Source organism: Balaenoptera physalus, assembly GCF_965194825.1.
Source record: "Balaenoptera physalus genome assembly, chromosome: 16".
Lineage (NCBI taxonomy): Eukaryota > Metazoa > Chordata > Mammalia > Artiodactyla > Balaenopteridae > Balaenoptera > Balaenoptera physalus.
Window position 1 is genome coordinate 21,878,172 of NC_138898.1, and position 288,358 is coordinate 22,166,529.

A 288,358-nucleotide genomic window follows, 5' to 3' on the forward strand; every position below is an offset into this window, starting at 1 on the left:
CGCTCTTCTCCTCTGACGACTGATTTCTTTATCCGTTCTCCCACAAGCTGGGCAGGAGCCGTGAGTGGCTTCTACAGTCAGGCCATGTCTCTGTCACGTGAGCCTCCAGGTTTCCTTCTGCCCAGGTGGCTCACCCATGATGCAGACCCAGATCCTCCCATCTTCGTGGATTCTGAACCTTCGTCTGCACTCTGCCTCCCTCAGAACTCATGGGCCAGTTAGGAAGCCCCTAGCTAGGCTGAGGGCCATGCCTGGGCCAGAGGCCAGGGACAGGGGGAGGTCATCCAGGCTGGCCCCTGTCCCTTCTAGGCTGAGTAACCCCATGAAGACCTGTGGGGCCACTCTGAGGTTTTCTTTCTGGATTGCACCCTGGGTGGACCATGTAGAGTGAAGACATCATCTAAAACCTAGAATTTAAAATAACTCTATTTTTTAACAGAGAAAGGTCATCAAGGATCAACCACGGTTGCCCCATTGTATAGATGGGGGAACTGAGGCCCAGAGAGGGGTGAGGACAAGCCTAGGGTCTCACAGGGAGGAAATGGCAGAGCCAGGCCAAGGACCCAGGTCTCCTGACTCCAGCTGGAGTCTTTCCTCCACATGTCATGGGGAGAGCGGACAGAGCCCATCATCAACTTCGCGGCCAGGCAGCTACTCCAGAGGCATCCCACTCTGGGGTTTCCCAAAGGGGGCACCTCTCTAAGGTCCAGAGAACCCCTCTAGGCCTTGGCTCTCAGGTTTGAACCCAAGTCCATAAATCGCGCTCTACCAAGGCCAGTGAAACTTGCACGAGCTGTGTATTTGTGTTTCCCAGCAAGGAGCCTAATGATAATCCCCATCAAGGGCAATTAATTGCATCAGAAAGACGGGGTTCCTAGGGCCCTTCACCCTGCCAACCGGGTGCTTATTAAACACAACAGGACAGCAGGGTCTCTGCCAATTTTGAGGCTCTGATGTGGGAGTGTTTTTAGAATCCTGAAATGACGTTAATGGTGTGGTTAATGCCAGTCTAAATATTCCATGGCTGTGAGTAATTAGCTAGACCAATGCTGTCCAGTAGAAATCAAATGCGAGCCTGCATGTGTAATTTAAATTTTTCGGGAATTCCCTGGCGGCCCAGTGGTTAGGACTCCTCGCTTTCACTGCCGAGGGCCCGGTTCAATCCCTGGTTGGGGAACTAAGATCCTGTAAGCCGCGTGGCACAGCCAAAAAAATAAATAAATAAAAATAGCTTCTAGTAGCCACAATAAAGAAAAGTAAAAAGAAACGGGTGAAGTTAATTTAATAATATATTTGATGTAACCCCCAAATATTGTCATTTCAACACATAATCAATATAAAACATTATTCATGAGCTATTTTACATTCCTTTTATGTGTAAGTCATCAGAATCTGGTGTGTATCTCACACTGATGGCACATCTCAATTTGGACTGGCCCCATTTCTGGTGTTCAGTAGCCACATGTGGTTCTTTTTTTTTAAATTTTATTTTAATATATTTTTTTATTCTTGGCTGTGTTGGGTCTTCGTTGCTGTGCCCGGGCTTTCTCTAGTTGCGGTGAGTGGGGGCTACTCTTCGTTGCGGTGCACGGGCTTCTCATTGTGGTGGCTTCTCTTGTTGCAGAGCACGGGCTCTAGGCGCGCGGGCTTCAGTAGTTGTGGCTTGCAGGCTCTAGAGCGCAGGCTCAGTAGTTGTGGCGCACAGGCTTAGTTGCTCTGTGGCATGTGGGATCTTCCCGGACCAGGGCTCGAACCCATGTCCCCTGCATTGGCAGGTGGATTCTTAACCACTGTGCCACCAGGGAAGCCCCCACATGTGGTTCTTGACTACCCTAGCGGACAACAAAGAGCTGAACCACGCCAAGGGGAGGCTGCGGTATCTCCACAGACCCCACACAGAGGGAGGGGACAGGAATCTAGTGAGCACATACTATACGCCAGGCACTGGGAGAGATGTCACTAAATCCCCACGACGAGTCTGGAAGGTAGGTGGTGTTCACCCTATCTTATAGCTGGGACAACTGAGGCTCAGAGAGGTGAAGTGACTGGGCTGAAGTCACACAGTGTCTGGGACCAAGGTCTGCTGCCCCAGACTTCTGCTGAGGCTCAGCGAGATGGCTTTACATGAGTTATTTCCCTCTCATTTCCCCCTCAAACATCTTTTTGAGATTTCTGGCTGCCGAGCAAAGGCAGCCTGTGGAAGGGGTTTGCCCAGCCTCGTCCTGAGCTTTGGAGAGGAAGCAGGGCACCAGCACCAGGGTGACAGCAACAACAGAACCCGTATCACAATTTTAATTAACTAATTCGTTGTACAACTAGCTGTTTAGTGTCTGTCTCCCCTCCTCGACTGTGAGCTCTTATAAGGAAAAACAATGTGATCTTTATTCCCCACTATAGCCTCAAGGCCAAACAGCCTGCCCCAGCCAGCTGCACCTGGTAGGCTCTGAGTTCGCTTCTTCTGGAACCTCCTCCATCACAAGGAGCTCCAGAGGAGGGTCCTTCCACCTCTGAAGGGCATGATCTGTTTGCAAAGGCAGCCCCAGGCCTGGGCTCAAGCTCCTGCTCGGCCATTTACTTACATGTGGCTTTGGACAAGTCACTTAAGTCTCCTGAATCTCAATTTCCTCACCTGTAAAATGGGAATAAAAGAGCCCATTTCATGGGGTTGTTTTAGGACCAGAGGGAAAGGCACATGGGACGCACTTTGTTCTCTGCTGTGTCTGTGTCAGTTACCACTGGTGCCTTTATTAATATCATGGGACTTACGTCACATCCACAGGTGGGCCCTCGGTGGACCCTCTGGGCCAGAGAAGAGGGCTCTGTGCCTCTCAGATGTTTGAAGACAGGGACCAGGCCCCCATGTTTTCTTGTCTGTGCCCAGGTGTCCCCAGCCCCCTCTACCGCCTGAGTGCCTTTGCTTGTTTTCTTTCCTTCTTTCCTTTCAAGCGTGTCTGGAGTGCCTGCCATGTGCTCTGCACCAGAGCTAGATCCGAGGGGTCCCGAGGCTGGTGACTCTCTTCACAGTGCTCATCTTGTCACTCAGGCCAAGACCAGGTGCTCACCACACCTCACAGGACCCACCGTGATCTGGGCCTGTCACTCGTCACCTCTCTGCCCTTATCTTCCTTGCTGTGCCCTCGCCTCCCCGGCTCCAGTCACACTGGCCTCCTTGCTGCTCCTCAAACATTGCAGGAACACTCCTGCCTCAGGACCTTTGCATTTGATGTTTGTGTTCCGCGGAACACGGTCCTTTCAGACCCCCAGCCTCTGATCAAATGTTGTCCTGACCATCTAATATAAAACCACGGTCCCCGCCCCTCTGAAGCCCCTTACATTTCTGTTTTTCTGAACTCTGACCATTATCTGCCACATTACATGTTTATTTCTTGACTCTCTGTTGCCCTCACTACAATGGAAAACCCATGAGAACAAGGGCAGTTGCTGTCTTGTTCTCCAGCTTGGATCCTGGCACAGAGTGGGTGCTCAAGAACTAATTATTGAATGAACACACAAATGTGGTTTTTGAAACTTGTTTGTGCCGGTCTCCCCCAGGGACTGGGATGTCCTCGAGGGAGGGGCCGAGCTGGTTTTGCTCATCACTTTGCTCCTGGAGGACCAAGCACACAGTGGGCCCTCAGCTGCTACTGGCCATGTGGAACTGGACACACCACACTCCGGGAAGGGTTATGACTTCTGTGTTACCATGACTCGCAGCCGTCGTTTGCTGAGGGTCTAGAATGTGCCAGGTCATATGTCAAGTGCTTACCAGTTTTTTCATTAAATCCTCACAACACTGAAAGGTAGATATTTCATGCCCATTTTACAGATGAGGAAACTGAGTCCCGAGAGGTATCCAAGGTCTTCTAGCTGGCAAGTGCAGATCCGGGGTCCAGCTTGGCTCTTCCTGACTCCAAATAGGAAATAACACTCCCTGCGTTGGCCCCTCTGGGCACTGAGCTGAGTGCGATGTCCACTGTCCTCCTCACAGCCACAGTGACCCCATGAGGTCCCACCACTGACATCCTTGTTTAATGATGAGCAGCCTAAGACTTAGAGGGATCAGATGTGTGCTGAAGATGACACAGCTTGTGGCCACCGGGTGACCTGTCTCTAGGGCCTGAGCTCTTAATCACAAGAAGGGTGTTGTTTGGGGCCAAAATCTCTGTTGACTGGAGGGGAGAGGGTCAGCCTGGCCCACTCCTGATGATGTTGGGATTTTGTCCCCCGTCAGGTGGACCTGGGAGTCAGGCACGCCAGGCCCTAATCAGGCCCTCTTCCCCTGCATTCTAAGTCACCCCTAGTAGCCATCCTCTCTCTGCACTACAGCTTTTCCCATCTCGAAAATGGGAGGGTATAGCTTGATCATCACTGCAGAGCCCTTCCAGCTCAATACCGTAGAAGGAAATGAGGGATAATGACTTGACCAAGAAATACAAGGTTTCCAACATAGATCTTTAGACACCTGGGCCATTGTTCTCCGCACTGAAGAAAATGCCTTTTAAAGCCAGAGCTGTAGTGTTAAACCAAAGGAATGACATTCTAATGGTGAAATTTCAGGCAAGGATGGGGGTAGGGACAAGTCTTGACCAACTTGACCCAGGCTGCTGGGCCTGGGTGGGGGGAGAGGGGTTTCCCCAGGGGTCCCTGCTGAAGTGGACACATCATCGGGCATTCTGGGTCTCTCATATTAATGATCTATTGGGAGAATCCGGATGGAGGTGCCGGGTAATTATATTTAAACGGCTGGAACCTGCTCCAGAGTTTCATGCCACTTGCCAAGGCCTGTAAATCATGCCACAGCAGCTCAGGGAGGGGATAAATTCCCCTCTAATTCAGGAACACCTCCAGCTGTGATCTTGAATGCAGCACAGCACCTTGGGGAGGGGGCGGGGGAGGTGTGTGTGTGGCTTTCAGAGCCTCCCCACCCCCAGGGGAAGGCAGCCTTCCAGGAGCAGAAGTAGGCGAGGGACACAGCAGGCTGAGCAGAAGCCCATGATCCTCGAGGTGCAGCCCTCCTACCCCCCAGGAGAAACCTGGTTAAGAACCACAAGGTAGCTTCAGAGGTTCAGAGGGAAGAGAGTTCCCAGGACTATGTGCATGTTTTCATTTTTCTGTCCATCCATCCATCCATCCAATTTTGATCATCCATCCAATATCTCCTCTTTGCTAGTGCGGTGTGTGCAGTGGTGAAAGGTCACCCACTGGCTTCAAATCCTACCCTGTGTGACCTTGGGAGGGTCTCTTCACCTCTCTGAGCCTCAGTTTCCTTGTCTGACAGAGGTGTACCTCCCCTCCCCCAACCGTAGGGCTGTTGCAAGAGCAGATGTGACAGAATCTCAGCATTCATTTTACCAACAGGCACTGTGCCTATGGCTTTACATATATCATCGCATTTAAACCACCCAGGGAGGGAGGCCAGGATTATCCCCATTTCACGATGGAGAAACGGAGACTGGAGGGGGTAAAGAAGCTTGCCCAGAGTCACACACTGACTTATTCTTGCTAACTTCTACCCACGCTCACCACACTTTTCTTTCCATACTCCCGTCCACCCCTTTCCCCCAAACCCCACCTGTTTCAACACCCTTGAGGGTGGAGTTCCGATGGGACACACGCTCACAACCCACGTGCAGGGCTGTGTGCAGCAGAACAAACACTGGCCTCGTTTGAAGCCAGACAGAGGCAGCCTTGAAGATGGTCTCACCCCATCCCAGCTGTGTGATCCTGAGAAAGCTACTCAACCTCTCTGAGCCTCAGCTTCCTCATCTCTAGAGTGGAGATAGTGATCCCTATCTTACTGGGTTTCATAAAAATTAAGTGAGATAAGCATGAAAAGCCCTTCTTCAGCACACAGTAGAGGCGCAATAAATGTTAGCTCTTGATTTGTCTGTCCTTACTCTCTCTAGGATAATCTATAGCTGTCAGGGTCTCTGGATGTCATCTTATTGCCCTACTTCATTGTACAGGTGGGGAAACTGAGGCCCAGGGAAGGGCAGAGACTTCTGAGACCACACATCCCATGAATAGGGAGAAAGAGGCCTGCATCCGGGGCGCCACCCCCCTCCATCACAATCCTCCACCCTGTGCCCCACTGGCCACTCATGCCCGGAGGAAGCAGAAGCCCCAGCACTGACCAGGCTGGAAGGCCTGTGTCCTCAAGGAGGCCACCTCTGGCCATGGGTCAAGTGTGCATCCTTTGGGCCCCCGTTCCACCTTGGTCTCAGCATCCAATATTCAATTGCTGTTCCTGCTTCCCTGGTCCCTGGAAAGGTAGTTTCTAAGGATCACTGTTCTTTTCTCCCGTGCTCCTGCACCCTCAACCAGATGTGGTGTGTGAGGCCCCATTGCCTCTAAGCAGGGGCTCCGTCCCACTCCCCACCCCCACCCCAATGAGGCTGGGAAGGCCCCGTCGATCTCTCAAGAGGCAGCTGGCTCTGGGTTTGGATCCCGACTCTGCCTCTTCTGTGCTGTGTGACCTTGGGCCCTTTCCCTCTCTGAGCCTCTGTTTCCTCATCTGTAAAATGGGAATAAAAACCGAGCTTAGCACAAAGGATCGTTGTCTAGCTAAACACCCGTCACTCACTGCAGCACCTGGTGGATGGTGGCTCAGGCTCAGGAAAGGTAGCTGTGAGGCCCGACTTCCCGTGTCACTGGTCTGGTTCAGTGGACGTCCTCCAGGTGGGCTCAGCTTGGGTCTGGAGGAGTCTTGAGGAGTGAGGAAAGCTGACCGTCAGGCCTCAAGGCCCTTGGGGGGCTTCCAGCTCCACTGACACCAGTAGGGTGAGGCCAGTGACCAGGCCACGTGGCCACTGGTAGCGTTGACAGGAGGGTACAGCCTAGAACAAGGGAAGGGATGGCTTGCCCTGCTCTGTCCAGCCCTGGTCTCCCCCGGCCCTCCCCCAACCCTCCCACCCCTTTTAAGAGGGACACTGACTCACTGGCAGGGAAGGGGGTGTCAGGACCGGGCGGGCCTGCAGACCACATATTTTCACCTGGGTGAGTTCATCAGCCTCTGGGGGACGCAAGTCTGGCTCTGGTTCTGGTCAGCCCTGACTCCGGTATCCCCCTGCCTAGAGCCCATCTCCTTCTGAATGGCTCTTCAAACCCAACACGCCCCGTCCCCACCCGAAGTTCTATCTTTCCCCTCCAGTCTGGCCCTCATCTGGGCTTCCCATCTCAGGAGCGGCCCCCGTCCATCCACCTATCCTGTCCCTAAGATGGGATCCATCCCCAAGCCCCCTGCCCCACCCCGCCCCGGAGGGAACATCTTCCGATCAACCTCCCCTACTTAAAACTCTAAATGCTTCTCACACTTAGCATGAAATCCAAACAGCTTCCTTCAGGGGCCTTGCCTCGCACTGGCTCCCCCTCACCCTCACTTCCAGCCACTTGGCCTTCTGGCGGTTTCTAGAATGTACCCTGCCCCCTCCCACCACAGTTCCCTCTGCCAGGAGCGCTCTCACACCTCTCGCAGAGCTCGGCTCTACAGCGACTTCCTGGAGGGGCCCGCTGTCCCTCGGGAGGCCTCTCCTTAGCCCCTCTCCCCTCTCCTTTGTAGCCCTGCCACCCTCAGCTGGGCTTGAGCACCCCAAGGGATCAGCCCGACGCTCCTCACTCATATTCTCTGAGCTTAGCACATAGGGGGGCCTCGGTGAATCTCGATGATTGAATGAGCGAGGGAAATAATGGATAAAGAAATGAAGACCTGACTCTTCAGCCTGGGGAGCAAAAGATGTGGGGCATGGTGTGGGGGGCGGTATTGCAGCCACAGGGGAGCCTGGGCCCTGCACTGACACCCCCTCACTGTGTCATTCTGGGGTTTTGCTCCCTCTCTGCGCCTCAGTTTCCCCAGAAGAATGAGGGAGTTGGGTGAGGTGACCTCTAACGTGGAGGGTAGCAGAGGGGTATGAAGAAAGCGGGCAAGTGGCCGAGCTGGGGCCTGGAAGTGGGACTGGAGAGAGTTCGACCAGCTCCACATAAGGACAAATGTTCCCACAGTCAGAGCTGTCCTGCTGCTGGACCGGCTGCCTCGTGAGGAAGTGAGCTCACCATTGCTGGAGGTATGTAAGCAGGGGGGCTGTGGGGAAAGACCCCCGCACTGCCTGGGCAGTTGGACACGTGACCAGGCACACAGCCTGGAATTGGGAAAGACACAGACTCTAGAGGTCAGTCTCAGCTCCATCCTTATTAGCTGTGTGGCCTTGGGCAAGTTGGTTTAGCTCTCTGAGTCTCCAAGGGCACCTAATCTAGAAAACAGAGATACAGCCTTGACCTTGCAAGGTTTTGAGAAGCTGCACAGGGCCTGGAGCCATGTAAGTGTTTGGTAAGTGCCAGCATCTTCCCCAGCCCAGCCTGCACATAGAGGATGCAACTTCTGGCCGTTCACAGGACAAACTAGCTGCTTCATTCCAAGCCCAGCAAGAGCCTGGGCCCCATTTACAGGGTCTCATGGAGTGCTCACCTGGGCGCTCGTGCCCAGGGGGCCCCGGCCTTGACCCTGGAGCCTAGGAGAAAGGGCAGCCTTGAGTGGGCCCCTCACCACGCTCGGTGCCCCCTCCAGCTCCATGGGCCTGTGAATTTTATCCTCCGCCCCCATCTCCCGTCGCCTCCGTGCAGGGAGGCCCAACCTTTCCACGCCTCCCAATCACGGCAAACTGCCTCATCAATCATGTTCTCTCTAATTAACTTCTAATTTACCTCTTTAGTCAAATCTGTTTACAATCAGAGACAAGAAAACAAGCAGCAGCTCAAGGTGCGGACGTGGCACCAGCTCCAGGGAGGTGGAGGATCAATCAGCCCTTGACCGGGGTGGGAGCCCAGTAAGGGGTCTACAGGGCAGGGGCAGGGGTACCACTTGGCCCAGTGCCCTGGCCCCCAGCAGCCTGGCATCCAGCGCCAGCCCCGCATCCCCCAGAGGGCTTTCCTGCTGGGGCCCCAGCCTCAAATCGCCAGCCGCCACCTGCCCTCCCCACCCTTGTGTTCCCCTCTCTCTGGTTTTTCTGCCTCACTAGGTGGGGAGCGCCCCATGGGCGTGCCTCCTGCCCCTCACTGGCTGCGTGGCCTCAGAAAATGACTGGACAACTCTGAGCTTCAGTTTCCAGGTTTGCAAAGTGAGGGGTAAAGTCACATCACCCAACTTGCTGGCGGCAGCCTGGCCAGCCGTGCCTGGACACCGAGCTCAGGGTGGAAGGAACACAGGCCTTGTTTGTTTGGGTTTTGTTTCTGTATTTTGGATGTTTTAAATTTTAAAAAATTTGAACCAATCTCCAACTTACAGAAAAGTTGCAAGCATGGTATGTGATATGCCATTACCTCCAAATTTCAGTGTGCATTTTCTAAAACAAAGACATATTCTCACATAACCACAATATAACCACAGGGATAGGGACATTTGTGTGGAAACATCACTGCTGTCTAATCTCAGCCAGGGCCTGAGTTTTAAGCCCACTGCATCACTTGCTGGCTGTGTGACTCCGGCCAAGCCACAGGGCCCCTCCTAGGCCCCGCTTCCACATCTAAAGCAGGCGGTCAAGGTAACAATCTTATCTCTATCTTGCAGGGTTGCTGTGGGTGTGGATTCAACGAGCCGCTGGGTGATGGGTGGGAAGTAATGTGGTAGAGGGGTTGCGGGTACTGCCCCCTCTCCGTGTTCAAGGCGGAAAGGGAGGCTAAGGGGGACCGGTAACCTGTTCTAGGTCACACGACATGAAGGCCAGAGTCAGAGCCCTGGAAGAGCCTGGCCTGGAAGAGGCCGAACCCTGGGATGGGGGACCCGAGACTCAGACAGCCCAGTGACTTAGGCCCTTTGACCTACGTTAAGGTGGAAAGTAGGGAATTCCCTGGCGGTCCAGTGGTTAGGACTCGGCACTTTCCCTGCTGGGGCCTGGGTTCAATCCCTGATCGGGGCACTAAGATCCCATAAGCCACATGGCACAGCCAAAAAAAAAGGTAGAACGTGAACAGCAGGGAGGCAGTTGAGGGTTGATGATTATTAATGGTGCACCAATAATACTCACAGTAACCAATGAGCAAGTCACCTTGGAGGAGGCCTCTCACGGGGGCTGCGGGAGATGGAGGGCGGAGGGAGGACGCCCCGACGGCACACCAGGCCAGTACGTGGGACTCTCGGAGGGGCCCGTGAGCCATCGAGGATGCGGGGGCCGATGGGGGGACACCTGCTTGGCCCTGGCTCCCAGCCTGTCTTCTCACAGGAGACCCCCTCCTCCTCATTCACATGTACACCCACTCACGGGTTCATTCTGTTCACACTCGCTGTTCTCTCTGCCTGGAACATTCCTCCAGCTCTGCCCTTGGCTGCCTTGCTCACCTTTCACGTCTCAGCTGGAACATCACCTCCTATGAAAGGCCCTCCAGAACCATCTTATCTCAAGTAGAACCTCGCCAATCCCATACAACACACTCTCTAATTTGCTCTTCTTTTAAAAAAATAAATTTATTTATTTATTTTTGGCTGCGTTGGGTCTTCATTGCTGCACGCAGACTTTCTCTAGTTGTGGCGAGCGGGGGCTACTCTTCGTTGCGGTGCACGGGCTTCTCATTGTGGTGGCTTCTCTCGTTGCAGAGCACGGGCTCTAGGCATGCAGGCTTCAGTAGTTGTGGCACTTGGGCTCAGTAGTTATGGCTCACGGGCTCTGGAGCGCAGGCTCAGTAGCTGTGGTGCACGGGCTTAACTGCTTCACGGCATGTGGGATCTTCCTGGACCAGGGCTCAAACCTGTGTCCCCTGCATTGGCAGGCGGATTCTTAACCACTGCGCCACCAGGGAAGTCCCTCTAATTTGCTCTTTACCTCATTTACCTTATTTTCTTCATCTCACCTATTTCTATCTGAAATTATATCAGTTCATTCTTCTTCTTTTGATTGGTTTAGCTTGCTTTGTGTCTGTCTCCTTCTACTCATGAGTTCCTTAAGAGCAGGGATCTTTGGGCTTCCCTGGTGGTCCAGTGGTTAAGACTCTGCGCCTCTACTGCAGGAGGCACGGTTTCGGTCCCTGGTTGAGGAACTAAGATCCCACAGGCTGTGTGGCCAAAAAAAAGAGTAGAGAGCTTTGTTTTGTTCCTTTCCATCTCCCCAGAGCCCAGCAGGAACACAAAGCTCAACAAATATGGCGGAATGAACTTTGAATTCACCCGTTCGTTAGTATCTGCCTTGGTGCCTGTCGATGTGGGGGACGCAGAAATGGAATTAGACCGATGTTCTGCCCTCACATGCTCACAATACTGCCCAATATGTAACTGCAGGATCTCAGCGAAGCCCAGCCCCCTGCACCTAACACTACTGATGCGATAAAACCTCCTGGGATAGCCCTCTTGGGGGGTTGGCCAGACAAGGGGCAGTGAGCCTGGGGCAGCATCCAGACAGAGCCCTGGGTCCTGTCTAGGTCAGAGCTCTGGGGCCAGGACAGTGTGGGCTCCATCCCAGCTCTGCCCAATCTCACCCGGCCCCGATGGCCCCTGCTGGAGACCTGAAATGACACCAGTTGTCCGTGGGGCTCTGGAGGAAGCTCTGAGAGGGGGAACGGCTCCAGTCCAGTGTGCACAAGCTCCGGTTTGTCTCTTTGTCTCTTTGGGTGTGTGTGTGTGAACCCTGGCTGGGGAGCCCCTTCCTGGGGAACAGGCATCTTATTCAAGGACTGGGAGATGCATCCTGTCTGGAAGCCTCAGGGAGATGATGGCTTCGGGTGACGGAGAGGGCACCTCAGCTGTCTCCCTGCACTGTTTGTTCATATTTCTATTCCCTGCCCGTGTTCCTCGTTTCGGCCCATGTAAGTAGGTGTCCAGGGGTGTCTCTGATTCTGCTCCGATAGAATTTGCCTTGTTTAATCAGTAACAGGATGGCTGCCTCTGACAGCTGTTTTTCCCAGAAAAAACAATGCTATTAGGGATGGGGTGAGTTGGGAAGCAGCAAGAATGGGGCCTCTTGGCTTAAATTCACCTTAGCCACAGATTTGTGGGCGACCCTGGTGCCTGTCACTTCCTGTCCCTGGACCTCAGCTTGCCCATCTGTAAAACGAGGGGAGTCAGACTCTGTGGCCCCTCAGCTGGGACTTTGAGACGCAAGGGTTGGAGGTGGTGCCACAGTGGAGGGTGGGCTGAGCTCGTGAAGCATCCCTCACTCGGGTGCCGGAGGAGAAGAGGCCTTTAAATCCAAGGTGGCATTTTTATCGCTGTGTTCTTAATTGTAATTGCCATTTAATTAGATTAATGATAATTAATAACACTAATAATGTACTGTCCTTTGTCTGGGACAATGACATTGCAGACCCACCGTCCCAAAGTGGAGCTGGTTTGCGCTGAAGCTCCTCCTCCTCTTCTCCCCCTCACAACCCCCCTTCTCCAACTTTGTCTCCCTTTTCACATGTGCTCGGCACACTGGGTTGTGACCATTGCTTGTCACAATGATCTCCCTATTAGACCACGAAGTGCTCCAGAGAGCTGGGAACCGGTCCAGGCATCTCATGCCCCACTCCACCCCGCAAAACATAGGGGAATCCTCCCAGAGAGGAGACTGATACCTACTGGATGGAAGGAAGGGTAAGTGGGCGGGTGTGTGGATGGATGGCTGGAGAGATGGATAAATGCATTAATGAATAGCTTTAGTCTCGGGCCAGGGAGGTGACAGCGCTATCTGATCCCCAGAGGGGACCCACCTCTGCTCTCAGCCCCCTTCTCCCTGACCGAGCCCGGCCCACTAGAACTCCATAATAGCTCTCAGATACGTCTCCTCCTCTCCATCCTCAAGGTCACGGCCCTGGCTGAAGCCACCAGCACGCTTGCCTAGACAACAGTACCAGCCGCTGCCCGGCTCTCACAGCCTCCTGACCTACCCCTTTCTATCCATTATGTGCAAAACCGGAGCGTCTTTCGGACTCATATATGTATATGACCTGCCTCTTTCTGGTTCAGAACACTTCCAGGGCCCCTCTGGGCCTTCCGAAAAGAGTACAAACGCTTGGCCTTGGCATTGGAGCATTCCTAATCTGGCTCCTGATCACCTCCCTGTCACCGTCTCTACTACTGCCCCGCCCGCCTCCCTGCCCGCCCCTTCTACTCACACATGCTCTGGCCACCCTGGAGCGGGCACACTTCCTCCAACATGCTTTCCCCCTCTGGGCCTTTGCCACGCTCTTCCCTCGGCAACCTCTCCCCTCCTGCCCCGCTCCCTCCCCTCCACCCAATTCTCCACCCTTCACAGTTGAATTCGGATGCCACCTCCTCCACGATGCCCTCCATGATGCCCCAGGGAGAATGAGCTACTCTGTTTGCCCACGAGTGTTTTTGTGGGTCTTTGACAGTATCCTCCCCTACTCCCCACTTGTTTTCCAGGTAGAATCCCCATTTCCCACAAGAATGTGGGGATGTATTTTATTAACCCTTCTTGGGCTTTGAGTTCAAGTCTCAGCTCTCATCCGCAATAGCCTATGACCGTCCAGCCTCTTCCTCTTTCCGACACTTGATTTTCCCATCTATAAAACGGGGACAGCAGCTTGCCCTTCACAGGGCTGTGGTGACAACTAACTGGATTTGGGTCTGTAAGGCCCCCGGCTCAGAGCTGGACTCTTTCCTGCCTCCCCACCTCTGCCTGCTCATTTCTGTTCCTGGAAGCCCCTCCTGACTTCTTACCTGCAGAAATTCCACTCTCCCTTTTATTCCTGGGCCAGAGCAGCCTCCTCCAGGAAGTGGCGGGGACCTTCCCAGACATAATTCAGTTCGGATGTTCCCACTGCTTCCCACCCTGACTCAAGACACTTCTGTGGCTGTCGCTCTGACCACTGTGAGACCAGGCTGGGCGCCGGCCCCTCCAGACAGTGGGCCAGAGGGACACAGAGGACAGGAGGGGAACAGATCCTGTCCCACACGGTGGTGCTTCCTCCATGCAGGCGGCCAGAGTCTCAGTCTCCACCCTTCACTCCATCATTCATCCTCTCATCCTCCCTCCTTGACTCAGTCATTGTATTCCACACATTTCTCTTCTCTGCGTAAAATCCTCTGATGGCTTCCCATTGCATGTGGGAGACAATCCAAACTGCTTACTGTGGCTGACAAGGCCCTGTACGGTCTGGTCCCAGCCCAGCTCTGCAAACTCATCTCCTCCCGCTCTCCTCCTCATTCTCATGGCACATCTGGCCATTCCTCAATAGGTAAACCACACTCCTGCCCCAGGGCCTTTGCACTTGCTATTTCCTCTGTCTAGGATCTTATTCCCAATTTCCCCTGGCAGCTGCTCTGTTCAGCAGTCCTGTCTCAACTCCAACATTACCTCCTCAGAAAGGCTGACCATCCAGACCAGAGTAGCCACCCTTCCTTCCAGTCTCTCTTTTATTTCCTTTATAGCTCCTAAGTGCCATCTCAGGCTGCCTTGCTGGTTTATCTCTTGCTTGTTTACTTCTGTCTCCCCTGCTTGGAAGGCAGCAGGGCAAGGAGCATGTCTGCCTTGTTTGTTCTCTATTCCCACGGGGTCCGGCACAGAGTAAGTGCTCAGAATGTATTTGCTGAAGAAATGTTGCAGGAGCACCACCTGGGTGGCAGGCCCTGTGCTGGGCACAGCAGAGCAGAAATGGATGAAACGCGGCTCCCACCCTCAGTCAGCTCATAGGGCAGGTGGGGAGAAGTGGGCTCAGGGAAAGCTCACTGGGGGTCTGGGGAGGGCAGAGAGGGGGTGGAAGAGGCACTGGGGGGCCTCAGGGCTGAGGGCAGAGTGTGTGGGGTTCTCGGCACCTCTGCTTATCACGCTCTGGCTGATGGGGGTTATATCTGCCTCTGTCTCTCCCGTGAGGCTGGGAGACCCCGAGGGCAGGACTTGTGCTCCTGCTTCCCAGACACGGAGCCAGTCTCAAGGAATGAGTAGGGTCAACAGGGGTTTGGGGAAGTGGGAAGTGGGGCAGGTTACAGAGAAGGAAGGGCGTGGACAAGGGCCTGGGGTGGGGGACATCCTTGTGGGCTGTAAGCAGTGGCTGGACAGTAGTTCAGGCCCACCCATGGCACTTCGGTTCAATTCCCCAACCCCTTAAAGAGCACTTGGGACTTCCCTGGTGGCGCAGTGGTTAAGAATCCGCCTGCCAACCTAGAAAAATGGTACAGATGAACCAGCTGGCAGGGCAGAAATAGAGACACAGATGTAGAGAACAAACATATGGACACCAAGGGGGTAAGCGGCGGGGGTGGGGTGGTGGTGGTGGGATGAATTGGGAGATTGGGATTGACATGTATACACTGATGTGTATAAAACTGATGACTAATAAGAACCCGCTGTATAAAAAATAAATAAAATAAACTTCAAAAATTCCAAAAATATAAAAAATAAAAAGAATCCGCCTGCCAATTCAGGGGACACGGGTTCGAACCCTGGTTCGGGAAGATCCCACATGTCGCGGAGCAACTAAGCCCGTGCGCCACAACTACTGAGCCTGCACTCTAGAGCCCGCGAGCCACAACTACTGAAGCCTATGCACCTAGAGCCCGTGCTCCGCAACAAGAGAAGCCACCGCAAGGAGAAGCTCACGTACGGCAGTGAAGAGTAGCCCCCACTCGCAGAAACTAGAGAAAGCCTGCAAGCAGCAATGAGGACCGCCCCCCCCCCCCGCAAAAAAAGCACTTGTATAAAATACATAGCTCACTCTTTGTTCCTAAAGGACCTTGGCTTGGGTGTTCGCTGATGGATGGATTGATGCCCTCATGGGTTTTCTCCTTCATTCTGGAAGGTATAAACAAAGATGAGTCAGCTCCCAGTCCAGTGGGGAAGGTGAACAAGAACACCCAATAAGATAAGGATATCAGGGAGGATGATATGACCACTGATCGGCACATTATAGGTGCTCAAGCACTTCCTGTGTATCACCTTGTTGCTGGTCTAGACAGTGAGTAGTATGGTATAGTATGATCGCCCCATTTTATAGATGAGGAAACTGAGTTAGGCAGGTGAAGTGACTCACCCAGGGTCACACAGCTGGGGAGAAGCAGGATTAGATTTGAACCCAGGTAGCCTGTCTCCAGTATCCATGCCCTGTGTTCACTGCCCATGTGGGTCCATGAGGCCTGCCTGGTGAAACTTGTTTGTGCGTCTTTTAATCTTTCCCAATTACAGAGAGACTTTTGCTTGCAGCTGCTAAAAGCAAGAACCTGTCCTCAGGCCTTGCTCCCAAGAGGGTCGGAGCAAGGTTGGGGGTAGTGGGGAAGGCAGCTGGTACAGGCCATGTCCTGCCATGGCCACTTAATGAGCTTAACTGATAACCATGGGCCCAGGCAGGCTGCCGGCTGGGTCTGTTCATTTGGCCAGGCTTCCTGGCCTTACACCCACTGGCTGGGGGAGGGTGGCACTGGGGCCAAAGGAGGGGCCTGAGGATCTCCAGTTGTTTGAGTGCTGGCAGCCATGGCCAGCATCAGTGACACGGTTGTGTGACCTTGGGCAAATTCCTTGATCTCTCTGTACTTCCTTTTCTTATTTGTAAAATGGAGGTGAGCGTGGCACCTTGGAGGATGCTACAGGGATGCAGCAAGGTGCTGGGAACAGTGGCCTTCAGTTCAGAGACTACCCGGCCTGTAGTAGGCACTCAGCAAAATTTCCACCCCAGTCCATCAAAGCCCTCAAGAAAACAATCTCAGCCCTACCACGCTTGAATAAAGCAGAAAAAGCCTGTGGTGAGAGGCTGGAGAACTGGACTCTCATCTGGCTGTCTCTGACTGAAGGGGTGACCCGGACCCTAGCTCTCTCTGGGCCTCAGTGTTCTCATCTGCAAAATGGTATAACGATAGTCTCCACATCACACGAATGTAGGGAGGATTCGAGGAGCCAGGCACTTAGTTGGTGCTATAAGGTAGCTGACACTAGGGTAGTTTCGGATGGCTGGATCTGCAGATCCTGTGTGATTTTAGGACAGTCACCTACTTTCTTGGGGCCTCTGTTCTCCCATTTGTAAAACATCTGACCCCAAGTTCTGCTCCCCACCCAGCTCTGTCGTTTCAGGGGTGTTGATTACTTCTTCCTCTGAAACCCACCTAATCTGCTTTAGATGAGGAGAGAGTAAAGTCCTCGTGTCCAGGGAAGGGGGGAAAAGTGGGGGCCGGAATTTTTGTGCCCACTTCCCAGCTAAGGAGAGTGAAGCCCCTGGATTTTAAGGGCAAGACACATGTCCCTGCCCACTGCTCCCTCTTGCCTGTTCAAGCTGTGGGGCTGGCACAGGGAAGGACCAGACTCCCCTGGGCCCCAGGAAGGCCTGGGGACAGGGGTCTGGGTCTGGATTCTCCAGGGCGTGGGGCTGCGTCAGCTCAGAGTGGAGGCAGGGCCTGAGGGTGGGTGGGCACGTTGATTGCAGCCATTCCTCTCCCCCTGCAGCGCCTGCTTCTGATGAAATTTTACGGCAGGTGGAAATGCTATGACTCCGTCAGCCCTGAAAGCACTTCTATTTATTCATTAAAGATATTTATTACTGAGCAGCCCTCTGCCGGCCCCACCTGACTCCTGCTGGGCCCGTGAACTTGCTCCCAGTCCTCAGTGTTGGGGGAAGCCTCCACAGGGCAGGGGGCCCCTCCCTATAGAGTGACCGGCTGGCTCTGCCTCAGCCACATCCCTAACCCCCTGTCTCTAACCCACTACCTCCTCCCTGTCCTAAGCACCAGTATCTCCTCTTCTTGGGTCTCCTGCTTCCACGCTGGGCTCTGCAGTGTGAGCTCCATCAAGCCGTCAAAGGGATCTTTTCAAAACCAGATCACATCCCTTCCATGCTCAAAACCCCTCCGTGGCCCTCCAGGCCCGGCAAGACCTGGTCCCTGCCCACCTCTCTGGCCTTATCCCCCATCAGCCCTGCCTCACGCATGGGTCCACAGTGGCTTCTTTTGGCTATTTTCTGGAGAATGACGGTGCTCTCTCTCTGCCTCAGGACCTTTGCACCTGTGCTTTTGCTTAGAACCCTCTTCCCTCAGCTCTTGGGCTGCCCAGCTCCTTGACATCATTCAGAGCTTAGCTCAAAGGCACCTCATTGAAGAGGACTTCCCAGACCACCCATCCTCAGGGTCCCCCATTAACTAGTCTCTATCACTTTGCACTGAGTTTGCTCCTTGACAGTAATCACTCTACGTATCTGTTTACTTGTTTATTGTCCTTCAGTCTGTCCCACAAGGATGTGAGCTACTGGAGAGCAGGGACAATGTCTGTTTTGTTTCCAGCTCTGGTGGGTGTTCAGTAAATGGTGTGGGGGAGGTGGGTGATGAACTCCCAGGTACCATGAGCTGGTCACAGGTGTGGAGTTCCCCGGGCTGGGCCCTCAGAGACCCTCTCAGTCCCCAGATGAAGGAGAGCCGAGATTCCGAAAGGGTGAGGCTCATGCCTCACAGAGGGTGGGCTGGGGGCTCCTGCCCCTGGTCCCCTGCCCTCCTGCATCTGGGTGTTTCCTGGATGGGCGGGCTTGCTGAGGCCTCAGGGGCTGGAGCCGGGCTGGAACCTTCCTCAGCTGTGGCCAGACCACAGCCTGGTTTCTGAAGACCCGCCTCTGGTGGCTCTCCCCCAGCTGCTCTCTAGGGCTTCAGAGCAGAGCCTCTTCCCAGGGGCTGTGGGAAGCCTCCTGCAGCCTTCCTGCTGCCTTAGGGGTGGTGGCCTTGCTCCTTGCTCAGCTAATATCAGTGTATCTGGGTCCTGGGCACTTTCTGCATGACCTGCGAGGCCGGATCTTGCTTGAAGGGTCAGAATGGAGGCTTCACCAGCATCCAATGGAATCTGTTTCTCCATCACTCAGGGACTGTGGAGATTTAACTGGAACAAGCTGTGACTCTGGACAAACGTGACCTCCGAACTCCCAGGAAATCACCACATATGTGGTTCTGTCAGGTTCTGCCACAGCCAGAAGCTCATTCAACCCCGGCCTCGCTGACCTCAGGGTAGCCAGGGCATCCAGTGAGGTAAATGTGAAAACCCCCTCATCTCCAAAGGCCCCCTGCATTGTCATGGCCCCGTTCCTTTGCCTGCGCAGTTCCCTCTGCCTCGAATGACTTTCTATTGATACCTATTGGGTGTTGAGACTCGCGGCCATCCTAAGCCCCCCGTGAAAGTCACTCAAGACGCAGTTACGGTGCCGGGTCCCGTCTCTCCCAATCTCTCCTGCTAGGTTTGGGGGCCCCTCTCTGCCCCTCACCTCTGTTGAAGCCCATCATCGCTCTCTCGAGACACCCTGTTTGGCTACCGTGGGGGGTGGTCCACACTGCCTTTCAATCTGGGGTGCACAGTTCCAGAGCCCAGCATGGGGCCTGGCACAGAGTGGGTGCTCAGCAAACGTTTCCCGGGAGACGACTGGAAGGAGGCAACGTGGGACGAGGAGCAGGGAGGTGCTGGGTGAGGGGTGTGAGCTGGGGGACGGGCAGAGGGGGGGATGACGGGAAAGGCAGGCAAGGAGCCTCGCTCCAAGCGTGCTTGAAAGTGGCTTCTCCTCCTCACTGCTGCGGTGGGAAAGCCTAACCTTCTTCCAGGGAAGAGCAGCCAGGGAGCCTGGCCCCGGGGCCCTCACGCAGGTGAGTGCTGCAGCCACTGCTCAGATGTGGCGTGAGAGACACAGGGAGAAAGCAGGGACCCGGCAGGGCCGCTGGGGGCTTCAGTCATGAGGCTGAGCGGGCTGCTTCTCTGGGGCTTCTAATTCCAGTGCGATAGGGCGGAGCCCCTTCTCTGCCACGTAGTTGGGGGACAGTGTGGCTCTGGGGTCAAGAGTGTGGGCTTTGAAACCGCTTTGCTGTTCCCCTCCCAGCTCCGTCACTTTGTAAGCCACTGACCCTCTCGATCTGCTTTCCTCATCTGTGAAATGGATTGATAATAAAAGTATCTACACCTCACGAACGAGGGTTAAATGTGCTAATTTGACGAGCTCATAGCACGAGCTTCAACGAGTATCAGCTAATATGGCACACACTCAATAAATCCATTCTTCTGAAACACTGAATGACTTCACTCATAAGAGAAATGCAAATTAAGACAGTAAACTCCATTCCCCGATCAGAGAGGCAGAGACGAAGACGGCTAACATGGCCACAGAGGGTGTGGGGCAGCCCTCGCATACACCACTGACGGAAGGAGGGCAACGTGACAATATGCATCCCAGTGAAAACTGCACATCCCCTCTGACTTAGCAATTCTGCTTGGGAATTTGAACTCACACATGTGTGAAATGACGTTCTATACAAGGATGTTCACTGCAGCATTGTAATAGCCAAAGATCGAAGACAACCTAAATGTCCATTAACGGGATTAACCGAATTATGGTCCCGCTCTGCAATGGAGCTCGGCTATTAAAGGAGTAGGGGGAGGGACTCTGTGCGTTGGGTAGATGTAGAGTGAAAAGCAAGGTGCAGACCAGAGACCGGGAGATGCCACCGTTTGTGTTGACTATATTTATTCACTTGAAGACACTGAAGACTGCCTCCGAAAGGATACTCCAGCTCATTAGCACTGGCTGCTTCTGGGGAGGGGCCTGGGTGGCCCAGAGACGCAGCTGGCAGGGAGACTTATGCACTGAATCTCCTTATGTACCTTCTGAAGTTTATGCCAAGGGCGTGTGTTACCTATCAAGGGAAAGGTGACTGGAGGAGCGCTTGCCATTTTCTCGGCACAGATAACGAAGGCCCGCCGCTGTGATACCAACCACTTTCCATGTGTACCAGGGAGCAAGACAGATTGAAAAATGTGGCTCCGCTTTTCTGTCTACTGTGGAGTAAGAAAATCTAATCAAGAAGTTTTTGCCTTTAGGAAAGCGAGTCTGGTCTCCCTGTGGACACTAAATTGACGCTCTTGGTAATGGCAGGAGATGCCACCTGGGCACTGGTGCTGCTGTGAGGGTGACTGAAGGTTGCCTTCCAGCTTCCCTGACGATGCATTTCCCCCAGATAAAGAAGGAATGCAGCCTGCATGCAAATCTCTCTACATTAGACACGGCCCATCTTGACGCCGCTGAATTCAGGCTGACCACCATGAGCAGAGCAGCAAGCTGCAAAGGAAGAGGAAAATGAAATCCTCACTTCCCTCATGAAGAAATTCTGGCTAATAGTGCTGAAAGGCTATTTTATTGCCGTGTTTAGATAGGAAAAGGAATACCGCCTGGCTGGGGTGCCATGTCCTGGACTCAGCTATGGACACAAGGATGGACATGAAGGGGCTTTGTTTGAAGGGGAGAGCTTGGGAAGCCCACGAGTGGCGGACGCAGAGGTCGTGTTCAGAACCACAGGGCAAATGGGGCCTTTATTCGAGCCCAAGAAGTCCTCCTGGAGGGGTGGGGCTGCTTGGTGAGGCAGAATCTCAGCCATGAGCAGACGCAAGAGGTAGGCCCACACCCCTTGAGCCTAAGGGTGAGCAAGGTTAATGATGAGGATCTTTCCCTTGTTCTTAAAGCTTTTCTTAGCCTTGAGTGGCGGGTTGTTAAAGTTAGCTGAGTTTAGAGATTTCTCCTCATCCCGTCTCCTTGGTCTCCCAACCCCTGGAACCGTACACTCTTTCTGAATCCTAAGGGATTGTACCTCACATTCCCCCCAAACCCCCCCATCACAAAACTGATGGAAAAGGGGACCTCATCCTCATTTGAAAGTGAAGGTGTGAGTTCAAACTTGCTTTTAGTACAGGGACTTATTGGAAAAACAAACTCTCAGGAAGCACTCTAACATAGGAAGCAGGGCAAAGCAGGGGGACTGTAGTTGAGGGGGTCAGTGGTCTGGAGCCCTACCCACCTTCTCTTCTATGTTGGCTTCTGATGCACTTGTGGGAAGCCTGGGGCTCAGGTAGAATACAGCTGGAAAACTGCTGGACAGAACTTCTCTGGATGGATAATCAGGTGACAGCAGTTGCTTCCGGGGATAGGGAGGCCCAGGGGCGGGTGGGAGATGGGAAGGGAGGCTCCTCTCTGCATACCTATTGTTAAAATTTGAACTTCTGTACCATGTACAAGCATTACCTGGGTAAAAACAAAATTTAAAAAGAAAATAAAGCTGAAGGACTAATGATCTAAGTACAAACCTTAGTTCAAAAAATTTAAGATTCTGAACTTATTTATGAAACAGAAACAGACTCATAGACATAGAGAACAGACTTGTGGTTGCCAAGGGGGAGGAGCAGTGGGGGAGGGATGGATTGGGAGTTGGGGATTAGCAGATGCAAACTATTATATATAGGATGGATAAACAAGGTCCGACTGCATAGCACAGGGAACAATCATTTTGCTGTACACCAAAAACTAACACAACATTGTAAATCAACTATATTTCAATAAAAAATAAATTAAAAAAAATTTAAGATTCTATAGGTTACATTCGTTGTGAATTCATTAAATCCCATATGGACAGTGGAACAGATCGAAGTGGACTGTATCAGTCAGGGACCTGTGATTGTCTCCTGAACAAGGCAGCTCAAGGGAGGGCAGAGCACGGGCTGTGGAGTCAGACCTCGCATTGAATGCCGGCTCCGTGCGTACTGGTCCCAGGGCCTTGCACAAGTTACTTACCCTCTGGGACCTCAGTCTCGGCTTCAGTAAACTGGGGATAATGATGCCAGCAGGGCTGTCATGCAGGTTAGAAAGAAGGGACGTAAAGTGAGTAGCACATAGCAGGTGTTTGATACATGGCTGCTATTATAATTACAGAAAAGTGAAATTAAAAAATAACTAAATCCAGGGGCTTCCCTGGTGGCGCAGTGGTTGAGAATCTGCCTGCCAATGCAGTGGACACGGGTTCGAGCCCTGGTCTGGGAAGATCCCACATGCCGTGGGGCAACTAGGCCCGTGAGCCACAACTATTGAGCCTGCGCATCTGGAGCCTGTGCTCCGCAACAAGAGAGGTCGCGATAGTGAGAGGCCCGCGCATCGCGATGAAGAGTGGCCCCCGCTCGCCGCAACTAGAGAAAGCCCTTGCACAGAAACAAAGACCCCACACAGCTAAAAATAAAAATAATAAATAAATAATAAAAAAATAAAAATTAAAAAAAAAACCAAAAAACTAAATCCACAATGTGACTGTAGGGCAACTCTGATTCTGTAACGGGCCCTGGAGCAGGCTCAAGATGCCTCTCTGGGAAGCGCTTACCTCATGGTAGTAAGAGGCACACCGTCCATCTTCCCGCCAGGCTGGACGTGAGCACCGGGAGGGTAGGGCCTGCCTCACCCACTGCTCCGTCACCAGCCCAATCCGGGGTGATACAGGTGCCATCTGATTCCGAGTCCCCCTGGGGGGCTGCCTGGGATGGCGAACAGTTTCTCCCGGCATGTCAACTCTGGCCAGATGGTAGTGGCCGCCTGGAGCCCTGCCCCTGGGGGCTCACTGAGCAGCCAGAGCTGCTCTGACTGAATGGTGGCCACGGGCACAGCGCAGAGCATGTGGTGTCCCTCGTAGCTGACCTGCTGACCCTGGGCTAAACACTTCATTCTAAGTCGGTTGTCCTCCCACTCCTCACTCACGAGGACTCTATTCTCTGTGACAGAATAAAAACACGCTCAAGGACTGCTGACTTCTGTAGAGGAGGAGACCAGCTTTCTCACAGTCCCTGTAAAAGGGGTGAGACTGCAATTCTGAAGCCACAGACGTGTGAGGGAAGGACAAAAGAAATCACCAAATGGGTATTATTACCCCCACTCTGCAGATGAAGGAAGTGAGATTCAAGAAGGTGAAGTCACTTATCCAAACTGCCACAGCTGGTAAACACTGCAGCTGGATGTGGACCCCCTGTCTACTCTGAAGTGGTAGCTCTCACCCTAACGCTAGGAACCACCTGGGGGCTTAGGACAGTACCAGCACCTGGGCCTCACTGGACATTCCGATTTCATCATTCTGGGGTGGGGCCCAACACTGATATGTACTTTTAAGCCCCCTTCCAACCAGAGCGACTCTGACGTGTGGCCGGGGTTCAGACCGCTGCTCTGAGGACTGTGTGCTCTGCGGGTGGTCTCGCAGTGCCAGGAAGCCCTCCCCAGGGTGCTTCTGCACGAGCCACGTGCCCCGTGTTACACACCCAGGCTCTTCGTGTCAGGGCTGGAAGCCCCAGAGGGGTCCCCGGTCCATGCCTTCCCCTTCCCAGCCGCAGATGGGCAGCCTCACCGCAAGCCCCAGGGCAGCCACAGTGGCCACTTTATCACTTGTCTGCTCTCAGAGCCTCAGGTTCCTCACTGGACGCGGGAGGCCAACCACTAAGCCTCCTCAGACGCATTCCGTGAGCACTGCTGGGAAAGGTGTTGGGTAAAGGTTAGAAGGTACAGAGAACACCAGCCCAGGAATACCAAAACTAGCTTTTATTTGTCCAAAAGTCACATCGAGCTCCGTAAAAACTGTTTCTGGGGGAGGCCCAGAGAGAGTCCCTGCTGCCCAGGGCCAGGGGCCGCTAGAAGTTCTCCAGCAAGCCCAGGATGCGCTTCTGCTCGCTCTCCCGGAACTCCGGGCTCCGGCCGTCCCCGATGTTCTCCGCATACTCTGGGGAGACAGAGGCAGGGTTAGGCATGAATCTGAGGCGTGGGGTCCTTCGTGGCCGGGTCACATCATACCTCTCCCTGAACCCCAGCTCCCGTGGGGTGTGTGCTGTTCTAATGCCTCCAGTGGCACCCATGGTGGCAGTTGTGTGCAAACTCCTTGGTCTTGCATTCAAGGCCCACGGTGGAAAGGGCCCAACTCCCCTGTCCCTGCCTGCATTCCCCTCCTAGCTGCAGCCTTTCTTCACTTAACACACACAGTGGACGCTATTACGGGCAGGTGCTGCCCCAGACCCAGTGGTTCTCAGAGCGGCGACCCCAACCAACAGCAGCAACATCACGCAGGAACCTGTTAGAAATGCGGATCTGGGACTCCCTGGCGGTCCAGTGGTGAGGTCTCGGCACTTTCACTGCCGGGGCCGGGGTTCAGTCCCTGGTCGGGGAACTGAGGTCCCACAAGCCGCGTGGCGCAGCCAAAATAGAAGAAATGTAGATTTGGGGGTCCAATTCAGACCTACTTATTAGGAAGCTCTGAGGATGGGGCCCAGCGGTCTGTGAGAACAAGTCCTCCAGGCAGTGCGGATGCTGCTCCCATTTGAGAACCACTATTTGAGGCAATGGGGATAAAGTCCTGATCAAAACAGGTGACAACCTCTGCACTTGTGGAGCCTACTTTCTAGTGGGGGAGACAAACCGAAAGGTAAGTAAAATATATAGGGTGGCTGTCAGAAGGCCTCACAGAGGTGGGGGATTTGATTAAAGACCTGAAGCAGGTGTGTGGGGGAATACCTAGGAGCGAGTGGCAGAGCGGCCAGCAGAGCAGGGGCTGAGAGGGGAGCACGCCTGGACCCTCTGAGGTGAGCACGGAGCTCAGAGCCGGGGAGGGGCGGGGCACAGGTCGTGTCGGGCCACTGTCAGGACTTTGGACTTTCCCCTGAGATGAGAAGTTATAAGAGAGTTTTAAGCAGAAGAATGACATGATTTGACTTTAACCAGCTCACTCTAGCTGCAGTGTGGAAGATACCCTGAAGGTGGCAAGGGCAGAAGGAAGGAGATGTGATTTGATTGGTGGTTTGGTCCAAGGAGGTCATGGTAGAGGTGAGAAGTCTTCAGATTTTAGATGTATTCTGAAGGTGGATCCAGCAGGATTTACTGAGAGACTGGAAATGGGGCGTGAGAGAAAGAGATGTGGATAGTGAAGTTGCTAAGAAATACGACAGGGTAGTGGAGAGGGTGACAGGGAGCTTGGAATTCCTCCAAGGAATAAGGGGAACAGGTGTCTGTACCACCAAGGAGGGGGGCTGGGGTACAGTCCGCTGACATGAGATGGAAACAAATGGGTGTTTTTTGGAAAGAGGGAGGGAGAAAGAATGGTCTAGAGATGCCCAGGAGGAGCGTGGAAGGCCCCCTTCCCCGTCTCCAGTGGTAAAAGGCACGTGGGAGAAAGTAGGTACCACTTGAGAGGACCCATCCCTGGTAGAGACAGTTTTAGTTAGAGCAGGGAGATAAAGGAAATACGCCTAAAGAGGATGGGAATACAGGACATGATGTTGATGACAGGACATAATCAAAGAGTTGTAAGGTGGGTAAACATATGGTCCCGTTTCCCCTGTTATCCCAACAGAGTACTTAACACACCTCTATTTTATTCTCAAAAGTGTCCTGGCCCCCCCAGATTATGTGGTCAGCTGGTTTTAGGAGGCGGGAAGGGGTGCGATATGGCACAGAAATGACGTGTGGAGCTTAGGGACGAGAGTGCAGGGCCTGAGTGGTGAGTGGGGCCCCGGGCTTCCTGCGGTGACTCCCAGGAGCAGGGGCACAGAGCACAGTGGACGGGGAGGGGAGACGGAGATCCAACTCCTCTGTGTGCTGAGCGTGCCCTGCCCCGCCCTCAGACAGGAGATGGTGCAACATTGTGGGCTGTGTTTGTATCCTGACTCTGATTCACAATCCTAGGTGGCCTTGAGCGGTCTCCCCCTCCACAAATGCATGTAAAGAACCTATAATAACAGATGTTCAAGATACGCTAGTTCCCTCCCTGAGCCTGCTTTGCTCAGGCCAGCAACATCTCTGGGGGGAAACACCACACATTCTTCAAGGACACCTTCTCCACGCAGCCCCGCCTGCTCACCTCTGACTCCTGTTCTTGTCCTCAGGCCTCTGTCTCCACCGCAGGCCTGACTTCTAGATCATCCTCTACTTGTCCCCTCTCTCCCTCTAGACTGACAGATTCATGAAGGTAGGGGCTTTCGCCTTACTTTCAGCTAAACTCCCAGCAGAGCCGGGCTGAGAGCCAACTACCAGTCTGGTGCTGTGAATAAGCTCTCAGGGCAGTGGATCAGGATGAGTGCCTGCGGGTCTGCCCCCAGCTCCCTGCCTGGGGAGGCCTGAGATGGAACAATAGAAAACTCTCTTGCAAGAGGCTTCTGCATAATAAAACATCTGCTCATCCAAATCAAAGAGTGGGGAAAGGGAAGAAAGCCTGCAAACCCTCCCCTACCTCCCATCCCCCACCATGATGGAGAAATAACCTTGCCCCTGCCACTTCTTCATTTTTCCTCCGTCCTCTTTATTACTTTGGATATGTGCCGGAAAACGGGACTTGGGATTCAGACACGTGCCAGCTGTGTGTCTCCCCCTGGAAATCATCCTCTTCTGTTAGGCCTATCCATCACCTCCAACAGCAAACGGCTGTGATCCCTTCTATTAAGGCTCCTTAAAGGGAGGGCTGGGGTGATGGGAGAACAGAAACCGGGCTGCGGGAGAAGGCTAGGGGCTGTATGTAAGTGGCATCTCTTACTCACATGTGAATGATCTAGTTGCTGCCCCAGGAGAGAGAGAAATGACCATTATAGCATTTAATACCCTCAGAGGCATGGTCTGAAAGCAAGTCTTCATGGATTGAACTAACACTTTGTTCTCCTAATGTATTCTCAGACCCAGGAGAGAGGGAAGTGGAGAAACAGTCTGATTCTTTGGGGCAGTGATTTTTTTCCAAGTAAAGCCAACTTCCCTGGAGGGACCTAATCTCTTTCCAGGGATGCGCAGAGTACAGGAACAAAGTCTGTATCAATCCCCTGCTGAATCATCCCTACCAAGGACTTAGAAAACCACATGCCACCGCTGTACACGGAGCACCCACCCAACGGACAAGTCTCGTCTGTTGCTCCGCACGCGGGGAGGAGGAGGCAGTCAGATTACCTGCGCTCTGGAGATGGGCTGTGAAGGAAGTTAGTAGGATCTGGAAGAGGGGCTATCCTGTACAGAGTGGAATGGGACCTCACATGTGGTGAACACTGTTTACGTGCCAGGCATTTATCTATATTGTCTCATATAATCTTTGCAGCAATCCTATAAGGCAAAGAGCACCATCTCTGTTTACAGAGATGAGGAAACTGAGGCGTATTAGAGAACTGAAGCAACCTGCCCAAGTCTAGGATGGTAGAGGAGCTGATATTCAAACCAAGAACATGTGTCAGAAGTGAAAAAGGCACGTCAAAAGCCAGGGGGGTGGGGCTGGGGAGCTGGTCCCCAAAGTGGCATCCTCTTACCTAGGCAGTATCTTACCCTGCCTGTTCCCCATCCTTTGGGGAAAAAATCTCTAAAGCAGCCCAGCTGTGGCAGGGCATCTGGCTACAACGTCCTCATAAAAGGTAAGGCTCTTCAGTGCTTTGTGACCACCTAGAGGGGTGGGATGGGGGGATGGGATAGGGAGGGTGGGAGGGAGACGCAAGAGGGAGGAGATATGGGGATATATGTATATGTATAGCTGAGTCACTTTGTTATAAAGCAGAAACTAACACACCATTGTAAAGCAATTATACTCCAATAAAGATGTTTGGAAAAAAAAAAAAAAGGTAAGGCTCTGGAGGGAATGTCCTGGAGTAAAGGGGCCTCAGCAGCCAGAACAGATGTGGAGTGGGTTGCTGGGGCCACGCTCCCTCATGCCAGGTCACTGAGTGTCAGGGCTGGCAGGCCTCTCAGAAATGTACTGCAACTGGATGGACAGGTGACCGGCCAGGATCCCGCAGCGAGCCAGTCACAGGGCCAGGCCCAGCGGGTGTGACAAGCCCCGAGCGCTCTCCCACTGGCCGTGGCAGCTGGTACCAGCTGTGCACCTCACCTCTCACCCTCCACCCCTTACCCCAACTTATTCTTTGTTTCCAGAGTAGAATCCTGTTTGGAGCAAGCCTTGGTGGCGCCAGCTACCTCTGGTTATTAAAGCTGCTGCAGCAGTTTATAAATATTGAATGGATTCCTCCCAGAGGTCTTGGGAAAGAGTTCTCTTTGCTCTGTGCGCGCGCGCACGCGCGCGCGCGCGCGTGTGTGTGTGTGTGTGTGTGTGTGTGTGTGTGTGTGTGTAAGAAAGGGAGAGAATGCTGGAAAAAGAGAGACGCTAGATGAAGGGAGAACTTCAGGGTGGGGGAGAGGGAGAGGGGAGACAGGAAGAGCGTGAGTCGGGCCGGAGAGTGAGAAACACGGTATACACATAGACTCCCTTCTCGACTTCTCCAGCATTTTCAAATGCTCTTACAATAAAGGCTTTCATGGAGCTCAAAAACAGGCAGCAGTGCTGAACGCATAAATATTAAAGCAAACTTTAGACAGCAGGTTTACTATTCAGACATGGAATACAAGCTGTTCTGTTTTTGGTAAGAGGAAGAGGGAGGGACACCCGGGCTGGCGGATGGGGAAGGACTGTCTTCGAGGACAGAGACTGGGACCAGCGCTCACAAGCCTGGTTCAGATCCCTGGACCTTAAGCCTTAAACACTCACCCTTGAAAAAGTGCAGGAGGAAGGGTGAGTGGGGAGAAGCGGAACGCCAATATTTTTACACTGAAAACGCTTGAAGACATAGAAATAATCACAAAATAGAAACTGGGAAAGTAAAATCCTTTGAGGTCTAACAGAGAGTCCTTAACGACAAGGATGAGTGTGGAGGGACTAATGTTACCTCTCTAGGAGGAGGAAGTTGTGCTGGGGCTGCAAGTGGGGATATAAGCTTCATCAGGGATCCGATTAAAATGAAACCTACTTAAAGGAGGAGGAGAAGGAAACTTATCCTTTGCTTACGGCGCTAACAGGGTCACATCCCCATAGACCATTTTCCCACAGACCTTTCGGCTGCTTGAAAAAGCACCACCGACCCCTTCCACCCCCACCAGGCCCTGAGGAGTATGGCCTGGGTGCTGGTCCATGGGCTTTCCTGCCAGCACCGGTGAAAGGATTAAGCCAAGGAAGGGAAGGAAGGAACCTGCATTTACTGAGCAGGTATTCTGTCCCAGGCCCCCAACTGCATCTCAACCTCAGCCTTCCTTGGGGCAGTATTCACTTTCGGTTTGTTTCTTACAGAGGAGTAAAGGAAGGCTCAAACAGGTTATCTACTAACTTACCCCAAGTTACAGAGAGCCAGAATTCTTGCTGGTCTGTGCCTCTCAGTTCTGCTTATTCCTGCGTGAGCTGGGATGCGAATCACAACGGTGACGGTAGCTACCATTATCAGGCACTTATTATGTGCCAACATGTAGGCACTTTACCTGCAGCACCTCATCTAATTCCCACAGCAACCTTTTGAGGCAGATTACCCTCATCTTACAGACACTGTGGCTTAGGGAGAGGGCAAGTAGCTGCCTAAGGTTAAACAGCCCCTCCGGGGTCCTTTCCTGCCTCCCAACCCTAGAGGCCACAGCAGCCATGGCCTGGTGCAAGTCACACACATCAACGTGTCACTGGAAGAGAGAGAAACCCTATCAGCTTCTGCAGCTTTCAAATCACAGAAGCAAAGCTCAGGTTACCAAGAGCTGAAATCAATATGGAAATACATGTTTATGAGCTTCTGAGAGAAGACTTCAAGCCATAAAGAACACAAGCAAATCAAAGGGCCGGGAGCCAATCTCTGAAAGCATTCTGAAGTCTTTGGCTCAGTCTTTTCGCCACCAGTGACAGTTTTGAGTCAGTAATCCTCTAAGCTTTCCTCTGCCAGACAGCCCAGCACCACCTGACCTTCCAACAACTTTCACCAGTGACTAAAACATTCAGGAGACTCACCAGAGGCTTCCATGGTAACCCTTGGCACAAGTATTTATACTAAGAAGCATTCCCAGGTCACAGCTCCTACTCCATGTCCAAGGAGAGGACCACTCAATGTACATCTGCATCTGCCTATGGAGGTCCTTCACAGGCTTCAGGAAGCCATCTCCTTACTTACAGTCATCAACCTCACAGGAACGGAATACACAAGGGTGGTTGCCAGGGGCTGGGGGAGGAGGGAATGGGGAGTTAAGTGTTTCATGGGTACAGAGTTTCAGTTTTGCAAGATGATAATAAGTTCTATGGACAGGTGGTGGTGATAGCTGCAATGGTTAAAATGGTAACTCCTATGCATATTTTACCACAATTAAAAAAAAAAACCCCAAGCACCTCCTCCTCTGTGCAGCCTCTCTGGATCTTCAAGCTCCTTTTAAATCTCCAGCAGAATTAACTGTGCTTTCTTGAGTCTCACTCCATATCTTAGCACTGACTTCAATCTGCTTTGTGTTGTGCTTATTTATTTCACATGTGATGGCACTGAATTGCCCTGGGGACAGGGCCTCCTAAGTGTCTCACTCATCTAAGGAGCCCACCTAGTGCCCTGTGATGCCAGTGGGTACTCTGTAAAGGTGGATGCCCTGAATTTTCTTTCTTAAAATGCAGTAGGAGTGTATCAGCCAATTGGTACAGTTAGAGCTCTCCTTTCTGCCAGATGGAAGACCGACTGAGTCTGGATCCAGTTTCCAGCATTAATAATGACTTGGGTAACATCCCTTAACCTCCACAAGTCTTGGTTACCTTAACTGCAAAATGGAGACTGTAATCCTGCTTTTAGGACCGTCGTGAGAACCAGAGAACATACATTAAAAGCCTGGCACAGAGGACATGCTCGGGAGTGACCACTCTACCTACAGTGGTCCCGGATTTCTGGAACAGCACAAAGAAGCCTGAAGCACCACCTCAGCAGCACCCTCAATAAGCATTAGCTGAGCCCCTTCTCTGCACCAGGCGTGCGCCAGGCACCGGAAGATAAAAGCCAGGACGACTGTCACTGCCCTTTCAGAGCACGTGGTCCTTCTCTGGCACAGAGACCACCATCCCCTAGGTGGGCAGCAGAGGCCTCAGGTCAGAGCTGCTGCAAGTTCAGGGAAAGCTGGACTTTGGGAGCACTGAGTAAGCAGTCTGCAAGCCAAGGGACTTTAATGAGCCATCAATTATTCCCAGCTCTCTTGGCACCCCCAACAGAAAAGGAGGGAGGAAGATCGTGAGAAAGGGGACTGAAATATAATGGGAAGAGTCCCCTGCTGGGCTTGCCTCATCAGCGTTTTCCTGAGACCTCAAGGGATACATCAGCTGTCATCCTGCCAGCAAAAGTTAGGAAATATATAGGCCATAAAATCAAAGAAAAAAGCTTGCATCTAATTAGCATGTTAAAAAAAAAAAAAAAGGAAGCAACCCAAACTGAAAAACAAAATTAAAATCAAAGAGGACGGACTGATGCGCTGGTTTTCTTCCTGAGGCTCTGTTTTTCCGCGCACTGTGATGGAGTGAAGGGTGGAGGCAGGAGGGGGAGGGCGGGAAGGCTTTTAGGAGGTGGGCCTGAGCAGAGCCCGGACGCCAGCCCTACCCGGCCGTGCGGTGGCCTCGCCCCTTTCCAACCTCAGCACTGCCCCGAGGGTGCTCACTGCACCACTTTCAAGGGCTGCTGAGAGGCAGCCTGTGGCACAGCTCCACCACCCAACGCCGCAGGCAGATGGGCTTCCTGGGGCCAGCGTGAGCCCTTTATTATAACCTTAACCTTCCATCTGGAGAGAACTCTTTCTTTTGTTTGTTTTCAGTGGTCAGCGTCCTGTGAGGACTTCTTTGACCTGGGCAACAACATCTAATTTCCTGGCTTTAAATACCACCTCCATACTACTGACTTCAAATTGTCCAAACAAGCACCTCTCCCGCCCCAATGAGAATGTCTACTCTCTGCTGGCCAACAAAGGGATGTAGGCGCTACCCGTACCCCAAACTCACCGTGTACCCAACAGAACTCGAGAGACTTGCCCAGCAATACTCCCAACCCCACCCAGTGCTCCAGCCTCCCTCACCCCTGCTTGGCCTCCATTGATGTGGCAGAGTCCGTATGAAGGCCACTGATGTCCTGTGTTGGACCTCTGCTCCTTCTGCCTGGGACGTGCCTTTCCCTCTGGGACACCATTCCCAGTCCTGCAGGAGCCTTTCCTCCCCTGGGACTCCTTGGTATGGCCTGTGCCTCCATTACTGCCCCCTTATCACTCCCTTAACGCTGTTCACAACTTTCACGCAGCACCTAGCACATCATGGTTAGTTTCGAGTATCGCTTCCAGCTAGACCATGAACCCGCAAGGATAGGGATCTTGCTTATTTATTATTCCTTGTATCTCTAGTACTGGATACAGAGCTTGGCACCCAGCAATGCCAGCTGAGTAGTTGTTGGAGTGTGTATTTCACTTAGCTTGATTATGGTTGGCCATTTCTACATCTATGTTCCCCAGAAGACTATAAGCTCCATGAGGGCAGGTGCTGTGTGACACCTTAGTAGCACAGTGTTAGCACTGTGCCGAGCCCTGAGGAGAGTCTCAGTAAACATTTGCCAATTTAAATTCACACAAGGGTAGAGTTTAATTCAACAATGTTTAAAATAATCACCGGGTGTCCATTATGTGCCTGTCATTGCTCTAGGTGCTGAGGAGACACGGGGAACGAGCCAATGTCCCTACGTCACGGAGCTTACATTTTAATGTATGAGACACACAAACCAAGGAAACAAAGACATAAATAAAAATAATTACAGATTGTGATAAGGGCTAGGAAGGAAATAAACTGGGTGCTAAGATGGGAAATAACACATGGAGAGAAGTGGATTGATTCAGGATGGAGACTGGAGGCAGACATGGCAGCTTTACTAATGGACTGGCTGTGAAGGGTGATGGCGAGAGCTGAAGGGCTGGACCTGGGTCTGGAAGGATGGATCTGAGAGTCTGGACAGAGCGGGAAAAGAAAGCAACAGGGGAGAGGAACAAGAGTGGTGGGAATGAACACAGCATCTGTGCAGGCTGCTTACCTGCCCAGACAATCAACAAATGTCTATTCAGCACCCAGTATGCGCCCAGTGCTTTAACAGGCACTTGGGGAATAAACTGGGATCTGAGGGAGACAGAGGCTGGTTCACAGCAAATGAAAATCCTGAATAACCTCAGGTATATGTGTTAGGATCTCTGAAAGAAAAGCATCCACCTACTACGTGTCAGCACCTGTTAAAAACACTTTTCCTTTCTCAGATCACTGTTTTGATCACAGGAATGGAGGTGCAGGGAGAAGCCTAAATGCAGGAGAGTAGAGCTGAGAGTAATAAAAAGTTCTAATTGAACATGTGGGCGTTGAAAGTGAATGCCATTTAAAGGCTGGGGTTGCAAATCACCACAGCTGCACCTTAGGGAGGAGGCGGCATGACACTCTGAGCAGTAACTCATGTGAATGTGACACTGAGAAAGAGGAGGGAGTACCCATGATGCCACTGTGGAAGACGCTAGGCTAGGTTCACGAACAAGTTCCCCCTTTCCTCCTTCTGAGGGAGAAGACAATACATTCCAATGCCTCGAAGGCTCCATCTGCAAAATGGGCACGACGGATTTACCATCCCCACCCTCCTGGGAGGGCTGTGCTGATCATGTGATTTCCAGGCCTATGTTTTCACTCACACTGTTCCTTTGTTTTGGAATGTCTAAGACCCAGCTCAATGTTACTATTCCCGCAAGCCTTCCCATGGGGTTTTAGCCATGCCTCACTTATAATGCTGCTGATGATAATCATCATCATAATAGTTCGTAATACTCATAATAGCTAACATTTGCCAAGAACTTATTAACTTGAGATATTTTCCATATATCATCTCATTTAATCCTTTTACCTAATCTATGAGGTCCCAGGGCAATTAGATACCTTGCCCAAGGTATCACAGTAAACAGCAGAGCCAGGATTCTGTTTCAGGAGCCAGATCCCAGAACCCATGGCTCTTAACTTCTCTTCACTTTATTATATGTATCATTTATCTCCACATTTCATCTCCCACATGTAACGGGAGTTATAAGCCACTTACAGGAAAACTCTTTGAGTAAATCTAGCCTAATCTCTCATCTTAGAAGTGGGCAGGACAAGGGTCAGAGAGAGAGAGATGATGTGCCTGCAGTTACGTCCATCACGACTCTCTCTCTGAACTCTGGCATTATCAGTACTGTAAAGGCCAATACGGGCTTCTAGCCGCCACGTGTGTTAGTCTGTGCTAAGTGGCCCGAGGGTGGAACTGCACCACAGAGCTGACTGAGAGCGTGCTCACCGACTGGAGGCCTCTTGGGAGCCACTCCAGCTGAGTCAGGTCCAGCCAAAGATACAACAGCATTTGAGAGACCCGTTGGGGTAGGTGAAGGAAATTCGCCCAAGCACTTTCTGTGTGCCAGGCACTACACTGGATGCTATCATGTAAGTATCTTGTGAACTTTTGCAAAATTTCTTCTAGATCATGCTCACACAGCTGGGGGAAGGCAGAGCTAGCACTGGAAAGCAGGCATGCTTCTTCTACTACACCACACTGCCTCAGATTCACTTCCTTCTGCCTTAATTCCAGGTAGTTCTTGTTACTTCCTTGTTTTTTTTCCCTAAGAAAGCAATTTCCTTCCACTACATGCAGTTTGGAACTGGATTTTTTTGTTTATTTCTTGTTTGGTGTTTTTCTGTTTTGTTTTTAAATTTCCAACCCCTAGTGCTTCTTGTTATGTGTTTTTAAAATTCTGGAACTAGAGGGTCAGAGGCAGAGAATAACTAGGTTAGTCTTCGGTATTCTGACAAGATGACCTGGACACACACTGAACTGGACAACACACTTAAGCCTTCAGTGCAGAGAATGCTATGCACCAAATTCCAGGGATATTGACAGAGACAGAAAGAAAGCATCGTCTAATTCCCTGGAGCCCCAGACACAAGCAACGTGCAACTCACCCTTGATGATGTGCCTGACAATTTTGATAGAGCTTCCACGCATATTTAGGATTTGGTGAACCCTCTGGCGAATCTAATAAGGAAGGGGAAGAGTGGAAAGAGAAAGAAAAAGCATCATTTGCCCTGGTAGACATCAGAATACGTCGTATTGAAAGTATTCACCTCACCCTCATCCCTAAAAAAGAGGGCCCACATAGAGTGAAGGAATTCAACGAGAGTGTGATCCACTCCATTCTACCTAAGCAGGTGGCAAGCAAGGAGGCAGGGAAGGAAGGGCCCATCCAGGGGCAGCCCCCTCCTACCTGGGGCACATTGGCATTGCAGATCTCTGCCATGATGTAGCAGATGTGCTGGAGAACAAAAAGCCCTGCGTCCAAGCGCCGGAGGTAGAACTCATCCTCAATGTCATTGTCTATGATTTCTCCACGCCGGACCATGTCCTAGAAATGAATGAACGTTTGGGAATAAAATCCACACAGTGAGTGAAGGAGGAAAGAATAGGTTTCTAGTCCACCCATAATACACAGAAGAATAGTAATTACAACTACAACAACAAAAGAAAACCACTCTGCCTCGATTTGCCTCCTGCTTCTCTCATTATTCTGAAGTATCTTATGTTCTCTTGTTGGCCCAGGGAGTCAAGATTAAAGTCCATTTTTCCTATACAGTGACTCAGGGCCAAAATGATCTCATCAACATATTCAACCTGAAAAAATAAGCTGATGGGGACACAAATCTATTCATCTGCTTCTACTCATTCTTTACTCTTTGGTTCCAGCCTCCATACATAACCTCTCTACAGATATACTTAACTCTCTTTCCCTTCCAAATCAAGTTAACCTAGGGAAGAGAGGTCTGCTTTCTCTACGATTCTGTCTTGGTACCCTGGTGATGGCACAGGTACCCAATCTATGCATCCCTTTTGGCTTACATTTTGTTAGATGCAAAATGCTGCCCATCTTTCCATTTTGTTCCACAAGTTCAATACTCCCTCAAGGCCAAAGTTCTAATTAGTGATGGGAGTCTCTTTCCTAAACTTTTGTAACCCCAGACCTATCAGACTTGCTGTCCCCATATCTATTCCTCTCTAGCAGATTCTTTAGAAAAAACAAAAACAAAAACAGCTTTATTGAGATACAATTGACATACCATACAATTAGTATAGTCAGAGTTGTGTAACCACCATCACAATCACTGTAGAATATTTTCATTCCCCTCCACCTCCAAAGTCCCTCATCCAGTGGATTATCACCACCTCTGCCAAGAGGGCTCTTCTTCCCAACTCAGGGACTTTAGGGCCTTCCTTCCTAGGGATTCTGGGGTATCTCTCAAGCCAACACTATTTTTAAGCTACCTCTCCTACAGAGCCTTCCCTGATTATTTAAAGCTAAAAACTCCTCCTTTCCAAAATTCCTGACAGCACCCTTGCAGGTCACTCCATGACACGACCTCTTCTGGCACGTCGTATTCACACTGATTTCAGCTATCATCAGCTCCCTGTTTCTATAACTCCCTTTATGTCATGAGGGTGAACTGTGAGCTCTGTGAAAGTGGGGACTGAATTCTGTCTTTACATCCCCAGCTCAGTAAACATCCGTGCAGTGAATGAAAGGAAAAAGACATCTCTGTTTTAGGCTCTCAGCTCTCAGGAGTCAGAACTGGATGAGGGGCTCATTCTACACGACTAGCGACTGGTCTAAGGAGACAGGTGCTTGAATCCATGCTTTTGATGACAACGATCCATTTCTGAATTCCGTCAGTGGTTTTGTGGCCACGGTTCCCTCTGACAACTCAGGCTCCTGTCACTGACAGAAGCCCTTGGGACCCTGCTTTCCACTCTCCCAAACTCGAAGGACTTACCACTGTGGTCATCAATCTCCAACCAGCATCCTTCAGAGACTATTTAGACGCAGATAACATGCTTCTTTATTTGCCCAGGGGGCCAGCCTGCAGCTACACAAGGCTACTTTTCATCTCACTCCCAAAGGCCTCTGTCTGTGAGGCAAAAGAGGGCTCTAGATTTGCCAGGCCTTGCACTGCCCAGTAAATCACCACCATAATTCATAGCTTCGTTTATTAGCAAATTCCTTGGTAATCTGGTAATAGTGCTAATGTTCATGAGGTAGTCATGAAGCACTGGACTGATGTCCAAGGAGTTTAAAAGTAGAAGGGCCTCTTTAGTTTCTCATTTGCTCATAATCATAACTTCCTGCTCCAGAACTCCTAAGTGTTCAGCAGCTGGGGGCCCAGGAAGGAAAATTACTCTTGACTTTCACTCATGCAAAAAGCATTTGCTGCTAATACTTCACATTTCTATAATGCTGCAGAGTTTAAAGTGTTATTATGTATATGGTCCTTATTACCAAATTTAAAGAGAGCAGGGAAGGGATTATTAATCCCACTGTACAAATTAGAATCCAAGGCACACAGAGGTTAAGTAAGTTGCTCATAATTACCAGTTACTAGAATATGGACTCCCCGGGGACAGGAATCCTGTCTGATTCACCTCTGAGGTGGAAATGAATAACATGAAGCACAGTGTTCAGATCTGGACCCTGCTAAGTGCCTAGTGGCAAGAACACCTTTCTAAGCATTGAGTTAAGGCAGAAAAGGAATGAAAATGGAGGTAAGGGGATGCCCTGGTCTTAGTCACCAAGAAGCTGACTGTCTATCCGGGAAGGTCACAGTAACACAGAAAATGACCAAAAAGTAAAGGGATACAGTGCGCCCACAAATTTAAAGTAATTACAAGTGGTGGGTGCTAATCAGGGCTGGTTAAGATGTTAGGGCATTGGGAAGAAGTGACTTTTAGATAAGGTTTCAAGGCTCCTGACTGGCAGACGCAGCAGAATGAATGCCTTAAGAATGAAGGCCTTCCTGTGGTCTGAAGCCTTATGCAAAATGCCGTATGCAGTTCCTCCTTTCTGCTCACTAGCCCCCGACCCATACACACAGCACAAACAGGCCTGCCCTCCCTTTTCTGGCCCCTTCACTTTTGCTTGTAATGTGGGTACTCTCCCCAACCCCCAATCTCTATCATAATGTATTTAAAGTCTAAAACATGATACTCCTTACAAAACTTCTCCTGAGATCTTTAAAAACTTCTCAGTGTTTTCCAACTTGCTATGATTTTCCAATCCTCAAAACCCCCAAGTTTTGGATTTGTACCTCTTTTATGGCACCTCCCATGCCCTGTCCTGCAATAGTTAATCAGATGTGTGCCTCTTTCCTGTGTAGGTTCCTTGAAAGCAAGAGTTGTAAAGTTTTAAATCATCTTTGTACCCTAGAAAGCACCTTGCATGGTACTTTTTTGCATAGCAGACTCTTGAAAAGCCATTTGTGAAACAGGATTGGAAAAATGCAGGTAGAAGTTCAGCGGTATTAACGAGCTGTGTGTGCTAAGACTTCTGTGGATGGGGTAGGAGGGGAAACATTAGGAAATGGCGAGGGACAGTGCCTCGGAGGGCTAGCTGGTGGGAGGCTTGAATGCTGGCCAGAGAAGTGAGATATGATGAGGTGCAGACTACACTGTGCAGGAAAGTGAATGAGGATGTGCCAACACCTCTATGACGGACACATCGGCTTAAAGTGTTGAGAGGCAGGCAGAGTGTACAGCTCGGATGCCACAGTATCAGCCTATGTGAGAAGTATATCAGATGGGGAAGAGAAGAGGGGAGGGGAAGGGAGGGGAGCAGAGGAGAGGAGAGAGACCAAACCCTTAGAGGTTTGCAAACATGGGAACTTGGAGAGAAACATATTCATTCATCTACCTGGTAAAGATTTCCTGAACACCTAACTATGGGCCAGGTATTACATGATGTACCAGGGGCAGCAAAGATAAATAAGACAGTCTACATAATCAAGGAGATTAAAGTCTAATGAGGTTAACAAATATGAACAAACTTCTTTTTTAAATGTAGTAATGGCTATTATGAAGGACCTCTCAAACTGTACTGAGTGCCATGGGACTCCCGAAGGACAGACTAAGTTTGTTTTGAGGAGTCAGGAGAGTTCAAGGGAAATGTATCATTTGAGCTGGATTCTGAAGGCATTTGACAAGCTGGAAAGAACATTCTAAACAGAGGGAACAATAGCATGGGTCAACTCGGCTAGGGTGGAAGAGAACAAGAGTGGAATATCACTGTCATTAACAGAGAGAAGGAAGAGAAAGAAAGGAGTGTTTCTTTGCTTATTAGATCCTAGCTACCGGCAGATCATAGTTTTTGATTGATTACTACATACCAGGCGTTGTGTGAGGCAGTCTGAATAACAGCCATTGCTACCACCATCTACCCACCTTGGAGGAGCAGCTAATGTCTACTGGGGGCTTATTATAGTGCCAAGGGATTTACCTATACTTCCTTTACTTCTCACAAATATTACGCGGTAGGGACTGTTACCCCCATTTCAGATGAGGAAACTGACTCAGGCAGAGCAACCTGCCTAAGGCTAGTGGGTAGGAGAACTGGGATTCAAATCCAAGAATGGGCTCTTTTCATACTACCATGGTTGTGTAGGTATACGTTTTAGAGCTGTTTGGAGAACAAAGGAAGATACTGAATAACAGAAAGGCTTAAGAAATAGAGTTTAGCAAAATTAAATTTCTCCAATTACGTCAGAAGTGCCCCTGGTGATTTTTTTCTTTTTCACACTCTCCCCCACAATCTGATCTTCTTTTAACCAGACATAATGTACCTTCCAACTTCTCTAAATACTGTCATGTGGAAAGGATGGACCCAAGAGAGCATTGCCAAATCCTAATTTTTCCTCTTTCCTCAGAACTTCAAGATTCTAACAACGTTCAATTCGACATTCTACTTTTAGACACAAGGCCACATGATTTGAAAGTGAAATTTTCGAATGTAGATCTGAGATATGATTACAGTTCATCTCCAAGAGAGGCATCACCATCACCGCACTAAGCAGGCACAAAGATGAAGCACAGATTGGCTTCTAAGATGGAGTTTTTGCCCTGACAGATTTAGAAGCATCATAGAAACCAGCGCACAGAGAAGGTGACTGCTGTCAGGATAGTCCCTAATCTAGCCTGTTACAACTCTGTGGCATGGGATATTTACTGCTGAGTGGATTCACGGAAGCTGAGCACAAATGTGTACTCCATGTTTAAAGGGAAATTAAAAAAAGCAGGGTGATTATGTATTATTCTGATGGAAAATAAGGAAGTTTGGGTACAGTTCTTTTAGGCTCTCAAGTTCTGGTCTGTTTTAGAAAGAAGAAGGATGGTATGTCACCTTTATTATCCACTCCTGTCTTACAATGTGTGAACAGAGTCAACTTCTTATAAATGGATTAATGCATTTTTGGCTCCTTTTCTCCATTTCTAAGACACTAGATAAAAATTTGATCTTGAGATAAGGACTTGATATGGTTCTTTGGATTTCTGTGCGTAAGGAAGACCTAGACATCTGAAAGAACTAAGCAAATGGGATCAGATCCCAACTCTAATACTAGCTTACTAGTGTCCGTAGGCGAGTCATTTAACTTTTCTTGGCCTTGGCTTCTTTGCTTGGAAATTAGAAGCCTAAGCTGGATCCGGGAAGGGAAATAGGGTTCCTGAGTGCAACTCTAATTCACTGTAATGGCTGTAGATTACCATATTGGAAAAGCATTGTGCTGCCAAGTTGGAGCTTAGTAGGGGAAGAACACTGAAATCAGTCAGCACTGTTTACACCAATCACAGGTTGGGGAGTGTAGGGGGCTGACCTCTGTCTTGCCTGATCTGGCCTTCTTGAAGGTTCCTTTTAGCTTTGATAACCTGTGGCAAATCTAGGACTGAAGCACCTTCATAACCAGGTGCAGTGAGTTTCTGCCTGCATATGGGTAAATGGACAGACGGGAGCTGCTGACTGACAGTGCTCCTAGACAGTCAGAAGAGTCACTGGGAGACATGCCTCAAGTAGAAGACACAAACTGTCACCTCAACAGGACATGGTTAGCACTGACAATTAGCTCATCCCCTCATCAATAAATTAAACTTCCCTGTAAGAAAGAGACAACCCCTGGATCTGCTATTATATTAGACAGGCTATTTTAAAACAATTTGGGCAGGCAAATCAAGTGCTCTTAAAATGGGAATATGATTAATAGAGATTAAAGAGAAATTCCAAAAAATCAGTAACCTCCTTAAGTATTGTAAAGATATCGTACTTCACAAAATTTCAAAGTGAAAATCTATATATACATTGAATTGTATTTGAAATACGACAGGAGAGTTATGATTTAAAGGATGTCTTCCACAAATTAATTCATTCAACTCTCACCTTTGAGAAGAGTGAAGGTGACCGTCTTCTCTGTGAAGCAATGACAACTCAACAGCCACATACAGCATTTTTTACTTTTCAAAGCAGTGGATCTGCATTAACCTCACTTGTTGTATATGCCTGGTGTTGGGTATGTACAGCAAACACCATTTTCAGATTTCACAGATGGAAAAATTGAGATAGATGTCAAATGACAGTCACTGAGTTTCGGTTAGAGACTTGACTGGAACATGATTTCCTAGTCCAAAACCTTTTTCCGTTAGTCCTTTCACTCTGACAAGGGATGGGCAGCAAAAATGGAATAATAACAGCAAAATTTCCTGAGTCCTTACTGTCTGCCAGGCACTGTGCTAATAAGCACTTTCATGGATTTCTCATTTTTCCTTAAACCCCAAGAGGTAAGAATCATTACTATTTCCACTTTCAAATGAGAAACTGAGGCTTAGAAGAGTTGGAGAACTCTCCAAAGGTCACAAAGCTCAGAGCTGAGTTAAGTGCTGGAGACAGGATAAAAACCCACACAAGTCTGGCTCCAAGCCTGTGAGCACTTCCATAGTTCAAAGAAGGAAAAAGTCTGTTTTATAGACCTTTTCTGGTATTAGCATATGAGTTCTTTATGCCATATCTGGGAACTACTGCAAACCAGCAGCATTAAATGTAAGGTCATCTGGCTCCTTTGCCTGTCGTTTCCTTATAAATTGAAGACACTTTTAAAAAAAAGAGGGGGGTGGGAATCTACAGCTAGACCAGCAAATTCCACACGCAACTTGGGAGAGTTAAACCCCCCAAAAAAAAAAGACACTCTGAAAGGTTTTATTTTGTTCATTCCATAAGAGAGGGCTAGAATAAAAAACTTAGATGGTAATTCAGTGAATGGCTCATTAAGTAGAACAGATTGCAATTCACAGCAGCATAAGCCTGTTTGGGGGCTGCTAAAATAAACAGCTTCGTCTCCAAAGACACACAAGGAGGTGGTACGTGCGGCATCAAGGTGCCATTTCTGCAGGGCTGTGTGTGTGTGTTCTAACCCTCCTCCAGCCACATCCTCACTTTAAATGTTAATCTGTCTTCGGGAGCACTACCAAATCACTACCTTTCCAGGTGCCTCTATCTCTCTCCGCAGGCAAGTCGCAAGCCTCCAAATGAGCGTGTGGATGCTACGCCTAATCTGCCCCTGACAGGCAGCGAGCTGCCCCTCGCTGGTGGAAGGAGACAGTCATAACAGAAGCTGCTATGAAGCCAACAGGAATCCCTCTTTTCTTAATAAGAGAGGACATGACTCAGAAACCCAGCGGGGGTCACAGTTACTGTCTGTAGTCATGGGCAGGAATTGCCCCACCATTGAGAAAAGGCCAATTTCCTTTCTTCTTCCAAAGCAAAGGGAGAGATAGGTATGTGGAGATGGGGGAGGCACAAGCAACAGCAAAACAGAATCTTCCTCCAAGAGCTTCTGAAATAGGGCAGACTGTTAGAGAAGGATCCTAGGACTGCAGGTCACTTTCAGCACGGGAAACAGAGGCTGGAGAATTAGTAAAAGGGATTTTTTTTTTTTTTTTTTTTGAGAATATACAGCTGATAGCAGCTCTAATAAGAATCCAAGGATATCAGGCCAGAGTTTGCCCACAAAGGGAAAACTATGTGTTAGGCCAGCCTTAACACATGAGCATGTGCCAGGTTTTTACAAACAATCTCATTAATCTTCAAAATGACCCTCTAATAAAACTATCATGAAAACTAATACACATACACACACAGGGCAAGGCATTTCCCCAAACAACAGAATTTATGTGTGGCAGAGCTGGGATTTAACCTTTGGCTGTATGACCCCTGGGTTCATGTTCCTTCTATGGTACCATGATACCGCCATCACAGGTAGGCCATCCATTTCTAAATTTGCTAAAAATAAACAAACAAACAACTAGACTACTAGAATATTCATCTGAATTTTCACAACATATAAGCCAGCCTTGAGAGAACCAGGGCTTCTGTGAAGTTGGGAGAGACTGTGGACTCCACTGAGAGAGGAGGACAGAGAGGATGAGAAAAGCAAAACGGAGTGCCCAAGGCTACACTGCAAGGTAAGAGTCAGAGGTGGGGGGCCAGAATTCAGGCCCCCCAACTTCTCCTCCAATGGTAGGAAGGATGACTGCGATCGGGAAGGGCGCGGGCAGGGAGGCAGGAGAGAGCGGGTGAAGGGGCATATGGCTAAATGTGCATCTAGGAAAGAGGGAAGCAGGAGAGGGAAAAGCACCATAGCATCCCCTGCCCCACCACCTCTGGCTTCTACTGACTGTAAGCTGTGTTCTGCCAAGTTCATAGACTGAGAAGTTTGGGAACCACTGTTTCAAGAACAGCTGAGAGGAACTCTCAGCAGGACTCCCTTTTTTTAGGCTTGCCCAGGAGCTTCCAGCAGTTAGCAGAGGACTTGACGGCAGTCTCACACTTCCACTGTCTACACACCTACCAGTGCTTTACGATCACCAATCCCACTCATTCGTTCCTGCGCTTTACCCCCTTTGTACAAATCCTTAAATGAGTTTCAAATGCTAAGGAAATAGTCAAAGTCTGTTTCAGACATCAGGGCCTGTGGATACTGTTTCATTACAAGGAGTCCCTCTTTCTCTTTCCAGGATAAAGCCTGGGATGATTTAACTGTGGCAAAATTAGCATGCAATTTGTGAGTCATTATGGTGCAAAGTATGTGGCGAGAACACTTTATTGAATAAACCTGCTGAGAATAATTTTCCTAGGAACTAAAAAAAGGAAAACCTCTCTTCAAGGCTCTCCTCCTCCTTTTAAAATCCCTGCCAGTATCTATATAATTATGTCTTACTTCTGACACTCAGAAGCCTGGCATCTCTGTACATTTAACCAACAGAAGCCAGAAGGAACCCATGAGAAGTCAGGATATCTTCCCAACAACAGGGACCTTGGCATTTTCTGGGCTTCTTGTTGCTTGGGGAGTCAGGTGAAATCTGCTGAGACAAGCACCCTGGGTATTTATAGATCACAGAGAACTGCTGCTCACTAGAAGAGTCTTAAGAATTACATGCCCTTTAAAAGGTTAACCAGGAAGCCCAAGGGTATGTTCAGATACACTGTGGCCCTGAAGTCGCATGGACACTGAATATAACATGAAAGCATTGGGCAACTGCCCAAGACGTGAAAGTCTTTCCTAGTCACAGATTATTGTAGGTAATGTGATTTGAACTGAGTATGTATACAATTATCAGTTTGTTCTATAGACTCTTCTAAATAGGAGTATCTTTGTGTGTTTAATATAGCTACAGGTATGCCACAGAATTTACACAGTTGTAAAATACATTTTTTTGATGATGGGGCTATTCAGAGAAAACAAAAATTAGGGTTAAAATGAGAGTTTAGATGTAATGTAGAAAACTCAGGACCCTCTATCTTCCTTAATACCCATGGACAAATATTAATTTTATCTCATGAGTAGCTGTCCTTCATTTACTGCATGTTAACCACTATGTAGGTCCTAAGAATGTGATGAACAAGAGATTAGAGTTGCAGAGACAGAGAGTAAACAAACATATAAAATAATTACAGGTTACGAAGACGCACTGGCGATGGGGACACTACTTTACGTATGGGTGCCACTGAAAAGCTCTCTGAGGGGGCGACATTTAGGCTGAGACCTGAAGGTAGAGGGAGGTACCAGCGTGAGAAGAGGCAGGACGGGGAGAAGCAAATGCAAAGGCTATACAGCTGGAAGTTAACACACAGCAGCAGGAGAGGAAGTGGGAGAAGCAGACGGGACTCAGATCACACAAAATCTTGCAGTATTAGGGAAGGAAGAAAATCGTGTGTGCAGAGAGGTGGTGGTAGAAACAGTGCTCACAGAGAAAAAAAAAATAAAGGTTCTCTGACCACCTCTACAGGCCAGGACCTATGGAAGCAGCTTTCACGTGTGTTATAGCTGTGTCACCAAATTCCTAAATATGTAATTCCTCACAGACCCACAGGTTGGGACGTATACCTTAAAAACAAAACACCAGAAAGGAAGAAAATAAAGCTGGGGAAGTTAGGCTATTTGTCCGCAGTTGGAGAACCAGAAGAAGCCTGGCTCTAAAGTCCATGCTCCCCCCTCACACCTTCTGCCCTGGAATATAACTTATCACTCGCCCCAAAACTTAACTTGGCTTCCCACTGCCCCTCCTTTGCTCCTGTTCCTCTCTAGTCTGGAAATGCCTTCTATGTCTCCTCCTTTTAAGGTTCAGCTTGAATTCTGCCTCATCCACAAAACTGTTAGGGGTGACTCGAGGTGCAGATGGCTTCCCCCCTGTTCCTTGGCTTCTTCCAGGCCTCAGCAGCAGCAGCAGTACTCCTGGGGCCCATTCTTCTTTTGACACTTGCACCTGTGCTCACCCCCAGCCAGTGCCTAGCTTAGTGCCTTGCACAGAGCAGGTGCCTGAGAAACATCTGCCAAATGACTGGATTCTTTTCAGTGAATCTTGGTCAACTGCAAACCATGGACACTTGCACCGTGCCCATGGGAATCTGAAGTTTGCAGGGAAGATGGTGGCTCCGAGACACTAAAAATGTCAATACTTGATCCCCCTTCTCTTGGTCAATACCTGACCCTGTTATGTAAGGTGTTTTTTGTTGCAGACTTGGCAGAGTATGTGAGATATTTATTCATTATGGATCTGACAGTCAATGTTATCAAATGCCTGAGAAAAAAGTATTCAATTCAGGTCAACAAATATTTGCTGAATTCCCAGTAGGTGTAGGACATTCAAGTTTAATGGGGGTGGGGTGGGGTGAGGCAACAAATCGTTTAAGAGAGACTTAAGAGAGTAGACTGCATGAAGGAGAGACAAAAAGAGGTGGTTTGTTCCAGGTCACTTCATACCTGTGAGGCGGCTTCATCTGGCAGGATGGGCCTGAGTGCTGGCAGAGAGCGCTGCTCACAAGCACGTCCCTCCCCTCACCCCCCACCCCGCCACGACTCTCCGAGCAACACTGAGGCTGCTGAGCACTAATAGCCTTGGAATGCTTGCCAGTGCCCAGCAAAACAGCCTTGGCATCAAGGAGACAGGTGTTTGTCAGGGAATGGCAGGGCCCGGCGCCTGTGGCGCACAGAAGCACCGTGAGTGCTGGCGAGACTGGCTGCAGCCATTACTCTCCGTCAGTGCTAATCAATTTCACACCCTCTTCAATGCTGATAATAGATAATCTTGTGGGAAGCAACCCAAGTTTCTAACAGCTACATGCAAGCTGCTCCCTGACGCCCAACAGCTTACTCTGGTCTTTCTCAAAAAACAAAACAAAAGAAAACAACACCCTCCCCCCCCCAAAAAAACAAACAAAAACCAAAGTCTATTGCAGCTTCACCTCAGATGAAGCATCTGATGGTGCCCATGCTCTGGTCTGCTAGGACAACTCCTTCTGGGTTATCTGGTAAGGAGGACGCTCTTAGGAAAAGGACTGCCTGGCATACTTAAAAGTTACACGGGAATTCCAAAGGAAGCTAGGAAAATCTAACAGCAGCAGTAGCTTTTACTTGTTGAACAAAGTAAATACATAGTTTAGGCTTAGTCTTCATGATAGCACTGAAAGGGAGGTGTGATGGCCATTTTACAGATGAGGAAATCACAGCTCGGAGAGGTCAACTCATTTGTCCAAGGTCTCAGAGCTAGGGAGCAGCAGAGCTCAAATTCAAATCCAGGCTTATCTGACCCCCAGCTCACGTGCAGCTTTCTACTAGGCTGCTGCTGGCACTCCATGAAGAACACAGCCGCTGATCAACCTCTCATTGTGCTTTTAATCCATTTCATTTTCAAAAAATGGCAATTACCAAAGTATGCCTACCTGAATCTGAGGGAAAATGTTAAATTGGAGGGGATTTGAGAGACCGCCTTTGCTGATGCCACGTTATGGCTAACAATCTGGGGCTACACAAGGCGCAGTGACAAGGTGTGGCGAGGCAGTGATTTTGAGGTGGGTGACCGCACTAAAATCCTAGTCCTCGGACTCCCAGGTGCTCCTTCAACCAGCCCTGAAAATCTCCTTCAGCAGATAACTTGGGGAATTCTGTCAGAGCAGGAGTTCTAATTGTCCCATGGCTGTTTCCCTACAAAAGTCTAGGGAAAGTTCAATTTGTTTCTAATTATCATTCAGTCAGAGCCGAAGAATATATACTTTGGCACTTTAACAATCACTAAGTGTCGACCATGTACAAGTTACTGTGAATGGAAGAAAAGAGGGAAGAGGAAAGTTTAATCAAAGAATAAAATAAAGGGGGTGAGGTGTGTGGAATGAAAGTACTGTGTGTGGAACATGCTGGTATCTGAAGTCCAGCCTCAGAATTCAGAGTCTCTGCCATTTACCCTGTAATAGTATCACATTAAAGAAGAAAGTCCCAGTCAATCAATTCAATCAATCAACAAACATCTGAGGACTTACTAGGTTTAGAGAGCACAGGGAGATCACAAGAATGATACATATGGTTACCTATCTACTGGTATTCATAAATGAAGGTATAGTTTGTGAAAGGGAATGGGTGGCTTAGAAGGGCACAGACAACAAGGTCACTGTTTTCCCCAAGCTCTAGTCTCTCACCCTGGCCTGAGGCACAACTTGCGGGAAGATGCTAGTGTAATTCCCAATGCACACAGCTCTGCCTCATGGCTGGCCTGCCCCAACACAGATGGGAGGGGTGCTGAAACAGGCTCTCCCACCAGTGGGGCTCAAAAGCCTCCAGTGTGTCTTTAAGGCAAGAAGAGTGAAAAGAAAATAGAGTGATATAGCAAATCCAGATCACGAAGAAAATGGGCTCTACTACAGACTTTGAAAAAAGCAAAAAAAGGATCATTGTGCAACATGACCATAGACTGAGGGTACTTCCCTGGTGGTGCAGTGGTTAAGAATCTGCCTGCCAATGCTGGGGACACGGATTCGATCCCTGGTCCGGGAAGATCCCATATGCCGTGGAGCAACTAAGCCCTTGCACCACAACTACTGAGCCTGTGCTCTAGAGCCCACGAGCCACAACTACTGAGCCTGCGTGCCACAACTACTGAAGCCCGAGCGCTCTAGAGCCCGCATGCTGCAACTACTGAGCCCACGTGCTGCAACTACTGAAGCTCGTGCTCCACCACAAGAGAAGCCACCGCAATGAGAAGCCCGCACACCACAACGAAGAGTAGCCCCTGCTCGCCGCAACTAGAGAAAGCCCACACGCAGCAACAAAGACCCAACACAGCCAAAAACAAAAAAGAGAGAGAATACAAATCAGACATTAACCAATATGAAAACCTGCCCCAATTAAAGGGACAGATGAGAAAGCTACAGAGGCCAGAGAAAGCAGAGAACAAAATAGAAGCAGATGAAAAATACAGAAGGTAGGATAACACCCTAGGTAAGTATGGCCTGTCAAGAAAAAACATCTAGCAGGTTTCATCTCCCTCAGCAACCACCGCATCAGACAATGCGGCTCAGTCACTCTGACTCGGTGTGCAGGCCGTGCTGCAGAGCTTTGAGCTCCCTTCTCTAGGTCGCCAGGTTTCACCTGCAAATGCGGGAACTGGATTCAATGACCTCACAGTTTCCTTCCAGTGCCTCCCTATGACTACAGAAGCCAGCAAGTGTGTGTGCCAAGACACCCTCTGCCACTGTGGTACCAAGTCACAGCACTGTGCTTTGGTCAGATTTTCGAAGAGAAGCTCTTGTCAAGGGTACTTGTGCTACCACCCAGACTCCCAGGTCAGACCGGGATCAATTAATTGTACACATCCATCCTCTTCAGGGACTTCACTCCTGTTAGAAGAGCAGTTATAACCGCTGGCGGACTGTCATCTGCTCAGCTCTTACGACATGTTAGGTGGCACACGAAGGTAGATGGCACCTTTGCCCTTGCCTGTCCTGTGGGGAGATACGAGGTGCACAAGGGACCCAATGGAGTGGAAGTCAATAGATGGCAAAAGGCAGGCAGGGATACGTACGTGTTTTTCCCCTTCAATCTTCTTGTCAGCCACCTGCATTGCATCCAGATATTTAAAATGCAATTCCATCAGCCTGTCAACCTGAAAGAGAGATACTTCACAGGCATGAGTGAGAAAGAGAATACCAAGGCAAGAGAACAGTAGAGCTCCTATTCGTCTTACTGTCACTCCCAACAAAAGGAGAGCCACTCTACCACTTCTCACTCTGGATGTGAGCTTTGCTGCGGAACACATCAGGAATGGATCAAACGGCTCGGGCAGAACAAAGCAAACACTTAGCATGGATGCAGTTTGAACACAGGCCCATTCCCGAAGGACACTATGCATTCCCAGCCCTTCTAGGACTCCCCTGAATTCACGTTGTTAAAAACAAACAAATAAATAAAAATTCAAGTCCCTTCTTGCAAAGAGAAGAAGCATGAAGTTACATACTTGATATTCACTTAGAACTTCACAGAAATTTCTTTTTTCAAACTGAAACCTTTCATGTTCAGATTCTGCCCCAGAGCTGATCTTTTTTTTAAAAAGGTCTACGTAAAATCTCTTTAGTTCCCTTTCAGTCAGAAGAGAGTGCAAGAAAAACTCCTTCACAACTTAAAAAAAGCCCCTGACTTTTGCTTAGCAATAACCTAAAAATCAGTTTCAAACTTAGCAAAAGTCATGCTTCAAACATGGCCTGAGGAATACTGAGTGGGTTTGAAAGTTTCATTTTTTCTCTAAGACTTCCAAAAGATTGAAGAAACACTGTGAAGCCAGCCTGAACTTCTAACCTCTCTTTTTACTGGGTTGGCACCACTATGGTTCTTGGCAGACCTGGTATTTACCCAGGAGCTGGTATTGATTAATAGCAGATGCTGCTCCAACACAGCATCAGACAGTCAGGAAGACTGTGCCCAAACCTTCCCTGGTTAACAATGATGACCCTAAGATATTACATATTTCAGTTTACAAAGTATTCTCATATCCACTATTTCCTTAAACATTAGAAAAACCTGATAAGGCAGGCAGGGAAGATAGAGAGCAACCCTGATTTTAAAGATGAGGAAGCTGACGCACAGACATTAGATGATGCCACCAGGGTGACATGATTGCTAAGATGTTCTGTGTCCTAACCCAATGGCCTCTTTTTCTTTTTTTTTTCTTGCAAACAACAATTGCATTTATTTGTATTACTTACATGGGAACAATGGTTTCATTGCATATTAAGAATTTTTAAAGCACTGACCTGATCTTTTCCTCCTCATCTTAATGATCCATAACGGTACACTGCTGCGTACAGAAATGGTTTCAAAATATTTGGGGTCAAGGGTAATGCATTAGGAGATGAGAGGCAGAATAACCAGAAAAACCTTTGAGATCCAAACCAATGGGGCCCAGATGCTGGAGAAGATATTTTAGGGCAGGAACACTTAACCCAGCACTCCTCAGATCGCATCAGGGAGATAGTGATTCTATTCCCGCTGGTCCCGGTCCCATCTTTACAGTCCAACAAGCACCCACCTTCTCACTGTCATTTTCAGTGAATTTATTCAGAAGCCGGGTCCGCTGCTGCCCTCTCAGGTTCCGCAGGAGGGAAGCCAGGATCGAACAGACATGCTCTGGGTTGGGAAAGAAAAAAGAGAACATGCTGTGATCAGAGCAGTAATTATTACCTCTCTTCAAGCCTGGTCTGGTTCTATTGAAGGAGGAATAAGTAGGTCTTCCCTGATTGCTGCTATTGATTAATAAGACAAGAACCTAAATTGTGTCAAAGGAAAACTGAACTGATTTTCACATACGGTGCAAGAAACATATTCCAAAGGGATTATGTCCCCAAGGACAACTTGAGCAAGTGAATCAAAACTAAGTTAGAATTTCTGTTCTGCCTATAATTACTTGAGTTTTATTGTCCGCAACAGAACCTCAAACTAATACCCCCATTTATAAAAATAACCTGTAAATAGAGTATGAATACTAACCATGAGGTGAGCACATAATGAACAAATAAGACATGTTCTACCATATTCTCAAATTACCTTATAACTTTCCCAGGTAAACATCTGAGAATTAAATAAATATGATAGGGTCCCAGTGCTATCACTTACATTCTGGTGCACCTAAAATCCCTACCTCAAGTTTAAAGACAGCAGGACAGTAAGGACTTCAAAAGGATAACAATGTTTTTTCAGTCCACATAACCTATAGGCTTCTATTATGAGATACTATTCTTCTAGCCAGGGAAGAAGAGGGTATATTATAGGCTTCAGCTGTAAAGAGGTTCTTTTCTTTAAAAAGAATTTTTAAAAACCAAGGATAATGACGTTGAAAAGGAGATGGCAGAGCAAAGTTTGTTTTGAAATAAAATGCTCACAGTGAGGGCAACAAATATTCTGTTTGAAAACTGACTGAACATCTTCACATGCCAAAGTTTGAGTTCTCAAAAAGTCACTTTCCTCACTTATATCAGAGAAGCATTCCTCACCACTTCATTTCCCCAATCTCTTAATGCTAGAGTTATTCAGTCTTTAGACTTCTATTTTTACCTCCTACACCTTCTTCTATCTACTTTCACCTCCCTGGGGATCTCATCTAGTCCCACAGCTTTAAAGACCATTTACGTGCTGACAACTCCCACACTTGTGTCTATAGGCCAGTCTTGTTTTCTGAACACAGGTTCATGAATTCACCTGTCTACCTGCTCTCTCCACTTGGTTGTCTAACAGGTCCTTTAAACTGAACATGGTTTTGGAACCAAGCTCCTGACCTCCCTCCTCAGGCCTGTCCCCAGTTTGTTCCACTGAGTTAATGGCAACCAGGTTCTCCAGTTTCTCAAGCCAAAAACAGTGGCGATATCCTTGATTCTCTTCTTTCTCACACGTCCCACAGAAACCTTGTCAGCTGTAGTTTCAAATCACACCCAGGACTCCATGTCTTCTTCCTGCTACCCCCACTGCCATTACACTGGGCCACAGCACCATCACCTCTTGCTTGGAATACTCAGCAGCCTGCTTGTGGGGCTCTGCTTCCACCCCTGCCCGCTTTGGCCTGATCTCCATAGAGCAGTCAGAATGATCCTTTAGGTTAAAACCTGAGTCAGACCCTATCATTCTTCTGTGTAAAACCCTCTAATGGCTCCCAACTCACTCAGACTAAATGCTGTTTCTAACATCAGACAGGCTTCTGCCCTGGGGCCTCTGTACTTACTGTTTTCCTTGCCTGAGATGCTCCTCACCAGACTATCTGCATGGCTCAATCTTCAAGTCTAGTTCTACTCAACTGTCATCTTCTCAATGAGGCTTTTCCTTGACCACCCTATTTAAAAATGCACTGCTCCAACACCACCGATTTCCAAGTCTTAACTGCTTTATTTTTCTCTTCAGCATGCATTATCTTCTAAAATACTGTATCATTAATTATTTGTTTTGTTCACTGCCACCCTTCAATTAGAATATAAGCTCCTTGAAGGAAGGGATTTTAGTCTGCTTTGTTCATTGGTATATCCCTGGTCCCACAACAATGTCTAGCACATAGTAGGTGCTTTAGAAATACCTGCTGAATAAATGGGAAGAAAGCAGGCTCTCAATACAAGTTTTTGGTGGTGGTGGTGGTGGAACCAGACAAACAAATCACTCTTGAACTCTGGGTATTTTTCAAATGCCTTTGAATAGCTTTCACCTTTTGTATATAGTGCCTATCCCAAGTTCAGAGTAATAGCACCCTTGCGTTGGTAATATGCTCTCAAACCATCAGTTACAAAATGGTCCTTAAAGATATTTTGCATTTGGGAGTAAGTGGATGACTTTCTCTTAGGGAGCCATCAGTTTGAATAAAATATCTCTTATCAGTACATTCACTTTTTTAAGTATAAATTTTTTCTTAAAATATGCTGTGGAGAGAGGTATTATACCTTCTCAAGACCCCAAGTTCACCCCAATATCTTTCTTCTAACTTCTGTTGTGAAGCTGGGATTGAGGTGGTATAAGCTCCACCTTGAACAAAAGGAAGGGGCAGGGAACAGGAGTAGGGTGAGATGAGGGTAGAAAGTGGCAAGTGGACAGAGCAGGACCTGTCTTCACAGGAAGGCAAAAACCATCATGAACCTAGGGTAAGGAACCAAGACAGCTCAGCTCAGGGTGACAAAGTAGAATAAGAAGGGACGTCTTTGGAGGCTCACATCAGGCAAAAACAACAAAGAAACAAACTTCTGTGTATGTCAAGGAGAGAAGATCAGAGGAAAGAAGAGTGGGGGACGTAATCAGTTCTGCAATCTTGGGCTAAGCAACTGGATGTGGCTCTGGTGAACAGATGTGGGACAGGCCATAAAAAATGCAGTGAATTTTAACAAGCTTAGTTCTGAAACTTTGAAATTACTCAGCATGACAACTGGTAACAACCTCCATGTATATATATACGACAATCTGACAATCATAGAGGAAGAAAAAAAAAAAAAATCAGCCAGAGAGTTCTCATAGATTATCTAGGCCAAATCTCTTATTGTACCGATAGAAAAATCGAGGCCTAGAGAGAAGTGACTTGTCCACACAGCTAATTGGTGAAAGAGGTAGAACCCAAATTTCGGATTACTCACTCAGTCATTCACTGATCACTTACCTCTGTGCCTGGCAAGCACTTGGTTATCAGGGCCTCCAAACAACATAGTATCCCTAACCTTAAGGAGCTCTGTATTTAGTGGGGAGAACAAAACAATAATTACAGTGCAGTGTGACAAGTTCCATCACTGAGGTAGGCAGAGGGGATCTGGGAGCACAGACAAGGTATAGCTGACCTACAGGAATTCCCACTGGAGGTAACAAACAACTTAAAATCTTAAAACTAAACAAAACTAAAAAGCCATGGCTGACAACTAGATAGAGAAGATACAGCACTCCAGATAGAAGGAACAATATATGCAAAGGCCGGTTTGGATGGCTTATCACATACACATGGGGGAGGAGCGGCCAGTTAGGTGGGAAAAGGCTAGAGAAAAAAGTGACAAGGATCCACCAATGAATTTTAAGCTGTAGACAGATAAGACTAGATATGAGTTTAGACCAATCCTTGGCTGCTAGATTCCTTTTAGAGATCAAGATAATGTTTCTCTTTCCTGATAAATTTTTTGTGCTTTTTAACCTGAGTTACCCCTTTGCCTTGGCTATTAAGAAGCTCAAAGGTGAGTCCATGCTCAACCACAGGAGTCAATTTCTTTTACTACTTTATTATTGACTCTCTCCATCCTCCACCAATGGATTTTAAAATAAAAGCAATAGATGCATATGGTAAAAACCAAACTATACAAAAAGGTATGAATGTCCTCAACAAATATTTATTGAGCACGTACTAATATTTTTCTTTTCCCATACTCCTCTCACTACCCTGTTCATCTCTCCCAAAGGACAAAAAACTACTAGTATCTTGTGTACATTTACAGGAGGGGAAAAAATATATATATACATACATACACACATGTATGTATATATACATACATGTGTGTAAATATATACACACATATATTCTCTACTATATTTTTCCACATCAGCACATACTTTTTTTTAATGGCTGTCAGGAATTCCACTGAACTTATTTATCATAATTTAACTAGTGCCCCAGTCATGGATATTAGGTGGGTTCCAGTTTTGGTTGTTTGTTGTTTTTGCTATTAGAAACAATGCTGCAATGAACGTCCATGTACACATATTCTGGCACGTATACCTTTATTTCTGGCATGGATACACTTTTGCACATATATTCTTATGGCAAATTCCTAGAAGTGGAAGTGGTGAGTCAAAAGCTATTGACATATAAAATGTTGAAAGACACTGACAAATTATCTTCCAAGAAGGTTGTACCAATTAACTTCCACTCTCAGTATGTGTATGTGTGTGCATCTATGTGTTTTGTACATACAAAAAGCTTTGATGATTACCTTTTATATGTGGGAAGCATGTAACTTAGTAGGAAAAGCTTACATTTTGGAGTCAGACAACATAGGTTCAAATCTAAGCTCCTACCACTTGCTCAAGGGCATGACCTTAAGTTAATTAACCAGAATGTGCTGGGAAATACCTACATGCACATACACATATATCATACATACACACTGAGAGTGGAAGTATAATTTTACATACATAGTGTAAAAGAATATCTGTTTTCCCATATCCTCACTCAGATTGGATATTATCCAACTTAGAAATTATGACAACCTTGTAGGTGAAAAATGGGATCTTCTTTCAATTAGTATATTTTTATTTTTATTATGAATAAGGTCAAACACCTTTTCTGATGTTTACTGACCATTTGCATTGCTCTCTGTGTGAATTGCCCGACGTTATCCTTTGCCCATTTTGATTTCTATGAGCTCTTTGTAAATTAAGAGTATTACCCTTTTGTCTTCTACACTGCAAATATTTCCCCCAGTTTGACATCTGTCTTTTGACAAATTCTTACTCAAAGCTAAGATTTAGTATCACCATATTGTTTTGCTGTAAGTTGCTTCAAATTCCGGTATGAAAGTAAGCAGGGTACAATAATAACTGTCACCAATTTATTGTGTATCAATAACAGTAGGCTTGAGTCTGTACACAATTTTCTCATTGAATCTTCACTACTAAGCTATGCAAAAGGTACTATTCTCATTTCTGATTTATTATGCAGAATCCAAGTGTCAGAGAGGTTAATCAATTTACTTAGTAGGTCATGTCCTTGAGAGAGTGGTGCGAACTTAGATTTGAACCCATGTTGTCTGGCTCCAAAATGGAAGCTTTTCCTACTAGGTTACATGCTCCCACATATAAAAGGTAACCATCAAAGCTTTTAAAGAAGAAACTTCTATGATAAAAGAGATCAGAAACTAAACCATGCAAAGCCTGAAAATGTGCTTCATGGGAGGGGGGGCTCACTGTGTCCAAAAGACAGGCACTATGTAAATGTGGATTAACAAAAAAGTCAATAGTTTTAACGAGAGGAAAGTGAAGCGAAAGGCCATATGGAGGTAAGACATAAATAACACCCCTCTTTTCTCTTTTACTGAATTACTCTTTCCAGAAGCAATTTCTAGCAGAGTCCAAACAAAGAAGTGACTTTGAGTTCTGGGCAGTTCCACAAATACTAAACCAAAACTTCTCAATAGTTCTCCCATTTAATCTTCCTGATTAAGATGGATGAGGAGTTGCAAGAGAATGTTGTTTTTTTTGGGGGGGCGGGGGCCACGCTGCGCAGCTTGCGCAATCTTAGTTCCCCAACCAGGGATTGAACCCAGGCCCTGGCAGTGAGAGCGCAGAGTCCTAACCACTGGACCGCCAGGGAATTCCCAAGAGAATGTTCTTTATATACCTCAACAAGATGGGATGTGGGGTGCTGGTAGCACAGAGAGGGTGTCAGGAGCTGTAATTTTCAAAGAGGAAAATATAATATAGAGGAGAATCATTTTTTCTGGAACTAGATCATATTAGCATGTATTTCCACAGCTCATCCCAGCCTGGAACAGGAGATACCTTGATCAATTGCAGTGGTATACTAAGAACAAATGACATATACCTATTAGTTTGGGATTTTAAGTAAAGGACAGGTTGTCATAGGCAGACCTGAATCTGCCTATGTTCTTTGCATCTCTCTCTCTGGGTGCTGTGGCTGGTCGTAGGTCACTGGTGCCTGCCAGATAGGAAAACACTTCATTCACCCAAAGTTTTGCGCATACACGTGAGTGCAAACACACACACACACGCTTTCATTAGCCACTAATACATGTAGCTTCCCTAGGAACAGATTTCAGCCCAAGGTGGTGTCAATTTCTCACGCACCAAGGAGATGGGGAGAGCTGCTGGCACGGAGAGCAGGGGAGATAACAGGTTTATCTGCTGGCCAACACCGCTCAGCTGCTCTGTCATTTCGACAGGATAAAATGGAGGTGAAGGATGGCTGTGGAGCTATCAATATAGACAGGGTGGATGTGGTGGCCCCACTGCAGAGAACAACCTCTAAGGCAGGACCCAGGAAGAGCAGAACACACGCACGCACGCGCGCACACATTAAAGGAATCCACAAGGCTCCAGAGAGGGGAAGGTCACACAAATCTGCACTTTGAAGTCACTAGGTAAGGAGGCAGGGGTCCCGGTGGAGAAGTAGAGAGCCGGTATTGAAACTGTGTGCCAGTGTGAGTCCCTGCCTGCTGGGTGCCTTGCCCAACAGTCAGACAACTGGCTGCCTCAGACACTAATTAGTGAAACTGCCTAGAGGAGTCGTTCTGGCCCATTCTTCCCCCAGCTCAAATCCCTTCAGGGCCTCTCAAGAGTGATCAGCACTGGGTTAGACCCCCCCTGGATATATGCAAGGGGGGCTAAAAGTTTGATTCTCTAGGGTCAATTAGAATTCTGTAATATTCAGAGCTGAAAGGAGAATTAGAAATCTTTGGTTCAACTCCTCTGGGATTTCGAGTATAGAAACAAGAGCCCTGATAAAGGATGTGATTTGCTGCCTCCAGTCAAAAGTACCTTTCTAGGCCACTGAAATCTAGATCTGCAATTTGTCCCCCCCCCCCCTTATTTTTTCCTTCTTAAAATCATGACAAACACTTTTGAGAATCTGATGAACCCTTATGCATGCTATTCCCTCCTGTATATATAGATACAAATGGCACATTTCCATGAAGTTTCAGAGTGTTCCCATCTCTTAAGGATGGCTCTTGGGTTAAGAACCCAAGATCTAGTATACCCAGATCAGAGGTCTTTCCAGAATGGCACAACCAGACTGTGGCAATCACTCTAACCAGCCTCCTACAGTATGTGCCACTTTTGTAAAGAATGAGATGGAAGTGCATTTCCCATCCTCATTGTTAAAAAAGTATGGTCCAAATCCCAATAGGCTAACGTCACCTCTCTCTGTGAGGAGAGTTATTCATCCAGACAGGTCTATAAACAACTAGGCCTATCAGTGTCCTACTGCTGAGAGGTACACTGAGAGGACTAACTCCAGGGACCTCCTCCAGAAACGCCAAGTGAATTAATTAATTAACTATGTGGGGCTTCAGGATTAGACAGACTTGGATTCAAATCTTGCCTCTGACACTCACTAGCTGGTTAAACTAAACCACTGGCATACTGTTTAATCTCTGAGCCTCCGCAATTCTCTTATTTGTAAAATGGGGCTGTCCCTTCTATTAAATCCATTGTATCAAATGAGATATGTTCACAGTAGGCATTCAAGAGACATTAGTTTGAAATCTGCTGCATTGAAAAAGAGCATCACAAGAGATTCTCTCACCGAGGCACCTGCCAGAGATCGTCACCTCACTCCTTCCATACTGCATCCTGACCACATGTTGGCCACTGAACATGTTTCAGTCGGCCTGGGCTATTCTAACTAGCCCCTGCTGAGAAAAATAGGAACTTAGATGGCTTGACTTTCTCAGCTGGTAGGGCTATTTTCTACAACTCGAGATTTGTTCTAACTCTAAAATGGAACAAAGCCAACTTCACTCAGACTCTTTAATCCCACAATAAATTAAAATAAAGACCTTACGTGTGGTTGCCTATAAAGCCAAATAATACAAGATTCTGGGAGACCTGCAAACAGCCCTGAGGTGGGCAGTGGCTATTTATCAGTAAGCTGAAGGACACAGCACATCTAAGCAGAGATGGTCCTTGCCTTTTGATCTTGCTGCAAGAACTGAAAACACAACACATGATCTGCAGAGGAAATGAAAAAGACGCTCTCCTTTATGAGTTTTATAACCACAGGACAAGTAATTACAGGGCACAAAGTGGTACATACACCGGCCATTCCTTTACTCAAACTTCTGAGTACCTACTGTGTGCCAGGCAATGTACTAAGTACTGGGACTATAGAGATGAAAGAAGATAGTCCACTCTAGAGAAGCTCATCCTCATCATCTTATGAGCAAGGCTGGAGGTGTTACACTGGGAAGTAAATGTCTGTGAGCTCACAATCCCAAGTTTTCTATGGCAAAGCTGGTAGACAGAAGCTAGAATTTTGGGTTCTAGGCGCACATTTAATTCTTGAAGCACAAATTTGGACCACATTTTCGAATCCTGGGACAAATGGACTACTATTTATATTAGCAAGTCTCCCAAGGTGAGGACTGGGGTGGAGGTGAGGAACAGAGGGACGAAGGTGACAAGGTGCACAGTAATAATCCCCAAATGTGACTTCCTCATCCTTCTGTGCCTCTGGATTTCAGAGGTGTCCCGCTTGCATCTCTGTTGGAGTTTTGGTCCCATGAGGCAGGGGAAGATTATATTTACCAGAAAGGAAAAGGAGGCATTAACCAGCTGAGCTGGGCCACGGGACTATCTTTGGGACAGGAACTGACACTGATTTATTCATTTATTCATAAGATAGAATCCTACAACATATAAGATACAGTGTTTGGGGACTGAGACAATCAGACAATCCTGCCCTCTAGGTGACTGAGGTATACTATGTCTAAAATTACTTGACAGAAAATGATAGTGAATGGGAAAGGGGCAGAAACTACCAATGAGGCAAATACTCTTCCAGTGAGGATATCTGGGGAGACTGGTAGGCAAGATGGCACTTGAGCTGAGCCTTGAAGAAGAGAAGCAGGCAAGAGAAGAGCCTCGGCAGGAGAAGGGGCAATGGGAACAACAGTATTCCAAACAGATGGACAAGCATGAAGCAAAGGCATTAAGTTGAAATGTACAGGGTACAGGCAAAGAACTGGGAGGAGATCAGTGTGGTGGGAGGGAAGGGGGACAAAAGGTGATTAGGTTGGAAAGGTGGGGGAGGGGTGCAGCTAATGGATAAACGTACATGCTGGACTATGGAAAGTGGACCCTAACCAACACCCCAATGGCCTGGCATTTAAATACTGGCCCAGCATGGCTCATTGGGGAATGAATTCAGGGCTGATCTGCCCACCCAGCTTCAGAGCCTGCACCTCCTTCCAGCAGCCTAAATGGTTAAGAAAGATATGGGTCAGCCAGAGTCCTATTCTTAGGATGGAAATGGTCCCTGTACTTCAACCAGCAGGCCCATGTCATGGCAAGCTCTTGCAGGGCCACTTTAAAATTCAAGGCCATGCTGAAGAGCTGCCTTTGTTTAAGGCCATTAGCTCTTTTGTTTTAATGAAATCATACAGAAGTGATCTTCCCTCATTTCTAAAATTAAAAGCACCTGGGTTTTATTGCTGACCCTTGCTGCCCACCTCCCCCTGAGCTCCCCCAGATGGAGAGACATTCTGCTTTCTGGTAAGACTCTAGATGCAAACAGGATGTTTAAAATACCCTAATTAGATCGATCTTGACTTCAGCACTGGTGTGTTGGAATACAGATTAATCTGTTCCATGCCTGGCACTGGCAGCTGAAGTAGCAGGAGGCCCTGTCAAATCAAGCCACAACATCACACTGCTCTGCCTTTATTATTATTTTTTCCCTTTTTACATTTCTTTATAATGGACATGTGCCTAGCAGGGGATGTGGTAACCCAAGGAGAGTCATGCATGTGCACTCAGCCACTCCAGTTGAATATTGATGCAAGTCAAATCAAACACTCTTTTCAAGACAGATGGATCTGTGTTAAGCATCTATATATAGTCCCTTTTAACACATACACAAAATACATATATTCCTGTTCTTCACAAACATTTACTGAATCCTGGCAGGCACTGGGCTAGAGACTGGGGACTTAAAGAGGCAAAATTTACTGTGAACCTATTATGTGCCTATGTGTGCTCTGCATGTATTACTTTATTTAATTCTCACAACAATCCTTTGAACCATGTTTATTATCCTCCCCATTTTACAGAGAAGAGACTAGAGACTCAGCTAGGAAAAGAAATTTGCCTCCCAGGGTTTCACAGCTAATTAGGAAGTAACCTCATTAGTACCACTATAATAAAACTTGATTATTTTCCTCAAGAGTTAAAAAATACCCAATAAGCATATTAAAAAAGCATTCAGCCTCAATAGTAATACAAATAAAATCATGAGATAGTTTCATTTGATAAAGTTTTCAAAATACCTGATGCCCGGAAGGCTGTGGGGAGCTCCCGTAAGCTCTCCTACACTGCTGGCCCTATGAGTACTGATGACGCAGTACTGAAACCGCTCTTGCTATGTGAATCTCCCCAACAGATGGTAAGCTCCTCCAAGGCAGGGTCCATCTTACTCACTGACACACCTCAGTGTCTAGCCTTGTGCCAGAGATGCAACTAATACTGAATTTGATATCCTAACTAAACAGCATGGTAAGAGTTAGCTATATGAGATACATTTGTATAAAAAGGAATAACTGACTCCCTGAGAGGGTCTGGATGAGCCAAACTCTGAAGAATGAGAAGGAATTTATCAGAGAGACAAAGGGGGAATGGCATTCCAGACAACACACAAGAGGTTTAAGGGCATAGAGATATAAAGGAGCACAACACAGGACAGGCTGCTGTGGGTGGGTGAGGGGATGGCAGATGAGGAAAGAGAGGTGAGCAAGAACCTTGCACACTCAGCTAGAGTCTGGATTTTATCCCACAGGACCTACAGAAGAGTTGACAGAAAATAGGCAACATGATCAGATTTCTGTCCCAGAAAGATCATCCTGGAAGATTTATAGGAATGTACACTGGAGGAGAAGCAGGACCAGATCCAGAATATTACAGAAACGTACGCGACAAATACACACAATATATTGCGTTTGGGTATATCTAACAGGTGAGTCTCCCTAAGCAAAACCTGAAATAGTTAATGATCTTTCAGAAAGAAGCCAATTTCCTTGCCCCCTTTCTGGGGGAAGAAGGGAAGTACAACATAAAGATCACCAGAGTAAAGAGACATGGGTTTCTAGTCCAAACTCTGAGAAAAATCTTCTATGTGACTCTAAATAGGTCTCTTCTCCACCTACTCTCTGGGCCTCAACATCCTTGATTGTAAAAGGAAAGAAGTGGCTTGGACGATACATCAGGTCCTCCCTTAATTCAATGACAAGATTCTAGTTATCAAAAAAATGTGAACAATTACCAAACGACTCAGCAATTCCACTCCTCGGTATTAAAGACTTATACAAGAATGTTCATAGCAGCTCTATTCATGATGGCCCCAAACGTGAAACAGTTTGTCAACAGGAAGAATGGAAAAATACAACCACTCAATGGAATACTACTTCATGGATAAATCTCAAAAACAGTATGCTGAGTGAAAGCTTTACCCCTGAAGAGTATACATTGCCTGAGGCCACTGATATGAGGTTCCAGATGAGGTTAATCTATGGTGAAAAACTGAGAACAGTAGATACATTTGTGAGGTGGGAGGAGGGATCTGACTGGGAAAGGGCATGAGGGAACTTTCTGGAATGGTGGTAATGTTCTGTATCTTGACAGGGTATGTATTTGTTCAAATCCATCAAATGTTGCATTCAAGATCTGTGCATTTCACTCTATGCAATTTTATTTTTAAAAAACTCTGAACTCTAGGTTAATGATATTCATGCTGAAGTGCTTAAGGGTGAACTGTTCTGATGTCTGCAACTTACTTCATGCATCAAAAAATAAAATGGATGGATGAGAGAGAGATGGATAGATACATGGCAAAGCAAATATAGTAAAATGTTAACTGTAGAATCTAGGTGGTGGGGACATGAGCATTTGCTGTACAGTGCTTTCAACTTTTCTGTAGGTTTGAAAATTTTCTTTAGGAAATGTTGGGACATTTCCTAAAGAAAAAAAGAGAGATGTGAACTTGGAATATAAATGATGAGACTCTTGAAGGCCATTTTTCCAAAAAGTAGTTTTTAATATGTTTGTTGTTTGAAATTTTGAATGCATTTTCCATTGAAACAGGCCCACTGAAACCCATTTAACCTGAAATACAGCCAAAATTAATTCAGTATTCTCATTTTTCAGTTGCGATGAGATTCTACAAAGTGTCTAAGCATCTACTGGGTACAAAGCAATATGACAGGTGTTGCTTTTTAAAAATTTAGTTCCACTTTCCCACGGGATTTCTTTCCTTCCTTTCAGAGTTCCAGTAGCACTATGGATTTAAGAAAGTGTTTAAGTGCTAGCTTAACTAATTTACGGACTTGAATCTGTGGGAAAATGGGCCTTACAGCAAGAAAGGGATATGTATGCCCAAGAAATGCTTCTTTCTGCTACACAATTATTCTCCAAGGACTCAGAGTGAAAATAAAAAACAAAAACAGAGGGATGTGGCATCTAATTCTCCCAACTCAGGGCTTGAGCTGAAAGCATGAAGTTCCCTAAAAGTCTAATGTTCATATATCAGGGGAGGCCCATATCTTAGATGGGCTGAAGGAGAGGTCCATGAAATTCTAAGTGTCTGCCACGTGTGTACGCAACTGTCTCCTTGGAAAATGATTCCAATCTGTAGTTTTCTATGGCTCCTACAAGGTGCTTTGTCAGTGAAACCAACCCTATCACTCCAGCAGCGGCAGTGTGGATTGGGGACTGATGCTGGTTCTGGGGAGCACCACTGAGATGGCCTAGACAAGCTCTGCCCAAGAGAGGTGTTCTATACCAAGTGGCAGCATCCTGACTGGTTGAGGCTGCCAGCTACCTACCCAATTTCTCCTCTTATTTCTTACTAATAGAACCTGTATTTACTTGGTAATATGCCCAGCTTAAAAAAACAAACAACAAACAAACCACCACTTCCCTTATAGCTAGGTATGACTGTGTGACTAACTTTGGGTCAAGACTTAAGATGAACTGGTATTTGGGACTTCCAGGAACGGCCATGACCCCTTCTGCCCTGCTCCCTTCCCCTTTTGCTCTTCTGTGCTTTGGAATGTAGACATAGTAACTAAAACTCTAGGAACCATCTAAGACCATGAGGCAATCCTGAAAACGGAAGCCAGGCACTTTATAGGTGCCTGGGGCGACTTAACAAGCAAGCAAACATCCCTGGCCCTGTGATAAGGAAGAGAATGACAGAAGGAAGCTGGGCTCGGGCTGACACTGTGAAAGTGCCAGTCCAGTCCTGCTGACCTCTGGGCTGACTTTACATGAGAGAGAAATAAACCTCGATGTGTTCTATTTTGTTTAAACCACTGTGATTTCGAGTCTCTGTTACTAGCAACCAACTGCAATTCCTAACTGATATACTAATTCAGTAAGTTCTTTTCCAGGAAGTCCAAAGACAGACTGCATCCTGAGAGTCAGATATTTACCCCAAGAAAGCTGAGTGTGCAATCTCACTCATTTTTGGAACCAGCCACACATCCCAGTGGGGGAAATCCTAGAACCAGGAGTAACTGCTGGTGAAAGGTACATTCCCCTCTTTTCATCTGTTTTGAAGGATCTCCTCAGGACACTTTTCCATTATATTCTGGAGAACCTGGCTGGAAGGACTGATACAACTTTTTTTTTTTTTTTAAATTAAAAAAATTAACCCTCATCCTTGTAATGGCAGAAATGCATGCCTGGAGTTTCAGCACCTTTGTTTTCTCTCTGCATTCCCACCAATACTCACATAAAAAGCACTCACACCCAGCAGTACTTTGAAGAACTGGTAAGAGACGGCCCAGATGCGTGGCTTCTGACTCACCGGCCTGAGTCCCTTAGGGAGCCCCCTTGATGAAGCCATCTGAATGTCAGCTGTGGCTGGTTAGAGTTTACTTTCCTTTAGCACATCACTTAGGAGTATTTCATCTAAATTAAACTGACTCTGTGGGGCCTAAAAGCTCTTTCAGGTTTAAAAAGGTAAATTATATAGTTACCACTCCTCTCCCCACCCACGCCCTACAAAAAACATTAAAAAATCTTTAGATCCTAAAATGAGACAATCACTATGAGTATTTGTAATGTGATTTTTTTTTTTTAAAAGAGTCCTTTTCAATGGTTAGCTTACTGTATTCTCAAATAAGCCTAAAAGGTTAGGAAAGCACAGCAGAACCCTGTCATAACATGGATTTGGATATACTCGAGGTTAAACCTAAGTGCCAGAATTCTCCCACATTCTCCCCTTCCTCAGTGATTTCTTCGCTATTCCAATTTCCCACTTTCCAAGTATCAACCTGCCTTGGCTCAGGAGAGCTGATCATCACAGCCCCAAAGCAAGGGAGGTATTTTCACACTCCTCTGAAAGCCATCCCTGGACGCCTGCTTTAGATCAGAAATTCAGTTTAGGGGGAAAAAAAAAGAAAGAAAGAAAAACCTGTTTCCAGGGCCTTCAGGGAATGGTCTAAACCTACCTCTGCACGACTTTCATCTTATTCACCAGTCCTGCCTTTGCACTCTTCTAACAGCCACCGCTCCTCCTCCTATTCTTCCCACATTAGCAGTAAAGTCCTCTTTTAAGCTGCTGCAGCCTCACCAACTGTTGGGCTCCACACACTCTTCCTCCAGACTTCCACAGAAACCAGAAAAACCTGCTCGCAGACCCAAGGTGGCCTTATGTTCATTTCCTTGAAGTCTGACTTCTTAACCCTTTTTCCATCAGCCAGTAATACAGCAGTGAAAGTACAGAAGGAATTTCAGTGCTGCACTAACACAGTTCTTTCATTTCCATTGTGAGACTAACGAACTAAACCATTCTACAATCTTGCACACACAAAAACTACCGGGAAAACATGCAGTCATCTCTGTGAAGTTGCTTCAGGATCGTATTCTAACAGGTATTAGACTCATAATAGGGAGGAGATAAAGGCACCTGGCTAATCCTAAAAAACACACGGCATTTGGGAAGACAGAGTCCATATTCTGTTTTACGAACAAGATATAATCAACAATTGGCAGATATATGGAGTACTTTGCCATCATCATTTTCCCACAAGCTAATTTTTCCATATACTCAGTGCAACCATTTTACAGTTGTACAAATAAAGAACTAAGGGTCTGAGAGATTTACGTGCCTTTCCCGACGGATCTTCCTCCCTTCTTCCCTCCCTTCCTTCCTTCCTTTCTTCCTTCCTTCCCTCCCTTCCTTCCTTTCTCTCTCTTTCTTCTTTTTTTTCTTTTTTGCCTGCTCAGCTTGTGGGATCTCAGTTCCCCAACCAGGGACTGAACCCGGGCCATGGCAGTGAAACCCGAAGTCCTAACCACTAGGCCACCAGGGAACTCCCCAATGGGTCTTTCTTAAGAGGAAAAAAAAACATTTATTAGTGTTACATGCCAGGTTACTGTGCTAGGTGTTTCACATACTCTTTCTCACTTTATGTTCATGACCACACTTGGAGTGAACTATTCTCCCCATTTTACAGATAAGAAAAAGTAAGGCCCAGAGAGGTTATATGTTTTATCCAAGTTCTCAGAGCTAGTAAGAGCCAGAGACTGATCTGACCAGTTTTCTCTCCACTGCCCCAAATCTGCCTTTTTAGTGGTAAACTAAATTTACTAGCACCCAAATTTCTGGGGTACTTCTTAGAAAACTGAGCTGTAAAAAGTAAGCAGGGAGCCCATTTTGAACATAGCTATAAATTGAATGCCAATGTCCCTTTGCTTTATACAAAGCAGATGGTTTCTGGAAAAAACTGACTTCGAAGTAATTTCTGTGAAACAAATCCTACTTGTTTACCACTATGGAACCCAAGATGCATTCCCAAGGAAAGAATTCCCCAGCCTGCTTCATCATAAATATTTGGTAAAGGGGAATGATAAGCAGCCTTGGCAGATGTTGGGCACGGCTGCAGATTAGCAGCAGTGTGTCCCCGCTGGCAGTGGTATCCCAGAACTCCCCTCAGCCTGGCTTCGTGCTTTTCCCTGCTCAGTGAGACAGCCCCATGAGGACTACAGGAAATCTTCCTGCTCCTGGGAAGCCTCTGACCTCACCCCGGTAGCTCCTGGAGACTGTGTGTAAGATAGTAGGACACATGTTGGCACAGGGATTGGAAAACAGAGATTTTATTCTCCAGCATGACACGAATAAGCACAGTAATAATCAGAAAGGCACTCTTCCTTTCTGGCACCATTAGGTATTCAACAAATAATGGCTGAAGAAAACTTTAGAGCGAATGAACTCATGGAAGAGGTCAGTCGAGGAGTCCTTTGAAAGGCCACCTTACAAAGGTTTTCACAGACTTCCTAAATGACTCCTAGTTCTGGGCGAACACCTCAAGATGACCTCCTAAGTCATCAAGCTATGCTCAGATGTGGGCATCTCTCATTTTAAAGCTTAATCCTAAGTTTATTACTTGCAAAATGTCTTCTGTAGCCTGGAACTTTGACAGGGATAAGACATGCTGGGAATACACATTTCCAGAAGTACTTCTTAAATAAAGGCCATGTTGGAAGGAGAAGGGAAGAGGGCTAACATTTGTTAAGCACCTACTATATGCCACAATGAATCTGTGAGACAGATAACTTACTGAGCTCACTGGGCAGGATGTGGGTCTCATTCCACCATTGTTTTATTGTTTTGGGGCATGTCTCATGCTTCTGTTGCACGGTTTTGTTGCTAAGCAAGCCTGCTTGGTTTTGTGGGTAAGCAAACCTGCTTTCTTGAGTGATCAAGGGGGTCTCCCATACTTTTTCTCTACTTACAGTCCCCTAGTGGGATTAACTATTTAATCACCTCCTTTACCCTGTCCCTGTCAGTTTTATAGATCCCTGCTACTCAAAGTGTGGTCAGAGGACCAGCAGCAGCGGCACCACCTGGGAGCTGGTTATCAACACACAATTTCAGGCCTCACCCTAGACCTACTGGAGCAGACTGTGGTTTTAAAAGATCCCCAGGTAATCTGTCTGCAATATAAACACTGAGAAGCACTGTTGTAGATGCAGTATATCTGAGATCAACGAAGTTAATTAATGTGCCTAAAGCTACTGTGATATTGTGATTTATAATAAGAGCTATTATATTTGGTCTTTGTCCCCATTTCTGGCAAAGAGCTCCTAAAACCCTTGGAATTTTCTAAGTGATGAAAGCTATAACGGTGTCTCTTGTTATGTTAATGTTATGTTGCTAGGAGAACCAACCAAGAGATTATAGTGATTGGAGGATTGCAACTTTCAGTCCCAACCCCAGACCTGGGAGGGGAGAGGGGCTAGAGATCGAATCAATCACTAATGGCCAATGATTTAATCAATCACGCCTATGTAATGAAGGCTCCATAAAAACCCCAAAAGGATGGGGTGTGGAGAGCTATCGAGGTGCTGGGAGACCGGCGTGCCTAGAGGGGAGGCACGGAGGTTCCGCGCCCTATCCCCATGCCTTGCCCTATTCATATCTTACATTTTGGCTGTTCCTGAGTTATATCTTTTTATAATATACTGGTAAGTAAAATGTTTCTCTGAGTTCTGTGAGCTGCACAGAACCCAAGGAGCAGGTCTTGGAAACTTCTGGTTTATAACCAATTAATTGATCAGAAGTACTGATAACAACCTGGGCTTGCAAATGGTGTCCAAAAGGAGGGGGAGTGGGGCAGTTGTGGGACTGAGCCCTCAACCTGTGGAAAATGCTCCTATCTCCAGGTCTATAATGTCAGAATTGTATTGAATTCTAAGACAGCCTGCTGGTGTTCGAGAACTATTTGTTGGTATGCGGAAACCACCCTCACCTTCACGTTGGAAACTGAGCCTCAGAACACCTAATTTAGTTACACAACTGGTATAAGCTGGGATTTGAACTCCAGTCTGCATGTTCTATAAGCTTTTCCCCCTACACTGCTATTAAGAACTATGCCAAGCTTACAGCTTAGAAAAACACATCTAACTTAATATAAAACATATAGAAAAAACTTTGTAACAAGATTCATTATTTTGGGCTTCCCTGGTGGCGCAGTGGTTGAGAATCTGCCTGCCAATGCAGGGGACACGGGTTCGAGCCCTGGTCTGGGAAGATCCCACATGCCGCGGAGCAACTGGGTCTGTGAGCCGCAACTACTGAGCCTGCGCATCTGGAGCCTGTGCTCCGCAACAAGAGAGGCCGCGATAATGAGAGGCCCCGCGCACCGCGATGAAGAGTGGCCCCCGCTTGCCACAGCTAGAGAAGGCCCTCGCACAGAAACGAAGACCCAACACAGCCATAAATAAATAAAATAAATAAAATAGTGTTTAAAAAAAAAAAAAAAAGATTCATTATTTCAAAAATTTAGGTTGATGTTATAAAAAATGTTCACATCCCAAATTACAAATATGCCCCCCCCAAATTCACATCCTACATAATACAAAAAAACTTGGTAATAGAGCTTTACTGCCCTGTCTTGCCAGTATTATAAATTTTCCTGTTTTATTTCTAGAAATAACTAGAGGTTGCTTTGGTGATGATTAAAAGTCATTTAACTCTGGTTTTCAGTTGTCTCTTTAAGAGACTAAAGCATAGGATCAAGAACATAGGCTTTAGGTTCTAGCACACATTAAACTGCACGATTTGAGAAAGTGCTTCACTTCTTGGGGGCTGTTTCCTCAGTAATAAACCAGGCTAATGATACTCCACAAAGGGCTGATGTTAGGGATAATGACATCATGGATATACTGGAACACAGCAAATACTCAATAAATGTGAGACACCACCACAGCCATCATTGTCAACAGTAACCTCAGACTGGCTGGCACATCAACAGGAAAATCAGCCTGCTAACGAGGCAAGCAAACACTGTTATTCCACGAGTTTGCCAGCCAGCAGGCATACTTAACAGAGACATGACTTATTAGTAATCAATACTTTTAAGAAAGTTGTAGGCATATTTTTAGTGATTATCAAAATGATACGCTTAATTTATTTTATGGTAACCCTGCAGCAAATATGGAACAAATTAACCATCATTTTCTTTCTACTTTGGAGCCAGAGACAAGGAAGAAAAGTGTTACAAGGAAAAAAATGTAAGGAATGTAGAAGAGACAAGGGAAAAACACTGAATGTAATACATACCACAACCATATTGTACATGTGCATAATCTTATAGTATATAAAAGCACTTCCCCATACACCATCTTACCCAATTCTCACACACTGTGAAATATTATTATCTCCCTCTTTAAGGGTGGGGAAACTAGGTTCAGAGAGTAAATGACTTACCGAAGTCACAGAGCCTGGGTAGAAACACAAATCCAAACCTTCTGAACCCAGCCCAGGGCTCCTTTCTAATAGGCTACTTAAGGGATTTAAAGCTACTACTCGCAAACAGAGGTGCTCAGCTGCAGAAAATCACCCCATGATGGTTCCAGCATCCCCAGGGTGACCTCCCCAGCTCAACACATAGATCCTTTAATAAACCTGACTCTTAAAGAGAAAAGAGCTGCTTCACTTTAACCTGTTACCTGAGAATAATTTGTTTGGGGATCCTTTGTTTGGCTACCGGAAAAGAATAGTCAACATCTTTTCAACCTCCTTCATATGCTTATTATATTTCATCAGCATCTGGACACACATAAGCAAAATCAATCTGACTATAAAAGCAAGCTAAAGACATTTTCTTACCATAAGAGAAACAAACAAGTAAGACTGCCACATGATTAAATACACAGAGCATTTCACCAGCAACCTGCAAGCTGCTGTGTATAAAAATCACATCCAGTATCACAAAAGTCCAGGAAGGTGGACACTAACAAATATCTCACACATGTAACTGTATTCTTTATGAGCAGTGAAATGTATACAGGTTTATTTTCAGTTTATCTCCTTCTACCTTATATCTACTGTTAGATGCCAACATGTCTAACACATTAAAATATTCACACATTAAAAAAAAAATTTGAAAGGCATCTTCACTTCCCTTATACTATAACCAAGTGAACTCAGACGTATTAGCCTTCAGTCCGCACCTCCTTTCCTTACCATCCTGAAGTCCCAGCACATTAACGATACTTGGAAGAGCCAACATCACCATCCAAGCACAGCTTACCTTTCCAAACTACTATCACCTCTCCAACCTAATCATTTAACCTGAAATCTATCCTGCCTTCTAAAAATATACAGTCCAGTTTCCTAATTGTATTAAAAGACTCGCCCCTGTCAAATATGCCCAAGACACACTGAGTAAAAACAGCATATACACAATGGATCCATTTATACAAAATTATATGCACATATATCCAACCCCCACCCGTAACACAGATGTTTGAATGGATAGTGTCCACGATGTTTCTAGTCATTAACTCTGGGTGGTGAGATTGGGGGTGATTTTAACTTTCCCACCCTTCTTTTCCACAATGCTTGACTTTTCTACATTAGGTTAATTATTCATACTCAGAAAAAGCAATAAAGATATTTTTAACAAGCCTTCCCCTAAGACCCACCATGTCAACAATCTTCTCTTGGCCCAGAGAGAAAGTAAAAAGTATGCTTACCAAGGCTTATGCTCTGAGCATTTGGGCTAGTGAGTCTCAGCACTAGCTGAGCAACAGGCTCTGGAGCTTTTAAAAAATACAGATGTTTGGCGTTCTGATGCTCAGAATTCCTGGAGGTGGGGCCCAGGCATGTGTATTCTGTCAAAGCTCTTCAAGTGATACTCATCAGTGAGGGTCGAAAACTATGGATTCATGTCTCATTCTCAAGGGGGCCAACAGAGGGAGAAAATAGGCCAGAGTGCTGAGTGAAGTGTTTAAAGGCAGGCAACTGCAAAGTAAGCAGATGGGAATGTTTAGGAACAGAAATTGAAGCCTGAAGCAGTGCTGAGCTTCAGGCCTGAGAGGCCACCGAGAAGAGAGGAGACTATCAGTGGACAGATACACCCTAAAGTCGGAAGCCAAGAAGAGGTGAACAAAGTGTGGCAGGGCAAAATGTTTGGAATTGAGAGAGTTTATGCAGTACTGGGTGCAGGACTACTCATGACTTAAAAGAAATCAAATAGGAAAAGACACCAACCAGTTTAAATTAGGCCCACTACTACTAAGCAACACTGATTTATGATTAAAAGAAGAAGAATTAGAAGAGTACTGCAAATGATTTAATTTTCAGAAACCATGGAAAAATCTTAGCTTAAAATCCTAGTAAGGCCATGTACTAGCTGTGTCTTCGGAAAATGACAACTTCTTTATGCCTCAGTGTTCTCACCTGTAAAATGTAGGTAATAATCCATGGCTCACAGGGTTCTTGTGAGGATTAGGTGAAATGATATAATGAATGCTTTCAACTGATAGGTTTTTGCCTATCAGAGTACTCAATAAAAAAAGCTCCCAGTGGTAACATTAGGAAGCATATCATAGTAAAGATTACGTGTTGAATTTTAATAAACCAGGTTATTATAAACCAGGTTTAATAAACCAGTTAATTACTGTCTAGCCCCTAAGTTATTTCCTCATTTTGGCACCACCTAATGCTGAAGAAATAACCTAAAAAGGTTTGGCTATTTCTCGACTGCTGCTTCAACATTCCTGGTATTTGTTTTACTTCTATAAAGGAGATACACTGCACACTAAACTATTTCTATAAAACTTAATCAAGATTATAAATGAAAATTAACAGAGTTATATTGACAAAATAATAAATGTACCAGTGGAAAACTCTATATCCAAAATAAGAATTCAGCTAATGCTACCACTGTAGAACTAAGTTTCTACCTGGCAAAATGAAAAACGCAAAAGAAAAATGGTGATAGATGTTTCTCCTACATCCTTTCCACCCAGGCCTTCAATATCAAAATTGAGATTGTGCTAAATTAGCTGAAATAGTCAAAATAATTAAAATTAGTACTCTACCTATGACCTATAAAAATTTGGGGGAGTCCTTTTTTACTATAACACAATAAAATAACTGTAAGAACAGCAATAACTATTAACATTAATGAATGCTTACCATGTGCCAGGTACTGCCCTAAGCACTGTACATATATTAACTCAGTCAATCCTCACAACAGCTCCGCAGGGTCCTTCAAGGTCTGGCTTCTGCTTAACTAATCTAATCTTCTGCTCCATGCTCTTTTTACCAAGGGCTGGTGCTAGACTGGTCTCAGAGGGTACTCACGGCAAGCTTAATAAAACTACATATCCACCAGCATTACGCAGACTGGTGGAACCAGAAACTCTGAGAACATGTCCCAGAAGGCTACATTTTAAATGAATTTCCAGATGATTCTGAGGGGCAGCTAGTTTAAGGCTCACTGTAGTCTGTGCCTCCCACCTTTTATTTTATACACACTGCTTTTTTCACTTGATATTCCTTCACGTGGCTAACTCAGACTTAAGGTTTGGCTCAAGAGCCACATTTCTAAGTTGGAGCTGTTTCTAACCTCCACCTGTTCTCTCATCACCTAGGTTAGATTAGGAGCCCCTGCTCCGTGCTCTCTTCTACCACTTTACCTTGTAATATAAATACAGGTTTCCATGTCTCCCTAGCTGCACTGTGAGCTTGTTCACCTTCCATCTACAGCACCAAGCCTGGCACAAAGAAGGGGCTAGTGGTTTGTTTAATGAAAGAATGAATGAAGCCTCACTGACCTACCTTTAGGGCTCTTATCCATAGAAACAGACCCTCGGCAAGAGCATCAAACCGAAATAGAAGGGTATAGGGCCTCATTCAAGACGTGATGAATTTTGACAGGACCGGCACAATCAGGATTGTAACTGAGGGTCCAGATTAGTAGGCCATCATGATAAACTGGCTGTCCCATCTCTTGGTAGCTCCTGTTATGACCCAGCCTCTCCACATATGCAGTCCTGGTGCACAACTGGGCTTCATACCCACGAAAGCCAAGGATTTTTGCTCCCTACATGTAAACATGAAAACTGAGAGAGGTAAGGATGACTATTTTTGAAAGGAGGCTGACATGCAGCAACTATTTTACCATTTATTAAGTGTCCACTTGCTAGAGACTATGTAGGATGCTCATGATCATTATTCTTCACACAACAATTTGAGAAAGGTTTTATCTGTCTTGTTGATTGAAGAGGAATTCAAGGTCCAGAAAGAATAACTTGTCTAAGGCCACCAGCTATTTTGGGCGTAGAGCTGGGATTTGAAGCCAGGTTTGTCTCCTACAAAGACAATCCTCCTCCCCCTACACTGTGCTGCTTCTGGATACCAACCAGAAGACCACTGGAGCCACCTTGGTGTTAGAAGAAGCTTTAGAAGCAAACCTAGGCTCAAATTCTGCTTTTGTCACTCACTTGCTAGAAGGTATTTGGTAATTAACAAACTCTTTGAGACTCATCTATAAAAAGACGATAGAAATGCCTAATTCATAAAGTATATACACCTGTAAAGCCCTCAGTATACTCGTAGATGCTCAATAAAATGTGAGTTGGCCACTAACCTCCTCCCACAAAAGAGCAGAGCAGTTTTCCAGGATGGTAAATACATCCTTTGTTTCACCGTCTTCCTCAGTGGCAAACAACTACGCTGTGCTCTACTTGGGAAAGGCCTGTGGGTTAATCCTTATATGACTGGAACCAGTTAGCAAACCAGATGTGTAACACTCAAAATCATCCCCTCAAGCCTGATGAGAGGAACCCTAAGTCCAAACACATTGCTTATTTCAGCATCCTTATATTTTGTCATCTGAGGTCAGGAATGAGACAAACAGCTGGAGGGAGAGAAAAGAAATTGATCCAGGAACTATTCAGTTATACGGTTTTCAGATAGTGACAAAAAACAACAGCCAGACATTTCCATCCTTGTTTAATTTGAAGTCCCTGGTAGCAGATGGCTTAATGCTACTCTTAAAATTAAATACCATTTACTCTTCACTTGTTCATTATTCTGAGCACTACAACCAACTCTTTGGGATTTTTAAGCTTGGGGAATACAAAAGGAGGGGGCGAAATCTTTGAATTTCTGTTTACATGATGTGGAGAAGTGGGGACCTGGGGCTCCCTAGTACGTCCTCTATGGGAGAGGTTTTTGTCTTACATTCCACATAAGACTGGCATGTTTACGGTCTACCCCTATGAATGGCAGATCCAGGGAGAAAAAGGATTTTTTTCTGTGGGTGCTTCTAAAACTACCAATAAAGTAGAAGGAAGAGGAACACAAATGGGAAACCTATCCGCATCCCAGCCACTAATATTAATGAAGCAGGCACTATGCTAATCATTTGATCTGTATTATTTCATTTAATCCTCGCATAGCAGCCTTATGAGATAGATTCCAATATTATCCCAAATTTACAATTGAGGAAATACAGGCTCAGGGAGGTTAAGCTACTTTTCCAAAGTCATAGAGCTAGTAAATGGCAGGACCAAGACACCAACCCAAGTCTTGTCCTGTGCATGTGGGGAATATTAGAGTTAAGCATGGTGTGTTGATTTCTGCCTTGGGTGCCATTTACCAGGACAGGAAAAGCAGAAGAGACTTGGGTGATGAAGGAATGAGTAAGGTTTTGAATGAGCTGAATTTGAGTATCTGGTGCAGTTGTCTTCTGGTTAATTAGTTGTGCTGATTAGAGCTTGTGAGAGAGACAAGGCTGAAGAGTTGGGAATCAGTGGCAAAGAGATAGAGGTTAAAGCTACAGGTAGTAGATGAGATCAAGGAGAGTATGGGGAGTTAAAAAAAAAAAAAAAAGAACTGAGGGAAGACACCGCCAATCCAGACAAAATGAATGCTTGAGGGACAGGCTGAGGCAAAGGATCTGGAGATTCGGAACACTGGGAAAGAGCAGCTCCCCCCAGGACAGGCATTCAGTTTTATTCCTGTCACATGTTAGGTCTGTTAAATTTTGAACATAGTAGGAGCCCCAGTAAAAGCTGGCCCCAAACGATGCCCTGTCATTACCACAGCCCACCATGGAGACATTAAAAATATTTCTTCTTTGCCTCTGTTGGCTAAACTCCCTTCTTTTCTGACTGCAGGAAAGGTTTTGCTATTTCCCTCTCCTAAGCCTGGTAGGTGGTGGGAGCTCTGGTCTGCAATTCCTCACTGCAGGAGTCCAAGAAGCACCAGGCAACTGTATGCCTCCTGACTTGACGAGTCCACAAGAATCACCTACAATTCTCTGCAGATGACAGAAGAGTATTCTTTAAAGCAGTGACCTGTTATCAACTGCTGTCATTGTTGATGAGGTAAAATGTGTGCATATGCCTAGCATGCACACACACACCTACACACTGCTTGGTAGCTCACCCCCTTAAAGCTCATAATAGCCTCTAGGGGAACCATGTTGAAACAGTGCAATTAACTAGAACTGCTATAAACTCAATAACTCACCTACCTAATGAAGCAATACAAGGAAAATTGGACCTATTTTAATAAGAATTTTTAAAAGAGACAAGAAGTAAAGGTCAAATGCCATTTCTGGATCCCAGCTCTTTTCCTCCTCCCTTATACTCTGAAGCAGTTAATGCCAAGGAGACAATATATACTGTGCTATTCTTTATAAAACCAAGGAGGCAGCCAATCATGCTATTGCACCCAAGGGCAAATTTTTTCCTTCCAACCCACCCCCCAAGCTAAGTGCCTCCCCTGATCTATTTCAGAAGGTTTTATTATGCCAAACTGAATGGATTTCAATTACGGTAATTCTTTTCCTTCTCCACCCCAACTCACAAAAGAAGAACTACATTACCCACAATTCTAGGTTATAAGGGTGGTTTCTGCTTCTTCCCTCCTCTCTAGAGTCAGCTTAATCTACAGACTGTCCTCTCTCAAAGCTCTTTTGTTGGCTTTAGGAACACGTTGTTTTTATGCCGCCCCACTATTTAGCATATCGTGACTCCTGACATTCCCGTCAAGAATGAGTTTGCCCATTCTCATGCAGCAATCATACAGCAATTAGACTGCAGGCCAATAAAACCCACACTCTCCCAATCCTCCCACACCCAAGGTGTAGGCAGTCTCTTTGCCTGGCTTCCCAGTGACCTCTTAGAAGAATGGGTATGTGTGACTAAGGTCAGGGTGGGCAGAAATGGAGACAGATTTAGTAGAGGAGAGAACTTACACTTCTTGAAGTGCCTACTCTATTCTAGCGTCTGTGCTAAGTTAATATCTGTCACCTCACCTGACCCTCACAACCACGCTATGTGGTAGATCTAGCATTTTACGTAAGGCTCAAGTAAGGCTCGGAGAGTTTAAGAATTAACCCAAGATCACGTGGTTGGCAAGCAGTGGATCCTTCTGTACCACACCAGGCTATATTGCTACAATAGGAGTTTGGGGAAGATTCTAAGAGATGACAGGGGCTGAGACTGGACCAGGATGAACTTAACCCTGATATGTGACAAGCCCCTGAATCTGACAAGAAAGGGAAGCTTACAGGGCAGCCCTCCAGAGGTTCTGGACAGGCAAGCTGATTCCCAGCCCATAGTGCTTTATTAGGAGTTGCTGGATTACCAAAAGAAGCTTGTCATAGGGTGGCCTCACCTATAAGGAAGTTCCATCCATAACATGTCTCTTAAAGGCATAGCTCTAAAGGAGGGGGGAGGAGTTCTGCCATAATTTCTAAGCCCATGAGACAAAGAAAAGCTTAAGGCTAGGAACCCACTTGTTTTTGCTTCCAAACAGGCTGGTCACCCCAGGTGTATGACCAACAACTGTCAACTGTATTGACTCAACCTTGCAAGGTTCTGGGGAGAGCCCCAAATCCATGTCTGTCTTTAATGAGCAGTCTTTTAGGGAAGCAGTTATCCATTCACGCAGTCAATAAATATACACTGTGTATCCACCACATGCCAAGCATGGGACTAGGTCCTGGGACGCAGAGGTGACAAGGCTATTGGTTCCATAATCTTAAGGGCTAGAAGTCAAAGTCCTGGGTCCAAGAGTCTACTTAATAGGAGGTTCTATTCAAGCCTAGGAGCTCATGTTATGTTTCCCTGAGAAAGTGACATCAAAACTAAGGACTTGAAGGATGACTATAAGGCAGGCAAGCAGACAGGTCAGAGAAAATTGTTACAGATGGAGGCAAGAGCATGGTAGAAACCTGGGGCTGGGCATGTCTGCAAATACTCCTGATGGTCTGAGCTACCGTGCTCTAGCTTACCACACAAACCTGGTCCACTTCCTTCAGAAAGGTCAGCACATGGAGAGCAACCCAGAAGACAGGACAAAGAAAGCTTGCACAAGGTGCCCCTGCTTTGCCCTGCCTCCATTCTCACCCTACCATTCATGGCCAGGAGCAGGAGCAGTAGCAGGGGTGGGAGAAGGGCCAGGGCTGTGTTTTCTCCTTGGGGGTCACTCTTTGGGTGCCAGTGTATTCAGGATGCAGAGCTCATCCTCACCAGCCATTACAGTCCAAACATGCCTTCCAGGAGCTGTCTTCCCAATCCACTGCCCTCACTAATATAATGTTATCAAATTCCTAATGTGGGTACTCTAAAGCAAATGTACTGTTACCAGCACGCCACCAGGCACATTTTTCAGAAGGAAAACAGCTGCTCACTGAATCTGTCATTTCTCTTCTCAGCGCCACGCACACAGAGCAAGAGCCTGCTAAGGGCTGGTTTCCTTCACTTTCTTCAAGCATGCTCAAAATGTAGCATCAAGCCTCTCAATACAACCCAGCAGGTCAGCCACCCACAGTCCTCGAGGAGTTTCCTGGATTATAGGACAAAGCCTTGACAACTAGGGCCTGTGCCTCAGGATCTTAAGGTACAGATATCAGAGGTTCTAATTCACTAGTCTAGTTTCTGCATCTTACAGAGCAGGAAGGAAAACGCAGTTGAGAAAAGTTAAGCAAAGGGTCTAAAGTCACACAGTTATTTAGCTGTAGAACCACAGCTTGGTTCCTTTCTTAGCTGATTTCCTTATCTTAAAAAACAAGGATACCACCATCTACTTCATGGGTAAGGCCCAACTAAGATAGCATATAATGCAGCAGCACTAGGAATGTGGCAGGTTTTCAATGAATAGTGACTGTCTCCAAAATTTTATCTCCTCGATCTCCAATACCACCCATTCCCTCTCCCATGGCCTCATTTTGCTGAATTTCCATTGAGGAAAGAAAAAAGATCAGCAGTAGGCTTCACAGCTGGTGGTTGGTCAGTATCCGGTTTGAGGTGAACTGAACTCTCTACATGTTCTCACATCTCTAGTCCATAGTTCTTCCCCTGCCAGACTTCCTGCTGTCTCTGGAGAGCTGCTTTCATCAGAGAAGATATCACTGGAGGTGACCACTGAAGGCATCACCTTCACCTTTAGCCACTCCAAGTTGGTACAGACTAAGTCAAGTCAATTTGAGAAGTGATAGACAGGAACTCCCTAACTTTTACCTAGGAGGGTAAGGAATGCAAAAGATCCTGCAGATACCTATGCCGTTCTACTAATCATGATGAAAAAAAAATCAAACCATGGGACAGATGTTAACTTGTGACAAGACAACCAAATTAGCCAGCCAATCAGCCCAGGTCCTCGTCCTTCACACACACCACCTCCTCGACCCCCTCTTAGCACCCTCCCCATACTTTAAAAATAACCACCCAACCATGTAAATTCCCTGGTGCAAGTATCTGTTAGCCTCCAACAGAACCGTCAATGCTCATAAATCCAGGGCCTTCCAGATTGCACTGCGGCTATTTACTGGGGAGAGGGATGCAGCAGGCCACTAGACAACAGCAGGAAGAGACTGGCCTAGCAGTAACTACTCTGCTTACAGCACCGCAATTCATGGCATTTTGCTGGGAGTATGCACCATCAGGGAGGAGAAACATAAAAAGGGGAACCTGGGCTGTAAATAGTTTATTTCGGCAATTCCTGATGGTGGCTGAATCACACTTTAATACAGAAATACATGAAAGCACTACTCTGGCGGTGACATGTGTTGCCACCTCATTACTCTTTTCAAAAGGGTCTTCCATGAGAGAAACTCCTCGCTACAAATTATAGTGAAGAAAACAAAACCTTCACCCACAGACTTATTCACAGGTCAGAAGGGAATGGAACCACTAGGATTCAAACAAGCAGAGAACCAGTGCAACAAAGGCCATCAGTGATCAGGGGTCTCTCTCTGGGTTGCTTTTCCATGCATAGAAAATAAGCAGGTAAAAAAGAAAAAGGTAGCACACTTCCGCCTAAGAGTCAACTCCTCAGCTGCATGACAGAGTTTTTCAAAGTAGCTCTCATTGCCCCCCATTTCTCCTAATGCATCTTCATTAGGCTGACTTCTCCAGTGAACCCTACCTTCATGCTCCTTCTCAGTGGTTCCCACTTTCTTGATCTTCCTGGGAGATTTCATAAAAAGGGGAAAGATGGTTCGTAAGCCAAGAATATCAACAAACTTATGGCAATTGTCTGTGCCCTCGGGTCCAATCATGGCATGGTCCAGCACTTTCAGGGCACTGCTCCGGGAGATCTTCTTTTCTCTGGGAACAAAAGAGGTTTTCATGAGTGTGTTCTAGTCTTAAAAAAAAAAAAGTGTATTTACTGCAATACTCATTACAATGGAAAAAAGAAAAATAAAAACAAAACAATTAAAATGTCCACCAGTAAAAAAATTATCACATTATAGTATATCTACATGGAATATTACACACTTGTTAACAATTAGAGTATGTGGTAGAATGAACAAGTTCTTATGGTCAGAATGATAAGCACAAAAGATAATATTCAAAATTCTGTATGAAGCATTATCTCAATTATGTAAAACATATGCATTAAAAGAGACTGGAAAGAAATAGATCAAGATACGAACATGTTCAAGGTGGTAGGATTATGGATCACCTATTCTTCCTTTTTCTTTCTTTTTAACAGCTTTATCAAGATATAATTCACATACCATACAACTTACCCATTTAAAATGTACAATTCAATGGATTTTAGAATATTCACAGATATGTGCCACCATCACCATAGTCAATTATAGAACATTTTCATCACCCTGACAAGAGATCCTCTACCCTTAAGCTCCCATCCCTCTACCCTCCCCATTCCATCCTAGCCCTAAACAATCACTGGTCTACTTTCTGTCTCTATGGATTTGCCTACTCTGGACTTTTCAATTTAAGTGGTATCATACCATACATAGTCTTTTGTGACTGACTTCTTTCACCTAGTATAATGTTTTCAAGGTTCATCTATGTTGTAGCATGTATCAGTAATTCATTCTTTTCTATGCTTGAATAATAGTTCACTGTATGGAAATGTCACCATTTATCTACCCATTCATCCATCATGGACATTTGGGGTGTTTTTACCTTTTGGCTATTATGAATAATGCTGCTATAAACATTCATGCACATGTTTTTGTATGGATATATGTTTTCATTTTTCTTGGGTATATGTATACCTAGGAGTGAAACTGCTAGGGAATATGGTACTCTATGTTTAAACCTGTTGAGGAACCATCAGACTTTTCCAAAGTGGGGCTACATCATTTAAAATTCCCATTAGCAGCATATAAGTGTTCTGATTTCTCCACATCTTTATCAACACTTATCATCTGACTTTTTGGTTCTAGCCACCCTAGTGGGTGTGAAATGGTATCTCACTCTAGTTTTAATTTGCATTTCCCTGATAACTAATGATGTCAAGCATCTTTTCATGTACTTATTGGCCATTTGTACATCCTCTTTGGAAAAATGTCTATTCAGATACTTTGCCCATTTTTTTTTTTTTATTTTTTATTTATTTATGGCTGTGTTGGGTCTTCGTTTCTGTGCGAGGTCCTTCCCCAGATGCGGCAAGTGGGGGCCACTCTTCATCGCGGTGCGCGGGCCTCTCACCATCGCGGCCTCTCTTGTTTCGGAGCAAAGGCTCCAGACGCGCAGGCTCAGCAATTGTGGCTCACGGGCCCAGTTGCTCCGCAGCATGTAGGATCTTCCCAGACCAGGGCTCGAACCCGTGTCCCCTGCATCGGCAGGCAGACTCTCAACCACTGCGCCACCAGGGAAGCCCCTTGCCCATTTTTAAATTAGCTTAACTATCTTTATTATTGAGTTGTAAGAGTTCTTTACTCTGGATACAAGTCCCTTAACAGATAAATGATTTGTAAGTACTTTCTTCCATTCTAGGCGATATCTTTTCACTTTCTTGACAGTGCCCTTTGAAGCACAAAACTTATTTTTTCTTCTGCTGTTTGCGCTTTTGGTGTCATAGCTAAGAAACCATTGCCAGGGAATTCCCTGGTGGTCCAGTGGTTAGGACTTGGTGCTTTCACTGCGGTGGCCTGGGTTCAATCCCTGGTCCAGGAACTAAGATCCTAGAAGCCATGTTGTGTGGCCAAAAAAAAGGAAACCACTGCCAAACCCAGTGTCGTGAAGATTTACACCTATGTTTTCTTCTAAGAGCTTACTAGTTTTAGTTCTTACATTTGGATCTTTAATTTATTTTGAGTTAATTTTTGTATGTACTATTAAAGTGTTAATGATGACAAAGCATGCTATCCTGGATCAGAATAGCCAGCCAGGATTGGGTCCCAGTGAGTGGAGGAAAGGAGAGTAGATAAAAAGCTTGCTGACAGTGCCTTTGGTGCTAGACCATGCTGGTATACCTGAGACTGTTCCATTTTTAGCACTGAAAAGAAAGTAAAACATCCTGGGAAACCCCTCAGTCCTGGGCAAACCGAGATAGTTGGCCATCCTACTTGGTGCCAACCTCAAAAGATCAAGGATGTATTGTGAATATTCCTACCTTTATTCCCCTTGCTATGGGGAATAAACAAATCAATCAAAACAATCCAAGATACTCACAAATGACATTCAACCCAACTACTGAGTTTAACAGGAAAAAAAAAAAAAAGGCTTCTACTAAGCACTTGCCTCCATACAGCAGGCACTAACACTAGCTGCTAGGAATTATAAGCTCCCTGTCTTTAGCCAATTTAAGAACAGGTAAATAAAAATAATTTCAAAAGCCCAAAGCAATGGAAATTTAAGTCCAAGGAGGTGAGAGGTAGAGGTAATTAACTTTATCAAGGAGAAATCTGTGAAGGTGTCAAATGAAAGGTGACATCTGAACTGAGTCTGAAATATGAGTGTTTGTCAGGCAGAGAAGGGAGAGCCATGACATTGGTGGCAGTGGTGGGTAAGCGAGCCGGGCAAAGGTACAGGAGGCCTGTAAGAACAAGCCACCTGGGGGAACTGGAAGTAGCTCTGAATGACCAGGGGTTAAGAAGATGACTAAGGGGAGGTGGGCAGGAACAGGTCATGACAGGCCCTAGATGTGCTGCCAGGGAACCTGGGCTCCATGCTGTTGACATTGAGAAGCCATGAAATGTTCAAGAAAAGGAGGACTCTACACAGATAGATTTTAGAAAGCTTAACCTGGCAGTAGTGTGATGAAGGGACTGGAGCGACAGAGCTTGGGGTCAGGAAGCATATTTAAGAGAATATGACAAGAGTGTAAGTGAAAACGACAGAGTTCTGATCACTGCAGTGGTATGAGAAAGGCATATTTGTGAGACATGAAATCTTAAATATCTGGAGCAGGGTAAATAAATTTCTAAATTCAATAGGAAGGGTTTTTTTTGCACCAAGATGAAATTCTAAAAGGAGAGTAGACAAATAATATATTTGTTTTCACTGCAGCTGGACTTGAGCATCCTACTCTACAAACTTAAATTTACAAAGGTTATGGCTAGGGCAGATAACCATGTGAGCAGAAATTAGGAAACTGAAATACAATATCCTTACTGTTTAGTCACTCAGAAAAAGTCCTCTTGAAATGAATTACAGTCATGTAACAGGGCACCTTCCGTTACCATGCAGCATACATTCAAACCATTTCACATATAACAGAATTGTATGAAATGCTTAAGGTAAATGACGCTGGTTTCGCCAAGTGTCTTTTTTTCCCTGCCTAAGCAAATTCAGCAAACAAAAGATCTTAAAAGTAAAACCCTTCTTCAGGTAGGCAGTGTACGACACGTTTAAAGGCGGCAGTAATTGCATATTGATCAGGCAAGCTGCATGGAGGTGAACGCTGGAATACTCACTGGGCTCAAGTTCAGGCTTTTAGCAATCAATAGCTGTTTGGCCTTTCTTGGGTTGACTTTATTTGAAATATTTATTCTACTCAAGGACAAGCAGTTTATCTTAGTCTTGGCTGGGTTCATCGGGCTGTCGATCATGCCAGGACCAATGTGAACGCTGGCCTCTATAACATGGGTGGTTGTGGGAAATGACTGAGAGTCACCTACTGCTCCCTCTTCTGCCCAGGTGAGCCTTCTGATGAGAAGGAAAGGTGAGGAGTGGGAAGTTTCCGTTGTTGCTTTAATTAGCTTATTCTTCTTTATTATACAGAAATACTTTAGTAATGAACATGCATTCTGAGTATAATTTTTTTGTTCTTTCATCAAATATAATATTTATGAGGCATCTAATAGGTGCCAGTTATTAAGCTGAGGATGTAGAGAGAGGCACAGCTCATGCTTCTAAGGAGCTCAGTTCACAGGGGAGACAGATGTGCAGACAATGAAGAGCCAAGTACTACAATGGAGGTGTATACAAAGTAGAACATGAATGCAGGAAGGAGGGCTGACTATGAGTCAGGGAGGCTTCACAAAGCAGATGATGCCTGAACCAAGCTTCACTGGATGTCTTTCCCAGACAGGCAAAAAAGATAAGGGTATTTCAAGCAGAAGGAAACAACAGCACACGCAAAGGCATGAGTAAGCATGGAACATTCAGGGAAGTGGTGCATGGTACTGCTAGAATATAAAGAGCATGAGGGGCAGCAGCAAAAAATGAAGCCTGCTGATTTTGTGTACTAGAAAGATCACACTTGCCACAGTGGGTTGGACAGTATAGGGGGAGGAGAGGGGAAGAAGCAGAAGAAAGAGGGGAAATGCATTAGAGGTAGAGACACTGATAAGAAAGGCAAAGTAACAGACTATGAGTGAAAAGAGTTGAGTTAGATTGAACCTGAGGTGCCTGTGAGACGTGGCAGTGATGTCCAGCTTAGACTTATGGGTCTGAAGTCCAGGAATGAGATTAAAAATAGAAGGAAATGTGTAAGAATAATTATATCTATGGTTAGTAATTGAACCTATCATGTGAAGATTACCCTGAGAGGGGGCAGAAAATATGCAGAAAAGAGGGATTAAACCTTGGGGAAAACTTATTTGAAGGACAAGTAAAAGAGGTAAAGTCTACTCCCTCCCCGGCCAAAAGAGACTGAGGAATTAAGGAGGGAAAAAAAGTGATAGGCATTCTTTAAAAGATACTGTGAACCATAAACTTATTCTGGTAAAAAATTTGGATAATGACATATGAGATCATTTTTGTTTGCTTTACAATGTACATGATTAAGTTCCTTTTAGCTCCCAAAATATAATATCACTATCCGGTTTCCAGGATTTCTATGAATTTGGCAGTAAGATCAATATGACTAAGTTCATAGCTGCTCTCAAACTACAGTGCCAAAGAACACTGGTGCTATGGCAATGCTAACAGATATTCCACCACTAAAATAGAATAATGGTGGTCTTCTATATTGCTTGGTACATTTTTTCAATTGCTATTCCCATCCATTTTTTATAAACTACTGGTACCAACCATTACTTGACTGCCTATGCTAGAAAATGAAACAAATATGTAGAAAACAGAGGTAAGATTTTTGTTTCTAGCACTATGGTGAGCTAGATATGCAGAGAAACCTCGCACAGAATGGCTGAGCAGACAGTGAAGTAAGATAAATAATCAGTGACCAAAAAACCAAGACTCTAGAGAGCACAGGCTGGCAGGTTGGCAAATTTTATGTAAAGGGTCAGACAGAAAATATTTTAGGTTTCATGGGCCACGTATGGTCTCTGTGGCATCTTTGTGTTTGTGTGTGTGTTAAAATATTTATAACGCTTTTAAGGTATAAAAACCATTCTTAGGTTCTTAGCTTACTGGCCATAAAAAAACAGGTCTCAGCCAGATTTGGTCTACAGGTCTTTAGTTGCCAAACTCTAATAAAGAGGATCAACAAAGTCCAATCTGGTTCTTTAGAAAGACCAATAAAATTGACAAACCTCTAGCAAGAATGATCAAGAAAAAAAGAAAAGGCACAAAAAAGTAATAATGGTAATCAATAGAAAGGGAGAAAACTACAGATATAGCAGACATTAAGAACAACGGAACAAAGGAATAATTCTATGCCATAAACTTGGAAAACAGGTGAGATGGACAAATTCCTAGGAAAATATATTTTCCCCAACTCAAGAAAAACAAAAAAATCTGAATGGAGAGCTAGTTAAAAATCTCCTCCCAAAGAAAACTCAAGGTCCAGAAGGTATCACTATCAAGTTATACTAAGCATTCAAGAGCAAAATAGTTCCAATTTTACTTAAACTCATATAGAAAACAGAAAAAAAAATAAGGAACATTATTCAACTCATTTAATAAGGCTAAAACAAACAATTAACAACCTCTGACAGCAAAACTTTTCTGAGAGAGTAAAATTATAGGCCAAGCTCATTCATACATATAGGTATAATATTTATAAATAATATACAGAATCCTAGAAAACATAAAAAAAGATGGGCTCATTCCAGGAATGCAAGGTTAGTTCACTATCAGAATATTCACTGATGCAATTTTCACTATATTAATATTAAAAGATCATCTCAATAAATGTAGGAAAAGCATTTGATAAAATTGATTGATCAATTATGTGAAATCCGTGACAATTAGAGAAGTTTCCTTAATCTGATAAATGCTATCTCCAAAAAACTTAGAGCAAATATTATACTCAATGGCAAAATGCATTTCCTTTACCACCAGGAACAAGACAAGTTTGTCCCCTTTATCACTACTCATACTCAATGCTACACTAGAGGTCATAGCTAGTAAAATTTAAACACACACACACACACACACACACACAAGTTAACAAATTACTAAAAAGAAATATGATAGAAAATAATCTTGTTTCCAACTATTAACCGCTACTCTCTAAAAGAGGCATATACCCAGTGGTTTGAAACTAAAAGTTCAGCTAGCTCTCCAGGAAAAAAGTGCTGATTTGTTGTGTTTGCCAATTTACATGGTGTAAATACTCCCATCATAGTATATTTCAAGTCACCAACATGATCACTAAACGCAGTGTTGGAAAGAGAGGTGTACAAGCAGCTTTCATGAGCCTATATGAGCCGGCTCTAACACATCACTGCTTATACATCCTCCTCCCACCACAGACATCAGGTTTGGCCATGTGGCTTTTTATGGCCAATTAGATGTGAGTGTAAGTAATATATGTGTCTTTAGAGAAGTTTTAAGATTTATTGCATTATCCAGTCTTTTCCCTCTGCCATGAGAGAGTCATGTCCCATTAAACACTGCTCCTTCAGCCTGAATCTCCAAATAAAGATGTGAAGCAGAGCTTCAGATGGCCAGTGATAGATGTACCAGGAGTAAAAAATAAACATTTGCCATTGAGAGTCCCTGAGATTTGGGGATTGTTATTGCAACAAAAGCTGACCAATACATGACACAGAAAAGTTGTAAATAAAAGATCAAAACACAAAAGTTAACTGCATTACTATCTACCAGCAATAAATGGTAAGAAAATATAGTTTAGAATGTATTTTTTTTTCAGTATATAATATACTGTGAGACTTCCACTTTGGGTCAAGATGGAGTAACAGGGACTGGATTTACATCCCCTCCCATGCCTAACACAAACAAATGAAAGGATAAAATATGCAAAACAATGGTTTTCAGATACTTTACATCAGGTAGCACAGGAAGTAATCCCTGAGAGAGGGAAACACATGCAATGAGCCCAGTTGGCTGGTGGGAGAGTTTCTATGTCTCAGGGCAGGGAGGAGGCACAGTGAGGAGTCTGGGAAGACCACTGTGGCTGGAGTTCACAGAGCAGGGTACCAGAAATAAGAGCTGCACAGAGATCTGCAGAGGGTACCGTTGAGTCTTCAGCTGAGTATTGATCAGAATATGCATGAGGAAACTAACCAAAGCTGTAGAAAAGAAGCACCTTAAAGAAGAAGGGGTAAACAATCCCTAGAGCTCACCAAGGGCCAGGAATAGTTCGTGTACCCACCAGTTGCAGTGGAAAAGCTTGGTGAATTCCCAGTGCAGCAGGTAAAGTACTCAGAAGGGTACTGCTTTAGTAATGAGTTAAATTTGCCATAGACTAAATGCTAGTCTGGTCCCACCTAATAGCAAGCTTAGGTCCCACCTAATAGCAAGCTTAAAAGTAAGCCTCAAAAGGAACAACTATTTCCAATTAATTTAACTAGAACCTAGAACAAAGTTCAAGAATATTTACTAACAACATTGTAAATCAACTATACTCCAATAAAATTTAAAAATAAAATAAAAATAAAGAAGCACACACATACACACACACACACAAGAATATTTGTAAGTATACCAGAAAAAAAAATCCAAGTTAAATTCAAAAAATCTAAATTTCAGTAAAAAAAAAAAATTAAGTGTTCAGACATTCAAAGAGACAGGAAAACATTAACCATAAAGAGAAAAAAAATCATTAGTAAAAATAATAGAAATGACAGAATTAGAAGACAAGGACGTTAAAACAGTTATTATAACTACATATGATATGTTCAAGAAGATAGAGAAAAGCTTAAGCATGTTAACTAGAAACAGGGAAGATATAAAAAAGACCCAAGCTGAACATCTAGAGAAGAAAAATACAATGTCTGATGAAAAACACACTGGATGAGATTAACTGCAGATTACACACTGTAGAAGAAGAGTAAACTCAAATACATAACATTAGAAACTATCTAAAATGAAACAGAAAGAAAAAAAGACTGAAAAAATGAACAGATCACCAGTGAGCTGTACTTGGACAATTTCAAATAGCCTAATATACAGTTGACCCTTGAACAACGTGGGGATTGGGACACCAACCCAGTGCACAGTCAAAAATCTACGTATCTTATACTTGGACCCCCATATCCGTGGTTCCTCCACATACACAGTTCCTCTGTATCCACAGATTCAACTGACAGCGGATCATGTAGTACTATAGTATTTACTATTGAAAAAAATCTGTGTATAAGTGGATCCATGTAGTTCAAACGTGTGTTGTTCAAGGGCCAACTGTACATGTAACTGGAGTTCCTGAAAGGAGGATGGGGGCAAAAAAAAATATTTGAAAACATGATGATTGAAAATTTTCCATATTTGATGAAAACTACAAACTCACAGATCCAAGAAGCTCAATGAACACCAAACACAAGAGACATGAAGAAAACAACACCAAGGGACATCATAAATTATTCAAAATCAATGATAAAGAGAAAATCCTAAAACCATCCAGAAAAAAAGACACATTACATACAGAAAAACATATAAGACTGAAAGCAGACCTCTCATTGCAAACTAAGCAATCCAGAAGACAGTGGAGCAACACTCAGAGTATTGAAAGAAAAAAAAAGCCTATTAACCTAGAATGCTCTATCTGGTGAAAATATCATTCAAAGGTGAAGGCAAGTAATTTTTCAGACATACACAAGTTGACAGAAATCATCACCAATAGACCAGCACTACAAGAGATGTTGAAGGAAATCATTTGGGAAGAAAAAAACTGATACAAGATGGAAATCTGGATCTACACAATGGAATAAAGAGCACTGGCAATGGCAAATATGTGGGTAAATATAAAAGACTTTCTTTCTTACTTTACAAAAAATCTCTTTAAAAGATAATTGACCACTTACGGACTTCCCTGGTGGTCCAGTGGTTAAGAATCCGCCTTCCAATGCAGGGGACATGGGTTCGATCTCTGGTTGGGGAACTAAGATCCCCCATGTCGTGGGGCAACTAAGCCCGCGTGCCACAACTATGGAGCCTGTGCACTCTGGAGCCTGTGCACCACAATTAGAGAGAAGCCTGTGAGCCACAACGAAGAGCCCATGAGCCACAACGAAAGATCCCGTGTGCTGCAATGAAGATCCCGCATGCCGCAACTAAGACCCAATGCAGCCTAATTAATTAATTAATTAATTAACTAACTAACTAATTAAAACAAAAACCCAGGGGACTTCCCTGGTGGCGCAGTGGTTAAGAATCCGCCTGCCCAATGCAGGGGACACGGGTTTGAGCCCTGGTCCGGGAAGTTCCCACATGCCGTGGGGCAACTAAGTCCATGTGTCACAACTACCGAGCCCGTGCTCTAGAGCCCGCGAGTCACAACTACTGAGCCCACATGCCGCAACTACCAAAGCCCACGTGCCTAGAGCCCATGATCCGCAACAAGAGAAGCCACCGCAATGAGAAGCCCGTGCACTGCAACAAAGAGTAGCCCCCGCTCGCCGCAACTAGAGAAAGCCCGTGCGTAGCAACGAAGACCCAACGCAGCCAAGAATAAATAAATAAATTAATTAATTAAAAAAAAAACACCCAAAAGATAATTGACCACTTAAAGAAAAAGAGCAACAGTATATAATGGGGTTTATAACATATGTAGAAGTAAAACGTGTGACAACAGGAGCACAAAAATCAGGAGGGAGAAATGGAAGCTTAGAGTTGTAAGGTTCTTACACTATAGCTGAAATGATATAACACTACTTGAAGACAGACTGTGAAGAGTTAAAGATGTACCCTATAAACCTTAAAACAACCACTAAAAAGGCAAAGAGGAAGAGCTAATAAGCCACCTAAGAAAATAGTATGGAATAATAAAAAAATACCGTGAATCTAAAAGAAGGCAGACAAAGCAAAAATTGGAACCAGAAAAAGAGATGGGAAAAATAAAAACAACCCACAAGAGGGTAGATTTAAACTTAACTATAAACCACCATGTTAACAATCACGTTAAAAGATATACTATACTAACACTAATCAAAAGAAAGCTGTGGTGGCTATATTAATATCAAACAAAGTAAATGTCCACCCAAAGATTTGTACATGAATATTAATAGTAGCTTTGTTCTTAAAAGCAAAAAAACTGAAAATCTAAATGCCCGTCAACAAGTGAATAAACAAACTGTGATATAGTCATAAAATGGAATACTACCCAACAAAGAAATAGGGACAAACTATTGATACACGTGGCAGAATCTCAAAATAATTATAGTGAGTTAAACAGGCCCTACTAAATAAAGAGTAAATACTATAATTCCATTTCCATAAAATTCTAGAAAATGCAAACTAACCTATAATGGACAGAAAGCAAATCAATAGTTGCCTGAAAACACTGAAATAGGAGAGAGGGGTTATGGATTACTAAGGGGCACAAGGAAACATTCGGATATGATAAATATGTTTGTTATCATGCTTGTGGTGATGGCAGGATGAGTCTAAGCTGATGGAAGGGCTCAAAGATAGGTCCTACACCATTTCCTGCCAGGTAATCTTGCTTCAGTTTCATCTGCCTTCTCCGCCACGGCACTTTCCCATTTATGAAGAGGTAACACCAACCTGCAGGGCTGCTGGAAGCATTACTTTGTACTTTTGAAGCATCTTTCTGATTCCTAGAGATCAGGTGCAGACTCCTATTACTCATCTAAGTGAGAATGGCAATATTCAGTGAGTAGGGAAAGGGATGTTTGCTGGACAAACAACAGCAAGATCTGTGTGTGCAACTTGGAGCACAAACTGGATACAGCCCCATTAGGAAGCACAGCTGAATTCTAAAAGATCTGCATTAGCATTTTGCTCTTGCAGTTGAATCTGGAGACTGAAGGTCAGAAGAAAAGGTTCTAGAATTTAAAGGCACCACCACCACCACCACAGCAACAACAAAACCTTTTGTAAAGGATCACAAGAATAAAACTGCGATAGAGTTTGGATCTTCACATGTTCATTAGGAACAAAACCAATAAAGAACAAAACCAAGGGAATAAAATTTCAAGGTTAAAAACAATTCCCCAGGCTGGCCTACCTACCTATACGCTTTGGTACAAACTTACAGCCCAGAATTGGGCCTGCAAAGACTTACTTTGCAAATGGTATACCATCACCATTTTATTTGTTTTCTTTGTCAGAGACAATTTTCTTTAGATTAAGGAAAATCTTACTAAAAAAAAAAAACTCATAGGAAAAAAGAATTGATGGCTTCTGAAATGGATTTATCTATGTACCCTTCTCTTTCCTTTTTTTTTTTTTTTGCCTATACAGTTAATAACCAGAATGGGTTCACTGTTATTTCTGTTACACAACCCCAAGCTGCAATTGTACACATCCTTTGGGATCACGGTGGTCTCTTCTTTTTCTAAATGGAACAGGGTTTTACAACAGAAGTAATAAGCTTCATGTCAACATTTCCAAGGAAACTGACAATGTAATTCTTCTGTCTCTCACTGGCTTTGTTGTTTCTTAAAGAACATTGAACCATTTGATACAAGGACATACTGTTAAAAAGTGGTTTGTGGAGGCAAGAAGCAAACATTTGGAGTACAGTCTATAATTAAGCCCAGTATACTGAAATCTTCTATTTGTAGCAAAATCTTACCAAAGATAGGCATCTGTAACCAAGTACAAAGAAACGGCAAACCAGTCCCCATTCAGGGGCAATGAGGGCATTTTTATAGCTCCACCCTCATTTCCTGCCAAATTCTAAAATGGCTATACCCCCATAGGTATAATTTAGTCTTATTAATACCACTTGGTTCGTGTTCATATCTTAACTCTCCTGCTGCTAGCTAAAGACCATCCAAATATCCTCTCTGTACCATAACTCTTGACTACCAAACGAAAAGAATGAGGCCAAGATGCCTGACACACACACAGGGACTCTGGCTCTCTCTTCCTTTCAGTACACAGTTCTCCACTGCCTAAGAGGCCCTGCAGGTCCCACCCTCACCTCATCTTTTCTCTTTCCTTATCAAAACGCTACAGCCAAATGAGAAATCTTTTTTTTTTTTTTTTTTGAGTTCCTATACTCTAGGATGGCTACCTGCTGCTTTTTCCACAGCATGAGTTCCATTTTAAAATATCACCTCAGCAATCTTTTCTTCTTTTCCAAAATGTCTTCATCTATCCTTTGGCAGAGACAGAGAAAAAAACAAACAAAAAAAATAGCCCTTTTTTCCTTATTGATTCTGTCAGGCACTGTGAAATCCAGGCACTCTTAACACAGGAATGAAAAGAAGTCACCTGACAACAAAACTAACACTGGGGTGGAAGGGTAAACCAGAGGGGAAAAGCTTGTGAGGTAAGGGCTAAGAGGTACTAAACCTCCGAACAGTCCCCCAAAACAAAAGTTGAAACTCAACTACAAATCTACATGAAGGACTTCTTTGAAACTTGAGTAGAAAGGTTATAAGAAATGAATAACTAAACCATAACCCTGAAACACCTAGGAGTATAATGGAAGAAGAGTTGAGAGGGTGAAGTATTCCAAAGGGGAATAAACTGAAGTGCGGGCACTTGAGTTGGCTTCTGCTCTGAAGCCCAGCATGGGCACAGGCCAAACAGGGCAGTGAGTCCAGGACTAGAGCGGATGCCTGGCTTCCCTGGAACTGTGAAGATCAGGTTCACAACCATCCTGTAGACTGTTTTATGTTCTTCACACACTAAAAAATTTCACATGGGAAAATAGGACTAAATATCTCTTGGCAGGAAATTGTGTTCTCAGCTACATGGCTTTTAATAAGTCACTCCTCATTCTTTGGGTCTATCTATGGGGTCTGCCAGCAATTCTATGACCCAATGACTCTAAACAGCAAAAATATTTCTCAGATTTTTCTTATTCATTTAGAAAATATTTACTGGGAGCCTAATGTATACTGTTGCTAGATTCTGGGGATATAAAATGGAAAACCTGGTCTCTGCTCTCAACAGTCTTATAGTGGGCTTCCCTGGTGGCACAGTGGCTAAGAATCCACCTGCCAATGCAGGGGACATGGGTTCGAGCCCTGGTCCAGGAAGATCCCACATGCTGGGGAGCAGCTAAGCCTGTGAGCCACAACTACTGAGCCTGCGTGCTACAACTACTGAAGTCCGTGCACCTAGAGCCTGTGCTCAGCAGCAAGAGAAGCCACCGCAATGAGAAGCCTGTGCACTGCAACGAAGAGTAGCCCCCGCTTGCCGCAACTAGAGAAAGCCCACGTGCAGCAGCGAAGACCCAATGCAGCCAAAAATAAATGAATAAAATAAATAAATTTATTTTTAAAAAAAAGTCTTATAGTACAGCCAGAGACAAACAGATGCTCACCACACAGGGTGGTAAGTGCTCCCACAGAGGTATGCAAGGGATATCACAACCTAATCTCCACAATCTAGGGGGTGGGTGGGGGTGTAAGGACAGGCCTAGGAGAAGTGATACAGGGGCAGAAGCTTCTTAAAGTAGTTTAACCTAAACATCAAGGGTGAATCACCCAGAGAAAATACAGCAATGTGTTAAGGAATCTAAAGTAGTTTGGTTTAGACAGTAGAATGTAAATGTGTGGAAAAGGGAGAATGAGAAGACATGGTCACAGGAGAATTAGGCAGAGACCAGATCCTGAAGGGACTTGGTAGCATTTCGAACGTTCATAAACAAATAAATAAAGCTTCATTTTTTAAAAAGTAAATTTCACTAATAGAAAAGAAACAGAATAATTTCCATATTTTCACAGAAGAAGGAAAAGGATGAAAGAACTAAAAGACAGGACAAAATAAAATAAAACCATGAAGGAAATCATCAGAAAAAAATAAACAGAAGAGGGACTTCCCTGGTGGCACAGTGGTTAAGAATCTGCCTGCCAATGCAGGGACACGGGTTTGATCCCACATGCCGCGGAGCAACTAAGCCCGTGCGCCACAACTACTGAGCCTGTGCTCTAGAGCCTGTCACAACTACTGAGCCTGCGCACAACAACTACTGAAGCCCGCATGCCCTAGAGCCTGCGAGCCACAACTACTGAGCCCATGCGCTCTTGGGCCCACATGCCACAACTACTGAGTCTGTGTGCCACAACTACTGAAGCCCATGTGCCTAGAGCTTGTGCTCTGCAACAAGAGAAGCCACCGCAATGAGAAGCCTGCGCACCGCAACAAAAGAGTAGCCCCCACTCGCAGCAACTAGAGAAAGCCCACGCGCAGCAATGAAGACCCAACACAGCCAAAAAAACCCCACTATGTTTAAAAATAAATAAATAAATAAATAAACACACAAACAGAAGAAAAGGGCCAAACATAATAGTCATTGTAATAGAAACAAGTACATCAAATTCATCTACTTAAAAACAAACTCCCGCATTGGACTAAAAAACCAAGAAACAGCTATATGCTCTTTACAAGAATCACGTATAATATAAAATGACATAAAAAGTTAAAAAGGACCTTCTCACGCCTGTGGCCAGGGCTAAGAAAAGCTCCCTCCAGGGCTGACCTTCTGGTGCCGGCTGCCAGGCGCTAAGGCTGGATCTATCACTCCTGTGGCCTCTGGCTTTCCCATGCACCTGTCGCCACCAGGGCCCCTGTGACCCAGGCAGTCATGCCACCTCCGCACCCTGTCCTCACCAGGGCAGACCCAAGTGCTCCAGGGCAGCCTCAGGAGCAGACTCCTGTGGGTGGCTCACATGCAGAGGTGAGGCTAAAACCACAGCTGAGCCCCAGGGCAGGGCGACTAAGGAAGAGGAACAAAAGTCTTCCCGTGAAGCTGCACAAGCCTCAGATTAAGTCCTTGCGATCAGCTTGGTAAACCCTGCATCTACAGAATACCTGGATAGACAACGAGTGTTCCCACAAATGAAACTGGTCTAGCTCTAGCAGATGCAGACTTTGAAGACTAGTACGTGCAGGAGGTAGGCCAGGTCAGAGCCTGAGCTGCCCCCACAGTGCCCACAGTGGGACCAGAGACCTAACTAGAGGTTGTGGAGGGCCTCCTGGGGAGGCAAGTGCTGGCTGTGACTCATGGTGGGGGCAAGGATGCTGAAAGCTGAGACCCAGAAAAATATGATTACTATTTTTTTAAATGTTTTGTTCTGTTGTTGTTTTATTATTATTGTTTTAATTTTTATTTTCATTTGAGTTTTTAAAAACTTCTAAAATATATTTTAATTTTTTATATTTCTCTTTCTACATTACTTTTTTGTTCTGTGTTTCTTTTTTTAATTAATTAATTTATTTATTTATTTATTTTTGGCTGTGTTGGGCCTTCGTTTCTGTGCGAGGGCTTTCTCCAGTTGCGGCGAGCGGAGGCTACTCTTCATCGCGGTGCGCGGGCCTCTCACTGTTGCGGCCTCTCCCGTTGCGGAGCACAGGCTCCAGACGCGCAGGCTCAGTAGTTGTGTCTCATGGGCCCAGTTGCTCCGTGGCATGTGGGATCTTCCCAGACCAGGGCTCGAACCCGTGTCCCCTGCATTGGCAGGCAGATTCCAACCACTGCGCCACCAGGGAAGTCCCTTGTTCTGTGTCTTTTCCTTTTCTTTCTTTTTTCTTTTTCTTTCCTTTGTTCTGTTTTGTTTAAATCTTTTTTGCTTTGTTCTATTTGTTCTTATTTTTATCTTTTAAAAATTATCTTTGTTTTGTTTTCTTTGCTTTTTCCTTCAGTTTGCATTCTGCTTTTGTTTCGTTTTTTATTTTTTATTTTATTTTTTTGTCAATTTTGTTTTTAATTGTTTGATTTCATTTTGGGGTTCTTTTGTTTGTCTGCTTGTTCTCTTGTTTTCTGTTTTCCCTGTTTTTGTTTCTTTTTTTGTACGTTTTGTGTTTCTTTGTTTCTTTGTTTTTGCTTGGTTCTGCTTTTACCATCTGTCTGGGGCTTTGTCTGTTTCTTCATTTGTTTGTTTGTTCTTATTGTTGTTTGCTTGTTTTTATCTTGGCTATCTGCCTTCAGTTTTTCTGTCTGTTTTCTTCCTGCCCTTTTTTTTTTTTCTATCCTTTTATTGCCAAGCCGTGTGGCTTGCGGGGTCTTGGTTCCCAGGCCGGGTTTTGGGCCTGAGCCTCCGGTGTTGGAGCGCTGAGTCCAGAACACTGGAACGCCAGATAATTCCCAGTCCCAGGGAATATTAAACAGCAAGAGGTCTCTTGGAGGTCTACATCTCAACTCCAAGACCCAGCTGCACCCAAATGCCTGCAGGCTCCAGTGCTGAATGCCCCACACCAAACAACAAGCAAGACAGGAACACAAACCCACACATCAGCAGACAGGCTGCCTAAAGTCGTACTAAGCACACAGACACCCCAAGAACACACCATGTGATGTGGCCCTGCCCATCTGAGTGATGAGATCCAGCTCCACCCACCAGAACGCAGGCACCAGTCCCTCCCACAAGGAAGCCTACACAAACCACTGGACCAACCTCACCCACTGGGGGCAGACACCAGAAGCAAGAGGAACTACGACCCTGCAGCCTGTGGAAAGGAGACCCCAAACACAGTAAGTTAGACAAAATAAGAAGACAGAGAAATATATTGCAGATGAAGGAGCAAGATAAAAACCCCCAAGACGAAATAAATGAAGAGGAAATAGGCAAGCTACCTGAAAAAGAATTCAGAGTAGTGACAGTAAAGATAATCCAAAATCTAGGAAAGAGACTGGACAAAATACAAGAAACATTTAATAAGGACCTAGAAGAACTAAAGAACAAACAAACAGTGATGAACAACACAATAACTGAAATTAGAAATACACTAGAAGGAATCAATAGCAGAATAACTGAGGCAGAAGAATGGATAAGTGAGCTGGAGGAAAGAATGGTGGAAACAACTGCCACAGAGCAGAATAAAAAAAGAGAATGAAAAGAATTGAAGACAGTCTCAGAGACCTCTGGGACAACATTAAACGCTCCAACATTCAAATTATAGGGGACTCAGAAGAAGGAGACAAAGAAAACGGGTCTGAGAAAATATTTGAAGAGACTGTAGTCAAAAACTTCCCTAATATGGGAAAGGAAATAGTCAATCAAGTCCAGGAAGCTCAGAGAAACAGGAAATATGAATAGACGAATCACAAGTAATGAAATTGAAACTATGATTTAAAATCTTCCAACAAACAAAAGTCCAGGACCAGATGGCTTCACAGGAGAATTCTATCAAACACTTAGAGAAGAGCTAATACCGATCCTTCCCAAACTCTTCCAAAAAATTAGAGGGAAGAACACTCCCAAACTCATCTACGAGGCCACCATCCCCCTGATACCAAACCAGACAATTTATCACAAAAAAAGAAAATTACAGGCCAATATCACTGATGAACATAGAGGCAAAAAACTAGCAAACCGAATCCAACAACACATTAAAAAAATCATACACCATGATCAAGTGGGATTTTTCCCAGGGATGCAAGGATTCTTCAATATATGCAAATGAATCAATGTGATACACCATATTAACAAATTGAAGAATAAAAACCATATGATCATCTCAATAGATGCAGAAAAGGCTCTCAACAAAATTCAACACCCATTTATGATAAAAACTCTCCAGAAAGTGGGCATAGAGGGACCCTACCTCAACATAATAAAGGCCATATATGACAAACCCACAGGAAACATTATTCTCAATGGTGAAAAACTGAAAGCGTTTCCTCTAAAATCAGGAACAAGACAAGGGTGTCCACTCTCACCACTATTATTTAACATAGTTTTGGAGTCTTAGCCACAGCAATCAGAGAAAAAAAGAAATAAAAGGAATCCAAATTGGCAAAGAAGAAAAAAAACTGTCACTGTTTGCAGATGACACGATACTATACATAGAAAATACTAAACATGCCACAAGAAAACTACTAGAGATAATCAATGAATTTAGTAGTGTCGTAGGATACAAAATTAAGGCACAAAAATCCCTTCATTCCTATACACTAACAACGAAAGATCAGAAAGAGAAATTAAGGAAACAATTCCATTTACCACTGCAACAAAAAGAATAAAATACCTAGGAATAAACCTACCTAAGGAGGCAAAAGATCTGTACACAGAAAACTATATGACACTGACAAGCCTCTTAGATAGCCTCATCCACCAGACGGCAGACAGCAGAAGCAAGAAGAACTACAATTCTGCAGCCTTGGGAAGGAAAACCACATTCACAGAAAGATAGACAAAATGAAAAGGCAGAGGACTTTGTACCAGATGAAGGAACAAGATAAAACCCCAGAAAAACAACTAAATGAAGTGGAGATAGGCAACCTTCCAGAAAAAGAATTCAGAATAATGATAGTGAAGATGATCCAGGACCTTGGAAAAAGAATGGAGGCAAAGATCGACAAGATGCAAGAAATGTTTAACAAAGATCTAGAAGAATTAAAGAACAAAGAAACAGAGATGAACAACACAATAACTGAAATGAAAAATACACTAGAAGGAATCAGTAGCAGAAAAACTGAGGCAGAAGAACGGATAAGTGACTTGAAAGACACAATGGTGGAATTCACTGCTGTTGAACAGAATAAAGAAAAAAGAATGAAAAGAAATGAAGACAGCCTAAGAGACCTCTGGGACAACATTAAACGCAACAACATTCACATTATAGGGATCCCAGAAGGAGAAGAGACAGGAAGGACCCGAGAAAATATTTGAAGAGATTATAGTCGAAAACTTCCCTAACATGGGAAAGGAGATAGCCACCCAAGTCCAGAAAGTGCAGAGAGTCCCATACAGGATAAACCCAAGGAGAAACATGCGGAGACACATAGTAATCAAACTGGCAAAAATTAAAGACAAAGAAAAATTATTGAAAGCAGCAAGGGAAAAACAACAAACAACATACAAGGAAAGTCCCATAAGGTTAACAGCTGATTTCTCAGCAGAAACTCTACAAGCCAGAAGGGAGTGGCATGATATACTTCAAGTGATGAAAGGGAAGAACCTACAACCAAGAGTACTCTACCCAGCAAGGATCTCATTCAGATTTGATGGAGAAATCAAAAGCTTTACAGACAAGCAAAAGCTAAGAGAATTCAGCACCACCAAACCAGCTCTACAACAAATGCTAAAGGAACTTCACTAAGTGGGAAACACAACTGAAGGAAAGGACCTACAAAAACAAACCCATAACAATTAAGAAAATGGTACTAGGAACATACATATCAATAATTACCTTAAACGTGAATGGATTAAATGCTCCAACCAAAAGACACAGGCTCACTGAATGGATACAAAAACAAGACCCATATATATGCTGTCTACAAGAGACCCATTTCAGACCTACGGACACATACAGACTGAAAGTGAGGGGATGGAAAAAGATATTCCATGCAAATGGAAATCAAAAGAAAGCTGGAGTAGCAATACTCATATCAGATAAAATAGAGTTTAAAGTAAAGAATGTTACAAGAGACAAGGAAGGACACTACATAATGATCAAGGGATCAATCCAAGAAGGAGATATAACAATTATAAATATATATGCACCCATCATAGGAGCACCTCAATACATAAGGCAACTGCTAACTGCTATAAAAGAGGAAATAGACAGTGACACAATAATAGTGGGGGACTTTAACACCTCACTGACACCAATGGACAGATCATCGAAACAGAAAATTGATAAGGAAACACAAGCTTTAAATGACACAATAGACCAGATAGATTTAATTGACATTTATAGGATATTCCATCCAAAAACAGCAGATTACACTTTCTTCTCAAGTGCACACGGAACATTCTCCAGGATAGATCACATCTTGGGTCACAAATCAAGCCTCAGTAAATTTAAGAAAATTGAAATCATATCAAGCATCTTTTCTGACCACAACAATATGAGATTAGAAATCAATTACAGGGAAAAAAACGTAAAAAACACAAACACATGGAGGCTAAACAATACGTTACTAAATAACCAAGAGATCACTGAAGATATCAAAGAGGAAATCAGAAAATACCTAGAGATAAATTACAATGAAAACACGATGATCCAAAACCTATGGGATGCAGCAAAAGCAGCTGTAAGAGGGCAGTTTATAGCAATACAAGCCTACCTCAAGAAACAAGAAAAATCTCAAATAAACAATCTAACGTTACACCTAAAGGAACTAGAGAAAGAAGAACAAACAAAACCCAAAGTTAGCAGAAGGAAAGAAATCGTAAAGATCAGAGCAGAAATAAATGAAATAGAAACAAAGAAAACAACAGCAAAGATCAATAAAACTAAAAGCTGGTTCTTTGAGAAGATAAACAAAATTGATAAACCATTAGCCAGACTCATCAAGAAAAAGAGGGAGAGGACTCAAATCAATAAAATTAGAAATGAAAAAGGAGAAGTTACAACAGACACCACAGAAATACAAAGCATCCTAAGACACTACTAAAAGCAACTCTATGCCAATAAAATGGACAACCTGGAAGAAAAGGACACAGTCTTAGAAAGGGATAACCTTCCAAGACTGAACCAGGAAGAAATAGAAAATATGAACAGACCAATCACAAGTAATGAAATTGAAACTCTGATTAAAAATCTTCCAACAAACAAAAGTCCAGGACCAGATGGCTTCACAGGTGAATTCTATCAAACATTTAGAGAAGAGCTAACACCCATCCTTCTCAAACTCTTCCAAAAAATGGCAGAGAAAGGAACACTCCCAAACTCATTCTATGAGGCCACCATCACCCTGACACCAAAATCAGACAAACATACTACAAAAAAGAAAATTAGAGACCAATATCACTGATGAATAGAGATGCAAAAATCCTCAACAAAATACTAGCAAATAGAATCCAACAGCACATTAAAAGGATCATACACCATGATCAAGTGGGATTTATCCCAGGGATGCAAGATTTCTGCAGTATATGCAAATCAATCAATGTGATACACCATACTAACAAACTGAAGAAAAAGAACTATATGATCATCTCAATAGATGCAGAAAAAGCTTTTGACAAAATTCAACACCCATTTATGATAAAAACTCTCCAGAAAGTGGGCATAGAGGGAACCTACCTCAACATAATAAAGGTCATATACGACAAACCCACAACAAATATCATTCTCAATGGTGAAAAAACTGAAAGCATTTCCTCTAAGATCAGGAACAAGACAAGGATGTCCACTTTCGCCACTATTATTCAACAGAGTTTTGGAAGTCCTAGCCACAGCGATTGGAGAAGAAAAAGGAATACAAATTGGAAAAGAAGTAAAACTGTCACTGTTTGCAGATGACATGATACTATACATAGAGAATCCTAAAGATGCCACCAGAAAACTACTAGAGCTAATCAATGAATTTGGTAAAGTTGCAGGATACAAAATTAATGCACAAAGATCTCTTGCATTCCTTACACTAATGATGAAAAGTCTGAAAGAGAAATTAAAGAAACACTCCCATTTACCATGACAACAAAAAGAATAAAATACCTAGGAATAAACCTACCTAGGGAGACAAAAGACCTGCATGCAGAAAACTATAAGACACTGATGAAAGAAATTAAAGATGATACCAACAGATGGAGAGATATACCACGCTCTTGGATTGGAAGAATCAATATTGTGAAAATGACTATACTACCCAAAGCAATCTACAGATTCAATTCAATCCCTATCAAATTACCAGTGGCATTTTTTACAGAACTAGAAAAAAAATCTTAAAATTTGTATGGAGACACGAAAGACCCCGAATAGCCAAAGCAGTCATGAGGGAAAAAAACGGAGCTGAAGGAATCAGACTCCCTGACTTCAGACTATACTACAAAGCTACAGTAATCAAGACAGTACGGTACTGACACAAAAACAGAAATATAGATCAATGGAACAGGATAGAAAGTCCAGAGATAAACCCAGACACCTATGGTCAACTAATCTATGACAAAGGAGGCAGGATACATAATGGAGAAAAGACAGTCTCTTCAATAAGTGGTACTGGGAAAACTGGACAGCTACATGTAAAAGAATGAAATTAGAACACTCCTTAATACCATACACAGAAATAAACTCAAAATGGATTAGAGGCCTAAATGTAAGACCGGATACTATAAAACTCTTAGAGGAAAACATAGGAAGAACACTCTTTGACATAAATCACAGCAAGATCTTTTTTGATCCACCTCCTAGAGTAATGGAAATAAAAAAAAAAACAACAAATGGGACCTACTGAAACTTAAAAGGTTTTGCAAAGCAAAGGAAACTACCAACAAGACGAAAAGACAACCCTGAGAATGGGAGAAAATATTTGCAAACGAATCAACGGACAAAGGATTAATCTCCAAATATATAAACAGCTCATGCAGCTCAATATTAAAAAAACAAACAACCCAATCCAAAAATGGGCAGAAGACCTAAATAGACATTTCTCCAAAGAAGACATACAGATGGCCAAGAAGCACATGAAAAGCTGCTCAACATCACTAATTATTAGAGAAATGCAAATCAAAACTACAGTGAGGTATCACCTCACACCAGTTAGAATGGGCATCTGGGGGTGGTGGTGTGCTGAATTGGGCGATTGGGATTTACATGTATACACTGATGTGTATAAAATTGATTACTAATAAGAACCTGCTGTATAAAAAAATAAATAAAATAAAATTCAAAAATTTTAAAAAAAGAAAGAATGGGCATCATCAGAAAATCTACAAACAACAAATGCTGGAGAGGGTGTGGAGAAAAGGGAACCCTCTTGCACTGTTGGTGGGAATGTAAATTGATACAGCCACTATGGAGAACAGCATGGAGGTTCCTCAAAAAACTAAAAATAGAATTACCATATGACCCAGCAATCCCACTACTGGGCATATACCCAGAGAAAACCATAATTCAAAAAGACACATGCACCCCAATGTTCACTGCAGCACTATTTACAATAGCCAGGTCATGGAAGCAACCTAAATGCCCATCGACAGGCGAATGGATAAAGAAGATGTGGTACATATATACAATGGAATACTACTCAGCCATAAAAACGAATGAAATTGGGTCATTTGTAGAGATGTGGATGAATCTAGAGACTGTCATACAGAGTGAAGTAAGTCAGAGAAAAACAAATACTGCATATTAACGCATATATGTGGAACTTCGAAAAATGGTACAGATGAACCGGTTTACAGGGCATAAATTGAGACACAGATGTAGAGAACAAACGTATAGACACCGAGGGGGGAAAGCAGTGGCGGGTGGGGGTGGTGGTGTGATGAATTGGGAGATTGGGATTGACATGTATACACTGATGTGTGTAAAATGGATGACTAATAAGAACCTGCTGTATAAAAAAATAAATAAAATAAAATTCAAAAAAAAAAGAAAACTATAAGATACTGATGAATGAAATCAAAGACGACATAAACAGATGGAGAGATACCATGTTTTTGGATTGGAAGAATCAATATTGTGAAAATGACTATACTACCCAAAGCAATCTACAGATTCAATGCAATCCCTATCAAATTATCAATGGCATTTTTCACAGAACTAGAACAATAAATTTTACAATTTGTATGGAAACACAAAAGACCTCGAATAGCAAAAGCAATCTTGAGAAACAAAAATGGAGCTGGAGGAATCAGGCTCCCTGACTTCAGACTATACTACAAAGCTATAGTAATCAAGACAGTATAGTACTGGCACAAAAAAAGAACTATAGATAAATGGAACAGGATAGAAAGTCCAGAGATAAACCCACACACCTATGGTCACCTAATCTATGACAAAGAAGGCCAGAATATACAATGGAGCAAAGATAGCCTCTTCAATAAGTGGTGCTGGGAAAATTGGACAGCTACATGTAAAAGAATGAAATTAGAACACTCCCTAACACCATACACAAAAGTAAACTCAAAATGGATTAAAGACCTAAATGTAAGGCCAAACACTATAAAACTCTTAGGGTAAAATATAGGCAGAACACTCCTTGACATAAATTGCAGCAAGATCTTTTTTGACCCACCTCCTAGAGTAATGAGAATAAAAACAGAAATAAACAAATGGGACCTAATTAAACTTAAAAGCTTTTGCACAGTAAAGGAAACCATAAACAAGACAAAAAGACAACCCTCAGAATGGGAGAAAATATTTGCAAATGAATCAACTGACAAAGGATTAATGTCCAAAATACACAAACAGCTCATTCAGCTCAATATCAAAAAAATAAATAACCCAGTTAAAAAATGGGCAGAAGACCTAAAGAGACATTTCTCCAAAGAAGACATACAGATGGACAACAAACACATGAAAAGATGCTCAACATCAGTAATTATTAAGGAAATGCAAATCAAAACTACAATGAGGTATCTCTCACACCAGTCAGAATGGCCACCATCAAAAAATCTACAAACAATAAATGCTGAAGAGGGTGTGGAGAAAATGGAACCCTCATGCATTGTTGGTGGGAATGCAAATTGATACAGCCACTATGGAGAACAGTATGGAGATTCCTTAAAAAACTAAAAATAGAACTGCCACATGACCCAGCATATACCCAGAGAAAACCATAATTCCAAAAGACACATGCACACCAATGTTCATTGCAGCACTATTTACAATAGCCAGGACATGGAAGCAACCTAAATGTCCATCAACAGAGGAATGGATAAAGAAGATGTGGTACATATATACAATAGAATATTACTCAGCCATAAAAAGGAACGAAATTGGGTCATTTGTAGAGACGTGGATGGATCTAGAGACTGTCATACAGAGGGAGGTAAGTCAGAAAGAGAAAAACAAATACTGTACATTAATGCATGCATGTGAAGCCTAGAAAAATGGTACAGATGAACTGGTTTGCATGGCAGAAATAGAGACACAGATGTAGAGAACAAACGTATGGACACCAAGGGGGGAAAGTGGTGGGGGGCTGGTGGTGGTGGGATGAATTGGGAGATTGGGATTGACATATATACACTAATATGTATACAATGGATAACTAATAAGAACCTGCTGTATAAAAAAATAAATAAAATTCAAAAATTCAAAAAAACCAGGATTATAAAAGAGACGTAAAGAGGTGAAAATGAAAAAGATGAAATGAAATGGAAGATATAGAAAAGAATGATACAAATACAAGGACAACATATTAATAAACTTGAAGTCTATGAAATTGAAAATTTCTAGGAAAATATAAAGTATCAAATTGTCTTTAAAAATCAGAACATTGATGAAAGAAATCAAAGACCTAAATAAATGAAGAAATATACCATGTTCATGGATTGGAAGACTCATTATTGCAAAGATGTCCATCCTCCCCAGAAGAACCTATAGATTCAAGATGATACCAATCAAAACCCCAGCAGAGTTTTTCTAGAAATTAACGGGCTGATTCTAAAATTTATACAGAAAGACAAAGAAACTAAAGAACTAGAATAGCTAAAACAATCTTTAAAAAGACATTAAGTCAGAGGATTCACACCATGTAATTTCAAGACTTAACCATAAAGTCAAAATAGGGTTGTGTTGGCAAAAAGATAGATACACAGATCAATGGAGCAGAATACAAAGCACAGAAATAGACCCACACATATATAACTGATTTCTGACAAAGGTGTAAAGGCAATTAAACGGAACGTGGACAGTCTTTGCAATAAATGGTGCCAGAACTGGACATCTATATGCAAAAATAATAAATAAAACCAAGAATCTCAATTCATATCTAACACTACATATAAAAATTAACTTAAAATGGATCACAGACCCATAAATGCCTAAAACTGAAAGCTGTAAAAGAAAATATGAAAGGAACACTTTGAGACCTTGGGTTAGACAAACACAGTTTATATACCATAGCAAAAGCACAATTTAAAAAATATTTTTTACAAATTAGACTTTATCAAAGTAAAACATTTGCTCTTTAAAAGACACTGCTAAAAAATGAAAAGGCAAGCCACAGACTAGGAAAACAATATTTCTAAAACATGTATCTGACAAAGACTTCTATCTAGAGTAAAGAACACTTAAAACTCAATAAGACAACCCAAATACAATTTAGACAAAAGGTCTGAACAAAGGTTTGACTTTAACAAAAGATATAAGAAAGGCCAATATGAACATGAAAAGATGCTCAACAACATGAGTAATCAGTTATATGCAGATTAAAGCCACAATGCACACTCACTCAAAGGGCTAAAACTAAAATCTGACAATACCAGGTGTTAAGGAGGATACAGAGCAACTGGAGTTCTCATGCCTTGCTGGTAGGGATATAAAATGATACAATCATTTTGGGAAACAACTTGGCAGTTTCTAATAGTAAATTTTTATTTAATATATGACTCACTCATTCCACTCCCAGGTATCTACCCAAGAGAAATGAAAATATATGTTTATCCAAAGACTTTTAAGCAGCTTTATTCACAACAGCAAAACAATGGAAACAACCCAAATGTCTAGAACAGGTGAATAAATAAACAAACTGATATGCTGGAATGCAGAAATATAATGGAATACTACCAAGCATAAAAAAAGAATCACACTACTGATACATGCAAAATAAATGAACCTCAAAAACAACCTGTTGAGTTAAATAAGCTAAACAAAACACATACTGTATGATTCTATTTATATGAAATTCTAGAATGACAATGTTTGACTGGGGTCAAAGGTGGATTGGTGGGAAGTGATTGCAAAAGGGATCAAGGAAATTTTGGAGGGTGATAAAAATGATCTACATATGCATTGTCCGATATCATAGCCACTAGCCACATGTAGCCATTGAGCATCTGAAATATAGCTAAATTTCAGATTTAAATTGAGGAGCTAAAATTTAAATTTAATTTAAATAAATTTAAGTTTAAAAATTGATACTTGATTCAGTTATTGGGAAACAGTTAAGTACGTTTAGAGAAACCTAAGTATGGGAATCTACTTTTTCAACTGTAAATTTTATGAAATCTAAATACAAATTAAGTAATGTAATGAAAATTTAGCATTGAATTCAGATGTTAATGTAAAATACACACTGGATTTTAAAGACTCAGTAGGAAAACATAATGCAAAATGGCTTAATAATATTTTTTATTGATTACATGTTGAATTGATTTATAATATACGGCATTAAATAAAACCCATTATTTTGTTTCTTTTAAACTTTTTACTGTGGCTACTACAAAATATAAAACTATGTATTGCCAACTGAAAGTTGTCACTTGCCATCTGCCTCTACAAGGATTAGGTCACTAACCACAGCAGTCGCTGACCTTCAACACACCCTGAAAGGAGTTCAGGGTGGAGATATAAGGAATGAGGCACACTGTGCTCTGGCAAGAACTGGCAGAACAGGCCTCCAGAGAGTTAGGTATTTTCAGAAGATTTTTTGTTGTTGTTGAAGTATAGTTGATTTACAATGTCGTGTTAGTTGCAGGTGTACAGCAAAGTGATTCAGCTCCATTACAGATTCTTTTCCATTACAGGTCATTACAAAATATCAAATATAGTTCCCTGTGCTATACATTAGCACAAACAACAAATCCTTGTTGTTTATCTATTTTATATATAGTAGTGCGTATGTGTTAATCCCAAACTCCTAATTTATCTCTCCTCCCAACCCTTTCCCCTTTGGTAACCATAAGTTTGTTTTCTATGTCTGTGAGTCTATTTATGTTTTGTAAATAAGTTCATTTGTACCATTTTTTTAGATTCTACATATAAGTGACATCATATGATATTTGTCTTTCTCTGTCTGACTGACTTCACTTAGTATGATAATCTCTAGGTCCATCCATGTTGCTGCAAATGGCAATATTTTATTCTCTTTTATAGCTGAATAATATTTCATTGTATATATATACCACATCTTCTTTATCCATTCATCTGTTGATGGACACTTAAGTTACTTGCATGTCTTGGCTATTGTAAATAGTGCTGCTATGAACATTGGAGTGCATGTATCTTTTCAGATTACAGTTTTCCTCTTTTCTGGATATATGCCCAGGAGTGGGACTACTGGGTCATATGGTAACTCTATTTTTAGTTTTTTAAGGAACTTCCATACTGTTCTCCATAGTGGCTCCACCAATTTACATTCCTACTCACAGTGTAGGAGGGTTCCCTTTTCTCCACACCCTCTCTGCATTTATTATTTGTAGACTTCTTGATGATGGCCATGCTGACTGGTGTGAGCTGATGCCTCATTTTAGTTTTGACTTGCATTTCTCTAATAATAGCAATGTTGAACATCTTTTCATGTGCCTGTTGGCTATCTGTATGTCTTCTTTGGAAAAATGTCTATTTAGGTCTTCTGTCCAATTTCTGATTGGGTTTTTTTTTGATATTGAGCAGTATGAGCCGTTTGTATATTTTGCGAATTAAGCCCTTGTCTGTCACATCGTTTCCAAATATTTTCTCCCATTCCGGAGGTTGTCTTTTCATTTTATTTATGGTTTCCTTTGCTGTGCAAAAGCTTATATGTTTGATTAGGCCCCATTTGTTTATTTTTGCTTTTATTTCTTTTGCCTTGGGAGACTGACCTAAGAAAACATTGTTATGATTTATGTCAGAAATGTTTTGCCTACGTTCTCTTCCAGGAGTTTTACGGTGTTGTGTCTTATATTTAATTCTTTAAGCCATATTGAGTTTATTTTTGTGTATGGTGGAAGGGCAGGAGAAGATTTTATGAGCCTAATTTCTTGCAACCTCTCATATCTAGAAAAACAGTAAAATCATTAATCTGCTCCTCGTGACTAGCAGCAACCCTCTGCAGAAATGTGTGCTTGATTGCACATATTCCCCTTCACCAAAATCATATATGTACTGACCTCCCCCTTTAACTCTTCAGAGCAGTTCCTCAGAGCTCTCAGAGAGGCTGTCTCCCAGGCTACAGTCCTCATTTTGCCCCAAATAAAACTTAACTCACAACTCATGTTGTGCATTCTTTTCAGTCGGCAGTATCTTGCATCTTCATTATGGTGAAAAGAAAGGTATATACATTTGTCAAAATTAAAATTAGTGTTTGACTGCATATAAATTATGCCTCAATAAAGGTGATAAAACTATTAAATTGGGTAGTATTGGGTTGGCCAAAAAGTTCGTTCGGGTTTTCTGTAAGATGTTACAGAAAACCCGAACGAACTTTTTGGCCAAGCCAATATATATTTATGTGTGATAATTTGTGCATATAAATGTATAAATGACTATCTTGTTGGTGACCTTTCCTTATCAATAATCAGAAACATAAAAAAAAATTCTGTGGACATGCAAAATTAACTGTTCCTCTCAATAGTTAACACATTCAATTATATTACGGTTATTTAATGTTGGCCTCCATCACTAGCAACTGAATTTCTTGAAGGCAGGAATCCTGTCTTGTTCATGTCCGTATAAGCCTAGCACTTAACACAGTAAGTTAACATAGCACTTTACCAATGTTTTAAGAACTGCTGAACTGTCCTAGCCAATTTATATATATGGTCTAATACCCACAAAGATCCCTGCAAATTTGGCATTATTACTCCCATTTTTCATATGAAAAAAGTGAGGGTCAGAGGACAGAAAGCTTAGAGTAACTCACCAAATATCCAGAACTAGTAAGTGAAAGAACTATGTTCCAAACCCACATTTGCCTCAACCCCAAAGCCCATTCTTCCACACTACACCATACTGCCACCTCTCCAGGTGGCCATTTCATAACTGTTTGATGAACGCCTAAATCAAAATAAAGATTAGTATTTAGGGGCAATGGAAGCACAGAAATTTTCCTGAACTTCTAGTGTTACAGCTTTATGGTCTTTGAATGGGTTCCCCTGAGACAGAGAGCAACTTGGCAGCTCTTGCTAGAAGATCAGGAAGGATGAATCTAGTAGGAAAAAAAAATTCCCTCCCAATTAAACTTTCCATTTGGGAGTCTGAAGAAGAAAAATAACACAGAACAAAGAGCATAGGAAAGAGAAAAAAAGAAATGCTGAATCTGCTAATATAGTTAATTAATGTGAAAGAATTAATCTAACAATAACTTCAGCATTCAAAAATGAAAAGTTAGGAGATCCTACAAAGGTACAGTTTCTAAGTCTTTTGGAGCTCCTTTTTAATTAGGCTCCCAGAATCTCAGCATTCCTGTTTGAATAATCCATATTTCTGGTTATTTATTCAGCTCCCCACTGCTGCACATTTACAAGCCATATGCTACAGGAATACATCACCTTATATTTGCACTCAAATATCCAAAGACACTGGCAGTTCAGACCTTTAAGAAGCTTAGAGAAAAGTCCCTGCAGAGTATAGTTTTAAGGTTAGAAGGTCCAGGAAGCCAAATGCATCTTCTTTATATGCTATTTGCTTGAGAGAAGGTGGGTCATTTCAACAAAAGGACAGGCAATTAGAAGGGTAAAGGAGATAAACAAACAAAAGACTCAAGAGAGTAAAGCTAGCAAAAATCAGCTGAACACTAAAGGCCTCTGAATAATTCCAATGCCCCTCTCTGCACTTTAAAATAAATTTTTAAAAACAGTTCCACAAAGGAAGATTCTTCAATCAATCTAAGGTCTGGTACACACTGGACAAACCAAGAAGTCTACTGTGCCACTGGGCCTACACAAGCCTTTAAAGAGGAGAGGTTTTAGTAACATATACCTTGATAATCTTAAATACAAAAATAGTTTAAACACAAAAATTTGTAGAATTTGTCATTGGAGAATTTTTTATAACAACAAAACATTGGAAATACCCTCAATATCAATAACAAAGGAAGACTAAGTTATATTCCCTTCGAGTCCATTATTCAGTTATTGAAAACTCTCATGAAGGTTATGTCAAAACATGGGAAACAGCATGTTAAGTTCAAACAAACAAACAAACAAACAAACAAAAGTATAGAAAATTACATGTGTGGTAGGCCTAAAAAGCTGTTAAAAAGAAAAAAATTATGGGAAAAAAGACTACAAGGAATATGCATCCAAAGTTGGGCTGTGTTCAAGTGACAGAGCTGTTTTTTAGCTTCTTGGAGGCAGGAATCCTGTCCTCCAATTCTGTATAAGCCAAGCACTTAACATAGTACCTTATCAGTCCTACTACTAACGGTAGTTTTGCATGTCTATATTCTAAGCTATCAAATTTATTAAAAATTTTTTTCCATGAAATAAATTAACAGAATTTTCAGTGTACCTGAATATGTTTCCAGACAGCAGACTCTGGCTCAATTTCATAAAGAATAATCCCATGATTAGAGTCTCTAGCATCTCTCAATTGAAAAAACTGACCATTGATACTACAACCCCTTCTCTGGTTACCCCTTCACACCATTTCTCTATTTCCCTTCCAAGCCAGATTTCTCAAAAGAGTTATCCATAACAAGCTATCTCCCATTTACTTCCAACTTTAGGATTCTGTGAATTATACTAACATGATATTTACTATAAATATTTTAAGAAATTAAAGCATAAATAATAAGATATACAAGGAAAGTACTATAAAGAAAAGTTCTAGAACTGTCTTGCACATTTTCATATCTCCTATGCTAGCCACATAGCACATGCACAATGCATTACTGAAAATAACACATAATGAAAAATATGTATAAGTGAAAAATATGAATTATATTCTGCTGTCAATAATAAAAATATGGACAAACATATGGCACAGACAAGTCTATGTGGAATATAAAGAAAACTGGGCTAAGTTTAGAAATTAACATAGGATATGCTGAGAAGTTAACGACTAGATTTCCCAAAACCAACACACTATAAGGAGGAGCAAAAAAAACATTTCCCTTTGATGGAGTGGTCCTATTACCAAATGACACACAAATGACATAGGGCACAGACTGAAATATACTTTTTATTCATCCAATCTAACTTTAGAAAAGACCATACACACACTTGAAGACTTTACTGTTTTATATATCTAGGAAACTCAATGGAATAAAAGACCATAGCTACATGTTCTTGAATCCAGGCTAACAGTGAGGAGTTGGGCAAAAAAAGATGGAGAGCTAGGAGATAACAGGAGGTAAGAAGCATACCTTAGCATGAGATTCATCAGTTGAAGACCCTCACCCTTCAGGAAGCGCTCACGATTGGAACTGAGCATTAGGCAGGAACAGAGTGAATCAAACAGATTCTCCATCATCTCCTGCTCCTCGGCTGTGCTAGGATTGTGTCTTTTAAACACCTGTCAAGTAAAGATATCAGAAAGCACAGAACCATAAGAGAATGCCTTTTCATCAACCAGCACTCAACAGTTTCCAAAGCCTATCTACTCCAAAAACCCTATAACTGAGGAAACAGAAGCTTACCAAACAAAATTCTCATCAGTTTCCATTATAGAGAAACTGGGCTTTCTGATGCACAGGTTAAATAAATGGCTATCAGTTCATGCAAAAAACCAGAACACTCAACTGACCACTGAGTCCATGAATAACTGATAGTTCCAAGGAGGCAATTTAACAAAAACCAACAAAACCTTTTCATTGTGAAATATATTAACATGTAGAAAACTCTATAAAAGACACGTATAGCTAAATGAATAAAGTGAACACCCCTGAAACCAGCATCCAGATCAAGAAACAACTTTGCCAGCTACCCCCCAAAGCCTTCCACTTGCCCTACCCAACCACATTTCTTTCCCTTCTAAAAGAAACCACAGTCCTGAAGGGCAAATCTTGGCTCAACATAAGGAACAGTTTCCTAACCATCAGGGCTACTGAACTGCCTCATAGACTAGTTGTGGCTCTAAATCATGGGAACAGCGAAAAGCAGTTTTATCTTTGCCAGAAATATATGGCATGTTAAGAGGAAAGCCTTTTAACAGTGTATGCATACCCATACAGTCTACTACAAAATGATCAATAATCTTGCGGGAACAGGACTAAGCACTTTCCCAGAATTGGGAACAGATTCACGTTTCAAAGCTCCATTTTTTGGGGTGGAGGCCAAGCCACTCAGGCTGCTGGCACCAAGACGAAAGCTGTATGCAAACTGACATCTCAGACACTCCCAACACTCTTAAGATTTTATCCAAATGATCTATTTTCAGTCCTGGTTTTGGAATAGCACAGATGAGATCTGTTAGAAAAAAAATCTTAACAGTATTTTCAGAATGCCAGCAGAACAACATTTCAACAGGATTTACATTTCTTACAACGAGCAAAATGGCAATTTCTATTTTCCAGCCTCCAGTGCCACATCCTTCCCTATCCTCCTCTCTGACCTCTATCCCATTGTATTGGAACTTGTACTCCTGAAGCTTATCTGGATCCTAAATGAATAGACTCCAATTTAGTGGCAGACTGACAGGAAAGCAAGTGAATAATCTTGGGAGTGGGTCAACTAAAAATAATTTGGCATTCTTGGCTCAAGAATATACACTAAAGCAGGAAGCACACCTCTTTTGTATTGATAAATATCAGAAGACTGAGAAAGTCCACATCAGATACACAGTGATATCTGGTCATAAAGAGCAAATGACTAAGAAAAGGAGGCAAACCATGTACCTCCAATGTGACCTCAAACCTGCCAACACACTCCATATGGCTTGCATCACATGGCTTATTCCTTCCAACAATTTCCAGCTCCACCTCCCATTTAAAGCAAGCCATGTATCTTCACGGCAGACAGGAAGCATAAGAATTACTCACGGATAACTGCTGAAGAAGCACATCGATTCCATCCAGTTCCCCAAGCAATTCCCTGTTCTCTAAAAGGGGAAAAAAATAGAAGGAGAAAAAAAAAATGAAGCTAACTGTCAGATTTTACAGCCGTCTAACACTGATACATCAGCAAGCAAAATCAATACAGCTTGACAGAGTACAAAAGCTGCAGAGAGCGAGAGGGAGAGCAAGGGGATGCCAAAGGCAAGAGAGCTTGCTGTCATGATCTGAAACAAGCCTGGCTCCTATCCTAACAGAATATCAATACCGAGAGGGAGCCTTACCATCATTGTCCTGGAGCAATATGGCCAGCACTTCACTACAATACAGTTTGTTGGCATCAAAAGGCATCTTTGCCTGTTGGGAAATAGGAGAAATGAGAAAAACGTTAAGGGGCCTTGCTTCCTTCCCCAGGACAAATTTTTTCACAAGTACTAGGATCCGAGTTAGAGAGAAGTAGAAGTTAGAAAGGGAAAGGGCAGGTTAAGGGTAAAAAAAAGTCTGCCTCTGCTCTCAAGAGACCAGACTCAAGCACTGCATAGTAAAACCATAAACAGTAGATGTACACAACAGCTCTCACACTCCTAAAGCCCAGGTGCAAATGTCACCTCCTCTGTGAAGCCTTCCCAAATTCCCCATTTTGAGTCTAGGGACTATTGTCTAGCACATAATACATACTCAAATGTGAACTAGATAAATGATTGAAAGTTTTGAACATTTAAGACTAAAATCCATCATGAAGCTTCATTCACAAGTTACAATCATAAAATTAGGCTGTAAATTAGCTGATAGATGATCAGAGAAGCTGAAAAGAAAGCAAGCTCTTGTTTTGATTAGTTGAATGTCTTTATAACAAAGTAGTTCCTTTCGGATTTTTTTTTAAATGCTTAAAATTTAATTTGAAATCATAAACCTATCTGCTCGTGGGCCATAATCTGCCTACTATTTAAAAAGGAAACCACATTAAATATGCAGAAATGTGTTAATATTTTAACACCCAAATTACTACCCACAATTCTTTCCCTGCTGCATGCTCTGCTACTTGGAGTTGCAGAGGGGACACATCTACTGCAGAGCCTATTTTTCATGGTCATCCACATTGTTGCCCCAGTAGTGAGACTCAAGTGCCTCATCATTTACAATGCCCCTTGGATAAAGGTACACAGAGAGGAGCGCAAGCCTCATCGATGTGTTTTTATTTACCGCACCCTTGATCCTTAAAATGCAGCCACGAAGACCACGACTGTTAATCAGCAGCAGCCTTGCTACCCATCCAGGTTTTTGAACTAACAAATAATTACTGTGCCTGGAAAGGACAGGGGAAGTGTTTATACTGAAGCTAATACCTCCATCCCCTTAGCGCCATTCACAGCTCTGTTTGGACACTGATTCTGCACTTAAGAAGGAAGAGTGGCCCCTAATGAAGCAACACCCAGAATCTTTTCAGTTCTCTCTGCATGTCTTCCCCATCAAGCCTAAGTGCACCCCATAGGGTTTCAGAAGGCTGACCAGGTATGACCCATCTTAGGTTAAAAGATCTGTAAATACAAGGTCTTATGTGTGCTGACTGCAAGTTATGCTCCCTGGGCAAGCTTAAGGCCTTGTTTCAAGAAATTCAGTACAACAGCCAGGGTTTAAATGCAATCTGTGGCGTTTTTCACTTTAAGAAAAACAGTTTTATACAAATCAAAATACAAAAGTGAAAAGCCAAGGGGTGAGCATGTCTATCAGAATGAAGGATTCGCTAATAAAATCACTTACTCAAATGATTTAAATTCAAGTATTGCTAGTTTAAATTATTTAAGCCACACCAACTTATATGCAGCTTTTTAAGGGTCAGGATTCTTGTTGCAAACAAGATACACTCAACTGAAAGAAGCCAAAAGACATCAGGCCACTAGAGCAATAGCCTTTCTGTGGTCCCAATGCCTCTGGTCTTTCATTTGATTTTATAAACTCCTGTCTCTAAGGTAGGAGAGAGGTTTCCCCTTTTTTTCCAACAAATATATATTGGGCACCTGCTATATGCAAGACACAAAATTGAACGTGATAGCAAACAGGCGAATTTGAAATGAAACTGGTCCGTTGTTACGTCATTTAAAAAATTACACTGAAATAAAGTTAATTTTATCAAGTAATACATTTACGTTAAAAAAAAAAAAAAAGGACATGAACCTGGGATGAGACATACCTAGATTTAACTCATAAGCATGTACTACCTATGTGACACTAAGTCTGCAGTTCCCAAACTGTGTGCCAAGGTACCTGGGACATCATATTGAATTCACAGGGGATTGCAAGGATTTACAGGATTTCCAAGGAAAGCACAGTGACATCTCACATCTGCTGATTAGTGAGCATGTTAACCACTAGCTTCAGGTACATTTCTTTTTTTTTTTTTTCCTTAACATCTTTATTAGAGTATAATCGCTTTACAATGGTGTGTCAGTTTCTGCTTTATAACAAAGTGAATCAGTTATACATATATGTAGGTCCCCATATCTCTTCCCTCTTGCATCTCCCTCCCTCCCACCCTCCCTATCCCACCCCTCTAGGTGGTCACAAAGCACCGAGCTAATCTCCCTGTGCTATGCGGCTGCTTCCCACTAGCTATCTATTTTACATTTGGTAGTGTATATATGTCCATGCCACTCTCTCATTTTGTCCCAGCTTACCCTTCCCCCTCCCCATATCCTTAAGTCCATTCTCTAGTAGGTCTGCGTCTTTATTCCCGTCTAGCCCCTAGGTTCTTCTGACCATTTTCTTTTTTTTTTTCAGATTCCATATATATGTGTTAGCATACGGTATTTGTTTTTCTCTTTCTGACTTACTTCACTCTGTATGACAGTCTCTAGGTCCATCCACCTCACTACAAATAACTCAGTTTCGTTCCTTTTTATGGCTGAGTAATATTCCATTGTATATATATGCCACATCTTTATCCATTCATCTGTTGATGGACACTTAGGTTGCTTCCATGTCCTGGCTATTGTAAATAGAGCTGCAATGAACATTTTGGTACATGTCTCTTTTTGAATTATGTACATTTCTTTCGATGACATCTTTTCTTTGTGAAGCTGGGTTTAGGTGGTTGCTGTGATAAAAGAACTATGTGAAAATCAATGTGGAACAGGAATGAAGATGGTTGTGTTCCATCTGATTCCAAGGCTTTAGAAGTTGTGTAGTACAACTACACAAGAGGCACACACATCTACTGGTAAGTAATTGTGGTATTTAAGAATGAAATAAAAAATATATTTTATTTTAATTCATGCATATTATTTTTTTGAACGGCTACTAAAGTCTTAGGACATAAATATGTATTAAATTTGTTTGGACCTAACTACTTTAAGTGGGACTGGTAGGTCCTTTTTGGCATAGAACCCTGTAAAAACAAAATTACTGAGATACTGATGGCACCATAAATTAAGAATGTTCATCTATGACTGAAGTAACATTTCCTGGTCTCAAGTTTCTTTATCCGTAAAATGGAAACAATAAAATAACATCTTCTTTGGAGAGTTACTCTGAAAATTAAATAATATGGAAGTACCTAATACATAATAGTTGCTGTAAGTTTTTCTGATGATTGGGATCAGAAATATCCAGGTTAGAATCTCAGTTCTAACAGTTACCAGCTATGTGATCTTGGCCAAACTACTCTGCCCCTCTAACCTGATTGATATCTCTTATGTTGAGTGAAACGGGGCTAGATGGGAAAGCAGGAGACTAATCTTTCATGCCTAGCCAAAAACAAAAGTCACCAAGGAAGTTTTATTTCTGTTTAAATCTCAGCCAGAGATGACAGCCTCCAAGCCTGCAAAATACCAAACTGCCAAATTACAAGGACATTATAGTCAAAATCAGGAGGAAGGAGAATTCATTTAGCAGGTATAGTCTCTTGGATTTTGCAAAGTTAGTCAACGGGAGTTGGAGCTTTGGGGGCTCTCTTCTATCCAGGAGCCTGGTGATCCTAAATCTTTCAGCTGTCAGAGTAATTACAGAGTCAAGCATAGGTTTGTACTCAGCATGTACTGGCCTTGAATAAAATTAAACTTCACCTTTTTGGGAGCTGCTGCTTTTTTGGAAAGTACAAGACATTTATGCTACCACCCACAGCCAGAAGCTGCAGATTATTTCTGCAGCTCACCTCTGGTACCTGGAACACATGGGGCAGGTTCAGACACAGCTACAGCCCTGGACAATAGTCAAAGCAGATTGTGCCCTACAAAAATCCCATCTCCTGGTCATAAGAGGCTACAGACTTAGCATCAACCAGTTGTACATGTAGTATAACATAGCCAATTCTCAATTCATTAGCTCAAACGCCAAACATTGCAACTGTTTTTGAAGCAATGATTTAATTGGGAAACAAAAAGGAATCTCAATTTTGTTTCTTTGGAAAAGAAAAAAGTTTTGGTGTTATTTTCAATAGTACATGATATCCTAATAAGTTTGTATTCCCCATTAAAAAGTGAACTATGGTGCAGTGTCTCTCATACTACTGTTATCTGCTTACCTGTTAAACCATTTAATGTAATCCTCCGCAATGGGTTTTATCCTTATTAGCAGCACAAATGAGTGAGGTTTCATTTAGTGAATGAAGAAATCCACGAGTATCTCTGTATACTGCTAGGCTACCAGTACATAAAGGAGACTCACCAGTGTGCCACTCACTTAGTTACTCAAGGACTACTGAATAAACAGGGGATGATCAGTTAAATAGCAGAGTTTTATCAAGCAATGTAAACATAAGTACTCTAGGATGGGGGTTCTCAGACTTCAGCATGCATCAGAATCACCTGGAGGGCTTGTTAAAACACAGATTGCTGGCTCCACCCCAAGCTGGGCAGATTTAATGAGTCTGGGGTGGGTTCAAGAATTTGCATTTCCAACAAGTTGCCAGGTAATTTTGATGCTCCCCATTGGGAACCACACCCTGAGAACAATCGGGAGGAGATGCACATATGATGGAGTCCCAGTCCTTGCTCTTAAGGAGTTTAAGGACACTGGGAGAAAGACAAGGAGCACACATGAAAAGAGGAAAGTCTGCCAGGTGATGAAGAAAAGATGTTCCATGAGCGTAAGGGTCACACAGTTATAGGCGTATGTTACAACCCAGATCTGCTAACTCCCAGAAGAGAACCAGTAGAAAAAAAATAAAATGATTGATATTCAGAAAAGAAAGAGGGCAATATGGGCTGGGGGCAAAGTAGTGCTGTGGAAAGGGTGCATGAAGAAAGTCTGGAGGCTTGGGTTTTAATTCTAGCTCTATCTCTAACTAGCTGCATGAATTTGGGCAAGGCACTTAATCTCTACAGGTCTTGATTTTTAATTTTTTATCTGCAACAGAACTTATAAAATTCCTTTCAGTTCAAAAAATGATGGAGGCAATGTGGAAGAGTAGGGATTTAAGTTGGTTAATGAAGGTGGTGTATAATTTAGAATTACATAGGCAGGAGTCATTCCTGGGGGAGGGGGGGAACATGAACAAAGACAGACACAGAGGTCAACACTGTTGACCCTTGTTGACCTTTGCAAAGGGGGTAGGTACAAGAGATGTCTGAATAAGGAATGTGTTTCAGGATGTCAGAGATGTCAGGAATAAGGCCAGTGTTTCAAAACTGAGAAATGAAAGGAAAAAGGAAAGAAAAGAAAGATCAGGCCACGTTAAAGGGCCTTGAAAAGTAGGCAGAGATGGTGGGATCTGATGCAGAGGGCAGTAGCATCACTCTAGGAAGGTTCTTGACTAGGGAATGGCATAATGAAAAGGGAGTTTTAAATTAGTTTGGGAGCAGTGTGGAACAAAAATGCTCACATTTCTAGAGACCAGTGGATCTTAGTGAGGGTTGTACATTTATAACCACAGGTGGAACTTCTCTAAAATACACCAAAGACAGAGGCTTGAGACAGTAAGTCTGGGAATCTGTATTTTTAAAAGTTCCACTGGTGAAAGTAAGGATCTGGGTCCAGCACTCATTCTGATTCACCATGATATTTATGATGGTGAAGATTAAAATAAGCACTTTCCTAGATTATGAGAAATAAGAGAAAGGCATTGGTTTTAAAGACATGCCTTCTTACTGGCCTCGCCCTTAAGCAGAACCTTCTTTCATTAATGTTCTGGGCAGCACAGGATTTTTCTAAGGGCACTTGCTTACTAGTAAAATAACCAAATAGCATTTTAATGTTTAGATACCCCAAAACCTTGAAAAACTGTTTCAGAGACAGCAACAAGGCTATTTATGCCTTGAGGATTGCGTAAACACTATGCCTAAAAGGCAAGAGTCAAAAGCTTGCAAGACTACCAAATGGACCTCTTTATTACTCTCATAAGGGTAATGGAATCCAAGCCAAACACCCAAAGGTCTCGATTTCCCTTCCTGTTACTAATTCAAAAAAAGACTGGCAAGTTTAAACACCTTTCAAAAGGCAGAAGAGACTTTACATTCTGGTTTAATGAAGAATCCCTGATTCAGTATCAAGTCTCAAGTAACTGGGAAAAATCGGTCCTGATTTCAAAAAGACAAAAACTATTGGATTATTTTGTATATTTTAAGGTTAAGGCCCCAACCTATGGCCACCCCATCAACAACTCAGGTCTCTGCCATCTATCCCACCCCCTTAACTCCGTGTTTTACTTTCCTCTCCCCTACTCCTCACCCCCAAAATGTCTCAAGGCTTTGGAGAATAAAGATTTGTTGAATATTGAGGAAAGAAGAAACTGAGGGAGATGTGAAGGTAATTACATGGGGAAACCAAAGGACATCAAAACTCATGAGAGGAGGTCAAAAGGAAGCTGCAAAAATGACAATGAATGAATTAACCAGACCTGATTTTTCCTGAAAGGAAAGGCGAGGGCGAGGGTGTGTGTGTGGGTAGGAAGTTGCAGTCTACTGAACTATGCATTAAGTTTATACTCTGCCAGCAAATGTGCCCATACCCACTGATGATAATATACAGCAGGCTAGCTGAATATCCTCAAGTCATGTTATATAAGTCTATGTTACAGATTTAATGGGAACAAAGGATTAAATAAGAAGGATTGGGGAAGACCTAGACTGTCAGAGAGGGAGGGAACCGTGGGGGCATATGATATATTAGGCAGAATCTTCTTCCTTAGCCTTACCAAGACAGTGGGGGACAAATCGGACCTGATGCACCTCAGACTTTCTGCATCTCTATGACACTCCGAAGCACAGCAAGGCCAGGACTACTTAAAGAATCATACCAGCTACAAACACGTCTTCCTCTTTCTCACTGAAAAGCTGGGAACCCTTGCTTGCCGAGATTATTTCAGTAGCACATAGGCAGTTCCAAACTGCCTTCCATCATACCTCTTGTTAACACTATCCTGAGAGAAGCTCTTACCTCTCCCTTTCCTCATTTACTCTCTGTGACAGCACTAAATGTTAAAAAGATGGTCAAAAGGACTATGCTAAGAAGGAAAGAGAATGAATAATCCAACAGAAATATGAACAAAGGATATAAATAGGAAGCTAAAAGAGATGAATACAAATGGCTAATAAACAACTGAAAGCCAATACACTGTCCTCGATTTTAAAATTCCAAATTAAAATGAAATACCCGTTTTCACTTACCAGATTAACAAAATTTTAAGTTTGTAATACCCAATGTAGGTAAGGGAAACAGACCCTCTCAACTATTAGATTTTGCAATATCTACCAAAAATGTTAATGTACATACCCTTTGACCTATCAATTCTATTTCTAGGAACTTATCCTACAAATACACTAACACTAGCGTTCAAGGAAAAGAAAATGTGCGTGTGTACATGGGGATATTCACTGCAGCATTGTTGTAACAGTGAAAAACTATTATAAACAGGGGAATGGTTAAATTGACTTTGGTACAACCGTAAAATGGAATACTAGGCAGCCATTAGTTCAGCGAAAAGATCAACTTGCAAAAGAAAATAATGTATAATTCTATTTGTGAAACACACACAAACACACACACACTCACATACTCCTATTTACACAGAAAATTTCTGGAAGGATAGATAAAATATTGTTAACACAGGCTGTCTCAGAGAAGTGGAACTAGAAGGAATCAGCAGAGGAGAACTTTTATTTTCAGTATAAACCTTCTGTACCACATGAATTTCTGTTGACACCATGTTTATATTATTTTCAGGGGCATTAAAGGGTACTTTTAAAACAAACAAAAGAAGAGAAGCAAAGAAAGAGGCAAGAGTTGCCAAGAGATTCCTAAACTAGATCACACAGCCTAGGAATAACAATCTGTGCCGATGACCCAGCATGAGCTGTGCCCAGAGCAAAGAGAGGTTTGAGCTACAGTCCCACAAAGCCAAACTTACCTTCAGCCTCTTCAGCAGCCACTGCAGAAGACCCTGCTGGGCAGCCTCTGTGCACATCTCAGGCCGGAACTCGGCCATGTTCTCCACAATAGCTGAAGGGAGACAGACAACAGTAATTTGGGAGGGCAACTTTGTTTCCATCTTCAACAAGCTTGCTTCCCATGACAGACATTTTATTCCTCTTCCCACTTCCCTGTATTCCTCCCAGCCAGATGCTGTGTTGTCATTTTCAGATTAACCAGGGAGATGCTATGGTTTTTTTTTTTTTCTTCAAGTTATGTTACAAGTAAAACTCATAACTGAATGTGATGGAATTCACTAAAGGAATAGTGAAAGATTTTCTGTGTTAACAGGGAACAACACTAAAACAGAACACACAAAGGTGTGAATATCTGCCTAAGAAGGCCCTCTTAATCTCACTGTACTAGAGTCCCCTGAGACCTGTGACTAAAGAAACGGGGGGCAAGGCAGAAGCCTTAAGGAAAAACCAGGGGATGAATTCAGAGCCTCCTCCTCTCCTGATTCATCCATTTTCAGATCTCTTTCTCTGGATACTGCAAGGGAAGCAAGCATGATCTTAACTGAACAAAATAATGTGCACAGAGGGGAAAGACCACGCTGGCAGAGGTAACCGTCAGGTGCTCAGAAGCAAATATAATTGGTCCTACTATCTCCTACAACAACCAAATTGCTGTTTAATGGAAAAATTTTAAATGAAGAGGCAAAAAAAAAGTGATTGTATGATTATGATGCTAAAAAAAGGACATTAAAAAAAAAAAACCCCAAACCTATAGTCACATTCTATTGCATCCAGTGCTTTCCTTCCTTCAGGGCCCCATCCGCTCCCCATCCCAGGATATGTTATTATCTATCATAAAGCAGATCGGAGTTCTGTGCTCTTTAAGCACAACGCCCAGTGGGTCTGAGTCTTGAAGAGAAAGGGCTGAAGAAAGCACTACACCTCCTATCTGCTTCCTCACTCACGCCAGCCTCGCCAATGGCAAGTTAAAGAATGACCAGGCAGCCCCTCAGGGAGTGGATACAAAGCTGTGGGAGCAGAGTAGCAACGAGACCCCTGAGAGATGAAGATCATTTTAATAGCTTAATTACTTTCTCACATTTTCTAAGAAATCAGCTCATTCATTTTAATCTCCAATGTCATTATCTTATTCTGCTTACAGTTTAGATGGCTTTCTATTGTCCACTAGGATAAAATCCAAACATCCTGCAAGGGTTTAGAAGGTCTTCCATAATCTGGACAAACTTACTCCTCCGGTCCCATCTCCCACCATACCTACCTCGCACTGCCACAGTACATTCCTAGTCTTCCCCCAAAGCCCTTGCCCATTCATGGCTTTACAAATGATACTGCCTTGCCCGTCTCACATTTCTCCGTCAAAATGCCCCTGTCAGGACTTCCCTGGTGGCGCAGTGGTTAAGAATCCGCCTGCTGGGCTTCCCTGGTGGCGCAGTGGTTAAGAATCCGCCTGCCAATGCAGGGAATACGGGTTCAAGCCCTGGCCTGGGAAGATCCCACATGCCACGGAGCAACTAAGCATGTGCGCCACAACTACTGAGCCCGCGTGCCACAACTACTGAGCCCGCGTGCCACAACTATTGAAGCCCGTGTGCCACAACTACTGAAGCCCGTGCACCTAGAGCCCATGCTCCTCAACAAGAGAAGCCACTGCAATGAGAAGCCCGCGCACCGCAATGAAGAGTAGCCCCCGCTCACCACAAGTAGAGAAAGCCCACGCGCAGCAACAAAGACCCAACGCAGCCAAAAATAAATAAACTAAATAAATAAATTAAAAAAAAAAAAAGAATCCGCCTGCAATGCAAGGGACACGGGTTCGATCCCTGGTCCAGGAAGATCCCACATGTTGTGGAGCAACTAAGGTCGTGCACCACAACTACTGAGCCTGCGCACCTAGAGCCCATGCTCCTCAACAAGAGAAGCCACTGCAGTGAGAAGCCTGAGCATCGCAACAAAGAGTATCCCCCGCTCGCCGCAACTAGAGAAAGCCCGCGCGCAGCAATGAAGACTCAACACAGCCAAAAATAAATAAATAAATGAATAAAAAAAAAATGCACCTGTCTTCATATTCAGCCCTAATCAGCTACCTGCTCCTACCCAGCAATTTGGAGACCCTTCCTCTTCACTTCCATAGTGCTCCCCACTATTATACCATCTGTCACCCTGTATTACCTTTCCTTTCTGTTCAAGACTTTCCCATCAGCCTGCCTCTTAAGAAGAACTGTGCTTAATTCATCTTTAATTTACCCAGTGCCTAGAACAGTGCCTGACAAACATCGGATGCTTAATAAGGGAAAGAGGGATTAATCTCCTGAGCTGTTGGTAAGGGACCAAGTTGAAACTAGACAGATCTTCATAGACTGCCAGGCCGGTGCTTTTTCCATTACATCAGGCTCTTTTTATTAACTGTCAGTTAAGACTTCTGATACTCTTTCTACTCAGCAAAATTCAGCATTAGGCTAACAGATGGCAATGCCAAATTCTGGCTCTAGACTAGAGCCAACCCCCAAATCACAGATTGTTGTGTTCTCTCTTCTCTTACTCCCTAGGTGCCATGTCTTCCTCCTTCTTTATGATAATCTTCACAGTAGAGAGTATAAAGCTATAAGAGAAATCTGTGGTAGACACAAAGGAGCTGGGAGAAAATCTAATCTCATCAAAATTTCTACTTCTGCTGGGCCTTGTTCATTTCTCAAGCTCTGCTTACAGATATGTCACCTTTGGTTTTATAAGACAGTGACCAGTGATAAAGAGGACTACCCAATAGCACAATTTTCAATAGGCTATTGGTTCAGCAACTTTGCAGGGGGAAAGACTAGAGAGACTCAAGGAGAAGGAGGAGGAGGGGAAATATTGCAGAGGAATCCACTTAAATGAACATATGATAAAGGGGCAGCCAAGTTAACAGCAATATTTCAACTCACAGTTTACACAGCAAAGTACACATAAGAAGCAAAAGAAATACTAACTCTTTTTTAAATAAAACGTCCTATAAAGGTACAAGCATACCTCGGAGGTACTGTGGGTTTGATTCCAGACCACTGCAATAAAGCGAATATCACAATAAAGCGAATCACATGAATATTTTGGTTTCCTATTGCATATAAAAGTTATGTTTACACTATACTGTATGTAGTCTATTAGGTATGCAATAGCATTATGTCTTAAAAAATGTACATACCTTAATTTAAAAATACTGTATTAGTATATAATGCTAACTATCATCTGACAATGCAGGGTTGCCATAAACTTTCAATTTGTAAAAATGTAATATCTGCAAAGCACGATAAAGTGCAATAAAATGAGGTATGCCTGTATACAGTTGTTCAAAAGTTTGTAGTTCCACTGAAGGGAAATGTGAAGAAGAACCAACAGAAGGGGATTCAAAAATTGTAAAATATACACTTTCCAAAGCAAAAAAAAAAAAAAAAAAAAGAATTCATCCTGCATAGACTTCATCCTAACTTTTGGAGGCAAAGGCAAAGGCCTGCTCAAAGAAGCCAGCAGTTTTTGTCCAGGAAGGATTTCTGCTTTTATTACCACAAGCCAAACCAAAGCAGCAGTTATATGAAATTTACACAAGGGTCTTCATTTCTGAAAAGGCAGTTTGGGAGTAGAAAAAAGGAAAACCCTCCTGCTGTTGACTCTATAATGAAGGAGGAAGGAAATGAGTACCAAACCCCAAAACAAACACAAAGAAACTCAGAAAATGCTGGCACCCTTCCCCTTACCCAGAGTGTTGTGGACGCCATCTGCCTCTTCTTTCACAGACTCATCCAGACGCTCCAGATTCTGCACAAGCAGTGCTACCACTTGCCCGTCCACCTTCAGCAACAGGGGAGCAAAAGGAGAAAGGGATACATGTCACAAACAGTCTCCAAAATGTTGTCATTCCCATACTCCTCTACTGAATGAACAAAGTAAACAACCTGCCACTTATGGTTTACAGTATGCTCTCCCATCCCAATACCTCTTTTGAGGCTTGAAGTGACCCTGAGGCAAAGAAGGGGCAGGCATAATTATCCTTAACTTTATTTATTTATTTATTTATTTTTTAAGATTTATTGATTGATTGATTGATTGATTGCTATGTTGGGTCTTCGTTTCTGTGCTAGGGCTTTCTGTAGTTGCGGCAAGCGGGGGCCACTCTTCATCGCGGTGCGCGGGCCTCTCACTACTGTGGCCTCTCTTGTTGCGGAGCACAGGCTCCAGACGCGCAGGCTCAGTAGTTGTGGCTCACGGGCCTAGTTGCTCCGCGGCATGTGGGATCTTCCCAGACCAGGGCGCGAACCCGTGTCCCCTGCATTAGCAGGCAGATTCTCAACCACTGCGCCACCAGGGAAGCCCTATGCCTAACTTTAGATTGAAGCTTAAGGGGACAAGGTAAAATTCAAGGTTACATATTTAACTGAGTGACATACTAGCACTTGAACCTAGGCCTTCTGAAATCAAGTCCTGTGCTCTTTCTACTTCTATGTGGTATTTAAACACCTTACAAAAATGCCATCTTAAGTCAAGTCACAAGTTCATTCAAGTCAAAAGCACATTTCTAGACCACAGCACCAAGAGATACTCAGTTGGAAAGTTTACTTGCCATATTTACACTGACATCAAAATTTAGGGTTAAACTCAAAACATTCCTAAGTTTCTACATCAAGCTTTTATGAAACTATTACTTTCGATGAACTTCTGACTCCTACTCGAAAAGAATATTAACAGAATAAAATACCTTATGTTTGTATTACACATAATGCATAAGAAAGCAATTACATTTCTCTTATTTAATTTCATTCACATAACACTTATAGGAAAATTTTAGTAGCCGCATCATATAGATGATATTCAAGAGATTAATGACTTAGCCAAGACCACACAGCTACTAAGCAGTGGCAGCAGAAGCAAAAACCAAGCTTCCTTCTTAGGTGAAATAATGCTTACACCGCTTCACACTACCTTCTGGCCACAATGTGTGCCCTTACAGAGACTGCCTTGGGGAACCCTGAGGCACACCAAGGAAGATAACTAAGGAAACACCTAATAATCAAGAAGTGATTATCTGTCTGGTAATACATTTCTAAGTCATAGCCAATAAGTAAACCTATACTGGAAGATAAGATCTGCTGCATAACCATGGTGTATCCTCTCTCTCACCACCTCAGTTTCTTCACTTAGGAAATGGGAATAAGTTGTAAAGATTAAATGAAATATGGCATACTTTACCCTGGGTCTGGTTCGAAAATTAAGTAGAGAGTTTAAATCTAGCCCTTTACTTCTTCTGATACCTGATTATGCACTGTTCATATCTCCCACGGGCTAAGAAAAACTCAAATTCTTTGAAGGCAGGCACTGCACCCTCATTTATCTTGGTACACTCCTCAAAGTCAAGTGCAATACTATACATAGCAGACATTCAGTAATTTTGCTAAATTTAAATAAACTTGACAAAACACTTTACTTTGTGTACTGTAGTCATATTTTTATATACATTGTTCCATTTACTCTCATGTAATCCTCACAACTTTTACAGGTGAGAAAAACAGAGGTCCAGAGAGGTTAATTAGCCTGGTCAAAGTCACAAAGCTTGTGGCAGAAGTGACCAACTCCGAGACTATTTTTTCCCATCATATCCTGTCACTTCAATGAGGGGAAAAGAAAGGAGAGGAAAGAAAGGAGAGAGAAGGAAATGATCTCATTCAACTGATGGCCTCCTGAACACTTGTGTATAACGCACTCTATGGACAATTCAAACTGAGCCTGAGGATGGAACAATGGCAAGAGAGACAGATCTTCAAAGAAGGCCTCTTTACTCTTTCTGGGTGAGACTTAAGGGAAGCATCTGGATGGGGGAAAAGCTGAAGTTGTTGACTAATTTGGGATACCTGAATCACGAATGAAGCAGATTTTTCTAGGCTCTCCTTTATGCCCTGGTGTGAGAAGCAATGAAAGACACTAGTTGCAGATTGGAGGGGATACTGATGCCAGAATTGAGAACGCCGGTAAATAGGAGAAAGAGCTGTTTCCCTCTCTTATATCAAGGAGATATACAATCTTGCTCTCAAATCTCACAGCCAGCAAAAGCTTCACCAAAGAAATCCACTGAAATATTTTCCTTAATTAATTGGACAATCTGGGTATGTGAGAGAAAACAGAAAAACATCCGGGGGAAAAACATGAACCATGTCACAGTTTGTTTTTCCCTAAATCACCCTGATTGACTTATAATCTCCCTGAATCCTAAAGCAGCAGACACTGCAACTCACACTGCTTGTCGGTTCTGCAAACTGCCTCACCGGTTTCAACTTCTTATTGATGCTTTATGTGCATTATCCCCCTGTCCCCTTTCCTTGATTCTTACTTATGTTACCCATGGTCTGCTGTCTGGAGAGTGGTGGGGACAGTGGCAGTAAGCAACACATTCAAATCCCAGAACTGAATGGTTATTGGTAACGGGTGTCTGGCTGGAGGAAATCTTTTTTTCTTGCTACAAAAATCTAACTTCTAACAGACAGCCTTTTTAAGCTTGCAAAGTGTGAAACTTTATGTTTAGCTGGGTTAAATGCAATTTTATCTGACTGCAGGAGGGTCAAAGCAGTCAAAATACATTTAGCTGAGAAAACCCTCAGGAAAACATTTGTATTATGCATAGCTCCAGATATCATCTAGTAAGAAGCACAAATTAGCATTCTGTCCCTCTAAACTCTTGGGTCTACCACCTTCCTGCCTGTTTTGGACCTGTGACTAACTCTGAAACTAAAACCAAATCCTGCTTAGGGATTAAAGCATCAGCTAGAGCAACCCTGGCCTTGGAAATCATGACCGTCTTAAGCCTGATGTTTTCTGATAAGTCATTGGCTTTTTCCGCTTGTTACCAGGTCTCCCAAACAATACTCCACCAGGTCCTACTGAGACAGGGTTCAAGGGCATGATCAGTCATATTTTTCCAGTTGACCAGAGAGGGTAGATACAAGAGAAGATGAGGAAATAAAAAAGGGATAGATGAGGGGAGATGAGAGGGTTTGAAGGATTCCTTTTCTATCTTGCACAATCTGCCAACAAGCTTTCTCAAGAACTTGACTGGAGTTTTTCTACCTACTATGAGTTCTGGAAATTTCATATTTAAAAAACAATAATAAACCCTCCCCCTGCCCTATACACACACCCACTGAATCTTGACCAAGCAATAAGTTTTGAAAATACACATAGTAATATGGTCATAATGTAAAACTTAGGCCTGCTGCAACCTAATATATTCTAGCTTCCACTCTTGCCCCTCCAATCCATTATCGACACAGCTCCCAGAGTGGTCTTTTTAAAATGTTAGGTCAGACTATGTTACTACTCCCTTGCACACTGGCAATCCCACCCGAACTTACTACAAGGCCTACAAAGCCCAGTGTGGTCTGGCCCTGACGGTGCTCTCTCCCTTCACCCCAGCTGTGCTCTAACAGTACCGGCCTTTTTTCTGTTCCTTGAGTATGTCAAACTCATTCCTTGCCCTTGGTCATTCTGAATGGCTGGCTTCTTCTCATCACCCAGAACTCAGGCCTTTCCTGACTATCTAATTTGATGTGATTCTGCAGTTGCTCTACAGGACATCATTCTATGTTAATTCTCTATGTAACAGGGAGTCATTACCTGTTTTCTCGTTTACTTATTTACTGTTTCTCCCGACACTAGAATACGAGCTCCACAAAAACAGACTTTGTCAGTCTTGCTCACTGCTACACACGCAATTCTTAGAATCCAGAACACACTAAGCATTCAATAAACAATTAGTGAAATGAATGGCCAAGTGATTTCTGCTTGAGAACGAATACACATAAAGGTGAGGACGTTAACAGAAATGCGAAGGGATAAAAGTGGTAGCATCCAGAAATTTACATAAGTACCCTTAGAACAACCGAAAACCTGCCAACTTCAGCCTCACCTGAGCAGCACAAATGCATTGCCCACCAGCTCAAGCTTCAAAATTTAAGTAGGGTTAATTGAGGGCAAGAATGGGTATAGGGCAATCTCCTGGCTCTCCACATCAAAGCCACATTGTGAAACTACAGTAAGTGGTGGCTCCCAGCCACATTTCCACCTCCTCTGGCTGTGACACCTCCAAGCACCCTCAAATCGAAGCCTCCCTACAGGGGCCATGGCCAGTACCTACAGCTCTGCCGTCCCTCCTGGTTCTTCCCCAGCAGAAGGGATGGATCGCTCCTCCTCATTTCCAAAGAAGCTTGCATCTCTCACAGTCATTCTTAATGCTCTGCCTTGTGTTATCATTACTTATTTCATCCTCTTGTTTTTTTTTAAACTAAACATCTATCCCCCCATGTCTCATTTAGGTCCACACCCTTCAGATGTTTTTGGGTACTTGTTCAAAATGGTTTTTGAACATTTGCTGAAATGAAAAAAAATGTTTGTTGAAGTCAACAAACATTCACAAACATTTCACTGTGTGGCATGTGATATATATCATTTTAACTTGACATTTACTAAGTACTTAATATGTCCCAGACATTTATACCTTTACTAAGACAATGGCCAACATTTATTGGGTGTTTACTCTGTGCCAGACACTGTTCTAAAGACCTACTAAGTATCTCATTTATTCCTCACTTCAGTTCTATGCATTAGGCACTACTGTTATCCCCATTTTACAGAAGAATGAACTGAGTACAGAGAAGATAGGTAACTTTCTCAAGGTCACACAGATGGTAAGTGACAAAGCCACCACTTTGGCCACTCCCCTGATCGGGATCACATCTCAGGGAAGACAAACTTATAAACAGTGCCAGGATATACACAGTGGTAGAGGAACACAAATTCTGCTGAAGTGATGAGTCTGAAAAAAACTCAGGAGAGAGAAGGTTTAAGTGAGGCTTTAAAGAATGAGTAGGAGTATTCCAGATAGCAAGGGGAAGCAAGCCTTGCCAAGCTGAAGGCAGACGTGAGCAAAGGCATGGGATTGCCAAGCGCATGGCAAATTTTGGGACTGGTAAGTAGGGAAATGACTGTAATCTAATCATGACTCTCAAGGAGTCCAATGTCTTCTTTAGAGAGGCATGCCAGAGAACTGCCATCAAAGCAAATACCCTGTGTTCCCGCTCCTCAGAAAAGAGTCTATTTTCCAGGCTACTAAATCAACTTGTTACAAAGCACAAATATTTGCCTTTTGCATAAGTAATAGCAGTGGATATAAACCAAACTTTAAACCCCAAAGATCCCTGAGAATACCAGGACAGCACTCTCTCCCCACAAATGTGCTATTCTATTGCTTAGGACTTCCAACTGAGAAAACGACCAAGGAAATAACTGCAAACTGAACATCACAATAAATTCTACTACATGTCCTCTAGCCTCTGCTCATGCAATTCCAGGCCTCCAATATTGGCCCCAAATTAAAATAAAACTACGAAGACAACTCAACCCTTGTAATATGAGAATACTTATCAAACTTCTTCCTGAATGCAGCACAAGGGTAGAAAAAAAACAGATGAAGACCACCTACCAGTTCTGCTCTCTGATATTTACTGATGTCTCCTGACTGGCTGCAGATAAGCAAATAATATATGGGAGTCTAGAAATGTTCAATTGTTTGTGATTCACACCAGCCCCACCAGTATAAAGCTGTAAGAGTCAAAATCTTAAAATAATGTAATAAAAAAGAAACTAAACAAAACAAACAGAAAACCCTGTATAGCAGCTACCTAATGGCTCCCCAGACTGAGGATGAACTGTCTCTTCCCAAACAAACAATAAAATCTGCAAGATCCAGCTTTTGTTGGTGGGCTTGGCAACAAAGAAAACACAAAGGGGGCTTTTGTGTGAATTGCTGTTTCTGGGTACGTTTTACAGGCAGCAGACCAGCTAGCTGTTCCTCTCTTGTTTCCTCTATTCACACAGGCAAAGGATGATAATTAAAATCGGCCCAGAGTCCCGGCAGGAAGGCTCATTCAGGGCCACTGTAATTAACCTCTGAAAGGTAAGACTACACAAATGACACTGTGGGGACATGGAGAAGGAGCAAGTGCCACAGCCTTCCTTCAGATGCTCCTCCAAACAAAAGGACACCCCGACATCACCCTTTTCTGTCTGCACAGTGGTTCAAAGGAAAAATAAAGGTCCTGAATTCTACAAAAGTGGCAGTTCGCTCTAGGAAGGAGCTTGAAAGAAAAATGGCCATAGAAATTTTCATCATACTCAGTCACAAATGGCCCTGCGGGACTCCAGCCTCGCTCTCTGTAAGAGACAGTCCTTCATATCCAGTGGGTTCACAGCCCCTTCTTTCACACCAAATGGTAGCTGTGAGCATGGCACATGGGAAATTTCTTGTGTCAAGAACCTCGAGAGAGAAAGGGTGAGGAGGGGGTGGGCAGTGTAGCAGTGGGGTCTCAGAATCATTTGGGGCCCTAGTCCCAGCCATTCTGATTCAGCAGGTCTTGGATGGCGCCAGAAAGCAGCCTAACAAGCACCCCAGGTGCTTCTAATACAAGTGGCTACATGGACCTTTGATAAACTCTGCAAACTGTATCAAAACCAGTACTTATTAACATTCTTAACCAGAGAGAAAAGACCAGACAGCAGAAGACAACAGAAAGGATGGAAAATCAACAGAAACTTGAGGAGGGAGATAGCTTGGTGGGTGGACAGAGCTCCACAGGCAGTATCAGGGTAAGAGGCTGGAGTAGAGTCACTCCTGCCACTGGCCAGCTGTGGGGCCCTGGGGCCCTCTCCCATGCCTGGTAAGAGGGAAACCGGTGCTGTGGGACAGGACTGCAGTGGGGATCACAACATGCAGAAGCTCATCTTTGCTGTTACAGGGACTGGCTGGGAGTGATGCAGTGGAAGGCTTCACTTCTGCATCTGGGCTTCCTCAAGGATAGAGTGAGTTGATGAGATTACATCAGTTCACCTCACATATAAATTCTTTGGATTGGCTGATTCCTAGAATAATACCTGAAGAAGATTCTGAGGCCTTGCCTAGGCTCCACAAAAAGGAACACAGAAATCAGCTGACCCTGTCTTCTGCAGTCAGTGGCTGCTACTCGGACCTGTATGAGCTAGAAGGTTTGTTCTTGTTTTTAAACATTCTCCGATTCCCTATCTGTACAACAAATAATAATGATACCTGTCTTTACTAGCGCTTGGGATTATAAAGCCCAGAGAAGAAAAGAAACTCTTTTCTGCAAAAACTCTTTGTAAAAAGGTCAGAAGCAACACAGTGAGGGCGGGCGAGCAGGAACGTGGAGTCAAAGAGAACACAGGTTCAAATCCCAGCCATGTGACCACAGGCAGGTTGTTTTGCCTCTCTAAGCCTCAGCTTCATGGCTATAAATGGGAATAATAGCAGTAATACCCTTCTGAGAGGATACAGTGAGGATTAAATAAAGTGTAAAAAACAAGAAAACGCCTGCCTACAGCACATATTTAATAAATACTAGGACTCTACAACCCCTGCCCTAACACAGTTCCAAAGAATAAAGTACCCCACATGTTGCACTTTACTTTCTTACTCTCCTCATTCAATCCAGCCTTGCCACAGAGCTCTTCCTGACACCCAGCCCGTGCCACTCACAGAGACAATGGTGGGGAGGATGCCAACAGCGTACACACACCTGCAAAACCCCAGAGGGACGTGGAACTTACCAGAGCGTCAATGAGTACTTCTGCTCCTTCTTCACTCTCATGGAGGGTGTCTATATCTGTTAATTCCTGAAGCAAATCAACCACAGCTATGGACACATGTGAAAAATGTTAAGGGTAACACATACATATGAAAACCCAACTGACATTTTATTAAAATATTTGGTTCCCTTCCATTTCCTGGTCAATCGCTTCATCACCATTTACCTTTAATACACTCTCGTTTTATTAACATCTCTTCAACAAGGTTCTACTCACAGTGGGTGTTCAATAAATGTTGGTAACTGCTTCACTTAGTTCCTTTCCTTATGCTGCCTTCCTGGCAACTTATTCCACAGGTTCAGTGCATTTTCATAAATTTCAAAACTTCAAATAGATCACTTGGGAGGTCACTTTTCCAGTGAGAAACAGGCCAACACCCTTAACCTTACCTCATAATTTAAATTCTTGGAACTCAGTATAATCTTAACTACCTTCTACACTTCACCTTCAAAGACAGTAATGATTTCTTCTGAGATAAGATGGCTGGTGTTCACCAAGGAGTCTTCAGAAATCAGGGCGTGACAAAATGGTTTAAAATGTAGAGGGAAGGATTTACGTTGGACTGTGCTAGACCCCATCAACCTCCCTTCCTCTTAAATACCATGTTGCTTTGGACATAAAAGGAAGGTGAAAAATGATGATTAAACACAAGGCAAAAAGAGAGAGACAAGGACATATAGGAGAAAGAAAACATGAAGGAGAGAAAAAAGGAGTTATGTTTGGAAACTGGAAGCCCAAACTAAACTAAGTTTCCCTTCCCTCACCTTGGACACATACATACACACACACAGACACACACACCACTTGCTCTGTCAACCAGCATTTACTGAATGCTTATGATGAGTAAAGCACTGTGATAGTGACAAAGGCAAATCTACTCACGCTGGGCCTCAGTTTCCTCATTGATAAAATGAGAAAGTTAAGGTAACTAAAGACATTTAAAAAAATTATATACCACAGGCAATTACCAACATGTAACAAATGAGGAATACAGACAACTTGAACTGCACACATCCTGAAAAAGGAGCAAACTGAACTGGGAAGTAAGGAAAGATTTGCTAGAAGATGACTGGTCAGAAAACAGGCCACTAAATAGATGAGGGCAGGTAGGCTAGAAAGCAAAACATCAGGAATATAGACAGAGAGATTAGAATGTACAAAGGTATATGAAGAGAAGAAAGAGGATGAGGGAAGGGGGAGGGGAGAAAATTATAACTAGACTCATATGAAGAAAATAATATCTTGAAAGAATAATATAATACCTGTGTGCAGGATGCACTAAAGCACTGTGAGTGTTGGGTTTGGGGGTGGGTAGATGGGGGGTATGGGGAAAAGCCAGGCCTGAAGGAGGAAGACCTGTTCCAAAGCTACCACACACAAAAGAGTCCAGAAGTGAGACGACAAGGGTCAGAATCAGGGCAGTTTCAATGCAAACTGGAAAGAAAAAATAAAGATACAGGACATATTAACAAGAATGATAGGACTTGCTAACTGCCAACTGATGTTACAGGTATTTTATGAACATCTTTTGCTAAAAGAAAAATTATTCAAAGGTTTGTTTTATTTATCTATACCTGACCAGCTGACCATCATGAATAAGTAATTAAGCTTTCCGTGTCTTATTCTTTCACACTTTAAAGTAATATATACACAAAACTTGGGTGTGCTATGAAACTCTATGTGTACAATGAGATTAAAGGTCTCTGGATAAAACTCCTTCATGCCTATAGTTCACAGTCTTTATTAACAAAGTAACCAGAAAGCTCTTGACACAAAAGACCATGTATCAAACATGATGTATAGTAAACTAAAATACTTAAATTGTTTGAATTAAAAAAAAACAGCCTAACCAAACTAACATCTAGAAATTCTGAGTAGTAGGAATTAGGAGTTCTCCCTCTCCAAACACTGCTGTAGATGCCATCATAATAACTACCATTTTTAGAAAGTCATCATTATGCCAAGCACCGTGCTACTGCGTTCTCACAGCAGCATAAGAAGTGTGATCCCCATTTTACAGATAAGAAAGCGAAAGGTCACTGCAATAGTAAGGGAGAATGTTAGGTCCACCTGATTCCAAAAGCAATACCTTTGCCACTACTCTCCATATTAATGCACAGGGGAGTATAAACCAGGTTTAAAAACAGCTAGATTCATGTATATTCTAGCTACTGACCTTACTATACTAACAGAGAAAAGGACTGTCACTTACTTCCATCATAGATTATTAAAATCCCAGGAAAAAGAACAAAATGCTAACAGCTCCTCATTCTCCTCATCTGAGAAGCTCCCATATTTATTCTCTTGAAAAGTTCTTACATATGACATGTAAAAATCTTATTATTTATCCACCTGCTTATTTAATATGCATGATGACATTTCATCCATCTATCCATCTGTCCATCCATCCACCACAGAGTCAGATGTCTATAGGACAAGGATGTGAATCGGGCATGCAATAAGTACTATCATTACATCCCCTGAATAACATCATGCCCCACTAAGTACTTACTAACTATGATTATTAATTAAACATTAGCCTCAAGAGACAGGTGGGGCATATATGAAAGAACAATAGATGAAGAGTCAGGGCAAACTCGAGGACAGGGGTCATATCATATTTATCTTTGCTTCCTATCTTTAGTGAACCAAACTGTCCCCCAATTGTAAATACTATGGAATCTTGCTCAAGCTCCTTTATTTCCTTACAGCTTAGTTTCCTCATCTGTAAAATGGTGGTAATGATCTCTGCCCAGCCTATCTCACCCAGTAGCTATAAGGAATAAATGACATCATGTATGTCAAAGGGCAAGTAAATCCAAGTACTGAGAAAATAAGAAAGCACTATAATAAAGATTGCTGTTAGTCAATTCTTCCCACAGAATGGCCAAACCCTCACTATTGCCTTCATTTTTTCTAAAACCTCTAAAATCTAAAATTTAAGCTAACAACAGCATGATCCTCCCTTTCTGGGTCACAATGGGTTGGAAGATCTAATTTTGTATTTCAGCTATGCCACAGAAATTCAGATTGATCAAGTCCTTTTTCAGCCTCTAAGGTCTTATGGGACAGGTATCATATTTTTCTTTGATTATTCTTATACCATGCTCACAAATGGGTCACATGAAACCTGGGGGAAAAAAGGAAAAGAAAATTTGACAATGGTGATCGTTTTATATAGGAACAGAATAAATGTCTAACTTTTACCAAGAAAAGTCATTTCTTATAATGGTCCAGTGGATATCTCCTTGTCTACTACACTCCTGCCTCAGTTGAGAAGTCAAACAAGAAATCACTTACCAGCTACCAGGTCTGGTAAACAACTCATCAGTCCTACCACTAACTGATTTTACAAAAATTCTCAACTTTCACCAAATAGCATTTCAGCAAGGCAGTAATGAGTCCATAATTGTAATCATCAACTCCCGAGTAATATAATATGATCCAGAAGACAGAGGTCATTTGAAGACCAGAAAGAGGAATAAGAAGTGAAACTAAAGATAAACAGATGAACTCTCAGTCTTAATGAGAAAGTTCAGCATGGTCTGCCACCCATCCAGCATTTCTTCACAAGCAGATTCTGGGCATGGGTGATAGGTTTTTCCACTGTAGTTACAATTTCATTTCACAAGGTAAAATGCTCTCCCATCCAAGTGCAATAGGACAACAGAGAGCCTGTCTCTTTGCGAATTACTAAAAACACAGTTTCTGATAGCCTATTTTGTCATGTCGGGTAGAAAGGCCACCCCACTCGCTCCCTCTGCACCTGTCCACTACTGGGGCAATAAGCCAGTATAATAAGAGGTGAAGTAGAAAAGACCAGCTGGGTACAAATTGGCCCACAACACAATGGCTTTTAGAAAAAGAGGGGTGTTTGCTTTTATTTTGGCTTTAGATATTTGTTTTTTTGGCCTGATCTCAGGTAGAGTCTTGGGACAGAAAGGGAGCATCAATTTCATTAATCTCCAGTGAGATGTGACCATAAGGAACAAAATTATTAAAAGAAAAAAAAGATAAAGAGGAACAAAATATATTAAGCAGATGGCTTTTTTAAAAAGTCCTTTCAATAATGCTTCTTTAAGAAAAATGACCAGTCTAGAGTCACAGTATGTAACTGATTTAATGGAACAAATGTGGGGTTTTTTAGAAGTCTGTTTTTCTTTTATTCCTAGATTAGAAAAGTGATTAGATATAGCTCAATTAATGCAGATGAATTTCTAAACAGACAAAATGGTCTTTTTCTCCTTTTAAAATAATGGCACAGAACTACCTAGAATGAATCTAGATTCTTAATTTTACCCCAATCCTTAATCAAAGTAATGAGGGAAAAAAATATCCTCATTCAACATTTATTAAGTACCTACTAAATGTTAGTGGGCACTATTAGGCCACAGGGGAAATGTCCAAAGCAGGCTACAACCATCCTAGCCTTCCAAGGACATGGAATTCACCTAAAACTCATAAGCAAGATCAAAAGTTACATTAAGAGGTCCTTTTCCTAGATTGCCATTTTGGCACTTTTCTCCTAATCTGACTTACTTCAGAGCATACTTAAATGGCTCCAAACAATGGGTGGTTTATCAGTACAGATTATCAGGGAAGTTAGACTACCAATGAGAAAAAGAAGTAAATTCTTTTCAGTGTAATTTTGATTCTAGAAATATCAAGACAAGAATAGCTCTTAGCAAAACAACAGCTTGACATATAAAGTCTTGTTAGACAGTGCTTGCAGGAAAGCACTGGAGCAATAGCCAACTCCCTCCCAGTCCAATTAGAAGAAAGCCCTTAGGAGGCGCAAACCCTTCCCAGCCCTATTCCTGCTCATTAGCACTGGGGCTCGAACACAAGGCACCCCCGACTGTTGCACACACCCTCTGGGATAATATGGTGTGTCATATAGACTCAAACTGCTCAAGTGCAATTGATCCCTGCTGGTCTAAAAAAAACCTGTCTGCCCTTTATTTTCCAATTCCCACAATAATTCTTCACAAAATCCAACGGGACAACTTTGCAAGTTCTCCTGGCTTTCTAGAGTTTGAGAAAACTAAGCAGTAATTTAGAAAATAGCGCTAATGACTACTCCCTATTTCAGACAAAATAGAGCTGTCCCATCAGGACCAATGATCTACTCTGTAACTAACAAAACAAATCTCTCCCTTCCTGCATATTAGCATGCAACCAACTGTACTGATGCCCTAAGTTAACAGTACAATGAGACCTCATTTTTCTGAATCACAAATGGGTGGAGAGAAAGCAGATTTGAAAAAATTTGGTTTATATTATTCAATAGTTCTTATTAAATAGAGCACTTAGCTGGGAAGCAGTGGTCAGGATTTTAAAAATAAATAAAGCCATGGACCTGATATCCCTATAAGTTTGTAGTGACTACGTGAGCACATCAGCTTCCAGCGCGTGAGGAATGGCAATTTCCATTGCCATGGTAGAAATCATGAAAATAAACTTGAAATGCACACTAATCTCCACATCTATCAAAAGCTTACCCATCTCCAATGCCTAATTCCCTAAACACTGCCAAACCAGAGATGACCTACGTTTTCTCAGAACACCAATGGTACTTCCTGAGTATAACACTCCAAGGGCACTTACCACACAGAGTAATGTGAGTGTTTTTGCTATCAACTGGAGTTATTTATTTTTTAATTAATTAATTTATTTATTTTTGGCTGCATTGGGTCTTCGTTGCTACACCCAGGCTTTTCTCTAGTTGCGGCGAGCGGGGGCTACTCTTCGTTGCGGTGCGCGGGCTTATCATTGCGGTGGCTTCTCGTTGCAGAGCACGGGCTCTAGGCGCGTGGGCTTCAGTAGTTGTGGTGCACGGGCTTAGTTGCTCCACAGCATGTGGTATCTTCCCGGACCAGGGCTCGAACCCGTGTCCCCTGCATTGGCAGGCAGATTCTTAACCACTGCGCCACCAGGGAAGTCCTCAACTGGAGTTATTATTTGTTTCCCTGATAGCACCCAACAGGGCTTATCATACAAAGGAGGAACCCAGTAAATGCCATGATCTGCCATAAGGACTTTAGAAAGGATTCCACTGACTCTTCCCTCAAATTGAGAACACAGCAAATGACATATAAAAACAAGATATTTATGGATTTGCTGCCCTAATTTTTTATTTTTCTTTTGGTGATAGCAGAAGAGGTGATTAGCCACCAACTGGGGTTCTGTCTTCCTCTTGTTTTATTCCTCCTTGGTCCTTTAGGCAAACTGAGTAAATCTGGTTTAAACTGGGCCACAGAACTGATTGTTTAGCAATACCTTAAGAAAATATCTTTAGGGACTTCCCTGGTTGCGCAGTGGTTAAGAATCCGCCTGCCAATGCAGGGGACACGGGTTCGAGCCCTGGTCCGGGAAGATACCACGTGCCACGGAGCAACTAAGCCTGTGCGCCACAACTACTGAGCCTGCGCTCTAGAGTCCGCAAGCCACAGCTACTGAGCCCACGTGCCACAACTATTGAAGCCCGCGTGCCTAGAGCCCGTGCTCCACAACAAGAAAAGCCACTGCAATGAGGAGCCCGCACACTGCAACAAAGAGCAGCCCCCACTCACTGCAACTAGAGAAAGCCCACAAGCAGCAACGAAGACACAAGACAGACAAAAATAAAAATAAATTAATTTATAAAAAATAAAAATAAATAAAATAATGAAATACCTTTAAATGTACCTTTGATTTTATTTTTCTGTAGAAACACTCCAAAAGGGTCACAAAAAAGGGCTCTAAACATGTTTAAATGATTTATTTTAAAGGAAAAATTGTTTTAAAAAGCAATATTTCTAAAGGCAGCAGCTGTTGAATCCCACCTTGTGTTCCCTCCTAATGCATTCAGAGTGACTCTTCAATCCATGTGCGGGGTGTGCCCCTCCCTCTCTGCCCCTCCCCCCCAGAGGTGCTCTTCACGGACCAGAATTCCTCTCCACAGCCAACTGATGGCTGAGTTCCAGCCTCTCAAGGGGGGAGATGAGGCACAGAAGCGCTGACAAGCCCTCACCAGCAGCAGTGATGCAGAGCGCCAGGATAAACTCTGAAGCTGCTTCTCACGGTTGAAAGGACGAGGCACAAGCTCTCTTCTCACATCCTCTGCCTCTTAAGGTTACAACAAACCAGCCTCTGATCCAATTAAAGTCCCTATAGTTTATGTTTTCTCAGAGAAGGACAAAGCAAAGATGACCTGTGCTTGCTGGGACCATAACCAGCCATGTATGGTCTTGGTTGATAAATGAAGAGTTAAAAAAGATTTAAAAATTTAAGTCCTGACTGCCACGAAATTGTTTATTCATGGTAAGGTGTTTCGGGCAGTTACAGCTGTACAACAGTAAATTGTTAACAACCGTTTCCCGAAGAAAAATTTCCATTATAGATCACAGATAAGACAAGAAGCAGAGTGCAATGCTACTGGGAGATCAACATTCCAACTGATAGAGGATATGTAAGATGCAAGTCAAGAGGGCCTACCCTTTCTTGAAACCACTTTCAAGAAAAACGGTACTTTGAGGAGGATGACATTTACCCTAATTGCTGCATCTAATTAAAATGAGGTAATTTTAAAAATTTCAAATGCACTTTAAACTTGATGTAGGGCATAATTAAAAAATTAGATTTAAAAAAATATCATTAGGGCAGCAGGGTGAAGGTTAGCAGACAAGAAGGGGAAAAAACAGTTTAGCTCTCAGAAAACAGGAGGGAAATGGCAGTCTGTCAAAGTTATTATAGGGGGACTTGTTTTTTTCCCTTCTTAAAGACCAGAACGTAATAACTTGGAACATCTGTGCCGTTGTCTTTCCCAAACATCCCGATGTCGAGCACACTTCTTGTGTCAGTCTTCTCCCCAGCAGGAACCAGGCTGGTGAATCAGCAAAGTGTCAGCATCTTCAGAAAGCTGCCACTATTATTTTGAGTTAGCAAGAATAAAAAAAGAATAAGAGTTGTGTTTCCAGAAACAAAATAGGCGATTGCTGTATAAATACACAAGGTAATGAATGGGTGACTATACAACTCTGTCAGGGATGTAGTAAATCCTACAGGGAAAAGACTCAAGGTGCATTAGAAATGACACTGGACTGGAAATCAGGGGCCTGGAGCGCCAGCCTCAACCTCAACAGCTAGTGGTCCAACATCTAGACCTTAGACTTGTTACTAACTAAACAAATAAGGCCCTGGACTAAGTCATCTCTAAGGTCTGTTTGGATTCTGAAAATCTACCATTCTTAGGTGAATTGAAATGTGAAGTCACAATCAGAACTCTTGGTTACTAACTCTGTGAGGACCAGTTAGTATCCTGATTAGGGCTATTCGTATGCTAGATACTCAGTAAGTTTACTGACGGATGCTGCTTGAGCATCAGTGCAGCCTATGGTTCCTGGGGGTCTAGCACAGTGCCTGATAAGCACTCAAAGCCACGTCTACCAAATGAATTCATGAGACCCATACCAAACTCACCCAGAGACAAGCTAACTGACTAGGGTCCTCGTACAACCCAGAACCTCCCAGTGATGAGTATGGGGAATATACTCATCAATCTAGGGACTGACAGCAATTCTCAAAACTGTCTAACATTCCATGAAGTATCAGAAATGGCTTAAAAGAGCACCCTTCAAGAAGCCTGCATTAAGATTATTCACTGATTTATTTCTATGAGAATTATCAGGCAGGAAAGAACCTAGTCAGACATGCTCTCAGGAGAGAGATTACCAGAAGATGAAAATAACATGAAGCAGCAGCAGATTTCCCACGAATATCACTCAAGCAGACTAACTACATTTGTCTCTTACCTTCAGAAATCTGGATTCAAACAGAACAACTATTGGAAGAGAATTTGCTTTAATGACCATAACCCCAACCACAGGTACATCAAAAACCTTTTCCACTAAAGCTGTTTCACATCTGATAGCAAAGACAAAGTATAAAAAGGTTTAAGTCATGATTCAGCTTCAGTTAAAAGTAACATTTACTAAATACCTACTATGTATCAGAAACTGCTTAGCACTTATATGAACTCCTTTGATCCTCTCAATAACACTGAAAGGCAAAAGTTTATATATATATATATATGAATGTTTATATTTTTTTCCAGTAAATGCCATCCATGAATATACACAGTATCATTCCCACAGAAGAGTCTATAGCATTTAAGTCTTGAAAACAAGGTGACAACTGAATTCACAATTTTTAGATCCTTCGGTAATTTAATGTTCTATGCCCTTAAGGCTGTTAGACCTTAAGGTATCCAGGTCTGGTTACGTCCCAGTGACATAACTCATCTACTTTTGCAGATGAGAATACTAAGGGCTGGAGGGGCACCAAATTTCATACAGCGAATCAAACTTAGACCGTCTGTTTAGGTCTAATGCTGTCAACAAATACTAAATGTTACTGCACACCTAGCCTCTTTTAAGGAATTGGGAATATAGCAGCAGACAAAGTAGATAAAAATCCCTGTCTTCCTGGACATTCCAATGTGAGACTAGAGGAGGGTTCAACTCCACTGGGCCATCTGTTAGCAAAATGATGTCTAGATCAACAGATAAAAATCCTGTCTGGTTTTGCCTATATAATGGGCCCCCAAATCAAGATCCTGAAAAATTAATGCTGGTAATGTATGAACAGGATACATCACGATGAATTCTAACACTAGTAAGAGCAAGTAGGACAATTAAGGGTTGCCCAAGATTTATTAATAGATAAAAACCAGACTTTCGAATGAGTAAAGAGCAGCATGTGATTCAAGATGGGAGAAAATTAAAATGGAAATAGAAAACCAAACGTGACAGCAGACATCAGCAGAGACAGACAGGAGAAGAGAGTAAACAGCATTCCCCCACCACGTCTGCCTTCCTACTGAGGACAGATCTGAAAGGATATCTGTATTATCATGTCCAAGCAACCCGAGGAGAGACTGAACAGCATTCAGCTCTACCAGAAGGTGGTACAGGTCTGGCATGGTGGCCACCACGTGCATCTCCTGAATGATGTCATTTAGGTCCAGCTCGGATTCCATAAACCTAGGAAGGGAAAACAAGACAGCATTATTGAAAGGGAAGGGGGGTACAATCAGTACTGAGGAGCAAACAGCAACATAATCCAGACAGAGAGACAATCTGTCAAAGTGTCTACAACAGACCAACCAAGAAGTATGCTCATCCAAAAATCATACTGTCACACAATTTCCTTGGGAAATCGATTTCCTCATTACAAAAATCAATCTCAGATTCAGATCTCACTACAGGGTTCCCCTTACTCTTGCAGTCACAAGTTGCCTTTTAGAGGCTTCGAAAGCATTTTGCAGCACTGGATGATCTAGCTGCCCACCAGTCCTGTGGATTAGCTACCATTACCCCTTGGAATGGCAATTCACTCTGCTGCCCTGAACATAGTTATCCTACTGATCCAAAAAGGGCTTCTCTTACCTACCACTTCAGATCAAGAGCCAATTATTCCCCTTACCCAAAGGAAAGTACAGAGATTCTGCTGCCATCCAGAAATACCTTCCCCTCCCCCACACCCCTTCCAATGAGCTGATTAAGAGACAGATCCCAAAGTAAAGTCTGGCATCCTGTAATCACCACCATACCTTAAGTAGCATGATACTTCACTCACATTTCCACACCTGAACCTTTCCGCAAACCTATGCCTGGGCACAAAGAACAGAAGTGCTTTGCATTCACCTCTGCATGCCCTCCCCCAGTGTTTGACACAGAAGAAATGCCCACTAAGCCTTTGATGAACAAGACAGGAAGGTTTGTTCTGAGAAGGAAATGAGCTAATCCAGGTAAAGCAACTGAAAAAATAACTGGCTGAGAGGAATCAGTGGTTAAACACACTCTGGAGCCAGACTGCCTGGCTCTGAACCTCACTTCGCCACTTAGCCTCTCTTTGCCTCAGTTTCTTCATCTGTATAATAAATGGGATAATAAAGTTACCTATCTCGTAGGCTACTGTAAAAAGTAAATGAACAAATACACATAAAGCACTTTAAAAATGTCTGACATGCAAAAAGCACTATACATTTGCTCTCATTTCTATTACTACTACCAACACATATAATATGTCCATCTTCCCTTCCAGAATGTAAGCTTCTTAAAGACAGGAATTATATTTTTTGTCTCTATGTATCCACAGATGCCTGCTTAACTGAATTGAGGCCACAAAGAAAAGGAACATAAGCAGGGGCTCCTGAAGTCATAAAGGACTCATCAACTTCCAGATGCTGAGGAGCTGGGCAAATACCACCTCTTCAGAACTCTGGAGATTCTGTAAGAACAAAATCTGGAGACTGTAATTTTTTTAAAACATGTCCATAATTTAGACAATATCTTACCACTGTTTTTCTCCATTACTATTTTTAATCATAACATTTATGCATTTTTTTTCTGATTATAAAACACCATTTTTTGTAGAAAACTGGGAAAAGGAAAGATAAGCCCTCAAAAAGTAAACCGAAATCATCTATAATCTTATTAACCAGAAATAACCATTGATAATACTCTGGTATGTTTAAGTCATTTTTTCTCAACTCATAGCCTTCCCCCTGCCCAAAAGTAGCCTACACAGTACACAGTTCAATATATAATTTTTGCTGTTGTTGTTAACATAGTCCGAACAATTCCTCTTATCATTAAACATTCTTCTACAGCAGGAAAAGCCAGTATCCAACAGGGCTGTCAGTCCTTCTGCTCCCTTGGCAAAATCCCTCACTGAGCACAGCATCTCCCCTGCTGAGCCCAGACATGGCTTCAGAATCCTTCTCAACATAGTGTTCCAAGAAAAGACTACCAATCAATCACGGAGAGGGAACAGATTAGGCCTATCTGAAAGTCCTATTCTAAATAATATATTTTAAAAAGCTACATGGTGTTCCCTTGTATAGATGTTCCATAATTTATTTTACCAATCCCCCTTTGTCAGACATTCAGATGGTTTCCAATTTTTTCCCTTATAACAAATGACACTAAGATGCATGTATTCATAACTATCGTGTTAGGATAATTCCCAAGAAGGAAAGTACCAAGTCAAAGAGTATGCATAACTTAACAGGTTTTGATATATTCTGCCAGGAAGGCACCAATAGTGTATGAACTCCTTGTTTCCCCTCACCCTCTTCAAAAAAAAGTATTATCTATTTAAAATCTCCTAATTGAGACGGGAAATGTAACTTTTTTAAATTTTGCATTTCTGATACCATCATGGTAAAAATTTTGTTAATGTTTACTAGTTATTTGTATTTCCTTTTTGCCCATTTTTATATCAGGGTGGTCATCTTATTATTGATTTATAAGCACTCTATATATTAATGAAATTAATCTGACATATATTGCAAAAAAAAAAAACCCAGAGAAAAATATTTGTCCTTTCATTTGTACATTGTGCTTTTTGACATAAAGGTTTTTAATTACCTTTGCCTTATGAACTCTATTTTACCTGTATTCTGAGCAAAGTTTTTTCTATGCTAAGATCAGATATACGGTGTACTTTTATGTTTATACATTTTTAAATGTTTAGGAGTAATAAAACTAAAATCTATTTCAGTGTATAATATAGGGCAAAGATCTAACATTATATTCTGCAAATGTCTGGCCAATTGCCCCAATACTATAACCTATCTCTTTTCCACAAATTTGAAGAAATGCCACCTCTATCATACACTAAATTTTAATGTGTACTCTAATCTGTTTATGGGCTTTTCACTCCATTTCATTGATTTGTCTGCAAATTCCTGAGCCAGGACCATACTTTCATAGTGTTACAATATATTTTATATCTGTTATTGCAAAACACTCCTATGTTAGCTTTCTTTTTGAATGCTTCCTTGTCTATTCTCACCTGCTTATTATTCCAAGTAAACTTCAAAATTACTTTTGTCAGACCCCCCCCATACCACTTTTTTTTTTTTTTAAGTCTCCTTCCACAGTGCTTACAAATAGATTACCTTTTAAATCACTAGTTCCCCATCACCTAAAGTGTGGAAACCAAATCAGAATCATGACATGGAAGGGCTGGTGCAGACTTCAGATATTCCACGGGGCAGTAGATCTATATAATCTTTGAATCTAATGGGCTCAGCAAACCTCTAAGGCTTATTTGCCTTACATGGGTAGTTTAAAACAAAACAAAAAATCTGATTCCTTGAGAGTAACTTGACAGAAGATTTTTGCAGCTCACTGGGAAGAACTAGCAAGGGAGACTGGGCACTAACTAGTAATAAACAAAATCATCTTGCACACAAAGAAGAGATTTGGGGAGTTGAGTGATAATTAGTGAATGAATGTCAGCCTGGAGAGAAGCTTCTGGTGGTATCCTGCAGGGCTCCATCCTTAGGTCTGTTTAGATCAACTATATTATTTTATTGTTATGTTTTGATCAACAACTTGGGTGAAGATATATAAAAAGCAAACTTAACAAATGTCATATAACACAAAGCGTATAGTGAACATAGCAGCTGACAGAATCCATTCAAAAAGTTTCTGACAGGCAATGATGATGGGCCAAATCTAACAGGAGAAAAATTACCTAGGGTCTACGTGGAGAACGCATTGAGCCAAAAAGTCAAGTACAAATACATGGGGCAGGAAAGACACAGTGTAGTAAGAGATGTGTGTAGAAAGGACCTGATGGTTTTAGTCAACTGTAACCACAATACAAATCAGACCACGAAACAGTTCTGCCAGGACAGAGACTACTTCTCAGTCATCTCTGGACACCTAGCACTGGGCACACTCCCTGGTCCACTGCAGAAACTCAGCAGATGCCTTCCAAATGAAGGAGCAGAGGAAAGTAGCTGCCACAAATGCTGCTGTGGTTTTAGGCTGCTTAAAAGAAGACAAGATAGTTATGCTGATTAGATGACTATAAAAGTCTGTGACATCTGTTATGGGAACCATACTTTAGGAGGGATATGGAAACTAATTTGGGGAAGCAACTGAGGTTATAAGGAGTCTAGATATCCTCTCACAGGAGGATTTGTTGAAATTCTTTTTCATCCAGAGTTGAAATCTTAAGAGTCAGAGCTGTCAAATGATGAAATAGGTTTCACTGGAAAGTTAGATCTTTGTCACTGGGGGTAATTAATAAAAGGTGATATAAAAAAATCAATGATGAGAAGGGAGAAATGGCCTGTACCTTTCAGTCCCTTCCAACTTTGAAATCCTTCTTCCAAATATGCAATCTTAACCAAATATCTTTAAGTTTAGAAAGTCATAAAATTATCAAAACAAAATGAGCAGAAAGTCAACTGTGAGCAGGGAAACAGCATAAAAATACCACTGGGGTCCCATGTGACATGAGTAACAAGATATAGTGAGAAATGCCTGGAGGTAGGAATGATATTGACCTGGGTCACACCCCAGCAACATTATTTACTGGCTGTGTAAACATTAGCAGTGTGTCAGTAAGTATTTATGGGCACATACTAGGTGCCAGTCACTGTGCTAGGTACTGAGGATATAACAGATAGCAAAGTAACCCCAGTTGCTGTCCTCACCGAGCTCCTAGCCTAGCACAAATACAAATAATCTATTACATACAATTCATTGTAAGGATATCCAGCGTTGCCCAAGAAAATTGCCATTGGAACACAGAGCACTTGGCTCCAACCTTGTCAAGGGAGACAGAATATTAACTAACCTATCTCTAAAACTCAACTTCCTTAATCTTCCTATCTGAATTATAGTAAGGATTAAAAGAGATAATAAAATGCCTAACAAGTGTTGGCACGTAGTAGGTAGTCAATGAATCTAGATACCCTCAAGTTTGCTACACTATAACAAAGAAAATTCTCTTTTTGCTGACAAAAGTACAAGCCTACTCATTTAAAAGCACACACTACAGTATTTGCAGACGGCTGCCTAGGGATTAGGTATACCTTCAGCAACAGATGACTCACAGCTGGGGGGAGAGGATCAAGCTAGAGGTCAATGGGAAAGCAATAGAGCAACATATTAAAACAGTAACCCAGGCTGAGATGGGGTCACTGATTCCATCTGGTAGGACGGAGAATATTCTGCTAGCTTGCCCATGTACATTTCCTTCAGACCAGCAGGATGTTCTCCCTCAACCACAAAAGTGAATTTTAGCAAGTGATCAGCAATGTTCAAAAACACTATAAGAACAACAGAAACCAATGAGTCCTCCTGCAATCACAAAACCAGCTGTAAGTGCACAGAGAACACGATGCTTCCTTCACCTTGCTAAATCAGCAGTTCTCAAAGTGTGGTCCTGGGACTGCAGGTGGTGGCTGGAGATCCTTTCAGGGGTTTATAAGATCAAAACTATTTTTACAACAACTCCAAAACATTATTTGCCTTTTTCACTCTCATTCTCTCAGGAGTGTACGGTGGAGTTTCTCAGACAACTATACAATAATGTGACGATACCATTGCCCTAATGGCTAATAAAATGTGTACTTGAATATTCTAGAATTTTCTTAAGATAAGTACTCTGGGGTACTCAATAATTTAAGGGTGCAAAGGGATCCCAAGACGAAAAAATTTGAGGACCACTAAACTAAATAATTCTGCCCCTGCAAAAATGAAGAGAAAAACTACTAAAGGACTTACTAGGGAAACAGCACACTCTACTAGATGTGATGTTTGGGAGAAAGAGCACACCGTGCAAAGTAGACGCTGCATAAGAGAATTGTCAATTGAATCTGAAATGCAACCAAATGAAGAGAGGCATTTTTTGGTATGCAATCAAAATGACAATTGCATATATGGGAAAATAAATTTGAATGTTTCTGATCTCAACCGGAAAGTTTCATTCAAATATGCTCTAGCAATTTTCATCTTAATTGCACCTTGCGGGTCTAGAGAATTATAAAAGACACTACACCAGTATGAATTCAAGAACTCAAGGTTAAAACACAATGTAGTTTCCTAACTGCTTTTGGACATAAAAAAAAAAAAAATGTTCTTTATGCATAATTTCAGTTTTCAAATGTTTAGATTTTAAAACTAAAATAGCATATAAATTTTGTGTGAATGGAAAACACTGTTGATATTTTTAAATAAAATAACATTTTCTTAAAACCAGTTCATGAATTGTAACAATATAGCATCTGTGGTACCTAAGATGTAGATGGTGAACATAAGCTGCAGAAACTCGTTGCTCTAAAATGACAAGTACAGGGCTTCCCTGGTGGCGCAGTGGTTGAGAATCTGCCTGCCAATGCAGGGGACACGGGTTCGAGCCCTGGTCTGGGAAGATCCCACATGCCGCAGAGCAACTGGGCCTGTGAGCCACAATTACTGAGCCTGCGCGTCTGGAGCCTGTGCTCCGCAACAAGAGAGGCCGTGATAGTGAGAGGCCCGTGCACCGCGATGAAGAGTGGCCCCCGCTTGCCACAACTAGAGAAAGCCCTCGCACAGAAACGAAGACCCAACACAGCCATAAATAAAAATAAATAAATTAATTTAAAAAAAACAAACAAACAAATGACAAGTATACCTACCAAGTGGGCAAAGGTAATACTGCCATTCCAAGAAGTAAATTGGATTTCTTAAATTTCCAGTGTCATCAACCTATGGCATAGCTGCCTCATAACGTATCCTTGGGTTCCAAGCAATAGGGATGTAGTAAATATGACATCAACTATATAAGATCTCTCTTGTTTACTGAGTGCCTACAGTATGGCAGGTACCGTGCTAGGTACTACAGAGACAAACAATACACACCAACTAAAAGGAACACAGAGTCTAATGCAGGAAGACCGCTGAGTAAAGAAATAACAATAAAACAAATGGCAAAGATGTTAAGAGAGATCAAATTCATTGTGGGCAAGAACGTAGGGAAAGAGACCTGCTGGTGACAGAACTAAAGGATATGGTGGGGAATTTGGCAGTAGCTATCAAAGTTTAAAATGCACATGCCCTTCAATCTGGGAATTCAACATTTAGATGTGTATCCTATAGAAATACATGTACACTAAGACACATGTACACAGAGGTTCACTACAGCATTGTTCATAAAAGCCAATATTTAAAATAACCAAATGTCCATCTATAGAAACATACTAAATAAATCATGGTAAATTAATAAATAAATCATGGTATCTCCAAACCATGAAATGCTATGCACCAGGCACAAAATATAAGGTAAATATGCATGCACCAACACTGAAAGATCTTCCGTTATGTGACCAAAAAAATCAAGGTGCAGAATATGTACAGTATGGTTTAGGTAGGAGAAAAATATTTGCATATTTATATATATGTAAATAAGTGTACAGAAAACAATCAAAAAGGATACGCACAGAAGTGTTCACAGGTGCTATCTCTAAGTAGAGGAATGGAAAGGGGATCAGTGCAGTGAAGGACAGCTTTCATTTTTCATTCTACTATGCACTATTGGTATTTTTTACGATGACAATCTATTCGTGTATTACTTATATAATCAAACACACACACACACACACACACACACACACAGCAGTATGACAAGTGCAATTACTGTTGTACGGTAGAGGTCAGCACAAAAACTGATAGGGCTCTGGTGCGGGGAAAGCTGAGCTCTGATCTAGCTACTCCTACTGTCAAAGGGGGCTGTGGCCCTAGGTCCAGTAACCAGGTTCTCCCCTCTCCACCTCCTTATCCACAGTACAGAGAGAACGTAGTGGACCACATTAGCCTTACCAAGTTGCCATGAGAACAGGATGCCCTCTGATACCTCTGTGCCTTTGCTCCTGCTAGTCACATTGCCTGGCATGCCTCTCCATGTTTTCTGCCTAACTAAAATCAAAATCATTCTTCAAGGCCCAGCTCAAATACCACCTCTTCTGTGAAGCCTTCACTAGCCCCCGACTTGGTATTCACTGCTTCTTCCTCTTTGCTCCCACAGTACTTTGCTTGTATTTCTTTTAAAGTATACTTCCTTCTACCATGCATTTATAGTCAGTCTCCCTAGTAACCTTTAAACTTGAGTGCAAAGACTATACTATTCAACTCCTAATTGCCTAGGGGCCTTAGGCATATGAAGATTCATTAAAAGTGTATGTCCTAGGAAGGAGGAAGGGAGGGAAAGAGAGATTTAGGACATTAAAATCTGTATAAATATGAAAATCCATTTACTTAGGATTCAAAACTGCTGCAAAGTTATCAGATTCCTCATTATAGCACTTCACAGTGCACTGAGGAGCTGGTGTAGTAACAACCATATTAACTATCATTTCATGAGCACTTACTATGTGCCAGATACTGAGCTAAACACATGCCATTATTCTCATTTATTCTTCACAACCACCCTGTGAGGAAGGTACTATTTCTTTATACAGATGAGACACCTGAGGCTAAGAAAGGAGAAATGACTTACTCAAGGTCATTTGGGAGTCACACCCATATCTGTCTAACCCCAAAGCCTTAGACATTTCTCAACAGTACAGTAAAGCTATCACTAATGGCAGCCATGGTCAGTCTTCCTGGGGCCTTGAGAAGAGTAATGCAAAAAAGAGTTAACATAACAGGCCTGATCCTTAGAAGGGCCTGGTCCTAGGCTGGCAGCTGGGAACCTGGCTTTTGAAACAATTCCTAAGTGATAAGGTTGATTTGCCCATCTGGGGCACTGAACATCTGCTTTCCTTCTGTGAGTCTGGAATTTTGGTAGCTGTTGTTGGCAGAGAATGTTATGATCTGTCTTCAATAAATACCCTGGTCTCAGAGTCTCAAACGGGCTTTCCTAACAGAAACACTGCACATGTGATGATGTATTTCACTGCTGGAAAAAGGAGCATGTTGACCCCTCCCAGTGGAAGGGAGAAAACACAGGAAGCTGCACATGAATTTCTCCAAACTGCCTGATGTGTCTTTTCCCCTTGCTGATCCTATTGTGTATCCTTGAGTACCACTGACTCCGAGTCCTGTGAGTACTTCCAGTGATTTCCCAAACATGTGGGTCATCCTGGGAAGACAAAACACACAAAGAGCAAAACAAAATAGCAAACAAAACATCTCAGAGGAGAAAGGGCAAAAACAGCAAAACAGAGCCTTACTTCTCTGGATTGTCTGGAAACTTGATCCGCAACTCTTGGTTTTTGTATGATCTTTTTTCAAATGTAAGGATCATTTTCTTCACTGAGCTTTCATCCAATGGTTCTTCCTGGGGTAAAGAGACAAATGCAACAATTTCAGTCCAAAGGGATTTCTTATTCACTAATCACTACTTCTTTCCCGTGGCTCTTACATGTCATTCTGCCCCTCATCTTTCTGGATTAACTGTACAGTACATACTTTATCTCCCTCATTAGAATGAGAGTTAAGGGTGTACATCACATGCTACTTTGTATCATCACTCTGTGTGTCTCACATCCAGCACAGGAAGTTCAACTTAAGGCATTAAAGACTCACTCATTCAACAAATATTTCTTGAGCATACTGTATGGCATGGAGTAAGCAACGATATTAAATGAATATTGTTTAATATTTATTTCGTCCTTCTCTTCTGTTGTACAGGTAAGATAACATTTAGAGGTTTAAAGAACTTGCTCAAGGTCAAACCCTGAGTCAGTGACAGTGCCTGCCCCTCTATCTTTTCCCTACACCGGGGGTCAGCAAACTATGGTCCATACGTCAAATTCAACTTATAGCCTATTTTTGTACACCCATAAGAATGGTTGTTAATTAGCAATAGTCACTGCTTTGTGTTTCTTATATTATACATTACTGTATCTTGTCCTTACTAGCTACTGAGAAGGGTATCAGACAGGTACCTGGAATCCCGATACAGCAACAAGAATTTAGTAACCTCGCTCAGAGGAAGCATAAAAAAACTAGCAGACCATACAGAATATTCTTACTTCATACAGTGGAATAATACCTACAAAGGTAAATAAAGTGAATTTTTGAAAACAGAATCATTCGCCCCCCCCCCAAAAAAATCTACACTAAAGTTTCAGAAATGTTTTTTCCTCAGTTTATTTCCCAGTTTAAAGTAATGTGCTGCAGTACACTCTGCCTCTCTAACACTCTCCGAACTCCTAGCTTCGTAACTTTGTAGTCATTGACCAAAACTCACACCTAAAAGCAATAAAGAAACTGCTATTAAGAGAACCAGAAATAGATCCTTCTGGAAAGCACTGAATCATCTCATAATTTTTTAAGTACCCCAAAATGTTAGCTATTATGTTATTAAATTTAGATTTTGGCATATTGAGGTTTTTTTTTTAATTTACTTATTTTATTTTTGGCTGTGTTGGGTCTTCATTGCTGCGTGCGGGTTTTCTCTAGCTGCGGTGAGCGGGGGCCACTCTTTGTTGCGGAGCACAGGCTGTAGGTGCACAGGCCCCAGTAGTTGTGGCTCGTGGGTTCTAAAGCGCAGGCTCAGCAGTTGTGGAGCACAGGCCCAGTTGCTCCGCGGCATGTGGGATCTTCTCGGACCAGGGCTCGAACCCGTGTCCCCTGCATTGGCAGGTGGATTCTTAACCACTGCACCACCAGGGAAGCCCCAACATATTGAGTTTTAAGTGGGAGATACCTATACATTCATTTTGGGCATGACACCTTTCTTAGATTTTATCAATGACTCCTGGATCCTGAGGTACTCTGTTGGAACCCCACCCGCTCCCCAGTGTCTACAGCTTTAAGGAGAGGTACCCTGACTTGGTAAAAAAAACTGAAGTCAGTGCCCTGGCTCAGTCAGGACTCAGAGCTTAGCTTCACTACTTACTACCCACGTGGCAACGTTACTTTGCTGAATATAATCTTCAAACCCTCACCAAGTCTAATTGATTCTACCTCATAAGTGAATTCATCCACTTGGCATTTAGAATAAAGTCCCAAATCCTTCACATGACCTATATAAGGAAGGCCTGGCAGGATTTGGCCCAGTAATCTCTCCAACCCCAAACCTCTATTACTGGCCCATGTCTGCTTATTCACTGTTGACTCTCCAGTGCCCATGATAGGGCCTGGCACACAGGAGACATCCAATGAAGATCTGTTCAAGGAAGGAAGGAAGGCAGGCAGAAAGGGGAAAACTATTACCTGTATCTTTCAAGGTCATAGAGATGACCTAAAGACATGAGGTACATAAAACTGTTTTATAAACTATATGACACTCTATTAATATAAGCTGTTATTGTAACTATTAGCATGATTGTTAATGTACCCAACTTATCACTGGGATTTAACTAAAATAATTTAAGTTGCTAGGAAAGGGTTAAATCACTTTCAAGCAATCTCAGTACCTACGGCTTTTCTTTCCCTTAGCTAACATCCTGCCAACCCTGTAGGAAAAAAACTTTATTAGTGTTAATAACACAGCTCTCATAGGATTCCCAAAGTCTTAGCCTCTCCAGGGTTTGGCCTTCCCTCCTTTAATTTCTCTCCAACACTGGGGGAAAACCGAATTATCAGTCTTAGTCATCGGCCACAGCAGTATCTCCAATAGCTCAACGTCAGAAACCAGAGGGAGATTTCAGAAAGATGAATGCTGGTGATGTAGCACAAAAAGGACAATAATATTTTACAAGTTCACGTGACTTTACAGGGGTAAACATCACTTGTTTTTCATCAAATGGGACTTTGGTGGCAGTGAGAAAATAACTCCTGGACTTGTAGCCTTCCATACGTCATTTTTACAAAGCGACCTCTTTTTCCCTGTCCCTTAACAGAAGGGCTGGTCCCACATCCCATTTCTGTCTCCCAGGCTAGAAACCATTTACCCATGACAGCTACTATCCTAATCCTCCAGTACCAGCCTTGCCCGACACGGGAATTATACCTGCCAATTAACTGCTGCTGCAGGGCTAACAGATTGATCAGAAGCTGGTAAGGAGGGAGGGAGAAAGGGAGGATGTGCTACACACACTGTTTGTCTAAGGCTGACAGGGCTGCTGCCCTCAGAGAGGAAATCCAGGACTGTCTCCCACCACAGATTTCCAAAGTGTCACCATCTCTTAGGGGCAGACCCCCGAATTACCACTGGTAGAAATCCTAATAAGGAGAGAGTTACTGTCATAACACAATAAAGACCTTTTTGGAATATGAATCAATTTTTTTTCTTCTCAGATTCACACTCCAGCTTCATTTTTTAAATCCAAACTTAGCATCAAGTCTTTGAGGGAACCAAAAAACAGCTGGCTCTTAAGAATCTATTTCTATAATTCATACTGAACAAAATGCCAGAGTGAAATAACATACAAGTTAACACTTAAGGATTTAAAGAGACACAAAAGGTAAGGTCACATTATTTTTAATCACTGATATTTTACCTCTATTCTTTTCAGCTTCATTTATTCATTCAATAAATATTTGTTAAGGGCCTACACCAAGTTCTAGGCATTGCTCTGAATGCTAGAGATACAGCTGTGAACAAAACAGAGCCAGTCCCTGTTTTCAACAGAGGTTGGGGAGAGGATAACAAATGAGTAAAATAACAAACAGGAATTTCAGATCATGATAAGCGCTGTGAAGACAGTATACAGAATAAAGTGATAAGAGAATAAGAGAACGACTTGCAGGGCTACCTCAGAGACAGGAACGACTTCCCTGAGGAGGAAACATCTGAACTGAGACCTGAATGAGAAGAAACCAGTCATGAGAAAGCATCAGGGGAAGAAGAGCATGCCAGCAGAGGACACAGAAGGAAAAAGGTTCAGAGGCAGGAGTCAGTGCAAAGGCCCTAAGGCACCTTGAGGAACAGCAAATAGAAAGGGCCTTGGGTATCTCTTTCCCTAAACCATATTTTTTCAATCACATCTAAATACCTAATCCCCTGGCTGTGCCTTTAATTTCTTCAACTTTGTTGCTTTGCGAAGGCCATTTCAACTGCCTGAAAAGCCCTTCTTCCATTTATTTGACACAATTCTACTCCTCTTTCAAAGACTATTGACTGTACTTAAAAATGAGTGCCCTCTATGTGTCCTCAGTACTGGCTAGGAAGCCTCTCTGACCCTCCTCAGTCCATACTAATTGCCCCACAGTTCAGTGCTTGGGCCTCGATTATAATATATAATCCAGAATAATTTAAAAACTCTATCTGTAATGTTCTTTACAGCTTGTAAAATGCTTTCCCAACTCCATTATTCCACTTAACCTTCATGTCAACACTGTGAAATAAGTATTCTTAACCCCATTTTACAGATTAAGCTGGGAAGTTCAGGGAAATTAAGCATTTAGCACTGAATTACACTCTACAGATGCTGTGTCAGGGCCGAGCATCTGAGCTCCAAGCCCAACTCTGCCACCTTACCTCTTCCTCTTCCTCCTCACCCTCTCTGTCAATAATTTGAAGCAGCCGTTTTTTGTCATCATCTGCTTCTTCGACCACAGTCATTTCCTCCTCCCGAAAGCGGCCACGCTCTCGAGTACCAGCTTGTCTCCGACGCATCTTCAGCTCTTCCTCTTCATCATCCCGGGGACGTTTTGTGCCCCTGTTGGGCTAAGAAAGAGAAAAAAGAAACACAGGATTTTAGAGCTGGAAAATATGTAGAAGGGCATACATACCAAGCATTCTAAAAGTTTTCGAGAATTCCCTGACTGAAAAACACCACAGCATACAATTTCTCCCACAGAATGAAGTAAAGCTCTAAGTGGTTATTTTTCAGACCCGCAACGATTCTATAAATACATGATTACAGTCACCTACAAGGTAGCTGGCTTTTGTTACAGGTATTTTTCAATATGCAAAGTTTAGCACTTCACAAAAGTTCCTGTATATACAGAAATCACGGGGAACAAGGCTACTTTGAGAAGGGAACACTGGGTTAAGCTCAATTTACTAGTTAGGATTCAGTCCCCAACACCAATCCCTTAGTACCTGGTTTTAATTGAGATTTTAAAAAGATTATAGTCACTCACAAGTAATTCAGGCAGAGACTATTACATACTTAACTTCCAAGGGTCTACAACGTTCTAAATTCCTACTTTACAGCAGAGTAGAGTAAGGCCCAGAGGTCAAGTATTACCCAAGGTCACAAAACCAGGAGCAGCGCTGAAAATAGAATGGTACTTCCTGACTCCTAGTCCAGGGCTTTTCCCACCACACTGGTAGGGTCTCATTCTGCCTCTGACAGTGCAGTCCATGGAGGAGTTTTTACAATTGCTTGCCATTCAGCTGGAATAAAACAGGGCACTACTGAAATGGGCCTCAGAGCTGAGGAAAAAGAGCACCGCACTAGATATCAAACAGCCCAATATCTCCATTCAGCTCTAGTTACTACTCTGCAACTCTGGGCACATCATTTAACCTCTCTAAGCCTTACTTTCCTCATCTGCAAGTGGAGATTATCACCCTTTTCTCCCTGTGAACTTCAGAAAAGATGTTTTTGTGTGTATTTTTAAAATTTTTTTCTGCTTTATTGAGATATAACTGACATATAACATTGTGCAAGTTTAAGGTGTACAACATGATGATCTGATTCACATATATATTGTGAAATGATACCACAATAAGGTTAGTTAATACCTCTATCACCTCACATAATTACCTTTCCCCACCACCACCGATGGTGAGAACATTTAAGATCTCAGCAACTTTCAAGTATACGATACAGTATTATTAACTACAGTCACTCTGCTATACATTAGATCCCCAGAACTTATTTACCTTATAACTGGAAGTTTGAACCAAACGGTGGCAAACTGTAGTGAAAGAACACTAAACAAATACATAAAATTATTACTATGAGTTACTTAATCCAAATGATTCTGTCTTCCCCAACACAAAACATTTGTGTTAGGTGGCTCTTCAACGAGCTTTTCTTTATCGGTTACAATAACTGCACACACCAACAGTGTGCTAGGTGCAATGTGGTATGTTACTACCAAAGTGAAGAAAATGCTACATTCACTGCCAGCCTGCTAAGTTGCTTTTGGTGATAACAGACAAATTTCTATTATACATGATACACATCTCACCCTGTGACTTATAACCCACACTGTTACTGAACTCTGCTACCCCAGTGGTACAAAGGCATTCCCCTCTATATTCATGTACCCTGCTGGTTCCACATACCAGGTACTTCAGTAAGTCTAAGCATATGACATTGCTTAGAAAACTCACATTAGACAATTTGGTTTGTGGGGTACCACCTGCTATTTTTCACTCTGTCCCTGAGTCTCCCTGGGATGGATTATAATTTCATATGATCACACTCTATTTCCATAAATATAAAAATTACAAAAATCTGTTGTCATCCTTACTAGTCTACACGTTAAAAAAAGAAGAAGAAAAAGAAAAAGAAAAAGAAAAAGGAAATCAACATGCCAGTAACCAAAGAGTACAAAAAAAGGAGGTGGTGGTTTTCATGTGAGAAGGAGAAGGAGGTAGCTTGCTCCTAAAGGAGGGCAGGCTTCAAACTAGGTAGCTCCACAGCAGGTAAGGAACTTCAGCCCCCTGGGAGCACCAATTCTTTCAGGCTCGTAAAACAAGCCCTGCTGCGGTTCTGATTAGCGTGAGCCTATTGCAGCAGCCAAATCAAAGCATGAGCTCCATAGTCCTCCACGGAGAGGAGATTTCTGGATTGTTTATCTCAGCGCAGAGAGAAAAGGCAGTGGACCACAATTAAAAGGAGAAAGCTAAATACTGCCACAGTTAAGAAATGCAAAAAAAAACAAAGAACACTGGCAATGTCTCTTTTGAACACATCTTCCAATCCACTTCTGTAAAACAAACATTTCAGAGGTCAGGGAGGAGTTTCATTTTTACCACTAATAATTTCCACTGAAATAGCACTTTCCTTCTGCAGAACTTAAAACACTCCTTTTAATCTTTATCCCATCTCTGGGGATGAGAAGTAGTTAACAGTTCTATCTTATAAGCAGGGAGACAGGATGCCTGAGATCCTTTAATAAACTCTTGCAAAGACAACCTGGTGCCTTCTAAAAGTTGAAACTGATCTCTGGGAAGTTTGCCAACTTCCATGATTCCAGGACCCTAGCTGAGACAGGTCTGAGGGACTTTCAGGCAAGAACATATACCTATAAACATAAGTCATACAGGACGTTAGCCAAGTTAAAATAATATTTGTTAAACCATTCATTCAACAAATAATTTATTAAAGAATTCCAAGGCTTGAAGGATCCTCAAGTAATCAGGCTGGCCTAGTACCAGTCCCAGGCTTCCATTAGGGTAATGTCTAAATGGGGACACAGGGATAGACAGGGCTAGAACGGATTCTTGAGACAAGAATAGCTTTGCTAATCTTTATGAATAGTCTAAGCACATTCCTAAGAGGGCAACCTTTAGGTTTACCCACTGTACCTCCAATTTCCTTCCCCCTCATACAGGGTATTCGGCTTCAGCTCCCCTCATGGAGGACAACTCTGCAGCAGAGCACAGCAGAACCCATCCCACTGGGAGGCTTTGACACGGTGCCTTGACAAACGTAACAGCTCCCACCTCCCTCTCCAACAGATGGATAAGCCTCCCAAAGGCCCTGATATATTTTATTTCAGCATTTTTCTCTCCCAAGGCAAAATTTTAAAAACTTCTGTTCTTTACTTGTCTTCTCAACTCTCAATTCTTTTTCAGATACTAACCCTCCAAATAGAGAAGTTCCTACTCATTTCTGAAATTTGACCATTCTGGGTAATAAAGGTTAAAATTCATTTCTGTAACAAATATATAATAAGTGCCAACTATATATAAGGCACTGTGCTGGGGACTGGAGACACATGGCATAAAGACAAACATTGCTTTGCTATCAAGGGGCTTAACAATCTAGGACATAGCAGTCCAATCAAAATATAATGCAAGCCACAGATATAATTTAAAATTGTTTTAGCAGCCAAATAAAAAAAGAAACAAATGAAATTAATTTCAATAATATATTTTATTTAATCCAATATATCTAAAATATTACCATTTCAACATGAAATCAATATAAAAAATTACTAATGAGGTATTTTACTTTTTTGTTTTAAATACTAAGTCTTTGGAATTCGGTAGATGTATTTTACACTCATGGTGTATCTTAACACAGAACCAGCCATATTTCATGTGCCCAACAGCCATGTGCAGCTAGTGGCTACCATACTAGACATCCCAGGTTTAGGGAATTTTCATCTGAGGGGTTCCTGTTCCCTGATAATGTCAAAATGAAATTGGATTTCTGGCAACACTGAATGAAATTGGGACTCATATAAAGCTGAAGTCCTATTTGTAAAAGACCCCATTAAAATCTGTGAAGCTAACAACACCCTGCCCCAGAAATAAACTTCTAGATTATATTTACCAGTATTCACCACTGAGAGAGTGGTCAGTTATACAAAACAAAGCAAGAACATGTAAGTGGGGAAGAACCTAGGAACTGCCAAACTGCTTTCACTACAGAAGAGACAAAGGACTCTGGATCCAGAAAGGGAGCACTCACAGCCTGTCAGAGAGGTCATCAGCTCAGGCCTGAGCTCTCCTTGTGTTTTACACAAAAAATCCCAAGAGGATTAAGCCAGTCTTACCAGTCACCTTTGGAGATTAATTTGTTTTGGTATCTGAAAGGTGTTCGGAATCCCTCAAGATGAAGGAATGACAAAAGAAATTGTTCTTAATAAAGTCATTTCTCTGCTTCTGCTGCCCACAGCAGAAAAATGATTAACTCTTAACTTCTGATGTACTAGAACATCAGCCTTTAAGGATTTTTACAATCTTCTACATTCCCTGCCTTATTCCCAATAGGTGGTGAGCGGAATAAATGCTCACTAAGCATTTGCCACCATCCAACCACACAGCTGGTACCCTTTCTAGGATACACAAAGGATTCCCACTTGCTCAAAGCTTATAGGAAGCTCCAAGAATATATATATAATATGTCTTTACTTTCCAAAACTCTTGATGCCTTGTGTGTGTTTGTGTGTGTATGATGAATGATATATATACCCATCCCCCTAGAAATAGAAATCAAGACATCTCCATGAAAGCTTTGAAAGAATTAAAAAATTAAATAAGCAATCTGCCTAGACTAGTCCCTGCATACCCAGACAATATCCAACCTAAGCTTTAGGTTTCATTTCTCTCCCCCTCTCTCTCTCTTTTTAATTAAAAAGCAGTGAGAAGCTGTAGCTATAATGAGGGGCTGTGGGAAAATGCAGTTATATTGGGCTCAAAGTAATGTACCATAGGAAGAGGCTACATCACCAGAACGAATCCTAAATTAAAACTCCACTATGAAACCAACCCCATTTCCTCTGAGCGTGCAATCTATATTATCGCATTTATGGTCTGTCTCGACCTCAATTAGACTTGGGGGTGGGGGAGAAGAAAGGGGACTTCTATAATAAGCAATAATGGTATCATTATGATAAATTATGAAAACACACAGTGCAATTATTAATGTGAAGAGCACATTTGTACCAGGCTATAACAATGTAGATGTACACTGCGGGGGAACATCTAAATATAGCTCAATAGTCCAAGTTACCTGGCTAAGAAATGGAGTAATTTTCATAAAATGTACTTTCATGTTAATGGAAGAAAAATTTGTTCACTTTTATTAAGGAAATGGAAAAAATTCAAAGGAAATCTTCTATTAACTTTATAATAAACCAGGAATTCTTCACTTAGCATCAAGAAGGTCACATATCTTCAGAAAAGGGCCTTCCAAGTGGGGCCATAAAGTGCTGTTTCCTAAATATCAAACAATGGGAAAGACTCAAATGTGAACTGAAAGAGATAATCTAGTTTATCCCTCTTTTTACAGAAATAGGGAAACCTGAGCTCGGTGGGTTTAAGCACCTTGTCTGTGGTAGGCAATAATATAAGGCTTCTAATTCCCAATATAGTTCGTCTCCTCCTTCGCTATACTAACTAGTCATTCCTAACCTGTGTGCAATGGTGATATCCTGTCTGGAGAATGAATTTTGGAGTCAGATTTTCCTAAATTCAAATCCTGGTCCCTCTACTTAGCAGCCCTGGAAAGTAACTTACCCATTCCAGGCTTGAGTTTTCTCAATCTATAAACTAGGAACAACCTGCACTTTCACACAGACTTTTATATATATATATATATATATATACATATATACACACACACATATACATACATAAAGGCCAATGTTTCTAAAGTGCTAATCACAGTTTAGCCCACAGAAGACAATACATGTATCTCTCCTGGACACACCTGACTCAGAATCAAAGAACCTCAAGGTTGGAGAGGGTGTTGACCATTAATAGGTGTTAAAACAAGGATCCCATTTTTAACATCAAAATATTTGACAGACCCCACCCCAGCTGCACTTTTTTAGTATCCAATGATTGAGAAAATACACAATGACAACAAACAAATACATTTCTATGTATTTGGTAATACTGTTCATTGAATTTGTGTTTTTAACTCCCACATTTAAGAGAGAGAGAAGAGAAGAGCAGACAAAGAGAAACAGAAAAAGAGAGACTGATTAATTTTGAGAGAGATTTTGAGAGATTGAGATTCATTCTACAGAAAATGCTTGTGTATATCTGGATTCAAAACCTCTTGCAATAATTCTGAGTCACTAGAGACAATCCAGACTTTAGGAATCCTTGATCTAACTCAATTATCTTTCTGAGGTTTGAAAACCCTTTAAAACATTTCTGCTAGGCATAGGCTGGGGTTTCCTAATACTTACGGTGACCAGAAACTTAACCTCCTCCTCAACTGCACCCCCTCCATCTCTGGATCACTCAGAGAGTTCATTCAATTAAGGGGCAACCTTTCAACTTAATAATTTTCTTCCCTAGTCCATAATCTTTCTCCTTAAAGCAATATAAAATAGGTTTAGTCTCACTCTCACATTAAAAAAAAAAACCACTTTATATTATTTTAAGAGAGTAATCCTATTTCATTCTTCCTCTCTCATTGCTTTTTCTTTTTCAGAATAAACACTTTCAATATGAGATGGGAAGAATGTATGCAACACAGTTAAGGGAGGTGTACACATAATTAAATTCCTTCCTACCTTTATTTGGGGATTTCACAATTTCAAAGCTTTCTGATACCTCTTCAGGTGATTAGACATATGGAATGTCACAAACCCAAGCTTGTGGACGGATTGCTCTAACCAATTCGAAGTGCTCAGAAATCATCTGCTGTTAACCTCACCTGATTACATTTTGTCAGAATAAAAAGGAGTTTTCAAACATTCATTTTTACCAGATGGTAGTGAGTGGCCTGACCCAGAAGTTACAGATGAGCTGCAGTAATGAGTTTTCCCTTGCCTTTGCTGGCTGCACATTCACTGGTGACATTTTACAACTAGGGCTTCTGGCTCAATCAATATTTGCAGACATGAAACCTGCCAAAGTTAACATCAGGGCTCCCTTGCAAATTTGCTTAAGGCATCAGAACTGAAAAAGCTCACAATCTCTAATGCTGCAACTATCATCAGCCAAAGTTCATAATTAGGGATCAAAGTCATCAGAGACAGAAAATTCTACCCACTCAAAGGGTTGTTGTGATGGTTAAAACATCTTACAAAGGGGCTTTGTGTAAGCTATAAAGTGCTATGTCAATGTAAGGGAATATCATTACCATGTTTTTAAGAAATATCTGAGTGACTAGAACAAAAAATCTCACAATTTGTATGGAAACACAAAAGACCCCGAATAGCCAAAGCAATCTTGAGAAAGAAAAATGGAGCTGGAGGAATCAGGCTCCCTGACTTCAGACCATACTACAAAGCTACAGTAATCAAGACAGTATGGTACTGGCACAAAAACAGAAATATAGATCAATGGAACAGGACAGTAAGCCCAGAGATAAACCCACGCACATATGGTCACCTTATCTTTGATAAAGGAGGCAAGAATATACAGTGGAGAAAAGACAGCCTCTTCAATAAGTGGTGCTGGGAAAACTGGACAGCTACATGTAAAAGAATGAAATTAGAACACTCCCTAACACCATACACAAAAATAAACTCAAAATGGATTAAAGACCTAAATGTAAGGCCAGACACTATTAAACTCTTAGAGTAAAACATAGGCAGAACACTCCATGACATAAATCACAGCAAGATCCTTTTTGACCCACCTCCTAGAGGAATGGAAATAAAAACAAAAATAAACAAATGGGACCTAATGAAACTTAAAAGCTTTTGCACAGCAAAGGAAACCATAAACAAGACAAAAAGACAACCCTCAGAATGGGAGAAAATATTTGCAAATGAAGCAACTGACAAAGGATTAATCTCCAAAATTTACAAGCAGCTCATGCAGCTCAATATCAAAAAAACAAACAACCCAATCCAAAAATGGGCAGAAGACCTAAATAGACATTTCTCCAAAGAAGATATACAGATGGCCAACAAACACATGAAAGAATGCTCAACATCATTAATCATTAGAGAAATGCAAATCAAAACTACAATGAGATATCATCTCACACCGGTCAGAATGGTTATCATCAAAAAGTCTACAAACAATAAATGCTGCAGAGGGTGTGGAGAAAAGGGAACCCTCTTGCACTGTTGGTGGGAATGTAAATTGATACAGCCACTATGGAGAACAGTATGGAGGTCCCTTAAAAAACTAAAAATAGAACTACCATACGACCCAGCAATCCCACTACTGGGCATATACCCTGAGAAAATCATAATTCAAAAAGAGTCATGGGGTTCCCTGGTGGCGCAGTGGTTGAGAATCTGCCTGCCAATGCAGGGGACACGGGTTCGAGCCCTGGTCTGGGAGGATCCCACATGCTACGGAGCAACTAGGCCCATGAGCCACAACTACTGAGCCTGCGCGTCTGGAGCCTGTGCTCTGCAACAAGAGGCCGTGACAGTGAGAGGCGCACGCACCGCGATGAAGAGTGGCCCCCGCTCGCCGCAAGTAGGGAAGGCCCTCGCACAGAAACAAAGACCCAACACAGCCATAAATAAATAAATAGATAGATAGATAGATAGACAGTCATGTACCACAGTGTTCATTGCAGTTCTATTGACAATAGCCAGGACATGGAAGCAACCTAAGCGTCCATCGACAGATGAATGGATAAAGATGTGGCACATATATACAATGGAATATTACTCAGCCATAAAAAAAACGAAATTGAGTTATTTGTAGTGAGGTGGATGGACCCAGAGTCTGTCATACAGAGTGAAGTAAGTCAGAAAGAGAAAAACAAATACCATACGCTAACACATATATATGGAATCTAAAAAAAAAGAAAAAAATGGTCATGAAGAACCTAGGGGCAAGACGGGAATAAAGACGCAGACCTACTAGAGAATGGACTTGAGGATATGGGGAGGGGGAAGGGTAAGCTGGGACAAAGTGAGAGAGTGGCATGGACATATATACACTACCAAGTGTAAAATAGATAGCTAGTGGGAAGCAGCCGCATAGCACAGGGAGATCAGCTCGGTGCTTTGTGACCACCTAGAGGGGTGGGATAGGGAGGGAGGGAGGGAGACGCAAGAAGGAAGAGATATGGGGATATATGTATATGTATAATTGATTCACTTTGTTATAAAGCAGAAACTAACACACCATTGTAAAGCAATTATACTCCAATAAAGATGTTAAAAAAAATAGATGCTCAATAAATATGTATAAAAAAAAAAAGAAATATCTGAGTGGCAATTCCAGATATTCATATATAATTATATATTATGCCTTTGCAAGAATCATGGCAATATGCCACCTTTTTTTTCTGGAAGAAAAACCAGGTACCAAAAACTCCTCAAAATCTCCAAGCAAAGTCATTGCAAATATTAAACAGAACCCTCATGTACTTATTAATTCCCAATTTAAAAAATTACAGGTACTAAGAGTACAGTAATTACTGGAGAATGTGGGTTTTACCAATGTCCACGGTGGTGGGGGGTGGGTGAGGGGGAATCAATGTATCAAAAATTAACATTACCAAAGGTCTCACTTATGATCTGTAATCTGATTGGCTGACAAGTAACATGAATATGATTTATAATTTAAATCACTAGTCATGAAGACTCTACTTAAGCAATTTTTCCTACCAAAAAAATTCTTACTCTTTGTTAAAGCCTGAATATATATCCATCTCGTTTCCAAAGGGTGTGTAGATTTCCTTTTTGGAAGTACAAACTATTCTTTAGCATTCATGATTTACTTTGACATTTTCTCTGATTAATTCTACAGCTGCATCAGTAAGCTGAATGTTGATTCTGTTTCTTTATCAAGCCTAACAGAGGCAGATACTTGTAAAATCATTGTAAGGTAAACCACCTCCATTTTAACAGACATTGTGAATGTTTTGTCAGCTACATCAGAACGATGATCATTCACTCATTCACTCAGGAAGTGTTTACTGAGCTAACAGAACCTGAACATCACTCTACTAGGTGTTGGAGGGAATATTACATCAAACCAAGAACAACAACAACAGAACTGCACTGACCTAAAAAAAGCAACATAGTATACAATGCAAAGAGCAGTGGACCAATAATCATAAAAATCTGGGTACTAGTGAATCACTTAAAAGTCACATGACCTTAGATAATTCATTTGACTTACCAGCACTGCATTTAAAAAATGCTCTGCCCTTGTTCTGCTACCTCACAGGATTGTCTTTAGTAAGATAAGGGAGAATAAGATTAAATAAAATAAAGATACAGCACTTTAAAGAAAAAAGAGCCTAAGATTCAATTTCTTTTAATGACAGCTAACTGCAAAGTCCTATATATACAAAAGACTTTTAGAATTACTTAAAATCAGCTTTTGACAAGGAATATAATCACAATTATGATTTCAAAAGAAAAAATACTGAGTAGCCCATAAGCACGTAAAAAGGGACCCAATCTCATTAAAAATCAGGGAAATGCATATAAAAACCATGAAATATCATCCGGTTGGCAAAAATAAAAAAATTAAAATCTGGCAATATCATGTGTCGGTGAGGATATAGAGAAACAAATTAAAACTTGCTGATAGAAGAGTAAATGAGTACAGAGCTAATTGGTGATACCTAGTAACACGGAAGAAGCATATATTCTATGGCTATCCCAGCAATTCTACTCCTAGGTATACACATTAGAGAAATTCTCAGACGTATGCACAAGGACATATTTAAAGAATGTTCACTGGAGCATATTTGTAATAAGAAAAAAGAAAATTTCAATGATCACCGGATGCATACATAAGCAGTAATCATTAAAAAAAAATGACTGGGAATAATAATCACCAAATTCAGGATAGTGATCGCTTCTAAGAAGGGTAATAAAGAAACTGGATTAAGGACGGCTACACAATGAAATGGGACTAGGGAAGGGTACACAGGACATTTCAACTGTATTTATAATATTTTATTTCTTAAAAAAAGATCTGAAATAAATTTGGCAAAATGGTATGGTTATGCATATACTTGAGGGGGAAAAAGGAGACCACTAGAAGCTAGCAGGGAATCATGCTGAACAAGTCACGCCCAACTGGTTGTAGTCCCTTGATACTGTTACTGCTGATTAAGGTTAAGGGTTTACAATACCTACAGAGCACCTTTATCTCAACAAGATCTTTCACAACGTCACTCAAGTGGGCAGACGGAGAAATGTGGGTGAATGGTAGTATAGAGAGGTAGATTCATAATAGGTTAAACCAAAAGAGTATGAGCAGTATAAAGTCCCTTGTTTAAATTCAAAATAGCAAATATATAAAGTCCCTGCCAGAGGAAATATGACTTAAAAATAATTCATTCAGGAAACAGCTGATGGTTTTAGTTAATGTCATTTTCAACAGGATGGCCAACTTTAATTTTTTAAAAATCTAATGCATATTAAGGGTGCACTATTAGAAGCATAACATCTAATTTGACTACAGTCCCGTAGCACTGAGTTAGCTACCACACTTGAAAAGAGGCATTACAATCTCAATATTGCATGAGCAGGATAGTACAGGGTCTGGAAACCTTGCCATAGAAAAAAACCAACAAGGGAATGAGAGAAGAATTAGGGAGGGACCCAAGAGTCACCTTCAGTTACTCAAATGATGCCTTGGAATGGAGTAAGCACGTATAGCGCTACCATGAAGAGCAGACCACCTTCCTTTCCCCTTTTGTTCCAGCTAGAAAAATCCTACTCAGCCTTAAACTCCAGCTCAAAGGCCACCTTCTCTAGGAGTCATTCAAATGCTCCAGTAAGACCTCTGAGCTTCCTCAGCAGTGTATCATATCAGCACACAACACATTATCAGCACACAACACGTGCATTAATAAATCTCCATCTCCTCTACTAAATCATATGCTAGGTCCTCAAGGGTAGGTGCCCTGAGATCGGACCCTTACTGCTAACACCTCAGCACCCTACAGTGCCCAGCTCATAGCAGGTACTTAACCCACACTGCTAAATCAATGAGAGACAAGGGAAGAGGGCAGCTAACCAATGAACTACCCAGGAACCATCATTCACTATTAGCAAATGTATACAATGTATGCATATTCTCAGAATTTCTTGGATCATTAGATTACTGCAACCAGGCAGAATTCATCTGTTCTATGTGTTCTATCTACATAGTTAATCATTTTATGCCACCCTGGGCTATATAGCTTAGTAAATTGTCTAATGGTGGCACCAAGTGATATTCAGAGGGTAAGAAGAGTAAAACTCAGATTCAGACAAAGTGTATCCATACAATCTCATAATTTACAGATGAATAAACTAAGACTCAAGGATGTGACAAGACTTGAGCCTGAAGCCATAGAGATGGGTCTGGAATCTAACTCTCACTTTTACAGCAGCAGTATACACAACCCCCCAGTCAGCTTTCCTTAGTCACAACTTCAGAAACTATCATCTAAAGGCATAATCTGCATCATCTCTCCCTGCTGCCATCATCGTTCAACCAACACCAAAATCCCTCCTGCCACTTTTCTGCCCATGCCGTTAGCCAGGAAAGCTCTTTTCTGTAGTTGCTTCTTGCCTGTTTGGAAGCTCACTGACCAGAAGCGCTTACTGTTATCTGTCTATATGGAGATTATGGTAAAACTCCCTCCGCCAGATCATCTGGGGAAACCACACTGAGCCCAGGGGTTACCCACCTTGAACACCAGTCCACTTTGAATCTTTAAACATTAAATAACAAATTAATATGGCAAAGCTATTTTAAATTATTTAAACTATTTCCAAAGGCTCAGACACAAGAAATTCACTTTATTATTTAAATATCTAACACAAAGGTTAGATATTTTATAAGTGTATGTCACAGAGGCTGGGGGAGGTGGAGTACACATTCAGCAACCAGGAGACCCACACAATGGCTTTGCAAGTTACATGGCACACCTGTTACATGTAATCGTGATGACAGAGACGTCTCCAGCCAGTGGACTACTGTCTCTAGCAATGCACAATTTCATTAAGACTAAAGTGGGGAAGGAAATCTTTAACTACTCTTTCTATAAGTTGCCTCTAAGGTCATTGCCAATACTCAAAACTGCATTCCTCTTTCAAACAGCAGGAGTGACTGTGGCGGGGAGGCGGGGTGGCGTATACTAGCAAGAAGACAGACAGGAAAGAAAAAAGTGGAGATGTTTTGAGAAAATGGGAAGGGGGGTAATATTCAGAGCGCTGAGACTAAATGAGTGAGAACCAGATCATAAGTGAGAAACGAGTCATGTTAGTTATTTACAAAATCTAGGTCTTTCACAGTTGCTTATTAATTCCTTAAGGGTTCCAACATGGTTTTGATCTCTGGAGCCTAGGACATCAGCTATTACCATTAATTCTTTTAAAGCTTAAAGCTTATCCACATAAGTCTGTTACACAATAGCTGCCACATTTATTTCAAGGAAGACAGAACTCACATGAAACTGTACCCTGAGTATCTTGTTAAAAAGAGTATTTTTCAACATTATGGGTAATACTTTAAAGTCTGAAAATGTAGCACGATTTTACAACACACTTTCCAGCCCTGGAGTGCCGATTTACCTATCTCTCTCAGCTTGAATGAAGTATCTAGTGTTATGGCATCTGTATATGCCTGTTTGATGAGTCCATCAAAAACAATGAAAAGAGATGGCTTCATGTCTGTTTTCTTCTAAGATGCATTTTATTTTCCTCAACCCAAAGCTTTTACTATTTCTAGAAGCTTTACAAACCACCAGAGTTAGCAAAATACCTCTGTTCCCAATAAAGACAAGGATGGTAAACGAATTATTCTTAGAGTCAGAAATATCTCCTCCACCCAGAAAACAGAGGGCACCCTGACCACCTGGCCATGTGGAATATGATCAAAAGGAATTCTTTGGTAGCCTGGTAGCCTCTTGCCCAGCTACGAATTCCCTCTACAAGCTCTATCTCCACCACAACTCTCTCAGTAAGGCTATAAAAATCACTTCAAAGTGAATTCAAATAACTGCTCACCCCAAGAACATTTTAGGGTACTCAATTTCCTAGCAATAGCATCTAATAGATCAGATAAGCCAAAACACACACCTCGCTGGGCGGGAAGAAGCTCTACCAAGGGTTAAGATAATTAAGTAAGTGTCTTATACAGAAACAAATTAAATAAATAGTAGAATAAAATAATTGTTTTGAACCATCTCTTTCCTTTTTAAAGTTTTCTTTTAAGCCTGGTAGGCTTTTGGCATCAAAAAAACTTAAGAATTGACTGCCTTTAAAAAAAATTACCTTAGAACAGTGCAAAGACAACTGTTTTGTTTTTTTTTTTTTTGGCATCATGCAAAGACATCATTACATTTTATAATACCTTTACTTTTTTATAAAGGAAAGCAAAGTGAATTTTCAAAAGCATGTTTCCTCTGTGGGTGAATCTCTAGTTGGTTACAACCAACTCGAGAGAGCCATCAAGGCAAACTACCCATTAGCTGTCAATTTAGAATGACTCTAGAAAGCTAGCCCCAGAGCTCCACCAGTATCTTTTCAACAACCTCTTAATCTTGTTTATAACACCTGTGTTAAAGCAGCCTGACATCAATCCTACTCACTTGTCTCAGACTGAAATTACTTAGAAACTTGAGAATTCAGGTAAACATATTAAATACCAGAGAGTCACTGGCTGAAAACCCTGTACACAAGGGAATTCGGCCACCTCTTTTAAACAAAGCTGCATAAATAAGCCAGGATGGGTCTCAATAGGCAAAGTCAGATATAAATCTTACAAAGAGCGTCTTAGGAGGCACTGAGGTCAGAGAACCGCAGGATTTAAAGAAACCATGAAGAATTCTTCCTACAGCTTCCTCACCAAGCGATTATCCAAGCTTTATAACAATGACCATTAACTGTGTGCTTATTATATACCTGGAACTTGACATTTCATTATCTTTTCAATCCTCACACAACTCTGCCAGGTAGGTAATACCATTCCCTGTTTCTTCAAGTGAGGAAACCAAGGCTCAGGTAGTGGCTTGCTTAGCGAACTGCCTAAGGTCAAAGAGCTAGAAAATAGTGGAGACAGGACTCAAACGGTCAATCTAAGCCCAAAGCTCTTGCTCTTACCAGGACACCATACTACCTACGACCACGTGATTGGGAAATCACCCCACCTTAACTGGTTTCTGGGCTTACTACTAATCTGTTTCCCAAGGCTACTTAAACTTAAGTGTACTTTTAGCAGCTCTACCACTTTCTGTTTTAGAAACCCATGTGTGTCCCAGGCCTGTACAAAACATAATGTACATAGGAAATGATGGTAAAGTAGTCCCATTTATAAGGGAGCAAGGTGCAGGGAGAAGAAAATGGATTTTAGTGGTCAGACACTTAACTTTGTTGTTACTAGTGTGTGACCTTGGTCAAATCACCACACACTGAGATCATCCTTGGAAAAAGCTCTCACAGCGAGGAAGTGCCTAACCCAGAAAAAGTACTTAATAAATGTTTAAGAAAAAAAATCAAACGGAAATGCATGTGCCAGATATAACCAACATGAAATAAAAACTCACCTTGTTAGTTTTATCTTTTGCCTATAAGGTTGGGTAAAGAGAAAACAGCAATTATGGCCCACAGTAGAGTTGGTATAAATCTGGCTAATAAATGATTAATCTCTTGTTTTGGAGTCAAAGACAGCTCTGGTCTTTAAAACAACTCCAGTCAACTCTCGGGTTATTAAAGTACTGGAATCGGACTTTTATCAAGATCATCAACTGCTATTTAAGACAAGTTTCACCCAACCCACTGTCTCCTATGACTAGGGCCACTGTCATTCACAAACACATCTTAATCTCCTCTCTATCAAGATGTAAGAGACAAGAAAGAGAAGACAACTGTGGAGGTGCTAAGAGTTAACATAAAAAGATACCTGGAAGAAACCCAAATTCAGCCACCTAATCACCGATTCACTGCTTCATTCATTCATCCCTCGTTCTTTCCTTTCTTCAGTCAAGAGACATTCATTGAGTATTTACAGCAGGTACTGAGCTGGTCACTGCCCTAGAGGAACTCAAAGGCCAATGGGAAGAAAGATATGTAATCAAGTAATTCCAATACAGAATTGTTGGGAAAGGCAGTCTCATGCACGCAGTATTTCAAACCCCACTCAGTCACATAAAAATGGGCCTTGGGCCTGGAATACTTCCATACAGGAGATAAGGAGCCCATACAGCCTGTGCCTGGCTTATCACTTTGTATAGGAATATCTTTCCCTGTTTCAGGCTCAGCAAGTGTTCCTTTGTTCTGCTTAAGCATGTATGTCAATGGCCCTTAGTCATGCCACTAGCTTTCAGGTCTGGGTCCTGCTGCTGCTGCAAGAAAGAGGGGTGCACATAGGCCAACTGTCCAGCATTGGAAGGGGGAGGGCCCTGCTAGCCACAAGGGACTGACGTACACTACTGGAGCTGATCTTGCTCTGTCTCTTCTTTATGTGAGTAAAGCATTGGTCCATCCAGTGCTTGACTGTGTTGTGTTTTCCTTGGCAACTCCAATACCAAGATGCAACGGACAGTGTTTGAAGTGCTCCCCTGGGATCGGTAACTGATGCATGGTGTTCTGCTTCCCTGGATTTGATAACCAAGGCATGGTGTTCTACTGGACAAGAATGATATATATGGTAGACTGGAGGCAAGTACAAGGTAGGGTGATGGTAGCATTCTGCTGCATTCTACTCTCTAGTGTGTTTCTTTTTTTAAGCTACCTTCATCCACTGGAGCCCTCTATTAGGAAAAAGATTTTACCACCTACTTCTTGGGTGTCTTTGGGCAAGTCACTAAACCTCTGTGAACTAACTTTCCTCACCTATACAATGGGAATAAGAATACTGACTTCCCAGGGTTGCCTTTAGGGTGAGACAGAATAACATATCAAATCAAATAGCACAATGTCTGGCTCTCAGTAGGCCTCAATAAATGGTAGTTCCCAGCCTTCTATTTTGTTCTTTTGGCTTGGTGACATAGGGAGGAGAAAACACATATTCTTTTATCTCATTAAAAGTATGACAATTCCTACAAGCTCCTCTATGAGGTGTTTTTCATTCACTGCAAATCAGGAACATACTAAACCTATAAGTAACCCCTTCTCCCACAAACACAAAGATAATCTGTCAATTGAAGGCATATCTGCCATTAATGCAGAGGCAATACTTCAAGCCCAGCTGCACACCTACCTCCTGATATTATCCTGTTAGGCTTGGTGTCATGCTCCTGAAAAAAGCTATACTCACTGCACTCAGCAATCAAAGTGCCTCTGCCTCACACAAGATGAACCATGGCTAAAAATTGCTTTTTTTAATTAAAATAAGACTTCCTCAACCTCTTGCCAACAGCACAACTAGAATGTGGAGCCCAATATCAGACTGTCAACCAGTCTCCATCTTGCTCTAATGGTGGTCTGAAGCACACAGAAAAGGTAGAGGGAAAATTACTAATTTAAACAAAATGTTTAATCCTCTAATTATGGGACAGGCTCCAGGAATATGGAAAGTGATTTGCAATCTTCATTATGGAATCCCCACCAACCACTAGCACAAGTCATGTCAGCCAGAAGGCAAATGCCATCTCTTTTTCCCCCACTGGGCCTTCTGTGTCCTTATAAGTTCTGTGGGGATGGAAGAAGAAATCTTTGGAAAAAGAAAAAAATGAGGTACAAGAATCAGAATTTCTGTCTCCCCAAGTTCACTATGCTGAATGAGGTGTAAGGATCCCCCAGTGAGAAGCCAGGGAGATAATATTCAGTGACTACATTGGCAGGCTAAGCAGACTGAGGGCCTTTGAAACTCTCAAGTCTTGTAAAAACTGCCCAACTCAAGTGGTGCTTAAGTAATTCTTTTTATTTGCTGAGAAGTCCTGTCATCCTCCTGTCATCAGTGGTAAGAGATGCACAGTAAATTAGGTGGTGCCCACCAATGGCACCTCTGGTCAGAAGGAAATCTGTTCCTCTGCTTGTACCATTGCTAATTTGTGTTAATCTCTGCCCGTTCGGATCTCTACGTGCTAACTTAGGAAAAAAAGTCCCTACCAACTAACTCTGACAAGTCTGATGGCAGAACTCCCACTGGAGAATCAGCAGACAGAAAAGGCAGGCAATTATTCCCCTTCATTAGAGAGAGTTCTTTTTAATTTTGAAAACAAAAAGTAGCCATTCACAGGCACTGCTCACTGCAGTCACTTATACAACTGGCAGAAACTGAAATTTCCCCCAAGCCAACTGAAAAAGATGTCCTGGAAGTAACCAGAAATGACTGTGCCCCTTTAATTACCCACTGTAATGTAAAACCAGACATAGAGAGGATGGCCACGGCAGATCTGGGCAAAACAGTGGTGATATTTAATCATCAGTCCAGACCATCTGCAACTGTTTTGCAGAAGCACATAAAGTTTATGGATTCCAAAGCTTCCTACAAGTTACCAGGTGCTGAGGGTCAGCTGTATTGTCCTCAGGTCCACCAGAGGCTGCTTTCTTCATTCTCTCCAGGCCAGGGTGCTCAACAAAAGGCACCAAGCCCACATTCTCTGTGCCAAGCCTGGCACTAGGAGAGTGTTGCTTCTTGATTAAGCCAGAACCCAGATTAAATGTTTAGAACTGGGAGATTCTGAAAACAACCTAGGCGGGAAAGCAATTATTCTAGGGAGAGCACAGCTTCAGCTGCGGCCCTCCGCAGCACAAAGGTGAATTCTATCCCCTTTGAACGACTAAGCTGGCCAGATTGCTCTCCTACAATCTATTCTCCATTCCGCAGAGGCAGTGATCTTTTAAAACTTAACCAAACTGTGTCAGTCCACAGCTTAAAACCCCTCATGGTTTCCCAATGTACCAACAATAACATCTAAACATTTTAGGGCTTCCCATCCTCCCCACAGCAGACCTCTCCGTCCTTATCTCTGTCCCTGCCTCACTCATCATGCTCTAGGCCATACTGCCTCAAACATGACAAGCTTCCTCCCACCTTAGGACTTTTGCAGTGGTTTTCCCCTTGGTTTATGTTGCTATTCCCACAGCTCTTCATGGCTGGATCCTTCTCATTATTCATTCTCAGCTTACATGTTACCTCCTCAGAGAGGCCTTCTGGAACCTTCTGATGATCCCCAATCATTCAATTACATCAGCCCATTTTTCCCTTCATATCTCTATTTAAAATATCTTGTTTTTGTTTCTCTAGTACTATTTGTTTGCATGTTTAGGTGTTCTTATTTATTTGTATTTGTTTTTCTTGTATATTTTCTGTCTTGCCTCCCTGGGTATAAGTTCTATAAAGACAAGGGACAGCAACTGTCTTGTGTATCACTCTATTCCTGATGCCTAGTATAACATAATTTAAAAATGAAAGGCTCGATATGGATTACTAATCTCAATGAAGTTTACTAGCCCTTGGAAATCTGGATTGGCTCACAGCCTGATGGTGAGCATGTGTCATAATGCCCTAGAAACATACAAAACACCAGCAGAGAACTGATGTACTATTAATGGTTAAGTCTATTAAAGATTCCAAAAGTAATTTTAAATTTAGTTGCTCTTAACTGGAGGGGGGGGTCAAATAAAAATGTAATTAATCCTCAATTTTATGTACTAACAGAATAAGCACATGAATAATGCCAAAGTGTTCAATAATTGATCATACCTGCCTTTGGAATATAGTCAGACACAGTCAGAGAGAAGCATCATAATACTCTGTGCTTGACTTCAAATCCTTCTCAGTTCAGTCACTGACTTTGGACACTGCTGGGTAGTTGAAGGGAAGTCTAAGGAGCCAAAGTAGACAATCTGCTTACAGGAAACTGATAATCTAAAATGAGTTAAGAGATGAAAATGCACTGTGGTAGTCTCACTAGATCTTTCACTGAACTCAGGATGAAGGTAATCTAGTTTCTGTTTACCAACCACAATGGAGCTGGGGTTCCAAAGTTTAGGCCAACACACTTTCAGATCACTCACTCCTGGAACTCTGTGGAAAAGAAAATGTTCTTGAACTATTCAGCTGAAATACTAGAATCAAATGGCCGGCCTTGGAGAAGGTAAGAGTACTCCTGCTATACTTTCTCCTAATTCCATTTTCCCTACAGCTATACAAGACTCAGACCAAAACCAGTCACTTCCCTCAGGAACATTAAGGGAAAAAAAGAAAAAGAAAGGAGTAATTTGTAAATGAGATTCCTGGCACTAGAAAAGAGGAAAACTGAGATATCTTAGTAATATTAAAGCGACCCGGGGAAAAGAATTACTGTGTTGATGACATAATCCTTGATATTAATGACTGCTAACTGTGGTAGAATAGGGTTACACTTTAATCTATTGAGAACAGTTCTATACTGTGGAATGTGTGCGTGACAAACTGTTCTCATTTCCTTTTATAGCATTCTAAACCTTAATCTCCAAGACACCAGTGACCTCGGGAATACTAAGGCAGCTTTGCGAAATTTGAGAAAAACATTTTCTTTTGCTATACCATATGTGTTGTTTATAATTATATCAATAATAAAAATTAACAGCTAGCATGTACTGGGCACTTACCATGTGTCAGGCACTATACTACATAGCGCTACCCACACTGTCTCATTTAATCCTGTTATCTTTAAAAAAAGGATGGTAAAGTGGAGATTTTTTTAAAAGATGGTGGGGCAGAGACAGACCCTATTATATAATCCGCATTTTAAAGATGAAGACCTGAGGCTTACAGAGGTTAATTAAGTGACCCAAGGTCACATAGCTACCAAGTAGCAGAGGTGGGATTCAAACACAGGCAGCAGTCTGCCTGACCCAGAGTTATTGTTCATCCACTACACTAAACATTAAAAGACGTCTAAAATGGGCACACTCAGAAGGGCATGTATTTTGAATTATTTTCTCCAACAGTGCTGAAAAGCTATCTTGAACCATCCACATTCTCCAATGTAGTCATTTATACATGTGAAAACTTCTCTATTGGGGTCTTATAAATGCACCACCCCCAATTTAAACAGTGACACCTAGTGAGAGACTGCAGAAAGGTATGGCTGTCTTCCTCAAATTCACCTCCAAAATTAGGCATCTCAATAAGACCTATCTCCAAGGAAGCTGAAATAGGTAGGACTGGAGTCTATGACCAGAGAAGGGTGTTCTGTTGGCACACAGAGGAAATAAACCCACATTCATCGTGCCAATATGAGATCCACAAAGAAAAAAATGAAGACAAACTAGAAGGCTAATTATTTGACAAAGTCCCAGGAGTCTAAACTAAGATGGTGGCAACTGAAATAGAAAAGAAGGGATAGGGAAAAGGCTCCTGAAGAAGCAACAACTCCCCTGCAAAGCCTTTCCAAGTTCCCAGCGGCAGGGCTGCTCCTGCCTCTATGCCACCACATCTTATTCATGCAATGGCACTGTGTACTACATTATCAATTCTCAAATCTGTGGGATGCTCCCCCTTAGACTGTAAGCTCCATGAGAGCAAGAACTGTGACTTATGCATTTTCAGATCCTAACACCCTCTTGACTCCTGAGAAAAGAGCTAGCCCTCTGCTCAAGAGTTTGTATTTTCCATGAGGAAAAGAACCTTGCCTTTCATCTTTAAGCCCCTTCATCTTTGAGAACTAGCTCCAGGGCTTTTTTCAAGTCTGCTGGACAGCTACACCCTTGACTAAAAGGCAGAATTGGGGGTAGGTGATAAGGGGGCGGGAGGAGAGATGCAGAGAATTATGTGATACCAGAGCATATGGTCAGAATGTTCAGTAGTCACATGAAACCTAAATCAGGACTAGTGAGCTAAGAGTTTACATAAAGATGCTGAAAGACAAAAGAATGGATGATTCCTCTAAGATGAGGAACCAGGTTATAGAATAAAATTCTAGTGAAGAGGCTCTAAACAAACACATGAAAGGATGCTCAACATCACTAATCATTAGAGAAATGCAAATCAAAACTACAATGAGGTATCACCTCACACCAGGCAGAACGGCCATCATCAAAAAATATACAAACAATAAATGCTGGAGAGGGTGTGGAGAAAAGGGAACCCTCTTGCACTGTTGGTGGGAATGTAAGTTGATACAGCCACTATGGAGAACAGTATGGAGGTTCCTTAAAAAACTAAAAATAGAACTACCATATGACCCAGCAATCCCACTACTGAGCATATACCCTGAGAAAAACATAATTCAAAAAGAGTCATGTACCACCATGTTCATTGCAGTTCTATTTACAATAGTCAAGACATGGAAGCAACCTAAGTGTCCATCGACAGATGAATGGATAAAGAAAATGTGGCACATATATACAATGGAATATTACTCAGCCATTAAAAGAAATGAAACTGAGTTATTTGTAGTGAGGTGGATGGACCTAGAGTCTGTCATATACACTGAAGTAAGTCAGAAAGAGAAAAACAAATACCATATGCTAACACATATATATGGAATCTTAAAAAAAAAATGGTTCTGAAGAACCTAGGGGCAGGACAGGAATAAAGACGCAGTCGTAGAGAATGGATTTGAGGACACAGGGAGGGGGAAGGGTAAGCTGGGACGAAGTGAGAGAGTGGCATGGACATATATACACTACCAAATGTAAAACAGATAGATAGTGGAAAGCAGCTGCATAGCACAGGGAGATCAGCTCGGTGCTTTGTGACCACCTAGAGAGGTGGGATAGGGAGGATGGGAGGGAGACTCAAGAGGAGGAGATATGGGGATATATGTATTTGTATAGCTGATTCACTTTGTTATAAAGCAGAAACTAACACACCATTGTAAAGCCATTATACTCCAAGAAAGATGTTAAAAAAAAAATGAGGCTCTAGAGGTTATCACACTAAGTGAAGTAAATCAAAGACAATACCATATGATATCACTTATATGTAGAATATAAAATATGATACAAATGGACTTATCTACAAAACAGACTCACAGACATAGAAAACAAATTTATGGTTACCAAAGGGGAAAGGGGGTGGGGAAGGGGTAAATTAGAAGTTTGGGATTAGCAGATACAAACTACTATATATAAAATAGATACACAACAAGGTCCTCTGTACAGCACAGAGAAGGACAATTCAGTAACTGAAGTAATGGATTTGAATCAAACTTTCTTGAAGTCTAACATGAAAGCAAAGAGATACAAGCCAGCAAGCAGACAAGATATTAGAACAAAAGCTTTCCAAAAGAGCATATTTGAAGGCACATACTGGTTCATTCACTCAGTCATTAAACAATCATTTATTAGGCATCAACTAGCAGAGAGACACTCTCTAGGTGCTGGTCCCTGCCTCTCAGTTCACTGCCTAGGGTGCAAGGGGGCACATAAATACAATGTATTTTGCGAGTATGAAAAGAACTCATCATGGGAAAAAGAGAAGATAAGGTTACAAAGGGAGGAAGTGAACTTAAGAAAAAACGTCACTCAGAAGATGAAACAGAAAACACCCTGAAGTGGGAATATCAATAAGAATAGCAATTTATTTGTTACTTATAGTCCCACTAACAATAAGTAACTTCAAAAAGCACTAGTCTAAACTGTCATGCAAAAAGAGCTTATTTCATAATGCTGTAAAGTGACATGATTATGACAATATTTTCAGAGTTAGAGGTAAAACGGGGCTACCAAAGAATGAAAGATATATTTGAGCACAAGTGTCCAGGCTTCCAATAATGTTTCTTATACACACACCATCAACAAAAAAACAGAACAGAAAAGCTCGGTTATAAGCTACAACACAACCCTAAGAAATAAAAGCAGATAATAAGAAGTACAAGCAATAAACACATGCAAGGCAAAAATGCTTATTAAAGCAAATGAACTAACACTTTATATACCTACTATATTAATGAGAAAAAAATAAATTATGACAACTAGTAGTATCGAGATTGCAGTAAAATTGGAACACATACTACCGTTAGCACTGTAAACTGCTAAAGGATTACTTCCACATGAGCACTGTGTATTGCTTGACATACCTGCAGCTGAGGCAACCTCATCATCTCCTGCCACTCCCCTCCATTCACTCAATGCTCTGAACATTTCACTCCCATGCTTTTGCTGTCACTAATCCTAGTCAAGAATGACTCTCCTCAGCCTCCTTCAGTACCCACAGAATTTCTATTCATTCATCAGGGCTGAGATTCCAATGTCATCTCCTTTTCCTCAATGACCAAACCAAATCCATTCCCAGCAATACATCCCCTCTCCAGGCACATCCAATTGTTCCTTCCATTGTGCTCCCATAATACTTTATTCATACAGTTAGTTGTTGAAAGGTCTGTCTCGCTCCTTAACTATGAATTCTTTAAGGTCCAAGACCATATCTTAATAATTTTAGCCCATGCAATACTTCGCACAGGAGATGATGGCACATGATAATTACTAACGACAGATGTGAGGGGAAAAATGCCACATGAATAAAGAAGTTCACTGCAATATTACCTCCAAGAACAAAACCTGGAAACCACCTAAGTACTTGATTATAGAGGAGCAATTTAGGGAAAAATGGTTGGTCTATCACTTGAGCAAAAAGTATGTAAACATTAAAAACAACATGAAGACTATGTAGAAACACAAAATATTTCTGGCAATGTTAAATTAAAGCACAGAACACAAAACCGTATATATACAATGGTTATAGCCATGCAAAATACATAAGGACTGTGGGAATATAAAAATATTTTATTGGATTAGGGTAGTAGTTTCCCTTTTCTTGAATACTTTAATACTATTCCTTGCAGATTATTGTCAGTAAAATTTTTTACTTCAAAAGAAAGAAATAAGAAGGGAAAAGGAGAAAGATTATAGATTCCAATAAACCCCTGCAATCCAAGGAAATGCTATATTACTGACTGATAGGTGACAAGAGGAGTGGGTGTCTGCAATATTGCCAAAACCAAGGGTCCCTGACCCCAATCTGCCTCAAAGAGAATACTTCTCATGTCACAAAATAAGTCATTCCCAATGAGCCAAACTGCACTAAATGTGAATTCTTTATTGCAAAACTTCAAAGGCAAGAACTTTTTCCAGACATCTGTGGAATCAGTATTAATGAGAATGCCCTGGAGTTCATATACGTGCCTATGCAGCAGAAACTTCTCAGCCAAGGAACTGCTGGGCACACTTCTTGATGAGATGTCTAAGCCTGAAGGCATCAAAAAAGTACATTTCCATATTGGGAACATAACTGGTTTCCTCTTTAAGACTTTTTCCACCACCACCTGTCCACATTGTAATTCTCCAGTCCTTTCAAATGAATAGTTAACATATGTCAAGGATATAAGGCATATACTGAGGCACTTGCTGCCTAACTCTATTAATAGAAGAACCAATCTCAGCAGAAAATTGGAATCTTCCCACCAAGTTGCCCCAAAAGTGAAATTTAGTAGGCATCCAAAAAAACGTCAAATACTTTTAATAAACATTTTTGGCATTACATATTTTCTTTATTTACCTTAGTCTCTGAATTTTAGGAAAAGAAAGAACCAGAAGTCATATAGCTCAATCTCCTCATTTTACAGTGATTAAAAAAATGATGTACAGAGAAGGGAAGTGACTTATCCTGAATCACCCAGATAAGTAATGATAAAGGTAGGATTAAAACTCAAATCTCCCAGATTTTCAGCCCCAATTCATTCTTCTACATCAAGCTTTTCTTATCCCTTGAAATCTCTGGAGCTCTTCGCCTAAATAATCAGTATCACAGAATTTTAAAGCTAGAAGGACCTCAGAGAAACTTACCCAATCTCCTCCTTAGGGATATAAGGAAAATGAGGCCCAGAAAGATTAAGTGATTTGCTCTCAATATCTGAGATGGCAGGGGTAAAGTATAACTTAAGCTCAAAATACTGCGAACTAATGGCCATGAGAAGGGAGGTGAATGTCTCAGAGAAGATTTTAAGAGGAATGTAGACCAGGGGTGGGTCTCAAAGTGTGGTCCCTGGACCAGCAGCTTAAGCATTACCTGGAATCTTGTAAGAAATGCAAATTCTAAGGTCCCAAGGGAGACTTACTGAATCAAACTCTGGGGGTGGGGATGTTCAAATCAGACCACTTTGTCCCTGAGAAATGAACTTTAGTGGTCATATTGAGTCTAATTTGTAAATGACAAGTATAATCAAAAGCACTTAAGATTTATGCATTCTTCTATACATGTACCATACTTCAACTTTAAAAGTTTTTAAAATTGGAAAACTAGATTTGGGTATTCGGTTGGTTCCAGTTCTGGCTCTGCTCCTTACTGGCTGTTTGATCTTGGGCCGGTAACTGACCTCTCTAGCTTGAGTTTCCTTTTATAAAATAGGCATGCCACCTACCTCAAAGGGCATGCTGAGAATTAATGTAAGAACATATCTGAAAGCACTTTAGTTCAGCACAGCACAGTGGTTAGGAACTCCAACTCTGAGGCAGGCACTTTTTTGTACCTCAGTTCCCCCATCTGTACAACAGGGATTTAAAACAGTACCTTCTTCATAGGGTTGTTATAAGGATTTAGAGAAATGATGCAGGCATGCAATACATCTTTCATGTCTATAAGAAGTTAGTTTTCAAAGAGCTTTTGCATCCATTAACTCAGGTAATCCTCATGACTTTCCACAAGAGGATGGGAGCATTTATTATGGACTAGATTCTAGACTGTACCATCTTTTAGGAACAGGAAAAGTGGACACTGATCTTACAGAAAGAAAAGTGCATGAGTAGTGCACGTGGGGAATGAACAGAGCTGGAAATAAGATCAGGATTCCGGTTTCAACTCTTGTCACTACTTTGGCCCACAACCTCAGGGAAGTCCCTTACCAAAATGGAGTTCACTTTTCATTTATAAATATGTGGGCTGAATGAGGTTATCTATAAGATTTCTCAAAATAAAATTCAAATTCCGTATCATGGCCCACAGGAAGGCCTACATAGACTGTCATCTGCCTACATCTCCAACCTTATCACTTATCATTCCCCTGCTCATTCACCAAGTTCCAGCTACATCAGTCCTCTTCCTGATCCTCTGACAGGCTGCACCAGCTTCTATTTTAATACCTCACAGCCTATGTACTTGCTATTCATTCCCTCTGCCTTGATTATTCTGTGTTTTTCATGATTGGTTTCTTCTCAACCATCGGTCCTTTAATGTCCATTCCTCAAAGTCCTTCCTAGACCATATTATCTAAAATAATAGGTCCTGTCTCTTGCTCCCAGTGGTTATTTTCTTTAGCAGCTCTGTCCAATAAAAATATATTGAGAGCCACAAATAAGCCACATATGTAACTTTAAATTTTCTAGTAGCCACATTTTAAAAGTTTTTAAGAAGATGATATTAATTTTAATAATTTTCTTTAAGCCAACATATCCTAAATATTATCATTTCAGCATGGAATCAATATAAAAGTTAATATATTTTACAGTCACTTTTTTCATACTAAATCTTGAAAATCCAGTGTGTATTTTACAGGTGTAGCAGATCTCAATTCTAACTAGCCACATTTCAAGCGTTCAAGAGTAACATGTGACCAGTGGCTACCACACCAAACAGCACAGCTCTGTAGTATACCCTGTGTATCCTTCAAAGCACTTATCACGATCTGAATTTCTCATTTGTTTACTTTCTTATCTTGTTACTTCCCCACCAGATTATAAGCTCCACAAAAGCAAGAACCTTGTCTGTTTTGTTCAATGTTGTATGCTCAGTAGATGCAGTACATATTCAATAGATATTTGTTGAGCAAATGAATGAATCTCTTCTAGCTTTAATATTCTATGAGTCAATGGGCTCATATGTAGGCCAAACAGGCATATAAACACTCATTCAACAACGCTCCTATTTCCTTTCTTCTTTCACATCCTATTACTGTCTTAAAAAGGAAATCACCTGGCTATATACCTCCCATTGCTTACAAGTTCCTTCCCATGATGTCTAGTTTCCAAGGTCAGTTCTATGTATACCGGCTGAGGGAACTGCATGAATATAATTGCTAACGTTTTTCAAACATTTACTCTTTGACAAGCATTGGGCTAAACACTTTACATTTCACAGCAGCTTCGAAACAGACTTATATGATAGCTACTTTCATTCCCCCCATTTACAAGATGAGGAAACTGAGGCATAGAGAGGGTAAGTATTCTGCTCAAGGTTACAGCAGCCAGTTGGCAGCAAAACAGAGATTCCAAGCCATAGGGCTTCAGACTCATGGCTCTTAATCCCCTATTCTCTACTGCAGAGCTGTCCAATGGAAATGTAAGGCCTGCTATACATGTAATTGTAGTAGTGACACAAAAAGGCCACTAGCTACATTAAAAAGTCAACAGAAATAGGTAAAACTTATTTTGAATATATTTTATTTCACCCATTACCCATATATGATTAATATATGGGTAATGGGTGAAATATATGATTAATCAGTATGATCAATAATCAAAGTAATCAACATGATCATGTAATCAATATAAAAATTTTACTTTTTTAATACTGATTCTTCAAATTCCAGTGTGATTTGACACTTAGAGTACTTCTCAATTCAGACTAGTCCCATTTCAAGTGTTCGATAGCCATATGTGGCTAGTGGCTACCATACTGGACATTTAGGAAGTCAAAAGTGGGGGAAAAACGTTGAGCTGGGAGCCAAAAGATCTCATCTCTAATCCCAGCTCTTACTTGTTGAGTGACTTTGGACAAGTCCTTTCTACGCTCTGGGCCACTGTTTCCCCACAAGTACTCCGAGCAAGTGGGACAAGAAGAAGATTCCGAGGTACCCATCCCATGCTGGAATGTCAAACATCTGTCAACAACTGCAATTAACATGGGTCCAGCTTTCTACACTTTAAAATCAGCTTTCACATCCATTGGTTGATACAGTCCTGAAACAAACCTAATAGATAGCTATTACTGTCTCCACTTTACACATACAAAAGCTAGGCTCGAAGAGGGCGACAGGACTTGTCCCAAAGCCACAGAGCCGGTCCGTAGAGAAGCTGGGGCTCAAATGCAAGAAGGGCCAGTGCTCTCCCACCACGACCACCAACTCAATGACTGGAGAAGAGAGTTTAAGGGGGATGGTTGTGAAGATAGTCTGGGGCCTTCAGAATAGTTGAAGGGAGCCAGGCCCCAGGGCAGGGTGAGAAGGAGCCCAGCCTGAAGTTGAGAAGAAGGGGCCCGGGCCTTGGGAAGGAATAAACTGAAAGAGCCCAGGATAAATTCGAGGGAGTTACGTGAAATAAGATGCTAAGACCCGGGTGACAGGAGACGTGAGGGGACCCGGGGCTGAGGTGGGAGAAAGTGAGAAGGGACTCTGGTCCTGCGACTCCTGCCCGGGTGAGAGGACGGTCCCCCCAGCCCTCCTCGTCCCTCATACCTGGTAGCTCAGAAGTTCGCCAACGTCCATGGTTCCAGGTTCAGTCAACACCGGCTACTCTGACTCACTCCACTCACGACCAAACCGCGGTCCCTACATAGGCGGCTCCAGCCACACTGCTGTAAAGCGCCTTGAGCAGGGGCCGCAGAGCCAATGAGGTAAAAGTGCGCGCGTCGCGCGAGCCGGCTACACTGCGGTAAAAGTGTGGCTTTACGGCCGCACTACCGTAAAGCGCGCTGCATTTGACAGTACTACTGCCTCCCGGAGCCTGAAGGGGGCGGGGAATGGGGGCGGAGACTTGATGGAGGGCGGTGCGGTGAGAGAAAAGACGAAAGGAACCAAGGTTTATCACGCGCCTCTGGCGTGCAGGGTATTTCCCTTGCGCTCTCACAATCCATTCAGTGACCTAGGCAATTTTATCCCTCATTTTATCCTCAATTCGCAGATAAGGAAACTGAGGCATTGAACTGCACTGTCCAATACTATACCCTCTAACCACATGTGGCTACTGAGGGCTTGAAATATGGCTAGTCTGAATTAAAATGTGCTATAATTGTAAATAAAATACCCATCGGATTTCTAAGACTTCTATTGATTACATGTTGAAATAATATTTGGGGTATATTGGGTCAAATAAAATATAAAATTAATTTCACCCATTTCTTTTTACTTTTTTAAATGTGGGTAGTAGAAAATGTAAATTACACGTGTAGCTCCCCTTGTAGCTTCCATTGTATTTCTGTTGGACGGTGCTGGCTCAGGAAGTGTGTTGTCCAAGTCCATAACTATTACTGCCTTCAAAACTGTTGGTGATCACCCTTCCCTGTCTGGACTTCTGTTTATTCATCTGTGCAAAGGCCAGAAACTGGATGATCTTGTTTCTACCCAAGAGATGTAAAAAGGTTTTCTGTAGGAGAAAGTTGCCCATCATTGGAAGAGAACCATTCAAAGAGTGCATCTGAGCTCCTGGGATTTAAATAAGGCTCTGTCTTCAACGGGGGCTAAGCCTCTGCCTTAGTCCCCTTGGCCATTAGCCCCCTGTTTTACACGTTCATGGTATTTGTCTTAGTCCGTTCAGGCTGCTATGAAAAATATACACTGGCTGGCTTATAAACAACAGAAATTTATTTCTCACAGCTCTAGAGGCTGAGAAGTCCTAGATCAAGGCGCTGGCAGGTTCCTTGTCTGGTGAGGGCCTGCTTTACTGTTCACAGACAATGCCTTCTCACTGTGTCCTCATATGGCAGAAGGGGGTGAGGGAGTTTTCTCCCACCTCTTATATAAAACCATTCATGAAGACTCTACCCTTAGGACCTAATCACCTCCCCAAAGCCTCACTTCCTAATACCATCACCTTGGGAGTTAGGATTTCAGTTTATGAATTTGGGGGGAACACAAACATTCAGACCATCGCAATATTTATAATCATCCTCCCCATCCCACCCCCACAGTCTCCAATGATAACAGAAATTATTTTTGTTCCTCAAACTGCCAAATCCTCTCCTCTTCTGCCTAGCCACTAACCCCACACCTCGACCAACTCTTTCTCATCCTTCAGGTCTCAAATATCACTTTCTTAGAGTAATCTTCCTCTACTCACCTTCGGTCCAAGTAAGGAAACTCTCCTCATTATTCTCTTTCCTAGCACCTCCTCTACTGAACATGTATCTCAATCTGTGCTTAATGGTGAATTACTTGTTTATTGACAGCCTCATTTACTGGACACAGGCTCCATGAGAGCAGGAACTGTGTATGTCATGTTCACCATTATATCCTACAACAAAAACCCTAATACAGTGCCTGGTACAGGGGGAGGTTCCACAAATAGGCCTCATGGGTCATGGCAAGGAGATTGGATTTTCTTCTAAGAGGAAGATATTGAAAGGTTTTAAGCTGGGGAGTTTTGTGATTGGGTTTATGGTTTTTAAGAATCACCCATGCAATCTGCTTTGAATCGAGTTATTTGAGTGTCTTTTCCCCTCCTACTGAGCTGTGAGTGTAGACTGTGCCTCATTCAGGGAGGCAGGCTAGAGTACCAATGATGGGAGTGTACCCTTTGGAACTGTGTACCCTTTAGAACTATGTCCTAGTTCTTGGTGTCTGGAGCCAGCCTGTAAGACAGGCGTGCAACATCCTATGGTTAAACTTTCAGGAAATTTACGAGCCAATTGACATCAGGTTGGTTGCTTGAAATCCGCCACGGAGGGGGTATTTACATCATGGAAATCAACATATGCTACAAATCAGGGTTATTGGTTTTTCAGAGAGCTGGTTGTTAAACATTTACCAACACACCACTGATTCTGGTTCTAGCCAAAGTTCCACCACAACTACCTGTGTGCCCTTGGGCAAGTTACTTTCTCTCTCTCCAAGTTGCAGTCTCCTCATATGTAAGGTGACTTATTCATTCATGCAACAAGTATTTACTGAGTGCCTACTCAATGCCAGACACAACTCTAGGCTCTGAGGATATCGAAGTTTATAAAGAGAAAAGTTCCTGCCCTCTTGGAACCCACACTCTAGTTGGGGAGAAAACCTTAATGAGGAAGATATTGTTATCATCTTCATTTTACAGATGTGGAAACAGAGGCAAGTGACTATGTGCCTGATTGCCTCCCCTGCAAAATGGAGATTCAACTGGATTTACATTATAAGATTATGGGGAATTTATATGAGATGCTGCATGCAAAGCGCTTAGCTTGGTGCCTGGCACAGAAAAGTACTCAATCAATATTTGACCTTAATAATATGAGGAGTTGAGTGGGAATTGGGGGAGATGGAGAGTGGAGAGGGGAAAAATGAGCTCATCCCTTATACCCTTTCCTTAGCAGGCATTCAATCATGTCTGTGTGTTTGTAGATGCCAGGCCTTAAAATATACAATCATAAGGCAAAACCCTATGAGAAGCAGGTTTGGGGAGCATCCTGCAATGAGGATAATGTACCTGCCAGGGAAGGTTTCCCAGAGGAGGTGCCATTTGGACTGGGGTTTAAAGGATGAGAAGAGTTTGCCAATAGGACATGGGGAAAGACGGGGCATCTGGGCAGAAGAAACAGCATGAGCAAAGACAAGGAGCTGGACAGGGCATAGGGTGCGTGGAGGAAATGGTGGGAAGTAAGGCAGGAGAGGGTGGCTGGGGAAGATCATAGACTTGCCACACTTAGCACATAAAAATATGACACCCAGTTATGTCTGAATTTCAGTTAACGAAAATTTTTAATATAAATATGTTCCATGCAATATTTAGTAACATACTGAAAGCTTTTGGTTGCTTATCTGAAGTCCAAATTTAGCTGGGCATCCTGTATTTTATCTAGCAATCCTCATCATGGAGGATCTTGAATACCACATTGAGATATTTCGATTTTATCTTGATGGGAAAGGTCTATTAATAATTCCTTGGGAACCTCCCCGGGGATGAAGCTTGGGGCCCTCATCCTTCAGGTCTCAACTTAATGTCACCACATCACAGGCATCTTCCTTGACTATGAGATCTATGACCGTCCCTCCCTCCCCACAAGGTTCTCCATCAGCATTCCTGACCATTATCTTCAGAACACTTGTGACTTGTGTTTCTCTATTTATCTTCTTTTCACTCAGTGAGGGTCTGTTTTCCCTTCCATATTCTAAGCTCCAGAAAGCCAAGATTGCTGCATTGCTCACCATGGTAACCTTAGAACCTAACACAACACCTAGCACTCAACTGGCACTCCCTAAAGTTGTTGATTTAATAGATGAGCCAGGGAATCCCTGGCAGTCCAGTGGTTAGGACTCCGCGCTTACACTGACGGGTGCCCGGTTTCGATCCTTGGTCAGGGAACTAAGATCCCGCAAGCTGCATGGTGCAGCCAAAACAAAAAACAAACAAACAAACAAAAAATCAGAGGCTGAGAAGGAAGACTGTTCCCTTCCGATGACTAAACAGCTAATCTAATGGGCATTAATAACATAATGGGCATTAATTTTAAAAATAGATAAGCCAATCAATCTACTAACTGATTGATACATTCCTGGCAATAATATTATCTAATACCTTTAAATCCTCACCCCAAATCCTAACAAAATGCTATTCCAATTTTAAAGATGAGGAAATGAAATTTCAGAAGAGTTTTGTTTATGCTAAGTGAGCTAAGTCAGACAGAAAAAAAATAAATACCATGTGATTTCACTTATATGTGGAATCTAAAACAAAACAAAACAAAAATAGAGAACAGATTGATGGTTGCCTGAGGCAGAGGGTGGGGAGTGGGCAAAATGGGTGAAAGGGATCAAAAGGTATACATTTCCAGTTATAAAATGAGTTAGTCATGGGATAGTAATGTATAGCATGATGGCTATAATTAATAATACTGTATGCATATTTGAAAGTATCTATAAGAGTGGATCTTGAAAGTTCTCATCACAAGAATAAATAATTTTTATAACAAAGTATGATGATGGATGTTACCTGGACTCATTGTGGTGATCATTTTGCAACATATACAGATAACGAATCATTACATTGAACACTAACATAATGTGATGTAAATTATGCCTGAAAAAAACTAAGGGAAAAAAAAAAAAAAGAAGAGCTATGTGCTATGCACCACGCAGTCCAAAAACATGTGATAATGATGATGATTTGAGAGTGGCATCCACGAGAGAGATGGGAGAAGGGCACCACCCTAGAGACCAACTGCTGCGCTGTAACCTTTTTAAAAAAATCTTACATGGAAGAATTATCCCTTCTAGAAATTTTAAAATAGCTGTGGGCTGCCTAGTTTCCTTAAACTTCAAGCTTTAGATGCTCCAAGATGTAATCAGAGTCTCTTCCTCCATCTTTCATTGCCCCAGTAAATTATTTGTGGGAACAGCCTTTAAAAAAATATCCTCAGAAAAACACTCATAAAGTATATTTATCACCAATATTGAGCTCCTACGTTGCCACCATGGACTGATTGGAAACATATGACAGTGCCAAAGAAATCCAGACTCCTCCATTTAGGCACTGATTGAGGGGCGGGATAAGTTGCAGGGTAGGCAGTGGAAAGGGAGATATATTTTTCTGGAGAACAGAATGCAGTTATGCAATTTCTGGGGTTCAAGAGGAGTCCCTGTTCCCTCTGCCTCTCACTTCCCAAATCCAGGTCTCCAGATCCTCTCTAATATTTTTAAATAGTGAAAACTGAAATGTAGAGTGTTTAGTTACTTGCCCACAGTCGTAGTATAAGTAATTGGCAATATTCCAATCCAAGCCTGTCTGACTATGTACTGCACAGTAGGGATTTGGGCTCAGTTAACCTTTCAAACAGTACTGACACTTGTGATCCAGGCACAGCTGATTATTGAATGCTGAAGAGTAATTATCTCTCCCAGCAGGCACTGGTCTCAATTAGACACAAGGAGAATTTACGTTCTTAGATACACTGTGAGTCAAGTAAGAACTCAATAGTCCGGGATATGCAATGAAAAGGAATTATTTGGTTTTTTTTTTTTTTTTGATGTATGATAATAGAATTGAACTACACTGCCCTAATCTTTTAAAGATACATACTGAAATCCATGTGTGAAATAATATTATGACTGGAATTTGCTTCAAAATTATCCAAGGTGGGGTAGGTGTGGGTGTGGGTAGAAGCATGGATGAGAGGGTTATTGTTGAGTTGAAAATTGTTGAAGCTGGGTGATGGATGTATGGGAGCTCATTTTATTACTCTCCTGGCAACAGAATGTTTGCAGCATTTCCAGGCACAATAACATCAAAAAGAATAAAAAGGATGATCTTTTCCTGAGGCTTTCTCTTAGGAGGGAAGGAGAAGGAAGAAAGGATGCCGGTAGGGACCAACATCATCTATTGCACAAAAAAGGAATCTCCAGTCAAGTATGTAGGGCTGGAAAAGCATGAATGCCAGTAGTCACAATGGTTCGTAAGAATGTAATGAGTCTCATAAACACTTAATTCTGAGGGGATCCCCTCATCAATGCCCCACACCAATGAGCCTCATGAGTCACACCTTCCATAGAGGCTTTCATAACAAGGACTGGAGGGAATTCTTTCTGCGGTCGCTAGTTGGGGTCAGTGAAAGGACATTGGTCAAGACCACTTCTAGCTTAGGAAGTAAGCAAACTCTTTGCCAGCGAGCTGAAGCAGCTGTTTATTACCCAGCCTTAGCACTAAGGACATGGATTAGTTATCTATTGCTGTGTAACACGTTACCTAAAAATGTCATGGCTTAAAACAACAACGAACATTTATTATCTCACACAGCTTGTGCAGATCAGGAATTTTGGAAGCAGCTTAGCAGGATAGTCAAGGTCTCTCCTGAGATTAAAGTCAAGATGTCAGTCACTTCCGAGATGGGTCAGTCACATGCCCAGCAGGTTGATGCTCCCTGATGGCCAGAGACCTCCATTCCTTACCACGTGTACCACATGGATCCATTTGGCCAACCAAGTGTTCTCATAACATGATGGCTGGTGTCCCCCAGAGCAAGTGATCCAAGAGAGATCAAGGTGGAAGCCACAATGTTTTTTGTGACCTAGTCTCAGAAGTCATAGTCCAACATTTCTGCAATATCCTGTGGGTTGCACGAGTCAGAACTATTCTTCATGGGAGGGGACTACACAGGGCATGGATGCCAGGAAGCGAGACACGTTGGGTCCATTTTGGAAGTGGAGCCTCCAATGCCAGTCAAGCTTTCAGATGATGCATCTCACATCTTCACTGCAATCTCATGAGACGTGGGGCACCAGAATTGTCCTTCTAATCTGTTCCTAACTTCCTCATCCACAGAAACAGTGAGATAATAAATGCTTTGGTATTTTAACCTCCTGAGTTTTCCAGTAATTTGCTATGCAGAAATAGATACACAAAACTGAAGCAGGTTAGGTGCCAAAGAGTGACATTCCCATCATTGACTGCCACTGCGACCTATTGATAAACTGAGCATCTGATTAATACCCATTAGACTCCCCAAACCATTCCTGGCAGATATCAGTGAAGGCAGAGAATGGCCCCGCACCCCAGATCGACTGGAGGGGCAGCTGCTAAGTTTACATCTTCTCTTAGAGGATCACAATGCACGTTAGTATATTAAAAGCTCCAAGCAAGTCTTGTAGGGGAAAACCTGTTTAACTGTTTTACTCAATGTTTTCCAAGCCTATTTGACTACAGAAGCCATTTTTCATGGAACATCTGTGGAAACACACCTTAAGAAAAACTGTTCTATGTCAACCTCCTCAGAAGTTTCAGAAAATCCTCTACTCAGAGTGAAATCTCAAATTTTTACTTCGAAAAATATCTATGCATATCCATATATATATTTAGTCCCTCAGACTCTAAGCCCTATTAGATCTGCTGGAACACCCCCGTTCCTTGAATCTTACATGAAAAAGATGCAAAGGCTTTGTGATGTTAGTGATGATGCTCTCTGAGTAGTAGGCTATGAGTGGCTTTAATTTTCTTCTTTTGGTTTATTTGTATTTTCTCAATTTCTATCCCGAACAAGTATTACAGGAGTAAATAATAAAGTAAATATATAAAATATATAAGTATCTATAAAGGTAATAAAATAAAACCATTTTTAATCTCCATGCTATTTATTAAAGTTATTCGTAATGCCACACCTTGGGCTTTGTAAAATTACATAGATCTGTTCCTTTTGGATGCACACTGTTCCCCTCCCCCAACACACCTCTAATCATCCTGTTTCTCTCCATGATAAATAACCACTGTTGGTATTTTAGGAATAGGTTTTTAGAGAGCTTGTTACATTTTCTATTTACATTTAAGTTATATGTTTTTGTTTACACCACCACCTTATTCCAGAAAGGATTTAAGGTGGCTTAAGAAGATACATAAAACACAGCAAGGTAACATAACTTAAAAGAAGGTGTAAGAAAAAAGGAAAACATGGAGAAGAGCATACCATGGAGATAGAAAGGAAGCTAATACAAAACCACACAGAGTCCTGTTGGCTTGCTCCAGGGAGGTCACTAGCTGGTTTTAAGTAGCTAACTAGTAAATATGGAAACAGAAACTTGTCCGTTAATTAATTGGTCCCTCTTGCTCCAACCAGCTCATCTAGCAGTTTTCAAATTATGCTCCTGTGGAATACGTCCATGAACTGGACCCAGCTATTCTAAAATCCAGTTGTGGAGAACTGCTGGTTGTAGGTCGATTCATGGAGGGAAGGGTTAATAGGTAGAATTGTCTTCATTGGTAATTTTCCCCCAGTGCATGTCCTCCGACTTTAGCACCTGCTTCTACTTTTTATGGCAGAGCCCAATACAAGATGGTATTTGATTTTAACACAAAATTATTGGACTTCCCTGGTGGTCCAGTGGTTAAGAATCCACCTGCCAATGCAGGGGACACGGGTTTGATCCCTGGTCTGGGAAGATCCCACATGCCGTGGAGCAACTAAGCCTGTGAACCACAACTACTGAGCCCACATGCTGCAACTACTGAAGCCCACACGCCTAGAGCCCGTGCTCCGCGACAAGAGAAGCCACCGCAATGAGAAGCCTGCGTGCCACAACTAGAGAAAGGCTGCGTGCAGCAGTGAAGACCCAGGGCAGCCAATAAATAAATAAATAAAGTAACATCCAAGCTGTCCTTTAAAAAACAAAACAAACACACAATTATATATTTACTCATTTAAAACATTAATTTGTCACTATTTCATGATATTTTGCAAGAAGGACAATGATTTCAAGGTATTTCTCCACCATCTGAAAAAGTTGGGGAAGGCCAGGTTTGGGGAAGGTGCTATCTACAAGAATTCAGTTGAGTGGCCTTGCTCTGACCACTGGAACAAGCTTCGCACCTCTGTGGAGCAGGTGCCAGAGGTGCCAGAGAATTAACAGCCCACCCCATCCTCCCACTCCAGAATAGCCCTCAGCCTGCTAGGACTTAGTAGATAAATGCCCAGCTCCCTCACTCCTCAGGCGGGATAACTCTGAGGTACGTGTTTTTCACTGGCTCCCAGAGGTCCTGCCAGCGGTTCCTGGGGTCACTCCCCTAATAAACTCTGTATATCTGAATTCTTATCTCAGGCTTTTGGGAGATCCCAAATAAGATAGTGTATCATAAAGACATTGAGCACAGCAGGGCAGGATGGGTACACCAGTTGTACAGGCAGGAGATGCTTGGGGCTTGGACTGAGTGACACTGGGCATGGAGAAAAGTGGAGGGAAAATCAGCGGGACCAAGATATACACTGGATGTGCAGGAAAAGCAGGAGGGCGATAGGGAGGCTGCCTCCTGGGCTTTGTCCTCCCTCGAAGGGAGGGCAAGGGGAAAGGTCGAGAATACATATGTTAATAATTTTGTGCGTGTCACAGAACAGCTTGAAACCAGCAGATTTTCTGGAACTCTCTGCTGTCTTCTTGCCCTGCCTTGACTCATCAGACTCTAGAACAACCTAGCTGCCATCGTTGGGGGAAGCCTGTGTTTTCTCCTTCAGGGCAGGATCCACTAACAGTGCTCTCATCCAATAAAGGAGGCTGGCACACAGGGACAAAATATTGAATTAAAAACAATACCAGAGCCGCTGAACTCGCGCCACCCCTGAACTGCCTGTGCGTGCCTTTGCTCTGCAAATTGGTAACGGGAGCCCCAGGGAAATACTGTCCAAGAGAGCAAGGAGGAGGGAAGGTGGGGGAAGTAGAGTCAACTCTTAGCGAGAGTTGGCTGAGCCAGCGCCCGGGAGCAAGGAGTCAGCTGCCAGAAACCCAGCCCTGGGCTGCAGGCTCTGGCCTTGGTCCTGTCTCCATGAAGCTACCTTCAGGGAGGAGCTCAGATCCTCTGAGATCAGGCATTCTTGGGTTTTCAGCCTGCCTCCACCATACTGCTTGACTCTGTGACCTTGGGTAAGTCCTTAGATACTCTGAACTTCAATTTGTTGGTGGTGTTGTTTCAAGGCCCAGCACATGCCAGCACTGTGCTTAGCACTTATTTAATCCTAACGACGACGCTATTCCCATTTTGCAGTTGATGGAACCCAGGGTCAGAGGAGTTAAGTAACTTGCCCAGGGTCACACAGCCAGGTGTAGCCAGAATTCAGATAAAGCGATGTGAACCTTGCACATGCCCTGTTAACCATTACATGTTACTCTCCTTCAGATAAGAAATCTCCTATTTTCAAGGTGTTGGGGGATCCCCATGCCACTGGAGGGAGGGGGCTCTCTCTGTCCTTGATATAGCATCTAGTCTCACACATTGTTATGTCCTCTCTCTCTCCCTCCCCACCCCCAAACTCTTCATTTCTTTCCTCCAACCCTTCACTAGCCCAAATTACAAATTCCTCCCCTTGGCCCTTAGCCAGCAGTTTCCCATAACCATATCATCACCTTCTAGCCACCTCACTTGACATCTTAGTGCTTGCTCACATCCATGCCCTAAGGGGGCTCACCTGCCTCCAAGGAAGCTTATCAAGGTATCTCCCCAACCCAAATAGTTGTTTTCAGGAAGAATTCTGATGCCCACTGTTTCAGTGAACAGTGTGTCTCCACCATGTTTCAAAGCCTGAAGCTCAGATGGGGTCCAGAATGGAGCTAGGGGTTTGGACATTATAAGTGTACTGGGGCTGTCGAGGCTGTGCTATAGAAGTGAATGGGGCCTCCCAGGGAGAGTGAGTGGCGTAAGAGGACAGAAGCCCTGCCAGGGCCTCAGGGACAAGGTTGGAAATGAAAACAGGGAGGTGGTTGCACAAATCCATCGTCAGGGCAGAGACCCTGAAATGTGAAGGGCAAGCCAGGCCCTGGGCAGCACAGGGGCTTGGGAAGGTGTCAGGCAGCAGTCTTGTCATTGGGACAGAAATTCAACTTGAACTAATCAAGGCAGAAAGGAGAATGTGCTGGTTCCTGGTATCTAAGAAAGATTGGCTACTCTAGGTTGAGGCCAGGCAGTGGTGCCCTTGGGCCTCAGCAAATCAGGCACATGGGCTCAGAGGCTGCCAGGACCGTCTCTCCATCATTCATTTCTGCTTTCCTTGTTCTCTCACATTGCATCCTGACTCCTTCCGTATAATGGGAAGCATGACTACCTGTAGCCTACAGATCTAAATCCCACAACTTGTACCTTGGAAAGAGATCGGCTCTGCCTCTAGGTTTAAAAATCCAATGGAAGTTTTCTGATTGGTTTAGCTCTAGTCCAGTGTCCACCTAAGATCCAATCAACTATGGCCAGAGGGGTGGAGCCAAGTTAAAATACGCCTACTCCTTCGGGAACCATAGGGATAGAGGAAGGAGGGAAGTGGGGCTGGGGGGTGGGGAAGGGGAGCAGGTATGGCAGGATGAAAGTAGGCCCAATATAGCAATGGATATCCTTGACGTCAGGAACTAGCGACTTCAGCATTAAGTCCAAGGGGTGCCACTCAGCAATGAAAACCACAACGGTGGGGAGCCAGAGAGTCAAACAGATCAAGGAGGGAAAGCAAAGGCTCAAGCCAAGCCAAAGAGAACCAAACACTGTGGGGAAGGCCAAGGGCTTAGCTTTATTGTCTGCTGGCTATGTGCTGGGTAAGGCCCAGGCTGGGATGGAGATGCTGTCCATCTGGGGCTGACCTATGGCCGCAGAACCTCAATCCCACCCATGATAACTACTGCCAGAGAGAGTCTTGATCCAGCAAGTGCCATGACCTGACCCCAGTGCCTGACCTTCTCCTCCTCCAGATTCAGGAATGCAATTCTAAGACCTCAAAACCTACATAACCACCAGTGTTATGGGAACTGGATTTGGGCGAATAGAGATCAGATGAGTCTAGTCTTAGGATGAGTATGGGGAGAGTGCAGAGGCTTCCATAGTGGCAAAAAATTCAGTAATGACCATAGCAATAGCCAGCACCAGTATGAAATATCGAATAGTTATTACATACCCTGCACTTGTGCTAAGCAGCCCTTTTCGTGCATTACTTTATTTTACCATCAAAGTCCTAAGATGTGAGTTTTCTCCTCCCCAGGAACTGAATCTCACGGACATTAACTGATTGGTCCAAGGTCACACAGCTAGGTAGCAGCCAAGCTGGGACTTGAATTGTCTCCATCTGACTGCAAAGCCTGTACCTTAAGCTCCCCCAAGCCTGAGCAGTGAAAACAACCACTTGGCTTGGCATCCTTTTTACTCCTCGTGTCAGTCAGAATGCTTTGGGCTGCAAAAATGAAACCACCAACTTAGTTGATTAACAATGAGAAAAATGCATCAACTCAAAGATTAAGTTCAAAATTTTGATGGCTGTAGGAGTCATTAATTCAGCAGCTCAGTGATGTCCCTTCCATCTTCCCATGGTGTCATCATTCGTGTGTTGGTTCATCCACCTGGTCACAAGATGGCTGCTACACCTCCAGGCATCACGTACAGACATGACCACATCCTGCAAAAGAAGAAGTACTTTCTCTTTCTGAGCGAGAAAACCTTTCCCAGAAGCCCTTGAGAAAACATTCCTTATACCTTATTGGCCAGAATTGTTCCCACTCCTGTTTCCAAACCAATCATTCACAGGGGAAATGGAAACTTCATGAATAGTTTGATAGAGCCCATGGCTATTTGTAGGAGGATGGATTACCCCAAAAAATCAAGGCTCTGTTAGAAAGGAGAATGAGGGCAGTGACCAGTTTGGGGTAAACAAACAAAAATGTATGCTACTCCTCTCTTTTTTCTTCCCAATCTCCAAAATTCTCTTTCTCTACCGGTTAACATTTTATTCACCCCTCAAGAATCAACTCAAATATTTCTTCTAGGCAGTCTTCCCTGACTTCTCCCCATCAGATTAATCGCTCTCTTTACTGTGCTTTCAAGGAACTTGGCACATGCTACTTACATGGTCTTTACTACATCCTTATGCAGAGAGGTCAGGCTTTGGAGCAACTGGACCCAAGTTCATATCCCAGGTCTGCCACTTCCTTCACAGGGAACTTTGGGTACATTACTTCCTCTCTTCAAGCCTCAGCTTCCTTGTCTGTAAAGTACACATTCCTTTTTAGGCAGTTTTGAGGATTAAGGCAGGTAATGTGTCTGGGATTATTCAGTAATCTCCTTGGAAGGAATAAAGGGAAGAAGAAAAGAAACTATCAGGCCGGACTAGGCAAAACTCAACTCTCAGCAAGAAAAGCAAAAATCATTCCAAGTTGCCAACCACACGGCCCCTTTCGCCTGAAGTTCCCCTCCCCCTCGTCCTCCCAAGAAAGTCATTTTTCATCCCCAAAGTCATTTGGTTTAGAGAGAAGGGGGAGATGCAGTGGCAGGGTCTGTATTGTGCCTGCCCTGTCACCATCCATCACCTGGCCGACAGGAACTCACCTCCCACAAATAAAATTATGACAAGCGTCCCCGACCCATCTTTCAGCCGTCGCCTCCCTGTTTCCATCATCTCTGACATTATAAGCCATCAGCCAAGCTGTTTGTCACGCCTCTGACAGGGCCTTGGCATCGCAGGCAGGAAGGTTGTGCTAAGGTGCGGCTGGACTCAAGGGTGGGTGTCCCGCCCGCACCTGCCATTGGTGATCTTGAGCTATTTCACACGTGCTCTCAGAAAGCGTTTCTCCCCTGAGGGAGAGAGGCAGGGGTCCAGAGGTGGAGCAGAACTGGAGGGGAACATTCATTCATTTATCTAAATTATTTAGCAAACATTAATGAATATCTATCTCTACTGTCCTGACCCTGTGTTAGGCACAGCTGCAGCCACAGAGAGAAATTATGCACAGGCCTTGCTCTTGAGCAGTGCCCAGTGCAGTGGGGGAGTGGAGAACAAGCCATTTCAACAGATGGTGCCCGCACAACTGTGGCAAAGGCAGCCTAAGGATTATGGGAGCACAGAGAAGGGTAGGAACATAGGGAAGGCTTCCTGGAGGAGGTGGCATTTGAGCTGAGACCTGCAGGATAAGAAGAAAAGACATGTGAGGGTACAATGTGAGCAACTCCTTAAAAGCTTCCCTTTCTTTCTTCTCTGCAGGTTTGTCTACTTATATCCCAAAGGGCAGAGTGGAGTGGAGATCTGGGGAAGAGAATCATATTCCAGGCAAATGGAATGGCATGTACAAAGTTCTGTAGTAGTTTCTTAGGGCTGTTGTAATAAATTACCACACGCTTGGTGACCCAAAATGACCAAAGTTTATTCTTTCACAGTTCCAGAGGCCAGAAGTCTAAAACGAAGGGATGGGCAGGGCGGGGACTTTCTGGAGGCTCTGAGAGAGAATTTGTTTCATGTCTCTTTCTTAGCTGATGGCTGTTTCAGGCAAGCCTTGCTGTTCCTTGGCTTACAGATGTATCATTCCAATCTCTGTCTTCACATGGCTTCCCCTCTGTGTCTCTGTCTCAAATCTCCTTCTCCTTTCGCTTATAAGAACATGTCACTGGATTTAGAACCCACTCCAAATCCAGGATGATCTCATCTTGAGATCCTTAAGTTAATTATATCTACAAAGACTTTATTTCCAAATAAGTTCACATTTGCAGGTACCTGGGGTTAGGACTTGAACATATCTATTTTAGGGGGACACCATTCAACCCAGTACAGCCCCAGAGGCCAGAGAGTATTCAGGAGACAGTGGCTAAATGTGGCTGGAACATTTGAGACTGGGCCAAGTTCAGATCCCATCTCTTCCACTAATGAGCCAGATGACCTAGACCAAAGTCCCTTAACCTCTTTGAGCCTCGCTTTGCTCACCTGCAATGTGAATTGTCCCCCAGACCTCTCAGGATGCTGGTGAGGGTGAAATGTAGTCATTCCATTAAAGGGCCAGCTCCTCAATGGGAGTATATCAATAAGGGACCTTCTGGTTGTAAAAGACAGAAGCCAACCCACAGTGGCCTAAGCAAAAGAGAGCTTATTCGCTTATGTAGCTAAAGAGCCCAGGAATATGCCTGCTTCAGGCTCTGCTGGATTCAGGGGCCCAGAAGACATATGCAGGATCCAGTTTCTTTCCACCTAACCTCGCTGTCTTGTGCTGTCCTGTTTCATTTTCAGGTTTCCAAAGGCCAGTCCTTCGTGCTGGCTATCTTCCTTGGGCCCTGCAGATCTGCTCTCTACCCTGGTCCACTCTGCTGTGTGGCGTGGAGGCCGACTACATCAGCAAGGTCCCTTGCCCTCTGGCTTCCGATAGGGTTTGGCCAATGGGAAGCAATGGCAGGCAATCAGAGGAAGGGAGAAGAAGAAGGCAGACTGTTTCTCTTTCCTGGGTTCCTCCCTGTCAGCTCCCTCTACCAAAGGCCCCAGCTCCTGCCAGGCAGAAGCCTCTTGGAGCCACAGCTACTCTCCCTGCATTCCAGTAACCACACACTGTTCTTGCCCTTCAGACCTAGGGGTGCCAAAGGCTCCCCACTGTCTAGCCCAGAGAAACTGCACCACCATTTGTTGGATTCCCTAAACACTGCTGTGATTCCCTAAATACCTTTGTAAATAGCCCCTTTATTACACTCTCCTGAAATTACAGCTTGAGTGCCTCTGCTTCCTTCAAGGACCCTGCCTGATGCACCCCGGCAGCTCACGGTTCTGCGTGATCCTCCTCTCCTGGCGGTAAGTAAGCCCCATGTGGTAGACTGTAACATGGGTGGCCCTTGGTGAACCGTGCCTCCCAGTATTTGTGCCCTTCTGAGTCCCCTCCTACAGTGAACACCGGACTTGGCCATGTGACTGGCTTTGACCAATGGAATGTTAGCGTAGGTGAGGCAAGAAGAGGCTTCAGAAGCACTTGTGCATTTGTGCTTGACGTCTTGGAATGCTCCCTTTTGGAATCCTGATGCCATGCTGTAAGGAATACTACGGTATCTTGCTGAAGGGGAGACACCATGCAGAAAGATCCAGGAAGATGACCTGTCACATGGGGGAAAAGGCGACACAGGGGAGAACTGAGGTACCACAACTAATAGTCGCCACAAAGTTTCCAGATCCTAAGAGAGATGCCTTTGTAATAAGGGGGGAACGGTGATTTGCCCTAGAGGTGTGAGGTATTTAACTCTAACATCATTTAGAATTGCCAACATCTGGTGATAAAAAGCAGACTGACTTTTAGTTAGTGTTATTATCATTTTTAAGCTTTCTGCAAAAAATGCTTCTCCTTATTGCCAGCACCTGGAGTGGACCACGCCCCGCCCACCCCCACCCCCACAACTCTATTGCTCCCTGGCCTTTGCAGTCCAGCCACAGCTGAATGCAGCCACTTGACTGACCCCAGCCAACATCATGCGGAGCAGAAGCACGGCTGTCAACCTACAGAAACTTGGGAAATAATAAATCATTGTTCCTTTAAGCCACTAAGTTTCGGGGTGGTTTGTTACACAGCAATGAATAACTGAAACATACCAGTAGCTCCAGCTCTACATTGTTGCAGGTTCAAGGGCAACTAGAAAGAGCCCTTTCCGGCAGCCCCTGCATAAGTCCTGGAATCACTCTGATTGGTTTCCCCTGGGTCATGTGCCAGCTATGAAATAATTGCCTGGCCAGGGGAACATAATACACTGACGGGCTCAGTCTGGGTCACATGCTTTATCCCGGAGCAGGAGGTGGAGCCACACTTGGACCACTGGACTGAGAGTGGGGGATGGAGGGGTTCCTAAAGGAAGATGAGGGAACAGGAGGCTGGCTGCTAAGGACATTTTCTGGGGGTAAAACTCGGGGAAGATTATCCTTGGTGCTCCCCATCCAGCTACCATTTGTGCCTATAAGAAACGGATAGGGGAATTCCCTGGCAGTCCAGTAGTTAGGACTCTGCGCTTTTACTGCTGTGGGCCCAGGTTCGATCCCTGGTTGGAGAACTGAGGTCTCGCAAGCTGCGCTGCACAACCAAAAAAAAAAAAAAAAAGGATAAAAATGGATCCCCAGTGTAAAAGTGTAAAAGATCCCCTGTGATGCGATAAGAAGACCATAAAACTTTGGCCATGGACAGACCTGGCTTCTCTCACTTTCTTTTTGGAAGCTGCTTTGGGCAAGCTGCTCAACCTCTGTGAACTCATCTGAAAAATAGGTTAGTTAATTCCTGCACAGATGCGTGGTGGGGGTAAGGGCGGGGTTCAATTAGATCATGGCTGGTGTGGTGGACAAAGAGAGGAGCTGCCCATACACCCCTTCAAGAAAGGGCTTGCTGCCCAGCGGGGGGTAGGGGGTGGGGGGCGGCAGCAAACAGCTGTCAGCCCTTCCAGGTCTGCCTCAGCCGCAGACAGCCACCTGGCCTGAGGTCACACCCTTCCCAGGACAGCTTGTGTTGGATCAGTGGGGGAGCCAGGGTTTAAAGGCTCGATGCAGAACCGCTCTGCCAAAGGAAACCATAAACTAGATGAAAAGACAACCCTCAGAATGGGAGAAAATATTTGCAGATGAAGCAACGGACAAAGGATTAATCTCCAAAATTTACAAGCAGCTCATGCAGCTCACTATCAAAAAAGCAAACAACCCAATCCAAAAATGGGCAGAAGACCTAAATAGACATTTCTCCAAAGAAGATATACAGATTGCCAACAAACACATGAAAGGATGTTCAACATCACTAATTATTAGAGGAATGCAAATCAAAACTACAATGAGGTATCACCTCACACCAGTCAGAATGGCTATCATCAAAAAATCTACAAACAATAAATGCTGGAAAGAGTGTTGAGAAAAGGGAACCCTCTTGCACTGTTGGTGGGAATGTAAATTGATACAGCCACTATGGTGAACAGTATGGCGGTTCCTTAAAAAACTAAAAATAGAACTACCATATGACCCAGGAATCCCACTACTGGGCATATACCCTGAGAAAACCATAATTCAAAAAGAGTCATGTACCACAATGTTTACTGCAGCATTATTTACAATAGCCAGGACATGGAAGCAACCTAAGTGTCCATCGACAGATGAATGAATAAAGAAGATGTGGCACATATATACAATGGAATATTATTCAGCCATAAAAAGAAATGTAATTGAGTTATTTGTAGTGAGGTGGATGGACCTAGAGACTGTCATGCAGAGTGAAGTAAGTCAGAAAGAGAAAAATAAATACCGTATGCTAACACATAAATATGGAATCTAAAAAAAAAGTTTCTGAAGAACCTAGGGGCAGGACAGGAATAAAGACGCAGACGTAGAGAATGGACTTGAGGACACGGGGAAGGGGAAGGGGAAGCTGGGACGAAGGGAGAGAGTGCCATGGACATATATACACTACCAAATGTAAAATAGATAGCTAGTGGGAAGCAGCCGCATAGCACAGGGAGATCAGCTCAGTGCTTTGTGACCACCTAGAGGGGTGGGATAGGGAGAATGGGAGGGAGATGCAAGAGGGAGGCGATATGGGGATATATGTATGTGTATAGCTGATTCACTTTGTTATACAACAGAAACTAACACAACATTGTAAAGCAATTATACTCCAATAAAATGTTAAAAAAAAAAAAAAAAAAAGAACCACTCTGCCAGGCAGTGTTCATTCCAGAGCCACCTGCTGGGCTGGCTGAGGCTTTGTAGAACCTGCATCAGTTGATTTCCCCCCTTCCCCGCACCATCCAATCCTGCTTTCTCCCCTTCCTTTCACAGGTGTTGATCCCTAATAAATACTTTGCATCCCAAACTCTGCTTATGGAAATCCCAATCTGTGATCGATGTTTCAAATGCTTAACCCAGCACTCGGCGCTTAGTAGTCTGTTGATAACAGGTCTACGGAGTGAAAACTGGCTCCTTGCTCAGGAGAGTGAGAAACGGGAAACAGTTGGGGCAGGCGACAGAGGCTGGTGTGGGGACTGCCAAGCGTTAAGCAGCTGTTGTGGAGGAAGGGGCCTGCGGCTGGCAGAGGCAGCTGCTTCCTCGGAGAGGAGAGGAGGGTCTCTCCAGGGGCACCTGCTCCACCCCCATGCATCTGCAGCCCCCTGCTCGCCAAGCAACTGGATCAATTATGAATGAGGCCTAACACGTGCTGGCAGGCCTGAAGACAGGCAAGTCAGGGCTCTCCTCCAGGCTGGGCCCAGCCCCAGCCTGTGGCCTGTCTGGGGTCCTGAGCCCTGGTGGCCCTTGGAGAGGTGGCAGAGACCGCTCAAGTCCTAAAGTAGAAGCCCCCTCCTCTTTTTGTAGAATCTTAAGAGTTCTGGAATCTTGGAAGGGGTGATTCAGCATTCTAGGACCATCACAGAACTGGAAACAATGCTATAGAGTCTTGAAAACAAGAAAATTAAAGGATCCTGGTATTTTGAGGCCAAAGGGGCCAGGAAGGCTCTTCACTCAAGCGTTTCTCTCTCTGAGAACTCTGAGTGCAGACCCTAATCGTGTGGCCTGGAGGCACTTACCACCTTCCTCTAGGTGCACAGGAGAAAAAAACAGACACTACAGGAAGCGGGGAACTTAGACAAGAGGGAGGGTATCGTAGCTGGAAAGAACGGTGTGTAGGGGTGGCATGAGGAGCACCAGTTGTGTGGGAGGACTGTCTTTATGAAAGTGAGGGCTTCAGATGAACAACACAAGTAAATCATCTGACCAGCACATTGTAGGTAATAAATGTTACCTCACTTTCCTTTCACTTTTGCTCACAATTCTCTGTTTTCTACATTTCCAAATTATCCACATTCACACTGAGGAGTTTTGGGAAAATACAAGGTTATCTAGAAGGGAGACTCTGAACTGATTCCACCCTCCCCCCCCCGCCCCGAAAGAAACACCTATCACAAAGTATGGGGACCTATGCTCAGCACAGGCCAGGACACGCTTCTGTGGGAGCAGGAGGATGGATGACTGATCACAGAAAGAAACCCAGGAGGGGGATATCTGAACAGGGTTTTGAGAGTAAAAGAGGAGTTCAACAGGCAGAGGGGGTGGTGGTGGGAGGAGGGGAATTCCACACACTTTCTGTGCCTGTTAAATGAATTGGTAAGGTCTCCCCTTTCTAATCCATACCTTAGGTATGAATTCAAGCAGCTACCCACTCTGACTTTACAAATGGAAAAACTGATGGACATGGGCATATCCAAGCAATCTTCACATCTATTTCCTGTTTCTAAAATCCCCAAGCCAAGAATACAGAGGGAATAACAATGTGTCCTGAGCCCAAGTTAGACCTTGAAATGGAGAGATGTTTTCAAGGGTCGGGGCCAAAATGAGGGCATTTTTGATAAAGCTAAATTTATTTCACTTAAAGGTCTGTCTTTATTCCAAGATCATGTCCTTCCTACTTTGGGGGTGTTGAAAATGGCCTTTCATTTATGAAATTAGGTGACAGTAAATGATCATCGCAGGTTGGATTTTTTTAGTGTTTTCACTTGGCAAAATAAAAAGTTAATAACCCTACACTGGTTCTCAAAACAAAATTTTCTTACATCATACCACTCCCCCAAACCTCAGATTTTCAGAACTGCCGAGTCAAAAGCCGTTGGTGGTAGACGGTTCCATCTCATCATTTGGGCTCTTCCTTCTGTCACCTCCCCAGAGTGACCCTTCCTGGCAATCCTGCCTAAAATGGCTCCTCTCCCTCTCCCCATGTTTTCTCTCTGCTCCATCTCCTTGTTTCTTCCATTCAGAACACTTACTCTTTGCAAGCATCTTGTTAATGTGCACACACACTTACTTATAGTGTTTTCTCTATTTGAATGTAAGCAGCACATTCTGTCAGGTCAGGGGCCAGGTCTGTCTTTTCCACACACTCTCCCCAGCACCTAGCACAGTTTTTAGTGTATAGTGGGTGCTGGGGAAGTGTTTTTGGAAGGAAAGAAGAGAGGAAGGAGGAAGGGAGAAAGGAAAGGCCATGGAGCTTGGGCACTCAGGCTGGAGAACATCAGGGGCAGTAGAGGGTGGGAGATGCTGTGGGTACCCTGTGCCAGAGCCTTTCACCCTACCTTTCAGCCTCAGCCATGGTGCACAGCACCCATGCACACTGACAGCATCCTCCCTCAAGTGCCCGCTTAGTCTCTTAGTTTTTCCACCTCAAGGCTTTCTTGGGAGCCCTGATCCCTTGCTCAGCCCACCCATAGGCACAGCCCAGAAGTACAAGGGAGTTCATGCCCCCTGTGGCGATGCTTAACACCTAGAGGGAATGGGAGTTGGTGTATAAGTGCCCCAGCCTCCCATCCTTGGGGTGAATGATTCTACATAATACTCAGAGGGTCTTCCCAGGACTGAGCCCCAGTTGTCCACAGCAGCGACCACCTCCTTCCCTGTCTCCCCACTCCCTCACTCCTTGCTGTGCTCACCTCCCAAGTAAATTACAGGTACCAAGTCCTTGTCTCAGGCTCTGCTTTGGAGGAATCCTGTCTAAGACAGGCTGGGTCACTCCCTTGCATCTCAAAACTTCCCTTTTGCTCATTCTCCTGTCTGAACCCCAAGTTCCACCTGCCCTGCTGTTCCCAGGTGACTTCTAGAGAATCACCCCCCCCCCTTCCCCCATCCAGCAGACAAGCTGGCAGGTCTTGACCATCTTCCAACCTGGCCCTCATTCTGAGAAGTTTCAATGAAGGGGCTTGGCATGGCACTTGGGGTTCCACATACTTTGGAGACAGGCAGGGAGGAAAAGGCCTCTCTAAACAAGTCTGTAATGACTAAATCATCTGCTGTCCCTGTGCTCCTCCCCGCCTTTTGTGCTTTGGCTGAGATGTTACCTCCAATCCATTATCTTCCCTTTCTTCTGTCAGCCTCCCCAGCCCTCAGCCACCTCAGCAGGAAGACTGAGATGGGCTGAAACAGGACAGCCCAGTGTGACTACAGAACTTTATAGTTTACCAAGAACTTTACAGGCTTAGAGCTCTTTATAAAGCCTTTTCTATTTACAAGATAATTCATTAGTACTATTATTGATGTTGTTTTAATACAAACATTTATTAACCTCAGGGAGAAATTCCCTTCATCTTGCCAAGGAAGAGTAGAGCCTGGCTAGAAAAGTCATGTAATCGAAATTCATTTCTTTAATTGATTCATTCTCCTTTTTTTAAAAAAAAATTTATTTATTTATGGCTGTGTTGGGTCTTCATTTCTGTGCATGGGCTTTCTCTAGTTGTGGCAAGCGGGGGCCACTCTTCATCGCGGTGTGCGGGCCTCTCACTGTCGCGGCTTCTCTTGTTGCGGAGCACAGGCTCCAGACGCGCAGGCTCAGTAGTTGTGGCTCACGGGCCTAGTTGCTCCGTGGCATGTGGGATCTTCCCAGACCAGGGCTCGAACCCGTGTCCCCTGCATTAGCAGGCAGATTCTCAACCACTGCGCCACCAGGGAAGCCCCTCATCCTCCTTTTGATTACTTATTTGTGTCCAGGCCCTGGGGATACAAGATGGAGCCCTTCCCACCAGGAGCTTGCAGCCTGGTAGGGAAGTATTTGAGTCTGAGTCTAACCAGGAAACACTTGAGTATTTACAAAAGAAGAACTTTAGGAAATGGAAGGCGATGGAAGAGCTGAGAGGCCAACTGGACATAGTGAAGGAGCCCAAAGACAAGTAACAGCCGGTGGCTGCCATCACCCCCAGACCTGAGGGACGGAAGGCAGATGTAGTGCCAACAAGTATTTGTGGAGCATATCCTCTGTGCTGGCCATTGCTAGATGCTGGGGATACAAGGATCACGAGGACAGCCATGGCACTTGCCCCCATGGAGCTGGCAGTCTACTGGGAGAAACAGACCCTAAAACACTTATTAGAAATGATTGTGTGAACACCCGTAATGGGCAAGGTGCTGTGACCAAGCCCATACTGGTTGTAAAAGGAGGTATGTAATAAGAGAACCTAACCTAGTCTGGGGGGCAGGGAAGGCTTCCTGGAGGAGGTGATGGTTAAGCTGAGGGTGAATGATGAACAGGCATTATTTAGAGTCCATATCACAAACTCTCACCTCTACGGGGGCCTGTGATCAAGTGCTTGGCCATGTTGCATGTCCAGCTTGGGCCAATCTCCCAGCATCCCCCGGAGACCCCACCTCTGGCCATCCCCGCATGGACACACTCTTGGCTGAAATGATGGCCTGGCCCACCACTGGGCCTGACGATACCTCCTAGGCCACCGTTGATAAGAGATTCCTGCCTGGGCTAGAGCACCTGGAATGCATTCAAACCCAGCACAAGCCAGTCCCTTCAGGAACAGCCTGACCAGCACTGAAGCTTGTTCTCCAGGCCCTGCCGGCCGCCTGGAGCCTTGGCAGACAGTCAGGAGGAGGCAGCTGGGAGGAAAAGACAAAAAGAATTTGATTTCCATTTTGCTCCTGGTTCCCTGTTTTCAGTCCAGATGCCTCCAGATCTAATTCCAAATAAATAATTGTACCGAGTAACCCAGGTCCCTTGGTGATTAAGTAAACACGCCGAGGCGGTAGAAATTGAATTAGTGCAGTGTGCTCAGCCATTATTACCCGCCCCTTCTCATGAATATTAATGAGGGTTTATTAAGAAATGTAAATGCTGCCTCAGGGGGTGGGAAGACGGGGGGGGTGGTCAGGGCAAGAGGACAGACTGTTCAGAAGGCAGCGTGATTGAAGGCATTTTAAAAATTATGTCAGATCTTTCTCTTCCGCACTGTGGCCATGTTTCCGGATGCTTCATTTTTATTAAAACGAGGATAAAGGAACAAATTTTAATTCGAAGATAAAATTAGCATTTTCCAAGCAGTGTTGGCAGCAGCAAGAATATATTTTGCCAGGAAATGGACATTCGGGCGGGGTGGTGCGGGGTTGGAGGAGCTGTGGCTGATGGACGATTAGTTCTCTCAGTTCATCTCCAGGCAAGGGAGTAAACAAATTAATCTCTGAATGGGGAGCCGCCTGGAAGATGATGGAAGCCTGGAGGATCCAGCAGTGTCTTTGCTGGGAAACCAGAAGGTGTCATCCAGGCCTAGGATCTCCTTTACTGCTGGTTCAGAGAGGTTAGGCACTTGTGTGAGGTCACACAGCGAGGTAGGGCGCTCAGCCTGGGTTCTATGGGCAAGTTGGGAACGGGGCTGTGTCTCTGAGACAAGCTTTGAGCAGAGAGGCAGACTCTCCTCCCACCCTTATCGCTTGACCTCCAGGACCCTCTGGTTGTCTCACCTCTGTGGCTCCAGCTTCTGCCCTCACCATTCCTTCCCAGTCTGTGCTGTCAGGTTCATCTCCCCACTTTCACTACATTCTGTTTCTGCTCTGCAATCTTCAATGGCTCACTATTGCCCTTTGGCTGAAGATTGAACTCCTTCTTCTGACATCAGATCCCTCCAGGATCTGACCACAAATCCACTTTTCCAATTTAAGTACCCACTACCTCTCACAGCTGCAATCAGATGCATCTAGGAAGGTGAGAAGGTGAAAAGGAAGGAGAAGAAAGGAAGGTGGGAAGACAGGAAAGAAGGGAGAAAGGAAGAGAGGGAAAGAGGAAGGAAGAGAAAACTAGTGTTAAGTACCAAAATGTTCCAGATTTGCTAAATATTTTACCTAATAATAATGATGATGACGATGATTGTAGTAATTGCTATCATCTACTGAGTACTCCCTCTATGCCAGCCCCCGGCTTAACACCACTAATCCTCCCACTGTCACTGTGAGGTAGGTATTGTTATCTACATTTTACAGAGGAGGAAATAGACATCACACACACTGTAAATGACAGAACCAGCCTATTGGACATTGAAATCTGAATTCTTAACTATTGCACCTCCCACCTCACCTGGCAGTCAATATTATCCCCATTTTACAGTTGAAGACAAGGAGGCTCAGTGAAGTGATTTGTCCTACAAATACCCGAAAGAAACAAACAAGCAGAAACGAGAGGAATCGAAATTCTTCAAGCCAGGCTTGCTCCATTGTCATGAGCACCATTCCTGGAGAATCCAGGTAAAATGCACTGAACAGCCTGGTCCCTGCTTCCCACAGCCAGTGGCATCAGGCACTCCAGCGGAAACTCAAAAGCTCTCAGAGACACAGCCGAGCTATGCCCCCAACAATGTCCACCAGATGAAGCCTGCAGGTTGGTCCTCTTGGTTCCCAAAGGTGTCCTCACCCAGGGCCACGAACCCCAGGCCTGTGGAACGAAGCCCAGATGTGGGGTCCAAGCACTCAGCTCCCAATGCTCTGCTCTGCACAGGAAAGAGTGAATCTGACCAAACTCATGCATTTTAACGACTTCAGCATGCCTCGCTCCATGCTATCGCAGGAATAAAGGCTGACAGGTGCAGCTGAGTTAATCAGAGTGGATAATAGAGGAAAAGACAGGAATCACTGGCCAAATTGCAGCAGAGAAAAATGGGGCAAAATCATGAGACGTAAGTCAAAGGTATCCAATTAAAGTGTGATAATGTCTAAAGGGCAAGAACCGCATTCTCACTCTCTTGGAAGTTCTAGTGCAACACTTACCATGAGGATGTGTGGAACAGTGGTACATGAGATAATTTCTAGCAGTACACAGATGAACAATTTTTTAATTTGAATTAGGGATGTTTCACGTGTGTTAGAAAAGATATAACTAGCACATAAAACCTATAACTAGCACATAAAATTTGATGTCTAGAATGAGTCTGAACCTCACCCAAAGAAGTCATTTAATTGCCAGTCAATTAAAAGAAAAAATATTTAAAAAAATAGTATAGATGGAAGAAGAATATGCAAAAAATATGAAGTTGGCACTTATGTGACTGAAGTTTGGGAAACAATATTCTAGTTCTTTATTACTCCAAGTGGGGTCCATGTATTAGCAACAGCGGCATCACCTAAGAGTTTGTGAGAAATACAGAATCTCAAGACCCTCCCTAGACCTACAGAAGCAGCATCTGCATTTTAACAAGATTCTCTGGTGATGTATATACCTGTTCATGTATACTTTGTTTTAAAAGCACTGATCTATCCTATTTATCACTGGGAGCAATGAAAACCTTTTAAGACTTGGTCCCAGGGAAAGAGCACTGGACTGGAATTCCATTCCAGACATGAGACTCTTTGTCTCTGAAGAGTTTAAAATCTTATAATTACAGAAGAGGAGATTGAGGTCCAGAAAAGGCAATTTCAAGATTGCAATGTGTGATTTTTCTCAACTTTGGGACCAGTCCAGGTCTCCAAACATATTGGCTGGTTCAGGAGGAGATTGTTGACAACAAAATTGCTTTCAACAATGTGATGTGACTTTTTAAAAATTGTTTGCTACAGACATCACAGGGAAAGAAAACTATAGAACAATATATTTTATAAATACAGATGTAAAAATTCTCAATAAAATACTAGCAAAGCAAATCTAGCAATAGATAAAAAAGATTATACACTATGACCAAGTGGGATTTATCCCAGGAGTACAAGATTGGGTTAATACATGAAAATCAATTAATATAATACACCATAGCAATAGAATAAAGGAAAAAAACCACATGATCATCTCAATAGATGCAGGAAAAGCATTTGACAAAATCCAACACCCTTTCATTATTAAAAAAAAAAAAAACACTCAACAAATTAGGAATAGAAGAGAACTTCCTCAATTTGATAAAGGTCATCGACAAAAAAAATACACCTAATGTACTCAATGTGGCCAAATGCATTTTCTTCCTAAGATCAGGAGCAACCAAGGATGTCTGCTCTCACCACTTCTATTCAAGATTATACTGGAGGTTCTAGCCATGGCAATTAGGCAAGATAAAGAAACCAAAGCATCCAGACTGGAAAGGAAAAGTGAAACCATTTCTAATTGTAGATTACATAATCTTATATCTAGGAAATCCATATTTTTAAAAAACTTTTAGAACTAATAAGTGAATTCAGCAAGGTCACAGGATACAAGATCGATTTTCAAAAGTTAATTGTATTTCTATACACTGGCAATGAACAATCCAAAAATGAAATTAATAAAACAATTCCATTTACAATAGCAGCAAAAAGAATAAAATGCTTAGGAATAACTTTAACAAAAGAAGTGCAAAGCTTGTAGTCTGAAAATTACAAAATATTGTTGAAATAAATTAAAGAAGATCTAAATAAATGGAAACACATCGCATGTTCATGGATCAGAAGACAATATTTTTAAGATGGCAGTACTCCCCAAACTGAAATACAGATTCAATGCAATTTCTACCAGAATTCCAGCTTTCTTTCTTTCTTTTGCAGAAAATGGAAAGGTGATTCTAAAAATCATATGGTATTTCAGGGAGCTTCAAATAGCCAAAACAATCTTAAAAAAGAGCAACAAAATTAGAGGAGTCACACTTTCTGATTTCAAAACTTATTATAAAGCTACAGTAATCAAGACAGCATGGTAGTGGATAGACATAGATCAATGGAACAGAACTGAGAGTCCAGAAAGAAACCCTTACATTTATGTAAATTGATTTTCAACAAAGGTGCCAATGGAAAGGAATTGTCTTTCCAACAAATGGTGCTGGTACAACTGGATATCCACAACCCAAAGAGTGTAGTTGGACCCCTACCTCACACCATATGCAAAAATTAACTCAAAATGGATTATAGCCCTAAGTATAAGAGCAAAAACTATAAAACTTTAAGAATAAGTCAACCATAGGAGCAAATCTTCATTACTTTGTCTTGGTCTCTTAGAGCACCAAAAGCACAAGTGACAAAAGAAAAACTAGATAAATTTCATCAAAACCAAAAACATTTGTGCTGTAAATGATACCATCAAGAAAGTGAAAAGACAGCCCATAGAATGGGAGAAAATATTTGCAAATCATATGTCTGATAAGGGACTTGGATCCAGAACATATAAAGAACTCTTACAACTCAATAATAAAATGATAACTAACTCAATTTTTTAAATGGGCAAAGAATCTGAATAGGCATTTCTCCAAAGAAGATATATAAATGGCTAAAAGCACATGAAAAGATGCCCAACATCACTAGCCACTACAGAAATGCAAATGAAAACGAAGAGATACAACGAAGAGATACAAAATACAGTTAAGCAAGAAGAAGGAAAAAAACCCACATAACACAACGAAGAGATAGAGATACAAATGAAAACGAAGAGATACAACCTACTAGATAGTTACTAAAAAAAAAAAAGAAGAAGAAGAAAGAAAAAAAAGACTGATAATAACAAGTGTTGGTGAGGATGTGGAGAAATTAGAACTCTCATTCACTGCTAACGGGAATGTAGAATGGTGCAGCTGCTTTGGAAAACAGTCTGGAGGTTCCTCAAATGCTAAATACAGAGTTATCATATGACCCATTAATTCCAACTCTATGTATACATCTAAGAGAAATGTAAACATACGTTCACACAAAAACGTGTTCACGAATGTTTATAGCAGCATTATTCATAACAGTCAAAAAGTGGAAACAACCCATATGTCCATCAGGTGATGAATGGATAAATAAAATGTGATATATGCATGCAATGGAATATCATTTGGCAATAAAAAGGAATAAAATACTGAAATACGTACAATATTATGCTAAGTGAAAGAAGCCAAAGTAATGCATATTGTATGATTCCATTTATATGAAATGTTTCGAATTGGCAAATCTATCGAGGCAGAAAGTAGACTAATGGTTGCCTCTGGCAGGGTCAGGGGAGGGTTTTTGTGGAAGTGGGAGGAAATGAGGGTGACTGCTAATAGGTACAGTATTTCTTTTGGGGGTGATGAAAGTGTTCTAAAATTGAAGTGGTGACGGTTTCCAATTACTCTGCGAATACACTAAAAACCATTAAGTTGTACTCCTTAAATGGTGAACTGCATGGTGTGGTAACCCCTCAAAGATGTCTGTGTCCTAATCCCTGGAACCTGTGAAAGTTAGGTTACATGGCAAACAAGAATTAAGAATGCAGGTGGGATTAAGTTTGTTGATCAGCTGACTTTAAAATAGAATAGAATAAAATACAAATAAACCAGGGAGATCATCCTGGATTATCCAGTGGGCCCAATGTAATCTCAAGGGACCTTAAACATTGGAAGAGGGAATTTGAGGAGAGAACCAGAGAGATGGCATTGTGAGAAGGACTCATCCCAAAGTTGCTGACTTTGAAGATGGAAGAAGGGAACCACGATTCATCGTGGAATGCAGGCAAGCTCCAGAAGCTGGAAAACGTAAGGAAACAGATTCTCCTAGAGCCTTCAGAAACACAGCCCTGCTGACACCTTAATCTTAGCCCAGTTAGATCTGTATCAGACTTCTGATCTACAGAAGCGTAAGAAAGATAATACATTTTTGTTAAGTCACTGAATTTGTGGTAATGTGTTGCAGCAGCAGTAGAAAACTAATACATATGGTATGTCAGTTATATCTCAGTAAAACTGTTTTTAGAATGATTATTATCTTAGGCTACATAAATAGAAGCATGGTGTCTAGAAGGAGGAAGGTGATGGTCTGCTTGCAATCTAAGTGAGGCAGACTCCATCTGGAGCTCAGCTCTCAATGCCACACTAGAAGAGGAACGTGGGAAAACCAGGGTGGGTCCAGAGAAAGGTCATGGCGACGGTGAAAAGACTCAAGATCATGTTGGGATGTTGGGTGAGCTATCATCCCCTGAAGTGGGATGAATTTAGTGGGGATGAGAAGACAGATCCTGGGACAATGGGGTGTGTTACCTACAGGCAGGGTTCAGCTTGAGATGAAGATGAATTTTCTTCTTCTTTGTTTTAAAAAAATATTTTGTTTCACCCAAATACATGTTTACTTAGAAAAATTAGAAAATACAGTTAAGCAAGAAGAAGGAAAAAACCCACATAACACAAACTCAGAAGGAAAATATTCACAAAACATTTTGTTGCAAGTTATTAAGGCTTCTAGATGACCTGCCTGAGAAGGTAAACTGTGTCTGTCTTTTATCGTCATGTTCCCAGAGTAGGTAGATGATCATGGAATGCTTATTGAGTGAATCCATAATTCACACACACAAACACACACACACGTTTTTAACTTACAGAAATGGGACCCGACTGTACATATTGCTTTAAAATCTTCTCTTCCCCCATTACCAATATATTATGAGCTTCCTTCCAGTTCAATAAATATACATTTACATTAGGGATGTAATAGATACTGCCAGACTGCAAATACAATTCAGGAGGTCTGTGAATTTGAATGGGAAAAAAATTATATCCTTATTTCCACTAACCTCTAACTGAAGTTTCTCATTTCTTTCAACTTGAATGTAGGCAACAAGACATAGTAGCATTAGCAGTATCCTTGCCATCGGTAGTGATCATAGATGTTTTCATAGCAAATTACCATTGTTGCTTGAAATACTGTTTACTCTCATCACTCTTTGGAAATGTCAATGGTTATTACACCTGCCACTAGATCTTGCTAGTGAATATAATAAAGAAACATGAATACTACTATATCAGAAATTTTAAAATATTTAAATAACTGTATTTAAATATAATTGGTCGTCTTAGAAAGCTTAAACATCTTATTTTACATGTTTAAAGCCATTATTCTTGAGAAAGGGTCCATGGGCCTCACCTAAAAGGTCCATGGCACAGCAAAGGTTAAGAAACTTTGATCTACACTGTCACATTTTTTCTTAATTTTTATTCTGAAATAATTTTAAATTTACAGAAAAGTTGCAAAAATAGTACATGTACTCCCCACCCAGCTTCTCCTAATGTCAAAATGTTACATAATCATAAAATAATCATTGAAAGCAGGAAATTAACATTGGTATAATGTTGTTAAGAAATCTTTAAATTGAATTCGAATTTCACCTGTTTTTCCACTAATGTCCTTTTTCTGTTCCAGGACCTAATCCAAGATCCTACATTGTATATAGTTGTCGCGTCTCCTTGGTCTCCTCTAATCTGTCATAATTTCTCAGTCTTTCCTTGTCTTTCATGATCTTGACACTTTTTAAAAAGTGTTGGCCAGTTAATTTGTAGACTGTCCACCAATTTGGATTTGTCTGATATCTTCTCACAATTAGATGCAGAGTTTGCATTTTTGGTAAGAATAGCACAAGAGTAATACTGCGACCTTCTCCAGGCATCACATCAGGGGTACATGATGTAGACATGTCTTACTCCTGTACATAATGGCTGCAGCGTATCCATTATATATTTAATTGGATGTAACATATAACTTACTTAATTGGTCCCCTTCCAATGGACTTTTTAGCTTATTTTCAATTTAGGGCAGTTACAAATAGCACTACAATGAAAAAAGAAGTACAGGGCAGGGCAGCCTGAAGGAGCAACCAGCAGTCAGGGGTGGTGATGAGTATCCTGTCCCTGGAGGCATGCAACAGCAGAGTGGCACCAGATGCCATTTCCATTTCCCCAGCAAAGAGCATCTGGTGTCCCAGAAGACTGACAAAATGCACAGGGGCAATAACAAAGGATGCTCCCCTCCCTTGCATCTCCACTCCGGCGTCCCATCAGCAAGGCGAGGCCTCAGCCCAGGTGGAGGGTAAAAAATGCTCCTCAGAATAGCCCAGGTCTAGTTAGTATTCTGAGCTCTCTGCTCTACTGATGGCTAATTGCCCCTAAGAGCTGAGATCAGTGGAGGGGAAAATGGAAGGCAGCCTAACCTTTGCTGGGCTCAGGGAGCCAGCCAGCCTCCCAGCAGAAAGGTCTGCACTGCCACTCAGCTCGACCCTCCTTTCTCTGCTATGATTGCTAATGGAGCAGGGTGGCTCAGAGGCCCAGCATCCAGCAGAGGAGTAGCTTTGTGACACCCAGTCTCAGGAAGTTTGGGGGCTGCAGGGGAGACAGTGCTGAACCTTCTAGTTGCTGGGTTCCTAAAATGTACAAGGTACAACCATTTTGGAAAACTGACAGTATCTGGGAAAGCTAACTGCATACCTAGTCTGCTCCTAGGTACATACCCAACAGAGTAAGTGCTCACGTCTACCAAAGGATGTTCATATAAGATTTATTCACAATCACTAAAACCCGGAAACAACTCAAATGCCTGTCAGCAGAATGGATAAACAAATCATGATATATTCATACAATGGAATCCTACACAGCAATAAAATAAAATAACAAGCTACTGCTACAAGCAGCAGCATGGATGAATTCCCAGATGTTGTGTTGACTGAGACACAAGAGGTCATACTGAATGAGTCCGTTTACGTGAAGTTCAAAAACAGGCAAACTATGGTGATAGAAATGAGAATAATGGTTCCCCTTGGAAGGGGGTGGTATTGACTGGGAAGGGGTCCATTGTGAGGGGGCTTCTAAGATGCTGTTCTACATCTCAGTCTGGGCGGGGGTTCTGTGAGTATATACCTAAGTAAAAACTCATCAAATGTATGCTTAAGCTTTTACGGCACATAAGTTATGTTTTAACGACAACATCAATAAAAAGATGGGCGAGGGCCAGGGGCAGGCTCTGCTGGCCCAGGGAGGTGGAAGAGGGAGTGACAGGTCCCAGCTTTGTCAGGACTTGCTATGTGAACTGGGCCACCAGATCAAGTGCTTCAGGTTCTTCCACTGGGGAGGGGCTGATGCCGCCCGCTGCCCTTGCCACGTAATTGGGAGGAGAATCTGGGGAGATGTGTCAGAAACCAACTTCTAAGTCAAAAACTGATGCGTGTATTGACTCCTCCAATACGTATTAATCACCTCGGACATGCAGGCAGATTAGACCCAGTCCTGGGCCTGGCAGGAAGTCTCAGACTAAGCAGGGATAAAGGCGACCAACCCCCAAACAAACAATTACAACCCACGATGAGGGTTATAGAGAGGCCATCGGGCCTCGAGATGGTAAATAACCAAGAGGTGGGATGGGGATGGCGGGTCAGAAGAGATGACTTAGCAGCAGGGAATTAAAGGACAGAAAGGAGCCAGGCCTGCAGGAGAACATTTCAGGCAGAGGAATCCTTGATGGCAGAGACCTCGCAGCTGGAAACAGCCGTGTGGGCTCAGAGGGAGGCCTGTGTGGCCAGAGAGGGCAAGCCAGGGAGTGGGGTTCATGGCAGGGGCAGACCGTGCACGGGGTGGGCAGGGTGAGGGTTTGGGGTTTTACTGGAAGCTTACCGGAAAGACACTGGAGGACTTTTAATCAAGAAATGACATGATATGATTTGTGATTTTAAAAGATGACTTCAGTAACTAGCTAGGAGCCAAACACGAAAGATTACATACTTGATAATTCTATTTATGTGAAATCCAGAGATCTCCCCAAACTAACCAGTAGTGATGGAAATCAAAATACTGGTCAACTTTGAGGGTTGTGGTCTTGGAGCTGAAGGGTTGGGAATGTCCCATATCTTGATGTAGATGGGAAGTACGAAAATGCAAAAAGTTGTCGCAATATATATGTAAGATTGGTGCACTTCATGGAGTACAATATTATCTGTATGCTATACCTCAATAAAAAAGCAAAATAAAATTTAAAATTGCTAACATTTTTATTGGCTAACATTATTTTTTAAAGTAAGGTTTATTGAGATATAATTTCCATGCAATAAAATCCCCCCTTTTAAAGTATGCAGTTGGATGAGTTTTGACAGACGTGTACATCAGCATAACCACCACCACAATCAAGATATAGAACATTTCCATCCCCACCCCCGCTAAGCTGCCTTGTGCCCTTTTGCAGTTGATTCCCACCCTGCTCACCCCCACCCCCAGCCCTAGCTCCTGGTAACCACTGGTTTCATTTCTGTGCTTACAGGTTGGCCTTTTCCAGATTGTCATTAAATGGAATCATTCAGCATTTAACCTTTTGAGACTGCTTCTTTCACGTAGCAGAATACTTTTGAGATTCATCCATGTTGTTGTGGATATCAGTAGTTTGTTTCTTTTTGTTGCCAAGCCATCTGCCATGTATGGATGTACCACAATTTATTTATCCATTCACCAGTTGATGAGCCTTTGAATTGTTTCCAGTTTGGGTCAGTTATGAATAGAGCTGTTATAAACACTTGCAGGTAGGTCTTTGGTGGACCTAGGTTTTCATTTCTCTCGAAGAAATATGTTAGGATTGGGATTGTTGGGATATATGATAAGCGCACGTTTAATGTTGTAAGACACTGCCACAGTGTTTTTTGAAGTCATTTCCAGGTACTAAATACATTATCTCATTTTCTCCTCAGAATAGGTGAGGAATGTGAGGCCCAGAGAGGCTAAGCAATTTGCCCAAGGCCCCACAGTAAGTAGGTGATAGTGCTGGGCCCCCAGATCCCGCACAGGTAAACCCTGCTCTCAAGCTCCTCCAGAGGGGCTGCTCTCATGAGCAGGGCCAGTGGGTGAGGGCTGGTTTGCCCAGAGCCAAACTCAGACAAGTTCCAGACTAAAAATTAGGACCGTGACAGAGGAGATGGCAGTGGACCATGTAACCACTCCAAGTAAGAAAATAGTGAAAGAAGAAGAAGAAAGTAGAGCCAGGCGACATGAAAGCGGAGAAAATTGCCAGCTACAGCCAAGTATTAATTCATTTGAAGTCAGCCTTTTCCCTCTGCTCCCAATGTCCCTTGGTCCCCTGGCAAGTTTTCAAATTAAAGTGCTGAACACTCCCCTGTCTCCCCTGACCCCGAGATGATGAGGGCTGGCAGGGCTGGGGGTTATGGCCAGAATATTGTCTGGAACCAGCAAACCAGAACGCCCACCCTACTCCCAACCTCAGACAAAACCTGGACCCTGGCTTGCTGGGAGGTGGCTTCCCCCAGCCCAAGACAGGTCTGACCCCCACAGGGGCACAGGGGGAATGGAGGTTAATGAGATTTTGATGAACCTGCAGTTTTCATTTTGCGAGGGAAAAGGCTCAGACCCTCGCTAATTAAAGGGAACTGACCTGTAAAATGAGTCTGGGGATGAATGGCAGGGCAGGAGGGCCAGCAAGGGAGGAAGGGAGGAGAAGTGGGACCCCAACAGCCTGGTCAACACAATCTAGTCTGATGGGGGAGCAGGCCCAGAGACTGGAAGGGATTTGCCCAAGGACACACAGCAAATCAGACTAGACTTGGGTCCTGAAAAGAGGTGGGGAGAATGGGGGGAAAAACTGAGAAACAGGAAGATGGACAAAGGGATAGATTGAAAGAAACAAAGAGAGAATTCCATTGACTGCATATTCAATAATAACATCTAACTTTCACTGCAGGCTATGCTAAGTACCTGTCATCCCATTATCTCATTTAATCCCCACAACTCTAGGAGGTAGGTATTATTACGTCCATATGTGGAAACTGAGGTTCAGAGAAGTTAAGTGACTTGCCCAAGGGCACTCAGCCAGCTAGTTCTACCCGACCCCATGCTTTCAGTCACCTTCCCCTACACCTGGGGAGACCCTGGGTTCCAATTTACACATGCTGTCCCAGTTTAAGTATTAAAATGCCTCCTCTCATTGTCCAAAGTGACTCAGTTTAAGCCAAATATTATATAACTACCCTACCTAGGCTGCATCTTATAAATTGCTTCCTGTGTGACATGCATAGCCCAGGATCCAACACACAAATAGTCAAACCTAGACACAGACTCTATTTTGTCATGTCTCAGAAATGAGGCAGAGAGCACAGTGGTAAGAAACTTTAGCTCTGGAGTTAGCCAAACTGAGGCTCAAACCCAGCTATATGACTTTGGATTAGTCACTTGACCTCTCTGGGCCTCAGTTTGCTCATCTGGAAAGTGGGGATAACCATGGCTACTCCACTAAGTTATGGAGATAATATAAAGAAAGGGGTATAAAGTGCCAGTGCATGTTTGCTATAATTACATGGCTGATGTAATTACAGGATTTTAATGTAAATTACGTAGGATTTTAGCCTATGCCCTTTCTGCTGCGCCCTGTGGATTTCCATACTGTGTACTTGGTTTGTGTTTGCTGAGCTTGTTTATAGACCTTTCTCCCATGACTCACTCTGCAGTACCCTGCCCCACAACCTTTGCACATAATGGGGCTTTTTGTTTGCTTGTTTAGCTAAAACTCGTGTGCCAGGCATCATTCTAAGCATATTACATATGCTAATTTATTTAATCCTCACCATAAGCCTATGTTTACAAATGAGGAAACTGAGGTGAGGAGAGGTTAGTCAACTTGTCCAAGATCATACAGCTGGTTAGCGGCAGAGCTGGGATTTGAACCCAGTCAGCCTGGCTTAAGGGTCAACCCTATATAGTACTTCCCTCTGTCCTGAAGGTGCTACCCCACTCCCACTACTGACCCCTCCTCTGCCTTTGCCTGAATAACTCCTACCGACCCTGCCTTTGCTGAAATATCACCTCCTGCAGGAGACCCTCCGTGACTGCTCAGCCTAAATTACATTTCCCACCCCTGCCAGAGGAATAATCAGTCATCCTACTCTTTACTGTCTTTCAGAGCTGAATCCAGTTTGTTTTTCTCTATTTATTTGCTCATTTGTCTTCCCCACTGGACAGTGCATTCCAGGAGGGCAAGGACCATTTTTCTATCCCAAGCATCTAACAACAGACACATGGTAGGTCTTCAATAAATATTTGTTGAAAGACAGAATAAAGGAAAGGAGGAAAGGGGGGGGATTAGAAGCCCCCTAAGGACAGGAGCTGCCCCTGACAGTGTTTTATTGTCCCAAGAGCCTGGCCCAGGGTCTCCAGGCATACAAGAGGGCTCTCAGTAATTGTTGACTGACTACATCAGCAGCATGGCCGACCTACACCAGTGGGCCCAGGGCTGTGGACAGCCAGGTGGAGCAGGGCTGGGATCCAGCTTTCTACAGCCACCAGCCTTTCCTCTCCCCCCACACTTGACCCCTCCCTTCTCCCTTCTTCTTCTCCTTTCTGAGATGTAGCAGTGAAATGATTTTTCTACTTGAGCAGTTTTCAATTTAGATTAAGAAAAATGTGGTTTGCAGTCACTCAGCAAAAGGCCCTGGCAGCCCCATCCCTTCAGGGACTGGGGGTTTCTCAGCCATTGATAGCAGAGCTGGTTCTGGAGTGGGGGAAATGTGGAGGGGACTTCCCAGTCCCTCTGTGTCTCCCGCTGACATTCATCCTCACAACTCGGCCTCCTCCTGCCTTCTTGGGTAAGGGACCAGGATCTGGAATCAGACAGAACTGAGTGGGTTCAGGCTCTAACCCATGTATACTGTGTGACCTTAGGCAGGTTCTGTACCTCTCTGAGTCTTCTTGTTTCATCCATAAAGTGGGTCAACGGTAAGCCCTCTAATTTGGTCCCTGCCTCCCAGCCAGATCAAAAGGCTCCCTCTTAACCTTCCAGACTGTAAAGAATAAATAGAAGGACAACACAAGGACGTTTAGTTGGGATATGCCAAGGTGGGCAGACCCTCAGAAACCCCAGGGCCAGAGCAGAAAGCAGGAGAGACAGGCTGATGGTAAGGGAAGCTTGACCAGCCCAAGAACAGATGGAAGTTTCCAAAGAGGCCCTCAAGGAGCCAAAGGTTAACTAGGGCCAAAGACAGGGGCATCCATGTGGGGCAGGGGGCAGAGGAGGAAGGAGGCAGAACTCTGGGACCACTTAACTCCTTCCTCATTCTGAAATCTTTATGCCTGGGATAGATTTCGTCCTGTTTGTTAATGTTGCCTTTCAAAATGGAAGTGCTTTTGTTCATGTGGGTAAATAAAGGGCGTGTATTAACCCTAGTTAATGGTACATTTCTGGAGTCAGGCATACCTGGGTCTCATTTCCTGCTCCTCCCCTCAGTAGCTGTGTGATGTTAGGCAAGTTACTGAACTTCTCTGAACCCCTCCAAAATATTCAATACATAATTTTCACACTGCTCTGTTTCTTAGGTTTTGTGGGGTTTTTTTGTAAATCAGCTTTACTGAGGTGTAACTTACAAATGATAAAATGTACCCATTTTAAGTGTACATTTCCATGAGTTTTGACAAATGTATACAGCCATGTAACCACACTATGATCAAGAAACTGAACATCTTTATTACCCTAAAAAGTCCTTTTGTGTCCCTTCTCAGTCCTTCTATTGTTTTTTTTTTTAATTTATTTATTTTATTTATATTTTTGGCTGTGTTGGGTCTTCGTTTCTGTGCAAGGGCTTTCTCTAGTTGCAGCAAGCGGGGGCCACTCTTCATCGCGGTGCACGGGCCTCTCACCATCGCGGTCTCTCCCGTTGCGGAGCACAGGCTCCAGACGCGCAGGCTCAGCAATTGTGGCTCACGGGCCCAGCTGCTCCGCGGCATGTGGGATCTTCCCAGACCAGGGCTCAAACCCGTGTCCCCTGCATTGGCAGGCAGACTCTCAACCACTGCACCACCAGGGAAGCCCCTTCTGTTGTTTTTAATGTAAAAATAATAGGTTCTCCAGGCCCCATGATGACAAATCTTGGCATCAAAATAAACACCCCAGGATGGTGTGCGGTGTTTGCACTGTGACTCTGCCTACCTGCTCCTCACCGCCACCTTAATACACACACTGTCAGGTAGACCCAGGGCAGCGTGATTCAAGCCCAGCACCACAGGATTCTGGGGGGATTCCCCCCACCGACCGGCAGTGATGAGCCACGAGACAGCCCGTCCTCCCTCCACAGACAACCAGCTGGCAGCTGGCCCCCCCGGGGCCACTCGCATGTGTCTTTCCAGCTGACACCTCCAGGAGTCGTGAGCTGCTCCAGGGAGGGCACGTGGCTGCCACCTGTCACCCACCACTGCGTCTTCAGTGCCCTGGAAGGGACTGGTGCACAGTAGGTGCTCAATAACTAGGTGTAGAATGAATGAATGAGAAGGGGGGCTGCCAGCCGGAGGACCCCCTGACAAGTGAGGGTCGCCGTTCACCTAACCAAGCGCTGCCCAAACATCTTCAAGTCCGACTTTCACAAATACCAGGCACTATTATTTAATATTCGTTAAATTGGCTCAATTAGTTTTTATTCTCTCTGTGTTTGCTTTGCCTTAAGCTACCATGAAATCATGGTTTGATTTGATATGTATATATAACTTTTAATTTTAATATAATTTTTTTTTTTTTTGGCTGTGCCGTGCGGCTTGTGGGATCTTATTTCCCTGACCGGGGATTGAACCCGGGCCCTCAGAAGTGAAAGTGCAGAGTCCTAAGCACTGGACCGCCCGGGAATTCCCTAATATGATTTTAAACTTTATGGAAAAGTTGCAAAGAACATCCATACAGATTTCTTTCACCCAGATTCACCAGTAATATACATTTTGCCCCATTTAATTTATCATTCTCTCTCTCTTTCTCATATAGAGCTATGCATACATAAGTATATATACATATATATGCATAGTTCTGTATTTTTCTAATACACCTTAATGTAAACACTATACTACATTGTATCAAAAGAAAGATACTTGTTGCCCTCATTACCAGGTGCCTCCCTGCAAAGGGTTGTTCCTCCTACCTCATTGCCATCAGGTTTGGCCACATGGCTTGCTTTGCCTAATGAAATGTAAGCAGAGCTGTGTGAGTCTTCTCTGAATGGAAGCTTTAAAGCTCTCATGTGGTTCTGCCATTGTTCTTTTCCTGCTGCCATGTAACCAGCAGCACTGTAGGCAGGGGTTGCCCCTTTAGCCCGGTCCTCAGAATGATGATACAGAGTAGAATCAAAGCAGACCCATGGCCAACACGCAGTGTGAACAAAAAATAAAACCTTATTGTTGAAAGCCATTGAGATTTGGGGGAGGGTCATTTGTCACCACAGCACAACATTATTTAAGCTGACTGATATAAATGCATCACTATTAAAATGAAAAATGTTTCTGTACCACCTACAAATACACAGCAAATTCAAAAAATGTGGTGTTGGCCATGGTGACCCCAAATAGCCCATGTGATAAAGAAGGAAACTGAGGCTCATGATGGCTAAGTCGTTTGCCTAAAGTCTCTCAGCTAGGGAAGGTGGAAGAGAAGATTCTGGGTACTGCTGTCTGGGGCTCAGTTAAGGGAGGGGCAATGGAATTGTCCTTTGGCCAAACAGCTCTGTCAGGGATATCTCTCCTGGACAATCTTCTCTCCTTTCAGAACCCCTTTCTTTTGCTCCTTGTGCCCCAAGACCACCAGGAGCCCCTCCTGGCCCCATTCCTGGCCCCATTCTTCTCACAGCTGAATGCCAGGTGATTCCCTTTAAGGAGATAGCTGCTAACTAAAGGTGTTAACTGCTAATGAAAGTGCCAGCACTAACTAAGGTATTAGCTAGTAAGCATTAACACCTCTCGAGGTGTTGGCATATTAATAAGGAACTTCAGGAAGACCCAAACGATTTCAAGAATCAGAGGAGCAAAGCTCAAAAGGTGGCAGAATAATTTGGTTCTACAATTCTTCCTGCCCCTGTTACAAGCTGGGTCCTGAGCTAAGAGCTGCAGCTAACACGTTGCATATACACAAGGCTTTACAGTATACACAACACTCGACAGTCTGCAAAGCGCTTAACAGTTTACAAAGCACTTCCTTATCCATCATCTCCCTTGCTCTTCACGTCAGCCCAGTAAGGTAAGCTTTGCTATCCCCAATTTGCCAATGAGGGAGCTGAGGTTCAGAGAGGGGGAGTGACTTATTCAAGGTCACAGGCTGGTGAGTAAGGGGACTGGGCTTGCCTCCAGGACTGTCAGGCTCCCAGCATGGTGATCCTCCCATGGACCCCAAACCCCTAACACAGGTGAAGCAGTAACAAATGGGAGCCAGAGCATTTCAGTTCACATCTGCCTTCCTCCTGGGCCTATGGTTGACTGTGACCCCAAGAAGTCAGGGCCAAGGCCAGGCTAGTTCTTGGAATACTCATGCCTATAGGGGCCCTCTTTTCTGCTAACTTCTATTCACCTTTCAACTCCTTTCTCAAGCATCACCTCCTCCTGGAAGCCTTCCCAGACGGTCATGGGCAGTCTCTCTTCAAACTCCCAATATATAGGGCATATCTTGATCTTACATATTGCGTTAGAATGATCTCTTTACAGGTTGGAGAAATCTCTGTATCCCTGTGCCAGGCATGCAGCACAGAATGGAGGAAGATGACATAAATGGTTGTTTTTTTGGTTTGGTTTGGTTTTTTAGTATGTATGTACGTATTTTGGCTGTGCCGGGTCTTAGTTGTGATGTGCAGACCCTTAGTGGCGGCATGCGGGATATAGTTCCCCAACCAGGGATCGAACCAGGGCCCCCTGAATTAGGAAGCGCAGAGTCTTACCCACTGAACCACCAGGAAAGTCCCCATAAATGGTTGTTGAATGAATGAATGACTCCCATGGTTGGTAGAGAGAACTGACGAAAGTGAACACCATTGCCCACCCTCCTAGGAACAGATTTACACAAAATGTGGTCATTTTAAAGTAAAACAAGAGATGAGCTATTCTCAATTCCTTAAAGCCTGATTAATATTTTGCTATCCAGCAGTAGTAGTTATTTGTATCTTTGTGTGTCTCTGTGTGTGTGAGCATGTGTACAGGCTATAGGGGAAAAAAGAGAGGGAGGTTTCAAGGCCAAATAAATTTGGAAAGCCCTGGGTTTAAGAGGGGTCTACTGCCAGACTTTTCAGAGCCTTTAAGGGTAACATTTACTGAGCATTTACTATATGCCAGGCACTATGCTAAGTGCTTTACATACATTACCCTATTCCTTTATAGTCCAATCAGTCTGTTAGCTTATATTCTACTAGACTGTAAGCTCCTTGAGGACAGAAGTTCGTTTGTTGATTAATTAATTAATTAATTAATTAATTACTATGCCCATTTGATAGATGAAGGAACTGTCTGACTACAGCGCCTGGGCTCTTAACCACTGACTTGTTACTAGTCTTCAGTGTGGTAACTAACGAGCCTGGCAGATCTGCAGGACAGAGTGCTTGCACTTAGCATTTCTATTCTTGATTTGACTCTGAACATTTTTCAAGAAGCGTCTGGAAGGACAGTATCTTGAGGAACATACTCTATGAAGTAATACTCTAGGCTCTGTAGGCTTTAAGGGCAGGGGCTATCTTCTTTGACTTGTCGCCCCAGACCATAGCACATAGAGATTGGAGGGCAGGAGGGAGGGAGAAGTCAGGGTATTCTTTCTGCTCTTTGTATTTTTTTCAGGAAGGAAGGAAGGAGGGTGCTGAGAGAGAGAGAAAGGAAGAAAGGAAGGAAGGAAGGAGGGAAGGAAGGAAGGGAGAAAATAAATGGATGGGAGGGAGCAGGGATGGGCATATGGATGGATGGATGGATGGATGGATGGATGGATGGATGGATAATGAGAGAATGGATGAACCCGTGGATGAGAAGATGGATAGATAGAAGGATGGAAGCATGGGAGGATGGGTGGGTAAATGAATGAGGGGCTGGATGAATGGATGGGTGGATAGATGGAGTATACAGGGACCACAAGGTGCTGTGCAGTGGATGCCCAATAATTTTATGTGGGTGCAACAAACTGGTTGGAAGAGGGGCTTGACGCTATATTCGAAGAACACATTACATAAGATTGAGAAACTATCAGCTGTCCATGTGAAAGAAAGGAGAAAGGACTAATGGAAATTAGAGAGTTAAAGCCCCACTAAGCCACCCCTTAGCACTCTCACTGCAGGTGTGACTGTAATAGTCTATAATAGCGAGGTTCTGAAAATCCATGTCCCTAAGAAGATTCAAAGGTTTTAAGGTTCTGTGTCTCTAAGACCGAGAATTTAAGACACTGTGTCTTTAAGAGCTCTTTATCTCTGCTAACATAGTGAGAGATGTACTATGTGCCAGGCAATGTTCTAAGCACTTTACAAAGAGTAGCTCCTTTAATCTGCCACCCGTGGTGTAGACATTATTATCATCCTCATAATGAGGCACAGAGATATGAAGTAATTTGCCTTAGATCACACAGCTAGTAAGTGGCAGGACTGGGATTTGAACCCAGGAAGGCTAGGCAGCATCCAGAGTCCATGCTTTCAACCACCACACGACCTTGCCTCTAGGAACTGAGGATTCTATGCATCTAATTTTCGAAGATTCAGTGCTCAAGGCTTGAAGAGTCTGCAGTTCTGTGGCTCTGAGTGTTTCTACAACCAGGAGGCCAAGCCTTCCTCCTGGGGAAGGCAGGAAGGAGTCTTCAAAGGCTGAGGGAGAAAGGGGGGGGGCCTGGCTAGCTCCTGCAAGCCCCAGCCCTGCTGATGTCAGGTGCCTTGCTGTCACTCTTCCTGTTAACTTTGGGGGAAAAACACATTTGTGGCAGATACCAGGCACAAGGGTGTACCGGCCCTCCGCCCGCTCCTGGGCCTGATGGATGGGCTACATGGGGCTCCCCTGACCTGTGTGTGTACTGTTATCTGTTCGGCCAAGGGAGGCTGTTCATCATGCCGACAGTTTGGCAAGGCACACTTGCTGGGCCTGCATCAGCCAGAGCTGCCAGCATCCCAGGAGGAGAGAGGAGGGGTTATGGGAGGGGTGGGGCAGGACAGACACAGAGAGGAGGACCCCATGACAGCAACATCCCTAGGCCCAGGATTGGCCCAGAGAGTGGCACTGACTGTCGGGTGTGATGCTGTTTCTGGTGGTACCATGGATATGCTGTGTGACTGTGGGCTAGTCACTTAACCTCTCTGGGATGCAAAATGAGATTAAGATTTGCCAGAAACCTGAGGCTCCTCTTCTTTTCTCCTTCTCCTCATGCTGCATATCCAATCACTAGGTTCTGTTGGTTTTACCTCTGAGTCTGTCATGATCCTGTCCATTTTTCATCATCATCTCCACTGGGACCACCCTGGTTCAGGTCACCACCATCTCTTGCCTGGGCTCCCTTCTTCCTTTCCTGCCCCTATACTCCACTGTCCACACAGGAGCCAGAAGGATCTTTATTACAGAATCAGATCATATCATCACTCCCCTACTTCAAACCCACCAATGACTTCCTTCACACTTAGAAATAAATCGAAACTCCTTGCCAGGGCTCTGCAAATTCTGGTCTCCCCTCCTGTCCATCATCACATCGTACCTTCTTGCTCACTTGCTCACCAAGTTCCAGCTACACTGCCAAGTCCTTTCCCATCTCTTGGTCTTTGCATATGCTGTTCCCCCTGATGGGAAAGCTCTCTTCCCAGTTCCTTGCATGCCCAGCCAGCTGCTTCTCAACCACAGATCTCAGCTCAGTTAACACCTCCTTAAAGAGGTCTTCCTAGCCTGAAATAATATCCCAGCCTCTAAGTTCACTCTATCACAGCACCAATGTATGCCCTTCCCAGCACTTATTACAGCCGTAAATTATGTTGTTTATTTATTTATATATTTATTTATTGTCTGTGCTCCCCACTAGACGGTAAGCTCCAAAAGGTCATGGATTTTTGTCTCATTCACCACTGTGATCCTGAATGTTTCCTCAGTGCCAGGACAGATAGTGTCCTCCACCCCAGGGTCTTTGTACTAACTATCCCTCTGCTTAGAAACTCTTCTCTCTCTTCTTCCCCTATTTAACTCCTACTCACCCTTTAGATCTATCGAAGAGTGTATTTTCCAAAGATGGTCACATCCTACATGTTGTTCATAAAATATAACCTTGACACTCTCCCCCTTCATTTGGGGTGGGCTTATGACTTGATTATAACCAATAGTGTGCAGCGGAAGTGACACTAGAACACTTCTGAATAGAGGTTGAGGACACCGACTCTGGAGCCCTGAGCTACCAGGTAAGAAGCATGACTGTCTGGAGGACACCATGCTATGAGGAAGCTCAAGCCAGCCTATGCAGAGAGACCACATGGAGAAGCCCTGAGATTACATGCAGAGAGAGAAAGGGATACCCAGCAACCCCCAGGTGCTCCAGCCCCAGCACCATCTGACTGAAACTCCTTGAGAGACCCTGAGCCGGAACTGCTCAGTAGAGCCCTTTCCAAATCCCTGAGCCACAGAAACCAGGAGCAACAACAAAATCCTTGTCCACTAAAATATGAGCTTTGCGAAGGGGGAAGGGATCACTGTCTTGATCACTGCTGTGTCCCCAGCACCTTGAATAGCACCTGACACATAATAAGTGCTCAGTAAATACCACTGAATTGATGATTTCACTAAAATATCACATTAACCCTGAAAAGTGGGCTTTATTCTCTCCATTTCACAGCTAAAGGAACTGAGACTCAGAGATGACAAGTCCCTGCCCAAGGCCACACAGCAGAGCAGGATCCTAGCCTGATTCTCTCTGACCCCGAAGCCAGAGCCCATCTCCGGATAGGAAGAGGAATGAGGTACTGGTTTGGGACCCTGGAAGTGGGAGTCAAGAGGGGCCACAAATGTCCTTTTGTTTTACACTTGGAGGAAGAGAAGCCCAGAGAGGGGAAGGGACTTGCCCAAAGTCACACAGCTCATCGATGTTCAAGTTGGGACAAGACCCAGAGCCCATATTCCTAGCCTAGAGCTCTTCTAGCTACATCCTCAATGCTGCCCTGAAGACCTTCCATGCAAGGCCAAGTCTAGACTCCAGGAGGTGACAGAGACAGGAAAATAAGTTGTCCCTTTAAGGAAAAGAGAACCCAAATTCCTATGTACAAAACAAAGGGGACAAGAAGAGCAATTATATATGGAAACCTACTGTGTGTCAGACAAGCCTAAAAGATATTTCTCTCAACATGCCTATAAGGTATTCTTATCACTGCCTCTCATAAGAGGAAACTGAGGCTCAGAGAGGTTAGAGGACTTACCCAAGTCACCAAGCTTGCCAAGTGGCAGGGTCAAGATTTGAATCCAGATCTGTCTGTCACCAGGACTCCTTCCAGGATGCCATCCTTCCTTGACAAGAGCTAAGGGAGCCTTGAGGTCCCATAAGAACAGGGAATCAAGGAAGGCTGCATGGGGGAGGGAGTTGGGTCTTGAAGGACGCAGTGTGATTTCTTTTTTAAAAAATATTTATTTTATTTATTTATTTATTTAGGCTGCGCCAGGTCTTAGTTGCAGCATGTGGACTCTTAGTTGCGGCATGTGGGATCTAGTTCCCTGACCAGGGATGGAACCTGGGCCCCCTGCGTTGGGAGCACGGAGTCTTACCCACTGGACCACCAGGGAAGTCCTGCAGTGTGATTTCTAAAGACTGAGCTGGGGAGAGCATGCCAGGTGGAGAAGGGGAGTATGGGAAAGGCTAGGGGTGGGACAGGCAGGCAGGTGTGCTGGCTGAGGTTGGAGGATCCTGCTGTCCCTGCCCCTCATCGCCTCTGCAGCCCCCAGTCACCTTCCCCGGCACCCGCCCCCCAGCCCCCAACCTCAGCAAGAGTGAGGGCTGGAAAATAAATGAATCTGTTTATGAAGCCCATAATGTTGCCAGCAAAACAAGGCGCTCAGCAGAGCAGCTCGGCGCCTCTAATGGGATATTATTTATGTCATTTTCCTCCTGGCGCTGGAGCCATTACCGCACGGGATGGCGTTCTGTCACCCTCCACTCCCCCAGCGATGTTCCAGTGTCACACTGAAGGATGTGCGCTGCAGTTGTCACGGCTGGACCTGGGGGAGGGGGCGCTGAGTGGGCGATGGGGCAGCCCCCGACTCCCCGCCAATGGGATCTAGCTTGTCCTGAGCTGCTCTTGGTGCCAGTCATCCAGCCAGGCATTCAGGATGCTCCCATGTCTCCCCACTGCCCTGCAGATCAAGTCCCATTTCTCCGGTCAACCAATAAGACTTCTGGGCTTTGGGCCCTGCCCACCTCTGCAAACTCAGCTCTGGCCACTTGTGCATAAATTCCAGAATCAGGCAGACCTGGTGCCCCAGACCCAGTTTATGCCTCTTCTCTGACTGACTCATTCCCACCTGAGCCCTCTTGTTCGACGGCGAGCCCTGCCTCTGCCTTCGCCTCATCGTCTAACCCAGCCGCCTGAGTCTCCTCTGGGTGAGGACCAGCCGTCCCTTCAGCATGGGCTCCATCAGGCTTGCCAGGCTGCAGCAGCTGACACTTGGGTCCAACCCAATCTGAGGGAAGCTCGGCCTCTTTCACATTCAGATAAAGAACCACGTGCAGGGCATGGGATCTGGCTTCCCCAGTGGCTTCCCAGAGATGCCAAATAACAGCACCCCATGGAGTAAAATGGGAATACTAACAGTCAGAAGAGAGAATGGAGCCACAGATGAATGGACTCTTCCAAAGAATGGAGGCTCACATGGCTTGTGGATGTGCCACCCCACATGACCTAGCGTCCAGCTGCCTTGACTCCAATCTGGGGCCAGCTAGGAACCATATCAGTGTGTGTTTCCCTCCTTCTCTACCTCACTTCCCCTTCACCCTCATTCTTGCTGCCCCAGAATCACACCCCCACGAAGTATGTAAGCTTTGCCTCAGCCTTTGTGTTCAACCCCTACTTCATCACTTCTTGCTGAAGTATCTGAGGAAAGTTAAGGAACCTCTCTGAGCCTCAATCCCCTCAACTACAAATGGAGATAATAATAGTCCCTACCTCACAGGGCTGTTGTAAGTACTCAGCGAATGTCAGGAATGTTTGTTTTTCCTTCTGGGGCATAACCTGTCCTGCATCAGACACTGCTACTTGCTGTTTTCACGCCAGAAACACTCTTATGACAACCCCATTTATCCTTTGTTCTTACCTTAGATATCAGCTCCGGGGAGAACACTTCATGCTCCCTCTGGACTCCTCCAGCCCCCTTTGCTTCCTCTCTGATTTCACTAGACATCGTACATGTACTGCTTTTGCCTCTCTCATTAGACTGAAAACTCCCTGAGGGCAGGGCTGTGTGCTTTGCTTCCCTTTGTCCCCCTAGTACTTAACACAGTGCCTGGAATACAGGATGTGCTGGACAAAACAGTGTGTGCCACGCACTTTTCTTGAGTGAATGAATGATCCTATTTCATTCACGCCACAGCTCTACTTTGTAAGGGTTATCATCTCCATCTCATTTTCTGATTTGTCCATTTGTGCTCCGATCTTTTAAAATTCCTTCCTTCCATTTTTTATGGATTTATTTTCTACTACCTTGAATGGAAGATTTAATTAATTTAATTTTTCAATCTTGCTTTCTAACAAATGCATTAAAAGCTATGAATCTCCCTCTGAATATTTTCTTGTCTGCATGCCACCAGTGGGGATATGACACACGCTCATTGCCTTTCAGTTCTAAATGGCTTGTATTTTATTTCCATTTTAGATAAGGAAACTGAGAGTCAAAGGGGTAAAAAGACTTGCCTGAGGCCACAAAATGAGAAAGGGGCAGAGCTGGGATTTGGACCCAAGACACTCTAGACCCCATTCGGGGTGTGTGTGTGTGTGTGTGTGTGTGTGTGTCTGTCTGTCTGTCTGTCTGTCTGTCTTTGTCCCTCAGCTTTCAATTAAACCTTTATTTTGAGATAATTGTACATTCAACTGAAGTTGGAAGACACAGTACAGAGAGATAACATGCACCCTTTACCAGTTTTCCCCAATGATGACATCTTGCAAAACTATCATACAATAGCCCAACCGGGATATGAACATACAATCCACTGACCTTATTCAGATTTCCCCAGTTTTACTTGTATTCACGTGTGTGTGTGTGTTTCATACAATTTGATCACATGTACCAATGCTCTTTGTATTGCAAGATGGCACCTCCTAATACATCAGGTTCCTGAGCGTCATTTCTGCCAAGCTAAGGCTTTCACACTCTGTTCCGGGGAACAAAGCCACATTCTATTAACCGTGTCCTTTCCTTTTCCCCTGGGTCTGAGCCTCAGCTGAGCTTTCCTTCAGGGGCCCAAGCCCTCTACAGTTGACTGTACTTGGAGTCCAGCCCTACGCTTGGAGCTCTGGTGGCTGACAGTCAATGTCTCTAAAATCCTCTCCTCACTCACCTGTCCGCCTCTCATCCTCCCCTCCTGCAGACCACCCCTAAGCCAACCCCTCCCTTTGCAGGTCACTTGTCCGTGGAAGGATGAAACTGGGAGCCTGCCCAGGGTGGTCTGGGGACACCTGAACGGCCCTGCCCACGTCAACAGTTCTCATGGGAGGTGAGGGTTGGACTTGACCCTCCAGTGAGAGATCTTCTGGTGCCACCTTCTTGTTTTACAGATGGAGGAACAGCAGCTGGAGCTACCTTACAACGCATCTACTATATACCTGGCACTTTCACACTCATTACCATTTATTCTCATTGCTTTGCAATGATGCACAATTTATGGGTGAGGAACTAAGGTTCAGAGAGGGAAGGTGACTTGCCCCGGACCACAAAACGAATATGTTGTGAAGCTGAGATGAAAGCACAAGGTTAGTGTAATTCCGCAGGCAATGAGGTTTCTACTACACTTAATTTTAAGATAGAAGTCAAGAGCATCTCAGACCCTGGAACCAGACTGCCTGTTTCCATCACTTCACGTCTCTTCTCTGAGCCTCAGTGTCCCAATCTGCAAAATGGGAATATGACTCCCTCAGCAAGGATTAGCCCCATATAAAGCTATATAGAAAATGAGGCCTCCAAGAGGTAAAGTGGCTTCTCCAAAGGTTCTCAGGAAGGGGGTGGCAAGGGTGGGACTTGAACTTCAATCTGCCTGAATCGGGGGCTGAGTAATTTGACCTCCCTGACCCCTTGGCCCTTTGAGGAGTCAGTGGGACCAATTCTGTAGCCCAGGGAGGTTTAAGTCGGGACAGAGGGAAGCACTGGCTGGACCTGTGGCTGTTGGACAGGGCCTGGCTCCTGATGAGACTTTGCCCCCAAGCCATACTCCAGGTTCCTGGGAAGGTCTTCAAAGTGTACAGCAGGCACCTGTTGGCTGCCCAGAGGGTCCTCCTGTGCTTGAAGAAGCCAAAGGAAGGCCAGCAAGGAAGCTCGTTGGAGAGGGGGCTCCAGGGACAGAGAGGAGAAGCCAGCTGGGCTGTGACCCAAGGACACTTGGCCGGGTCCAGCCCTGTGACATCCCTGTTACCTGGACCACCAGCCTCCTGCCCTTGGAGGGGCACTTTGGCGCAAGGATTCATGCAGCTGTGGGGCTTGAATCTCAGCTCTTCCTCCCCACCCCTGACCCCGGAGCTGGCACATCTCTGAGCCTTGGTCTCTGCATCTGTAATTGGAGAGAACAAGTCCCAGCTCACAGAATCCATCATAAAGATGAGAGAGAAGGAATGTACGGAACGTGGCCCGTAGCAGGTTTCAAGGAATCCAGGAGCATCCCGTGACACCTTCTGCCTGTTTACACACACGCTTAGGGGGAGATACTTTGGAGGATGGAGCCACAGCAGATGGGCCCTGTCTTCAGGAAATCCACGTGCTGGGGAGGAGGCAAGGTTTAAGGGAAAACACTTTGGGTTTGGACCAAACAGTCCTGGGTTTGAATCCTGTGCGACCTTAGGAGAGTTGCTTAACTTCTCTGGACCTGTTTCCTCATCCATACAATGGAGCTCAAAATTCCTCTGATATGGGGTATCCGGTGAGCTAATGGAGCTGAAGATGCTGTGTAAACTATGAAGTGCTGTCCAGATGATAATGCTCTCATGGGCCAGATATTCCAGAGCAGAGAACTGAAAACAGAAGACCTCTTTGGAGTGCTAAGGAAATAAGAAAAGGGGGTGGGGGAGGAAGGGAGGATGCTGACTGAGCCCCCACTGAGTACCAGGTTCCTTCTGGAGGCTTCACGTGGAATTCTTATAACTACCCAAGAGAAGAGGCATTTCCCCTGAGAGTGGCGGGCCTGATATAGAGTAGGGACTCATGGGTTATTCCCTTCTCAGCCTTCCTCCCTGTTTCAGGTAAAGGAGCAGATCCAGAAGGGAGAAGTGACTTGCCCAAGGTCATGCCGCTGGTAGGTGGAGGAGCTGGGATTTCCACCCACCAAACTGGGTGGATGACTTGGGTATCTAAGGGTCATAGATATTTCAGGAGGGGAAAGGGGACGTAAACGCTAGGTTTTTCTCCTCTTTCCTCCCCTGGTACCCTCTTGGGGATTGGGGTGGGCATCAGGGTGGGCATCCCAGATGGCAATGCCCATCAGCAGGGAGCCTGGGTCTGGGTACCACTACCAGCCCCCAGCTGCTCCCCTGACATTCTGTTTAAGCTTTAGCATCTCCCACCCTGAATACCAGCCCTCTTGTGGAAGCCCTCTCTGCCTCCTGTCCCCGTAACCCCATCCAGGCCATTTCAGACAGATGTTTTAAATCCCAGTGGCCACACCCCACCCTGCTCAAACCCGTTCAGTTGCTCTCACATCCCTGGGACAGGATCCAAAATCCCCCCTCAGCATTTGAGGATTCCCTGATCTCACCCCCTCCTCCACCTCCCCTCCCTCCTCATCTCCCACCCTACACGCACACACACACACACACACACACACACACACACTCACCAGGAGCCTGCAGCTCTTCCCACACCTCTGTGCCTTTGTTCCTTCTGTCTCCTCCACCAGGAACGCTGGGCTCCTGGATGCCCTGATCACATGCTGCTTCCTTGGAGACTACACCCTTGACCTTCCCATGTCAGGATCACTTGCTCCTTCCCAGCAGACCCTCAGCACGTGGTTTCTTCCTCTATTAGAGCTCACACAGTAGGAATCGTAGATCAATGGCCATTGTTCACTGAGCACTCCTAGTACCTGACGCTATGCTAAAGCACATTTCAGTGCATGCCCTCACTGACTCCTTACAACGCCTTTGACCATCCCCATTTTACAGATAAGGAAACTGAGGCTCAGAGGTATAGGAAATTCTCCCGAGGTCACACAGGCCAGGCATTCTGACTCCAGAGTCAGTAATCATAACTCCTCTGTTGTGCCACCTTGCTGTGAGTCCCCCCAGTTCAAGGGCACGGATGGAGGCTGTGTGGTTCATTTAGATGCCACCAGCGCTTCACCCGGTACCTGGAACTGATAGGTTCATTTATTAGCATCAATATGCTTTGAATGAAGTATGAGATAACAAAGAGTGGCCGAGTGCATACGTACGTTCCGCACTTTATTGAGCACCGACTAAGTGCTGGGCGTTGTTCTAGGTGCTAGGAATAGAGCAGTAAGCAAAACACAAAACCTCTGCCCTCAGGGAGTCTGGTGAGAGGAGACAGTCTGCTGGGGAGAAACAGGCAACAAAAAAATAAGTAAATAAAGGATCACTATGTCACATGGTGAAAAGGGCTATAGAGACAAATAAAGTCGTGGGGGGGGTGACAGCATGAACACGTGTGCATCTGTAGTGGAGGACAAGGGTCCCTCTTCTGAGGTCTACTGGGAGAAGTTGATGTAAGAGGAGACAGATCTCCATTTGGGGGGTGAAGGGCAGCATGGAGGGGTAGGGTGGGAGAGTCTCTGCAGCCTCGCTGTGATGGTGGCGGCACTAAAAGTAGCAGCGTGACGGGAAATGGCCACCCAGTTACTGCCTCCTCGTTGGCCTTATTTATGGCCCTCACTGTCTTCACTCCTGCCCTCTAGTGTGGGGCTGGAGGGAGGGAGGGGGCGCTGGTCTCTGCCTGCCTGGTACAAGATGACCTTGGGGACAGTGTCCCCCAGGGTCCCTAGAGGAGGGGTGGGTTTTGGAACCTGGGTCACTGCCTTTCATGTGGCAGCCCCAATGCTAGGGTCACATCCTCTAGGAAACCTCAGACATCTCAGCTTTACTCAAGATGGGGCATGAGAGGAGTCTGACCATTACTGAGACCTCTGTGCCAGGCATTTCATGCACACAATTTCCCTCAACCCTCACCATCATCCTATTGCTCCATCTTAGGAGAGGAAATTGAGGCTCAGGGAGGTTAATTAATGGGCCCAAGGTCACACAGCAAGTACAAGGCAGATCAGGATTTGAACTCAGGTTGGTCTGATTCAAAGACCTTCATTTAGAACTCTGGTCCTCAAGGTCACTTTTTATTTCTCTTGCAACTCCTGGCAAAGTCCACCGCAAAGCATTAGCAGGCTGCAGACAGAGTAGAGCAGGGTCTCACAGCAGCGTGGACTATGAGACCAGAGAAGATTTGATTTCTAGTCCTGACTGTGCCACATCGTAACTCTGAGACTTCAGGCAAGTCTTTTTCCTTCTCTGGGCCTCAGTTTCCCCATCTATAAAGTGGACATAATAATAACCTTCCTCTTGACCTGTTGTTTAAGGGTGGATGAGATGTCAGGCAAGATAGTCTTTGGAGAAGGCACTGTTTAGAGATAGTTCAGTTATGGTGCGGTCAAAATCCAGGAGAGGGTTAAGGAGAAAGGAGCTTTTATTGTTCCAGCAGTGGTGGCAGCATCTTTGCAGCAAACTTCACCTGTTTACAGTCCATTAGAAGGCATTATTGCTGTGTCTGGGGCAAATGCACACCGCTGACCTAGATGCGTGTCTGACAGCCGCAGGCAGCAATCTGGGGAGCAGGAGTCATTTCGCAGCACTTAAAGGGCCACAAGAGGCCGAAGGCCTCTTCCAGTGCCCTCCTCCCTCCCAACTCCTGGGCCACAACCTCTGAGAGCCAGATGGCTGAGAAAGGGGCCCAGCCTGGGTTCCAGGTGCTCAGGCATCTCCCCCAGCCCTCTAGGCAGTCCCCAGATCACCACCTTGAGTTTGCAATCTTAGTAGGACAATAGTGAGTGAGGAAGAAATAAACAGACAGCTAGGGCTGCAGAGACCTCAGAGAAATTGAGTCCAGGCCTTCCCTTGTGTGTAAGAAAGGAAAGGACATGCCCAATGTCAGAAGAAGAGAGCCAGAATGAGAACCAAGCTCCTGGCACTAGCCTAGACTTTGAGATGCGAATGGTGGGAATTTCAGGCAGTGACCAGTGGCAAGTTGGCAGCAAGATTGGGCAGAGAGGAGGATTTTATATCATGTTGCATAGGCGGCTGCCACCTGTGGCTTCAAGCAAAGCAGACCCTGGGCATGGGTGGCTCCAGGCCAAGCTTCTTCCCCCCAGCTTCTAAAGCTTGCATGAGAGAGGGAGAGAAGCTATAAGAGAAGGTGGGGCAGCTGCGCATTGCAAAATCAAGCTTTTCTCAAAGCTCTTGCTTTCCTTTTCTGCCCAACTCCCCTTCTCTGTTTTTTTTAAAATAACTTTTCTCCAAAGTATTTATTGCCCCCAGACTTTCTCTTCATTCCTCTTCAGCAAACTCTTCTCTCAGAAAAGAATTAAAATCTCATCCATACTCAAGTGTAAATGATTGACAGCAGCTTTAAGGCAGTGGCGATCTCTCCAATTTTAGTAGGACTGTAAGAAAGAAGTAGGAAGAGAGCCACACATCCCCCCTTCCCCACCTAATTACAACCCCATCCTTCACTGGTAAACTCATCCTTCGGACCTGTACTCAAAAGTCTCTTCTCCAGGAAGCCTTCCTTCACCTCCAGGTTGACCTGAGTCCCTCTGTTATACATCCTCACAAAACTGAGTTCCTTCTCTTCAGAGACCTTTGTCTTTTGGTGTGATTATTTGATGACCATCTGTCACGTGCCCTTGGCTATGAGGTCCCTATGGGCACCTTTTGCTCTCCAGGGTTTTCTCCAGAGCCTAGTAACGTCTCTGGAACATAGGAGATGCTCAATAAATACCTTCAGAGTGAATACATGAATTATTGAGTGAATGAAACTTGAGGCAGCTATAAAGTCTGGACTTCGCCTTCATTCCATGAACAACCTCTCAGTCCCCTGAAAGCAGTGACTCTCTCCTAAGACGCTGTAGTGGGTCTTTTTGGTACCCCATCCAGACCCCCTTTCCCAGGCAGGCATACCCATCCCCCTGCTGCTCTAGGGTTGGATGCCCCCTCAACAGCTGCTTCCTTCTCTGCAAAATTGCCCTCACTGACCAGGCCACCTCTTCTGGGAGGTTATACCCTCCATCTCCCTCCCAGAGGCAGCTCACAGCTGATGATGGGTGACAATGGGGTGTATGCTCCAGAGCCCCCCGTGGATAACCTGAGATGACATCTGTGCTTGTCCTCTTTCCTTTCCCTCTCCTGCTTCCTTCCCTCCTTTACTGGTTTTTCTTAAGAGCACTTCCTCAGTAAATCCTGTGTACTGAATCTTTCTCACGCTCTGTTTCTAGGACTCTGACCTGAGACAGGCACTTGCCATCTTCCCTGGGCTCTAGCTTAACAACATCTCCCTACTGGGCAATTAATATTTATTAAACATCTACTGTGTGCCAAAGTCCATGCTAGATAAATTACATCTAGCATCTAATCCTCAAAACCACCTAATGAGATGGGTCCTATTATTATCCCCATGTTATAGAGGAAAAAACTGAGGGTCAGAGAGAGTACACAACTTGCTCAGGATCATACATTTGATAAATGGTGGAACAGAGATTTGAACCTAGTTCTAGCAAGTGAGGTGATGACGGCTACCTATCACTGTACTACGGGGTGACTATAGTTATAATGGCACGGAAAAAAGAGAAATCAACATTGTCAGGAGTTGTGGAGGATCGTAAAGAAAGCTTTCTCTAAGTAGAAAACATTATAGAGTCTTGAAGAAGATGAAGAGGAGGGAGGGCCCGCAAGGCAAAGGGAACAGCACATGCAGAGGCAAGGAGGCAGAGATCCACATGTGTTTCATGTATTGATAGTTCCAGCAAAGAGTGTGAGGTACATTGAGGGGTGTGCTGCAGATACAGGCTGGGACCAGATCTTAAAAGGCTTGGGTGCTAAGATAAGGAAACTGGACTTTGTCCTAGAGGAAGTTAGATGCCACTGTTGGGTTTTAAGCAGAGGAGGAACATGTATGTTTCTGTTTAGGAAAATTACTCATGTTCAAGATGGAAGATGGATTGGAGAGAAAAACGGGATCCCCAGAGGCTATTTAGGGGAAAGAGGGCGAGACTGTATTTCAAGGCCATGGGGATACAGAAAAGTAGGTGAATTCAAGAGAGAGTGATTCGGGAGAAAAAAATAGCAAGATTGGGGTCTGGACATGGGAGATGAGGAAGAAGGAGGAGTCCAGGATAATGCCCAGGTGTCTGTCGTGGGTAGCACCACTTGCTGAAGTGAGAAAAAAAAGGGCAGATTTGGGTAGGATGATGAGCTCTGTTTTGGACATGCCGAATCTGAGGCTTCTCCAGGGGCACTGTTCAGGAGGTAGCAGATAAATGGCCCATCTCTCCTGTAGCTCTGGGGAGAGGTGGGAGGTAAAGTTCTGTATCAGAAACTCTGATTGGCTCTTTGTGACATCATAGAAATGGGGAGTGGGTAGCAAAAGAAGCCCTTGACCATGAAAATATTGAGAGTAACTGGTCTAACCCAGTCTTTCGTGTTAAACTTACTGTCCCAGGTGAGCTTGCCAGAATTGAATTCTTTCAACTTAAGCTCTTTGGACCTTTTCAAATTCTTTAAGATCATGAGCTTCCTGCTGTCAAGCATCCCCCCACTTTACCCACTCCTCCCCCACATTGCCTTTCCAAAAAAAGAAAGAAAGAAAGAAAAAAAAAAAAACGGTGGAATGGATGATTTGGGAGCTGAAAACCTCCAAATGGGGAGGTTATATCCTCTAGACAGCAGCATCAATCACCACATTTTCATTATTAAGTAACATCGAGGTATGCAGGACTGATTCTGCACCTTATCTGAACCTAGCAGCTGTGCCTTAAATTCCAGCCGTGGCGCCTGTCTGCAGGAATTCAGTTGCCTGTGTTTAAAATGAGTGTTAGCATCTATCATTTCCCCACACCAAATGGTTTTGTGTCGGTGGTTGGCAGCACTAATCCGTCACCGGGATACTCCACTGCCCGGCTCAATACCCTCTTCGTCACTGTTGGGAGGAGAGGAACGGGAGGCCCCCAGGATGGGGGAAATGTCACGGTGAGGACAATTGCAACATTTGGGACTCTTTCACAAAAAACAGGAGGGAGAGGAAAAACCATTTGTATCTATTACAAGCTCTGACTTCTTATCTCACCGATTCTGGGTAGTCAAGGGTCTTCCATCATCCATTCTTTGGGTCAGTATGAAAGTTGGTGGGACCTTGCCACAGAAGACGTAGGCCTATGGCTCTGTCCGTGGTGCTGAATAGCTTTGGGGCTGTGATCTTTCAGCTCTCAAGGGTGCAGAATTGCAGCACATGTGAGCTGAAGAGGACCTTAGATCATCCAGTCTGGTATGTCTCAACCTCTTTGGGGATTCAAAAACCTTTTAGGACCCTCTACCCAGAAATATATACAAGTCCAAAATTTTGCTCATATATACCAAACTTAGCCTATTATTTCATGGGGTTTGTGGACTCCTGGTTAAGAATCTCAGATTAGTTTAAACCCCTCATTTTGTAGATGGAGAGGCTGAGTCCCATGGAGAGGAGGCCATCTGTCAAAGTCTTCAGAGTGAACAGGTAGAATTTTGGGTGGGGTGAATGAATCTCAAGCCAGTGAGATGTAGTTGAAAAAGGAAGGGGTTAAGAGCCAAAAAGACCTGGGTTTGAATTAGCTCCACCACTAATAGTTACTAGTTGTGTGGCTTGGGAAAAGCCCAGTAGATACATTCTCCAAAACTCAGTTTTCTCATCTGTGAAACTAGGTAATAATATCTATTTTGTAGGATTGCAATAAGGATTAGTGTTAATGGAAGTAAGTAGCAAGCTACATTGGCTGCTGTGAGGCACACCCAGGTCCCCCTTCAGAACTGAAGGATTTTTTCCACCAATGGGGGTGCCGTCATCAGAAAGTCACCAGCTGTCAGTACCCTACACGGATTGCCTGAGCTGAAGAGAGCTGCTTCACTCAACATAACACATTTTCCTGGGGCAGGCTACATCAGTAACTGATTTATATGGCAGTGTAAAGGCCCGTCCCAACTCTGGACAACTGAAATGTCATCCTAGCTTCAGAATCATCCATAGGGTTGGCTGAGACCCCTGTGGAGGCTGTATTACAGCTCTACTTTCCCTCTGCTCAATCCCAATCCTTTCCCTTCTCATGACGGGTGTTGACCCTAAGAGCACTCCCTAATAAGCACCCTGCATACTGAGCTCCATCTCTGAGTCTGCCTCCTAGGAAACCCAGTCTGTGATATAGGACTATATCAGATCCTATTGGTTAGCAGGCTTTTGGGTGTTTTCCTGATGTTCTTGTTGTGATTTGAGTTTAGAAGCCAGGACTCCTGACTCCCAGTCGAGTGCTTTACTGGGTCAAAAAGCTATCAGTTCCAGTGTTTCCATTGTCCCATCCCTCTTCTCTCAGTCTACTGGCTTGGTGCCCCTTGGAAGGAGATGATACTTGGGCTACTGTCATTCTTTCAATCCAGCCCTCTGCCTCCCATTATCAAAATGTCTCAAGTTGACCAGGTAGAGATGCCTGGGCTACTCAGGTGCCCCCACTTCCTGCTCCACCCAGGAGATGCCCCCCTTCCCCTCTCATATGCACTTGGTCCTCAAGAGATACCTGGGCAGTAGCAGCAAATCTGCAACCAGAAAACTCACATATTCAATATTCAGCCAATGGTTGACGAGCACATGCTGTGCTCTGGGGAAAATCGTGTCTAGTCTTTATCTTAGGGGGCTCCAGGAATAGATATACTCATTCATTAAGTTGGTTGTTCAACAAATATTTATGAAGTCAAGCCCTCTGCCGTGCCCTGGGGAGATACAGTGAACAAGAAAGATGTGATCCTTTCCCTAAAGAGATCACAGCCTAGTGCCTCCCATTCCAATAGGGTTTTCCCAGGGTTTTGTTCTCCCTTAGTTGTCAAGGACATTTCCTTCTGCTAATCACAATCCTCTGACTTTAATTTAAATTTGTCATGTGGCTATTTTCCCATTCACTGTGTCTTTTATCTCACCTTTGAGGAGTCTCCTCCTCACTAGACCTTGCCTTTCTCTCAGCTTCTCCTTTTTTAAAAACCAGAATCATCTTAGGATAATTCTAGGCTGAATCAGACTGACAGTAAAAAGGCCAAGGTCAGAAGACCATTCACCACAGTGGTTCACTGGCATCACTTGGTGACCAGATGGTGCTTGCTCCTAATCTTTGCCCACCTTCCAGGCCCAAACCCAGAGGGTGGGTGAAACTGCCCATCACTGATTGGAAGCATCGTTTTCCTTTACGAAGGGCTGTCTTGCTATGCTTAGTGTCCCTCTGCAAGGAATAATTATACTTCCTTTTATGAAGATTGGAAAGCTGAAGCACAAAGCTGAAAAATGACTTCACCAAGGTCATACTACTCTCCTGAGGTTGAAATTCTGCACTGAATTAAAAGTGAGAAACTGACACATGCAAACACACAGTCAGGAAGAGCAAGCGACTGGTAAGAGGAGAGGCGAAGACAGGGACTAAAAAGAAATGTTGACGGGCAACAGAATGAAGGGGAGGCAGAGGAAATGAGAGAAAGAGAGAGAATTCAGCCCAAATGATGACTTCTTTGCTTTCCAGAGGCATTTATCTTTCATTTGACCTTATAAGAGTCTATTTGTGCTGAGATTTTAAATTGAGGATTTTTTTCTGTTTAAAAAGCATCGCTGCACAGTTAGCACGATTCTACATTAATTTTTATTCATGCCAGTGGCTTCGGTATTTATTCTCCTCCAAAATCACTGAGTTGGAAGGGACAAAGTGAAAGTCATTTGGCTTCATGTTTGTTTGGATTCAGAGCCTGAGGCCCAAGGGGTAGGGATGAGGTGGGGCGGGAGCTCGGTGTCGGTACATCAGGCTGGAAACTAGAGGGGGGGGGTGCCTGGCAGTGTTATCAGGTACCCTACTTCAGTCCAAACCACACTGTATCCTGCATTGTCAGCTGTGAAGCCCCTGGGTGAGGGGGCTGATGGAGAGGCCAAAGCCATGAAGCCCCTGGGATTCAACTATTCAACATTCTGGAGATGGTGTCTGAGCTGGATCTTGAAGCTTATGGCAAATTGAGAGTCAGTGTGGCCAAGAGGTCAACTTTGGGCCTGGGCATCTGACTGCCTGGGTATGTGTCCCAACTTCACCACTTACTGGCTGCATGAGCTTCACTTCACCTTTCTGGACCTCAGTTGTCCTCATCTGCAAAATGGGATCAGTAAAAATGGTGACTGCCTAGGGCAAGTGTGAGGATTAAGGAAGTGACTGCTCCTGAAGAGCTTGGCTTAGTGCTTGGCACCAAGCAGGTGCTCAAAAAATGTTTGTAGGTTGAAAGAATACAGTTCATGCACTTGCATAGGAATTCTGCAGGCAGAGGAGGCATGGATAAGTGACTAAATACATACGCCCTGGAAACAGAGAGACCTGGGTTCAAATCTGTTGTCTATTTTCCTGTTGACTAGGAGTCAGACTGCCTGGATTTGTGTCCTGGCTTCACCACTTTATAGCTGTATAACCTTGAACCAGTCAATTTACTTCTCTGAGCCTCTGTTTATTCATAATTAAAATGGAGTTGATAATAATACCTACTTCATCAGGCTGCTGGGAAGACTACATTGGAACACACATATAAAGGATTTAGCATGGTACCTGGCATATAGTAAGAGCTTGACGAATGTTAGTTAAAAACAAAACACACTCTATAGATGGGAATTCACAAAGCAGAGAAATGCAGTGGCGGACTTTGAAAACAGATGGAACCGCAGGTGCAAAGACCCAGAGGCATGAACAAGCACAGGGTGATAAGGAAGCTGACTGAGAACCGTAAGTCATGCCTGGAGCAAAGAGTGAGTAGGAGGAGGCAAGCTGTAGATGTGGGCAGGCGTAGTCACGCAGGGTCTTGAATGCCAGTTTAGGGAGCTTTGACTTCTCTAAGGTCACAGGGAGCCACTGAGTGTTTTAAGTAGGGGAGGGACATGGCTATATCTGGACAGACTAAGATCTTATTCCTTGTGGCTATAATCTATGAGGGGCTTCACAGTCAGGAGGAGATGTCTCACTCTATGGATGGGAAAACCAAGACCCCACATGGGGAAGGGTTTGCCCAGTGCCTAGGATGAGGGTTTGGCAGATTCAAGGCCAGAATCCTGGGCTTCAGACCAATCATCTTTCTTCCCACCCTCCTGGGCTTGGGTGAAGGCAGGAAAGGCCCAGCATCCAGGGACAGCACTGCAGCAAGAAACTGGGTGTTGCATAATAAACAGCGGGGGGAAAATCTCAGTGGTAAACAACAACAAGCATTTAATTAGCTTGCAAATTTATGGCTCAGCTGGGGTGGCTCTCCTCTGCCCCCACCTCCTCCCAGGACCAGCAGGCCAAGCTGGGCACGTTCTTGTGGCAATGGCAGGAGAACAACCGCACAAGTGCTTTTCAATCCTCTGCTCGCAGCACCTCTGCTGACATCCCACTGGCCAAAGCAAGTCACACAGCTGAGCAATGTCAAGTCAGAGTCACAGTGGGAAGTCATTGCAAAGTAATATGGTGAAGAGCAGGGACCTATAACTGGGTAAGTACTGAGGGATGTAAAGATTTGGAACCATAATCCAGGCTACCACAGGTGCTTTTGGAGGCTGTCCGGGGATCAGGCTCCCTTCCTGCCCTCAGATGTCCATTTGTCCCTCCAGCCATACCCCCAAAAAGAGATGGGTGGAAAGCCACAGCATTTCCTGAGCACATATGCCAAGTGTCCTGCCACGTGCTCTGCAAGCCCATGGTTCGTCATGTACCCCTTCCTCCCCAGCCTCTCGTGTCATGCCCCACTCCCCCACCTGACCCTCCCCAGCTTCACTGTTACTCCAATACACCAAGCACTCTAGGTGCTTCCGCACCTCAGGACCTTAGCCCATGCTGTTCCCTCTGCCACATTCCTATCTCTCGCCACCCCCATGCCTTCAGATCTCTGAGATACCATCCCCAACCACTGGATCTGAGTCTCTGGTGATTCTCCATCACCAAAGCTTGTTTATTTTCTTTCTAACCCATCATTGTTTGCAACTGTGTTATAGTTTATTGGTCTGAGGCATGTCTGTCTCTCTCAAGACTGTAAGCACCTTGAGGGACCTTATCACCAGTACCTGTACAGGACCTTCTACACAGTAAACATTCAATAAATATCCGTTGAAAGAAAGGAAGGAAGGAAGGAGGGAGAGAGGGGGGAGGAAAGAGAGAGACCATGAGGTAAGAGTTCATTATGCCCATTTTACAGCTCTCAAGAGGCTCAAATAAGTGACGTCCCTTGCCCATAAGCCCATAGCCACACCTCTAGGAAGCTGTGATATAAACCCAGCCCCAGCAGACTCCCAAGTCTGCTCCTCCCTCTAGACCACTGATGACCAAAGATGATCTTGACCTACAAAATATAGAGTCAATTATGTAGCAAATGCCCCCTGTGCCCAGCAAGTAGCTTAAACAATAGAACATCATGGAGACCTTTGAGGTTCCCTAAGTTTTCCTCCGGAACTCCATCCCTCCCTCCCTGCCTCTCCAGAGGTACCCATCATGCAAAATTGACTGTTTAGCATTTGTATCCATGTTTTTAATACTTTTACTCTGGTGCGTATGTTTAAACAGTACCGTTTTATACACTTTTAGATTTTATATAAAGGGCATCATCCTCTGTGTATCTTTCTGCAATCTACTTTTTTTTCACTTGATATTATGTTGTGAGCTTCATCCTCACAGCTCTATTTCATTCATTTTTGCTGCTGCATATCAGTCCCCTGTATGAATAATCCATGGTTTATTTATCTATTCTCCATATTGATGGACATTTAGGTTGTTCCCAGCTTTCCGCAATGTGTAAACCTTTCTTCAAAAGAAATATTTTGTGGAAGCTCAACATAAAAAGCAGATAAAAGCAGAACTGCTTCGTTTGAGTTGAGGAAGGGGCTGTCCTGAGGGCCTAGGATGGGGTTCTGCTGCCAGGAGGTCTGCAAATATTCCTGGGGCTTCCCCCCCAGGCAGTAGGCAAGCGAGAAGGCAAGAGGAGTCAGGACAGTGAGAAAGAGGTTGACTTTGCCTCTGATTTACGTCTGCAGATTCAGAGGAGGGCCAGACATCCTTGCTGAGTCTTTTCTGGGTCAATTCAACCTTCTCCTCAGATGAACACACATGCGCACACACAATTTTCCGTGATCTTACGCATGCACCATGTTTGTTCCCACCTCTGTGTCTTGCTCACACCTCCTGGTGTGCCCTCCCTCCCCTCCTCAAATCCTATCATTCAGGTCCCGGCTCCAGTCTCACCTCCTCTATAAAACCTTCCCTGATCGTCCCAGCCTAGGTCATCTCTCCTGGACAGCTCATTACCATCTGTGAGTTGAGACAACTAAAATTTAGGCCTGTTTGGATATTTGTTCCGGGTAAGTTGAGGCAGATGAATTCCAAGCTGTACACCCAACAGCTTACTACACTGCTCCAAGTTCAAAACCAAATACCCCAACATCCCTCCAAAACTGCTGCTCTTCCCCGCCTTCTGAGATCTCAGGGCCCAGCCCACTACCTGCCCCGTTCCCAAGCCCCACACCTGTCCCCTCCCTGTGCCCCATAGGCAAGGCACCCCACCTCCTGGCAGCTTTGCCTCCTATTTCCCCTTGCCCCACCCCCCTTGTCCAAAACCCTAGTCCAGCCACTGCCCTCTCTCTCAGGCTACTACAAGCACCTCCTTTTTGGTCTCTCTGCTTCCACGCTTGCAGCCCCATAATCCATTTTCCAGACCTCAACAAAAGAGATCTTTGCAGAGTACAAATCAGTGCTGTTGCTTCTCTGTTAAACGCCTACAATGGCTCCCCATTGCTCCTGGGACGGAACCAAACTCCTCCTCGTCACCTGCAAGTCCTGCGTGCTCTGGGCTCTGCTCATCTCTCCAGCTTCACCGTGCTCCCCACTCCTCCTCTCTATCCTGCAACCGCACAAGCCTTCTTGCCCTGCCTCACCTGTGCCTGGTCCCTCCACCCCCATCCCCAGCAGGCCTTGGCCATGCTGTGTCCTCGGCCTGGACCCCTCCTCTCTGGCTCTCTGCCCAGTTAACTCCTACAGCCATCAAGACTCCACTCAAAGTTACCTTCTTGGGTCAAAGTGAGACAGGATGGAAGGAGGCAGGGCACACCCTTAAAGAATGACAGAGTCGTTGTGGATACAACATAAACTGGTTAGAACCAACTAGGTCCAAGATGGCAGAAGATTTGACTTCCAGTAGACCTTGAGTCTCATTATACACTCATTGTATCACATTAGCATATGCTAAATGACACGCCCACAGGTGCCAGGACAGTTCCAAGGCTAACCATAGAAGACCAAAGAGTGGGCAGTGGTCCAATTCCTGGAAATTCCCACCCCTTCTCCAAAATAGTTGGAATAATCCTCCCACTCATTAGCCTACGAAATTACCCAGCCCATAAAAACTAACCACCCCATATTTTGGGGCCTCTTGCCTTCTGAGATGGCCCGCACTCTGTCTGTGGAGGGTGTTTCTCCCTGGGCCACGTGCCTTTCAAGATGGACCGCATTCTGTCTCCGGAATGTGTATGTCTCTAAATAAATCCACTTCTTACCTATCACCTTGCCTCTTGCTGAATTCCTTCCACGTTGAGACATAAAGAAGCCGAGCTTCATTAAGTCCTGAGACCAGGTGTGTGATCTCAATTAAAAGAGAGTGGATTCAAGGGATTTCCCTGGTGTTGCAGTGGTTGGGAGTCCGCCTGCCAATGCAGGGGACACGGGTTCGAGCCCTGGTTCAGGAAGATCCCACATGCCGCGGAACAACTAGGCCCATGCGCCACAACTACTGAGCCCACGTGCCACAACTACTGAAGCCTGCATGCCTAGAGCCCATGCTCTGCAGCAAGAGAAGCCACTGCAATGAGAGGCCCGCGCACCGCAACGAAGAGTAGCCCCCACTCGTTGCAACTAGAGAAAGCCGGCACACAGCAACGAAGACCCAACGTAGCCAAAAATTAATTAATTAATTAATTAAAAAAAAAAAAGTGGGTTCGAGTCCCAGCCCGTGGGTTCAAGTCTCAATCTGGGTTTTGGATGGGTTCGAGTCCCATCCGAGTTGTGCGGTTCCAAAAGCAAGTCCAACTCCTATGACTGTGTGCTAAGCACCCACAGACCTCTCCTGCATGGCACCTGTCATCATTGTAATTGAACATTTCTTTGTGTGATTCTTGGAATAATGCCTGTCTTCCCCTCTAGGATGTGAGCTCCACGAGGGCAGAGGTTACACCTTGTTCACAGATTTCTCCTTAGAGTTCAGTTCAGCATCAGGCTCAAAAATACCTGTTGAACAAATGAGTGATGAGAGCTGTAGTAACTATTTGTGCAGAGGCATGCCTCACAAAGCTCACAGAGATTGTGGAGGAAGAATTGGCAGGACTGGGATACTGGTTGGATGGGGAGGGAGGAGGGAAGGAGCAAGGCAGAGGAAGGCAAAGGCATGAACTTGAGCATCATGGAAAACCTTATGCTTTCAGTAGGACCAGAGTTTGAATCCCAGTCTTGCTACTTGCTGGGCCATCCTGGGACAGTAACTTCATTTTTCCGAGCTTTAAAACAAAACTCTTAGTTGTCTGTGCCAGTGCTTCCCAAACTATCTGCGGTGAAGAATCAGATTGTCTTTTTCCAGACTGTCGTAGACATTTTTTTGGTCTGTGCTCTGATCACACATTTGGATGTTGCAACAGCACCGAATTGCTGTCAGTATTTCTAGACACCTACTCTCACTGTCTGTCTGCTCATCTCATATCGGATCAAGAACAAATGGTTCTCAGATCAGCACTGGTCAACAGACCACAGTTTGAGTAGCACTGGTCTATACTTGCCGTCTCCAATTGCCCCCACCCCCAATTCCCTCGCTCAGTTTTTAAAATAATTTATTTAGATAAATATTAGAAATCATTTATTTAGAAATCATTTCAAAATTACGAGAAGAGTACAAAGAATTGCATATCCCCTTGATCAAAATTCCCCAGTTGTCAACAGTTTACCACATTGCTCCACTTCTACACACACACATACACATACCATTTTTTTTTTCCGAATTGTTTGAGAACAGGTTGAAGAAATCACCTCTAAATATCCTAGTGTATGTATCCCCAAACACAAGAACACTCTCTTATGGAACCTCATAACAACCATCTAAATGTGGATGTCAATGCTAATTCAGTATCATCGTCCAATCCACAGACCACTTTCTGATTTTGTCAGTGGTCCCAACAATGTCTCGTTTTCTTTTCTGGTCTAAGACCCCACATAGAATCATCCATTCCATTTAGTTGTTGTGATGGTGAATTTTATGTGTCAGCTTGACTGGGCTAAGGGATGCACAGATAGCTGGTAAAACTTTACCTCCCAGTGTGTCTGTGAGGGTGTTTCTGGAAGAGATTAGCATTTGCATCAGTAGACGAAGTAAGCAAGATCACCCTCCCGTGGGCCTCATCCAATCCACTGAGGGCCCAAACAGAACAAAAAGGTGGAGGAAGGGTGAATTTGCTCCCTCTGCCTTGGCTAGGACATCCATCTTCTCCTCTTGGACATCAGCGCTCCTGGTTCTCAGGCCTTCAGACTCAAATTGGGACTTACACCACTGGCGCCCCTGATTCTCAGTTGTTGGGCTTGGACCAGAACTACACCACCAGCTTTCCTGGGCCTCCAGTTTGCTTGCAAATGACAGATTTGGGACTTCTCAGTCTCCATAATCATGTAAGCCAATCCTTCATAATAAATCTCTGTCTATCTATCATCTATCTATCTATTCTGTTGGTCTGCTTCTCTGGAGACCCCTGACTAATGCGGTCGTCATGTCTCTTTAGTCTCCTTCAATCTGGAGCAGTCCCTCAGTCCTTTCCTAACTCCCATGACCTCTGGAAGAGGAACAGGCTTTTAGCTTCCACTGTGACATCCACCTCACCAGCCACCACCATGAAGGTTGCCAAATGGAGATCCTCTATTTCCATCATTTCTTCTACACTGATGAGATATCATTCTACCATAAGGGAGAGCTTTCCCTTCTAATCCTATTTGTTTATTTGTTTTGTTTGCTGGGTTTGGGTTTGTTTGTTTGTTTGTTTTACTATTTACTTATTTGTTTGTAACAGTATGGACTCATGGATTCCTATTTTATTTGATGGATTGTCATTTGTTACCATTTGTTACTCATTTTGAGGCTCAAGTTGCCCCAGTTGTCAATGGGAGGCCCTTCAAGTTGGATCCTGTGTTTCTTTAGTGTAAGATGGTATTTAAAAAACAAAATGGGGGACTCCCCTGGTGGCGCAGTGGTTGGGAATCTGCCTGCCAACACAGGGGACGCGGGGTTGAGCCCTGGTCCGGGAAGATCCCATATGCTGCAGAGCAACTAAGCCCACGTGCCACAGCTACCCAGCCTGCGCTCTGGAGCCTGCCAGCCACAACTAGAGAAAGCCCATGCACAGCAACAAAGACCCAACGTAGCCAAAAATAAATAAATTAAATAAATAATTGGTTTTTTTTAATGGGGAATTCCCTGGCAGTCCAGTGGTTAGGTCTCTGCGCTTTCACTGCTGAGGGCCCAGGTTCCATCCCTGGTCAGGGAACTAAGATCCCACAAGCCGTGGGGTGCAGCCAAACAAACAAACAAACAAATAAACAAAAAACCCAAAATGACTGAGTGTCATTGCTTACAGGCCCTCTCAACAGAGCTAGGAAATATTATGCCACATACACACACACACCACACGTAACTATACATGAATACCTATATCCACATCTATAACTATCTGTAACCATCAGTTCTTGTCAACACCTCCAATTCCAGCCTAATACCTCAAGTTTCTTTCTAGCTTGGGACACCTCGTTCCCATCATCCTCAATATATTTACTTGTTTGCTCAGTCCCCCTATATGTAAACCATACCCCGACCATGCCAACCCTGTCCTTGGCCCTGCTGCCTCTTTGGTCCCGCAGTCATCTTATAGCCCCTGGCAATGCTGTCCCCTCCAAGAGAAGGGAAGGAAAGAGAAGGGGGGGAAAGGAGAGGGAGGGAGAGGAGAGAAAGAAGAGGAAGAGTCTTCCATTCTCTCTTGAGCTGCTCCAAACAAGCTAAATCTCCCATTATTCCTCCAAAACTGCTTTGGTCAAAGTCACCAATGACCCCCAGACTGCTAAATCCAATGGTTAAGTCTCAGTTCTCATCTTCCTTGCTCCAAAAGTCACGATAGATACAACTGATTATGATCTCCTTCTGGAAACACTTTCTTCACTTGGCTTTGCCTGGTTTTCTTTCCACATCACCGGCTGCTACTTCTTTGTACCTTTTGCCAGCCCCTCCTCAAATCCCCATCTATTCAGTTTGGGGACCCCAGGGCTCAGGCTTTGGTCCTCTTCTTTCTTCATCTACCTTCACTGCCTTGGTGATCTCATCCAGTCTCATGACTTTAAATATCATCTATGCCCTGATGCCTCCCAAGTCATATCTCTATGCAGAACCTCTCTTCCAGAACTTTATAGCTATATTCATTTCCTGGGGCTGTCATAACAAATTACCACCAACTCGTTATTCTCCTATAGTTCTGGAGGCTAGAAGTCCAGGATCAAAGTGTTAGCAGGGTCGGTTCCTTCTGGGGGCTCTGAAGGAGAATATGTTTCCTACCTCGCTCCTAGCTTCTGGTGGTGGCCAGCACCTTGGCATGACTTGGCTTCTGATGTATCACTCTGATCTCTGCCTCCATCTTTACATGGTTTTCTCCCTATGTGTCTTCACATCATCTTCACTCTATGTGTTTCTCTGTATCCAAATTTCTCTCTTCTTATAACACACCAGTCATCGAATTAAGGGCCTGCTCCAATCTAGTATGACCTCATCTTAACTTGATTACACTTGCAAAGACCCTATTTCCAAATAAGGTCACATTCACAGGTTCCAGGTAAACATGAATTTGGGGGAGGGGGACACTATTCAGCCCTGTACAATACACCACTCAACATCTCGCTATGGGATGCCTCAATACATTTCAAACTTAAGATGTCCAACCTGAACCCCAATCTTCCCTTTCTGCCCCCAAACCTGCTTCTTCCTCAGCCTTCTCCATCTCAATAAGTGGCTACTTCATCCTTTCAGTCATGCTGGCCAAAACGTGCTGAGTCACCTTTGATTCCTCTTTCTTTCATCCCCCACATTTAATCCAACAGGAAACCCTGCTTGCTCTACCTGTAACATGTGCCTAGAATCTGACCCCTTCTTCACCACCTGCCCCGCTACCACCCTGGTTCAAGCCTCCATCATCTCGCACCTGGATCATCTGTAACAACCTCTTTATCAGGCTCCCAGCTTTCACCATTACTCCCTTTGGTCCACGCTCCCCACACTAGCCAGAGCGATCCACGTGAAACACAAGTCAGACCATGTCACCCTTCTGTAGGACACTCTCCCATGTTAGGTTGCCAGATAAAATATGGGCTGCCCAGTTAAATCTGAACTCCAGGTAAACGGCAAGTAACTTTTATTGTAAATATGTCCCATGCACTATATGGGACAAACTTACACTAAAAAAATAGCTGTTCATTACCTGAAATTCATGTTTAACCGGGCATCCTGTATTTTTATTTGGTAAATTAAACGGTCATATTCCCACGGCTCCCATCTCATTCAGAGAAATACCCAGAGTCCTTACACTGGCCTCCAGGGCCCTGCATGTTCTGGTCCTGCCCCTCACTTCTCATCTTTCTACTTTCTTGCTTTCTCACCCTGCTGCAGCCACACTGGCCTCCTTACCAAACCTGAGAGACACCAACCTTACCCCCACCTCAGGATCTTTGCCTGGTACGCACTTCCTCTGAATATTCACACGGCTTGCTCTTCGCTTCCCTCAAATCTTTGCTCAAATGCCGCTCAGTAGGGCCTTTTCTGACTACTCAGTTTATTCAGCCTTTCCTGCTTTATTTTCCCCCATAGCCCTTGTCATCAGCTGATATATTTTACTTATTTCTCTTGTTTATTATCTATCCCCTTGATTAGAATGGCAGCACCATGAGGGCAGAGGCGTTTGTCTGTCTTGCTCATGGTTCTATATACAGAGCCTGGAACAGGACCTGGCCCACGGGGGAGCTCAATAAATATTTGTTTAATGAATGGCTCTCAGTTTTTCCTCTGTAAAATGGAAGTACCTCCCTAAGTCATGGGGTTATTATGACAATCAGATGAGTTAATAAAAGTAAAGTGGTGCTTAATAAATGCTTCCCCTGCCCCCCACCGCCATCTAGGTTCCCTGCCAACTCAGGGATTCTTTAAAAGGTCGCTAAAGAGTTCTGTCTACTGTCAGTTGGCTATCCTTAAAGTCCCTGCTGTCCTCCTAGTGGCAACTGCTGGAATTACAGGCATCATGCCCTGGAAGGACTAACCTGTTATTAGGGACCAAGCTCAGCAAATCCCCTTTTTAGGTTAGCAGATATGCTCAGAACTCCTGATCAAGGCTCCCAGGAACAGAGCAGCCACCAAGTGTCTCAGAGACAGTTGCATCTCTTCCCCAGGCCCACATCTACCTGCTGCAGGCTCCCACTTTCCCCAGCACCTGCCTCTGCTCTTTCCTGGGTCTGGTTTTTAACTCCGTCTCACCGTCTGCCTTTACCTTCATTATCCTCTGCCTGCCATGGAAGGGTTAGTTAAGTGTTGGAGCGATGTCATTTACAGCCTCCTGTTGCTAAGCAACGGACCCAGGTGAACCCTTGAACTTCTTTCTTAGCCACTGAAATGTATCTGGTGGAGTGATGGGGGCCCCGGCTGAAGTATTTCATCACCTGGGACAAGCTGATGGCCTGATGGCCCTGTCCCTCTTGGGCCCTGGACAGGACTGATACAGGCCTCTGGGCCCCACTGCCATCAGCCTCCCCTAATTAACCAGCACTGCTCAGGGACTCCTGGGTGTCCAGCCCCAGGGTACATATTCCCGGCAGAAATGAACCAGATCTGGCCCAGCCTTTGAGAGTCTCTCTGTCTCAGTGCACAGAAATTCCCAAGGAGGTCACTACAATCTGGGGTGAGTCAGATTCATTCTGCCTGCCAAGAATGCTCCAGAGAAGATGGCTCTTTGAGTCTCAAAAGAACAGGAGTTGGCCTGGGACAGCTGGGCGAAAAGGGCTTTCCAGGGGAGGGCACAAGCTATGCAAATGCCTAGAAGCAGGAAAAGCCCTGGCTCCTTTGGGCACCAGCTCATGCCCCAGAGTGGTGGCAACAGAGGGAGGTCTGCACTCAGCCTCAGCACTTGCTCTGTGTGACTTTAGCTGCATCCCTGCTCCTCTCTGAACCTCGATTTACATCCCTCAGGATGCAGGGGGTGGGGATTAGATGAAATCAGTGTTTTGCAAAGTACTATGTGCATGCCGCTCAGGGTATACACTAGGTTTGGGGGTGTTTCAGAATAACACCTTTTTATTTGAATAGTTTTGAACTTACTTTAAAGAGTGTTAGAAAGATATACAACTAGTACATCAAACAACTGATGTGACATAGTGCCTTTAAATACTTTTATTTAAGTTTTTTAAAGCAAGTTATTTTAAAGAAAAATATTAACTAATAATACAGGTGGTACCTAAAGGGTGATCCGGGAATGTCCAGGATTTCGGAAACACTAAAGCAGTCTTTCTAGGCTCTTTCTACCCTGCCGTCCATGCAAGGACTAATACCGAGTGCTCTCGGGCACTCTTAAACCACCGCCCGCGGGGCACGCCAGGTGAGATTATCACCTTCATTTCACAGATGGGTCACTTAGGCCCAGGGAGGTTACTAAGCAAGTCTGTAGCTAGGAGAGCTGGGCTCTGACATCACTCATGGGTCTCTCCCAGCTCCCATCCCCAGCATATGTGTAAACTGTGAATTTTCCCTGAAAGCATCCAGGAGCCCATCTGCAAAGTCAGACATGCTGGAGAGAGCCCACCACGAGACTTTGGGCCAGTTCTTTCCCCCCTCCAGACCTTGGTTTTGCCATCTGTACTACGGGAGTGTGCCCAGTGAGATTGGGTGAGGGTCAAGGTCTTTTCCAGCTACGAGTTCTTGGAGTCAGAGTTTCTGAGGGCCCCTGAATGTTCAGGAAACTAGGGAAGGGTGTTGAGGGAAGGAGGCAGTTGCCGCATCTCAGGCCTCCTTACTGTGCAAATGGCTCTGAACTGCAAAGGGCCCAGAAACGCTTCCCAGCATTGCCTTGGGCAAGACTCCTCCATTGCTCTGAGGGCTCTGGCTTGCTTGATCCTGATCTCTGGGGTCCTCTGAGGACACTCTTCCCTCCCTGCTGCCAGATGTGGGTGCCTGCCTGATAGGGTGACCAACCATTCAGTTTGCCTGGGATGGAGGAGTTCCTGGATCGTGAGACTTTAAGTTTTAAAATCAGGACGGTCCCAGACAAAGGGGGATGAGTTATCTCCCTGCTGCCTCCGCCAGGCCTTGTGCTGACAGCTTTACTCTCATCTCCTCCTGGCGTCCTTGATATAACCCAGAAGGTAGGGCATTGTTGCTGTTATTGTCTCATTTTCCAGATGAAAAGAACAGAGGCTCAGAGGGGAAATGACTTGCCAGGGTCAGAGCTGCCAGTGGTAGAGCTGATTTTCAAATCCAAGTCTGGAGTATCAGAGGTACAGGTACTTGACATAAATCCTTTCAGTGGTCCAAGAGTCTCAGCATTGGCCATGCCAGGGTGAGTCAGAGAGGAGGTGGGTCACACGGAGCCAATATCAGGGCATTGTTCTCTGGTGTCTAAAATGACATTGTCTTCTTTTCCATGAAGGTCAGAGACTTGGACTACGGTGCTAACCCCACACCTAACCTGGGTAACCTTGAACAAATCACTTGCCTCTCTGGGCCTCAGTTTTTCCTATCTAGAAAATGGGAAAGTTATCTTGGATTCCCTTTAAGACTATAAAGCTGTGAAGGGGGCTTAGAGATCATCAGATGGAATTGCCTCTTCATTTTACAGATGAGAGAAATTGAGGCCCAAAGAGAGAAGAGACTAAGTCTTGTGAATGCACTTGCCTATGGTAGTAGAGAATGTGGTCAAAACTCAAAGAGAAACAGAGTCAACATGAAGAGAAATATACAGAGAGGGAGGGAAGAAGAAAGGGAGAGGAAAAGGGGAAGAGGGGGAGAAGGAGAGAAAGAGACAGAGAAAGACACAGAGAGAGAAGCAAAGAGAAGAAATGAGCGAGCATTTACAGCTGACTTTATTCTGTTTCTGGATCTAGCCATGCCTGAAGTCCACTTGGGCATCCTAGTGATGAAGCCAATAAATTCCCTCTTTTACTTAAGCCAGCTTGAGATGTGCTTCCCTGATTTACGACCCAAAGAGCCCTAAGTAATTTATACCGGTTCCTTTATCCTTCCATTCAGGGATCTGGGGATATGTGTATTAAGTAATTAATTCATTCATCTATTCAACAAACATTTATTAGCACCCACTATGTAATAAGTACTGTGCAAGGGGCACAGTGTGGATACAGTGATAAACAAGATACATGGGAGGCCTCAAAGGACTCACAATCCAGTTGGGAAGGCAGATAGGAAAATAAATTAGTGCAGTGAAGTGTGATGGAAGTCGCAGAGAGAGACTGCATGCCAGAGAGAGAGAGGTGAGGCACTGTAGGGGAGGTGGGGTGCCCAAAGAAGTAGGCTAAGAGACAGAAACAATGGCTGGCCCCCGGGACATGATGTAAAATGGTTGGGAGGGGGGGTGGGGAGGTGGAAAAGAGTGAGAGAGGCAGAGGGAAGAAGAGGAATCTGAGTGCACAGCCGCAGCCGATTTGAACAAGGATTAGTGCCTCCTCTGTTACTTAGTCCCCGGTAGACCTGGGGGTTTCCAAGATGAGTAAGACAGGATCCTTCCCAGAGTGGCAGGGGAGCCAGAAGCCCACAAACAAGAGCACGGGGATAGTATAGAGGCTGGGACTAGAGGTCTGTCCACTGAGATACTGAGGGGGTGGCCAATTCTAACTGGGGGAGGGGATGTCAGACAAATTTTCTTATAAAAATCTATCTAAGTTGGGTCTTTGAAATGAAGGTGAGGTGATCAGGGATGGAGAGTGTATTCCAGGTAGGGTTTTAGGGGTAAGGGTGGGCTAGGGCATGCGGCTGTGAAACAGAATAGCCCCAGGCAGACAGACTGAGTGCAAATCCCAGTCTGAGGCTGCTTCGTGTGGGTTTTCCTCAAAGCAGATCCCGAGACAAGAATTTACGTGCAAGCGATGTATCTGGGAGGTGACCCCAGCACAGTGAGGGGCGTGAGACCGGGAACGGAAGGGAAGGAAGCCAGTGCAGGGAGTGTTCATGAGTGGGCGGCTGCTGTGGGCAGCTGGGCCCCAGTCCTGCTGGGGACCCTCGAGAGAGTGTGCAGAACAGGCTGCAGAGCTGTCTCTGGTGGGTGGAGCGAGGAAGCTGGAATCCTGCCCTCCCTGAAGCAGGGCTGTCCCAGAGGTTCTAACTCCCTGCATGTCCTGCCTGCCCCTGCGTCCACCGCTCGCCAACCGTGTGAACTTAGCCTCTCTGTGCCTTGGTTTTCTGATCTGTAAAATGGGGCTGATAATGGTACCTCCTGCACAGGAATCATGTGGATGTAAAATGCTTAACACAGGGCCTTGGAAGTGGCTCAGACAATAGTCACCATTATCATCTTTAGGGAACTGTGAATGGTTCACAGGGCTGGAATAGAAGGTGGAGGGCAGGAAGAAATGAGTCAGGAGGAGGAAGCAGGGATGGAGCGGGACTTGTCAAGGGCCTTGATTATCAGCACAGGTGTCGAAGCCAGAACCAGAGCTAATGAGGGGAAGGGGTGGGACTTGGAGGCAGACAGGGCAGAAGGAGTTCAGGAAGGCTCACCGAACATGACCTGGGCCGGGCGTTCATTCACGTTCATTCACAAAGAATGGCTCCATGACTTCTCTGTACAAAGCACTCTCCTGGAAGTTGAGTCCTGGCCTGCAACGACCTCTGAGTTTCTCTTGAGCAGAAATAATAAGTTGGGTAAAAGCCATCAGAACAGCCATCAGAACGGGACAAATGAGCTGAGGGACCTTGGGGGAGGGAAGCGTCACTTCTGGGAGGAGAGGTCAGGAGATGCTTCTTGCAGGGAGAGGGGGTGGTAAATAGGACATGGGCCTTATGGGAAGGACAGAGCTATGGACGGGTGAAGTGAGCAAAGGCCTAGCCTAAGTGAGGGCAGAGAGGTGGGAATTTACAGGCAGTGCGGCAGGAGGGGCACGTGGGTCAGTGTGACTGTACCTCTGCCATGCAGACCTCACTGGGTAATCCTCTTTGGAATCAGAGTTCTTTTCTCATGTCCAATTTGAGACTATATTTGACTTTAAGAGTGTGATAGCACATGGTGTTGGTGAGGCTGTGAGGGAAACGGCCCCTGTCCCCTCCAAATGCCAGCAGTGGACACTGTACAAACCCTATAGGGGTGGGTGGGTTGGTTTCCCAGAAGCAGACAAGGATTCCTGTGCACATAACTTATTAAGGGAATGCTCCCTGGGAAGACTGGGAAGGATGGGGGGGAAGCAAGACAGGGAAGGGAGGAAGCCAAGCAAGATGCATGTATCAGTTACCTATTGCTGCATAACAAATTTCCCTAAATTAGAATCTGAAACCATCAATGTTTATTATCTCATAGTTTCTGTTAGTCAGGAATCTAGGAATGGCTTAGCTGGATGGTCTAGCTCAAGGTCTCTCAAGAGGATGCCGTCAAGGTGTTGGCAAGGGCTGCAGGCATCTCAAGGCTTGACTGAGGGAGGATCCACTTCTAAACTCATTCCTGTAAGTGTTGACAGGCCTCAGGTCCTCACTGGATGCTGGCCAGAGACATCAGCTCCCTGGCACGTGGACCACTCTGTAGGGCTGCTCAGAACATGGCAGAGTGAGAGATCTGAAAGAGAGTGGGGGCAAGAGAGAGCTCCCAAAACAAAAGCCATGGTCTTCTTATAACCTACTCTTGGAAGTGATGTCACATCACAGTCTAGACTCAAAAAGTGGGGCTCACACAAGGGTATAACTACCAGGAGGTGAGCATTTTAGAGGCTGCCTGCCACAGTGAGATTTTAGGCAAAATTCCAGCCTCAGCCTGGTCCCATGGGGAGCTCTGGAGTATAAATTACATGTCAGAGTGTGTCTAGCCTCAAGACACAAGAACTGGGCTTTCATACTCCTGGGCCAGTCATTGACTAGTCCCTCCAGGTGGGACTTACATCCAGGCATTTCAGTTGTTTTATGGGCAAGGCAGCTCCAGTAGCCTATGGACAGTCCACTGAAGAAAGTCACAGGTGTGAACTATTAGAAGCAAAGCACACAAAAGTTGGGACACTTACACCAAACCAGTAAAAGAGATCCAAGGAGATCATGGTAGAGCGCCAACAGTGTCCCCTACAAGGGGATCCTTCGGAAACATTTATCAACATAAAGAATGTCTGTCCCCTTTAAATATCAATCTCACGTCTAGGAATTTCTCCTACAAACACACTGAAGAAAGCCGAAATATTTATTAGTAGGGTCTGGTTAAGTAAATTATGGTCCATTTACACACTGGATTATTAAAAGAACTAATATGAAAAGATCTCCCAGACACATCATTAAGTGAAAAAAGCAAGGTGTAAAATATTGACTGTGTTGGAGAAAAAGGAATAATTTATACATATCCGTGCTTGCAAAGGGATGGAAGTTTTCAGGTAAAATAAACAATAAATTATTATTGGTGAGAGGGAAGGCTGGGAGCCTGGGGTGGGAGAGAGACTTTATCATTCTGTGTCATTGGTAATAACTGAATATTTAACTGTGTGCCTATATTTCTTTTGTAATAATTTTTAAACTAGTTTTCAAACGAAAGAGAGTGAATCTGGAAACTCAAGTCCCTGGAAGCCACATGTATGTTTATGACTCTTCTAGTCGCCTGACCCTGATTCTCTGAGGACCCAGAAGAAGTGGTTTCCACACCACCCAGCGCTGTCACTGGGAAATGTCTGGTTTGGTTCAATGAGATTGTATCATCTATCTAATTTGTTTCTGCTTCGTGTTTTATAATTTACTCCGAAGACTAGATTGTATTTTATATTTTACTCTAAAATTTTTATAATATCCGTTGGCCAAAAGCATGAAAGATCTGATTTTGACAGCTTTGTAAATTACCAGCCTGTTCCTGTCTTGCTCTGTCCAGGTCATCCTCCCCACAGCCACCTCCAGAGCTCTAAGGAGCAAATCCAATCCCATGACTCCCACAGCCGCTGAAAGCTCCCCAGGACCCCCTGCTGCCCTCAGCATAAGTAATAAGAACAAGGGCATCCACTGCCTGAGCACTGACCATGGCCCAAGACCTGCTTTACATGGATTGTCTCTCTGAGTTTTCACAAAGACCCAGGGAGGCAGAGATCATCTAAACCATTTGAAAGATGAGGAAATGGAGCCACAGAGAGGTGATGTCATTTTTTGAGTTCACACAGCCAGCATCTGGCTGAGCCCAAATCCAAAATCCTATTTGGCTTAAAGGGCTGGATCTAGGTTGAGAAAGCACAATCAGGGCTGGAGAGGTCAGTAGGACCAGATCATGAAGTGCCTTCAGTACCAAGGCTGGGGATAATGGGAACCAAGGAAGGGTCTATCCCGAATCCTCTAGTCTTTGTTTACAATGAGCTTAGGTGCCCCCTTAAGGCCTTCATGGTCACTTCCCTCCAAAAAGTGTTTCCTGGTTTTCTAGCCTGTAGGTATTCATTCATTCACTTATTCATTCATTTATTCATTCATTCAACAAATTAATGTGCCAGAAACTGTCAAGTCTAGGGACACAGACCCACATCAGATATGGTCCTCCCTCTAGAAACTCAGTGTCAATCAGCAGCGACAACTCAGGGATGCATGTTTTGGGCTGGAGGAGGCCCAGGGGGTTGCAGGAGCACAAAGGAAATACCTATACAGTCTAGAGGATGGAGTCAGGGCCTAGGAAGACTTCCGGAGGAGGCGTTGCCTCACTGAGCTCTGAAAGCAGCAGATAATGAGGTAAAATGAGGGAGCATGGTGGGAAACTGGGAAGAAAGAGCAAAAGGCACAGCATTTGCAAAGGCCTGGAGGAGAGATGAAGGGAGAGACTTTGAATTGTTTACTATCCATCCCCCCACTGTGCCTAGAACAGCATTAGGCACATAGTAGATGCTTAATAAAGATCTGTTGAGTAAATAGAGCATGGCACGTTCAGAGAACTGCAAGTGATTCAGGGCAGCTAGATTATAACTTGCAAGGCAAGGAGAAGTCAGGCACAGGCGGGAGGGGTCAGATTAGGAAAGGTCTTGAATGTCAAGTTAAAAATTATGAGCATCAGAGAGCCATTAAGGGGTTTTAATTAAGGGGGAGGAGATTGCTTGGTTGGATTAGTTTTTGAAAGACCATCATGTGCAAAATAAACTGGAAGGGACAAGGCTGGAGGCAGGCAGACCCGGGTGGAGGCTGGTGCTGTTATTCAGATAAGAAAAGATGATTTAGAATCTTACCTTCTAACCAGCTACTACACCGTCCACCAGCCTACTCAGGTTTATTGAGAACCCCAGAACCTTGTCCAGATCAGTTCCATCTCCAGGTTGGACTTTTAAACAGCACAGAAGGGATCTAGACATCACCTTCCTAGATCCAGGCACTATACTCCTAGTAATGCAGCCAAGGATGGCACTCATGTCCACGTAAGCATGAGGTCTTTTTCACGCGTTTCTAGTTAACCGAGGTGTAAACAGAAACTGCTCTAGGTATTTCAAGCAAAGAGGAAATTGAAGGCATGAAATTTATAACGAAGGTGCTGGGATGGGGGAGCAGAGGAAAAAAAGCTCACCCGAAGCTGCTACCACTTGGACTTGAGTAGCCACAGGTGCTGCCACTGTCACCAGGCAGAAGCCACCACCATGGTCACTACTGAAACTATTGACACTGCTGGAGCCCATGTTTGTCAGTGGTCGACTGAAGTTGTCTGTTGCTGCCACTGCTATGTTTAATCTCCTGCTAGGACCTCCCATTAACAGAACCTACTAGCCCCAGCTGACGAGATCATCTGAGAAATGTAGTTTGCAGGCTTCTAGCCCTGGCAATAACAAGAGAGTAGAGAGGGGTGAGGTGGGACTGAGAGCCAACAGCAAATAATTGGCCCACAAGACCTCTTCAGCCATCAAAGCTAATAACATAAGGACCCCTCTGATAACATCAAACAGAAGTGGATGGATTTATGTCAGTTATAGCACCAAGGTGGGAGCCAGACAAATCTTTGATATGGGGGAGTCCTTAGGACCAGCATTTTCTGAAGTTTAAGGAGCAGCAAAACTCTTTTCCCAGCTGGCAGCTGCATGTATCCCAGAGAGCGGCTCTAGTTGAGGTCGAGAGGGGACGTGTCACCCACACATCCGGTCCCCTCTCTGCAGCCGGCCCCCTCCTCACCATAGTCCTCCTGCCAAGCCCCTCAAGGGGCTTCACATAACCACCTGACTCTGAGGAACTGACTTGTGTCCAGGTCTTAATTTATAAAGATGACTGAGTGACGGCATGCCATTGCAAGAAGAATTTATTACTTACAATTCCCGGGAGCAGGGAGCACACCACACCAGGGGTCCCCAACCCCTGGGCCGCAGAGGGTACCGGTCCGTGGCCTGTTAGGAAGCCGGCCGCACAGCAGGAGGTGAGTGGCGGGTGAGCAAGTGAAGCTCCCCATCGCTCCCCATCGCTCGCATTACCGCCTGAAACATCTCACCCCGCCGCATCCCCTGCCCCCGTCCGTGGAAAAATTGTCTTCCACAAAACTGGTCCCTGGTGCCAAAAAGGCTGGGGACCGCTGTACCACACCACACGGGGCTACACGAGGAAGGGCCACGTTTGGTCAGGAGGCGGGAGCAAGGGAAGACAGAGGTCACAGCCTTTACTGGGACTTCTACAGGAAGGGCAGGTGGCCAGAGTAGACAGCTTATGACTGGTTACTTTGAATAATTCCAGTGGGCTTTGGGGCATAGGGGCTGTCCCTAGTTGTCTGGTACTGGGCCCTGGGTGGATTTAGGGCAGGGGAAATACTGGCTTGCTGTGTGAGGGCTAGCTAAAGGAGGTAGTTCAGAGTATGGGCTCTGGATCCCAGAGGAGCTGTAAACAACTTTGGCCATAGTTTGGCCCTGTGACTAATGGATGCCAAAAAGACAAATTCAGAATCTCAGAAAACAGATTTAGAAGAAAAACCCAGTAGAAAACCTCTGATCTTGTCTTGTTTTCACACATACACCCATTTTACAGATGGGAAAGGGTAAAGGACCTCCCCAAAGTTTCACACTGAGTTTGATTTGAGACGAGGACTTGGGCCACCCGTTGTCTCTCAGTCCATAGCCTCTCCCTGACTCCTTCAGGCTGGTAAGTGTTGGGGCGTATCTGCAAGGCTAGATAAATATTTCCCCGTACATGGCTTGCCCTTCCTCCCCATGCCAGCTGTCTGCACTGAGTCTCCAGCCCTGTCAGCTTTCTTGCCCCTCCCCAAACTAGCTGAGTCCCGCTGGGTAGCAGCTGAGAAATCACCTCTGCAACTGTGGGTTCTGTATCAACATGGCTCCATCTCTGGGACATCTGAGTCCAAACAAGCAAGTTGCAGGGACATGCATGCACAATACTGGACCACTGTTCATCAGGCCTTCCCCGCCCACCTCTCCTGGAGAGGTGGTCTTCCCTTGACCCCTTCACACACATGCACAAACGCACGCACACACACCCACACACACACCCCACTCCCACTGTGTTCTCATCCCTCAGACCTCAGTTGTAACATCCCTTCCACAGAGAGTCCCCCCTTGACCACCCCATTAGGAATGCTATCCTGCAGAATACGTCTCTCCCAGCACCTCTGTTTGTAGTAGTAAATACTGGTTGGTTGGTTTGTCCCCCCACTGGCGTTTAGCTTCCAGAGGATGGGACCGTGTCTGTCTGATTTCAGCTTCATCTCCTGTGCCTGAAACACATCAGACACTCAATAAATGTGTTGAGTGAATGAGGGAATGAATGAATGAGTTGAGTAGATGAATGAGATCGGGGCTCGAAGAGGAGAAAGTATTTGGCACTGGCCGCCAGCTGCTGGAAGAGGCAAGGATAGATTCTGGGCTATTTCCCCTGCCCCCTCGCTCCCCAGGAGCTCAGGCACCAGGGAAGGGATTCAACCTGGGTTGGGGGGGCTCCCCTGTCCCCCACTACCCCCCACCCCGCCTGGAGTGTCCCATTCCGTTGGAATCGGAGGGCCCCCTCAGCGTCCCCCCTCCACCAGGAAAGGAGGGGCGGGGTGGCTTGCCCCCTACTCCGCCCCGGCTCCACACCCGGCGCTGCAGGGGGAGGGAGAGCGCGTAGCCCCCGCGCCCACCGATGCAGCAATTTGCAGCCCGACCTCAATTAGCCCGGCGCCTACGCTTGCCAATTACCGCGTCAATCACTGCGCCGGAGGCAGCGGAGGGAAGAAACGGAGGTGGAAGAGCGAGGGGAGAGGGCCAGGCTGCAGCAGCCCGCTTGCCCTGGACTGGCTGAAACCGGTCCGGACTCCCAGGGAAGAAGCTGCAGAGTCCCCTTCCCCTCTGAGCCCACCTCAGAGCTCGGGTGACCTCTCTCATCACTATTTTGGACTCCCCCAGATGGAGACTGGAGGGCCTCCTCCTCCCAATCCCACCCACCTCCCCATGCCCCACTCCGCTCGGCCTCTGCCAGCCTCGGTTTCCCCATCCACTAGATTACAAGCTTCGTGAAAGGGAGCCAGTATCTTGCCTGTCTTGCACACCCTAGACACTCGATAGCAAATAAAGAGTGACAGAAATAAAAGAGCAAATCTGTTATACGGAAATCAAAATACTACCACAGAAGACAGTTGTGAGCATAAAGCAAGATGTCTAGAAAATTATGGAGAATTGGCACACGGTGAATGCTTGAGAAATGCTGTTATCGTCCATTTAGTCAACAACATCTGAAGGCACCACCTTTGTGCCAGGCTCTATGATTCCATCCAACAAAGTTCAAGAACAAGCAAACTGTGTCTTTGGTACTAGAAGTCAGAAATGTGGTTACCTGGTTAGCCGACCACAAGGGAGGCTTCTGGAGTAATGGAAACATTATCTCAATCTAGGTAGTGGTATACATATGTAAAAGTCATTGAGCTGTACACTTCACGACCTGTATATTTTACTGGGTGTATGTTAGACCTCAATAAAAATTTTTAAATAGAAAAGTAACATATTGGACTTCCCCAGCAGTCCAGTGGTTAAGACTCTGCACTTCCACTGCAGGGGGAACGGGTTCAATCCCTGGTCTGGGAACTAAGATCCCACACGCGGCGCAGCCAAAAGAGAAAGAAAGAAAGAAAGAAAAGTAACATATTCATATCTCTGGGCACCTTACAGCTCTACAAGTCCCCTTCATTTAGCCCACTATCCCACACGAATTTTATATGAAAAATAAGAAGTCTTTTCTTCATCGAGATTCTGAAACACAACTTAAAACAATATAAGTTAAACATTAAAATAATTAAAGACAAGATCATGGGGACCCCAACCATCTCCTTTCACTGCCTCTGGAAAGCCTTTCTTCCCTGCTGAGCCCTCCAGGTATTCTCACCACCCCCGGGGTACTTTCTCAGATTATGATGTGAATCAGGGTCTGGTAGATTCAACAGAACTGCATCCTCTTAGAACAAAGAACAGTCTGGCATTTGGAATAGAAAAGCCTTGCTTTCCCAGCAACTTTGCAAAAGTGATTTCTAGTATTAATGGGTGGAACCTTCTCCTAGATTGACCCCCTTTTCACAGGACTAATTACAGATTTATTAATATTTATGCACCTCTTGTCACAGCCAATAGCTCTTGTTTGAGGACATTAAGCCTTATCTCACTACCTCCAGGAAGGGGCATTTGAAGCCAGCTCTAATTGGGTGACCCGCAATCAAGATAGAAGGGAAAAAATGGCAATAGCTCACCTGTTGCCATATATTAAAATACCATCTGCCCAGCTTAATGATTATCTTTAGAATTAATAATATTGCTAGCCCAGGTTTGGGCCCTAATAGCAGGAAATCGTATTAAATACTTTGCTAAGAGCAATCAGCTTTTTGATAAGGCTAATGGCCGTGCCCCTGGCTGTTTCTCATCTCTGAGCTCTCTGTTTTCCTTCCCCAGCAGAAGGCCACTTTGTCCATATCACTTGTCATCTAATGTCAGCATCACCTGGTGCTGTCTCCTGATGGGGCTCCCACTGCCTCTCTCACCCTCATCCAATCCATCTTAGGTGCTGCAGTGAGATTTATCTTTGGAAGACGCAGCTCTGGCCCTGTCGTACCCCTACTCTACGATCTTTAGTGGCTCCCCATTGCCTACTGTATGAACTGCATGAACGGGCATCTAGCCCTCCACCATCCAGCCCCAACTGCTCGATGCTTTGTTCCCTTTAAGGACCCAAATCTTTAGACACACTAGACAATCACTTCTCTGTTCCCAGGGCACACGCCTGATTTCTGTGCTATTCAGAGAAGTAACATGCGTTTGGGATTTGGACGACCTAGACTCAGATCCCAGTGCTACCACTTTCTAGTCTGATCTTGTGCAAAATGCTCAACTACTTCGAGCCTCAATTGCCACATCAGCAAAATAGAGATAAAATGTTGTCTACCTCATACGGCTTGTTACAAGGATTGCATGTGATCAAGTAGGCCAAGTGCTTAGCCCAGGGTCTGGCATACCTCCAGAACAGGTGTGCAATTAATGCTTGCACCCAGCCTTTTTCTAATTCTGCAACTTTACATCCCTCTACCTGGAGTGCAGAGGAGTGTGGGGCTTCAGAGCTCAAGTAACTGAGAATTCAGATTCAGGCTTGAGTGATCTTGGCAGGTGTGTTAATGTCTCTAAGCCTCAGTTTCTTCATCCATGAAATGGGTACAATAGTCCTAACTAATTACTACTATTATGAGCTTTAAATAACATAAAGCAGGTAAAACACAATACTATTGGCACATAGTAACTGCTTGATAAACATTAATTACATTGTTGTTGCATTTCCGGTCATCAAAGCACCAGTCCAGTCAAAGTCCTTCTCCTCCAGGAAGCCCTCCCATGCCTCACCTTTTTCTGACTCTCTCTTGTAATGTTTTATATTTTCCACGGGTCATTTGGATGCCTCCATCTTTCCCTTCTGCCATCTCCCAAGTGGACTGAGTGCTCAGGGACTAAATCATGCCCAGCTCTGCACTCTCTCCCAAGACCCTTGGTAACTGGCATGAAGTTTGGCACAGAGCAGGCACTCGAATGTTGACTCAGTAATGACAATAATTATAGCTAATAAGTACTGAGCACTCACTACCTGTCAGGCACTGTTACGGGTACTTTAGAGCAATGAATTCTTACAGCCATTAATTTTTAACATTCATAGCAATTAACAAGTAGTTCACTCCTATGGCAACTAATAGCGATTCATTCTTACAACCAACCTCCATTTGTTTGTCTTCTATTAGTATCTCCAGTTTATTGGGCAGGAAACTGAGGTGTAGAGAGGTCATACATACAGTTAGGAAGTGAAGGACTGAGGGGTCAAGTGCAGCCTGAGGGCTGCCTGGAGCCCTTGCCCACCAACAATAGGGAGCTAGAGTTGGCACTATCTCCCTAACTTTTCTCGGGCAAACCTCGTAGGCAGAGCTGTGGTTTTCTTTCCCCAAGGTAGATACCAGTGCTTGCTATGTGCCCATCTCTATGTGGGGCCCTCCCCAACATCATCTCCTTATACTGACTACTGTTATCTTCATGTTATAATGGTGGCAACCGAGGCTCAGAGAGGTGAAGCCACTTACCTAAGGTCACACAGCTGATAAATGGAGGAGATGGGATTTGAACCCAGGCCCAGGGGGCTCCAGTCTACTTCATGATTGGTGGGCTCAATTAGAAGCATGAGGTTTTCCCTCCAGTTTTTGCTGGACTACAGCCCTGTCCTGACCTCTGTGCCTCTTTCCTGGGACCCTGACACCGTGCTGTGTGGTCTGCAGCCCCTACTCTTGAGAGGCAGGAGGGCTCTGGGCCCTTCTCTATGCCCTCTACGCCTTCTCCTCCCCACCAGCTGGTGGTCTCATTTTAACATCAACAGAGTTGCCTTCCTGGGGTTCAGACGCTGCCTTGCCTCTGGCCCTTGTCCTTTTAGGCTAAGGACATCTGAGCCCACCTGCTCTCCCTCCTCGAGCCTCAAACATTGGGATTGGGAGTCAGAGGCAGGTGTCCACCTTGTCCTTCCTGGCAACTAATATGTATAATGGCAGAGAAATGAGCAAAGAGCTGGGGGGGTCTGGGGAGGAAGCACTGGCCTGGGTGAAGCAGGACAGGCTGTCTGAAAAAGAAGATTGTGAGCTGGCCCTGGAAAGGGTGAATTCACCAGGCAGAAGAGGGAAGCCAAAGCCTTGGAGGCAGATGGAGAGGGAAACACAGGGAGGCATAACATTAACGCTGTCTTCCAAAAGGAGGAGTGGAGACCGTGGATGGCAGAGGCCAGAGTCAAAGCTGGTGAGCTCAGTCCTTTGGTGGTGGAGTGGGAGGGGGTCTGTGATTCCAGAAGATGTACAGGAACTGAAAGTCACCCTTCCATGTGGAGGGGTCAAGGAACAGTGAAGAGCACCCAGCCCCAAGAATAGCTGCCCCATATCACCTTTCCACTCCCTCCCAGCAGCCGTCACCAGGACGGTGATTAGGTGCTGCCGACAGGTGCCAGGCAGGCTGCTGGCTATCGCCAGCGAGGCCCCTGACAGCCGCTCCAGCTGTCTCCCATCAGAGAGAACACACATCTGAGACTAGCCTGATGAGGCTGTCTCTAGACAGGCGGCTGCAGAGGGAGAGAGAGATGGGAGACAGTCTGCTATTACAGTGCACACCCTGGCCAGCTCCCCAGTGCCACCCGACAAGAGGCTCTTAATCACCAGAGAGCCTCTGGGGAACTTTCTCAGGCTCCTTTGACCTTGCCGGCACATGCCTGTGCACAAACATGCCCTTAAACAGGTCTGAGAGTCCATCTACGCGCCATACGACAAATATCTACACGTGCGTGGACACTGATGCAGAGTCGGCAGTGGCTGCATCTGCACTGGAGTGTAAACGTGCGCAAACATGAGGACGTACATGTACACGTTCACACCTGCTCTCGAACAGAAAAGCTGCCATAGGTGCACACACACACACATTCATGCCTGGATTCCTGCACACTCAATGAACACGAACACGTGTGCACCACATTCACACATGTACACTCAGAGTCTAAATCTGGGTTCTCTCCAAAAAAAGACTCTAAGACAGAGATTTGGATGCAAGTAGTTGATTTGATATTCAGTTGATGGATATTTGTGTTGTTTCCACCTTTGGCTGTTATGGATAATGTCTCTATAAACGTGCATGAACAAGTTTTTGTGTGAATATACATTTTTATTTGTCTTGGATATCCACCTAAGAGTGGAATTGCTGGGCCATATGGTAACTTCATGTTTAACCTTTTAAGAAACTGCCAAACTGTTTCCAAAGAGGCTGCTCCCTTTTACATTCCCAACGACAGTGTATGAATATTCCAATTTCTCCAAATCCTTGCCAACATCTGTTATTGGCCTTTTGTTGTTGTTGTTGTTATTCCCATCCTAATGTGTATAAAGTGATATCTCACTTATTTCCTCTCTAGTTTTTATTATTTACTTCCTTCTGCTTGCTTTGGGTTTAGTTTTTTCTTCTTTTTCTAGTTTCTTATGGTGGAAGTTTAGGTTATTGATTTGAGAGCTCTCTTCCTTTCCAATATCAGTGTTTACAGCTATAAATTTCCCTCTTGGCACTGCGTTAGATGCATTCCATAAGTCCATAAGTTTTGTTGTGCTTTCATTTTCACTCATCTCAGAATATTTTCTAACTTTCTTTGTGATTTCTTCTTTGACCCATTCATTATTTAGTGGTGTTGCTCAATTTCTACGTTTGTGATTTCTTAAATTTCTTCCACCGTTAATTTTTAACTTCATTCCACGTGTTCAGAAAACACACTTGGTATGATTTAAATCCTTTTAAATGTATTGAGACTTATTTTGTGACCTAACATATTGTCTGTCCTGTAGAATGTTCCATGTGCACTTGAGAAGAATGCTGTTGTTGAGGGGGAGTACTCTACAGATGTCTGTTAGGTCAAGTTAGTTTACAGTATTTTTCCAGTCTTTTATTTCCTTGTTGATCTTCTGTGTAGTTTTTCTATCCATTATTTAAAGTAGAGTACTGATGTCTCCATCTATTACTGTTGAACTATTTCTGCCTTCAGTTCTATCAGTTTTTGCTTCATATATTAAGGGGCTCTACTGTTATGTGCATGGGTGTTTATAATTATGTGTTCCTGATGGATTGACCCTTTAATCATTTTAAAATGTCCTTCTTTGTCTCTAGTAACAATATTTGTCTTAAAGTCTATTTCTTCTAATATTAGGGTAGCCTCTCCGGCTCTCATTTGGTTCCCCTTTACATGTTATATATTTTTTCATCTTTTTACTGATAGAGTCTGTGTCTGCCATTTTGCTTTGTTTTCTGTATGTCTTACGTCTCTTTGTTCCTCTATTCCTCCAATACTCCCTTCTTCTGTGTTAAATAATTTCTAGTATATCATTTTGATTCTCTTGTCGTTTCTTTTATTATATTTTTGAGTTATTTTCTTAGTGGTTTCCCTGGTGATTATAATTAACATCTTAACTTAAAATAATCTAGTTTGGATCAATACCAACTTAGTTTCCATAGTATACAAAAACTTTGTTCCAATATAGCTCCATTCCCTGCCTCCTTCTTTGTACTACTGTTGCCATACAAATTATATCTTTATATATTATAAGCTCATCTACATAGTTTTATAATTATTGCTTTATGCAGTTGTCTTTTAAATCAGGTAGGAGAAGAAAACAAGTTACAAACAAAATTACATTTACACTGTCATATACTTGCCTATATACTTACCTTTGCTCTTTATTTCTAGACTCTTTGTTTCTTCATGCAGACTTGAATTACTATCTAGTGTCCTTTCATTTCAGCCTAAAGGACTCCCTTTAATAATTCTTATAAAACAGGTCAGCTAGTGACACATTCTTTAATTTTAAAAAAAATCTGGAAATAGTCCCCCTTCCTTTCTGAAGGATAGTTTTTCTGGATAGAGAATTCTGAAAGTCAGTTCCCCTCTCCAGGGTTTGTTGTTGTTGCTGTTTGCTGTAGTCACTGCTGCTGTTTGTTTGCTTAGTGACATTCCTGGACTACTTCTGTAAAGCCTGTATTCTTTGTCATGTGTGGTCATTGACGTCTCTGCTCAGTTAATTTAGTGGTCAGCTAATGATTGGACATTTAAGGCTTTCTTAAATGCTGTGAACCAATAAGTCTCACAGTCTTTGCCACAGGGCTGCGTGTATGTGTTGGGGAATTTAAAACTCTGTCTTCACTTCCTGCTTACACAGAGCCTCAGGTCAGCCACAGGTAAAAGACTATGGCCTTCTCACATCTTTCCTAGGCATGCACATGCACATGGACTTCTAGATTCCCAGGACTATGTTAGAAATTTTCAAAGTCCCTCACTCATTCCCTCAATTTTCTTTTAAGATTTTTGGTTAGTCTTTTCTTAGCTCTAACTGAAGTAATGCTGCCTCAGACAGCTGTGATGTTAAACAACTGCCTCTGATTGTTGTCACAAAAGCCCTTGGAGGTAGAACTTTTGCACAGAGAGGGCTCTAATTCAGGACAAATAAAGAAATGAAGCTTTTGAGCAAGCTGCCAGACAGGTCAAATAATGACAGTTCTCTGGGAATGGAGCTTTTGGGGACCTCCAAACCTGCTCTGTCCTCTCTAGTGGCTGCTAGGCTGCTGGATTACACAGTTACTATGGTTGCAAGGCTGTTGGTTTTCAAGGCTACTATGGAGCTGGGGAGAGGGGATGGGATTAAAGCAAATTAAAACATCATAAAACTCACTGTTCTTACCAAGATTCAGCCATTTTTCTTGTTGTATGTCTTTAGTTAATTTCCAACATTCAAAACAAGTGTATCTGAGAGTTTTTCCAGTGTTCTCATTGCTTTTATGGAGGATTAGATTTTTGGAAGTCTTTCCTCCATCATTCCAGAAGTCAGCCACTAGGACACTGACTTTTCCTATGTATCTTTTGCACTGTATGAGGTTTTTACCACGTTCAGGTATTAGCCAATCAAAAAATTAATATATATAAAAGCAAAAAATGGTATTTACACAAATGTACATGTGCACACACATTAATGCAGGCACCCATATGTGTAAGCATATTAATCTGTCTGTGACACATATTTGTTCATCCACATGGGGGAGTGAGAGGGTCAGTTTTGTGCTTCAGAAAGATCTCCCCCACTCTTGGTTCAATGTGGAGCATGGAGAGGATGAGATGGGAGGCAGAGAAGCCAGGAAGAGGCTGGGAGTCATCCGGCAACAGTGATGATGTGGCCTGGACTTGGTCCAGGGGGAGCTACACATGTCCACAGCTAATTACCCCTGGGCACCCCATGTGTACACAGGCCCAGGCGTATACATATGTAGGTACATGGTCCATGTGTTCAGGCACACATGCATCCTGGAACATGCTGCTGAGGTTAAAGAGGAGCTGGAGGACCAGACTGTAAGCCATAAGGGGACTTGGTGAGAAGAAGAGGGTTCTAGAGGGGAGGGTATGGTATTCCAGCCCTGATACCCAGGGCCCACCAGCCTCCCCTCTGTCAGGCTGGACCTGTACACCACATTCTGCTCTGGAACATCCCTTTCCAGCTATGCAGACCCCATCCTGGTTTTCCCAGCAACCCATCTCTACGGCACAGCTTTAACAGTCGCTGGGGGCCCCTCCTTGGTCCTCCTGATGTGGTATCAACTCCTCTCATATCACCCTAGGTCACCTCTCTTCCCTGTGAGCAATTTCTACAGATGAGGGTTATGTTTGTTTCTTGACCTCATCCACCCCCAGAGTTCATTTCATCTTCAGTTCCAGGCTACTCCACTGCAGGGAGCACATAGACAGAGGCTGGATGCTAGCTGGGTGAGACCCCGGGTGTTACAGACACACTAGATCATCTCGAATCCCTGCTGACACCAAAGATTACAGGTCTCCTAAGCCCAGGATACTGCAATTCCGGATTTTTTAAAATAAAATTTCTTCAGACTTCCCTGGTGGCGAGTGGTTAAGAATCCGCCTGCCAATGCAGGGGACACAGGTTTGATCCCTGGTCCGGGAAGATCCCACATGCTGTGGAGCAACTAAGCCCATAGGCCACAACTACTGAGCCTGCAAGCCACAACTACTGAGCCCGCACACCACAACTACTGAAGCCCATGCGTTCTAGGGCCCACATGCTGCAACTACCTAGCCCGTGTGTTGCAACTACAGAAGCCTGCGCACCTAGAGCCCATGCTCTGCAACAAGAGAAGCCACCACAATAAGAAGCCCGCGCACCACAACAAAGAGTAGCCCCCGCTCGCCGCAACTAGAGAAAGCCCATGCGCAGCAACGAAGACCCAACGCAGCCAAAAAAAAAAAAAAAATTTTCTTTTTATTATGAATTATTTCAAATATCTAAAGAATAATATAATGAAGATCAATGTACTCACTACCCAGTTTTTCTTTTTAATATCTTTGTTGGAGTATAATTGTTTTACAACATTGTGTTAGTTTCTGCTGTATAACAAAGTGAATCAGCTATACATATACATATATCCCCATATCCCCTCCTTCTTGGGTCTCCCTCCCACCCTCCCTATCCCACCCCTCTAGGTGGTCACAAAGCACCGAGCTGATCTCCCTGTGCTATGCAGCTGCTTCCCACTAGCTATCTATTTTACATTTGGTAGTGTATATATGTCCATGGCACTCTCTCACTTCGTCCCAGCTTCCCCTTCCCCCTCCCCGTGTCCTCAAGTCCATTCTCTACGTCTCCGTCTTTATTCCTGTCCTGCCCCTAGGTTCTTCAGAACCTTCTTTCTTTTCTTTTTTTTTAGATTCCATATATATGTGTTAGCATACGCCATTTGTTTTTCTCTTTCTGACTTACTTCACTCTGTATGACAGACTCTAGGTCCATCCACCTCACTACAAATAACTCAATTTCGTTTCTTTTTATGGCTGCGTAATATTCCATTGTATATATGTGCCACATCTTCTTTATCCATTCATCTGTCGATGGTCACTTAGGTTGCTTCCATGTCCTGGCTATTGTAAATAGAGCTGCAATGAACATTGTGCTACATGACTCTTTTTGAATTATGGTTTTCTCAGGGTATATGTCCAGTAGTGGGATTGCTGGGCTGTATGGTAGTTCTATTTTTAGTTTTTTAAGGAACCTCCATACTGTTCTCCACAGTGGCTGTATCAATTTACATTCCCACCAACAGTGCAAGAGGGTTCCCTTTTCTCCACACCCTTTCCAGCATTTACTGTTTGTAGATTTTTTGATGATGGCCATTCTGCCTGGTGTGAGGTGATACCTCATTGTAGTTTTGATTTGCATTTCTCTAATGATTAGTGATGTTGAGCATCCCTTCATGTGTTTGTTGGCAATCTGTGTATCTTCTTTGGAGAAATGTCTATTTAGGTCTTCTGCCCATTTTTGGATTGGGTTGTTTGGTTTTTTGATATCGATCTGCATGAGCTGCTTGTATATTTTGGAGATTAATCCTTTGTCAGTTGCTTCATTTGCAAATATTTTCTCCCATTCTGAGGGCTGTCTTTTCATCTTGTTTCCTTTGCTGTGCAAAAGCTTTTAAGTTTCATTAGGTTCCATTTGTTTATTTTTATTTTTATTTCCATTTCTCTAGGAGGTGGGTCAAAAAGGATCTTGCTGTGATTTATGTCATAGAGTGTTCTGCCCCACTACCCAGTTTTAACTTATATCAGAACGACTTGCTTCAGTTCTTACCTCTTATTTTTTCAAACTAATTTTGTCAGCAAATGAATGCCTTCACCCACTCTCAGGTTGATGAGTATTTGGATTTGTTTCCAGGTTTTTTGCTATTGTGGGCAGTATGATTATGAGCATTCTTGTCATGTTTCCTGTTGTGTACGTGCAAGAGTTTCTCTTGGGTATATACCTAGAAGTGGAATTGCTGAAAATTCAGCTTCATGAGATACCGCCAAACTGTTTTTCCAAAGTAGTTGTATCAATTTGCACGCCACCAGCAGTGTCTGAGAAGTCTTGGGGGTCCACATCCTCTGGTATCCTCACACATCGAATGCTATCCAGCAGTCAAAATGAATGAACAATAGCAACAAGCAGCAATAAGTATGAATCTTAACAATACAATAGTAAGTGAAAGAAGGATGCATAGAGCATGCCACTCTAAAAAAATCTTTATAAACAACTTACACAAGCATGTACATTTCTCTCTCTATATATAAATACATAATTATTAGTTATGACCTTTTAAAAGAAATAAAATGTTACAGCTACAATTGAAGACCCCTGTATATACCCCTCCCCAATTCAATCCCTTTCTCTTTCTCCCCAGCCCAAGGAAACACTCTCAGGGAATCCATCTGTGTTGTGTTTTAACTGTTTATGAACATATCCATACTGTTCGTGAGGTCTTGATACTTACATAAGTGGTATTAAATCATACATAGTCTTCTGCGACTTGCTTTTTATTTTTTTTTCACTCACCATTATAGCTTTGAGATTTATCCATGCCAATACATGTGACTGAAGTTCATTACCTATAACTGGTAAATTCCATTTATACTAATTTGCCACACTTTATTTATCCATCCTCCTGTGGATGGGAATTAAGTAATCCTGGTTCTTGTGATTTTGAGATTCCAAGATCCCCAAATTGTATCATTCTAATATTTCTATGTAGTCGAATGATGCTTTTGAAATATGAATCCATTTTCTTATTTCAGTTGGTGTCCTCCTGGTCTTGAGTTTGCAGAGCCGCAGCTATGAGGGGAAGAGGAGTGCTTGGGGGCAGAGACAGCAGAGGGGGAAGAGGGGCTGATGGCCTGGGGAGTGACCAGGCTCTCAGTCACCCCGGAGACCCCAACACCGTCCCCTTGGCTGGGCTTTGGGAGAGGAATCAGTAGGAGCCTTGCAAGCTGCAGGCCCCCGAGAAAGGAGTCCCATCCCGGTTCCAGGGCTGAGGGTGATTACAGACCTGCAGCCAGGTCTGGAGGACCTGAGAGCAGGGGTGACCTGTGCCCTATTCCAGGCTGAACCCCAGAGAAGTCTGGGTACACAGGCCTGAGATGGCCTCACAGAGGCCCCCGGGCCTGGCATGGTGCAGGAGTATCAGGGAGACTCCCCAGACCCAGAGGGGCCTCTGGACCACAGGAACCCAGGGTGGCCAGCAACAGAGAGAGGAGGGCAGCACGTCTTGATGGCGGACAACAACTGAGGGTCACCTGTCCTCCCCCACAATGCATGTCATCCCCAAAATGTCTTCCAGCTCCATGAAAAAGGGACCCCCCATCACCCTGAGTTTCTCCCACCATGGCAGAACAGGGCCCCCAAATGGAAATGACCTTGCACTATAGAAAAGCGAAGGAAGCAACATTCCTTGTACACTTGCTGGGAGTGGAGAATTACACCCACTGCACTTGGCATTGAGGAATCTGGATTTCTAGGGAAATGTGTCCCAAGTTCTAAGATTCCAAGCTTCCCAAACCTCACGGTTCAAGGACAATTTGGAAGTAGGGAAAGTCTAGCATTGGGGCTCCTGAGACCTCTGCAAGGATTGTGTCCATTTTCCTGACTCTCTAGCGCCCGTCCGGGCAGCTAAGGAATAAAGAGGTTTGGTGGGGAAGCCCCTGATCTTCTTGGCCCTAGATTCTGCCAGGCCTTGACGAGGCAGGGTACAGAGACTCCCACCAGTCAAAGCTGTATGGCCTTCCCTTGTAGAGTCCTTGGTCCATTCACTGGGCCAGAGGGGAAACTGAGGCCCAGACAGGAACTGATTTGCCCTGGTCACGCAGCCAGCAGCGCAGACCCAGGCCACCTCACACACACCCTCCTGCCCCTCCCCTGTCATGACTCCTTCCCCACTCCGGGCTGCCTCCAACCCTTAGAGAAGGAGAGCAGCTTGCAGTGGGAGTCGGAGATCGCCTGGGAATGTGCTCCCCTCTGCCTGGGCAGTCACGGCCCGCTCCCCCGGCCCCAGGCCTCTCACTGCCAAAGGTTGCCATCCATTTTCTGTCCACCTCATTTGTCTGCAAACCATGAAGAAAAATCACTCCCGGTCTCCCTGTCTTAGCTGCCGCTGTGATGTATGGCCTCCATCAGAGCCCCCTACCCCAGAGGCACCCTCCTTCTCCCCCAAACTCCCCAAGGCTGGGGTTCGGGAGGTTGGAGTGCTACTGAACCAGCTGACAGCATGCATTTTAAGAGATCATTCAGGACACGATATCCCTGCATTGTCTTTGCGGAGGGAAGACATTACTGATCACTGCTGGGCGGCCTCGGGCAATTCCTGTCACCTCTCTGTATAATAACCCCCTCCCACTTCTTCCCCCAGAAGCCACACAAGGTCTATTTACAGCTCTTACTACATCTGTTCTTTCCATCATCTCTGCAGGGTACCTGGTGGGAATAATCCTAATTTCTATTTACCCTTTGTGCCAAGCCCCACGCTGAACACGGGGGACCCACGCCACTGCCCTTGGTAAGCCTTGGCCTCTCGTGAGAGAGCCAGACATGCAAAAAAATAAGAGCAAACACCCCAGTGTAGAAGCGCAATAATCAAAAACTTCCTGGATACATAGGTGTCAGAGACAAGGAAGGGGGTCCCTCTGCCGGGAAGGGGATGGGTGTGTATAGTTGAGGGTGTGCTCTGAGGAGGTGGTCTCTGAGCTGGGTTCTGAGCCTCTGAGGTTGGGAGCATGGGCTCTGGAGTTGGGCTGCCTGCACTGGTATCCTGCTGTGTGACCTTAGGCAATTTGCTTGGCTTCTCTGAGCCTCTCCATTGAACTCTGGAGAGCTGGTAGTGGGAATCCTTCTTGTGGGGCTGTGAGGGCCAGTGAGTAAGGCATGAAAAGTGCTAAGTATAATGCTTGGTACGGAAGGCTAGCTGATGTTCTCACAATTTGTGGAGCGCTAAGAGTTTGCCTAGAGGACAAGGTGGAGGCAAATGGTCTGGACAGTGGGAACAGCCCATGCACAGGTGTGGACATTGGGAAATATGAGCTGCTGGGAGATGCCGGAGCTTAGGGTGTGTGGCAGGAAGTGCTGAGAGAGGAGGCTGATGTGGACAGGGCTTGAAAAGCCAGGAACTTGTAACCAAGCCTGAGGGCAAGGGGGAGCCATGGGAGGGTCTTGAGCAGGAGAGTGGCATAGTCAGACTGTTAGAAAGATACCACTGACGGTGACTGAGGAAGAGAGGTTGGAGGGGTCAAATTGGGGCTCAAGTCTGGTCTCCCTTCTCAAGTGCCCCTGCATATTTCCAGTAGGGTTTCAAATTCTTTGTGAAAACCAGAGCCTAATTTTCCTAAAGCGCCCAGGTGCTGGTGAGGGTCCCATCTCAGATATGCCTATTGGGGTGCGGGGAGTGGAGGAGTCCAGCTCCCAAGCAGGAGGCACATCAGCCAGATTCTGGCTGGGGGTGGGGAAGGTGTGGGGAGCAGGGCAGCCTCCAGCTCACCTTCCACTGCGGGGTCGGTCAAGCGTTCCTCCCTCTGAGGAGCGGTGGCTGTCAGGCGTGTCCAAACTGTGCTCCTGGCTGCCTCAATTTCGCATCCCCCAGGTAGGGCAGACACCGTGAATGGCCCGGAAATTGAATGCAAAATCAAAATGCAGCAAATAAATGGATGCAAACGTCATTTGGAGCCAATAATAAGAACCAACTCCGGGCTCTGAGGCCGCGAAAGTCCCGCGGAGGCTGAGCTGCCTAGAAACACCCTCCCCCAACCTCTGCTGGCCCCAGCCCTCTTTCCACTGACCTGCGTTACTGGATGATCTCCAAGGTCACCCCGTTCACCTCCTCAGCGTACAGGCAGGGAAACTAAGGCTGGGAAAGAGACGACAGGTCGAACCCAATGTCTCCGGAGAATTAGGACCCTCGAGTCAGACAGATCTGAATCTTGATCCGGGTCCTCCGCTTTCTAGCACACATGACTTGGGGCGGGTGGCCTGATGCTCAGTTTCTTCATCCGGCAAATGGGGAGGAGAAGGCCCTCCTCACAGTTCGAAGGGGCAGATTGAAAGTAATGCTGAGTGTGGAAGGGCGCCCAGCCCCGAGCACAGACAGAACGGTGGGAGAGGGGAGTGGCCATGCCAGGCTTTTTCACGGCTTCTCCCAGCGCCTGCGCAATGCCCAGCACACAGTAGGTGCTCAGTGCGCATCAGCTGAATGCATGGAAGGTGGAATGACCGCATGGGAAACGGGGAGCAGGGTTCTGCTTTGTTTGCTCACAGAGCCTGAGTCTTAACCAGTGCCTGGCACACAGTAGGTGCTCAATAACTCACACATGAAAGAACTGTTTTACACTTCGACTTCCTTCTCCCCCCAGTCCCCTCACCCAAGAGCCCCAGCACCCCAAGTCTCGCAGTCTGGCTTCCTGGAGGCAGAGGGGTGCAAATCGGCTTTTCATCCCCTCAGTGCTCGGATAGCAGAAGAAAACGTGCTAACATCCGATGGTCACAGACACCAACAGGCACTTTATGGTTTACAGCACATGCTCTCATCAAATGTCTTTGTCGCCCTGCCCCCAGCCCGGCCCCGTCAACTTCACAGATGGAGAAAAAAACTCAGAATTGTCATGACTTGCCCAGGGTCACATGGTGCTGAGTGGGGATGGCAGGAATTGGAATGCCAAATCCCTTTCTCTTTGCGTCACTCATTCCTTCAACAAAAGTACAATGAGCACCTGTTGGCTGGGTCAGGCTTAGCATTTTGGGGCCTCATATGGTCCCTGGTCTCCACTCTGGGCTGCGAGGGTCCTGGGTCAGCAGGCTGAGAGCCAAGGCCCACCCTGCGTCACCAGGAGCTGTGGGGACCAGGGGGCGGGAGGATAAATGAAAGACAAGAAGAGGGGCCTCAGGCTGGGGCAAGCGGGCAGCCAGGATACAGCAGAGAGGAGGAGGAGGGGCAGAAAGAAAGGCAATACACAAAAAACATCTATTAAGCACCTCCTGTATACCAGGCACTGCGGATACAGCAGTGAGCAAGGCAAAAGCAGCCATGAAACCTACACTCTGGTGGGGAGATAGAGACAGACATTAAATAATCACCCTGATTTGTAATCATTCATTAGAAATAGAGGTAAGGGCTCTGAAAGGAAGGAACACGGTTCTAGAAGTGTGTGACGCACGGACATAAGCTGGGCCTGGGGACTTCCCTGGCGGTCCAGTGGTTAAGACTCTGCACTTCCAGTGCAGGGGGCACGGGTTCAATCCTTGGCCAGGGAACTAAGATCCCCCATGCCGTGGAGCGAGGCCAAACAAAAAAAAATTTTTTTAATGGGGAGGTGGGTCAGGGAGGGCTTTCCGAAGGAGGTGATGCTGGGGCTGAAATCTGGAGGATGAGGAGGGAGGGAGGGAGGGAGGGAGGCAGAGAGAGAAGCAGAGACAAAAGGAGAGGGAGAAAGGGGTAGAGACAGAGAGACGGAGAGGGGAAAAGACAGAGTTAGAGAGTTTGAGAGAAGATGATGATCAAAGAGAAGGAGACAGAAATGAGAGAGACAGTTGGAGGGTGAGGTAGAGAGTAGCGAGCCAGACTCAGCCAGCTGGACAGACTGAGCGCTGGGGAGAGAGGGGGCGAACAGAGAGACAAAGAGCCAGGGAGGAAGGGAGGGTTGAGAGGAAAGAGAGAGACTGCAAATTACTCCCAGCTCCTCACCCTCCACCGCCTGGACTTTCATCTCTGACACAAGAAGAACCCGAGCTCCCCTTGAGGGAAGCTAGGGGCCTGTAGGCTGGGGCTGAATAATGCATTTCACGTTCCAGGGCTATTTTATCTTTCCCTTTGTAAACCTGGGTTCTGCAGTGGAGCCTGGCTGCAGGCCGTCGGGGTGTGGAGTGGGCAGGTGAGGCGCTGCTGCAGGAATGCAGGGCTGAGCTCCTGCCGAAGAATCAGCTGTTAGTTAAGGTGCTTGTTGTTGAGTGTTAACTGTTAATGATGGTGGTTGACGGTTAACCAGGATGTGTTCACTGCAGACTAGCGTGTTCATTGTCAACCAAGGTTTTTGTTAAATAACATGTTTGCAGTTTACTAGGGTGTTAACTGTTAATAAAGATGTTTGCTGTTAACTAGGGTGTTCACTGTTAACTAGGATGTTCAAAACAAGAAAGGTTTCTGTTAAGCGGAGTGTTTGCAGTTAACTAGGATGTTAATAGTTAATGAAGGTATTAGCTATTAACTAGGGTGTGAAATATTAATTAAGATGTTTGTTAATAGGATGTTTGCTGTGACCCCAGCCTTGGTGCCTCAGTTTACATTCTCCTCCCTCTTCCTTCTCATTACCTGATTCACTGGAGTGCCTCCTTTCTCCCAGCCTGGGGCTCCTCAGGACCAGTACAAGGAACTGGCTTGGCCTCAGAGCACACCCCTGCCACACCTTGAACTGGTTCCACAGATATTCTCACCCAACCCCCTGACCCCAATCTTACCTGACAATCAAGATGGAAAGTAGAACACTTCCTGAAAAGACCTACATTTATTAAAAGGAACACCTGAAATATACACACAGCCAAATGACTGACTCGATAATGGTGGAAAGACAGGTGGGCAGGTAGAAAAACTGTTTCTTGGCCCTGAAATCCTAAAGAATGGACAGGGTGCTAGTGATGGTGGTGGGATTCCTATGTCATTTCAGGCTTTGAAGGCAGCCTGTGGATCTGCCAGGATACGAGGGGCATTGTCTATCAGTCCTGTCCCTTCAGGCTGAAGCATTCTGTTGCGTGACGTCTGGAGAATGGGAACCCTGGTGCTGGTATTCCAGGATTCCTGAGAGGACCCTGGCCCAGGAGGCCAAAGGAGGCCTAGGGTCTGACCTCCAAGCAGTCACTGACTTGCTGGGCAACACTTATCAAGTCATTGCCCTCTCTGGGCCGTGGGTGTAAAGTGGGGTTTGAACCAGCAAATGTGGGAGGGTCCAGTCACCTTCACCTCTCGGGGCTGCTCATCAAGGCCCGTTTCACAGACACAGAGGCCCAGGGAGGCGGCTCTGTCCTAGGTGTGTAACCAGCCTCCTCCAGGCCCATCCGGCTCCACTCACCATCCTTGTTCCCTCCAGCTCGGCCCCTCCCCAGATCCTGCGAGCCTCCTCCAGCCCCGGGTGATGGCACTGTCAGGATGGGGTCTGCAGTCACCATCCCTCCTGCTCAGTCAGGAAACTAACTACTGCGAATGGGTGCTCGAGAGGATGCCAAGGCTGCCCCGTCAGGCCTCTGTTCCGGACCTCCAGCCCCTCTGCCACCCCAGCCTGCTGGGTTTGGGCCAGACACACACTCACACAAATTTGCAAACACACATTTGCTCTTAAGGGCAAAGACCAAACCTTGACAGGCCCACTGCCCTCCTCAGCTCACCCCCACTCTCCAGCCTCACTGGCCTCCTCACCGAGCCTCCGGAGGCCCACACTGCTCCAGGCCTGGGGCTTTGGCATACACTGCTCCCGTGTTGGAATACACGCCCCTCACCCCCTCCTCTTTGCCTAATGACCGACTCTTACTCAGCTCAAACACCAGTTCTCTGGGAAGCCTTCCCTGAGCCGCGGTCCAGCTCAGATCTCCCTGTTTTATGCTCTCCTTGGAAGCACTGGGCAGAGTTGCAATGACGAGATATGTGAGTGTGTGATGTTTTTCTCTCTCGTCTCCATTAAGCTGGGCGCTCCCTGAGACCGTGTCAGTTTTGGCCTCCTTCACATACATCCCCAGTGCCTGTCATAGGGCATGGCACTGGAGACATTTCATATGCATTTATGCAATGAAGGAATAAGTAGATAAAGAAATGAATGAATAATGGTCAAGTCTTTATATATACACACCCAGAGAGAGAGAGAAATATGCAAACACGCAGGACTTGGAATTAGGAGACCCAAAATCAAATCCCACTTGCTCCTTTCTGACTAGGTGACACAGAGAAGTGACTTGACCACTCTAAGGCTCAGTTTCCCCATTTGCAAGATCGGGATAAATAAATAATCCCTGGAGTGAAATGGGTAATGAAATGCACTGGTGAGTGGAAAGTGCCCCAAGCTGGTCCCACCACAGGGCTGCTGCCCAGTCCTCGCACACATACACTCAGCCCTGGCACCCCCGGGCCAGAGGCAGAGCTCTCATCTGGCGCCCAGGCTGGTGCCCCTTAGCCAGGCAGAGAGCACAGCTGTGGTTGTCAGTCCACACAGTGGGCCACCCTGACTGAACACTTGACGGGCACTTTCTTATTTAATTCTCTCAACAGCACCATGAGAGAACAGGTACCTCTACTCACCCCATTTTACAGAGAAAAAGACTGAGGCTCTGAGAACTGGTTTAGGATGTTTGTGGGAAGGAGAAGGAGGCCCGGTGTGAGCCCCGTCTCTGCAACCCCACTTCCATACTTCCTTTGTAGCTCTCTGTCTCTCTCTTGCTCTCTCTCTCCCCTGCTGCTGGCATCTTTCCCCACCTCTGGCCACCCTTCTCATCCCTCACCAGCCGCCATCTTCCTCTCCTCCCAGAAGAGGATAAAGGGAGCTAGGGACAGGCTTTGGCTTGGCCTGGGCTCTGCCCAGCTCTGCCACTCCCTAGCTGTGTGATGCTGGCCAAGTTGTGCCTCATTTTCCCTATCTGCAAAGTGGGGGGAATAATAATACCACCTAGGGTTGTTGTAAGAAATAAATGAGCTGATACAAGTGGAATGGACACTGGATGCCCCAAACCCCTTTAACCTGTTCTGTGTGTCCATACCTCACCTGCTATGGGTTTGCAAACCTTATTCAGAGGCCTGACCTTGCACTGAAGTGCCTGAGTTTATGTACCCCTGGAGGGGTCCCTAGCCAATGACTGACAGATACAGGAGTATGAAAGCCCAGTTCATTTGCTTCCAGGTAGGACAAACTCTGAAGCATTCCTCACACTCCACATCTCCCCATGGGATCACGCTGCTCACTTACCCATCACCTTATCTGGAAACAATTTCTTAATAAATTTCTTGCAAAGAAATCTTGATCTCCAGGTCTGCTTCTGGGGACCCTGGCCTAAGCAACAAGTCAAGCTGTTCAACCTGGGCGTGGCTCAGAGTAAAGGCTCAGTCCATTTTAGCTACTATCATTTTAATTTTTGGCAACTGGAAACAAATACCTTTGTCTCTCGAGGTCTTAATTTCCTCATCTGTAAAATGGGCACATTGATACCTGCTCTGCATAAACCTGCAGTGAATAACTGAGCGAACAAATAAACACATGCCCCACCTTAGCTGAGGGGTAGTCCTGGGTGAAAGGACAGTTTCTGCCCTTCTTTGTCACCCCCACCTCCCAGCTGCCCGCTTAAGTCCCAGCAGCTAGGAATCCCCGCCTCTGTCCCCGCCATGCTTCCCTGACCCAGAGGAAGAAGCCTCTGATTCCCTCCCTTATAAGCAGGAAGGCTTCCCATCAGACTCCAAATATGCTGAAATCAGCTCAGCCCTCATCCTATTTGAACAACTGCCTTCATAGCCACAACCTCCCCCAAGCCCTTCCAGATGCAACTACAGCGGCCTGGACAGCCACCCCATCCCAAGATGTGC

General features: G+C 44.1%; 1 protein-coding gene and 1 long non-coding RNA gene across 5 annotated transcripts; both read right to left on the minus strand.

The window, feature by feature from the left end:
- Positions 1–10,452: 10,452 nt before the first annotated feature.
- Positions 10,453–19,148, minus strand: LOC309645397. The gene is made up of 2 exons (XR_014254865.1): positions 15,637–19,148; positions 10,453–11,037 (listed from the first exon to the last, which is right to left on the minus strand). It is a non-coding gene; the product is annotated as an uncharacterized lncRNA (long non-coding RNA).
- A 5,095-nt stretch (positions 19,149–24,243) lies between these two features.
- Positions 24,244–187,495, minus strand: CTNNBL1 (catenin beta like 1). Of its 4 annotated transcripts, XM_082430219.1 has the most exons (17): positions 187,335–187,479; positions 177,662–177,782; positions 157,967–158,155; positions 153,768–153,874; positions 144,651–144,792; positions 134,732–134,827; positions 126,826–126,919; positions 123,058–123,149; positions 115,001–115,073; positions 114,705–114,763; positions 113,091–113,239; positions 80,619–80,800; positions 51,234–51,331; positions 49,734–49,814; positions 35,788–35,925; positions 35,486–35,558; positions 24,244–24,436 (listed from the first exon to the last, which is right to left on the minus strand). In XM_082430219.1, the coding sequence occupies exons 3-17, from the start codon at positions 158,102–158,104 to the stop codon at positions 24,348–24,350; spliced, it is 1,611 nt and encodes a 536-aa protein (XP_082286345.1). In that variant the 5' UTR covers positions 158,105–158,155; positions 177,662–177,782; positions 187,335–187,479; the 3' UTR covers positions 24,244–24,347. The 4 variants fall into 4 exon arrangements, with proteins under 4 accessions (XP_082286345.1, XP_082286342.1, XP_082286344.1 ...); XM_082430216.1 differs by lacking the exon at positions 177,662–177,782 and having other exon boundaries at positions 187,335–187,494; XM_082430218.1 differs by lacking the exon at positions 187,335–187,479 and having other exon boundaries at positions 177,662–177,803.
- Positions 187,496–288,358: the final 100,863 nt, after the last annotated feature.

Coding starts and splice junctions, on each gene's coding strand:
- CTNNBL1 (XM_082430216.1), bottom strand. CDS start 187,364: ATGGACGTTGGCGAACTTCTGAGCTACCAG. Junction 153,875..157,966: donor GTGAGGAGGAAGAGGAAGAG/GTAAGGTGGCAG, acceptor TCTTTACCCCAG/GAAGAACCATTGGATGAAAG. Junction 80,801..113,090: donor CTGATGAATCTCATGCTAAG/GTATGCTTCTTA, acceptor TTTTGTTCCCAG/AGAAAAGAAGATCTCCCGGA.